General features: G+C 33.3%; 1 protein-coding gene across 1 annotated transcript; it reads right to left on the bottom strand.

Annotated features, from left to right (window-relative positions):
- Positions 1 to 237,113: 237,113 nt before the first annotated feature.
- LOC149528670 (G-type lectin S-receptor-like serine/threonine-protein kinase At2g19130) lies at positions 237,114 to 240,728 on the bottom strand. Its single transcript, XM_089809575.1, has 2 exons — positions 238,420 to 240,728; positions 237,114 to 237,665 (listed from the first exon to the last, which is right to left on the bottom strand). Exons 1-2 carry the CDS (start codon positions 240,446 to 240,448, stop codon positions 237,307 to 237,309), a joined length of 2,388 nt encoding a protein of 795 aa, XP_089665701.1. The 5' UTR covers positions 240,449 to 240,728; the 3' UTR covers positions 237,114 to 237,306.
- Positions 240,729 to 288,358: the final 47,630 nt, after the last annotated feature.

Here is a 288,358-nt window from a genome sequence, read left to right as displayed (position 1 = left end):
CTTATGAAAATTCATTCTATCTTCTATAGTTCTCTAATTGAAGCACTTAAAGTATGCTCTAAAAACCATATTATTCTGTTGTAAATTATCCCATGCTACACCATAATAATCCTTAGATAAAGTTGAAAGTGGTTTTTCAAAATAATGGGGGACTAAAGCATATTAAAAGAATTTTTAAAGCCTTCGGCCACAAAAGACTTTTAAAATTGAGATTTTATAGACTTAAATCTGCACTATAAAATTGAGATTTTATTGACATAAAAATATGTTTTTTCGTGCTCAAGGGAAAAAAAAAATTCATTATGTATTTAAAACAAATAATTCTAGCGATAAATCTATTACATTCCAATTTTGTTTAATAAACGTATTTTGTTGGCATTGATTCTCAGGCCCAATGAATAATCGATACCCACTACAAATTTGTATTATGAGTTATTCTCCATTTTAAATTGAAATTGTATTGTTTATTTAGAAATTGGGGTGACTGAAACTTATAATCACAAATCACAGGCACAAAATCTTCTTATTCCAATTCATTAATTTGAACGTAGAATGGATACTATGAATTTCGAATTGGGTTTGAAGAAAATATTGATTGAAAATTGTTATCGATTGCTATGAATGAATACTACATTCGAACCTCTACTAAAATGAATCAGTCTGTGATTTAATTAAAAAAAACTTATCACTCCAAAAAGAAATTACATAAGATTCATACTAAATCGGTAACATGGAAAGGAAAGCATTGATCACATAAAGGTAAAACCAGAACAGAATTCATTACCATTCGTTACACCATATTTAATGAATGGTCAGCCCTTGTTATTTTGTACTTACATCTTCCTCTGTTGTGTTCTACTCATCGATTACTCAGCCCTTCTATAATAATTTTCTGGAAGTTACATGATCTGTTACAATGTCTTTTGGGATTCCTTATGCAAACTTTAAAATATATTAATAGAGGTTTCATAAACTCAATATCTTAAAATGAGAAAATGGGTATAATTTCAATGGTGTCAAGGTGCTCTGACACCACACCCAAATCAACATCGCTGCTCCAAAACATGTGAGACCAAGAATCATGTAACTCTAAAAAATGAATCCGCGCGCAGACAGGAAAAATGATTACAAATTTTGCCAACACAAATGGTCTGAAGTCTGGAAGTAATAGGCAAGGTTGAAATTCGTGATTGACAAAAGACGGTTTCACACGGTTATGCGATCAAATGCTATACTAATAATTGGTAAGCTAAAATTCTATTTTAATTAACATTTCATAATATTTATTAATTAAATTTATTTTTTATTTTTTTGTTTGTTAAAAATTGTTGAATTAGACAGATATTAGATTGTTGTACAATTTTGAGGTCTCCCTTATGAGACTGAAGGAGCCTCTCGGCTAAAGAAAACCTAAATGCTAATACAAATCAAAATCTCATTATGTTTTTATAACAATAGAGGAAAATAGAGGAAATGAGAATGCATGCAAGATACTTCTTAGGAAATAAAACAAAAATATAGAAGAATCTGGTTTTTCCTGCAATTTCTATTAAATCTCTTGTCGTTTGAGGACTGCGAGCAATTTGTTTTACTGTCTGATAACAAAAAAATGTATAATTTCTTAGGTGAATAACAAATCAGACACATTGCGCTCCCTGGAGATATTTTCTTCCTCAAAATATCTAGAATTATCTCATTGTGGCTTCACTCAAAAGCATATCACCCAAAATGGTAGGTCACATAATTTATTAAATCATAAAGACTCTGTAACCATGAAATCACTTGAATGGGAACGCAGGAGATGCCAAAAACTAAAAAGAAGAAAAGGGTAATCTTAATTTAATAATGAATGATGTGTTACAGTCATTAATTTATAACTTCTGTTCTTTCTATTTCCATGTCTTATAGGGCAGCCTAAAATTTCACGGTCGCCCCTGCCTTTCACCTACAGTTAGGTCATATTAATGTCTTGTATTTTAGTAAATATTGATTGTCAAAAATCAATATAATAATTAAAAAATATATATCATATTTAAAGTTTCTATGTTCATACATTCTAAAAATTAATATAAAATTCTCAAAAGTAATTAAAAATCAGCAATATATGCAACTTATGAAAATTTTGAGTTTATATCTTGCATACTAATATTTCAAATTGGTAAAATAAATTTAAAAATATTATCTGTTATAAATTTTGGCGATTTGTTTATAAACTCAACCATATCCATTTTTTTAATTCAATTTTCTGTCACTTAACAATGAGTCAGCTGTAGCTCAAATTGATTATCACCTTTCACTTTTGAAAGAAACGTAGATCTAACCTCATATGTCTAGTCAAACCTTATATATATTTCTTATAATTTTTCTAACTCAAAATAAAATTCATTCCTATGACCAATGGAACAAAACATAAGAACTATATAAATCTTTTCAAAAATATAATAAATAATTAAATCAAAATCCATGTATTTATCACAATAGTCTAAAGATGTAATTTAAACTTGACAAATGATAAGCTTAGTGAATTTGATTGAAGTTTTTTTATTCCCTAAAATGTTTTTGAAGATTTGAGTATTGCAATCCAACCCAAAAATGAAGAAATTTAAATATCCATCTTTAATGGTAGATACCAAATAATTTTAATCAAAACCAATTAATTCAGTGCAAATCAACCTAATAATGAAGAAATTTATATATCCTTCATGACATTTTTATTTTATTTTTTTCTTTTTTCTTTTTAATTTTATGTACATAATGTTTGTTAAGCACATTGATTGATTTTTTTGAAAGAGAGTATAATAAAATTTTAATTTTTAAATTTTCAAAGTATCATTTTCTGATGTGATTTTTTTTTTTGTCATAATTATCTAATGATACAAGGTTTCAAAAATAAATATAAAGCAACAATGCAAATGAGAATTTCATTTAAGTTTTATTGGAAGATTTTAATAAAAAGGACAGGTTAAAAAATCACGAAACTATATTCTCAAAGTTAAATAAATAAAATAACTAAAGTAAAATTAAAAATGAATTATAACATCAAATATAGAATGAAAATTGTTTAGGACACTTAGTAATTAGTCTTTAGTGTTTACAAATAATTTCTATTAAAATATTAATTCACAAATGTCAAATTTAAACAATATTTTATTTTGTGTAACAATTATCTAATGATACAAGGTTTCAATCACATTGGAAAAATAAATATAAAGAAACAATTCAAATGAGAATTTCATTTAAGTTTTATTGGAAGATTTTAATAAAAAGAATGGGTTAAAAAATCACCAAACTATATTCTCAAATTTAAATAAATAAAATAACTACAGTAAAATTTAAAAATGAATTATAACATCAAATATAAAATGACAATTTTTTAGACACTTCATAATTAGTTTTTAGTGTTTACAAATAATTTCTATTAAAATGTTAATTCATAAATGTCAAATTTAAACAATATGAACTTTTATACTTTCATTCTAAAAATCATAGACAATCAATTAGAAAAGTATCAAGGTAAAGAAAATCTTATTTATTAGTAAGTTTCTTTAATCTGTAAAATCATTATTAGCAAGTTTCTATAATTTGTATTATACTTATTAGGATTTATTTTTGTATTTACTAGATTTAGTTCGATTTGATCTAATTTTAAGCATAAAAAAATATAACATACAATCATATCTACAACCAATAAAAAAATAATAAATAACTATCATAATATCATTAAAAAAATATTAAATACTTTCCAAACTATAATTTTTTATAATATTTCCAAAACATTCATTTCCCATAGATAATTCAAAACTTGCATAATGTTTTTATATTGAATTGTATCTAATTTCTCTAATAATATAATATTCTTTAGACTTTTAATAAAGAATAATAAATAGTTTAGTTTATAGATATGAACAAAAAAGTTTCTGAAAAATTAAAGTTTCTTTTTTTTGAAAAAAAAATCTGCAAACTAATTTATTTTTAATAAAGATTTCTGTTATACTTTGTCTCCCATCTGTTCTTCCATTGTTCCTATTCTACTCAGATATGGCACCTTTGGTGGAGCGCTTGGGGTTTCTCTTGTCGGCATGCTTCCTCTTTGCCTGAGTTCTGGGCCCGCTTGGGTACTGCTCCCTCCAAGTTTTCTTTTCTCCATGCTGCTTGGATTGCTGGCCCATCTTTCATGCTTTGGCATATCTGGCTGGAGAGGAATCGTTGCATATTCCAAGATGTTTGGCTTGGTGTTTTGCATCTTTGGTGGAAAATATCACATTCTCTTTAGGAAACTATTCTTGTGAAGTGTGAGCTTGATGGGGGTATGGATCCAGTTGATCTTGCTATCTGTAATCGCCTCAATTTTCATCTGCAGGATGGGGCTGCAGCTCATAGGTTTCCTTCTATGACTAGGCAGCTTCACCATCAGAGGAAGGGTCGGGTTAACCAGGATGGGCACTGGACTCCTCCTACCTATGGAGTTCTAAAAATTAACACTGATGGTTCTTCCCATGGGAATCCTGGTCTGGCTGGTATTGGCGGAGTGGCTCGTTGTAGTTCTGGGGATGTTAAATTTTTCTTCTCAGTTCATAAGGGTGATTATACTAACAATCTCATGGATGCTCATGCTATTTTATATGCTGTGGAACAGTGTTTCTTACGAGGATGGAGTAAGATTATCTGTGAGTCTGATTCCCAGGTGGTGGTGAACATGCTTTCTTCGGAAGAGCTTGAGGAGGTTAGTTGGTAGCTGGCCACTATTGTTAAGCAGATTCTTTTCTTCTCTTCCTCTTTTTAGTTCATTAGGTTCACGTATATTCCTCGTGAATGGATAGAACTGCTAATTGTTTAGCCAAATGGGCATCTAGTCATGATCCAGGTTGGAATATTAGGGATAGGAGGCAACTATCCTTTGAGATGGTGCAAGAATTTGATGATCTTGTTGCTCAGGATCAAGCTCCTTGTTGAGCTCTCCTGTTTGTATTCCTTTCTGTCTTAATAAATTTTTAGCCCTCTTTTTGCTAAAAAAATATTATGTAATCATATATTTAAAAAGTTATAATTCAAAAAAATAAAATTGTTATATTCTTTTTGAAAATATTTATTTTTTCTTACAATAATATGTGTCCTTTTATAAATTTAAAAAATTTATCATCCAATCATTAAAATTAAAGCTTCTAAATTTTATGTCATGTTTAATGTTTGTTATTTATTATAAGAATTTCTATTATAAGTTTAACACTTTATAATGAAGAGTCTGTTTATTATAAATCTTTAAAAATTAAAAATGTATTAGTTTTTTTTTATTGTTAGTGTGCATCTCTTGATTTGCATATACCCAAAAATCAAATGAAACTTGCATTTGACCTTTACATTTGGGTGAAGAATTACATTAATATGATTTCCACAAGTAAATGAAATTTTAAAAAATAACAGAAATGACCAATTCACAATGCAAAACCATTTTAATGTAGGAAAATATTCTAAGGTTTTTTGGATGAATTTATCTACAAAAGCATTCATGTGATGATCGAACAATTTAACACCAGTTCTGTTAGCATCTACAAAAGCAAACAAAAATGGAAACGAAGATCGCCTCGCAGGCAAACTGGCGTCACTTCCATAATGGCCCAAAGCTCCAGACTTAACCCATGACCACAAAGTGATCAAATCTGCAATTTATCTGCTAAAATGACTTGCCAAATAATTCTCTAAGGTAGTGCATAACCTAGATTTCGTGCTTTGAGCTTTTGTTCACATCGAGTTCATATAAGTACAATGGAGCGTCAAGAGTAGGCCTCCAATGTCATCATTACCCTGCAATCGTAACGTGGAGCTTGGGTCTGGAAGATGAGCTCCAGCATGTAGACATTTGTCTTTTATTAGCTCTGAAGCCCTTGTAAGAATTCGTTGTTGAATTCTACAGCCAATTAGCATTTGCAATTTTTAAAAGGGAAGTTTAATTAGAAACTTAGCCAATAACATTCACAATTTTTAGAAGGAAATCTTAATTAAAAACTTGTGATCAACATTTACAATTTTGAAAAGGAAAGTCTAATTTTTAGATTTTTTTTAATGAGATTTTTAATTTTGCAATCAGAAAATGAAAGCGGGTAAAAGTCTAAAATATTTCAGTTGAAAAAATATTTTTTTGGAGCAAAGCTCCACAATATGCCTATCGGCTTTGTAAGAAAACAAAAACTAGCTTATATATACTTATATATATATATATAAAATGCCAAGAGTCATCCTTCTCGAGGCACCTATTTTAATTTAAATCGTAATGGTTTTTTTGTGTTGGATACGATTTGAATTAAAATAGGTGCCTCGAGAAGGATGACTCTTGGCATTATATATATATATATATATATATATATATATATATATATATATAAGCTAGTAGCAGTCGCCGCGAATATGGAAGATATGATAATAATTTTAATAATATATATATGTATATATATCGATTTATTTGTTTATATATATATATATCTAAGTTTAACCCTAACCCTAACTCTAACTTTAACTCTATCTCTAACTTTAATTCTCCCCCTAACCCTAACCTTAACCCTTTATAATCCTAAATCTAATGCTAATTCTAACCCTAATCCTAATTCTAGCCCTAACCCTAAGCCTTCCTATAACTCTAATCCTAACTCTAATTCTAACTATAATGCTAATTCTAACCCTAAATCTAACCCTAATTTAAACCCATATTCTAACTCTAACCCTACCTCTAACTCCAACTCTATCTCTAACCCTAACCCTACCCCTACCCCTAATTCTAACCCTAACTCTAACTCTAACTCTAACCCTCACTATAATTATAACTCTAACTCTAATTGTAACCCTAACACTAACCCTAACGCTAACCCTAACTCTAACCCTAATCCTACTCATAATCCTAATCCTAACACTATATATAATGCTAATACTAACCCTAACACTATATGTAACTCTAACTCTAATCCTAACCCTAATTCTAGTCGTAAACCCAATCCTAATTCTAACCCTAACTCTAACTCTAAACCTAAATCTAACCCTAAAGCTAACCCTAACTCCAGCCCTAACCCTAAATCTAACCCTAACCCCAACTCTATCTCCAACTTTAATTCTAGCTTGATCCCTAACTCTAACTCTAATTCTAACCCTAACCCTAACCCTAACCCTAGCCTCAATTCTAGCCCCAATTATAACCCTGACACTAACACTAACACTAACACTAAAACTAACAATAATTATAACCCTAACCCTAATGCTAACCCTAACTCTAACCATAACCCTTATGCTAACCATAATCCTAGCCCTAATTCTAACCCTACCTCTAACTCCAACTCTTGTTCTAATTCTAATTCTATCCCTAAATCTAGCCCAAATCCTACCTCTAAATCTAACCCTAACCCTTACCCTAACTTTATTTGTAACCCTAATTCTTGTCCTAACCCTAATTATTACCCTTACCCTAACTCTAGCTCTAACTCAATATGTAACCCTAATTCTAACTCTAACTCTAATTGTAACTCTAATTCTACCCCTAATCTTAACCCAAACCTATATAACCCTAACTCTAACCATAATTCTAACCCTAACCCCAATTCTAGCTCTAACCCTAACCTAATTGTAACCCTAACTATAACTCTGTTCCTACCTCTAACCCTAACTATAAGTCTAACTCAAATTCTTACCGTAACCCTAACCTTAACCCTAACCCTAATTCTAACCCTAGCTCTAACTCCAATGCTACTTCTAATCCTAACCTTGATTCTTACCCTAAATCTAACTCTAACTCTAACTCTAACCCTAACTCCAACTCTAACTTTATCCCTAATTCTAACCCTAACTCTAACTTTGACACTTTTTGTAACCCTAACCCCAATATTAACCCTCACCCTAACTTTGACTATAAACCTACCCCTAATCCTAACCCTAACACTATGTATAACTCTAACTCTAACACTAACCCTAATTCTAATCCTAATCCTAGCCCTAACTCTTACCCTAACCCTAAATCTAATAAGGCAACTTTAACCCTAACCCTAATCTAACCCTGATCACAATTCTATCTCTAACTCTAACTTGAACCCTAACTCTAATTCTAATTCTAACTCTAACTCTAATTCTAATTCTAACTCTAACTCTAATTCTAATTCTAATTCTAATTCTAATTCTAACTCTAACTCTAATTTTAATTCTAACTCTAATTCTAACTCCAATTCTAATTCTAACTCTAATTCTAATTCTAATTCTAACTCTAACCCTAACTCCAATTCTAACCATAACCCTAATCTAGCCCTGATCACAATTCTATCTCTAACTTTAACTCTAACTCTAACTTGAACCCTAACTCTAATTCTAATTCTAACTCTAACTCTAATTCTAATTCTAACTCTAACTCTAATTCTAATTCTAATTCTAACTCTAATTCTAATTCTAATTCTAATTCTAATTCTAATTCTAACTATAACACTAATTCTAATTCTAACTCTAATTCTAACTTCAATTCTAATTCTAACTCTAACTCTAACTCTAACTCTAACTCTAATTCTAACTCTAATTCTAATTCTAACTCTAATTCTAATTCTAACTCTAATTCTAATTCTAATTCTAATTCTAACTCTAACTCTAACGCTAATTCTAACTCTAACTCTAACTCTAACTTTGACTCTAACTCTAATTCTAACTCTAACTCTAATTCTAACTCTAATTATTTCTCCATGATGATGTGAGAACATTATATAATATTGAATTTTGAATAATTCTAATGCAATTTGTATTGTAATGATTAGGAATTGTAATCAATAAATCTCCCTATCATTCTAACCCTAACCCTAATTTAACCTTAATTTAACTCTAATTCTAACCCTAACCCTAATTTAACCCTGATCACAATTCTATCTCTAACTTTAACTCTAACTCTAACTTGAACCCTAACTCTGACTATAATTCTAACTCTAACTCTAATTCTAATTCTAACTCTAACTCTAACTCTAATTCTAACTCTAACTCTAATTCTAATTAAAATTCTAATTCTAATTCTAAATCTAATTCTAATTCTAACTCTAACTCTAATTCTAAGTCTAACTCTAATTCTAATTCTAATTCTAATTCTAATTCTAACTCTACTTCTAACTCTAATTCTAATTCTAATTCTAATTCTAACCCTAACTCTAACTCTAATTCTAATTCTAACTCTAATTCTAACTCTAACTCTAACTCTAATTCTAATTCTAACTCTAATTCTAACTCTAACTCTAATTCTAACTCTAATTCTACCTCTAACTCTAACTCTAATTCTAACTCTAACTCTAATTCTAACTCTAATTATTTCTCCATGATGATGTGAGAACATTATATATTGTTGAATTTTTAATAATGCTAATGCAATTTTTATTGCAATGGTTAAGAATTGTAATCAATAAAATCTCCCTATCATTAAGGAATCTATTTAGACTTATGATTTTCTTTCTTAATTAATATATTTAGTAGCCACATATATAATCTAATTAAATAATGACAATATAAACTAAATATATGATTCGTTTATTTTAAATTAATCACTAACTTTAATAAAATACAAATTTTATTGATAAGGTGAATTTCTTGTCCGCATCAACGATTAAATTTAATTATGAAAAATTAAAAATATAAGTATTTTGAAACATGTAAATATAAAACTTTTATGAAACATACAAATCTAAACACGGAAACCAAAAGTATTTTGAAATATGCAAATCTAAAACTAATTCTTACCCTAACCCTAACCCTAATTCTAAACCTAGCTCTAATTCTAAAGCTAATTCTAATCCTAACCCTGATTCTTACCCTAAATCTAACTCTAACTCTAACTCTAACTCAAACTCCAACTCTAACTTTATCCCTGATTCTAACCCTACCTCTAATTCTAACCCTAACTCTAACTTTGACACTTTTTGTAACCCTAACCCCAATATTAACCCTCACCCTAACTTTGACAATAAACCTACCCCTAATCCTAACCCTAACACTATATATAACTCTAACTCTAACACTAACCCTAATTCTAATCCTAATCCTAGCCCTAACTCTTACCCTAACCCTAAATCTAATAAGGTAACTTTAACCCTAACCCTAATCTAACCCTGATCAAAATTCTATCTCTAACTTTAACTCTAACTCTAACTTGAAGCCTAACTCTAACTCTAATTATAATTCTAATTCTAACTCTAATTCTAATTCTAACTCTAATTCTAAGTCTAATTCTAATTCTAACTCTAATTCTAATTCTAATTCTAACTCTAACCCTAACTCTAATTCTAACCCTAACCCTAATCTAACCCTGATCACAATTCTATTTCTAACTTTAACTCTAACTCTAACTTGAACCCTAACTCTAACTCTAATTCTAACTCTAACTCTAATTCTAATTCTAACTCTAACTCTAACTCTAACTCTAACTCTAATTCTAATTCTAATTCTAATTCTAACTCTAATTCTAACTCTAATTCTAATTCTAACTCTAACTCTAACTCTAATTCTAATTCTAACTCTCATTCTAATTCTAGTTCTAATTTTAATTCTAATTCTAATTCTAACCCTAACTCTAATTCTAATTCTAACTCTAACTCTAACTCTAATTCTAACTCTAACTCTAATTCTAACTCTAATTCTAACTCTAACTCTAACTCTAATTCTAACTCTAATTATTTCTCTATGATGTTGTGAGAACATTATATATTCTTGAATTTTTAATAATGCTAATGCAATTTTTATTGAATTGATTAAGAATTGTAATCAACAAATCTCCCTATCATTCTAACCCTAACCCTAATTTAACCCTGATCACAATTCTATCTCTAACTTTAACTCTAACTCTAACTTGAACCCTAACTCTAACTCTAATTCTAACTCTGACTCTAATTCTAATTCTAACCATAACTCTAATTCTAATTCTAACTCTAACTTTAATTCTAATTCTAACTCTAACTCTAATTTTAATTCTAATTCTAATTCTAACTCTAAATCTAATTCTAACTCTAATTCTAACTCTAATTCTAACTCTAATTCTAACTCTAATTCTAATTCTAACCCTAACTCTAATTCTAACTCTAACTCTAACTCTAACTCTAATTCTAACTCTAACTCTAACTCTAACTCTAATTCTAATTCTAACTCTAATTCTAATTCTAACTCTAATTCTAACTCTAATTATTTCTCCATGATGATGCGAGAACATTATATTGTTGAATTTTTAATAATGCTAATGCAATTTTTATTGCAATGATTAAGAATTGTAATCAATAAATCTCCCTATCATTTTAACCCTAACCCTAATTTAACCCTAATTTAACTCTAATTCTAACCTTAACCCTAATTTAACCCTAATCACAATTCTATCTCTAACTTTAACTCTAATTCTAACTTGAACCCTAACTCTAACTCTAATTCTAACTCTAACTCTAATTCTAATTCTAACTCTAACTCTAATTCTAATTCTAACTCTAACTCTAATTTTAATTCTAATTCTATGTCTAACTCTAATTCTAAGTCTACCTCTAATTCTAACTCTAATTCTAATTCTTACTCTAATTCTAACCCTAACTCTAATTCTAATTCTAACTCTATCTCTAACTCTAATTCTAACTCTAACTCTAATTCTAATTCTAACTCTAATTCTAACTCTAACTCTAATTCTAACTCTAATTCTAACTCTAATTCTAACTCTAACTCTAATTCCAACTCTAATTATTTCTCCATGATGATGTGAGAATATTATATATTGTTGAATTTTTAATAATGCTAATGCAATTTTTATTGCAATTATTAAGAATTGTAATCAATAAATCTCCCTACCATTAAGGAATCTATTTAGACTTATGATTTTCTTTCTTAATTTATATATTTAGTAGCCACATATATAATCTAATTAAATAATGACAATATAAACTAAACATATGATTCATTTATTTTAAATTAATCACTAACTTTAGTAAAATACAAATTTTATTGATAAGGTGAACTTCTTGTCTGCATCAATGATTAAATTTAATTATGAAACATTAAAAATATAAATATTTTGAAACATGCAAATATAAAACTATTATGAAACATACAAATCTAAACATGGAAACCAAAAGTATTTTGAAATATGCAAATCTAAAACTCATGTAAAACATGCAAATGTAAAACTAAATTGAAACATGCACATTAAAAATCTGCAAAAGAAATGTATTATCAAATATCTAAATCAAAAAGTTTTTGAATCCTAAATCTAAATCAAACATACAAGGTTAAACTATATGAAACTTTAATCTACTCCTGTTAAAAAACTCTAATTGCTCCAATAATCTCCATCTCTTCCTCTCTACAAAAACACAAAATGAAAATGAAATGAGGAGCATTTGTTTTATAATTTATGAGAGAACCCTCATATCTCTCAATAGATGTCTTTTGACATTCCGTGAATTTGTTTCAAATTCCCCCACTCCTCACAAAAAATAAGCATGAATGTGCATGCAAAAATATATTTAACAAAAAGAAAATGTTTTATATTTAAAATTTTAATTAAATTATTTCAGCCTTATTTTCTTGCATTCTATTTTTTTGGCCTTATTTTTTCAAGTTCTATTATTTCAGCATCCATTTGGCTTAATATTATTTTGGCTAGCTATAATTTTGAAAATTTTATTTTATTTTATAATTCAATAATGTTAAAATATATACTAAATATATGATTTATCTACTTTAAATAAATCATTAACTTTAATAAACTATAAATTGTATTGATATGGTGGCATTCTCATCGAGATTAACGATAAAATTATGTTTTGAAATATGAAAATATAAATACTTAGAAACATGCAAATGTAAAACTATTGTGAAACATTCAAATCTAAAACATGCAAACCAAAACTATTTTGAAATATGAAAATCTAAAACTAATATAAAACATGCAAATATAAAACTAATTTGAAACATGCACTTTTAAAATATGTAAATGAGAAGTATTATAAAATATATAAATCAAATAGATTTTGAATACAAATCTAAATCTAAATCAAACATGCAAGACTAAACTATTAAATGCAAGCCTAAATAGTTATGAACAGAATTCTAAATCTAAATGAAATTAATTGAAATTGAAATCTAAATCAAAGTAGAATATTATAACTAAGTTTGAATTTCAATTTACATTTACATCTAAATCTAAATGAAAATGTAAATAAAAAATAGAAATTTCACCTACAAAAATGTTACTCCAAAACTTCAATCTACTCCTATTCAAAAACTCCAATCTAATCCTCCAATAACCTCCACCTCTTCCTTCCTGCAAAAACATAAAATGAAAATGAAATGGTGAGCCTTGGTTTTATAACTTCTAAGAGGCTCCTCATATCCCCTAACAGACATCTTTTCACATTCCATGAATTTGTTTCAAATTCCCCCACTCCCCACAAAAAACAAGTATGAATGTGCATGCAAAATTATATTTAACAAAAAATAAATCATATTGAAATTATTTTGCCCCTATTTTTTCAGCCCCTACTTTTTCGGGCCTATTATTTCGTTTGTAACTCTCACCAAATCTTTTTGATTGCCAAATGACATTCCATATTTTACTTTCGTTTGTAACTCTCACCAAATCTTTTTGATTGCCAAATGGCATTCCATATTTTAATTTTGTTTGTAACTCTCACCAAATCTTTTTTCCTTACACAGATTATTCCTTGGAATATTCTTTGTGCTGGGAAGTGTTGCTGCCATTGTATATGTCTCTCGGCATAATAATTCTTAAAAATAAAACTAAGTTAATAAGTAATTTAAAATGTTTTAGAAAAAAGTAAAAATTAATGTAAATTAGAAATGAACCAATCCAAAGTTAGAAATCAATCAATATTAACAAAAAATAAACACAAGCTATATAAAATAGTTGAATATGAAGTTTCTTTTTGTTTCTAAAAAAATATCAAAATCTTGCTAAGATCCTCCATCAACAAATATGGCAATCTCCTATTTGCAAAATTTCAAAATATCATCACCTAACATAAATACGAGATGTACAATTTTTGTGAAAATGTTCAAAATTTTAAAAAAACTTGGAAGAGTTGCACAACCCAATTAAGCTAAACTAGTTTGAATGTAAAATTGAATGACCACGAGTGAACTATCACTATACACAAAATCTGACGTGCATACAACATTCAATAGTTTTATAGATGAAAATTACAGTAATTATTACCATTTCAAGAATTTCATAAAGAATTCAAACAAGTCAAATATAAAATTGTAAAAGAAAAAATTATTTAATCATGCAAAAACCTCTATCTTAATAAGATAGAATAAAAAATGTGTGATTTAATGACAAAATGGAGCAGTTAAATTTCATAAAATATGCTTATAATAAATCCAAAAAATTAATTTTCCATAATGAAATTAAATGAATCTCAAAAATATCAATTTAAATACTTGTCATGCCAAGTTGTTTCAAATTGATTTAACCCACACAAAACTGACTGGAAGAGAAAATCAAGAATCTCAGTGTCAAGTCCAAATATATCAAAAGATATTAAATTGAAAGGCAATTGAAATTTTTGAAAGAAATTTAGCATTGGAAAGCATGATACATATGTCCATTTAGCCACAAGGTAAGAGGTGTTAAATAGAAATTGAAACTATATTTCTAAAACAAAACTTTAAACTTTAGAAATTTCTAAAAATGATATTTTTTACATGACTGAAAAATCAACCAAAAATTGATCTGGCAACATTTCTACAAAAGAAAAATTAAAATATGTATTAAAAAAAAATCAAGAATGGTGTCTGTTGTCCCTATTGTCTAGCTATGTTCGTTGTATATACTAAAGAATGCAAACAGTGGACAAAATTTTATTTTGAATAAAAGAGTAATCGAGAATAGTGTCTTTTGTCCCTATTGTGTAGTTATGCTCGTTGTATATACTAAAGAATACAAACTGTGGAGAAAAGTTTATTTTGAATAATATAGAAACAAATATAGATTATATAGTTTTCCTTTTTATAATGTTAGAATATTTATATGATATAGATTTTTTTCAATTATGTTACAATCTTTTTAAAAATATAATTATTGAGTTGCTGATATATATTAAAAATGAATTTAATTTGTAATATATTAGAATGTTAATTTAAGTTTTTCTAAGATCAAAATTTCATAGATTAAACTTTTAAATAAATCAAAATGAGTTAGTATGTCAAAAGGTACTTGAGAGGTTGAAAGGTTCACAAAGAGCCTACCATTGATACAATCATGCATACAAATGTATATAACTAAAGCCCAACTAAAATACATTTAGAGTTGAAACTTACTACAAGAGCTTTTGTATGATATTGGGCAATCCAATTACTCAAATAAATTACATGACCTTGAACATAAGGCATATCAGTAATAGAGAAAATGTTAATAGTTACTTTTAATAATATATCATAATTAAATTTAAATTTATTAATTTTAATTATCAATGAAATATAAATATTCATAATAAATATATGTTATGAGGTGTGACATGACAATGCATAATATCCTTCCTCAATAAGATTCTCTGATTTTCAAAAGTATATATAGACAAAAGAACGTATATCTATATGATAAAAATTACATACACTATTGAATCAGTATGTTAAAAATAGATTGTGGAAATCTGATAAAATTTATTGAGACCCTTCATAAGAAGGAAATTTGTTTCAAATGTAAACAGTTAGAAATGTTAAGAATCATATTTATGAAGAAAATTATAGATGTGGCCTTCCTCAAATGCTGCAGAGATTCTAACGTGATCCCTTGTTTCATAAAAATCAGCCGCCATCTTTGGAGCGTGCATACTAAACACATCTTTCTTCGTGCTAGTCTATCTCTTCTCAGATCAGTCATCCAGTCTACTAGAAGGATGATCAACCATCTAAATACCAAATTGCTGCCTCTCCACCTTGAGCTTGCTGCTTCTTTGCGCCCGGACATTTGGATTCATTTCGATACCTCATCCTACGCCAGAGCCATGGGTTGGTATTAAGAATGTATCAGAAGGCAAAAGCATAATTTTTTGAATCTTTATAGCCGGTCCCATGGAAAACACGCAACCTATGATCATCCTACAGTGCTCTATACTGATTCTCTGGATCGTCGTCATGCGTTAGTGTCTAACAATGGGACGATTCCGCACCCGACAAGCCTTGTAGCATTAAATAATGGCAAGCGTCTTGATGGGCCGAGGTAGTCGTTTAAATAATGGCAGATCTTCAAACGACTACCTCGGCCCTTGTCTGTGCTCGCAGGGTAGCCACGCTTCTACCAAGAAAGCGGACTTCTCTGTCATTGCAGAGGAAGATAGCAACCATGTCACCACGTCCCCGTGTATCGCTAAAAGCCAGTCACCAGTCAGAGGATAACATTGGGTCAACTTCATCGTGGGGATGCCACTCAACCCTGCGTGACGACGTCTCCATTCCATCCAAGACTATCTTAGCAGCAATAGAGCCTCCTGATGTGATGACAGGTAACATGAAGGTGTTTCTCACACTGTCTCATGCGCGACCCTCCTCTGATGTGCAAGAAAGGTTGAATCCATCTGCAACGAACTCAGTGCCTGTACTCCTCCAACGGTCCTCTTCTCAACGGTGCAATGCCAGAATGCACAGGGACACCCACCAACTCCACTCAATCTTGTTAAGTGATTTGGGAGTCTAAAATTAATTGCTCCCCTAATGACTCCGCGGTTTTCCCCTGCCTCGCAGCCCCGGTGGTAGATTGAGTCTTTTCAATCACGTGAATGTTCCCTCCTCATCTACTTCGACGTTAGAACCACCACCCACATCCACCCATGCTTTTGAGCCACCTTCTCGTGTTAGTAACCGTGATTTTAGGGGAAAGTCTTCGAGGAACCAAGATGTACCTCCTTCCACCCCCTCCATCCTTGTGGGCAACGGCTACCCAGCCGGTTATTTCGATTGGCTGGGTACGCATGCCGTTTATCTCCCACTGTCTCCTTCCATCTCTTCCGTACCGATTCCTGCTTCACCCATGCATGTGTGCCGCCAAACGTGGAGCCTGCCGCAATTTTATATCAGAATACAAAAGCAACACGGCAAGTGCAAGTTGTTTTTAATGAAAGGTAAGGTATTTATTTTTCACGTTTTCTAGAGAATGTAAAAGTAATTTTTATTTAAAAAAAGGTTTATTGTTTTTTTGCAAAAAGAGGGGTAAAAATTTATTAAGATAGAAGAGAATACAACAAGGAGAGCTCAACAAGGAGCTCGATCCTAAGCAACAAGATCATCAAATTCTTACACCATCTCAAAGGACAGTTGCCTCCTATCCCTAATATTCCAACCCGAATCATGACTAGATGCCCATTTGGCTAAACAATCAGCAGTTCTATTCCATTCACGAGGAATATACGTGAACCTAATGAACTAAAAAGAGGAAGAGAAGAAAAGAATCTGCTTAACAACAGTGGCCAGCTGCCAACTAACATCCTCAAGCTCTTGCGAAGAAAGCATGTTCACCACCACCTGGGAATCAGACTCACAGATAATCTTACTCCATCCCCACAAGCAACACTGTTCCACGGCATATAAAATAGCCTGAGCTTCCATGAGATTGTTAGTATAATCACCCTTATGAACTAAGAAGAAAAATTTAACATCCCCAGAACTACAATGAGCCACTCCACCAATACCAGCCGGACCAGGATTCTCACGAGAAGAACCATCAGTGTTAATTTTTAGAACTCCACAGGGAGGAGGAGTCCAGTGCCCATCCTGGTTAACCTGACCCTTCCTCTAATGGTGAAGCTGCCTGGACATAGAAGGAAACCTATGAGCTGCAGCCTCATCCTACAGATGAAAATTGAGGTGATTACAGATAGCAAGATCAACCGGATCCATACCCCCATCAAGCTCACACTTCACAAGAATAGTTTCCTGAAGAGAATGTGATATTTTTCACCAAAGATGCAAAACACCAAGCTGAACATTTTGGAATATGCAATGATTCCTCTCCAACTAGATATGCCAAACCATGAAAGATGGGCCAGCAATCCAAGCAGCATGGAGAAAAGAAGACTTGGAGGGAGCAGTACCCAAGCGGGCCTAGAACTCAGGCAAAGAGGAAGCATGCTGACAAGAGCAACCCTAAGCGCTCCACCAAAGGTGCCATATCTGAGTAGAATAGGAGCAATGGAAGAACATATGAGAGACAGACTCCTCTCCATTACCACACAAAACACAATAAGAGGGGCCCTGAAATCCACGTTTACAAAGATTATCCCAGGTAAGACACTAGCCACATGAAAAAATTGCATTTGGAGCGAGAAACTTTATTCAAAACTTGCTTCCACCAAGGGACCTCAGCATCCCCAAATAATTGTCTAGTTATCTCTTGATACTCAGCAAAGACATGATATTTACCAGACAAGGTACCGCCCCAAGCCAAAACATCTGGACCAAGCAAAGAAGAACACTCTCGAGAGGCTAGAATTTGAGAAAGCTCCTGACGATCCATGTTTGTACCTCCAGGAGGCCAATCAAAAGAATCCTTCCATCTGTAACCAACAACAAGTCCCAATTGATAAGGAGTCTTGTAATGAGCCACTTTATCCCATCCAGCGGCAAGAAAAGAGTCACAAAGAGGTTGAAGATGAGGGTATATGGATAAAATGGAAGGGAATCCATCCCAAGCATCAGACCAAAACAAAGCCTGAGAACCTCCTTTACATATCCAAAACAGACCCCTCTTTACCAACATCGCACCTGTCTTCAAAGTATGCCAAACCATTGAGCCACGACCTTCAAGAGGAAGTACAGAAACAGAGCAAGGATCAGCACCATGAAAATATTTATGAGTTATAATACGAGCCCAAAGTTGATGTTATCCAGAGCACCATCCCCAATAAAGTTGAGCAGCCAAAGCTTGACTACTCAATAGAGCAGATCAAAGACCAAGACCACCCTCCTTTTTAGGCCTACAAACAGTTGTCCAATTAACCAAGCTCCGTTTAGTAATACGCAAATTACCACTCCAAAGGAATTGTCAAGAAAGAGCATCAAACTCCTTGAGAAAGTAAATAGGTGCAGCGTGAACCATGCTTCGATAAGTAGGACGAGCCTGGATAACAACTTGAAGAAGAGTAACCCGGGTAGCAGTAGAAAGCCATCTATGAGTCCAATGATTTACCTTATCTTGAAGCTTGGTAATCAAATTTTGCCAGAAGAGATGTGGCTACCTGGAAACAACAATAGGGATCCAAGATAAGTCAAAGGAAGTGATCCTATCTGAAACCGTAGGATACCAAAAATCCTGTGCTAAATAGAATCAGGAGTGTTAAAAAAGTAAATGGAAGATTTGTGCTCATTAACTTTTTCTCCTGAAGCTGCCAAATAAACGTCCAAAGCATGTCGAAAGGCTCTAGCTTCCTTGATCCTAGCAAGACCAACAAGAGTAGAATCATCAACAAATTGAAGATGGGAAAGAGAAGGTAAGCCATTACCCCACCGCCAACCTTGAATAGAATTCTGGGACACCTGATGTTTAATGAATCTGCCCAAGCCTTCAGCCATGATGATGAATAGATATGGGGAGAGAGGGTCACCCTAGCGGAGGCCTCTAGAAGCACCAAATAGTTGAGAAGGTTGACCATTAATAAGAACAGAAAAAGAGGCAGAAGTAACACAACTCATAATCGAACTCACCCAGTCAGAGCTAAATCCAAAAGAAAGAAGAATACTCCTTAGGAAGCTCCATTTAACTCTATTGTAGGCCTTAGCCATATCCAGCTTAACAAACATGGCTCTCTCCCTTGAAGTAACCATAGAGTGAATAGCCTCAGTAGCAATAACCAACCCATCCAAAATTTGTCTGCTAGCAACAAAACCACCTTGTTCTTCTGAGATAATAATGGGAAGCCACCTTTTCAATCTTGCAACAATCAACTTAGTAATAACTTTGTAAACCACATTACATAAGGAAATTGGTCTAAAAAATTCCAATTGATTAGCACCCTCTCTCTTAAGAATAAGAGTCAAGAATGTATAGTTCAAAGCTCGAAGCATTTGCTTGCTAGCATAGGATTCTTTAACCACCTCTAACAAATCATGATTAATGATTTCCCAAAATTTCTCAAAGAATTCAACTGGAAAGCCACCAGGACTAGGAGCCTTCCCCTTGGGCATGCCAAAGACCACCTCCTCCAGCTCTTCCAAAGAAATAGGACGCATGAGATAATCATTTATTTCCTAAGTGATAAGGGAAGGAATACAGGACAAAATAAGATTTTCTTCATTATCAGCAGGAGGAAAGTCCTCAGAGAAGAGGGTAGAGAAGTACCAAATAGCCTCCTAGAACAAAGCTAGCAAGGAATTTAGTTGGATACCTTGAGAATTAACCAAAGAAGAGATAGTGCTCTGATTTTGGCGAGATTGCACTGTTTTATGGAAAAAGGCAGTATTACGATCACCTTCCTGGAGCCAATCAACTCTAGCCTTTTGCTTCCAAAAAATTTCCTCTCGAAGTTCCCATTCTTCTAGAGCTCTAGAAGCAAGGGATTCAGTCTTGCCAAGATCCTCTGAGAAACCTCTATCTCTAATCTCCCTTGTGATGACATCAAGATCTTCTTGAGCAAGCCTCTTCATAAAGTGAAGGTTCCCAAAGCTTTCCCTATTCCATATCTTGAGCTGCCTTTTAACATATTGAAGCCTTTTAGAAAATGAGAACATTGCAGTACCATATGCAGGAGCACCATCTTTCCACCAACAGAAAACACAATCATGAAGAGAGGAGTCCCGAAGCCATATCAACTAGAACTTAAAAGGAGGATGCTTCGAAACATAAGCCCCTATAGCAGAAAATTTGATTGGCCAATGATCTGAACCCCTCCAATCAAGGATTTCTGAAGAGATAGTAAGGGTGCCACTAACCCAAAAGCAAGAAACAAGAAATCTATCCAGACGTTTTGAGATAGCAGCAACACCAGTCCTGCGATTATTTCAGGTATAGAGACCATTAGAAGGCTTAACATCAGAGAGATGGAAAAGAGATATATGTTGTCGAAGAAGAGCAGAAGAAGGCCCCAATCTAGCCAAACCACCATGCTTCTTCTCCAGACTTAAAATTGAATTCAAGTCCCCTGCTAACACCCAAGGATGATAAGGATGACAATTTCTAACATATTGAATATGTTCCCAAAGTTCCTCCTTTCCCACAAGATCAACAGGTGCATACACATTAGTAACCATGATTACCTCTCTTGAGTCTAGAGAAGAAGCTACTATAGAGAGAGCTGAGCGAGAAGACATCCAGCCAAGAGGAGAAATTTTTTGAAGATCCCAAAATATAGCTAAACCACCCGCACTTCCTGTTGTCCCAACACACTGGCATTGGCCATGAGACCAAATACTAGAGGCATGTTGGACCATAGACTCCACAGAGAGCTTAGTCTCTTGGATACAAAAAAATATCAGGGCTATGATCAACCACCAAGTTATGAATAGCCTTTTGTCTAGGGATGCTATTCAACCCCCTTACATTCCATGAGAGAATAATCATCATTGGGTAGAATTGGGAAAATGAGAATCCAAAGGTTTCACTGAACCAGACTCAATCAATATATCTCCTATGAGTTTAATCTTCTCTTGGTCTGTTTTGCACCCACTCCTTAGAGGAGGAGTAGAAGAAGCCCGCTTAAAGGGTCGAGACATCAACCCCAAGGGGAGAGGAGAACCCTTGCCCTTACCTGATGGTAGCACATCCTTAACCAAGTCAGCTAAAACAACATCATTATCCTCCAACACTGCAGGAGTCACCAGAGCCTCTGTCACAGGAGCTACAAGGAGCTCACAGTTCTGATATACTACAACTTGGGATGCCCCACAAGCATCATTAGGAACATATCTCTCATCTGGGAAAACTGGATCAGAAGAGATAGGAGGAGGAATACCCTCCTCTAGAACCATACTATCGAGCACCTCAAATCGGTTAAAACCTGAATCAGATAATCTTTCTTTCAAAGGCCTCTTTTGACCACGACCCTTAGCACGAGGGTAAACAGGGGTAAATCCATCCTTATCCTGCATTTGATCCTTACCCTTACTTGTAGTATCTTGTGGATTCATCCCCTTGGTAGTATTAGCCATTTGAGATTGTCCTTTCCCTGTAGTATCTGCCAAACCACCAGTATTGCCAGTTGTAGAACCATCCACTCCTTTGAAACTTGAGTTACGGGGGCACTGATGCAGTAAATGACCATACTCATGAAAAATCCGGCAACGAAAAGGGAGAGATTCATAATCTAACTGTTGCACCCAAGAAAAATCCCCCATACAAATTTCCAAAGAATCTGGTAATGGGTTATTCAAATTAATTTCAACACAAATTCTAGCATAAGAAATAACCTTTTTATTGAGGGATTGATGTGCGATCGCAGCCGGCTTCCCCAACAAAGCAGCAATTTGTCGAAGGATGTCTTCACGCCAAAATTCCAAGGGAAGACGAGGCAAGCGAATCCAAACTAGCACTGTTGAAGGGAGATCCTCAGCAGAATTAAAACTTGAATACCAAGGTTTAACAAATAACCCCACATGGTTGTAGAAATAAGGGCCTCCTTCAAAAACACGATCCCGATCAAACATGCAAGAGAATACAACAAAAAAATAACTATTCCCCGCCAACATAATCTCCATATCGCCTTCCACCTGCCATGAGCGACGGATCCATGCCTCAAGAGCGAATAGGGAAATCCAGATTCCAAGAAATTTGCATATCAAAGCATGCTTGGTCCAATAATCAATGTCCTCCATTACAGCCGTTGGAGTAATAACCAGAACAGGGTGATCATGGCTACGCGGAAAACAACCATTAACTTTTTTCAGCTTGGAGCTCTCCCCTGAATAAAATGATTCAGATCGCATTGCATGCATAGTTGGAGAAGAACCATCTGTTCTCATTAACGGAGAAGAAATCCCAGGCCTTGCCATGCAAACAATAAAACCCCAATCCAAAATTGACTATAGAAGATTTCCAAAAACACTGACGCAAATTATGTCTAGTAGCTAGCAATCCAAACAGAACAAAAAAATAGTAAAGATCAAACACCAAGAACATGCTAGGGGAAAAACCCTAGCCTAGCCGGCAGCCAACGCTTCTCCACATTCTACAAAATCTCAATTATTAATATTATTTAAAACCATGGTAATTTATTTATTTATTTCTAATTGGTAGAGAAAGATAATCAAGGATATTTTACATATAATTTTTTTAATAGATCTTTAAAAAATTTTAATAAATTTTATTGAATATTTAAATATTCAATTTTAGTTAGCTTTATTTCATTATCTTGTTATAAGAATGTTAAAAAATATAATATTTAAAAATAATCATAAGAATTGTATAAACAATATTTACAAAATAATAATCTAAAAAATATATTTTAAAATAATAAAATGATTCAAATTTAAATACAAAATGTATTATATAATTTATGAGGATAAATTAATGTAGTTAAAATATTTTCATATAGATTTAGTGTTGTTATATTTGATTATCTATTTGTATTTGATCTACAAAGAGATGATATTTATTAAAAAAATATTGATATTTTTATCAAAATAATTATTGTTAATTTAATTTAAATATGAGAAACATATTAATGTTAATTGTGAATATAATTTTTTTTTCAAATAATGAGAAATGTTATTGCAAAAGATTTAAATTTTAAAGAGATGTATACAAAATATTTTAAAAAGATTTACCAAATAATAATTTCAAAATTGCATTATAAAACAATAAAAGGTTTCAAATTTAACTATAAAATGTATTATAAAATTCATTTTAGATAAACAAAATTTAAATCTATTTGTATTTGGTACATTTAGAATATGTTTATTTACAATAAATTTTACAAAACTTAGAAATGAATTGTAAGGAATTTATTTTTCATTTCTAAGTTTTGTAAAATTTATTGTTAATAAACATATTCTAAATTTACTTGTATTTGGTACATACAATTTAAGGTTTTTATTTTTAATGAAAAGTAAGGTTATTATTTTTCATTTCTAAGTTTCGTCAAATTTATTGTAAATAAACATATTCTAAATTTACTTTTATTTGGTACATACAATTTAAAGTAAAATTTAAAAAAAGTAAAATAATTTCACTTGATATGTTTGATTTTCTCTAGATGAATGTACTAATGAGGATTATGTCCTATAGATTTAGTCCTATATGTTTTAAGATAAAAGGGTGTTAATCATGAATATAATTTTTTGTAAATAACTATTAGAACTATGCATTTTATAGTTATTCAATATTTATAAAATAATAATGCAAAAAAATATTATAGAATATAAGAAGGTTTAATTAAAATTCACTATAGATAAATAAAATTTAGTCATATTTATTTTTTGAATTGAGTCATATTTTCTTATATATTTAGTGTTGTTATAAGATTTGAAATTTTTCATATTAAGAGATTTTAAAAAGTGTAAAGTTAGGCTACCTAACTCTTAATATAATGCCTTCATTACTAATCTTATTTTTTAACCACAATCAAAGTCAAATGCAACAACACTAGATCTATAGGATTTAATGATTTTTAGTACATTCATCTAGAGAAATATCAAACATGTCAAGTAAAATTATTATACTTACTTTGAATTTTAATTTATATTATATGTACCAAATACAAATAGCTTTAAATTTTGTTTATCTACAATAAATCTTATAATACATTTTATAGTTAAATTTGAAACCTTTTATTGTTTTATAATGCATTTTTGAAATTATTAGTTTGTAAATCTTTTTAAAATATTTTGTATACATCTCTTTAAAATTTAAATCTTTTGCAATAACATTTCTCATTATTTAAAAAAAAAAAATTATATTCACAATTAGCATTAATATGTTTGTCATATTTAAATTAATAGTATTATGTAGTAAAATTGAATACTTGAATGTTGAATAAAATTTATAATCATATAGCTATATTCAAATATTTTAAAAACGTACTTCATAATTTTTTTTGGCTAAAAAATATCAATAATTTTTTTTATAAATATCATCTCTTTGTATATCAATTACAAATAGATAATCAAATATAACAACACTAAATCTATATGAAAATACTTTAACTACATTAATTTATCTGCATAAATTATATAATACATTTTGTATTTAAATTTGAATCATTTTATTATTTTATAATACATTTTTTAGATTATTATTTTGTAAATATTGTTTGTACAATTCTTATGGTTATTTTTAAATATTATATTTTTTAACATTCTTATAACAAGATAATGAAATAAAACTAACTAAAATTGAATATTTAAATATTCAATAAAATTTATTAAAAAATGGTAAAGATCTATTCAAAAAATTATATGAAAAATATATCTTACTATCTTTGTCTATCAATTAGAAATAAATAATAGTTAAAACTTTTTTTTTCATAAAAATTACCTTTACATTCTCTACAAAACATGAAAAATAAATACTTTACCTTTCATTAAAAACAACTTGGACTTGCTGTGTTGCTTTCGTATTCTGACATAAAATTGCGGCAGGCTCCACGGTAGGCGGCACACATGCATAGGTGAAGCAGGAATCGGTACGGGAGAGACAGAAGGAAACGGACGAAGATAAATTGCGTGCGTACCTAGCCAGTCAAAATAACTGGCTGGGTAGCTGTTGCCATCCTTGTGTCTCCCCGCCTCTCCCCTCTATTTGCAAATAATTGTACTAGATGTGACATTTTTCTTAATTTATTAATTAATTAAAAGGTCGCAGTGCCCTGATTTTGTGACTTTTAAATTAATTAATTAATTAAAGAAAATGCCACATCCAGCACATTTCTTTGGCTATTTAGCCATGGGCCTCCATCAATGTGTGGTTGGGAAAGCAAGGTATTGGTCAACCTGTATAATACTCCCATAGACCACCTATCCTTCAATTTCCTAAACAGGGTCTTAAGTTTTCTTATGCCCCAAATGCCATCCCCCATATTCATTTTATGTCCAAGATTAAGTATGCTATTCACTCTCTCTCTCTCTCTTCTTAATTCTTAATGCCAAGTTGCCTAGACTCATCATCCCCAAAGCTGAATGACATGCCTTCAAGAATCTGACTAGCAATAACGACAATGTTATCACCAAATCTGATAAAGGTAATATTATTTTCATTATGAATAGGCAAGATTACATCTCCAAGATGCTTGATTCACTCTTAGATCCCAGTAGCTACAGGACTCTCTCCCATAACCCGTGTTCCATAATCCTTAAGAAAGTTAAAACTTTGGTCTTCAAGTCCTCCTTTGATGAAGCAACTAAGAAAAAATATGTTCCCCTCTAAAGAAGTAACCTCGTGCATCTACAGGGTCCCTAAGATTCATAAAGGAGTCATTCTATTGAAACCCATCGTGGATACCATTGCATCATCCACTTATTTTTTGAGGTCAGCAAGTGTGAGCCTTTTCTCATAAAAGACATATTCCTTTGGAGCAAGCCTATTGGGAGTAGCAGCAAGGCATGCCTGTAATGCCTGGTCACGCATTGTAGAGGGCCCCTAAGTAATGAAGACCTTTTGATAATGATGCACAAAAGCCTAAATGATGCTAAGCAGGTCAAAAAGAACCTATTGGTCTTCCCTTATGTGTTTGATGTCTACTATAGAATGGAAAACCTAGAAAACATTGAAAAATTCATTCAAAGCCTGATCACCAACCTTAAGCCAATGGAGACGGGCTTTTTGAGCTCCCGTAACAACATAATTTTCTACAACTTGTTTCTAATGTCGAAGATTGACAAGTCGAATCTAAAGATCTGTATGAACATATTCATGGTGAGGCCTTCTAAGGCTATACGTAGATCTTTAGTAGTGGCTTCATAAGATGTTCTGCGGTATATTGCCAACTATCTACCATAAATGTGAAGAAATGTTGCAATACGGAGAATGGAGTCATTCTACCATTGAATCCACCCAACTAGGGTGTGGGGTCGAGGCTCAATAATTTAGACTCGAAGAATGTGGGCAACAGTGGGTAGATGGGATAGCAAGGAGGTATTGACATAAAACTTCTTTTCGCAAGGATAAGGTTGAGTTGTGTGGCAGTTGATAGACAAGAGGATGGGGTAATGACCTGACAAGATCATAGCTGGTAGAAGAGTGACAGGTAGAGCATGCTTGTGTGAATAGAACAATAAGGACTAAGCTGAAAACATAGCCCTATCTAGTCTCTTTAATACTCTATCTGATCCAGCTCAAAAGTCAAACCAAGTTTTCCAAACACCACCAAACTGATGGTGTTCAGCATTTGAATAAAAAAGGCCTAGATTATTTCACATGTAAAACTAGGCTTCTCTTTTGTCAGCTACCCATCAAAAAGGAAGAAGCCCTTTATTGGCAGTATCCAACTCAACTGTATTGAAATCCCCACAAAAAACCCAAGTTGCATGTGACAAGTGATCCACCAACCAACACCATAGGTGTGAATGTTCAACAACATCATTGGGGGCATAAATGTTAACAATACCAAAAGAACATCATTGGTGGGAAATCAAGACATGTTTTTCAAAGATTCTTATGGTGGGTTGTGTCTCATGGAAAAATCCTTACATTTGATAATCTATCTAAATGTGGCCTAAAGCTTGCTAATAGATGTTCTCTTTGTGAGAAGGATGTTGACTCTATCAATCATCTATTGTTATATTGCTCTTTCATTATTGAGATCTAGAATTTGATGCTCAAGGATTATCACCTATCCATGGCATTCCCTAAAAAAATTAATGATTTGATGACTCAATGGCTGATGTCTCATTTTTCTCACTCTATATCTATTAATACATGGGAATTAATTCTTCCCATTCTTAGCTAGTGTGTTTGGAAAGAAAAAATAGTTGGATCTTTAGAGAAAAAAAGAAGGATGTTCCCTCTACTTTCTATGTCATCAAAGAATGTATAAATCATCTTACTTCCCCAAGAGCCTCAAGTTCCCTAGTATGCTAGACCAAAGGTTAAAAAAAATTGTAACATTAATCAAAGTTTGATAGATATTAATGGGCATAAGATATGGAAAATGAAAAGATGCTACAAGATCCCACTTGAAAAGGTATTGATGAAATGTAATGTGGATAAATGTTCAAAAGGGAATCCTAGTGTCATTGGACCTAGAGAAATTATTAGAGATTGGAAAGGTGAAATGGTTCTTGGTTTTGTGAAGTTGTTGGGAATAAGGTCTAACAACTATGTCAAGGCTATTGCAATGCGGTTTGGCATCAAAACTCGGTAGGACATAGAAATTGATAATGTTGAGTTGGAAGGTGACTCAAAGCTAATTATTGATTTACTTCTAATAAAAATTTAAGTTTCCTTGGAGAACTATCCTGGTTTTAAATGATTATAAAAGATGACTCTTATCATTTAAAAAATTTACTATCAAACACACCCTTAGAGAAGGGAATCAAGTTGCTCACTATTTCGCCACATGGGGATTAAACTATGAGGACTGGAAGATGGTAACTTACATGGAATGCATTCAAGAGTTAAAACAAATTGTGTTAAATGATAATAAAAAATATAATGGTATCTAATAGGAATACCAAAGGTGACAAGTGGACCATGAAGTTGCAAAGTCATTAGGGTTTTCATTCTCGAAGAACTAAATGTTATAATTCGACTGGACCTTTTTTTAGATTCAAGTTCAATAAATGCATTAATAATGGTTTCAATCTAGACTGAACATGAGAAGTACTTCTCATATTATTATTTTAATAAACTTTTTTTTTTTTGTGAATCCCATCCCATATCTTCTCCTAGATTTTCCCAAGGTGGTTAATAATACCTATGTCAGATATTTATGGAGGCAAGTTGGCCAATGCTCTATCCAACCAAGGCTATACATGTGGCACATCATCATGATTCATCACATTTGTCACATTGATGGTAGAGAAAGACTCATCTATGCAAAGTAGTATGACACAAGGATTGAGAGTAAGATTTGTGACAAGATTTTAGACTTATTAATGACTACACTTTATTTTTTGTGTCACCCATATTTGGAAATGTAATTTCTGTCTAGGCCTTCTATGTCCCTCAATACTATCCATAATCTTTAGCTTTTGGAGGAAGGTGCCATGATGAGTGATATTGAAGAGAAAATAATTGTCAATCTAAACTTGGGTAGTCAAAATTCAAAGCAATTATTTAATAAAGAGAACGCCATGGGAGGCACGTCAAAATGAGTTGAACCCAAAAATTGTAAAGAGTTGGAGAAGAATTAAAAAATGTGGGGATATTTTGTTAAGGATGCTATGTATTTGTATATCCACATGATGAAAGGCCACAACACTATTCTCTCCACTAAGTTTACAAATTATTGGAGAAAAGGACTGGTGGAAATTGGTAGTATCAAATATGTGGTGATATCATAACTAATTGGTAAAGTGATAGGCTTGGTATTTGTTGGCAATAAAGTGGAAAGGAAAGGTATATTAGAATACAGAAAATTTAGGCATAATTTTTTTTAAGGGACATATGAACTAGTTTGTGTATGTTCTAGAAATGGGTATGATAGGCTCTCTCTCTCCCTAGCCCTTTTGGTGCCCTTTTCTTCTAGTTAATTAAGTATTTTACTCTTGAAGGTCACTACATGACCTATTATGGATATCATTTTCCACTTCTTAATATTCTTAGACATGGGGAAATAGTTAACATCTCATTCTTCTCGTATTCCTCTCTAGTCAATATGATTATCTTGGGAGAAAGCTCTCCTATTCACCAAGGGCTCATTTTAAGTCTTTATCACCATGTTCATTCTCACCACTCGGGTTTTGGTAGATTTTTCCCTCCCATCAATAACCCTAGCACCCCTAGAGATCCTTATTCCTCTATGGTTATTGAAGAAATATGCATGCATTGATAAACACCAAATGGAGTCGCCTCAAATTTTGGATAACCCCCACCCCACTAAATTGAAGAAATTTTTTGTCTTTAGAATAGTCTCTTTTGATTGAGGCCCCCAAGAACTGGAAAACTACTTCCACCAAATCTAGCCCTTCTAGTACCCCTAGAAAAAGGAAAATGAGGGAAGAAATTGTTGATATCGATAAAAATGAAGTGTAGGGAAATTCTTGACAAAAATGAAGGGAGGGAAATTATTCTAATGAGGAGGAGAAAACTCTAGAATTAATAGGGAAAAAAGGGAACAATGGCTCTAGGGAGAGAAGATCTGGGACTTTGAAAAAGAAAAAAGGGAATAGTTATAAGGCAGAAAGCAAGGAGGAATCCCACAATTCCCAAATGGAGGACAAGGTAGAAGTGGAGGAAACATTAGAGAAAGTTATATTTTTCTCCTTTGATGTGGATAATTTTAATGTAGAAGTGGAAGAAACTAATGATGAGACTCACTCTTCTCAAGATAAGAAACTGGTGGTGGACTTAGGCATTACTAAAGATGAAATGATTAAGATTAGTGAAAAAACTTAGGCTAGAGAATCTAGAAGAATCTGGAAGACCACAAGAAGGACTATGTTAATAAATTTGAAGAAATAAATGGGAAAATTGATAACCTAAACAAACATTTCAAATTTGCAGTTAATGGTCTTGAATTAGGGGTGGTTGTTTACTCCATTTGCAAAGTGCATAAATAAATGATGAGAAAGGTCGTATTTGGGGTTATCAATGGAAAGAGAAAACTTAAAAAGTGAGCCAAGAAAAGGAAGAAAATTGTGATAAAATAAAGAATGCCACACAAATCAAGAATTGGACTAAAGAGATCAAGTACCTCAATGATGATTGGGAGAATATAAAATAGGTTTAGTTTCTTTTCCTATGTTTTTGGTACATTTTTTGATTTTTTGTAGGTTTCCTTATTTATGATCTATGTTACAAACATTTCTATAAACTCTTAATCATGGCGAGGTTTATTTTATCTATTTACTTTATTAATCCTGACTATTGTTGGGATAATAAATCTTTGAACATGGTTCATAAGCTTAGTAGTTTAAATTTTAGAGTTAAGTTAGTGATAAGTGTGGATAGTTTAAACTATTCAAAGAACATGGATGGTTTTGATTAATTTTTTCTTTTTGTAAGTTCTAGGTATGACTCTAACCACTAGGGTTAGAGTGTACTTCTCTGCTACTTGACTTTAATGGCCTAAAGAAGAGATAGTCTGATTACTTTTCTATTCCCTAGTTTAGGACCATCTTCTTTCTTTTTTAATCAAAACATTATATCATTATAATCCAATGCTACACTTCACATAACAAAATGTTCTTCCTTTATACCAAATATCCTAATCTTGTTAGCCTTGTTTCTTGATACTTTTTTGAATCTGAAAATATTCTTTTCCTGGGTGTGGGTTACCATATAGTGTTGGAAACTACAATTGGAACAATTTTTATGTTGTAATTGATGTAAAATCTATTGGTGATACACTTTTATATCTAATATAAATGGCATATCTATTTGATCGATGTAGACGATTTGAAAGGTTTAGTTCTGAAGGGAAACCACAAATGGCCATTTGATTAGCTAGACTTTGACAAGAAAAAGTGATTGTTTATATCATGTTGTAAGAGGAGAAGACAGTAATGTTCAATTCTTGGAAATATGAGAAAATATAGATCAAATGTATATGCTTGACCGATTAATAGAATAAAAGAGTAGAGAATTTGATGAACATGATGACTCATGCTAGTGTCAACCAAGCTATAGTAGGTGCCAAGAAATTTGATGTTGACTAAGCATCAGCATGGACAAAGTCATAGTGTTGATGTCGAGCAAGAAATTTAATAGTGACCAAGTAACCTAGGGATCACTGAGTATTAGAATTTAGTGTTGGTCGAGGAACAAAATTTTAATTATTTGCTATGAATTATAATTTCTATTCAACTAAGTTGGTTTCTTGGGAAATGGAAAACATGTTGAAGATAAGGATCAATGAGTTGGTTCATTTAATTCTAGGAGAGGATTAGGCAATAGACCTAAGAGATAAATTCAAAGAGAAGTTTCTCAAAAAGAAGAGATAAATAGAATGATGATGAGGTACATTGTATGTAATGGATTGAATCATGAACTCTAAGATCTACGGTGTTGTTTAAGAGGAAAAAGATTAAAACTACATATTTAAAGAGGTACAAAGGTGAACTTTCTGAGTAGAGAATATAGAGAGAGTGTAGAGTGCAGAGAGGTTGTGTGCATGTGAAGAAGTTCTACAGAGTTGGATTTTACTAATATTATTGATAGGAAAACCTAAGAAGAAGGCTTAATTGAGTTGAGAATAAGTGAAGGGTGATTTCTTGAAGGGTTGCCAAGCAAATTTGAGATTGAGATGACAATGGAGGCTAGACATTGAATTAGTGGTACGAGTTGAACAAATATTTTTACATGAAAGGTAAATTATACTTAACAGATCAAATCTTTTTTTTCTTTCTAACCAATTATAAATAGTATTTGAAATTATTTAATCAAGGTTGGCCTAACAATCTTTGTAAATCGTTTAACTAGGTGACATTCTAATGGAATGTTTTTAAGCCCTCTAACAATTCCACTCCTAACAAGTGATTAAATCCTTTAGCAAGGTCACATTTAACAATGTGTATTGTAAGATTTAATAGGGTTATCTCCTAATAGGGCTCACATTAGAAGAGTGAAAATTGGTGACATGTTTCTTATGATTTTTTCCAAATTGGGTTTCCATGTAAATCCTAGCATCAAAGTTGTGTGGATGTTATGATAATGTTTTATTGATTAAGGTTTACATTCTTCAAGTCTATTATTTTATAATAGTAGAAAACTAGCTAATGTTCTAAATAGTTTATAGTAGAGACCAGGCAATGGAATGATAAGGTGTTAAGTTGTTTAAGTGTTTGTTTGTTTAATTGGAACATATGGACCTTGGATAATTGATTCCGGCCTCGTCCCCCCCCCCCCCCCCGCTGCACCGCCCCCCCACCCCAACCTCAATTATTCAAAATATTCTAATGTATAGGATGTTTTGAAAAGATTGTTAACTAATTATTTTTGTAAACCATAATTCCTTAAACAAAATGCCATAATTTTTCCTTTAACTTTATTCTGTCCTTGCAACCTATAATTTGTAAATCAGAAATAACTTAAACTATACTTGACATAATTTTTAGTAAAATTAACCACATTTTGTATACATTCTCTTTTACCTTTATGAAATTTTGCATGACCTTAAGTGTCTTCTGCAATGTGTAATGAATCAAAATATCTAACTCTTAACTACTTTCCTTTATCATACTTAGATAATTTTGTAGATTTCTATACTTAAAACACATTATTATCTTTTCCATCTCAAAATATGTTATATTCTTCCACAAATGACAAACTTAATACATCATATTAGCCATTTTTCTAAAAAGAACCCCCTTTGGCATTGATGGCAATATATGGGAAAAATTAGATAAGTGTCAAAATTCCAAAACTTTATTTCTATTTATCATACCATTTCCTACATATATATATACACTATACTCCCACTTTGACTATGCTCTAATTTACATCTCCCTTTATGGTATACATAGTACATACATTGTTTCACACAATCACTCTCCTCCTTTGACATGAATGACAAAGGTGAGTGAAAAATATATATAGAAATTGGGAATTATAGTTCTACCTTTGAGTCTTCATGTTGTATGTGTGCTGAGAAGTGTCATACGATCACAAAAATTCTTCTTCAAGATGCCAAACTCTTTATCCAAAGAGTCCTCCACTACATCTTCTATGATGGTTAATGCACACAACCCATACGCTATAACATTTGTTTCATTGAGATCTGAGTAGGCAATTTTTTCATACAATTTCTTAGCCTCTAAGAATTTGTCCAATTTCCTTTGAACAATATCAATATTCAAAGTTATGTAATCTCTTAGTAATGAGAATATCTTCAAGATTCTTTCCCTATGCATCTCAATTTACCTTAACTCATCATAGACTTGACTTATTCTTTGTTCAATCTCTATAGTCTTGGCCTTTGGATTTTAAAAATCATCTATCATTTTCTCCAACTCATATTTTTATTCATAATTTTTGTGGAGATACTTTGAGTAAATTTATGTGCTAAGGTACATTTTTCATATAGATATTTATGCTTAGAAGTAAAACTCCTCAAATTCTTGATAGAAATGTATAGAGTTGTCAAATCCTTCCCAATTTCTCCATACATTGTGATAGGAAAATGTGTATCATGTTTATATTGAACCTTTAAATTTTTTTCATCCTTAAGTATAGAGAAGGAGGCTATCAAAGGATTCCACTACTCTTCTACTATCTTCCCCAAATATTTCTCAATGACCTTTACTAGTATATTACTTTGACTTTTATTTGTCACTTTCTCTTTGATGCTTTGTGCATTCTTGCTCAACTTATTTTTCTCTATAATATTACTTGTAAAAAATATTGCTACTTGATAAAGTTTCTTAGTATCCATATCATCTATTATGGATGTATTGCTAGCCATGCTAGCCAACAAAATCTCAAATAGTGATTGATATGAAGTTGTCCTATTTTTGTAAATTTCCTTTGTAGGGGTTACTAGCTTCATTTGATTGTCTTGTCCAATCTCCATTGCCATTTGTTCTGCATATTTATTTTTATAAATTACAGACTAGTATTTTTTCTCTATCTAACATGTCCTTTAATGTTTGGATACAAAATTCCCCCTATTTATTAATGTAAGAATGCATACACTATTTATTGCCTTATCTTGTGTCTTCTTCTCTTCCATATTCTCTTCTTTGTCCTCACTACACAAAAAATTTATGTCCCTATATATGCTACTTTAGTATGTTAGAAACACTAAATCAAAATAATCAAAAAGCATTTGCATACTAATTTAACATAACTTCATGAGAGACAAAGTGAAGTCCTCAAATGAGAATATGAGCCATGGATAGGCCCTCTCAATGAGGATGATCACTTGATGTAGAGGTGTGTCTAATAGCTAAAATGGCTTGATTATGTATGTATGCTCAAATGCTCAAATGGGCTTCAATGGAGGATTTTTGATAGATTTTGGTGAATGGATTTGATATAAGAAATGGCTTCTCAAAATGGAATTATGGCTTTACTTTCTAGATTGTATTAAAATGGCTTGGGAGAGGATTCCTTAAATAGGCAAAGGGCTTGAGGGATCAAGCGCTAGGATGTAAGGATGGGAGAAAGCTTATGGAAGGTTTAGATTGAATGAGAGGAGAGCACATGGATTATGATTCCTTACAACCAATTAAGGAGTGACACATGTCATAGGGTCATTGGTTAGAGCAAGAGGGGTTGAGGGGTCAAAAAAGGAGGCTCAAAGCTCATAAAGACCCTCATAATGGCTTGTAAGAGCAATGAATGGGCTTGTAAGAGTCATTTATGGTTTTGTGGGCTTCATAAATTTTTATGGTTGGGATATTTGTGAGAGAGTTAAGATATTTTGACTTGGGTTGGATTAAGAAAGTCTTAAGCTTGACTTAAGAATGTGCAAATGATTAAGGCTTGGATTAGGCTTGGGTTAAGATTAGATTAGGCTTGTTAAAGATGGGCAAGTGGATGGCATTTAATAAGGGTGGGTGAAGGAGGAGATATTTGTTGGCTTTGGCTTGGGTTAGCACGTCTTAACCCATGTTTAGGGAATGTGACAAGGTTGGGATGGGGGGGGATTAGGATTAGGTTCAAAGATAAGGATTGACATCTTCTAAAAGAGTCTAGGCTTATGATGAGGATGAAGACTTTCTAGAAGAGTCTAGAACTTCCTAGGATGAGGATAAATAAGGTTCTTAGGAAATAAATAAAGTTTTATTTATTTCAAGGGTTTCGGTTGAGGAGATATTTATTAAATTATTTTTAATAAACATGAGGAATAATATTTAATCTTAATTAAATATTTTGAGTTGGGATTAGGGGTAGGAAATGACGGGATTAGCCTTTGATCAAAATTAAAGAAGGATTAGAAGATTTTGGAAGAGGTTAATGGTCTTAAGGAAATTGGCCAAGTTTTGGGCAAAAAATAAATAAATTATTTATTTTGAGATTTTTGGTCAATTTATTAATTAAATAATTAATAAATAAGGAAATAATGTTTAAATAAGATTTAAACATTTTTGGGAAGGATTCCTTAGTTAAATATTTTTAATTAAGATAAAGAGATTTAATGGCATAAAAATAAATAAATTAATTAATTAATAAATGATGATGTCATCAGGGACTTTTTCAAAAGATAAAAATACTTTATTTTCTAAAAGATTTTTTAGGTGTCTACATTTTGCCCCTCTTTGACATAGTGTTGAAACAACACTATTTCAAAGAAGTTCAAATATAAACGACATGGAGATGACTTTATGAAGCAACATAGTTTCCCTAGTCTTGGATAGAAGAGAGAGAATGGACTACACAATGCCCCCTCAAGAAGTGGTTGGGGAGAGAAAATGAGGCTCGACAGTTTTTTGAAAAATACAAGAATCTGGGATGAGCAAGGAGACTCAGATTGGCAAAGAGAAGGGGCTGAATTAGCTCAAACTCTCACTATAGGAGAAGGATAAAGGGAGAATCAAATGCACAAGAGGAAGCAAGCTTAAGACTTTAGGGAAGGCGGAGGATGAAGGATTGGAGCACTATAAAAAGGAATCTAGGATAGGGAGAAGGATGAGCAGATTATAAAGCCAATGCAATAGGATTTCAAAGTGTCAGATTGGCAGAAGATGGGTTTCAGAGATCCCTAGGACTAGGATTGTTGTGGATCCCTAAAGCTAAAAGTGAAGATTGATTCAAAAAGATACTGATGCATAAGTTGAGGTAGGAGAGACAGATGCTAGATATGGATGGAGGATAATGGAGATGAAGGGAATCCATTGAAGCTTTTTGAGCAGGGGGATACTTCAAAGAGAAGTACCTCCATGTAGTTGAGCACTAGATTTGCTATAGGATTGTTGGTTAATTGCTAAGGTTACCAAGAACATCAAGGTCATATCACCAACCGTCCAGAGGACTGACAGACTGAATTGAAACAAATACAAAAGGATTGCCCCATCATCACACATGAAACCCAGAGGAAATAGCATGGAACTGACACTAGGTAACCCACAAGCAAAAAGGAAACAAACGAAAGACTTGATCAAAACCATACGCTCAAATTGCCTCATTCATAGAATACCATGATATAGAAGATCGTGGCAACCTTGAGAAGGGAACAAAAAGATTGCTTGGAAAAGATACTTCAAGACCCAAAAGGGAAGATTCCAAATCAAAAGAAAGCAAAAATCCAAAAGAGAGTTGTTTGCCAATGAGATGGGTAGGACGAGGTACTAATGGACCAAGATCAGACATGAGGAAAGCTATATCCTGTAACGATCTATTGGAGAGCACCTAAGCTGGTAGATTTGGATGAGTGATGCACTTGTCAAGCTGAACTAAGAAGGATAACACTTTGGTGATAGGATATCTAGCTAAAGGATGCATTGGAATAGGTAACCAAGATTTTTGCAATGTGTGCAAGATGCTGATCAAGGATGAACTGACACAAAAGCTGGATAGATACAATGTTACTAAGCTAAAGAGGATGTACAAGCTGATGGACTAAGATATGGTACAAATGTACAAGTTTTTTTGGACAAGATTGGATATACAAGCTATGATACAAGCATTGGATACAAGATTATTTACAAGCTGTACAGGAGCTCCGGATGATAAGATAGTGGGATGGCTCAAGTTGGTGCAAGATGTAGAAGATAAGGATGAGGTGATAGAGGAAGGTATGGATTTGGTAGGATGCATCCAATGATGATGATAGATGTGCAAACAAGGATGGGGACAATGCTAAGGTTGGTGGTAGTCGAGTTGATAGATGGCGCTAGAGTGAATGGCTAATGAGAGGATGACATTGGATTTGAATGAGGATAGCCTAGAGCGAGATACCAATGATAAGGGAAGATAGAAAAGACAAGATCTCCAAGGAATACAGTGCCCCTAGTCAGAAGATGACATGTGGAAGGAGGTCTTATGATGGATGTGACAGGATTGAAGCTAGGATGGAAAAGCTGAAGGCGCTAGGTAGATGGATGATAGCTAGGATGATGGGGCGATGTTGCAGAAGATAAGTGCATAGTGATAGATAAAAGCTAGAGGATGAAAGATAGGTGGATAAATTGGAAGATGGAGCTGGATGACAAGATGTGACCAAAAGCATGAGGAGGATAGGCTAAGCTGGGGGTGGCTGGATTACGCATGACACTTGTTTGCCAAGTTTTCATCATGGTACTTGTTCAAGGTGCTTGAATTGCACAGTTTTCACCAGTGGACGCTTTATTTTTCTTATTTTTTTGACTTTTTGACTTTGGACTTAGTTGGAATGATTTTGGCTTTCTTCAGTTGTTTTTGGCTTTTTTGGGATTTTTCACTGGCTGTTGGAATGTTCAATTTTGTTTCTAGTTGTTGGTACATTGGATGTATGATTTATGCAATAGATCGGATTAGATGGGATTGATGGTAGGAGATGGAGGGATGAAAAGGCTGGAAAGGAGCATGAGATGGGGATTCTTGTAGGATCAACATTGGCACATGTTGGGATGGGTGTGAAAAGAGCATATGGGGGATAGATGGTAGATGAGGGCTTCATGGAGGATTTGTGGAAGCGTGCTTGGGGATATAGGCACCCAAGATGGAGTTAGGAGATGGGGGACACGAGTCACTGGATGGGGGATTAGCAATGGTGGATGCCATTATGCATTGGATTTCAACTTTTTCCTTTGGGATCCACATGGTTTTGGATTTTCTTTTCATAGGCTTTTGCATTGTTTTGCATTCTTTGATTGGATTTTACCTTTTTGGAGTATGTCTTTTAGAATAGACATATGATTGCCTAGGATGTGGATTCTTAGCTTTATGCATTTTGAAGTTGGCATTCACATTGTTGTGGTAAGCTTTGGGAAGATGGTTAGGAGAAGCTTTGTGAGATGGAGAGGATATGGAAGAGCGTGTAGGGGTATGATGATGGATGATGTGCTCGGACATGTACCTTTGTTGATCTTGCGTAGGAATGGAGGGAATAGGATTTTTATGACGGCTGATAGGAGGATGGAGGATGGTAGATTTTGGGACATGGGGACCCAAAATGGATTTAGTGGATGAAGGGGGGATATGGTAGGTTCTTTTGGGTTGCAAAGATGGTGGAGGGGGAATGACATAAGATTTCTTGAAGGAGTGATAGGAGGCTGGCATGGTGGGCCTGGAGATAGGCTTGGTTTTGGGATGGCATGTACCAACACTTTTAGATGGTGAGCCTTTGGATACATATCCAAGACCATGAAATCCTAGATTCTTTTGTGCAATAATAGGCTTTTTGATTCCTTGCTCTTGTGGTCCTAAACCTTGACCTTGATAATGCCATTGATTGAGCATTTGAACGAGCTGAGGAAACTTTTTTCTTGTAGAAAATGGTAGAAGTGCTTTATTATATGTACTAAAATGGGGAGATAATATTATTAATTCTTCTTTTGAGAGGGGGCCACCATGGATGAATGTAAGTGAACCAAGAGGGTAGATTATAGATGGTGGAATAGCTTGGATAGGTGGTAAGATGGAAGCATGGAGCAAAGGAGATGGTAGGATAGGATCTTGATTTAGCTAATGGGATGAAAAGATATCCTGTAGTAGAGGAGGTATGGCTTGAGGTTTTGGAGATGGAGGGGATGGTGACTACACTATGGATGGAAGACATGGTATGGTGATATCTTCATTTATGCTTTGGGGGATGTCAACATGCTTTTGGGTAGGATCTTGATAGGAATGGATTGGAGTGGATGGCACAATAGGAGGTGAAGGGATGGATTCTTCAAAGGAAACAGATGGATAGAAGGGAGATTCGATAGTGGAGATGGGTGAGTAGAAGATGGATGCATAAGGGTCATTATGGGAGATTTGGGAAATGCTTGGAGGTGATGTGGATAGGATTTAGAGGGATTTGATAGATGATGGTATTTTGATGCTTGCGGAAAGTGGAATGATTCTAAGCAATTTGATGGATGGTATGGGGATGATAGCTATGGGAGATGGAGGTGATATTATAGATGGGGAAGCTTCATCACTAACTACTTCACATGGTTGGATTAGATGACATGGCTTATCTACTATTGGAGGTGGATTTTCTTGTATTTCCTCTAGGAGATTCTTGGGAGACTCATGTGTCGGAGGTGGAGGTGGTAGATTGATAGGAATTGATGGTGTGATGGGGGTGGAAGATTGGAAGCTTGGTTGATTGGGTAATGGAGGAGAAGGTGGGATATGAGATGGCATGACTAGATAGTTTGGAGGAATGCTTGGATTTTGGGGGATGGTTGGTGGAAGGCATTTAAGGCTCTCAAGATACCCATCATAGTCAACAAGATTTTCATCATTATTGGAATAGGATGTAGTGGGAGAAAGGAAAATGTGACCAAACTCATCATGATAGGGTTAGGATTTCATGTTTTGAGGATGAGTTGGATGGGGATCGGGTCTTGCATATGTATGAACATGGAAGCTCATGGTTGGATTTGGATTAAGCACAGATTTTGGATTTGCTGATGAAATATTTCCTAGGGAGAGTCAAAGCTACATGACGAACCTAAGGAGGATTGGCTAGAGATTTTTGGCTTTCCTGTGGATGGAAGACTTCAAGGGTATGCTGGTAAAAAGTGAGAGTTTTGCTTTCCTATGTGCAGGATTGGTGGCTTTTGGTGTCAACTTGAGGATAGCCAAATGATCCTATGGACATGACATGAGATTGACCACTTGTGGATCCCAACCTTTAGCTTAAGGTGATGAGGGATGACAAGTGACAAGGCTAGATTACCCTAGACAAAGCTCTGTCAAAGGGGTAACCTTGGGGAGATTGAGGGATTTGGATAGATTGATTGGATAGCAAACTCTAGCAAAGTAACAACAATTCCTTAAAGGCTTGGGTGATTTTGGATTGGGTTGCTAATTGGATGGGGGGATGATTTGGATAGACTTTGGATTTGGGATTTTTCTAAAGAAAATAACTAGATAGATTCGGTTGCGGCGGGGGAGCTTGGATGATTTTTTGACGAGGTAGTGACTACGCTAGGTATGCCTTGAGCTGGGAGATTTCTTCTTTTCTAGGATTTTGACCAAAGTTGACAAACATTCATTCAAAAGCTATGAACAAACAAGCAGACAAAAGTTTGGAGCAAGCACATCAAACACACCAACATCCTAGGAATCTTTCTAAAAGGATGAGATTTGGTTTAGCTAGGGAGTCCTCAATATATGCAAGGTACATGAGGCCCAAATCCATAGATGAAACCAAAAAGATGTCACACAACCGAGAGGAGCAGTAACCCACTTCTCCTCTTTCACTTCTCAAGGGTATAAAGTTCCTTGAGGCTTAGCCCGAGTGACAAAATTTTGATCCCAAGAGAGGTGTCTTTGGATTCACCTCCCAATCTTTATACTCCACCAGAATGCTGGAGTTGAGGTCATCCCAAGGGGTGATGAAATCCCCAAGCAGGCCTCCTAAAAGCTAAGACAAGATTTTGGATCCTAATCTTATGCACCCAAGATGGCCTCGAAAGATGACAAGGGGAGAGAAGACTTGGATGATCTTGGGCTAAAAGATAGAGTTCGTTTCCAACTGACCATTTACGTTTTTTGATCTAGACCTTTTGAAAACGCATGTGATTTAAGATGCAAAGGTTCAATTCCAATTTGAAATGCACTGACAAAAGAGAAGTGATCGAAGAATGAATACACCAAGAAGATTTAAGGTCAACAAAAAGTAAACTCGCATGCCCAGAGGCCCTCCACATCAAGTATCAATTTCTTTTCTTTAAGGAATTCAAGATTGAGTGTGAGTTTGTTTTAAGCCCAAAACAAAGATGTGTGTAAAGCTCGATTTCAAGCGTTCACCAGGAGGCCCTCCACATCAAGATTTGTTCAATCTTTATACCCAAATTAAGTGTTAGCGAGACTAATGTGCATTCAAAAAAATTTCTATCTTAAAAAACCAATAAAAAATCAAGTGAGTGGAATTTGATTTTTGTGGAGCACTTAACACCTTCTTAGGTAGACCCATCCCCATATATGGCGCTGATATTGCAACCAATGGTTGGAATGATGGGTGATTAAAGAGGATGAGTCCAACAAAAAATTCACTCAAAGTGTCTTTCTTTGTTTTTATAACTTAGAAAGTTTCTAAAATGTGAATTCTTTTTATGCCCCAAAAGATGATTATTTGATCTATGGCATTCAAGATTGGATTTGTTGTTTTAATCATGCATTCATAAATTTTTTTTTTAAAACTTGATTTTAATCCATGATACTCAAGAGTGATTTTAGCAACATGCATTCAAAGAAAAGTGATTAAACATTCAAATTTTTTCCTTTGAGCATTCAAGATTGAGATTTTTCGTGTTGTTTTAAGAACTTTGAAGTGCTTTGTTTTAACCTTAGATCATTCAAGATTGTTTTGGACTCAAAAGTGAAAATGACTGTTTGGACTTTGGTTTTCATTCAAGATTTTGTGTTCTATTTTGCATGTTTTAAGCCTAAAAAAAATGATATTCCTAGATTATTTTGATGCATGAAAAACCTAGGAAATATTCAAGATTTTTCAACAAGACATTTGTTTGGAACAAATAACAAAGCTTTTAGGACAATTTTGGCAACCATTTAGAACTCTTAGTTTTCATGAGATTTTTAAAAGAACTTTAAAATATTTGCAAATGAGGTTCATTTTATCCTTGATTGATGCTTTAAGTTTGATTTAGATTTTAGTATGCACTTAGTGTTGATTTTGAATCTTTTGAAATGGAAACTTGAAGTTCTTTTTAAATTTTCAAAAATGAAGTGTTCCTAACTTTGCATGAATGCATCTGAAACTTTGATGTTGCAAGGATGCAAATGATTGGATTGGTTTAGTTTCACTTGTTAAAATATTTTATTTTTTTTTTGCAAATTTTTAGTTTTTTAATGGATTTGAGTATGATTTGGGGGTTCATTTTAAGCACTTAAAAAAAAGTGTGTATGATTTTGCTTCCTTAAAAAAAAAGCCAAGATCCCTCAAGAAGAAGAAGTAGATGGAATAGAAGAAGAATATAGACAAGAAGATGAAGAAGAATTGCAAGTGCTCCATCCACCTATAAGCTTGAAAAATTTGCAAACACTATGAGATAGACTATGAGTTCTTTTGTCTTATTCATGCTCATGTGGACCTGCAAAACCAATTTATACTTGATGTAGAGGTGTGTCTAATAGCTAAGATGGATTGATTATGTATGTATACTGAAATGCTCAAATGGGCTTCAATGGAGGATTTTTGATAGATTTTGGTGAATGGATTTGATGTAAAAAATGGCTTCTCAAAATTGCATTATGGCTTTACTTTCTAGATTGTGTTAAAATGGCTTGGGAGAGGATTCCTTAAATAGGCAAAGGGCTTGAGGGATCAAGGGCTAGGATGTAAGGATGGGAGAAAGCTTATGGAAGGTTTATATTGAATGAGAGGAGAGCACATGAATTGTGCTTCCTTATAGCCAATTAGGGAGTGACACATACAGGGTCATTGGTTAGAGCAAGAGGGGTTCAGAGGTCAACAAAGGAGGCTCAAAGCTCATAAAGACCCTCATAATGACTTGTAAGAGCAATGAATGGGCTTGCAAGAGTCATTTATGGCTTTGTGGGCTTCATAAATTTTTATGGTTGGGATATTTGTGAGAGAGTTGAGATATTTTGACTTGGGTTGGATTAAGAAAGTCTTAAGCTTGACTTCAGAATGTGCAAATGATTAAGGCTTGGATTAGGCTTGTGTTAGGATTAGATTAGGCTTGCTAGAGATGGGCAAGTGGATGGCATTTAATGAGGGTGGGTGAAGCAGGAGATATTTGTTGGCTTTGGCTTGGGTTAGCAAGTCTTAACCCATGTTTAGGAAATGTGACAAGGTTAGGGACGGGATTAGGATTAGGGTCAAAGATAAGGATTGACATCTTCTAGAGGAGTCTAGGCTTTGGATGAGGATGAAGACTTTCTAGAAGAGTCTAGAACTTCTTAGGATGAGGATAAATAAGGTTTTTAGGAAATAAATAAAGTTTTATTTATTTCAAGGGTTTGGGTTGCGGAGATATTTATTAAAGTGTTTTTAATAAACATGAAGATTAATATTTAATCTTAATTAAATATTTTGAGTTGGGATTAGGGGTAGGAAATGATGGGATTAGCCTTTAATCAAAATTAAAAAAGTATTAGAAGATTTTGGAAGAGGTTAGTGGTCTTAAGGAAATTGGCCAAGTTTTGGGCAAAAAATAAATAAATAATTTATTTTGGGATTTTTGGTTAATTTATTAATTGAATAATTCATAAATAAGGAAATAATGTTTAAATAAGATTTAAACATTTTTGGGAGGGATTCCTTAATTAAATATTTTTAATTAAGATAAAGGGATTTAATGGCATAAAAATAAATTAATTAATTAAATAAATAAATAATTAATAAATGATGATGTCATTAGGGACCTTTTCAGAAAATAAAATTACTTTATTTTCTAAAGAATTTTTTAGGTGTCTACAATCTCCACTCTTGTGCTTACTACTTAGGCTCGTTACAACTCTCTATATTATTTGTCACCAAATTGCAAAAATTAATGTTGGATTGATCTTTAAATAGACATTCTCTAGTATCTACACTAATCATAATTCCTCCAATAGTCATGTTGTCAAACTGATCTATAGAGGTATCCATTACTATGTTGATCTATTGCTACTATTTGTGTAGCTTATGTGTCCATTATATTGGGTTTACTTGGCACTTGGTGAAAGAATTTTTCTATTTCTTCACTTACTTCGTCATAAAATCCTCCCATTAGACCAATTTATCTCATTTAGTCTCTCAAAAGTGGATTCATGTTTTTCTTAATTCTTTCTACCTTCTCATTTTTCTCTATAATACAACATGAATGTATAGCTTTCTTAGTTTATTTTCTTCCTCAACTTTCATTGGCCTTGATTTTTTTTAATCTCTCATACATTTCATCATGCAAAATAATAATTAGTATTCTAAACTTGATCATATACCTAATGACAGACAGTTCTAAATTCCTGTTTTAATCAGCATCATAATTATCTTCAAATTGTTTAAACTTAGATAAGTTACCTTCATTCATGATCATATCATTCATTTTTCCAATTCATTTTGTTCTTGCTAGTGGTATTTGGTTTTGGGTTATCTAAATCTTAGGTTATTCTATAGGTAAAGAGTTTTGGTGTCTTGCCCATTTCTTTACTAGTACATCTTTAGGCTTATCCTACTTCTTTCTTCCTAAGAAAACTATCTCTATCTTTGTCTTCTTCTTAGGTCTTAGCTGAACTACCATTTCCTTTATTCTCTTACTTCTCTTAGTATTTTCCTCCTCCTTTTTTTTCTTAATCTTTTTTGTTGTATCTTGTATAACTAATGGAGAGGTCCTAGTTGACCTTCTTTTGGCTTCTATATGAGTAGAATAACCTTTTTTTTATGCTAACTTATTACTCTACGAATGTCCCAATTAATGTTTCGAAAGGTGTAGTAGGTATTGGTGATGGTGCAACTGATGGTGGGATTTATGATGTATTTCTACCTTTAGGAGTATTAGCCATTGCTTCCATTGTAAATAGTTTAACTTGATGGAATTATAAGTAGGAAACATGAACTACTGAGAGAGGGGTGTGTGAAATAACAATTAAGACATGATCCATAAAACTTTTCACCACTCATCCATCTCATGCAATCAATAGATAAACTTGAAATGACATGCAAAGCATAAACATCTAAAAGATGTAAACACATGAGCAATCACACTTTCAACACCTAATATGGTTACCCAAAAACCATCCAAATGAGAATGTAAAACTAGGGTGGGGATGACACCCATAATTCTTCACTATTGTAGCAATAAAGTCTTGCCAATTAAGGTTACAATGAGTTGACCAGGAGACATGGTTTGCCCTATGAAAGGGAAGCCCTATTAAAGGCTTACAACGACTATTAAGTCACACCTTGTTAGAGGATTTCAGCACCCTATTAAAAGTGTACCTGAATAAAGGACTTTGGAACATCCACTTGGAATGTCACCCTATTAAAGGATTTACGACAGTCTATTAGGACTACTTCACCAAGGAGATTTAACCAAAATCACCTATTAGGATCTTTCAACATAGATCTTGTGATTATCTCTATTAGCCTGATTAAAGATCAAATCCCCACTATATCCTTCTTGATCCTATCTGATCTGATATGTCAATGTTGTATCCTCTATCCTTTGTTCTTCTCTAATTGATTCTACAATTCACTCTCTTACAACTTCTAAATCTCCATGCAAACTTTGCTATTCTCTCTCTTCAATTTCTTTTTGCATACACACACTCTTAATGAAGTTTAGGGTTTTGTCTTCCTTAAGATGACTAGAAGACTTAGGGTTAGGTATGAATCTACTGTTGAGATTCATCCACTTTTTTGCTTAATCCTTCCATTTTTCTAATTGGCTACATGTAATTACATAGGGAATCTTCATATAGATTCATCCTTATCTTCAAAAGATTGTATTCTATCTTTTGGCTGGCTGAAAAATGGTTTACATAGTTGGTTGTGCAATCTCAAACAACTATGTCAAATCTATGTTACTTGGCACATAATAAAATTTTGTCTCTGACTCGACACCTAAATTGCTCAGCATCTGTTGTTTGCTTGGCACTTGAAACACTCAGCATGTATTGTTTTCTCAACACTTAAGTGACAAAGAACTTAGTACAACTTGGCATAGTCTATATTAACATACTATACTCAACATATATTACAATTTCAGCTTGAACTGAATAAATGACTTAAGTGTGTTGACACTCAATTGTTAGAAACAATCTGAGATCAAAAATCTCCTCCTTTGACATGAGTGTCAAAAACACTTAACTATACATAACAAATCTATTTTTCTTGATTATAATATATTCACAACTCGGTATATACAAAGCTTCAAAATTTTCAAAATTCTATAATAGACTATATATCTCAAAATTTATAACTCCCCTAAACGTGACTATATTAATATCCATTATGAGTAAGTTTGTCTCTTGTTGATACTCTTTGTCTTCAAATATGTTGATACTCTTTATTTGATATGCTCTATTTTTTTCTTCTATTGTCACCTTTTGTAATTTCACCCCTTGTGATTTTATCTCCCCCTTTCTTTCTATCTCCCTCTTTGCACTTTTGTTTTCATCTTTTCATCTCCCCCTTGCTTAATTATCTCCCCTTTTAATATAATCTCCCCCTTTTTGACACTTATGTCAAAGGGTTTATACACTAATTGTGTATTTGTCCAAAAAAGACTTATGGACTTCCATTATGATTTTTAGAGCAACATCCCAATTATCACATGCTATTGGAAATAATCAAGACTAGCTAGGTTACTAAGAGGGGAGGGGTGAAGTAGTAACCTCAAAATCTTTTCATAATTCAGTACTTAATTAGCATAATCCATTCATCATTAATTCATCTAATCTACTACATGCATAAGAAACTGAAAGATAATCATTCATGACACATGAACACAATATTCGGTGACCCAGAAACCTTCTAAATAGAAAGTAAAATTGGGGTGGGAATGATACCCACAAAACTTCACTACTACAATATAAATTTTTCCTATTAAGGGTTACATTGACCACTTCTGATCATCTACCCTGTTAAGAGCAATTTGGACTGCTAGATCCACCTTGTTAGAAGTTTTACAAATATACAATGAAGTATGCACTCTATTAAGATATTTAAAGAGAGACTATTAAGTCTACCCTATTAAAGGATTTAGAAATCTAATTCACCTATTAATATGAAACAATAGATATGACTTACAACTTGATTGCTAATTAGATCCTTGAAGTACAAATCACATCTTGTGATAGATATAACTTTACTACTCCTTATAGACCTTACTAAATACTCTGTTTTGCTACTGATTCACATTCACTCTTCTCAAAACATTACATATAAACCATTCCAATAATTACAATTACAAGGTTAGCTAAAACACAAGTAAACAAAATATTATTGATTCAACCAAATAGTAGAAACTCAGGTTCTATAAGCTGACTTGGTGAACTTCTGATACTCGGCATCCACTGCATTACTCGACATCATCATGTACTAAGTAGAAGTAGAGGCTCAGTCCATAATAATCACATAATGTAGCTTTGAACTTGGTGACCATTGGAGACTCGGTAGATATAGTTTCACTTGGTAGATACTAAATACTTTGTTTGCCTTGCTTGCACTCGATAAACACTACTCATCCCATCACATAGTAGACACCAACTTCACATCACAAAAATGGATGACTTAGTAGACACTGTGAGGCTTAGTGAGCACTATCTACTCAGTGATAACTATTGTACTACACACTATCTATATTCACTCAGTAGCTTCTGGAATGTTTGGTGTGAACTGTGAAACCTGGTTATCACTAGATTGCTCGACAAACACTAGAGACTAAATGATGAGCTTGGTAACCATACAGAATTGAATAAGTATTGTCACTAATGAAAAATATAACATAATGCCAACAATCTCCCTCTTTGGCATTAGTGACAAAAACAATTATAAGCCAAGACTTATGTACACTAACATACTAATTTTTTATTTTTCAAAATTTGTCATTGTAAAGCTATTGGATATACATTTACACATATCTCCCCTATACATAAGACATAATATATGCATAGTCTCTCTCCCTTTTATTCTATTGTCTCCCCTTTTGTCTCTTCACAAAATATCTCATACTCCCCCTTTTTGACAATAATGCCAAATATTTATGCAATATATTCAAATAGAGACACCAAAATCTAAGAGAAACTTAGAATGTAACTTGAAAATAAGAGTTAATGTCTTATCCCAGTTGTCTTGCAAAATTTTGCAGGTGGAGAGTGCCACTTGAACTTCTACTGAAAGTTCAATCATATGGTCTACAATTGAAAAATTGTTATCCTAGACCAATGACTTTGAATATGCAATATGTTTCTACATTGTGTCCATGATTAGAAGGATCATGTTTTACATTTCTATCAATGTGGATCTGATCCTTGCTTCTTCTCTCAGCAATTATGCCTACGTATCTAACAAAAATCTCACCTTAATATGATGCACTAAGCTTGAGCTGGGGTCAAGCTACAACCTTTGATCACTAGCCTTCATATCTACATAAATCTTATTCAATTTCTCTTTTATCTCCTTGGTGAACTCGGTAACATCACATAGCTTAGTAGAAAATGATGTTACATTGGTAAAAGAATGTTCAAGACTACACAAAATTGAAGATAGCTCTACTTGGTTAATAGCAATGCGTTGAGCAATGTGCTCAAGCACTTTATTATCAAACTTTTTCTCTACCTTTTCAATTAACTTTTCTTGACCAAGTGTCATCATTGAACTTATTAACTACTTCTTCCAATTGTAGCAAAATGTGTTGAGATGAGTCCACATCAACACCTATAGCCTATGTTATTATATTCTTTGTGTTCTCAATTATTCTAAACTCTCTATCTCTTTCCTCTCTGAGTTTTTTCTGCCTTGCCTTCTATTTCAAAAGTTGGCTAACCACTCTCATTTCTTCAAATGTAGTAGTATCTAGATCCAACTTGGGAATTACAATCTCTTTGTCTAAATCAATATCATCATCAATTTTCTTTTCAGTAAGTAGAAGTTTTAGAGGTGTCCTTGGTTCTACTTATGACCTTACTTCCTTGGACTTAGAAACAGAAACAATTGTAGAGATAGTTGGACTTGCAATGAAAACATGAATAGGACCAACTAAAGGAAAATTGAAAGGAGTGTAAACTAAATCCAAAATTGAAGTACTACCCAAAATTGAAGCGATAACAGGTGGAAAAATGACTAGAGCACATAGAATAGAAGCACTAGTGGAAATATTTACAAATGATGAACTTACAAGTGCATGGAAAATTGGAGTTGTCATAATTATAGAACTGGATGCTATACATACAATTGATGTACTTGACTTGAGAGCTAATGAAGAGGAGGGTTGCAACTCGGTAGATGAAGTGGTAGACACTTCCATTATTGATACCTAGAGCTAGGAGGGAGAAAATAGTGACTAAATAGATGATGTGTTTGTTGAGGTTGCAATCACATTTGCTGAAGTTGTCTCCAACCTAGATGTTGTAGCAGTCTTTAGTGGAGACTGAGGAAGGGAGGCTATGACTTGTTCACCTATTCTCACTAGATCATTCTTTTCATCTCCTTCCTTATCTTCCTCATTAGCTTCTTCCTCTTTCTCTTCTTCACCATCCTTCATCAACTCTTGACATTCCTAAGCATCAATGGTGACACATGGTGTGTTATCTTCTTCATCATTATCACTTTCGTCATCATCATCCTTGATCTCTACTGGATCTTCACCTGGTTAGTGCAAATGATAGATGTTTTCTCACATGTTTGTAGCAACCCTGACTACATGCTCAATGTCTTTGATCAAAATCAAACATGTATGAAATCTAATCATCATTTTACCTTAATTATCCTTCATTTCTTCCTTAACCTCTGCATTTGTGAGACTTCGTAGCAATTTCTTCAGTGTTTGCTCATATATATCTTTTGTTATCTATAAATTTGATTCCCACCTTCGCTTCAATCTTGCCAATTATTCATTTGAAATCTGAGGGGCAATTTGATCAGGGGAATATTTCCATTTTCCCATCTTATTTAGCACTAGCTCCTCAATTTGCATTTTCTCAACATCTGTTCTAGTTTCAAATTTCAATGCCTTGAAGTTTGTGATGCCTCTACCTTTTTCCATTTGTTTCAATCTTTCTTGGAAGGTGAGTGGGGGCTTGTTGAACACGACCTCACTGCCACCTTTCTTCTTGGATCTCCTTGTGAATATAGTTGTGGAGGCTTTGGTTGGCTTGGTAATAATTACCTTGCCCTTCTTTTTCATAGGCTCTGCCTCCTTTTCAAATTCGTGCTCTTCTTCTTTTCCTTTGGTAAGCATGAGAGGGGCACTTTCAGTTTTCAACTTTGCTACCTTCCTCTTACCTTTTCTTATTGCCTAAGGTAGCTTGATTTCAAGCTCTATTATGGTTTTGGCTTCCTCATAGGTTCCAAAGATAGGTAGCTTTGGATCTATTGGCTCATTGACGAGGGCTTCAATGATGTCTTTTGTTTCATCAATATTAACCTCATATGGAAGAGGCTTCACCCATGCAACTCTAGACCTAACTGCCTAGATATACACTTTATCAAAATCAACCATGAAACATACATCATCTTTATAATCTTCAACTTTCTTAGGAGGGATCTGGAACCTATTGTTCATCTTCTTCTTAAAAGCTTCAAAATAATTATCCATAATACTTCCAAAATTTTCACCTATTTCTACAATGAATTCATTAATCTAATACAAAATCGGAGTATCTTTACTCCATACAACTAAACCTTTTTATGGGAAAAAATTTTGAAGATAAAAGAAAAGACAAGTTAGCAAAGAACCAAATTTATAGGGGTTGTTCTTTGATATCGTGATCCTATCTATGTTCTTTTTTAACTACTTCAATAATAAATCTGACAAATCAAATTCTAGATTCTTCTTCACAACCTTATATGCCAAATCAATGGCCTCACACGACACACTATTCAATCAAATAGAGCTATATATCTTATGTGTAATTATGTGAATTCCAAACCTTAATTCCATGTCAGATACATTGTTAATCTTCAAACCTCTTCTATCTCACTCAGCTAGGATTTTCTTTTGAAGCTCTTCCTGGCCTAGGTTTTTGGTTGTTTTGGCCTTGTTCAGCATAGGGAGACCTGTGATCTTATGAATCATTTCCTTCATGATCAATACTGACCATTATTCATACAACTCAGAATATACCTAATCCACTTAATTTGGAAATTCCTTGGCATATGCGAGATATGGGTTAATCCTTTGACATCTAAATGCTTATGCTTGGGTTTCAAAGATCCATCAATACACATTTCTCCTAGGGCACTATCCATCTCTAGGTTTCCAATTTCTTGCATAGAACACTTAAAATGAGTGTGAATATTATTAATAAGGAGTACCTTTGGAGGAATTTGTGATTGAGCTCCATTCAGGTCGAGTGACTCTGCAACTGCTAGTACCAACTTGAAATTTGGTGCTTTCCATTCCATGCCTTTCACCAACATCTCAAAACCCTTTTTGCCTTGCTACTACTATTTCTTCTAGATGCCATGGATGCTCGGTAAATGAGAATTTTTTTGAAGAAATTGTTTCTGCAAATTCGCTCGAGATTGCTTGGATGCACCTAGAAATTGCTTTACTTTGGGTATATTGAAGTCGTGGTGAATAATGAAGTCAAACTCTGCCCCTATTGATGAAAGTTTTCCATTAATGCTTGGTGCCATAATGACATAGTGCATGATAGACTATCATCCACTCACTATGCTTAGTAGAAGCTTGTGACTCGGTGATCAAACAAAACTTTTATTACTCCCGACCTAGCTCAGTTGAGTCTATGACCAACCTTGTTCAGTATGAGCTAATTTCTTGTGATCCCTCTATATCTAAAATATTGATTTGAATCTTTTTCTTCCTTTCATTGGAACTGCTTGAGATATGACTTGAAGATATAGTTCTAGTTCTTCCTTTAAGAATCTAATTGGAAATGGTAGAGGCATTGACTTTTTGACTAACATGACCATCATTTGAACTGTCTTGCTTGGTAGATTTGGGAATCCACTGCTATCTCATCTGCTTTCTAATATTAAAAAATTTATCTTTCTTTTCATCTTCAACTCTACCTATATTCATGCAATTTTTAGCTATATGACTAAGTTTAGTGCATGTATAACATCTTATTGTAGTATCCTTCTTTCTCAAGTGATTCCTTCTATAGTTTATGCCAATCTGTCCATATTCTGCATAGTAATGACATCTACACCAAGTATTGTAATCTCAACCAAATAGTGCCTTTACAAGTTGTTCAGCTGAATTGAATGGTTTAGATCTACATTCAGATGCCTTGTGACCTTGTTTCTTGAACTTGTGACATTTACCTTCAAATTTTGGTTTCTCCTTGCATTCATTAGCTTTATGACCATGTTGACAATAATTGTAGCATTGTCCGTTGAATTTTTTCTTTCCATTACTCCAACATTTGTTTGATGTATGAGCTATCTTACCACAACGATTGCAAGTAGGTTTTTGATTCCTTTGAGGACCTTGTTTGGAAGATTCATCTTCTTCTTTGTATCCAACTCCCGCTTTACCCTTTTTCTTATAAAGATTCTGCTCACTTTGCTGATTCAATTGATCCATGTCTACTTGGGATTTGATTATTCTTTCAATGAGTTGCTTTTCAGAATCTATATTAGCTTTCAATCTTTCATTGGTTTGTCTTTCAGTGATTAAGTCATTCCTTAATCTTTCATTTCCAGATCTTATACTCATGATTTCCTCATTTGCATTAGAGAGCTAATTGATAAGACTTTCTTGTTGAAGGGATTGACTATGAGTTTTGTTATTTCTTATCTCCAAGTCTTCATTTTCCTTATTCCTTTGTTCCAAGATTTCACACAATCTTATAGACTGAATTTCCTATTCTCTTTTCAATTTTCTTACCTCTTCTTGCAAAGAGCCATTCTTTTCTAGGAGTTCTTTGATTACCTCATTTGCTTCATCTGAACTACTTGAAGGGAAAAAGTCTTCAATCTTTTCTTCAACATACTAGTAGTCATTCATCTATTTTGCAAGTTCCTTCCTTCTTTTCAAGGATTGGGAAAGATGATCTTTTGCTTCTTTGGGTTGAGCTATGGCCATCTCCAAATCTAGCTTTTCATTATCAATGGCTTTGTCAAGTTTGAATATCTCCGTTGTCCTTAATCTTGCTCAAGTTGTCAAGCTTTATCTTGAGAAACACAAAGATCTGATACCAATTGTTGGAAATAATCAGGACTAGCTAGGTTACTAAGAGGGGAGGGGTGAATCAGTAACCTCAAAAGATTTTCATAATTTAGCACTTAATCAACATAATCTATTCATCATTAATTCATCTAATCTATTGCATGCATGAGAAACTAAAAGATAAACATTCATGACACATGAACACAATATTTGGTGACCCAAAAACCTTCCAAATAGAAAGTAAAATTAGGGTGGGGATGATACCCAAAAAACTTCACTACTGTAGTATAAATTTGGCCTATTAAGGCTTACATTGACCACTTTTGATGATCTACCCTATTAAGAGCAATTTGGACTGCTAGATCCACCTTGTTAGAGGTTTTACAAACATACAATGAAGTATGCATTCTATTAAGAGATTTAAAGAAAGACTGCTAAGTCTACCCTCTTAAAGGATTTAGAAAATTGATTCACCTATTAGTATGAAACAATAGATATGACTTACAACTTGATTGCTGATTAGATCCTTGAAAGTACAGATCACCTCTTGTGATAGATATAATTTTATTGCTCTTTATAGATCTTGTTGAATACTCTGCTCTACTACTGATTCCCATTCACTCTTCTCAAAACATTACATATCCATACATCCATATATTAAAAATGATACAATACATTACATATAACCAGTCCAATATTTACAATTACAAGGTCGGCTAAAACACAACTAAAAAAATATTACTGAATTAGCCGAATAGTAGAAACTTGGGTTTTGTAAGCTGACTTGGTGAACTTTTGATACTCGGTGTCCACTACATTACTCGGCATTGTCATGCATTCGGTAGAAGTAGAGGCTTGGTACATACTAATCACACAACATCGCTTTGAACTTAGTGACCATTGGAGACTTGGTAGATATAGTGTCACTTAGTAGATATTAAATACTTTGTTTACCTTGCTTGCACTCGGTAAACACTACTCATCCCATTACTCAATAGACACTGGCTTCACATCATAGAATCTAATGAATTAGTAGACACTATGAAGCTTGGTGACCACTATCTACTCAATGATAACTGCTGAACTACACATTGTCTATATTCACTTGGTAGCTTCTAGAATGATCGATGTGAACTATGAAACCTAGCTATCACTAGATTGCTCAATAAACACTAATGACTAAATGATGAGCTCAGTAACCATACAGAATTGAATGAGTATTGTCACTAATGATAAATATAACATAATCCCAACACATGCAACATCAAGTGACTTGATTTGGATGGCTATCTCTAGTGCAAGGTGAACTAGACCATCTGAAGTGGAAAGATTAGGATCTTTCTTCATTAGAGTCTCTGCATGTCCTAATTCCTTGAGTATTTCCATATGAGGGGTTAGGGAGGCTTGAATGTTAAGCAACTTGGCTCTTATGGTAGCCTCTTCTACTGTTAGTATAGCTAATTGACTCTATGATTAAAGAAATGAATGGAAATGTTTCTCACTCTGAGCTGGGTTTTGAGGTAGTTACATAACTGATACTTTGAGATTTCTCTCAAGACTCGAAATTATGTATCTAGTTTCTTGTGTGAAGAGTTTAAGATCACATAATTTTGTGTACAATGAGAATATATTCTCAAGTACCTTATTCACTATCTCATTTTTGTAGCCAATCGTACCTATGCTAGTGCTATATCACCAGATATTTTCTCATTAAATTTTCCTTGAGATTTTCTTTTTGACCATTCCATAAGTTCTGCATAATTGATCCACAATATCTGATAGATGTTCTAATATTGTCTTAGATTCTTCATGTGTAAGAAAACTAAAATATTCTAGAAAGATATCTTTTATTTTCTATAATGATTGCCTCTGCTTATACTCCTTTCTAAGTATTTCTTGAGTTTTCTTCTTTTCTAAGGGTTGTTGCATTCAGCCTATTTGTTCCAAGGTAATGGTTGCATAGTCATATTTAGGTATCACTATTTCTTCATCTAAGGTTACATCTCCATAGTGAACTACCTTTTTAACTTTGGACAAATTGGAGCTTGGTGCTAAAATTTGCAATGGTATAGCTTTATTGCTCGACTCCTGAAGGACTTTTGTAGGAGAGCCAGATGTTGGTAATGTGACCAATGCTTGTATGGCTTCTTACTCCTTCTCATTTGGTTTTTCCTTGCTTTCTTCAAGTTTTCCCTAATCAATTATAATGGTTTGATTTGCACCTTGGTCTTGTGCTTTAGGTATAAATGCATCTATATGTCCTGTTTTATCTTTTTGTTCTATTTCAATCTGTTTCTTCTCAATAATGTCAACTTTTACAATTGTGTCAACCTTAGTAGATTTATCTATTAGTGTTTACATCAAATGTTGCACATGAGTAGCTGAAGGGATGATAGAGGGTGGTTCTTGTGTATTCACCTTGTCCCTTGTGATATTAGTTACTACCTTTTTGAGCTCATCTACACTTACCAATACTAGATTTTCACATAACTTTGCATGGAGTGTAGACTAATCCAATATTCTCTTTAAGTAATTTCCTATTAAAGGATTGATGTTCTAAGGTTAAGCATTAGAAAAATCCTTAACAATAATTGTTTCTGTTGACTTTTCTATGTCATGTGGGTGGTTGACACTTGGCACTTTTGTGTCTTGCACACTCTGTTCCTTTCACTGTTCATCAATTGTTGTCATGCCATGGTCTTGTCTTCTAGGTTCTTCCCCACTAGTATTTTCTATCCTCTCATCTTCTTGCATATCATCATCTTTTTCATCATCCTTGTTATCTTGCTTATCCTCACTCTTATCATCTTGTTTTTCTTCAAAGGGATCAAACTCTCCTTGCTTCACATTGGTTAACCCATAAATTAATTTCCAAATTTAGGTAGATTTCCCAACCACGTCATCAATATTTCTTTGTAAAATTATAAAGGCTCTATATTTAGGTGTAAACCTAGTTACATATCTCTTCATTTCCTTAGCAATATATCCTTTTGTTATCTCTGACATTACTTGAGCTAATGTTGACTCTCTAGTTTGTTTCTCAAGATTTAAATAGTAATGCCATTTATCCTCAACAATATCATATAGACTTTTGGGTATATTTTTGGAAAACTCAAGTGGAGTGTTCTTAAATTTGAACATCATAGCATACAATGCCTCTTCCACTAGATTCTTTTCATCTCTACTCAATTTATCAAAATCTAAATTTTTGAAGCTAGATAAATCTACATTATTCTTGACATTATCACACAAGTTTTAAAGATTAGAAATTGGTGTGTGACTTACCACTTTAAATTGACTAATGTCATCTAATTTTATCTTTTTCATCTAAATTGGGTTGTGCAATGTACTTCCTCCTTTGTTTCTTTTACACTAGTCCCTCTTGCTCAACCTTCTTGGTTTTCTCCTTATCCTTTTGTGTGGTTGATCTTGTGTTGGCTCTTGTGGTAGGAGCTGTAGGCTTTGTTGGGCTAGGCTTGATAGTTTTCTTTGACTTTGTCTTAGTCATTGGTTGAGCCTTGGCCTTCCTTTTCTTTGGTACTGATTGGGCTAGTGCCTCTCTGATTTCCTCTTTCTCCTCGACAATTTCTTCTTCTTGATCCTCGCCCATGCCTTGGATAAAAGATAGAGGTTCTTGCACTTGTACCTCTTCTTCTTCTTCATTCTCTTCATCATCTTCTTCTTCCTCATAACTAAATTGGGCTTTAAGTTTTTTGAACAATTTGTCCTTCTTTTTCAATGTAGAAGTTGTTTTAAACTCTATTTCCACTTTAAACTTCATTGAATCATAATTGCCAAATATTTTAGCACCTTTATCAATCTCCTCTACTAGGAGTGCAGTAATAGTAGCTGAGGCTTCATCAACATTGATTCTATAGCCTAGAGGACTTAGCCATCTAATCCTAGGTACTACAATTTGAATGTATGTGCAATCAATGTCAAAAAGGAAACATATTTCATTGTAGTGTTGTTCTACTAAGGAAACTAGTATCCTATATCTTTGCTTCATAGACTTCTTAAAGTCTTCAAAATAGCTTGTCTTAATTGTCTCAAAATTGTCTCCCATTTTCTGAATATAATCATTGATTTGGATAACCACATATATGTTGGTCTTTCATCCAATTTTGCCAAAATATGGGAATTCATTTTGCACATAAAAGAATATACACACAAGTATTGATCCAAACTTACATTGAGAAAATTTTGTCTTTCTGATGGCTCCTGGATTTTCATTTATTTGTTGCAATTGAAGTTCTACAAGATCATAGGTGTGATCTTTCTTAACAATTTTGTATCCAACATCAACTGCTATGTAGGGCACACTGTTTAACTGGCTTGATTGATAGAATTTGTGGGAAATGACTCGAATAGCAAATTCAAGTAAAAGATCTATAATGGTGTCAATGGTCATACCACACTTGTTCCATTTTGCACTTGTGTTTTTCTTTATTGCCTCTTTGGAGTCATTGCGTAGGGTCTTTGGCCAATCTAGTGTTCGAAAACCTATCATCCTATGGATAATCCTTTTTGAGATCTTGATAGGGCCACCCTCTAACCAAATACATCCATCATGAATTCTGCTCAGAACTATTTTGATCTATTCAATTTTGAACATCGTAGGGAAATCTAGGGCACGGGTCAAACCCTTTTTCTCCATAGTCTTGAATTCTTCCTTCAAAACTCTATTCTCACACAATTTATGATATGCCTATCTAATTTCCATGTCACCTATGTCTCCTACATTGTAGTTGTAGAATTTTCTCACATCTTGAACCATTATTACTTTAGGCGAGATCATGGATAATGCTCCTACTAGGTCATTTTTATAGGCAACTTTTAGAATAACTTTAAAATCTAATTGTTTCACTTCATTGCTAATTAATTGAACATAAAAAACCTCTTTCTCTTTCATAGTTTTTGAACTAGAAGCCATTCTAACAAACTAGGGTTTATCAAATTTAAAACTACACAACTTGGCTTATGAAGAATACCTTTGAGATTCAATGTACTATTGCTCAGTCATTTCTAGGATCCTTGCAAGTGCTTCAAACTAGTTTGTAGATCACTTCTTCACTCTGTTCATTATTTCTTTGAGTTCATAATGATGAAAAATGAGGTGAAAATTAACCTTATACCTTCAAAACTCTACTATTAATTATTAGTCACGTACAGCTATAAAACTCAACATCAACACAATTACTATTTCATTTGGCATCTATAGAGATTTCCTTCACTTAGAAGCCACTATTGATTTAGCTCTAACTATCTTTGATTAGTAACTTGGTACACACTAATATTTACTCAGCATCTATTGAGGATTTTTTTTAAAATGTTCGGCAACATCATGAAACTTGAAGATTTTAAACTTGAATTTTCCATGAATTCTTGCATCTTAATTCATGCTAATGGAATCATTTTAGTCTAATTTCTTTTTGAGTTGATGTATAATGCAACACTTTAACTATCAATCCCATATACCTCTAATTTGTTTAGTTTGATGAAGTGTGACCACTTGACCCATTGGGTGAAGTGATCCCTTCTCCATTTCATGTATTGCCAACATCTTTCTTCTTCCATGTCTTGTTCATTTCATTCCTGATGTGCTTTACATCTACCTTGTCTTTACCTTTGTCAAATTCACAACTTGGTGCCTTGGACCAAGTTGGACAATACTTGCTGATGTGACTAGTCTTGTGATAGCTAAAACATGTGGTTTGACTCAACCATCTCTTGTAGTTACCATTGAAGTGTGTTCTAATGCAGCTTTTAGGTATATGACCATATTCCTAGCAATAGTGATAGCTATAACCTATATTGTAATCCTAGTTATAGGATTTGTCATGGCTTCTTATCTTTTTTGGCTTGCTTGATGACCATGTGGACTTGGATCTGCATTCAAAGGCTCTATGTCCATACTTCTGACAATTGTAGCAATGTCCTTCAAATTTTGGTGAATGCATGGTTCTGGTTCTACATTCATGTGCCTGATGACCTTGTTTGTTGCACTTGTGACAATGTGTCATGTTCTTAGGATTATCATTCTAATTTGCATTCTTGCTCCTACGAACATTAGTTGTATGTCCTTTCTTACCACAATGATGAAAAGTAGGCTTAGAGTTCTTACCTTTATTATTCCTTTCCTCAATAGCTCTGGATGATTCTCCTTCTTCAGTGCTTGTGTAGCCCAATCCTAATATATCTCTATTGGATCTAGTGGATTTCAGTAGTTGCTCAAAGTACTTGATGGCCTCATTTGGCTTGTTGAAACTTTCAACAAATTCCTTTTCTCTTTTTAGTTTATCCTATAGTTATTCATTCTGTATCTTCAAAGTGGTTATTTCAATGTCCTTGACATTCAACTCATGACGAGCATTCTTCATTTGGCTTAAGATATCTAATTCCATATTTGAGATCCTGGATAGCTCTGTTCATTTTTATTCCAATCTGTTTATCAAAAAAAAAGTTTTCTTCTTCAATCATGGCCTTGTCTTCTATAGCTTTCTTCTTTTGTTTAGTCACTTCACACAATAGTATAGGTTGTGATTCTTGCTCCAACTTGAGATTTTTTATTTCCTCAACTTGTGCTCTATTCTTTTCCATTAGATCTACAATAGTTGCATCAAATTCAATAGAGTTACCATCTACAAATAGCTTTGTGGTGTCAATCTCTTTGTATTGTGTGTTATTTTCTACTATAGAAATCCCTTTCCTTCTCTTTAGGGAACTCTTCAAAGAATCTCTAGCTTCATTTAGTTGATGTAGTATGAGATGTATCTCAATCTCTTGGTTTTCAATGGTCTTTCCCAACTTGTAGACTTCCATTTCAAGATATTTCTTCTAAGTTGCAAAGCTTCTTCTTCTGAGAACCATGCTATGATACTAGTTGATGGAATTACAAGTAGAAAAGGTGAACTATTGGGGGTGGGGGTGACTCAGTAGTTAAAACATGATCCCATAAAATTGTTCACCACTCATCCATCTCATGCAATCAATAGATAAACTTTAAATGACATGCAATTCATAAACATCTAAAACATGTAAAAACATAAGCAATCACACATTTAACACCTAATATGATTACCTAGAAACCCTCTAAATGAGAAGGTAAACCTAGGGTGGGGATGACACCTACAATTCTTTACTACTGCAGCAATAAAGTGTCACCAATTAAGGTTACAATGAATTGACCATGAGACATGATCTACCCTATTAAAGGCTTACAAGGATTGTTAAGTCCCACCTTGTTAGAGGATTTCAATACCTTGTTAAAAGTGTGCTTGACTAAAGGACTTCAGAACATCCACTTGGAATGTCACCCTATTAAAGAATTTACAATAGTTTGTTAGGACTACTCCTCTTAGGAGATTTAAGAAAAAAACACTCATTAGGATGTTTCAGCATAGATCTTGTTATTAACTCTATTAGCCTGATTAAAGATCAAATCTGCACTATGTCCTTCTTGATCCTATCTAATCTGATATGTCAAAGTTGTATCCTCTATCCTTTGTTCTTCTCTAAATGATTATGCAATTCACTTTCTCATAACTTCTAAGTCTCAATGCAAACTTCACTGTTCTCTCTTTTCAATTTATTTTCACACACACACACATAGCAAAGTTTAGGGTTTCATCTTCCTTAAGAAGACTAAAAGACTTAGGGTTAGGTATGAATCTATTGTTAAGATTCATCCATTTTTCCACTTAATCTTTCCCTTTTTATGACTGGCTACATTTAATTACATAGGGAATCCACATATAGATTTTTCCTTATCTTCAAAAGATCATATTTTGTCTTTAGGTTGGCTGAAAATTGGTTTACATAGTTATTTGTGCAATCTTAAACAACTATGTCAAATCTGTGTTACTCAGCACATAAGGTTATTGATGCTCGACACATGCTAAAAAATTTGTCTCTAACTCGGTACCTAAACTACTTGGCATATATTGTTTGCTTGGCACTTGAATCACTCAGCATGTATTGTTTGCTTAGCACTTAAGTGACTTGTCACATGAGTGACTCGGCACTCAGTGTAACTTGGCATAGTCTATATTTACATAATATACTCGATATATATTACAAGTTTGACTTGAACTTAATAAATGACTTAAGTGTGTTGACACTCAATTGTAAAAACCAATCTAAGATCAACATTCCTAACAATATGTTACTCTACCTACTAGCCATAGTCTCTAAGCTAGTCTTTACTATCTCAACAAACTCTTCTTTTTCATCTTGATATCCTTTAAGATGCTCTTTATCAAACTATCAACTTTCTTCTTTTCTACCTTACTAATGAGTTGTGGTTAAGCTTCACTCAATATTTATTTATATGTTCCCCAGCTCTCACTGATTTCATTCAAATATGATTCAAGTATTTCTTTTGTATAGACTTCAAAAATATCCTTAGTTACTTCATATCCAAGCGGATCAACACACATTACTCTTGATTCTAATTCCTTCATAAATGTCTTATCTGTCTCTCCCATGAAACATATGTCATCTTGTACATTTTTACTACTGACTGAGGAATCTTCATTGTTTTTCTCATTTTTAGTTTGAAATGACTTCATCATCAAAGTAATTATTTAATTCATTTTCTCTATATGAAATTTTCTAAACCAATGTGTAATCTATTCCATGGTACAATTCTATGAGTTCCAATTTTTTTATGAATAGACCTTTCTTATTAATTAAATATTAAAGATAAATATCCACAAAAAAGGGATGAAGGGATACAAGATCACCACACAAGCTCACTTGGAACATGTAGTGAGATAAGAAAACCATTCATAAAAAAAATTAACATAATAAATAAAGCCCTTAGGATACAAGGGCAGTGTTTGTTGAGGGAGGGTCTTTATTTCCAGAACCCCAAAAGTAATTGGGTTTGGTAATTGGCTTAGGGGGATCTGAACCATTAGTAGGGGTGGCAGTAGCAATATTTTTTTTTTCTCTCTCAAGCTTGGGTGGAGAGATAGCTAAGTCCAGCTAAGGGAAAGCCCATTTGCGGTCTCTATGTGTAGAAGGCCAGCCTGGATTAGGGGTGGCAGGACGAGCCACAAGGGACCAACCCAAACCCAACCTCCGCAATGGCGAGGCCAAGTGGTGGCAACCACCAAAACCACCATTGGTAGAGCAATGATGAGGTTGCGACCTAAGAATATGTGAGCAAGGTGCAGAAAGGCTCTGGCCTCTCTAGCAACCATGAGGAGGAGTACAATCACTAGATAAAGCATCTAGTGGCACCTAGGTGACCATACAAGAGGCATTTCCCAAATTAGAGACAATATGTTGGAGGTAAGAAACCTCTAGTATGACCTTATCTATCTGTACTTGAATCTGCATCATGACATTATTACAAATACATACTTTAGAGTACATAACAACATGCATATTATAAAAGATGTTAGAGAAAAAAATGGCATTGTGATCCATTCAAATAGTAAATAAAATTTTCATTGTAAAATCATTCCATATATGGAAGTACTTAAAAGGAAGCTTGGGTGAATCTCCCAACACAACCATATGCCATGAAAAAGCCTCTAGGTAGAAAGGCTTAAAACAATTGTGGATCTAGAGCCAATAATTCTAGGCTCACCTATAGAACCAAAAAACATGCAAGAAAATTTCAAGCTAGCCACAAAAAGGGCATCTAGGGTCTCAGAGTCCCAGATGTTGGAGCCAATGGCCCAAAAGTAGCCCCTAGAAAAGAAGACACTTGGAAAAGTGAGCTATTTGTGACTTTGTGATGGTTTTTCAAACTATAGAAAATCTAAGAATCTAAGTCTTGTGAGAGGATTACAAATTTCAACATTGGTTGAGAGTATCAACCATTGAAAGGTGGAGAACTAGTCATAGGCAGCCCAAATTGGGTTTATAACTGGTCATAGGAGTAGAAGGATACCACTTCCAATCTTTCCACTATGGGAAAGATAAATGAATACCAAGCTTGTGCAATAGATGGGGAGCTACCACAAAAACTAGAAGATCAATTATCTATCAATCTAGATGGATAAGCTTGAACTATACATATAGGTCCTCAAATGAGTGAAGGCTCATAGTAACCTTGGAAAAAAAATCTTTGGGTATCATGGTTCCCCTTCAAAATAAGTGCATCATTCTAGCTCCTTGAATTTTAGCCAGTGGAACACCTTGAATAGAAAACAAGGGAGAGTACCACAAGTTTTTTTGGTTCATAGAGAACCCATCTCTGAACCCATTTCCTGCCCAATAAATCCACGGCTTGATGGCTTTCTAGGCTTTCCAAATTATTTTATAAATAAAAGTGCCCTAAATCTACATAGTTTCACTAGCTATGAGAAGGCTTTGAAAGCCAATCCCCTTCCAACTAGGCCGATTAACTGGAAAGCCTAAAGGAATGCAATGTTACAACAAGATTTTCCAAGCCTCATCACCAGTGAAATCCTGAATGGCCAACTTTGCACATAGGGAAATCCTCCATTTGCATGTGGAAAGTAGTCCAAGAGCACTAGAGTCTTTGGGAAAACAAAAAAGGTACCATAAAACTCTATGAAAGTTGTGATGCACAACATTAGAGGCCTAGAGGAAATCCATTAGGAGGCATTCAAGCTTGAGGTATGATTCTTTGGAAGTGGCCCAACACAAAGAGTAGTAGACATGTGTAGCAACTAGTACTTTAGAAAAAATCTAAAATTTTCCTGCAAGGGTGAGAGTCTCGGTGGTCCAATAGTCCAATTTATTCTCAGTATGTGTGAGGACAACATTCAACAGTTCCACAAGGAAGCTTGAAAAGAAAATGGAATACCCAAAAACTTAAATATTTTTCCATACTGAACCCATTTACCTGTAGTGTTGCAACCATTGAGGGCCTTGCAAAAAGGATTGCTTATAACAAAGGGTCTTGTGCCTTTGAATAGAAGACCTAAAGACAAGGTAACAAGTATTCAAGCATTATAAGGAGTTGGAAATTTTGTCATCACCCTCCAAAAGGGTGACAAAGAAGTCATCAGCAAAATAGTCATTCACAAGCTGCATAGTGGAATCTAGAAAAGTTATGTGATGTACCAGACCCTAAGAGATAGCATTGGGAAGAAGATAGCCAAACCCTTTAGCCACCAACACATAAAAAGAAGGTGCTAAATGGAAACATTGACAAATAAATATATATAAAGCCCAAAAAATTTTGATTTCCATTCATTTATGGTAATACAAGAAGATGAATCACCAAAGAGCATCTAAATTGATTATAGAAAGATTGGTCCAAACCGCAACACTTGGAGCATGGATAAAATGAAAGGCCATTCTATTGGAATTACAATAAAAAAAGGTAAAATTTGGAGGGGGGGAGGGGGTGAGTGGGTGGTGAATCAGCAGTTTAAACTTGGACCCATAAAAATTTCACCACACATCCATCTCATATATTCAATGTATAAACTGAAATAACATGTAAAGCATGTACATCTAAAACATGTAAGCAAGTAAACATCCACACACATATAACACCAGATATGATTACCTAAAAACCCTCCAAGTAAGAAGGTAAAACTAGGGTGGGGATGACACCCACAAATCTTCACTACTATAGTAATAAAGTGTATCTAATGAAGGTTACAATATTTTGATCATGAGACATGATCTATCCTGTGAAAGGTATGCCCTATTAAAGGCTTACAAAGACTATTAGGTCTCACCCTGTTAAAGGATTTCAACACCATGCTAGAAGTATGCCTTACTAAAGGACTTTAACTCACAATTAAGTAAGCACCCTCTTAAAGGATTTCAATACAGCTTGTTAAGACTACTATGGTAAGAGATTTTTATTGAAATCACATGTTAGAATGTCCCAGCATTGATCATGTGGTTAACACTTGATTGTATGATGACAAATCACCTCTAAACTAATGTCTTCTTAATCCTTCTTGATTAGAAGTCTCTTTCTTGTATGCTATCTTCTTTCCTTTGTTCTTTTCTAATTTGTTAGGAATAAGGTGTCTCAACCTTGGATAATTCCTATTCTTATTATTTGTTTTGTAAAATGTATTTCTTGCAAATAATGTTGATGTGTCAACAACTTGAATTGTGTATAAGGAGATCATCACTAAAACGGTTATGACGGATTCCTATGACACATAAGAGCTATGTCAAGAAGATTCAATGATATGTGAAGACATGTGGCAACTGATAAATTTGAGTACTATACACTCTACCCCAAAGTGGGGCAACTAAAAATTTTTTTTTTGGTTTCCTATTTTCTCGGAGAATGGTAAAACCCTAATACGGTTACCTTTGGGAGTAGCCCTAAAGTAAAGCACATGTTATAAGCTTTTAGGATAAACCACGGACAGAAATAAAAACTACATGCAAACATAACCAATAAAAGAAAATAATAGATCACACAGAAATGAACACAAGGCACCAAGATTTAACGTGGTTCACCCAATCCTTGGGCTATGTCCACCAAAGAGCAAGTTCGATCTTAAATTACAATCTAGTGATTACACCCTGATTACAATCTGTAATCCCTTACAGCTCAATATCGCTACAAGAAAAGTTTTTGCATCACAACATGATGAAAAAATACCCAACCCTAAACCCTTTCATACAAGTATTAAACTACTTTAGGGTTATAACATGTCAGCCATAATTAGCCATAACTTTAGTGGAAAATCTACAAATGGTGAATAGTACCAAAAAAAATTCTATGAATGGAAAATAGTACCCAAAACAAAAAATTCATTGAACCCCACTAATTATGAAGTATGTACAGTACTTTCCTAATCAGTCACCACAATCTAACAATCTCCCACTTGAGGACTGATCAGGCTCCACACTAAACAACAATCTCCCACTTGGAGACTGATCCTGTAACAATACCACTACCACACCGGGCTCCCATTGGATCAAACCACCCTAGACTTTGCTGTTCTTTTATTCATGTTCAATCTAAAAGACCAACCGAAGCTGAAGAGGAGTTTAGCTTCTCTCATGTTATAATCTTTGTCAACATATTTGCTAGATTGTCATTGGTATGTATCCTCTCTAGCTTTAACTGTCCATCCTCCAAAACTGACAGAATGAATGGTACCGCAACTCTATGTGTTTGGTCTTAGAATGCAGAGCTGAATTCTTTGCAAGATGAATGGCACTCTGACTATCTGTGAACAAATAATTATCCTTCTGAGGATGTCCCAATTCTTCCAAGAAGAACTAAAGCCATATCATCTCCTTGGCTACCTCTGTCGCAGCAACATACTCTGCCTATGTAGTGGATAGAGCATTAATCTCCTATAACCTAGAAACCCAACTCATGGCTGCCCCACCAACAGTAAAGATATATCCTATAGTAATTTTCCTAGTATCAATATCCCCTCCCAAATTTGAGTCAACATAGCCCTGTAAATCAGTAGTAGAGCCTCCAAATTGTAAGCACTTATTGGATGTTCCTCTCAAATATCTGAGAATCCACTTGACAGCACACATCTCTTTAGTAAATTTCAAGTGACCAGGTAAAGGTGTGCTAATAGCTTTAGCATTCTCCATAGAGAAATGTTGCAACACCTTCTCAACATAATCAGCTTGAGATAGCGTCAATGTTCTGTTCTTCCTATCTCTGCAAATCTTCATACCAAAGATTTGTTTTACTGCCCCCAAATCCTTCATAGCAAATGCATGTGCTAACTGGCATTTCAGCCCCTTAATATGATCCATGTTAGACCCAACTACAAGCATATCATCAACATATAAACATAAAATAATGTAGCTATCATCATCCAACCTCTTAAAATAAACACAATAATCTGAATAACACCTGTTACAGCCATGCTCGCATAAACCTGTCAAATTTCAGATACCATTGCCGAGGTGCTTGCTTCAAGCCATATAAACTTTTCTTCAATTTGCACACTAAGTTCTCCTTACTTTTGACCTCAAATCCCTGTGGCTGAGCCATATAGATTTCTTCATCCAAATCACCATGAAGGAAAGTTTTTTTAGCATCCAGCTACTCTAAATGCAAATCTTCAGTAGCCACAAGACTTAAAATAGTATGGATAGAAGTCATTTTAACAATAGGAGAAAATATATCATCAAAGTCAATTCCATTTTTTTGTGCAAATCCTTTTACAACTAACCTGGCTTTAAATCTTTTCTTACCTCCTTCCTCTTCTTTCAACCTATAAACCCACATATTCTATAAAGCCTTTTTACCTATAGGAAACTTGCACAAATCCCATGTCTTATTCTTCAACAAAGAGTCCATTTCTTCTTTCATTGTAGACTCCCATTGAATCTTAGTATCCACCTGCATAGCTTCATCATAACTTTTAGGTTCACCAGCATCAATAAGTAAAATAGAATACAAAGAGGCAAAAAATCTTTGTGGAGGTCTAATTTGCCTCATTGACTGTCCAACATTCACTGGTGTGTGTGGTATTTGTTGTTGTAGTTGTTGCACATCATGAGGAATGGTTGGAACATCATCTTTTGGAGTATCATTCAGCACTACATAATTATCTTCTTTCTTCTCATGTTGCTGCAATAGATCTTTGTACAACACTTTCTCATTGAATATTACATCCCGACTTCTAACAATTTTATGATTTTCAAAATCCCAAAGCCTATAACCAAATTCATTAATGCCATATCCAACAAAGACACATTTCTTTGATTTAGCTTCTAGCTTGGTTCTATTTTTGGAGTCTATATGAAGAAAAGCTTCACAATCGAAGGTCTTGAGAAAAGAATAACTCACCTTCTTACCAGTCCATGCCTCCTCAAGAATATCACAACCCAAAGGAGTAGAGGGACCTCTATTAATCAAATATACTTCAATATTGATAGCCTCCACCTACATGTGTAAGGAAAACCTAGCATGTAACCTCATGCTCCTTGCACGCTCCATTATAGTCCTATTCATGCATTCAGCCACTCCATTTTCCCGTGTAGTCCTTGGAATAGTTTTCTGTCTATGAATATCATTAGAGGAGAAATAATCTTAAAATTCATGACTACAATACTCACCACCATTATCAGATTTGAGACATTTTAATTTCTTACCAGTCTCATTTTCAACCAAACATTTCCATTTATTAAAAGTTTGAAATACATCAGATTTCTATCTAAGGAAATAAACCCATACTTTTTTAGTTGCATCATCAATAAATGTAACATAATAATGAGAGCCACCAAGGGAAGATACCTGAGCTGGTCCCCATACATCTGTATGCACAAGCTCTAATTTCTCCTTTTTGTTTTCCTTCCCAATCTTTTGAAAACTCACTCTCTTTTGTTTTCCATACACATAACTTTCACAGAAATCCATATCAACACATTTCAGACCTAGTAAAACTTTCTTTGAATGAAGTACTTTCACACCTTTCTCACTGATGTGCCTAAGTCTGTTGTGCCACAACACTGTATCAAAATCTACAACAGCTATTTGTTCTCCCTACTCAACTGTAGCAATTGTTCCTAAACATTCATTTTTCTCTAAAACAATCAAAGTGGAAGGAACAATATGACCTGTACAAAGATATAAGGTGCCTACTTTCACACCTTTTGCTACTACAAGGGAACCTTTTGAAACCTTCCAATTTTTATCATTAAAAGTAACTACACAACCCTCATTACTGAGTTGCCCCACTAAAATTAAATTCCTACTCAACCTTGGAACATGTCTTACCTCATGTAGTAGGCAATGATTCCCATTCTGTAACTTAATATTAATTTTTCTCTTTCCAACAATTTGACAGGGTTGATTATCCCCCAAATAAACAAGCCCAAAATCCCCTTGGACATAATCAATGAAATAACCTCTATGAGGTGTAGCATGAAATGAAGCACTAGAATCTAAAACCCATGAATCATCAAAACTTTCTAAAGATAGAAACAAAGCATCCTCTTTGGATTTGTTACTTACCACATTTGCCTCCTTGTCTCCATTTGATTTATCTTCTTTATTTTTTTTTTGATTCTAGCAATCTTTCTTTTTGTGCCCTGGTTTTCCACAGTACCAAGAATCATTTGGTCGTCTCGATTGAGACCTCTTCCCCTTAGACTTTCCTCTTGATTTTCCATGATTTCCAAAGTTACTTCCTCTCTCAGTCATTCTACCCCTTCTTTGTGCATTCAAAGCACTTCTTGATGTAGATGCACTTGAGGATTTCCTACGAGTTTCTTCACTCAAAACAACATCGATCACATAAAAATATTTTAGGGTACTAGATCCAAGAACAGAATTACTCACTGCCATTACCAAGCCATTCCAGCTTTTAGGCAATGAACACAAAATAAAGAAAGCCCTAATTTCTTCATCAAAATTGATACCCACATAAGATAACTGACTAGTAATAGTATTGAACTCATTTAAATGATCTGCAACAGATCTACCTTCTACCATTTTCATATTAAATAAACACTTCATGAGAAATACCTTTTTTGAAGCGGAGGGCTTTTCATACAGTGTCGCTAGGGTTTTCATCAAATCTTCTATCGTCTTTTCTTTTGTAATATTAAATGCCACTGATGGTGCCAAGCATAACTAAATGCTTCTGAGTGCCTTTCTATCTAAAAGATCCCATTCAGCCTCTAACATAGTTCCCTGATTCTTGGCTTTACCTTCCAACGACTTCCATAAATCCTTCTGATATAGATAGTCTTCCATTTGCATCTTCCATAACTGGAAGTTCTGCCCATTAAACTTGTCAACCCTTAGCTTACCCTCATCTGCCATTACTCCCACTCGACTGTGAAACTTTCCTACAGAGGATAACTGAAAAACAACTAGGCTCTGATACCACTTGTTAGGATAAACCATGGATAGAAATAAAAACTACATGCAAATATTGTTAGGAAAAACCACGGACAGAAATAAAAACTACATGCAAATATAACCAATAATAGAAAATAATAGAACACACAGAAATGAACACAAGGCACCAAGATTTAACGTGGTTCACCCAATCCCTGGGCTACGTCCACCGAACAGCAAGTTCGATCTTATTACAATCCAGTGATTACAACCTAATTACAATCCGTAATCACTTACAGCTCAATACCGCCGCAAGAACTAATTTCGTATCACCACATATATCAAAATACCCAACCCTAAGCCCTTTTTATACAAGTATTAAACTACTTTAGGGTTATAACATGCCGGCCATATGTCAGCCATAATATGTCGACTACCATGTCGCCTACTTCTCAAAAAAAAAAAATTCGGGGTGATGCCCCGAACCCCACTATTTATGAAGTATGTACAGTACTTCCTAATCAGTCACCACAATCTAACAATCTCCCACTTGGGGACTGATCAAGCTCCACACTAAACAACAATCTCCCACTTGGAGACTGATCCTGTAGCAATACAACTACCGCATGGGGCTCCCACTGGATCAAACCACCCTGGACTCTGCTGTTCTTTTATTCTCATTTAGTCTAAAAGACCAACTGAAGCTGAAGAGGAGTTCAGCTTCTCCCTTGTTACAACCTTTGTCAACATATCTGCTGGATTTTCATTGGTATGTATCTTCTCCAGCTTTAACTGTCCATCCTCCAAAACTGACCGAATGAAATGGTAACGCAACTGTATGTGTTTGGTCTTAGAATGCAGAGCTGAATTCTTAGCAAGATGAATGGCACTCTGACTATCTGTGAACAAATAATTATCCTTCTGAGGATGTCCCAATTCTTCCAAGAAGAACTGAAGCCATATCATCTCTTTCGCTGCCTTTGTAGCAGCAACATACTCTGCCTCTGTAGTGGAGAGAGCATTAATCTTCTGTAGCCTAGAAACCCAGCTCATGGCTGCCCCACCAACAGTAAAGACATAACTTATAGTACTCTGCCTGGTATCAATATCCCCAGCCAAATCTGAGTCAACATAGCCCTGTAAATAAATAGTAGATCCCCCAAAGTGTAAACACTTATTGGATGTTCCTCTCAAATATCTGAGAATCCACTTGATAGCATTCCAATGCTCAAATCCTGGATGACCCATATACCTGCTAACGACTCCCACTACATGTGCAATATCTGGCCTAGTGCATACCATAGCATACATCAAACTTCCTACAGCTGAAGCATAGGGTACCTTGGACATCTTATCCTCCTCTTCCTATGTCTTGGGACACATCTCCTTAGTCAATTTCAAATGACCAGGTAAAGGTGTGCTGACAGCTTTAGCATTCTCCATAGAGAAACGTTGCAACACCTTCTCAACATAATCAGCTTGAGATAGCGTCAATTTTCTATTCTTCCTATCTCTGCAAATATTCATACCAAGGATTTGTTTTGCTGCCCCCAAATCCTTCATAGCAAATGCATGTGCTAATTGGCATTTCAGCCCCTTAATATGATCCATGTTAGACCCAGCTATAAGCATATCATCAACATATAAACATAAAATAATGTAGCTATCATCATCCAAACTCTTAAAATAAACATAGTAATCTGAATGACACCTATTATATCCATGCTCATGCATAAAACTGTCAAATTTCAGATACCATTGCCAAGGTGCTTGCTTCAAGCCATATAAACTTTTCTTCAATTTGCACACTAAGTTCTCCTTACCTTTGACCTCAAAACCCTGTGGCTGAGCCATATATATTTCTTCATCGAAATCACCATGAAGAAAGGCTGTTTTAACATCCATCTGCTCTAAATGCAAATCTTCAGTAGCCACAAGACTTAAAACAGTACGAATAGAAGTCATTTTAACAACAGGAGAAAATATCTCATCAAAATCAATTCCCTTTTTCTGTGCAAATCCTTTTACAACTAACCTGGCCTTAAATCTTTTCTTACCTCCTTCCTCTTCTTTCAACCTGTAAACCCATTTATTCTGTAAAGCCCTTTTACCTGCAGGCAACTTGCACAAATCCCATGTCTTATTTTTCAGCAAAGAGTCCATTTCATCTTTCATTGCAAACTCCCACTGAATCTTAGTATCCACCTGCACAGCTTCATCATAACTTTTAGGTTCACCAGCATCCTTAAGTAAAATAGAATACAAAGAGGGAGAAAACCTTTGTGGAGGTCTAATTGGCCTTGTTGACCGTCTAACATTCATTGGTGTGTGTGGTATTTGTTGTTGCAGTTGTTGCACATCATGAGGAATGGCTGGAACATCAGCTTTTGGAGTATCATCCAACACTACATAATCATCTTCTTTCTTCTCATGTTGCTGCAACAGATCTTTGTACAACACTTTTTCATTGAATATGACATCCCGACTTCTTATAATTTTATGATTTTCAAAATCCCAAAGCCTATAGCCAAATTCATTAATGCCATATCCAACAAAGATACATTTCTTTGATTTAGCTTCTAGCTTGGTTCTATTTTCAGAGTCTATATGAGAAAAAGCTTCACAACCAAAGGTCTTGAGAAAAGAATAACTCACCTTCTTACTAGTCCATGCTTCCTCTGGAATACCACAGCCCAAAGGAGTAGAGGGACCTATATTAATCAAATATACTGCAGTATTGACAGCCTCCACCCACATGTGTAAGGGCAACCCAGCATGCAACCTCATGCTCCTTGCGCGCTCCATTATAGTCCTATTCATGCGTTCAGCCACTCCATTTTCCTATGGAGTCCTTGGAACAGTTTTTTGTCTACGAATACCATTAGTGGAGCAATAATCTTCAAATTCATGACTGCAATACTCACCACCATTATCAGATCTGAGACATTTTAATTTCTTACCAATCTCATTTTCAACCAAGCATTTCTATTTCTTAAAAGTTTGAAATACATCATATTTCTGTCTAAGGAAATAAACCCATACTATTCTAGTTGCATCATCAATAAATGTAACATAATAATGAGAGCCACCAAGGGAAGATACCTGAGCTGGTCCCCATACATCTGTATGCACAAGCTCTAATTTCTCCTTTTTGTTTTCCTTCCCTGTCTTTACAAAACTCACTCTCTTTTGTTTTCCATACACACAACTTTCACAGAAATCCATATTCACACATTTTAGACCTGGTAAAACTTTTCTTGAATAAAGTACTTTCATACCTTTCTCACTCATGTGCCCAAGTCTATTGTGCCACAGCACTGTAACAGAATCTACAGCAACTATTTGTTCTCCCTACTCAACTACAGTAATTGTTCCTGAATATTCATTTTTCTTTGAAACAATCAAAGTAGAAGGAACAATATGACCTGTACAAAGATATAAGGTGCCGACTTTCACACCTTTTGCTACTACAAGGGAACCTTTTGAAACCTTCCAATTTTTAACATTAAAAGTAACTACACAACCCTCGTCACCGAGTTGCCCTGCTGAAATTAAATTTCTACTTAGTTTTGGAACATGTCTTACCTCATGTAGTAGCCAATGATTCTCATTCTGCAACTTAATCTTAATTTTTCCCTTTCCAACAATCCGATAGGGTTCATTATCCCCCAAATAAACAAGCCCAAAATCCCCTTGGACATAATCAATGAAATAACCTCTATGAGGTGTAGCATCAAAAGAAGCACCAGAATCTAAAACCCATGAATCATCAACACTCTCTAAAGATAGAAGCAAAGCATCCTCTTTGGATTTATTACTTACCACATTTGCCTCTTTGTCTCCATCTGATTTATCTCCTTCATTTTTCTTTTGAGTCCAGCAATCTTTCTTTTTGTGCCCTGGTTTCCCACAGTACCAGCAATCATTTGGTCCTCTCGATTGAGACCTCCTCCCCTTTGACTTTCCTCTTAATTTCCCACGATTTCCAGAGTTACTTCCTCTTTCAGTCGTTCTGCCCCTGCTTTGTGCATTTAAAGCACTTCCTGATGTAGATCCACCTAAGGATTTTCTACGAGTTTCCTCACTTAAAATAACACCAATCACATCATCATATTTTAGGGTACTAGATCCAGGAACAACATTACTCACCGCCATTACCAAGCCATTCCAGCTTTCAGGCAAAGAACACAAAATCAAGAGAGCCCTAATTTCTTCATCAAAATTGATACCCATAGAAGATAATTGACTAGTAATAGTATTAATCTCATTTAAATGATCTGCAACAGATTCACCTTCTGTCATTTTCATATCAAATAAACGCTTCATGAGAAATACCTTATTTGAAGCGGAGGGCTTTTCATACAATGTCGCTAGGGTTTTCATCAAATCTTCTGTCGTCTTTGCTTTTGTAATATTAAATGCCACTGATGGTTCCAAGCATAACCGAATGCTTCCGAGTGCCTTTCTATCCAAAAGATCCCATTCAGCCTCTGACATAGTTCCCTGATTCTTGACTTTTCCTTCCAACGGCTTCCATAAATCCTTCTGATATAAATAGTCTTCCATTTGCATCTTCCATAACTGGAAGTTCTGCCCATTAAACCTGTCAACCCTCAACTTACCCTCATCTTCCATCGCTCCCACTCAACTGTGAGACTCCCACTTAACCGTGAGACTTTCCTGCAGAGGATAACTAAAAGACAACCTTGCTCTGATACCACTTGTTAGGATAAACCACGGACAGAAATAAAAACTACATGCAAATATAACCAATAACGGAAAATAATAGAACACACAAAAATGAACACAAGGCACCAAGATTTAGCGTGGTTCACCCAATCCCTGGGCTACGTCCACCAAACAACAAGTCCGATCTTATTACAATCCAGTGATTACAACCTGATTACAATCCGTAATCCCTTACAGCTCAATACCGCCGCAAGAACCAATTTCGTATCACCACATATATCAAAATACCCAACCCTAAGCCCTTTTTATACAAGTATTAAACTGCTTTAGGGTTATAACATGTCAGCCATATGTCGGCTACTTCCCAAAAAAAAAAATTTCGGGCCGATGCCCCGAACTCCACTATTTATGAAGTATGTACAGTACTTCCTGATCAGTCACAAAAATCTAACAAATATAACCAATAATAGAAAATAATAGATCACACAAAAATGAACACAAGCCACCAAGATTTAATGTGGTTCACCCAATCCCTAGGCTATGTCCACCAAATAACAAGTCTGATCTTATTACAATCCAGTGATTACAACCTGATTACAATCCGTAATACCTTATAGCTCAATACAACTGTAAGAACTAATTTCACATCACAACATGATGAAAAAATACCCAACCCTAAACCCTTTTATACAAGTATTAAAACACTTTAGAGTTATAACATGTCGACCATAATTAGCCATAACTTTAGTGGAAAATCTATGAATGGAAAATAGTACCAAAAAAAATTCTTCAAATGGCGAATATTACCAAAAATTATGAACCCCACTAATTATGAAGAATGTACAGTTCTTTCTTGATCAGTCACCATAATCTAACATAAGCATTTTTAGGGTTACGAAGAGAAGCAAAGCAAGAAAGTGTATTGTTGGTACTATGAGTTGCTACTGGAGTCTTCTGTTGTCCCTGTTGAACTTGCATTGCAAGTGTATTGTAACCTTGTGTTGAAGATAACACATTGTGCAAGTTCTAGAGGGGTATCGAAAGGTTTTTCCCCACCAGCAAATCTTTGTGTTATCTGTTTCTTTCTCTATCTAATTTCTTTATGCTTGGTTGGCTGAAATATTTTTGTTTACATCATATTGAATTTGTAAGTGTAAAAGAGTTTAATAGGATTTGCACCATACTCTTAAGAGATTAGTGTAGGAAGCTATTTCCGCACCTAAGTTTCCTTATATAATTGATTCTACAATGTTGTCTCAAATCATAATTCCTTAGCTAGCATAAATGCTCTATTTGTGCACACAAACTTTTCTATACTCTGCTTCATCACCTTACACACTCGCTCATAGAGAGTTTAGGATTTGTCCTCCTTAAGAAGACTTTAATGACTTAGGGTTAGGTATGAATCTATGGCTGAGAATCATCCATTTTGCCACTTAATCCTTCCTATTTTCTGATTGGTTTCATGTAATTGCATTGGGAATCAAACTTAAGAATCATCCTTATCTTCCAAAATATCACAATTCATCCTTAAGCTAGCTCAAAAATGGTTTACATAGTTTTTTGTGGCATTACAAAAAAATATGTCAAAACAATCTTTCTTGGCACCTAAAGTCTCTGATGCTCAACATACACTAATCTTTCTACTATTACTTGTAATATGTATTACTCAGCATCCACTATTTTCTCTACTCTTGTGTCACTAGACATATACTATTTGCTCGACACATGAGTGGCTTGACATTCACTATGGATTCAACATGCCCTATAATATACATGTTTTCCTCAGCATGTACTACTTCTTTGACATGAACTAAGTAAATAACTTAAGTGTGTTGACAGTCACTTGTCAAAACCAATCTAAGATCAACACATTCAATCTATTTGTAATCTTTGGTAAGATCAAGCTTAAGAAACAAGGCCTCTTGTTTGGACTGTCAAGCTACTCCATACCTTCCCAAACAACAATAATATCATCCATAATATATCTGGATTTATTGAAACCAACATGTTCAAGATGAAAAATCTATGGGAATAGATGCCAAATTTTGAGGGAGAGAGCCTTGACAATAATCTTCTAAGAAAAATTCAACAAAGTGATGGGCCTCCAATTGTTAACATCCTTAGGATTTCCACCTTTAGGTGCGAATTTGATATTACCCTTACTAATAACATTTTCTAGGGAATGAGAATTGTAAGCTTCTAGATAGACCTAGTGCAGATCAAGGCCAATATTATCCCATCAGATTTTCTAAAATTCACACTAAAAACCACCACAACTAGGGGCCTTATCATTAGCCATGGAGATGATGTATTCTGTGACATCAATAATCATGAGCTTTTTCTCACAAAAGGCATATTTCTTTGGACCAAGCCTATTAGGAGTAGCAGTAAGGCGAGCTTGTAATGCCTGGTCATGTGCTATAGAGGGCCCTATGTAATGAAGATCTTTTGGTAATGATGTACAAAAACTTGAAGGATTCTTTGCACATAAAAAAGAACCTGTTGGTCTTCCTTCATGTGTTTGATGCCTACCGCAGAATGCAAGCCTGCACAACATTGACAAATTCTTTGAAAGCCTAATCACCAACCTCAAGCCAATGGAGACGAACTTTGATTTGAGCTATCCTAGTAGCATAGTTTTCTACAACTTGTTTTTGGTGTAAAAGTTTGGCATGTTGAACCTAAAGATCTGTATCAAATAGATTCATGGTGAGGCCTTTTGAGGTCATACGCAAATATTTAGTAGTGGCTACATAAGATCTTCTGTGGTATATGGCCAAGTGTCTACCATAAATGCGAAGAAATCTCACAATATAGAAAATGCAATCATTCCACCACTAAATCCACCTAACTAGGGTGTGGGGTTGAGGCTCAATATTCTAGACTTGAAGAATGTGAGGAATAGTGGGCGGATGGGAGAACAAGGAGGTATTGAGATAAAACTTGGTTTTGCAAGGATGAGGTTGAGTTGTGTGCCAAGTGATAGAAAAGAGGATGGGGTAATGATCTGACAAGATTACATCTTGTAGAGGAGTGACAAGTAGAGCATGCTTGTGTGAATAGAATGAAATGGAATGAGCTGAAAACATAGCCTTGTCTAGTCTCTTTCATACTCTGTCTAACCCAGCTCAAAAGTCAAAGCAAGTTTTCCAAACACCACAAGACCAACAGTGTTCAGCATTGGGATTAAAAAGGCCCAAATTATTTCACATGTAAAACTAGGGTTTTCAATTTGCAGCTGCCTATCGAAAATGAAGAAGCCCTTTAATATCAATATTCAATTCAATTATGTTGAAATCCCCACAAAAAACCTAGGTTGCATGTGGCAAGTGATCTTCCAACCAATGCAATAGGTGTGAATGTTCAATAATATCATTGGGGGCATAAATGTTAATACTACCAAAAGAATGATTTTGAAAAGATAGAACAATACAAACAATCCTCTACATGGGGTTAGAGCAATGCAAAATAACCGAAGAAAGTAAACAAAGATAGAGAAGAGTAATAATGCCACCTCATCAAGCCTCATGCTAGGAAGAAAATAAGGCACTATCTGACCAAATAACTTGGCAGGATGAGGTGAGAAGAAACCCAACAACTTTAACTTCTTGAAGATAAAGAACATCAAAATGACCAAGAAAATGCTTGGTATCATGAAAAAAATATTTTCTTGGGAGATTTGTTAGCCCATGCACATTCCATGAGACACAATTCATGGTAACCCATATTGAATGTCTTCCTCATCCCCAAGGATTTTGACAACCACAAATTTTTAATTCTCATGACTTCCATTTTGATATAGGCATATCTAGAAATTTGTTTACAACATTAAAAAAAAATATAATTGATTAAAGGCTCAAACACAAATCATGCATATTTGTTCTTCATAACTTTCCCAAGATTGTCAAATAACTACTATTTAAGAATCTCAAAAAGTTGAACTTTAACTTTGTGTACACATATTTTGTATACAACATGGATAAATCTAGTTGATATTATATAAATGATATTGGGGATGAATCAATTGTACCTAATTATCTTAAAGACCTTAAAAACACTTTTCACCATAGTAAATTTCTTAAACTTTCAAATCACTAACTTGACAACTAGGTCTAGCATCATAATTCAAACTAATATAAACATTGCATAAAATTTTCAACTTATTATGTCTTTATATATCAAGTATTAGATTTATCATCAAACTTATACCAAGTCACAATAATTAATAGTTAACATGAAACAAGCTTGCAATACAGTAAGCATTCACATATTTTCACACAATTATTTAACATATAAATGTTGTGAAGTGAAAATCAAGCACTAGGAACTAGAAAACCATATATTTTTACTCTTGTGAAGCGAGCTCTGTTAGGAGCCAATGTTGTGAAAGGTCATATACACATTTTTAATGTGACCTTGTTATAGTATTTATACCAAAAGTCATCTAGACCTTGTCACATATTTATAAAGAGTGGGCTTCTCTAAAGGACATACAAAACACTCAAAATAATGTTACCATTTAGGATTTTAAAAGAGTGTTAGGTCAACTCGATTAAGAAATTTTTTGCTACAATAGTAAGAAAGTAATAGAGAAATGACCTATTAGGTTTTAACACTACCTTGCTTGTTCATATCTCTCCTTCTCTTAATCTCTTTCTTCTAATTCCTTTCTAAATAATTCACACACTCCATACACCACCTTCGCACTTCCTTTTCTTGATCTCCACAATAATATTTTGCTCTTTTCACCTTTTGACTATCTTCTTCTTTAACTTGATCAACACCAATTAAAAAAATGCACCTTGTTCATCCCTTAAATATAAAATTTTTCCATTCCTCTAGAATCTTCCAAGTTTTTTTTCCTAATCACAGTCATTAGATCTTCATTATTTTTAGATTCATTGAATCTAGACACTTGAGAAATATACTTCCACCTTGAACTTTGTGCTCCATTTCAAAATTGGTAAATATCCTCCATTAGATCTTCTTTGAATTTATCTAGTCATTGATATCATAACTAACTTCATTCTTATTTTTTAAACTTTTTGAACAACATTAATTTTTATCAAAATTGAGCCTCCAATTAAATCTTTTATAAACTTGTTCAAGATTCCTATTCATAGATAGGGAGTATTATGGTACAACTTTCTTGGTCAATACTAGACATGGGTAACACTATAATTACTTGGTTAACACTAAACATTTTCACTCTTCCCTCAAGTGCTTGGTGACAACTGCAGTAGCTCGATTAATACTATATTTATTTATTCACTAACGATATTATATTGCATATTCATGATCTTCAATACTCAACCAAATCATATAAATTAATCAAACCAACATTATGCTATCAGAATATAACTCATTCAAGTTCCCATTGAATACCTTACACTTATCAACACTTACATTATCATACTTTCCTTAAATCCTCTTCATCAATCAAATCCTTTCCATCACTCAAATGATATGACACTCTACTAAATTAACATAGTTCCTAACCATTTAAGTCTTGTCATCAATTATAACATAACAAGATATGATTCTTTCACATACATTAATAAAATTATCAGTTGGGGCTAACAACTAATAGTTCATCTTCTCTTGAACCAAAATTCATATTGTAGGCTAGCATTTTACTCATAAATCTCACATCATGCCTCTATGGTTCCAGATTGTTTCAAAGTTGTGTTACAGTAATTTCTTACAATTCTTTGTATTGATAGGATTAATACCCTAAATTCTCAATCATTTTTCATCTTGTTAAGCATCATGCCTCTATGATTCTAGATTGTTTCAAAGTTGTGTTACACTAATTTCTTACAATTCTTTATATTGATAGGATTAATACCCTAAATTCTCAATCATTTTACCTAATGAATTAGGCCGTGATTGATATAGACTAGGTTATCACCAACCCAAAATATGTTGTCATGTATTTTCTTTAAATGATTATTGACCAATCTTTATTATAAAGTTCCCCATAGAATATATACTATGCAACATTAAGTTTTCCTAAGTACTCAAAATTTTCCTTAACAATCTTATCATCCTTGTAAACACTTTAAAACTCTTTTCACAAATATATTTCTCTTAATATATCAAACTTGTAATGAACATATCCCCTAGCATCTTCCATAAAAATAAAACTCCTTCCAGCTCTATCGAAAATTCCCTAGTGGGATCACTATCTAAAGACAAAATTGGGTTTCTCTTAAACTTGTATCTAGTTTTCTCAAAGATATCACAACCCATCACTGTCCATTTCAACAACCTAGGATTTTGTTGAGGCTAGTATGGTTGTAGATACCAAGAATTCTAATTTTGATCCCTCTTACATTCTCTAAAAAATAAAGATAGAGAAATATTTTAGTGTTATTGACTTAGAAAATGAGATTGAAATGGGAAGGAAAAGGTCCATGAGGCCTACAAATAATGTGAAGCAACGCAACCCCAAGAAAAATGAGGAGTGCACCATTAGCTTAGACTCTATGAGTAGTGAAAAAATTATAAAATATACCAAGAGGCAAAAAAAGAAGGTGGACCATGGGAAGTATATTGAAGACAACACTATTACTAAAGGCCCTCAAACTAGGGGTGAATGTAGCCCCATCGACAGCTAATCGATTCCTATGCCAGCTCATGTTTCTAACACTCTCAAAGGTGAAACCCAAAGCATTGAAGAAGGCAGCATAAGGGGTGACCATGAAGACTCGGACACTATTATCTCTCTTGCTCAAAAAAATGATATATAAAAGAAAAACCAAGAAAGAATGGAGTAACCCAGAAGTTTCAGAGGAAATTGATACTCATAGGTGTTCTGAGGATAGAGGTGAACCAAAGGAGAAGGGTAGGACAATTTGGAAGAGAAGTTTGATGAGGTCACCAACTTAACGATTGAAGTGATGTACTCGGTTGTGACTACTCTAAACCTCCTACATACTAAGAAGGATGGTCTTGCTACCTCTATTGGTGTAGACACCACACGTCCCTGTACCAATTCTTGGTGGATGATTGGCTTCATGTCTTGTTAAATAAACCAAATAAGGAGGACAAAGAGAGCTAGCACTCTTCTCTTTCATTTTCTTCATGTTATTGTTTTTTCCTCTACTAGGATAGTCTTTTGTTAAGTTTTAAAGTTGGACTCTGTTGGCCTATAGGTAAGAACATTATAAATCTCATGTATATTTTTAATATCTAGTTTGATAGCCAACATACAAGATGGAGTAGATTTAGAAAGTGGGACATGTTAATGTGGATTTTTTTTAATATTAAGAAAAGGGCTAGGTTGAGATGTGTTTCAAGTAAGTTTTTGTAGTTTATCAGCCTATATGTTTTCCAGCCCCCATTTTTGTTTCTTTTTAATGTTAAAAAAAATGTATATTCTCTAATTTAATAAAATTCCTATAGTCTATTACGAATGCCATCAATTTAATTATTCGATCTTATTTCTCTTAAGAACACAATTCTATATTTTTTTTCATTTACAAGTAGCTAAATTGTGTTATAATTTGTTTTGATAAAATAACAATATTAATATATCTAATATTGGTAATTAGATACATAGAAATAAAAATATATATATATAATAACACTTGTTATAGCCATGCTCGCATAAGCCTGTCAAATTTCAGATACCATTGCCGAGGTGCTTGCTTCAAGCCATATAAACTTTTCTTCAATTTGCACACTAAGTTCTCCTTACTTTTGACCTCAAATCCCTGTGGCTGAGCCATATAGATTTCTTCATCCAAATCACCATGAAGGAAAGTTGTTTTAGCATCCAGCTACTCTAAATGCAAATGTTCAGTAGCCACAAGACTTAAAATAGTATGGATAGAAGTCATTTTAACAATAGGAGAAAATATATCATCAAAGTGAATTCCCTTTTTCTGTGCAAATCCTTTTACAACTAACCTGACCTTAAATCTTTTCTTACCTCCTTCCTATTCTTTCAACTTGTAAACCCACATATTCTATAAAGCCTTTTTGCCTATAGGCAACTTGCACAAATCCCATGTCTTATTCTTCAACAAAGAGTCCATTTCTTCTTTCATTGTAGACTCCCATTGAATCTTAGTATCCACCTGCATAGCTTCATCATAACTTTCAGGTTCAGGAGCATCAGTAAGTAAAATAGAATACAAAGAGGCAGAAAATCTTTGTGGAGGTCTAATTTGCCTCGTTGACCCTCCAACATTCACTGGTGTGTGTGGTATTTGTTGTTGTAGGTGTTGCACATCATGAGGAATGGCTAGAACATCAGCTTTTGGAGTATCATTCAGCACTACATAATTATCTTCTTTCTTCTCATGTTGCTGCAATAGATCTTTGTACAACACTTTCTCATTGAATATGACATCCCGACTTCTAACAATTTTATGATTTTCAAAATCCCAAAGCCTATAACCAAACTCATTAATGCCATATCCAATTCTTACTTAAACATCACACACTAAGACTTGATTGTGTTACAGAGTAATCTTATTATAAATTAGTAATAAATTTATTTTCATGGCAACGTCAATATATAGCCATTAGTCTTTGGCATTATTATAGTCTTCAGAGTTTATTGCCGTTATAATGCGTGGAATATTTGTACCTACGCATGCCTTTAACATCGTTCATGAATGGGAACCAAAGAGCTACAGTGCGTTGGAATCAAGTATTTATCCCAACTTACTATTTTGTTTTGTGAACAGTCCTTCGTTGGCTTTGTTGATGGTGTATTGCACTCTTGCCAGGCAAAGAGATATCCGCGAACATCATTGTTTTACAAAAGTATTACACAAAGATATAGTGATTGTCAAATGAGACAATGAAAAGTATCAAGATTTTATTGTGCTGTGTGGTAATACAGATATAAAGCAGTGATAATTCATTCTCCATGACGTTATTATGTATCTAGTACAGGTATTGGAAGTATTGGAAAATTTTAGTTTCCATCAAGAGAGAGTTGTACGAAAATAGACTTTTCACACACACTCCAAATTTAGCTATATTGCAAGACTCTGCTTGAACAGTGGACAATAGAAAGAAGTTTACAGAGGATGCGAGTGGGGATAATATTTTTGTAATTGATACACATCTCTGATACAATCCCCATGTCAATTTATTCCAATTATGTATTTGTCCACTTAAAATGGGATCTGATTTTCTTTTTGCCGTTTTAGGGCAAATTCAAAGAACTCGATACCCACAATGATTTCCTAACTTTTAACGAAGTTGGTTTATTGGGATCTTGTCAATGGATCGGTAATTTTCCAAAACCAATAATCTTTAAGAGACGGTTGTACTCTGAAGTTAAATGGAAAATGTGAGTAGAGGAGTTGCAAACAGTGTTACACAAAAACTCTTTAAATGGCTGTCTGTGTTGAATGTCGTGGGTGCAAACACAACTTTTTACTTTTGTCTATTTTTGTTCACTCTCAGATTCAATTTGGATCTAAACCAGATCCATATAAAGAATATAAACGCTATAACACGGCTCATGCTCTCTATAGACTATATCGTTCTAAAAGTTCTTCCCTTTTTCACATTATGACTTGTTCAATTGAGTGTCTTTAGAATGAATTAATAACTTTGTATTATAACTAGTATTTGCATCTTTGAAGGATGCAAGGTTAGGAGATAATATTTCGTATATTCATCATCTAAATAGAAGTATTCTTTTGACAATAAAAATTAAAACACTGATCTTAAGAACCAAATAGATGTCAGTGATACCAAATTAAAGAAATATAGAAAAATAATATAAAAACTAACTTACAACCCTAATCTAATGTAAAGTATGTACTCTCTAATGAAAAGTCAATAGAATAATTCATTACAGCAAAAGAATTTTTCAAAAATAACCTTACAATTTTAGTTTATTTTTGAAAATTGTATTGAAAAATTAAATATTTTATCTAATTGAAAAAATGAACAGAAATTTTATCTTTTGAAAACTTTTATAATTTATCAAAAATTTAAAAAATATATATTAAAAAAAAAAAATCTCATGAATTCCCAATTGTTTTAGATTTATCAATATGTAAAACTTTATTTTTTAAAAATATTTTAAAAGAATTATAAAAAATGTTTATCACACATTTCTGAAAATATAAGTGCGTTATTCAGAATATTAAACTTCTTTCCCTAAAATTTATATTCATGTAGAGATATAGATTTCACATATTGTTTACTACAAATCTTAGGAAAAGACTATGAGATCAAATTTAATGTAAACTATGATCTTGGAAGGGGAAAAAACTTTTTCTAAAGGTTTTCTTAGTAATTATTCAAAACATGCCAAGTCCAATTCAATTAGTATGAAATGATATTATGACATTGACAATTATGTAACTATTGAAAACATATATGTTATTCTTTATCATAAGGATGTAAAAAAATGCTGTAAAATCATAACAGATGACAAAGATTTTGTTAAGCAAAAACTATTTGTTAGATGGAAAAATATAGTGGGATGATACCCACACACCCAAAAATCCATCACTACTACAGTAAGAGGTCATCCTATCAGGGATACAAATGTTTGTAACTTATGGTGACTTACTTCTTTACAAATAATACAATAATATATGTTACAATCCACATTTCTCAAGGATATCGCAATATTATATGAAATATTCACTCAATTAAGACATTTACAATAAGAATTTTAGGTCTACCTTATCATAGGATTTATCTACTACAATGTTAAGAGAATAGGAGTAAACTTGATATGATTGAGTGTAACTTCATTTTCTATACAATTCTCTCTTCTTCTCAAGGTCTTATCACCTTCTTGTCATTGATTTGTCTAATCCTTTAAGAAAAGAGCAGTAAACTTGATGAAATTGAGTGTAAGTTAGTTTTCTATACAGATCCCTCTTCTGCTCAATGCCTTATCACCTTCTTGTCATTGATATATTTGATCCTTCCCTATGCTACACACTACTCTTCTTTGTAGTAGATTTAACATAGCATTCCTTCATGATATTCCTTTCTCTATCTAACTTAGTAGTAGTAACAACAACAACCTTAAAAAATTATAACTTAATTAGTGTTAACGTGAATTCTATAAAATGTCATCGATCAATACTTTAAACTATTCCTAATCATATTCATTTATTTCCCTTATTTTATTGGTTCACAGTCTACCTTGAGATCATCATTAACCAAACATCTCTTCCCAACAAATCTTACCTAATATTCATCTCAATCCATGGAAAAAACTTCTCCTTCTTGTTGGATTCGAACTAGATAGATTTCAATGACATTCAAAACTTTAATGTCCTTCCTATTTAGCTTGGTAAAAGATCTATTCATACTCAGTAGATGTGCTGACCTTTGGTGTCAATATCCATGGCTAAGCTTGTCTAGTTGAATGTATCCTTTTCTTAGAGAACATATAGTTGTTGGTTGTAACTTGATCCATACTTGTGTTGTTTTTCTTCCTTGACTGAGTCCTTATAGTATTGATCTATCATAATACTCAGCTACCAATATCCCATTTATTCACTAAATTACCATTTGCACTAATGACATTTTTTTACGTCGATAGGAGTAACCAATATTATATATTATTTGGCCTATTTCCTCAATCATATCTCTTCTTCCCAAGTAGCATTTTGTGATAAATTACTCTATGGAAAGACCTTAGAGAGGCTGATATCTAACTCAATGATGATAAAGCTACAAGCTGCAATGGTTTCCCTTTGGAATTTTATAAATCCTTATAGAAAACCTTAGAAAATTATTTATACCACGTCGATCACAAGCGATTGAAACTAATACTTTAATAATAGAAACCAATGGAGGAAATATAAATTTCATAACTAATTTCTGTGATCCCAAAGAAATTATTAATTGGTGCTCTATGAATTTTCTTCATATTTCTTAATAAACAAGTCTTGGCTTTGTCTCTTTAAGTTAATCATCTTCTTTGTCAAATTGTACAGAAAAAATGGTTTTATTCATTACCATTTTATTCTAGATAACATTATTTGTGCTTGGTAAGGTATGGAATGAGCTTGTGTGTCTCCTCAACTAGCTATTAAAAAAAACATCCTTAAGGCCAATGACTATATAGAGTGACATTCTATTTTGGCTATGCTGACTACTCTTGAGTTTGGCCCACATTTTTCTTCTTCTATTAATGTTCTATTTGTCGATGTTAATGCTTGTATTACTTCCAAAAGTCAATAGTCTATTTTTTTGGTTTGTTGAGATCCATTAGGCAAGGTTTCCTTCTTTCTCCTTCATTACATGTTTACATTTCCTAAGGATTTGGTTCTCTTCATGCTTCCACTATCTCTACAAAGAAATTTTATGTCATTTTTTTATTGAATTCCACTGCTTGAATAGATAACGTTCACTTTTTTGATGATTTCTTCCTCAATTTATTGATGATAAAGAGAACATTCAAAATCATATCTGCTCCCTCAATATTAGTTTCTTGGCATCTAACTTCTTAATGCAATGGCGTAAGACTCTTTTTTTTTTTTTGTATTCCTTTCTCCCTCCTCTATAATTGATTTGAACATATAATTGTCAATGGATTCACCTTTCTCAAATTTACCACTATCTAGATATTTTGTTGTCCTTCTATTGGTTCCTAGTTGAACTATTAAATGAACTTTTAGCTAGGACCAGGACCATTTTTCCTATTTGATCACCAAGCTTCTTTTTCTTACTATTTTTTGTTTCAAAGATTGTTTCAGCCGCACATATTTATTATTCCTCCTAATGGTCATCTTCTAAAGTAACATATCCTAAACTGGAATTCCCTCTGTAGGATTTTTTCTAGGCCTTTGATTATCAAAGGCATGGTTTTCTCCATGTAGACTAGGATTTTTTTTTTTTAATTATTTTCTATTCTAGAGGTCTGTGTATCATTTTCAATTATACACATGACTAGGTTATACATGTGTTAAATAAAGTTTCTACAATCTTTATATCAATGAAGCATGTATATTTCTGCATCATCATTACATTGCTTCTAGACATCTTATTCACTAATCAAAATGGACTGATTTGGGGTTTCATAGTACTCTTCTCATGAAAAAATCATGTGAATTCAATGCATACTTATTGTAAAACAATATTTGGTGATCTTGGTAATATGTGAGACCTTGGTTGCATTTGCATAGAGCAACCTTCTATAGTGGAATCTCTTTTAATCAACAAAGCTTTTGGTGCTATCCACTTTCTTGAGCATATAGTTTTCATCTTTTCAGAGTTCCATGCACTCCTCATGATATTGTTTCCATTAATTTATGTGAATTCTCGATTGGGAGAATGGTCATGAATGGTTTGGTCTTTCTAATAGTGATAGAGTGATATTTGAGTTTCTTTTCTCTCTTCCAATACTAGAATTACTACATAAGATTAACATCACCTCTAGAACATGGTGGTGGAGAGATTCTCAATTGTATCTAGTTACTACCTTTGATAGATACCATTCTTAATAGGGATACTCTTGATGTGAGTTTTAGTCCATGAGAACATGTAGAATAAAGTACTTAATATTTTGAGGAGAAACACGAAACACTCAATCCTCTCTTGATATATGATCATGTATCATGCTATTATTTATTAATCATCATGGATGTCACTCTATTTTATGATAAGATATGCTAACTATCACAAAGGGATTTACGCTAGTCATTTAATTCATATCAACTCTTGTACTTCTAAATATTTCTTCCTATAATGTGCAATGAAAACATATCTAACTCTTACACTTAAACTCCAACTCAATCTTCAAACCCCTAGTTCTAATTTTATTTCTACTTCTAATTTTAACGCATGTAATCATGGATGAACTTAGAATATTCTAGATGTAATATTTCCAATGACTCCACCCACCTAGTGCCAAAAACTAAGGAACATTTGAATGGTTTAAAAATTAATATATGTACCCTTGTTAATCCCATGAAATAGATGCAAACTAATTATTGAATATTAACTTAAGTCAAGTGCTTACAATCATTATCTTAACACACAAAGAACTCTTATCATCTATAAGGGGCAAGGGGACTAGATTTGATTAAGTCATATAAGTGAACACCCATAATGACTTTCATCCAAACAAGATATTTCTAAAAAAAATGAAATGAAATGCTTAAAAATGTGAGGATGTTTAGATTACTATGCAATAATATAAAATTGATCATAATAATTCACCATGCAAGACACAATAATGAGAAGCAGAGAAAATTTGATATTATAATAGAAATAATTCTTCAAAATGTTATTCCTTTCATAAATGAGAAAGGTGGGGCTTACAGAGGATCAGTAAATATAATTAAGGACAAGAATAAATTTTAATCAAATTCCAAGGTTAATCCATATAAGCCCTGAAAATGGTTTTCATAACCACCTGCTACAAGAATTAAATGCTCACCCAATTACAATTAAGCACCACCATGTGGACCAATCGAAAAATTACATTTCCTCCTTGAATTAATTAGATAAGGATCAATGACACTTAGTCCAATGAGAAGAGAGCATATATATGGGTAGAGCCATTGGACCTCGTAGACCAAGAGAAGAATTAAAACAAAACCATCGACCAATTAGAAAATAAGACATTATGCAATGTTATTGTCTTAACCTAAAATGAATACCACCACTTGTAAATAATTATTAATTTTTAAATGATAATTGTAATAATACTTTAGAAAATATCACAAACTTTCCATTTTGATTTCCAATAAAACTAATTTAATGGGATGGTGAAATTTTAGTTAGAAAATATTTAGTTGATTACCATTTATTATTTATCTTTAACTATTTTCATTTTTCATTTTAAGAACCAATGTCATTTGGATAATTTCAATACAATAATGGATTAATTCATAATTCATTTTTTGAATCAATCCAAATTTTTCAAAGTCAACGTAACTTTAACCTCAACATAAAATCACACACACACACACACACACACACACACACACACACACACACACAGAGTTTTTGATGAGTATTAGGCCAATAGAGTTTCTTGCCTTGTTTTTGTACTTTATTTATTTATTTTAGTTTTCTCTTTCTTTTTTCATTTCTTTCTCTCTCAACAACATTTTTTTTAGTTTTATTCATATCTTTTAAATTTGATCATGTTTCACAATCTCACTTTCAATCTTAAAATTTCAAAGCATTTCATTAGATTCAAAGAGATGTAGATGGTTTTGTAAATGAGATTTCTTCTTAATTTTAGAGTGGAAACCACATGAACCTTAGGGAAAACGGACAAACATCATGTGGAAATGACTATAGACTTAGGAAAAATCATTTCTTTTTGGCAGAAATTAAGGGTAACTTAGTCAAGTGCATGTTGTGTCCAATGAAAATTAAAGGTAATTTAGACAACTACATATAGTTCATATTTTCTTGGTAGAAATTAAGGGTAACTTAGTCAAGTGCATGTTGTGTCCAATGAAAATTAAGGGTGATTTAGACAACTACATGTAGTGTGGAGTAGAAATCAAGGGCGACTTAGGAAAGTACATGCAACGTATGGTAGTTACCATGATTTGGAAAAGTAATATGTGGTAGTTACCGTGCACCTTGGAAAGTGCATTTTTTTTGGCTCAGTTTTAGTTTTAATTTCTCAAGTTTAATAATTTCTATTTCTTTAACAAAAAATTTATCAAATTTTAAGTTTTCACATGGCTAGATTTTGCCCGCTTTTCCCCTTTTTTACACTCAACCAAAATTTTCCAATGTTTCTTTTTTAACTTGAATCTTAGAAGCCTTGTAAAATTCTCAAATTGTTTGCAAAGTTTCTCAACACTTCAAACCTGGAATAGAAAAGGAGATCCCCATTTGCAATGGGGTTATGTTTTAAAAACCTTAAAGCAGATATATTTTCCTCTAATGTCATTTTTCAATGGTGGAGGTTTTGAACCAGAAATGACATGGGTTCTCTTCACATTCTCAAGGGATATAGTGATTTTGTACTATTTATTCTAGTATTATAGAACATAAACTTGAACAATTTAATTGGTGTTTATTGTTTGAAGGCTTGTTTTAGGTTTTTTGATAATGTTGCTTGTGTATTCTTGAACCCTATTGTCCCTTTCTTCATAATCTTAAAACTATCGTCCCTATTTTCTGGCTTTGTGAAAAAGAAAAAACTTATTGGGTTTGGATCCAAAACCTATTTGCATCTTTTCATCCATTGATGTTTACATGGCCACATGTTTTGTTTAGAGATCACCATCCTCTTGCCTTTCCAATACTATATTTTCCTCACACATTTTCCAATTATGGAAGGAAATCCAAATTTAGCTATTTTATTCAAATACTAATATTGACATAAATCTATTAGCATTTTCTAAGGTATGCATTTTTAACAATGTTGTCTTTGAAATTCTAGTTCAAGAAGATAAAGTTGGCCCTACAATGACTCATTTATAAGAGATCCTCTTGCACTAGAGAAATGCTCCCTACATTGTGCCTTGAGTACCTCCTAAACTATTCTCTTCTAATGCTACTCAACATTTTAGAGGAAGTTTTTGGGGATGTAAATGTTCTAGTAGAAAGTACCATTTCTCTCTCTTGACCTATTCAAAAGAACACTACTCTTTCCCACTAGTAAGGACATGCTTTCCACACTCCTATTTGGTTGTCATGACTCTCTTATTCAATCTCACACTCACCTAGGACCTACGTAACCACCAACTAACAATTATTGTTACCCTATAAAGGATCTACATTGACTCTCTTTAGCAATTTCACCACGTTGGGATGAATAAATGGAGATTGATGATGTTATAGGTAATTAGGACTATGTTAAATTAGTAGTTTTTATTTTATATTAATCCAAAATTGATTCAAAATTGTTGACATTTTAACTTATCTATTAGTTATGTACTTTCTTTTTTAATTTAATAAAATATTTGATTACTTATAAACTTAATTTTCATGAGCTCTAATATATTAAAATTTAAAAAAATAAATAAAGGTTCTACTAAAATGAATTATGGGTATACATGTTTTATTTAAACCTTTTAAATTTAACAACAATTGTAATGACCCCATCTTTTAGCCTTCACATTCTCCAAAGTCTAAGTGGAGCATAAGAGGAAATTAAATTAATTTCGTATAAAGTCATTAAATAAATTAAAAATTAAAAGGTGACTTTATAGTTAATTAATTAAATTAATTACAAGGGAGAAGCTTCTAGAGTGTGTATTAATTATTGGAGAGGTAAAAGCCTCTAGTAATTTAATTTTCTAGAAGCACAATTAATTATTGTATTGCAAGGTAGGAGTTTCTAGAGAGTGCATTAATTATTGGAAGGGCGAAGCTTCTAGAATTTGCAATTAATTAATGTTTTAGTTCCTTGTAGAAAGGGGAAGGAAAAGGATAAATAGAGGTGAGAATCTCATTGTTGAGCATTGGATTTTTGCGAATGACATTTGATAAGAGCTTGGATGTGTGAATCACATATCTTTCTTGGCAATAGGGGACATTCATCCTCTCTTGTAACATTCTATACATCATTCCCTTGGGGTTTGACCTTTGGAATACATTACTTTGTATTTGATTTTATAATATTGAGAACTAATAATATTTCAACAGCGGTTCAATCTTCAATTTGCATAAATTCATTTTTGTGCATATTATGAGGATTTAAATCTATGCAAAGACATTAAAATCACTTGTAGTAGTTGGTTTAATTTTTAGGCATTTCCAGGGTGCCCATTACAGTGGTATCAGAGCCTAGCTTCCATTATAGTGGTACCAAAGATATTTCTAAGGAGCCCATTACAGTGGCATTAGAGCTATTTCTAGGGTATCCATTACAATGGTATTAGAGCTATAAGTCCTACCATCCTGTGAAGGTCTTATAGGGAATTTGGAATAGCCAGATAGAGGGAAAAGTGTTTGACAAAATGTATATCAGTCTAGATCAAGATGTGGTGTTCAAACAGTTACTGGGTATGTTAGAGGAAGGGCAACATATGCAACAAGAGCAGAATAGGTGGATGGATATGATGCAATAGGAGCAGAATAGGCAAATGGATATGATGTTGCAACTTATGGCTAGACAGATGGGCATCAATATTGATGATTTGCATGTTGCTCTAGTGCAAGAGGTAGTTGATTCCTCAGGTGGGATCAAGACATATATACAACCACCTAGCTATGATGTTGGTGAGAGTCAGGAGTCCACATATGAAGCTTTGACAGGAGATGGTGATGCAAAAATAGTGGGATTAGGAGAATGCGAGGATATTGCCATATCAACAGCCACTTCCGTGTCAGTTGAACCATCCAACGAGGAGTTTAGCAGTATGCATGTTGTTGTAGATGTGTGCTCTAATGATAGTACACTTGTTATTTCTAATGAGATGAGTGATATAGTGACATAATCATATTATACTATCGATCAACAAAGTGTTGATGTTCACTTCTGGGATAGTACTATGTTCAACATGGATGCAACATTGTCTTATGACAATTTGATGTTTGAGCTTGATGTTGATCACTCAACTAAGTGGAGTTGGGCTTGGTTTTTACCATATACAAATATTCAATTTTGTGTTGCAGCAATTGGGAAGAAGAGATTTCATCGATCTTTTGTGGAGCTGCCTTCTAGTGACATTCTGACTTCTACTTCATTAGCACAAGTTGTGGGTGCTAGGTTGTAGGACATGTGGTTGGTCATAATGATGTTGTTTTGTAGTTGGTTTAATGTCCATATGGATATCACATATTACTTCAATTGGGATTGAGGTGGTAGTTGGAGTTCATTGTGCTATTGGATTGCTTGAGGACAAGCAATTTCAAGAAGGGCAGACTATAATGACCCCATCTTTTAGCGTTCACGTTCTCCAAAGTCTAAGTGGAGCATAAGAGGAAATTAAATTAATTTTTTATAAAGTCATTAAATAAATTAAAAATTAAAAGGTGACTTTATAGTTAATTAATTTAATTAATTACAAGGGAGAAGCTTCTAGAGTGTGTATTAATTATTGGAGAGGTGAAAGCCTCTAGTAATGTAATCTTTTAGAAGCACAATTAATTATTGTATTGCAAGAGAGGAGTTTCTAGAGAGTGCATTAATTATTGGAAGGGGAAGCTTCTAGCACTTGCAATTAATTAATGTTTTAGTTCCTTCTAGAAAGGGGAAGGAAAGGATAAATAGGGGTGAGAGTCTCATTGTTGAGCATTGGATTTTTGTGAATGACATTTGATAAGAGCTTGGATGTGTGAATCCGTATCTTTCTTGGAAAAAGGGGATGTTCATCCTCTCTTGTAACATTCTAGACATCATCCCCTTGGCGTTTGGCCTTTGGAATACATTACTTTGTATTTGATTTTATCATATTGAGAACTAATAATATTTCAGCAACGGTTCAATCTTCAATTTGCATAAATTTCTTTTTGTTCATGTTATGAGGATTGAAATCTATGCAAAGACATTAAAATCGCTTGCAGTAGTTGGTTCAGTTTTTGGACATTTTTAGGGTGCCCATTACAGTGATATTAGAGCTTAGCTTCCATTACAATAGTATAAGATATATTTCTAGGGAGCCCATTACAGTGGTCTCAGAGCTATTTCTAGGGTATCCATTTCAACAATTGAATTTGTGAAAAGAAAATGTGGTGCAAATTGATATTGTGCTCCATTGCTACTAAGACCTCTATAGTCTTCATGGATTTGTGTTCTATTTCTTGTAGAAACCTGCGACAACTCTAGTACACCTAGTGAAAGGTGGATGGACAAAATAAACTAAAATGGAAAATACTCAATGTGTTGTGGCACTAAAATATTTCATTAACCATTTTGTCCATATCAATTAAATTTTTCCCATATCAACAACATTACAAGATGCCTCTATTTATAGAGGCTTTTGATTATTTCGAGAAACATATAAATTAGTTGTCAAATGACAAATAGACTTTTCTAGAACTATCTAGACACAAATGACTTCTATAACTTTAGAAACCTAAATATTAATTTGACCTAACCCTATTCAGTAATTTGTTGAAATATCTAGAATCCTCTATAATTCTTTTACATTTCATCTGAGGGGAAAATTACACATTCCAACACTCCCCCCTAATTTCAACCTCAAATGTTATTGCATACAAATCCAAATCCTTTCTTTTGCCTAATGCCAAAATTTTATTTTCCAACAATCTTCATATCTGTCAACCCCTTCATGAATAGTGTCATCCAAGACTGCTACCTTTAATTTCTAGAAAAAAATTATGAGCAATTGGTTGAAACTTTTACCAACTATTTCCTCTTTTCATAGGATACATTGATAATCTTGCCTCATCTGTCACAAATGTTGATGACAGGGTTCACTAATAACCTTGAGCAAATTCATGTCTTCTTTTAGCTACACCTTGATTACTTCATCTGTCACAAATGGTGATAGGGTTCTCCATATAACCTTGCTCTACAAAACAAATTCCTTCTTCAACTATCCCTTGATTAGTTTCTTCTGTCAAAAATGGTGATAGGATTCTCCCAATTATCTTGACTCTGATTCTTCTATCACAAATGGTGATAGGATTTTCTTAACTAGGATCTTATACCAGTTGTAGAAACCCATGACAATTCTAGTACACCTGGTGAAAGGTCGATAGACAAAATAAACAAAAATGGAAAAATACTCAATGTGCTATGACACTAATATATTTCATTAACCATTTTGTCCATATCAATAACATTACAAGATGCCTCTATTTATAGAGGTCTTTGATTATTTCTAGAAACATCTAAATTAGCCGACATAGGAGAAATAGACTTTTCTAGAACAACATAAATGACTTCTAAAACTTTACAAACCTAAATATTATTTTGACCTAACCCTATTTGGTAATTTGCTGAAATTTTTAAAATCCTCTATTATGCTTTTACATTTCATTTAAGAGGGGAATTAGACAGTCCAACATTTCTATCCATGTATACATATCCTTATTGGAGATACATGAATCCTTCCTAATCCAATTACCATTCACACACGTGTGATGTGTTATATCAATTATTTACAAACTTATTTTTTATAAACTCTAAAATTTTGATCTTTAATTTTCTGAATAAAGATTCTACTAAAATGAATCATGGCTACACATATTTCATTTAATCCTTTGAAATTCAATAATGACTAAATTTTTGAAAAGCACACGGTGCAAACTGATGTTGCGCTCCATTGCTACTAATCTTCATAGAGTTGTGTTCCATTTCTATCCATTTTTACATATCCTTATTAAAGAATCCTTCGTAATTCGCATACCATTCACACACCTGTGATGTGTTACTTGAATGAAGGCCTATTTCATAAAACGCATGAATTGATTCAACAAGTGGTAAAGTGTAACAAAATATTAAAAAATATTCATGTCATACTTATGTTATCTTTAATGGAATCTTGGTACTTACACATGCTTCTAACATTGTTCACCGAGGACGTATGTGCAAACATTACCATTTTGAAAAATACAACCATAAATACGGTACTACACAAGTCAGAAAAAAGAAACGAAACGAAGAGAATTATTTGTGTTACAGGGTTAAACTGAAACAAATTTATTTTCACGACAATGTCATTATTGTAGTCTTCACAGATATTGGTATGATTTTGCATTATTATGGTGTTCATTGTTTATTGGCATCATATTGCATGGAATATTTGTACTTAACCATGCATCTAACACTGTCCACGAACGAAAGGAAAGCAAAGAGCCTGCAGTGTGTTCGAATCAAGTATTTATCCCAAAGTCCCATTTTGTTTTGCTATGTTTAGTGTTAACTATACTGTCTATCAATTGCAAGCCAAAGTAATGTCTGGGAATATTACTTTTTACAAAAGTATTACTAAAAAAGTAGCGATTACTAAAAATAAAGTGAGTGTCGATTGAGAAAACCACAATTATCAAGAATTTGTTGTGTTATGTGTTAATACAAATATAATTGGTGATAAATTTTTTTTTCTGTTTATTACAGCGAACAGGTATTGGAGGTATTGGAAAAAGATGAGTTTTTGCTAAGTGCTGCAAATGTTAAAAAAAAAGAGCTTTCACACAGTCTGTGTTTGAACAGCTTACTCCTTAGCAGACCAGACTTTGGGTGATGTATTGTTATTTTAATTATTTGTTTTCGTCTGTATTATTCAATAAATTTATCTCTTTAGGTTATGCGATATTTTTCTAAACTCTTGAATTGATTAGATGGCTTATGTCAAGATAGTTGATTATTTTAGAACTAGTTAATTTATTTTTATTATGTGTTGTGTTCAGCAGTTGCATTTCTGTTCTACGCTTCAAAAATGAACTGTGTAGAAATCAAATCCGAGCTGGATTTGACAAATCAAGATATTGCGAGAGTGCTACATACCCTCGCCTATGGTGGCTATGAAATACTCGTTAATGGCGAAATATGAAAAATGTCACATAAACTAATTATTTCAAATCAATACAAATTTTGTCGACAAAATAGAGAGGACAAAGGTTCGAGTCTAGCTGAAATGATTTGGATTGTCATTTTATAAGATTTGTTTACAATTACGATGTATTTTTGTGCTCTAGATCCACTTACTTCCATTGCTCAAAGTCATAATTTGAAAGGATTCTCTCTGTTCAGTTATTGTTGTATAAATGTCATCTATATAATTTCCATTTTTCCATTTTACGGGAAATTTTATGAATGCAATTCCAAGAAGATATTTGTTAGTTGTGGTTATTGTTAATGGATGGAAACCCTCCCAAATCAATACTCTTTGACAAATTGTTCTTTCCATTTCCATTTAATATCAATATTTTTTTTTTCGTAAAATTTAATGTTTCCCTTTGTGTGAGATTGTCTTAGTGTTTCTCCAATAAATATTATAAATTAAATAGTGAATAAATGTAGTGTGGAGTTTAACTATTTAATGATGCCCTGTTACACAAAATGAAAGAAAAGATAAACAAATACACAAAAATAAAACTTATTTCTTTGTTTTAGTGTCTTGCTGAAATACATTACATTAAGCCTTTATTTGTAGAGGTCTGAGAACTCTATGAAATACAAGTCAAACTTATTACACATATTATAATATTGCATAGAATTAGATATGGGCAGCTATGTAAAGTAGCTTGGACGATGGATTATCTGCTACCAACAATAGTGGGAGGTGAGCAATTACTGTAGATGGTGGGTGGTTGCCAGAAATTAATACCACCAACACTCCCCCCTAATTTCTGTCATTAACAAATTTTGCATCAAAAATACCCAATTTCTCTCACAAATATTCATAGTTACTCTTTCGTAATGCCTTAGTGAAAATATCTGCCAATTGATCTTAGATTTGCAGAACTTTAGGTAGATTTCTCCATTGTTGACCAATTATTTGATGAAGTGGTACCTTGTATCAATATGTTTGCTTGTCTTATGAAATACATGATTCTTAGATAATGCTATTACTGATTTGTTATCACAAAGAATTGGTGTTGGTACCTCTTGATGATGGTGAAGATCGAAGAAAATTTGATGCATCCATACTACTTGATATGTTGTGGAAGTGGCGGCTACGTATTTTGCTTCAACTAATAAGATTGTCATTATAGGCTAAAAATTTGATGCATCCATACTGCTTGATATGTTGTGGAAGTGGCAACTACATATTCTGCTTCAACTGATGAGATTGTCACTATAGGCTACTTCTTTGATGCCCATGACATGACTCCTAATCCAAGGTGAAAGATATATCCAGAAGTGATCTTCCTATCATCAATCCTACCTGCAAAATCACTATCAGTATAACCAATCAAACTAAAATTGTTAGCTTTGGAATAGAGGATTCCATATCCCATTGTTTCTACAATATATCTCAATATCTTTTTTTCAACTTGCCAGTAAGAATTTTGTGGTGACTCCATGAATCTTGAGATCAAACTAACACGATACATGATGTCTAGCCTTGTAGCTTTCATATACTTTAAACTTCAAACAATTATTTTAAACATACTTGGATCAACATTTGAGCTCTTCTCTTCCTTGCTAAGTTTTGTTCCTATTGCAATTAGAGTTGATGCTAGATTATTATTCATCATTTTAAATCTCTTCAAAAAATCCTCTATATACTTGGATTGACAAATGAATGTACCTTTTTCAAATTGAATAACTTCAATAACTAAGAAATATCTCATCAACCCCAAATCTATCATTTCAAATTATTTCATAATTTCTGACCTCAACATGTCTATCGATAGATTTCTAGTGAATATCAAATCATCAACATACAAACATAGAATCAAAATTTGACCTTCCTTATTAGTCTTAACATACAACATTGGCTTATTGTTACTTCTATTGAATTGATTACTTATCATGTATGAATCAATCTACTTATACCAAGCCCTAGGAGCTTGTTTCAAGCCATAAAGTTCCTTGTTTAGTTTATATACCTTGTTTTATGCCCACAAACCTCATAACTAGGTGGTTGATTAACATATACCTCTTCATCAAGAAAACCATTAAAAAAAGCTGATTTTACATCTATTTGTTTGTGTAACTATTGCTAAAATAGTTTAAACTATGTCAAGTTTAGCAACTGGAGCAAATGTTTCATTATAATCAACTCCATATTGTTTTGAAAAACCTTTAGTAGCTAGTGTTACCTTATCCTCAAAAATTTAATCTTCCGCATCAAATTTAGTTTTCTAGACCCGTTTGACTCCTATATATTCTTTTCCTTTAACTAAATCAATTAATTCCCATGTTTTATTTCTTTCAATACAGTCAATTTCTTCATCCATTGCCTTGATCCATTTATCTTCTTTAATTGCTTCATCAAAATACAATAGATCACAAGAAAATAAAGAAAAATTTGAGTAAATATCTACATTCTTTTCTTCTTGATCATATATCTCTTTTAAGCTTCTTGTCTTCTTACCTTTGTAACTTGGTCTTGAGAATGTAGAATTTGAACCTAGAGTTGATGCTCCTTGCACAAAGTTCCTTGGTGGAGTATTGGGTGGTGATTGAGTCCCTTATTCCTTCAATTCATCATCACATTGTAATATTGGTGCTCCTCTTGTGATTTATTTGTTATCATTTCCATGCCATGAATCTTCTTCTTCAAATTTAACATCCCTGCAAATGATCATTTTTTTTGAAATAGGGTTATACAATCTATAAGCCTTTGATTCTTCACTATAACCAATAAAGATTTTATTATTCACTTTTATCATCTAATTTCCTTCTCAATTCATATGGCACCAATGAATAAGCAACACATCCAAAAACTTTAAAATAGGATACATTATGTTTCTTACCATTCCAAGCTTCTTTTGTAATTGTGTTCTTAACACTCTTTGTAGGACTCATGTTTAAGATGTATACAACACATGCTACTACTTCTGCCCAAAACTCATTGGATAGATTTTTGGCCTTCAACATACTCCTTGCCATTTCCATTACGGTTCTATTCTTCCTCTCTACTACACCATTTTTTTTTGATGTGTACCTTGTCAAAAAATGCTTCCTAATTTCATGAAATCTATAAAGTTCTAGAAACTCATTGGAACTAAATTCACCACCTCTATTAGATTGCAAAACCTTGATGTACAGACCACTTTATTTTTCAACCAAAGTTTTGAACTCTTTGAATTTTTCAAAAGCTTCACTCTTTTGTTTGAGAAAGTATATCAAAATCTTCCTACTAAATAATCAATAAATGTTAGGAAATATATACTTTCTCCTAAAGATGGAGTTTGCATAGGTCAACATATATCAGTGTGAACTAATTCCAATGGTGCTCTTGGCTCTATATGAAGCTCCTACTGGGAAGCTTTCTCTATTTTGTTTTGCCAATATACAACTTTCACATGAACTTGGTGGTTGCACTATTTGAGGAAATTCTTTCACCATATTTTTCTTTTGTAACAAGCTCAAAGCATCAAAATGAAGATGACCATACCTCAAATGTCATAGCCATGACTAACCTAAGTATACTATCTTGAAACTAACTTCTCTTCCTCCTTGAATGTAACGAATATGGATGGGAAACATTTGATTTTGTGTCATGCTGACCCATGGAATTAACCTGCCACCATGTTTCTATCCAAGATTGTGCAAACATCATTATCAAAAGAAACTTTTTAACCGTTTTGTACTAGTTGACCAACACTCATGAGAGTGTTTTTTAATCAAGGCACAAAATACACATTAGGAATATATCCTTTTCCTCTATTTTTTTGTCAAGACGTTTTTAACAACTTTTCCCATTACAAAGACTATGCTATCATTTCCTAGGTTTACTTCAGATTTTATAGAATTATCCAAGCTAGAAAAAAAATATTTATTTATAGTCATATGGTTACTACATCCAGTATATAGGAACCATATATCACTAGAACTTTCTTGAGCAACATTAAAAATTATGAATAAAGTTTCTAAATTTTTATCAAATACATTTGAGTAACTAGCACAATTCTTTTCAAATCTCCTCTTTTTTCTTTTTATATTCACTTGCAATATGACCAAATCTCTTACAATAAAAACATTGAATTCAAGGTTTATCAAAACTTGATGATTGGTGTTGGAATGAACTTTTTCCATGTCCACTATTTGAACTCTAAATCGATTAATTTGTTCTCTCTTCTTGATTTGAACTTCCATGCCCATATATGCTTCTACCTCTTTCTCTTCCTCTATAGTTTGATCTTCCTCTTCCTCTACCAAAAGATACCTATGATCTAAAAGCATTCTCTAAAGAAAACCTGTTATTTCTATTTATTCTTGATTCATGAGATTAAAGTGAACCCATTAACTCATCAATAGAGAGTATTGTCAAATTCTTAGATTCTTCAATGGAAACAACAATGACATCAAATTTTCTAGGCAAATAATGAAGAATCTTTTCAACAACTCTTTAATCTATCAAATCATCACCATATGATCTAATCTAATTAACCACATTCATTGCTTGATTTAAAAATTGATCAACTGAGTCAGAATCCTACATACACAAAATTTCAAAATCATGCCTTAAAAATTTTAATTTAGCAATCTTAACTTTTGATGTCCCTTGATATGTTGTTTCTAAAATATCCCATGCAATTTTAGATTTTTTAGCTATAGAAACCTTAGGAAGAATTGATTCATCTAAAGATCGTTGAATTAGAAATAATGTTTTAGCATCCTTCTTCCTGTTATCTTGTAAATCATCTTTTTTGTCTTGTGATAATGTAGACTCATCTTGTAGTTCATTAAAACCATTTCCAATAAGATCCCATTGGCCTTGAGAATAAAATAATGTTTTCATTTTTATAGCTCAAAATTCATATTTTTTACCAAAAAATATTAGAATTTGTGGTTGAGCTATACTATTTCCTAAAGCCATATTAATGCACACATTTACTACTACACCTAACAATTTTAAAATTTTCTTTACAAAGCAAATCCATCAAGTAAGTCTAAGCCAATGACATATAGCTTAAACAAACAACAATATAATACTTATTTTCCCCTTTTAAAATTTTCTTTTTCTCATTAGACTTCACTCCATGAAATCAGCTCATACCTTCTCTCAAACATTAAATTGGCATTTTCTTCTTCTCTGAATCTTCGCATCCACTAATCTCCAACTTTAGAAGCTTATGATCAGAAATAAAGAAAACATTAGAAGCTCCATTCACTGCTATAGTAGTTATTTATATCAACAAATATTACTTTTCTTCCTAGGCCTAGTTCTTTATGCTCTGATACCAATTTGAAGGAAAAGATAAATAAATACATAGAAATAAAACTTATTTCATTGCAATGGCTTGCTAAAATACATTACATTAATCCTCTATTTTAGAGTTCTAAGAACTCTCTGGAATACAAGCCAAACTTATTACACATATTATAATATATTATAATATTGCATAGATTTAAATATGGTGGGTTGTGTAAAGTGGCTGGAATGTCTGGGATGGCAGACTATCTACTACTGATGACTATGGGAGGTGAGCAATTACTATAGATAGTTGCCAAAAATTAATACCTCCAACACAAAGCTCAAAAAATTGCTATTGTCTTTGATAGTTAGGCATGTGAGGACAGCATCACAATTATCCTTTTTTGTTTGCACTCAACTTCATATGGGATCTAAACCAACCTATTCTAGGTGTACTTAGGTGCCAACAATTTACACTTTAGTACATGACTATTCTCAATGTATTGTATTGTGCCAAAAGTACCTCTCTTTTTTGGGTTATTGGTAGGTCAATTGAGGTGTCCTCAACTAAAATTAAGAACTTTTTTATTATTAGTATTTACAAAAATATAACACTAGTAATAGAAATCAACTTCATTCAAGTAATTTGGAGAAGAAGAATTAGATTTTGACATAGTGTTGTTTCACATGAACCATTTTTTAATTGTTGCATTAACCAGTAAGATGCAGTCACAAAGTACAGAAAGCTTCTTATGCCATCATGAAACCATAGATAATGGAGTGGCATGAATACAAAGAATGTTGGGAGAGAGAAAATTCTCCTTGCTAATTTCTATCATTAAGTGCATCAAAAGTTACAATATTTATTATATTTATTAAACATTTAAATTGTTGTGCTAATGTATTTGTAAATATATCTTCTAATTGATCTTCATATCTATAGTTCTCTGAGCTTATATTTCTATTGTTAGCCAATTCTCGAATGAAGTGACATCTAGTCTCAATGTGCTTTATCCTAGTGCAATGGCTGACTTGTTATTACAATAGATTGTAGTAGACTCCTCTTGCTTGTGCTAATTAATATCTTTGAAGACTCTTCACATCCACACTACTTGACATTCTATTAATGTACCTATTACATATTCTACTTCAACTAGAGAAATTGTCACAATGGGTTGCTTCTTTCATGTCCATGAAACAATATTTATTCCAAGACAAAATGCATATCCATATGTACTCTTTCTATCATCAATACTTCTTACAAAGTTACTGTCAATAAATCCAACAAACTGAAACTCATATAATTATGCCATAAATTAGAGTCCCTACAATGTATCTCAATATTCTCTTTCCTTCCTACTAATTTGAGTTTTTAAGTGAATCCATAAATCTAGAGATTACACTCATTCCGTGCATAATATCTAGTTTAATTGTTGCGAGATGTATCAAACTAACAATCAATTTTCTAAAAATAGTTGAACCAAATTCTTCCTTATTATCTTCTCTACTTAATTATGTGTCAATTGCAATAGCTATAGAGACTAGATTGTGATTTACCATTCTAAACCTTTGCAAAACATCTTTTGTATATTTTATTTGAAAAATAAAATATACCGTTATCATTTTGTGCAACTTCAATGCCAAGAAAATATTTCATCATTCTCAATTCTATCAACCCCAATTATTTCTTCAGGGTTGATTTAAACACATCAAAAAAAATATTACTTATAAAAGGCCAAATCATCAACATAGAAGACAACAATCAAAATTTGTCTTTCCTTATTGACTTTGGTGTACTATTTTGGCTCACTAGTACTTCTATTGAATCCATTTTCAATCATGTACGAACCAATTCTTCTATACCAAACCCTCAACATCTTCTTTAACCCATAGAGTTTCTTCTTCAACTTGTAAACCTTTTCTTCATATCCTTTGATTTCATAACCTAGTGATTATTATACATAAAATTCTTGTTCTAAATATCCATTCAAGAAATATGATTTTAAATCCATTTGATAATCAGTCAATTTATTTTGAACTACAATAGCTAGTACAATTTGAACACTAACTAGTCTAGCTATAGGTGAAAATATTTCATTATAATCAACTCTATATTCTTGTGTAAACCCTTTAGCTACTACTCTTATCTTATATTTGTCAACTTCATTTTTCATGTACATAGTTTTATAAAGAAGTTTTACACCCATGCATTTTTAAATCCTTAACACATTAATTATTTAATCTGTATCATTTTTCTCAATTGATTCCATTTCATCATTCATTGCATTAATCCATTATTCTTCTTTAATTGCATCTTCAAAATATATAGGATCTTCAAAAAATAGAGAAAAAATTAATCTTAAATTTATCCTATCTTGTTGATCACAAATATCTTCCAAACTTCTAGTTTTCTTGTTCTTAAGCCTTGATCTTAATGATGCAAGCGTAGGATATGAGTCCTTTCTTACTTCCATACTTAAAAATTCTCCTTTCTCATCTACCATTTTTGTGTTATCTCCTTATAATATTATTGATGGACTTCCTCTTGGCTCATTTGATTGATCTTCTTTATCTTCTTGATATTTTTTTTCTTGTTTATGACATGATATTGTTGGAGTACATAAAATTGTCTTATAGATATACTTCTATCCCAAGATTCCCCTTCTTTGAATATAACATCTCAACTTAGAACTATTTTTAGTTATATGATTAAACAACTTGTAAGTCATAGATTTCTCGTTGTAATCGATAAATATGCACTTTTCACTTTTATAATCTAATTTACTCCTTACTTCTTTAGGAGCATGCACATATGCAATACAACCAAATTCTCTTCTATAAGAGACACAATTTTGCTGAGCACTGCATACTTATTGGTGAATCATGTTCCTTACAATATTTATTTGATTCCTATTCTACATATAAAAAATACAAGGGACTACTTTAGCCCTACATTCTTTTAGTATATTATTACCTTTCAAGATGCTCCTTACCATCTCTATTATTGTTTTATGCTTTCTTTTGGAAACACCATTCAACTATGGTGTGTAACTTGTAGTGACCTAATTCTTTATTCTATGATAGATGCAATAATCCAAAAACTCATTTGACTTGTATTATCCTCCTTTGTCTGATACCAAAACCTTGATCTATAAACCACTTTGTCTTTCAATTAATGCTTTAAAATTCTTGATTTTTTCAAATGTCTCAGATTTATATTTAAGAAAAAAAAATTCATAATATTGTACTATATTTGTCAATGAATATTAGAAAACTAAATACCTCCCCCTAATGATTTTGTTTGCATTGGACCATAGAAGTTTGTATCCACAATTTCTAAAGGTGCCCAAGCTTTTTATGACATTTATTTTGGAAAATTTTAAGTATGTTATTTAGTTGAGACATAACTTTAATATGAATTCATTTGTAATGCATGATAAGACATAAACAGTTTCCTTTCTTTGCAACAAACTCAATCCCTTTAATTTTAGATGAACACATTTCAAATATCATACCCATACTTGATCTTAACTTGTTTCTTTGTAACCTACTCCAATCTCGTTCATTACTTGACTTTTTAAGTGAATCTATAAAATTCCATTGTTTGTCATTAAAAGTTTTTATAATGATCCTATGACTAGAAGAAAGATCAACTATTGTGCAAACATTATACTCAAAAATTATTCTCAAAAATAACTTTTTAACCTTTTTGTGTGAGTTGTCCCACACCTATAACATTATTCTTTAAACTAGATACAAAATAGACATCAAGAATAGATTTATTACCAAGAGGTATCCAAGCTTTTAAAAAAGTCTCTATTTGTCATCATAGGATTACTGCAACCACTATCTAGAAACCAAATATCACTTGTGCTCTGTTGTGATAGATGACATGTAAAGAATAATGTCCCTCAACTACTTTCAAAAAAATATGCATTTTGTTTCCCTACATATACTTTCTTCTTCTTAAATTCATTTTGTAAGTGACCAAACCTCTTGGAGTAATAACATTGGAAATTTATTTTCTCATACATTTCTGATGCTTGATTGTTAGTGCGACCCTTGAGCTGAAATTGTTTTTTCTCCTTTTTCCATTATCAAGATGCCTTTCCTCTCTTTAATAATTATTTCTATCTCATCATCATCCTCTAAATCCTAAATTTATTCCTCATCCAGCTCTACCACATGTCATTTATGTTTTGAATGTGTTCTCCAATGAAGTATTATCATGCCTAATAAATTTGTGTTCATGGTTTTTTCATGACCCAAAAAAATCACCTATATATAATTTTGAAAAAAGTTTAAATTCATTAATTGTCACAACAATATTATCAAATTTAATAGGAAGGATTCTTGAGATATTTTATACAAAATTTTGGATTTGTTCGCTCATCGCCATTCAACGTTATTTGGTAAACCATATTCATCATGTGAATTGAAAATTGTTCTACTAAATCATAATTTTGTATTTGAATATTTTCAAAATTTATTCTCAATTATTATTGTTAAGATACTTTTCCCTTGCTTATTCCTTGATATTTTGTTTTGAGATTCTCCTATGCTTGCTTGGCTAATGTATCTTTATTAACCCTCACAAGAACACTCTCATCCAAACACTATTGAATAATTTGAAAATCTCTCATATCATATTTCCTATTTTCCTTGACTGCATTCTTTGGTTCTCCAGTTAATAAGGAGTCATCCTATGGCTCTAAAAATCTATTTACTATAATCTCGAATAATTCTTGAGAAAAATATATTGTTATTATTCTAAATTCCCAATGATCATAATTTCTACTAAAAAATATTAGAATCATAAATTGGTTCATGCTTGATGTCATACTTGGAAAGTAAATATAACTTTTTTTAAAAAATTACTTGAATTGCTAAGTAAGTATTGCCACAAAGTAATTATTGCTACAAATAGTTAAAAACAATTCCATCTACAATATAACTATAGCTTCTTTAAACTGATAGAATATATATTACACCTCCTTCCATATCCACTAATAACTTTGTTCTTAACTACTATTCTTAAACAATAATGACTTTTTTAATAATTAATTATCTAATAACATGAATAAAAAATAATTGAATCAAATAATGGGATGACATGAATACAAAAGTCTTTGTCCTAGAAAAGTTATTACTTTAATTTTATGGAAAGTAGCCAGTCTATTTTTTTTTCAAGAATAAATAGTCATTTTAGAAGACATGGGCATGTGCATGGGTCATTTATAACTACTCAATATTGGCTTCTACCCCTATTCAAGATGGAAAATATAAGAAACACAATAATAGGTTTAGAATGTAGATACAACATATAGTATTAAATACAATGCACAGTCACATTGATGGAAATTAGATTGAAAAACATAATTCATTCCTAGAATAGTCACATATCACCTCATTGAGTTCTCTTACAAGATAATAACAAGGGAGCCCTATGATGAAATCATAATTCATTTCCATATAATTTTCTCTCTTGAATAAGCAATAACAATGTTCATATATTTCAAGTTCAATGTATAGAATTGTAAGAGATTAGAGTAAAATGAAAACTCTAAGTAGAAGGCATAAAAATATAGCATTATAACTAGTTTCTATGGAGTAAAATATTTTTTTTGGTAATCTATATTGTATATCTAAGTAAGCATAATAACAAAATGTTGTAGGCATCCACTAACTCAAAGACTAATCAATTAAGAGAGTATAATCTAAATCACTTGATATTGGGTATTCATATTAAAATAGAACTAATAATTCTATCTATGCCATCTACTATGATACATATGACAGAAAAAATAAGGATTGGGATGCATTAGTTGAATAAGAAAAAATAATTAATTAAATCTAAGATAAAACTAAATTTCAATGACATGGTAAAAGCATTAGGAAAGCTACTAGCAGAAACACCTTCCAAATGTTAACTTATCAGGGAAATTATATAAAGATAAAATCTACTGAGATGCATAGGAAAAATAAGAATAGAGAAAATAAAGACACACACAAGATAAAACACATGAACAAATATTTATGTGGGAAGCCCTTTCAAGAAAAACCCACTAGCCAAGAACCAGAGTGTTGCCCTTTGTATTACAGTAACGCATACATTACATACAAACCATAATGGACTTAGGTGCAGATGATCTTTACAATCAACCTAATTACTACTACTATGACACTCTATCCTTTAGGCTCATAGCCACAACCCTCACAGCCTCTACAACAATACAATGATTACTATCAACCATAGACTTCACAAATTTTTTCTAGGTGTTAGGCTTTTCCTCTCCTCAATGAATCTTGCATACATGTATACACTATGCAATTCATTATGGAATTTGGTACATAATAATCAAGAATAGAATGGTTATGATCCTTATAGTTACTCATCCATCTGATCGTAACTCTTTGGAATTGGGTCACTCCCTTTGTCCTTTGATACTCCATTTAGTATCAAAACCTTAGGTACTCCCTTACCTCAAGTCTTTAGTGTAAACAACATGACATACTATCTAACACCACCATATTGTTTGGAACTATCACCACCATACTATCCAGGACCATGACACCATTGTATTGTCCAACACCACCACACAACACCATTTTGGTACTCATGACACAAATACCCATCACTGTACAACTTAATAATAGTACGGTTAATTCACCATAATTTAAAAAAAAAAATACATGTCATTGTATGGTGACATACATCCACCATATGGTGGACTCACCATATGGTGAGGCTGCACTATATGATGCACTATATCACCATAACAATCTTCCACTTGATGAAGTAGCATCCACCATTCCAACAAAAAAATATCTAATCACAAGAGATAACACCATCATCCTCTAAGTTTCCATGAGCACCTACAACTGATCAATCCATGCCAACTCTGAATGCAACACAAAGTATCCAAAAAATGATCAATGTACTCAAAACAAAGAAACTAAACCTAGATCAATGTCAAGGTTCAATCATGGCCTAGGGAACATAAACATGACAACATGATCTAAACAATCTCAAGCAGAGAGATTGCATGCTCCATTTAGTAAATGAGCCCTAAAGAATCCATTGAGACCTCAAGATGTCAACATCTCTAGTCACCTAAAGATGAACTTCTCTGTACAGTACTTTAGCAAATGTGTAAAGATCCTTCTACAACATTAGAATCTTGCACCTTCAAAATCTACAGTACCAAAGAAGATTAGTTACTAGGTCTTTGTCAAAAACTCCCACTAAACTATAGTGTCGAGTAACACATGACATCTATGTCACTACCAACAACTCTTAGTATATGGTAGTGTTGAGTCACACATGGCATCATGACAAACATCTTCCACACGAAGATTGAATCACTCTAACCAATCATTGTTAGATGATCAATTAGCAAAAGAAATAGTGCTTGCATCTTCATCATCACTCTCAAAAGACTCAAAATCAGAAGAACTCTCCATTTTCTCTTTCATCTTCTTCTCTTCACAATCCTTTCGAATATGACTAGTTTCCCTGCAGTTCCAACACTTCACTTTGGACATTTTCCTAGAAGATTCAGGCTTCATGTCCTTCTTGCTTTTGTCCTTCACTCTACCTTGAGTGATGAGAGCCCCCTTAGCCATCTCAAAAGATTTTCTCCATATCTCCTCTAATAGAAGTGCAGCAACCACTCCATCCATTTTTAATTGGGTGGTAGTACTGCCAATGGTCATCACAAGATGATCCAATGAGTTAGGCAACGAGCATAGTAGTAGCATGCAATGCTCTTCTTCACTAATAGACACACCAATAGATGTTAGTTTTGAAATAACCATATCAAAAGCATTTAAATGATCCACCATATTCATTCCTTCATCCAACTTCAAGGAGTACAACTTCTTTCTTAGGAAGAGCTTGTTTACCAAGGATTTTCCCTAATAAATATCTCCCAACTTCTACAAAGAATGTGTAGTTTTCTCCTCATGAACATTTAAGAAGATAGAATCTTCAAAACATAGCCTTATCAATCCTTTCTCCTTTCTATCTATTAAATCCCAATCTTCTTGCTTCATACTTGAAGGCTTGTTACCAAACATAATAACCCACAAATCTTCGGCTACCTACATATCCTCCACTTTAAGTTTCCATAACTCAAAGTTTGTGCCATCAAATTTTTCAATCTCTATTCTCCCTACTATACTCATCATCTCAATTTCCAAATTAACACTTTATAAACTCCCATCGGAACCAACTTGACACCAAATGACCAACTCTACCAACAAGATAATGGTAGTGAGTAATGGCTTTGATAACGCTTGTTAGAAAAGCTACTAGAAAAAATGCCTCCCAAATGTCAATTTACTAAGGAAATTGTACAAAGATCATATTACTAAGATGCATAGGAAAAATAAGAATAGAGAAAATAAAGACACACACAAGATAAAACACATGAGAGGGAGATTTACGTGGGAAACCCTTTTGGGAGAAACCCACTAGCCAAGAACTAGAGTGTTGTCCTTTGTATTATAGTAATGCATACATTACATAAAAAATAAGAATAGAGAAAATAAAGAAACACACAAGACAAAACACATGAGAGGGAGATTTATGTGGGAAACTCTTTTGGGAAAAACTCACCAGCCAAGAACTAGAGTGTTGCCCTTTGTATTATAGTAATGCACTCATTACATATAAACCATAATGGACTCAGGCTTATATCATCTTTACAATCAACCTAACTACTACACCTATGACACTCTATCCTTTAGGCTCACATCAATAACCTACATAGCCTCTACAAAAATACAACCATTACTATCAATTATCGACTTAGCAACATTTTACCAGGCATTAGGCTTGTCCTCCACTTAATGAATCTTACATACATTTATGAACTATGCAATTCATTATGGAATCTAGTGCATTAATTGTCAAGAACAGAACTGTTAGAGTCCCAATGGTTACTCATCCATTTGATAGTCACTCTTCCAATCAGCATTCCCTTCGACATTGGCTCACTTTCTTTGACCTTTAAAACTCCATTCGGTATCGAATCCTTAGGAATTCCCTTACCTCTAGTATTCATCATACACAAGATGACTTCACTATACTATCTGACACCACTATATTGTTTGGCACAATCACCACCATACTGTCTGGCACCACAACACTACTATACTATCTGGCATCATGGTACACCACCATTTCAGCACTCATGACACAAATATCCATCACTATATGGCTCAATCATTGTATAGTTCATTTACTGTACATTTTTAAAAAGTATACATGTCACTATACAATGACATACCTCCACCATATGATGGACACACCATACGGTGAGGCTACACCATATATTGAACTTCATCATTGTAATAAAAAGACGATTTAGGGCTAGCTATGGGTGCAAGAAATATATAATGTTATCATAAAAAAATTAAGATTATTTTTTCAGAAAATTAGCACTAGGTCAAAAACTAAAGACCTGGTCCATGATTTAATATTAGCCATGAAAATTGGGATCCCCCCTTTTTTTCCTCTATCATAGTTTTGGTTTATCTAGAATGATCAATAGTTTCAATTAGAAATAATAAAGAAAAAAATGTGAAAAATAACTATTCCTAAAAATCTAGAAGAATTTAGAAACCTTAAGCCCCATCTTAAGGAAAGGATAAGGGCCAAATACATTTCATAAGCCTCTAATGATACAGAGGACATACCCAATATAGAAAATAATTTTTATAAGAAATAACTCATTTCATATAAATAATTTTCAAAAATAGTATTTTTATAATCCAAATAATTACATAAGAATAATATGTTGCATTACCACATGTCTTGGTTTTAGTATCCTTAAAACAAGAAGTATTATATAAGGCACAATTCAGAATGATGTTCCTTCATAAATGTAAGACAATAAATTTAACTTAAAATTGAATTATAAAAGTTTAAACCACAAACTAATTAATATCTCAATATAGAAGGCCTTAAGTGGCTACTCCTAGACAATCACATTGAAGTAGTACTTGGGAAAATTGATAGATAAATTTATTATTTAATTGAAATCACAAATTACTTGGTACAATAGGATTATTTGTCTACATGCATCCATTCACTAGTTTAGTCAAGAAGGCATCAACAACAACATCCCTTTAACCATTTTTAGCTTTGTTCAAAGTCATAAAACCTTTAAAACTATGGAAGGTGAGTAGACAAAAACTAGGCAAGGAGTTGAGGTATGATAGAAATGGAAACAACTCATTTGAAGAACAAAAAAATTGTAGATTTTAAAATACTCAATAAGAAAATAAGGAAATAGAGCTATGTGCTATGGTATAAATGAAAAAAATATTATTAGCCTTAGGGCTTCACTCTCTTCAAACTCATATCTCTCCTTACCCAATTTTGGCTATGCCCTGAAACGACCATCTTATTTTAAAAAATGATATGTTTTGGTTTGTTCTTTAGAACAAGATCTTTACAATTGAAAATCTAATGAAAAGAGGCACATCTTTTTTCTAATAGGTTTTTATTTTTGAAAAGGCCCAAGAGTCTGGAGATCATATTTTTTATAGTTTCCTTATGTCTAGGATTCTTCGATGTGTATCTTTCAATGCTAGAATCTTGAGCATATTTTTCATGGGATGGTGATTGAACATAGTCTATGTGGCATGGTTGTTTTACTCCTACCAAAAAAGGTTTTTCATAGTCACTTTTCCCCATGTCTTATTAAAATTATGGAAAGAAAGAAATAATAAAGTCTTTGGTGATGTCTCTTGAACTCTAGCTCTCCTAGCTTCCATAAAAATAAATAATGTACTGTAAAATTATCATAGTGGTTTCAAAGGTATGTTGGATTTTGAGACTAAGATCTCAGATGATATTTCTCAAATTCAAGATTAATAAAGCTAAAAAGATCATGTGATATAGGTTTTCCTTCCTAAAGGGTGGAATAAATTGAATTATCATGGGGCAACCAAGGGGAACCCATGGGTGGGTGCATGTGGCACTATAATCCATAATGAACACTGCAATGTGGTCAAGGTTATGAGGGTTCTTCTTAGAAGTCAAAATAACCCCTTAAAAAAAGTGATGGATCCTCTCCATGGTTTAAGGCTAGTGGTCAATTTTAATAGCAAGTGGTTATGGATAGAAGGACATTACATAGATATTCTAAATTATTTACAAAAATAGGATAAAGCATCGTGGTCAATTCATAACATAATGTTAGAGTACTTTTCTATTCTTAATACTCTTGAGTAAGCAGTCATAAGACCAATGTACAAGGAAGCAAACAATGTGACAAATGTTCTTTCCAAAAGTTTTGTTACCATCTCAAAAACCATAATATGGAATGAGTATTTATTAGGGTACAAAACTATCAAAGCTGCAATTGATCATGAAAAGACATTAAGTAAAGCTAGATATTTCAAAAACCTTGTTACTATTTAAAGGTGTACATTGGGTCATGAAGTGCAATAATGAGTTTACCTATATCAAGGTTAGGTGTCAAAATCTAGAATTTTTTCATGTTTTGTTCGTGGTTTTCATTTGGACATTTTATGTAGGATTTCCTTTTTTAATAGAAAGTTATGTGAGAACTACAAACACTAGAAAGAAAAATTAGAATTATGGGAGAACATGGGTGAATGTGGTCTCGAGTGGAAATGTAAGAATGTAATTGAGAGGGTAGGGGTGAATTAGTTACAAAAAAAACAATTCCTTGTCACTTAGCTATCAATAAAAACTTTTTATTATCATGCAATACTAAAAAACTTGATTAATAGTAGAATATTACTACCACTCGGTTAACAAAGCAATCTTATGATTTATTCATTTTTTTAATGCTTTAGTAAAAGAATTATAGAAAAGTAAAACATAAGAAAATAACATAAATATAGAGGACACTGAGATTTAATGTGGAAACCCAATTTAGGGAAGACCACCTTGCAACTAGTTGCAATATTTTTCACTCTTCTAAACTAAGCCCTATTAAAAGCCAACGATGTTAAAGGATACAATATATTATTTTAAGTATGAACCTATTAGAGGATTTAGATCACACTATTAGGAATGACCTCGTTAGAGGTCTTTAAACACTTCAATATTGAAATGTCACCTAGTTAGATGATTTGCAAAATGACTATTAAGCCACCTCTATTATGACATTTATTTACTACTACAATGATTAGAAAGAAACAATGATTTTGACCTAATTGATAAAGAAAATTCCTTTGCAGATTCAGATCTATGATTGAGCTTGAGCTCTAGATCATTCCTGATTAGATGTTCTATGCAGCTTATCTTCCTCACTTTCCTAGTCTACCATTTTCATTTTATTATATTCTACATTTCACTTGTTCATCCTATTTTTTCAACTTGAAATTTATTATATATCATAATCTAGGATAGGTCATCTTGAATACCTTTCCAGAATAATAATAAGTATCCAAATAGTCAGCCTTAAGTAATTAAATATTTGACACATATATTCTCCTATCACTCGATCAACACTTGTGATGAGTGCTTGGTTACCACTATGACTCCTTTGATGCCTAGCCACTCGATTAATATTGTAAGTATGAATCCTTATATTAACGAACTAACTAGTTAACATTTGAAAGTATTCTTTACAGGACTACTTTGTTGATAATTAGATATGTAAGGTTAATACTTCAAATTATTTATGTCTTGGTTAATACTAACTTTTGTGTACCATAAATCACAACATACAATTGAAGAATTATTTCTAACAAACTATCTTTACCATTTATGGCAACACAACCTATCAACATAGACTTCTAAAAGTATGAGCAGTGAGATAATATATTTAGTTTCATTCTGATACTCATCCATACTAACTTCCTCTGTGGTTATTCTTGGATTTGTCTCTATTGCTTTCTTGTCAACAATTTTCTATTATTTTCCCCTCTTTTTTGTACATTCCATTATTTAAATATCTTCCTTTTGAGATGAAATAAATCTCCCTTGCTTTTCCTTGTTGACATTACTAAATTATCCCTCTTTGACATCAAATGCCAAAGGATACAAACTCTAAAATTATAACGTACTTTTTTATTGATTCATATGAAAAATTCTCTCCATTTCACACTTGAAGTGGAACTACCTCCATCAACTTGATTGATCGTCAATAAATGTTGGTTGGTGCCTCACTAAATTTTTCATTAGTGAGCATTACATAGGGGAAGAACCCCTTGTTTAAATCTTAGATACATGAATGCATTTTTAGGTAAAGGATTATTAAATATATCTTCTATCTATTCCTTCATGTTCACATATTCCAATCTCACCTCTTTATCTTGAACTAATTTCCTTAAGAAATGATATTTGATTGGAATGTGTTTTGTCTTTATCTTCATCACAATATTTTTGGATACATTCATTCCACTTGTGTTATCACAATAGATAACCATTGGTTCCTTGATTTCTTCCTCCATCCTTGACATTAATCGATTCATATTATGTTAGAATAATTGACTACTGTAACAACATATTTCACATATGTTGTGGATTGAGAAATACTACTTAGATTATTCTTTGTTGTCCAAGACACTAGCCTCTTTCTAAGAAAGAATGCTTTTCCACTAGATTTTTTTGTCATCAATGCATCTTGCCTAATCTGCATGAATAATTTCTCTTAAGTCAAGATTTCCTCCTTTATTATAAAATAACCCATATTCTTTAGGTCCTTTTAGATATCTAAAAAATTTTGTATCTTCCATCACTTGGTTTTCTTTAGAATTAGTAGATAATCTTGCTACTATGCCAACTATAAATGCAATATTAGGTCTAGTGTGTACCACATATTGATATTTTCCAATCATTTATCTATAAGTAGTCTGATTTACCTACTCTGAATCATCATTGTTTGAGAGTTTATCTCTTGTAGATATAGGTGTTCCAAATGGCTTGGATTCTTCCATTCCAAATACATTCAATGCTTCTGTAATGAATTTTTGATTGAATGATTTATATACCATCATTTATTTGATGAACTCATAGACAAAAAAAGAAATTAATCTCTCCAAACATAGAGATTTAAAATTCATTCCTCACTTCTTTAGAAAATGACTTGCATAACATCTTCTGTCCTCCAAATATGATATCATCTAAAAATATTTCTGCAAGCAATATTCTATCTTGTGGTCATTCATTAATATAAAATTTTTTATTATCATTTTTCTTTTCAAAAACAATTTATTACTAGATATCCATGCACTCTTTCATACAATGCTTTATGATCTTACTTCAATCCATTTAATTCTCTATGAAGCTTGCATACCATGTCTCTTTTTCTTCGATCAATAAAACCTTAATGTTGTTTAATGCAGACTTCTTCTTCCAAAAATCCATTCAAGAAAGCTCATTTAGCATCCATCACATATACTTGAACCATTTTTGTGCAACATAAGCTAGAAGTATTCTAACTCCTTCAAGTCTTGCAATAGTGAAGATGTTTCCCATAATCCTTACTCTCTTGTTAAGCATAACCTTTGCATACAAGCCTTGCCTTGTTTCTTATTACTTCACATTTCCCATTCAAATTATTTCCGAATATCCATTTTATTTAAATCACATTCTTTTCCTTAGATCTAGGTATCAGGGACCAATTTTTTTTCTTTTCTATTTTATCAATTTCTTCGTTCATTGATTCTATTAAACATTATTTTTCTAAAGCATCTTTTATAGATTTAGTCTCAAATTCACTATAAAAATGTACTTTTTGATTTGTTCCTTGGCAGTATGCTTTCTGTCTCTCCTCCAATTATTTGATCAACTGTATGATATATTCTAATACATTTACCAAGTCTTGGATCTTTCTTTCTTGATTCATTTCATTCACTAGGTTCTCCATGATTTTTTGTCTTGTTCTTGGTCTCCTCTAGTTTATATCACTATAACTTGGGTTCCTCTAATTTTGACTTTGGTTGTACTACCTATGGCTTGGGTTTAATTTATTGTGGCTGCAACTAGTGTGCTTTTTGTGTGTGACTTGGGTTTAACTACTAGCTACTAATTTACTACAACTAATTGAGGTAAAGTCTCAGGTTCCTCCACATAGTAAAAAGACTTTTAGTAGTTTTTAGGCTCCTTGCTATTTTTCTTCACTTCTTTCTACAAACTCATCAATCTTCACATGTGCACTTTCAATGACTTTGTGAGTAGCAATATTCAAACATTTGTATGCCTTTCTTTTATTTGAGTAACCTAGGAATATACCTTCCTCACTTTTTTTATCACACTCTCCTTTCCTTACATATTTTGGGATATCATATTTTATTCCAAATACTTTAAGATAGTAAAAATTAGGCTTATACCCATACCATAATTCATAAGGTGTTTTTTTCTACCTTTCTTTAGTTGAACTTAGTTCACTGTATGAATTATTGTAATGATTTCTTCTCTCTAGTATTTCAATGCAATATTCTTCTTAGTTGTTAGTATTCTTGCACATTCCATGATAGATTGGTTTCTTCTTTCTATTATTCCATTTTTCTCTAAAGTTCCAGGTGTTGATACCTATCTTTAGATACCACTTTCATTGCATAAATCATTTAATTTATTTGATATCAATTCTCCTCCTCTATCTAATCTCAGACATTTTAGATTCTTTCATACTTGTTCCTCAAATCTAGCCAAATACCATTTAGACTTTTGGAAAGCATTAGATTTATCTTTCCAAAATATTATGGTCATTATCCTACAATAATCACCAACAAATAGAATGAAATATATGTCTCCATAGTAGCTTTCCACACCTATTGGCTCACAAATATCTACATGAACTAGTTCCAAAACTTCTTCAAAATTGTAGGACTTACTTCTAAAACTTCTTTTACTCATCTTATCAATTTGACATTTTTTGCACATGCCCATCCCAACTTTCTTCATGTATGGTATGACTCTTACTCTTTTATTATTTCTTATGGTAACCATATTATCAAGGTTAACATGACACATTCTTTGATGCCATAGCCAAGTTTCTTCTATCTAACCTATTAAGCATATACTTTTAGTGAGATCTAGGTTAAAAAAATTCCTTTTTTATTGATTTCCAATTCCAACTAAGTTTCCTTTTCCATCCAATAGTTTATCTTTTTCATTAATGAATTCTACCTTATATCTTGTACTGTTCAGTTTTGCTAAACTAGGTATCCTATGTCTTAATCCTTCAACCAAGTAGGCATTTTCACATTTTATTTCTTCTTTTAATATTATTATTCATTTTCCTTTAACATAACATGGTTCATTGTTTCCAAATCTAAAAATTCCACCATCATAGTTCTCTAAGTGTTAAAACTTAATTTTTTCACTAGTCATACAAATGAGAACAACCACTATCTATCATCGATGTACAATCTTTGCTAATATGAGAGATAAGTGTCATATTTTCATTTTTCTCATTACTAGATTAATCTCTACAACATTATAGACTAATTCATCTTCATCATTTTCACTATTTGAATCTTTTACACTATAACATGAGTTCTTACCTTTGTCTATGTAGCCCTTGTAGCTTTTGAAGTTTTTCATGTCTTTGAAATTATGCTTTTTCTCATCTTTGTCTTCTTTGTTTGGACACCTTGTAGCAATGTGACCAACTTCTTCAAATGAGAAACAAATCAAAGCAATTTCACCTCTTAAATTTCCTTTCCCTTTCAATATTATTTTTGGAAGTAAAGCTTCAATAACTTCAAGGTCATGTGTTTATGCAGGATTATGGTGTGCAAAAAAATGGCAATCTAAAAAATATGCAATTCTTAAATGCCTCAAAGAATTTCAAAATCTCTTCCAATTTTTTTTCCATCCATCTTGATACTAAATGAAAACAATTAATAACTTTATAAGACCTACTATATTTTACAATACCAACCCTATATGGTCAAATTTTAAAACATCCCAAAAGTGTGTTTTGGCCTATTCTTGTGTGTCTTTTAGTTTGAACATGTAGCTGATGAATTTTATTTCACCAAAAATTTTAGAGTGAAAATGGTTTCTTAAGAATGCTATTACATTTTTGTAATTATAAGGTTTCTCAAATTATGAGTTTAGTAAGTAATTATTATTTATTTTCTAATGGAGTTACATATAAAGTGTTGATTGAAACACTTCTCAAACAATAACTATAACTTTCAAATGGTACAACATTTTTGAAATCCAAAAGATGCATCACACTCTATTTTTATTCTACTATAAGGAAAAGAAAAGATTTTTTGTTTTTAGCAAAGTTTTGTAATATCCCTTGGAATTCTTATTTTAGTTTTCTAATTTTTTAACTCAAGAATTTAGTCAAAAATGTTACACACAAGGGATATATTCCTGATCTAATTTTTGACTTATTTCTAAATGCAAAATTTTTAATAAATATGCTTTCAAAGAACTCCAAAATATCTAACAATGAAGACACAAAAGTTTTTTGTATTTTTTTGAAACATACAACACTTTTTACAAATGATAGAATATGTATCTAAAATAATAAGACATTAGGGCATCAAATTTTGTTATAGATTAGATTATAAATAATTTCTAAACTCTCAAACATACCCTAAGATATTCAAATATATGCACCATGCAATGCAAAATGAAATGGATAGAAACCTAGAAACCACTCAAGAAATCTAGAATTTTCATGTAGTGAGTCATCGTAGTAGTGGTGACACTGTAACTATATCCATCTTCTTCCTCCAATTGTACTCCACAATATGGCCCTAGGCCATAAATTTGACACAATGAAAAGACTAGTATGTCTTCTCCAATAACTGCAACCCTTAGAAGATCTTTCACCAATATGCTTGAATATAATACCTATATGATATCCTCCCAATACCAAATTAACTATGTATTTCACCAAATCAAATGGTGTCACACAAAAGAACTTTTTTCTCCTATGGGAAATGTTGAAACCCTTGATTAGAGATCAAATAAATCAAATAAGAAGACAATGGATGCCTAATAATGAAGTAGTGGCCTCTATTTATTCTTTTCCTTCACCCTTGTAGAATGAAATAAAATCTTATTTAATTGAACTCTCTAGAAGCTTCCCACTTTACAATACAATAGTTAGTTGTACTTCTAGATAAATAAATAAATAAAATATAAAGTCACCTTTAGATTTATTTATTTATTGACTACAATTTAATTTATTTCTTGACTTAGGCTTTCGAGAATGAAAGCCTAAGAACTTGATTAAGTGCCAAAAGATGGGGGACATTAAAGTCCACCTTGCCTAAAATTTATTGTCCTTAAGCAAACCAGCAACACAATAAACTCCAAACTCAACCTGGATCCCAAATGAAATGCTATGTGATAGCCATGTTAACATTGAATGAATTGAATACTACTAACATCATTAGGACCAACAACATAACCCACACTATAGCACTCAAAACCTATGCTAATGATGTAGGAGTTAGGATATCACTAGAACAAAATCCCACAAGAAAAAATCTTCATCCTGGTCCCCACACATATAATAAACATTGGATAGGAATCCTAATCAACAATTCATTGAAGAGACCTAGCTACAAGAGAACCACATGCAGTCATGCCAATTATATCAATAATAGGTATAGCCATGTTAAAAACTATAGAAATGGGAACATTACCAACTCTACAACACAAAACTAAATCTTTGCAGATGGTGAAAGTTAATCCCAATTCCACTCAAGTGAGTGATGAACACCAACCTCAAATAGTAGATTGTCATAAGACAATGTTGCATCCATGTCAAACATAGGACTATTCATGAAGTGAACATTAACACCTTGTTGATTGATCGCATAACATGATACTATCACTACATCACTTACCTAATCAATAATAACAAGTATACTATCATCAGAGCACACATCTACAACTACATGCATACTACAAAAGTCCTTTTGAATGGCTCAACTAACACAAAAGTCGCTATGATAGAAACAATAATCCACCAAGATAAGTGAGAAAGGGGGGGGTGGAGGTGGGGGTGAATTATTTATCCAATAATTAAAATATTTATACACTTAAATAATCTTAGACATTCAACTAAAGTAAATAGAAACCATAACAAGATGTAACACAATTACACAAGATATGTTAACTAGGGAAATCTTTGATCAGAGGGAAAACCTCAATGGGAATGATGCCCACAAGATGATGTACAAATATAAATATTCTTGTTGTGCTTTCACAACCCATGTCCCATTTCATCTAGAAATAGGGATCCCCTAGTTTATATTTTCACTTTCTAGAACCTTAGTCTGAGGTCCAAGTCTTTTTAAGGGTTTTATCTATTGTTTCTGGTTAGATCAAGGTCCTAGTTCATAAAACCTAGTTTTTAAAAATTAAATTTCAGATAGGATAAGTCATGTTTACAAAGAAAAAAAGGCCACACTAGTGCACCTCCCTAGGTGCACTAGTGTGCTAAAGCACTTAGAAGATGACATAACCCTTGGTGATGTGCATTAGCACAACTGCACAACACCAAGGGGTGCGTGGGTCCCTAGGTCTATAAAACTAGGGGGAACCCCCTCTCTCACTCCATTTTCATTTTGTAAGTATCTATATTCTGCATCACCGTGCCTTAGCAGATGCACTTCTCCATATCACCCTTCCTTTGCTCCATTCACCTACACAAACAAAAAAAATCAAACACCGAGTTAAGGTGCGCAACTGCACACCTACCAAGGTGTGTAGCTATGCACCTTGTTTTTGCAAAACATTTAAAACACTAATTTTTTTTAAAAACATAAACAAAAAACACATTAAAAGAAATAGAGCCTAGCGAGGGTGCGCAATAGTGCAGCTAATTAGGTTTGCATCTATGCACCTTAATGCCTATAAGTTTCCTTTTGTGCTAAAGTCTCTATTTGGGTAGGCATCAATGCACCATGAGATGTGTTGATGTGCACCCAATACCTATTAAATGCACCCTTTTTCACACATATAGGTCATAAAATTATGTTTCTAGCTTTTTCTTAGTATGTTTTTTTGGTTTTGTTTGTATTAGTATTAGGGTTAGAATTAATCAATTTTTCTTTGACCCTGGACTAACATTTATTCTTTTTGTGCAAATTCAATGGTTTCTTCATCATCCTCTATTATTGTGAAGATGGTTCCAAAACCCATGGTGTTCAAATTTCAAGGAGTCCTCGCCAAGTTGCACTTTAAAGATGACTATTCAGAGGTCTAGTAAATGGACCTTGGTCATACTAATTTTAGTGCATCCTTGGCATTGTGCAACAAACTAGCAAAAGGGTCTCCAATGATATCTACTATTATCTGCTCAGCACTAGTTAAAACAAAATCACATCCAGTTTTAGTGCAGTCCACAAAATTGATTATGACACTTGTAGAAAACTATCTTCTTGAAGAAAGGATCATGAAGAGCATAACCTATCACAAAGCTGAGAGATGGTATAGGGAACATGTTGATGAAGCTTTTGAAATCATATAGTCATCCTACCTCATTGAGAAGACTCCTCTAGGGTGGTAAGAAGGAAAAGTGGATATGACAAGAGGATATATGAAAGAGTATATTGGATATTCGATCATACTCTTCAGTACAATCATGGGCTTGCCAGCATTAGGGCATTTGAACATATGGATGGCACATTTCATTAAGACTGTCAAGATAGTAAAGATGCCAATTGATTTGGTTTCTATTCTTAGTGAGAACATGGGTGAACAACTAGTGGTAGTGAAGAATAATTGAAAGTTTTACATCACATGATAGTTGGTGTACTTGTTAGCTAACATATTATCTAGGGCTTTATAAGAAGGGTAGTATGCAAGATGTAAGCATGTGGTGTTATATACTATATCCTTAGCTGGTAAAGAAAAAGATTCTAGAGAAAAGAAAGGAATATAGGATCATGAATGATGCATTTATATTTGCAATAATCGGGTTCATTGATGGGGATTATGCAAAGAGGATGTTAAAGGAGGTAGTAGCTAAGATATCAGAGGTTGGAGCCTGCTACATCTAGTTTCAAATAGTCACATATTTCAGGGTAGTGAGCACGACTATCAACCCCAAGAAGCTTCCTAGGTATCCCAATGACAAAGTCAATCTACTAGCGATCACTTAACAACTCTAGTCTTCATATGACAGAGTTAAGAAGTAGCAAAAAATATGTTGGGTATGGCATATTACTATAGGACATTTTAGTGTGGTTCAAAGACAATAAATTCCATTTTTTGAGTCTAAATGGGATCAATATCGCTTAGAAGAATATGATTCTCCTTGGCCCTATTTTGATAAAATTAGAAAAGTGTAATATCTAGCTGGCAAGACATTTCAACATGAAGATGCAATCGAAGATCATAGAATGAACGCAATAGATGACTACGATGTTTATATTTAATATTACTATAGGATGAATCTCTATTTGGTAGGAAGTGCTTTAAAAATAAAGACTCGTTTAAAGGAAGTGCAAGGGGATATGGAAGATCTTCTCGATCCATTTTTCAATATGGACAAGATTGGTGACTGACCTATCATGAATGCTAAGATTGACATAGAAGAAAACTCAGACATCAATCACAGGGTGAGGCACATCATTAAATTAACAAAGGATTGAATCAAGAGACCTTTCAAACTTGATCCAATTCCTCAAGTGGTGGTCTTCCATGCACAAGCCCATCCAACTAAAGGTTGATGAGCTAAGGTCGCAATGCCTACATTTATAGCCTAGTCACTAGTGAGACTCGAGATAGCACACCAACTTGATACGCCAACTAGATATTATAGGCTCAAAAGGGTAAAGGTAAGAGGAAGAAAAATTATCCTCAATGGGCCAACCATAAAGAGGAAGTGACTCAAGAACCTCCACAGAAAGTAGAATAAAATGTACAAGGGCTAGAGAATGTCGAAGCTACACAAGCCCAAGATAATCCTCAAGTGCCGCTAGCTAAATAAGGCCAAGGTGAAACTAAAATTAAAGTGCAAGAGGTGTCTTTTCCCCAACAAGAGGAACAAGTCTCCCCATCCACACCTAAGAGAGGATAGATTAAGAATCTACTCAAGAGGAGACAAAAGGTCATTAGGATAGTGATTCCTTTCCCATTAGTCTGAAAACCTATCTTAGAAGAAGCAGAAGAAATAAATTATAAGGATGAAGAGGATAATCTACCTTTGAACTGAAGGACTCATTTTGCAAGAGCCACAAAATTAGAATGGAGAATAAGCTCCAAAATCAAACCACCATTCATTCCTGAGCATTCTATTTAGTCCACTACATTAGAAGATGAAATGCAACAATGGATGGATGAGCACGATGTTGAGGGGATCGATGTCTTCAAGATATAAGATTCTGATTTATGCTAGTGGGTACTAAATTGGTGAGGGACAAGATAAGAGACACCACAACCAATCAACCTCAAAAAGAGGATTGGAGTCAGTTACCACTTGCACAACAAGTGCCCAAGGTAGCTTCATCATCCTGAGTGCAAGTCACATTTTGTGTAGATGAGGGATTGGTTACCCCTCTTCCTCCAAGCATCATAGGAGAATAGGTTTAGGTAGAGCTAGACGAAGACAATAAACTTTTCATCACTTTCATTAGGATCATATAACTTTGTCTTCTCTAAAGTACATCACAATAAATAATAATTGACACCTTCATGATTTCCATGCTCAACAATCACTGCAAAGACAACTCCTATAGAACAAGTATGCATACATGTACATTATATAATACAATTCATTGATATTAATTCACAAGTTGAGATTAATTTTTATGATGCTTATCCACTTTTACCAATCCAGATATATGATTATAATCATTAGAAATCAATGGAATATCATCAAAATTTTCATCATCTTTATCAAATGTATCGGTAACATCAAGTAGTACCAAAATCCATGCACCTATATATCCATGTGTTTGATTGATGCATTATTGATAGTCTTCAATGCAACTACCACAAAAACATGAGCATTCCCTTGTCTTCAATGTCTAATTGTGATTATTTGTACTCATGACCAAACATAAGGAATGTGTCATTTCTATCTTGTTCCAACCATGGATTTTTTTTCTATTAACACTTGAAAGTTCATTACAAAAATATGGACAAATCAAATTTAGACTTCAAAAAATCAAGATAAAACTTTGAAATAAAATTTTAAAACTGAATTGCATAAAATTTAAACAAATATGCACATTTATAACTGTTATCTCCCAAAAGACGTTATATGATACTTGTCAACTCATTCTTGATGATGTTACAACCTCATTTGATGCAAAATGTGTCTTACACCATTCAACAACATCATATGCATTATTTATACAAACTCTCTTATAATTCATTTGATACTTTTGCATAGCACCTTAGATGCAATCTCCAACACTACCATGTTTACCTTTTCCATGCCCACTCTCAAAGAAACTCTATATGTGTTTTATATTTTCATTATGATGATATCTACATGATGCATAAAATGGTCTAGATGGTTTGAATTGTGTAGTACATTCATCAAACCAAACATAATGTTTATCAATATTTACGTCTCTTTCTTCCAAATAAGAAAAAAACATATTGAAGCAATGTTCTACATAGTGAATGTCATGTTCTTTATCATCACTTAGATATAAGTGATATTACTTTTTAATGACTCATGTTTCAAGTGTACTCTGAATGCCATCCAAATCTATGTGTGCATATATATAACAAACATATACTATAATAATGAACTACTTAGAAAAGAAATAATCTAATTGAATTGATTTCTAATGAACAAAGGAATAGTTCTCCACAAAATTAACAACTAATACAATCATTCCAAGTGGAAAATTATCTCTCAAAGTTTGAAACTATTGAGTTTGCCACTTTGCAAAAAAGTGTGATGAATATAAGGTTGAATCAAATTCTTTAATCTATCCATAAATGTTACACTAGGTAACTCCTCTTCAACATATTCTAATCTTTTTGTCTCTTTCCCCAACTTTGCTTCATTCTTCACATACTTGTACTTTTGCAATTCACATTTTTTTTTATATTGATATTTTCAATTTTCAAAGGAAAAAAAAGCCAATTCACCACATGTTTCACATATTTCTTTCATGCAATTTATTTGACTAATTGGATCAACTATTTTGTCACATAAAATGGATGAAATAAATTCACTTCGCCTAGTAGGAGAAGTAATGTGAAAACCATATTTGTGTTCTAAAAACTTTCAAAATACCTGATAGTGGAGATCAAACTCAATATGATAATGACAAAAAGTTTCAAATACTTTGTTTGATCTTACAAAGTATGGATTCAATCTTTCAAACAATGTTTGCCCAATTTTTATATTAGGATGTTCACTACAAAATGACACATATAACTAATGTTGTTTTGTGTCCAAATAATATTTTTCATGATGTTCATATTGACCATATGTAATCCTATGCCTAATAACATCTCTAATATTCAATGAAGGATGATTTTTATCAATATAAAATGATATGAATTATTTTTTGAATCTCTCATCAATCCTGTCAGAATGAGGTTCTTTACACATGATTGTCCAATTGCCTTCCATAGTACTATCATCCAAGATTAATATTCTCCTAACATATTCTTTCATTATTTTTCTACTAAAACCCATTTTAGACAAAATTGAAGATATTTGTCTATTTTGGGTTATATTCTTATTTACAACAAACATCAACATCACTTTTCTTATCATAGACCTATCTTTAGTTTGGGATCACTTTCCTGTATTTCTCAAACCTTGTTTAACATTTTCAATCACATCAATTTTCATGTTAGAAAATCTTCTCTTCTTTGATGTTGTGTCTACACCTAATAATTTCAGTGCCTCTTGCAACTTATTTTGTTTGGGAAAGAGTGAAAGCAACTAAGCTTAGTCAATTATTTCAATGTTATCAAATTTAGTCATTATTTCTCTTATCATCTTATTCATTGACCTTTTCTTAGACAGACTTACTGGTTAAGCAGTAACTACAAGTGTTCTAAATTTATCCACATCTATTTTAAGTAAATGATCTAAATTTTTATCATAAATTCCATTCTTTATAGATTGAGCAATATTTATGAGTTCATCCATTTGAGTAGGAGCACCTAATCCCAACCCCACTCTAACTTCTGTTACTTGAATTTCTATAGGGAGCGATCTTGAGCCTTCTCTCACTTTCATTGTTTGAGATTATGAAAGGAAAGATTTGGACCCTCCTCTAATCTTTGTTACTTGAACTTCTATAGGGAGTGATCTTGAACCTTCTTTAACATTCATTGTTTGAGATTCTATAGGGAGCGATCATGACCCTTCTCTCATATGCATTTCTTCTACTTGTGTTGAGCCTCCTTCAACATTTTCTTCACCTTCACCTTGTTGATTATTTGAAACACGTTTATAAATGAATCAAATGAGATAAAAAATAATATTGATACATAATTAAATTGAAGACCATGAAAATACAAAAATTTAATACATATACATATACATACATACATACATACATACATACATACATGCATGCATACATATATAATTACATACCTTGTTTGTTTTGATGATAACATGCCAAAGTTTTGTGAAGATTTATATGTTCTACTTCATGAGATCTCTTCATTGCATGTTTGTTTTATCTTCCTTTATTATTTCCCATAAAAAAATTTTAAAAAAATCAAAAAATTGTATATGTTTGTCTAAACATAAGATTTTTTACATGTTCATGTGAACATACGAAAATAAAATCTTGGCCACCAGATTTTTTTGATATATGTGTTTGTGCATACACTTATTTGTGTGAACATATAAAATATGTCCGTGTGAACATTATGTTTCCAAGAACGCACGATTTTTAATTTTTTTCTATTTTCTTAAAAAAATATCATTTTGACCCTCAAAACTAAGATCAAAATAATCTCCTACTATAAATAAAAAAATGTCAAATTGTGCTACTCAAAGCAAGCTTTCCAATGATTATAATTTTAATATGTATTATATTCATTAAGAGTTTCAAATATGAGTTTAACTCATTACAGGTTGGTTAACGATTGGACATCAACTAACTTTGACACTTTGGGAGAAATTTTAAATTAGGTAATTTTTTTTTTTAAATCTCTAGGAAATAGGGTATTGAGATAGCTTTCTATTGAAAAAAGAAAATTTTATTTATGATAAATTGAGTTCAAGTTATCCTTGTAATAATGAACGTATGTCTAAATTACAATTGATGTAACTTTAAAACTTCATAAACTATACAATATTCAACCAAATTGAATCAAACCAAATGCATCCTCCAGATATTGATGTTACAAATCCAACGTTGAAAGAATTACCTCATTATCATTTTTAGAAAAAAGTTATGCTTTTCAAGTGGATTGTAACTCTTTAAATTTTTTGATTTTTTCATATATATCACTTTTCGAAGGAGAAGAAAAATTTGAATTAAATTTTTTTTTTTAAATTAAAAACCATGGTTACAAAGTAGCAATAGAGTACTCAAAATCATTGGTTTATGTCATCTTCAAATCATTCATAGTTTTATAGATATAGTAACTCGAATCTAAGATTTGTTTCAAATGTGTTGATTTTAGTGTCAAAATTGGTCAAAAAGTGGCACCCGTTATTTTGGGATCACCCATCATGTTAGAGAGTTAATCGAGCTCTTTGTGTGAATTGAGTTATCTAGTTTAATTGAATATACTCTGAGTGCCCCAAGTATTACCCAAGAATCCAGTGCTACCCGAGTACCATAGTGTCACCCAAGCTCACTATATTGCCTAAAACTCAATAGTCAAGTGCACTATATTGCCCCAACATAAGCATTTAGGCCAACGTAAAGGTATAATTTGATTCATATGAAGATATCTATAGTGGGAGCCAAGTTGGTATAGAATTATTGTTTGAAGGGTATATAAGGAGACAAATTCATTTGTCTAGAGTGTGAAGTGTGTAAGAAGTGTACTATGAGACATATATGAAGACAAGGAGAGAATATGGATAAAAATAAGTAATTAGGCTACAAGAAAGTATAAAGGGTAGAGTAGAGACTCATCCATTATAGTCAAGTGATCAAATTATTCAAAGGATCTAATTCAACAAATCAACTTGTAAAGTAGAAATCATCTTGCTAATTCATTGTAATAGGTGCATCATTCAAATTCTTCAACCAAGTGGACCTAATAGTCATTTTTCTAAATCTCTTAATGAAGTAGATAGTTCATTATATAGTAAAATTATTTTACAAGGTGGACCTAACAATCCTTCATACTCCTAATAGAGTAGATCATGAGAAGTGATCAATTGAAAGCCCTAACATGCCAACTTTATTACTGCAGTAGTGAAGCATTGTGGGTGTCATCCCTACTCCAATTTTACCTTCTACTTGGCTCAGGGTTGCTAGGTTACCATATCTTGTATCCAAGTGTTATGGTGATGATTTCTTTATTGCTTTATGTTCATGCATGGAAGTAAATTAGATAATCTAAAGAAGTTAAGTTGAAGTAATCTAAGTGTGAAAATTTTAAAGTGGTTCCTGACTCAGCCTCTCACCCCTATCCCCCTCTCAGTAACTTGCTTGTCATTACATTTACAACAGGAAATCCATGTCAAGCATATCTTCAATGCAAATATGATTTTGTGATGGAACTCAACATCATGTCATCAAAACCCACAACCATTTCACTAAGTTTCCAAGCATAATACATTATCTCCATGTGACACTCAAATCTCTCTATGTCATGCTATGCTTGCTTCATAATAGCTAGGATATTTCAAGAAAAGAGCTAAGGAAACAAATAAAAATACCCAACTTTTTAATCAACATATAATTTTTTAATTGTAAACTAATAGATACATAGAGAATGTGCATATATAGATTTCTTTTGTATTCTCTAGATTCATATTCTCTTGTATATTTGTATTCAAAAATCAAACTCATTTTTATTTTTCTAATTTCAATTAATATCTTAAAATCAGATTTTATAAAAATAAAAATAAATAAAAAATTCAAATTTAGTGTGCTTAAAGACATTACTTCCTTCTAATGAAAATTGGAAAATTGAAGCACAAATATACTAACAGTTAGATCTATAAGATACTCAAGGGATAAGCAAATATTATATTTAAGAAATTTTAGGGGATAGGTTGTGTATGCCTCCTATTTGAAGCGCATCCTGGATATTGGGAAGTAAGAAGAATTTCATATATTGAAAGTCGTAATTAGTTAATTAAATTTATAATTAGTTGTATAAAAAATTATGGATGAAATGATGCCTTTCGAAGATTCAAATTGCCAAACTTATGTTCATTAAATTTGTGTGAAAGTGATATAAAAATATGAAAGTGATAAATGAATTTACTCTTACGTATTATATGAGGATATGATGCAAAAGTAATCTAGGTCAATCTGAAAAGAAAATTATTTCCATTGGTTTGCAACTGCACAGTGTGCATGTATGTACAAAATGAATAGTAAAATGGACAAGACAATGTGATGTTTGACAAAATGTCTGCAAGAAATGTGATCTTATAAAATCCAAATTCTATAGTTTTCTTAGGATTCTACCTGGCTCTCTCAAAATGAAAACTTTGGAAAAGTGTAGAAAGGATCATTTTTGAAAGATGTGATTACAAATTTGTAACTACCTAAATGTGTGTTATAAAAATATAGAAGCGTAGAAAGGTCAGGCTAATTATTTAAACAATGCCTCAAGGAGATGTTTCATGTAATGCAATAACTAGAAATATGCACAAAATGCAATTTTTGAAAATGCCTTAGAAATGGTGAAACAAATTCCTTACAAGTGTTGACAATGGTAACCTCAAAGGAAAAAATAAAATAAAAATACAGTAAAAAAAATTAAGGGATGAGTGATTCTTTAGTAAGAGAGATATCAAGTTATAATGGTTTAGGACTGCAAAAGAATATAGTTTGAAATAGAAAAAGAACAAAGAAATATAGTTGTGCAACAAGAAAAAGAGAATACTCTCAAACGTTGGAGAATGAAATAAAAAAAAAGGGATAATATATCTAAAATAAATAGTTGAGGTTAAGGTTAAAAAGCGGTGAAGTAATGTTCTAGTTAGGGGAGGATAAAGGATACAATAAGAATATACATTAGAAATTAAGAATTAACCAGTTTCTTTGATGTACTCAAACAATATACCATTAAATTTGTTCTAGTTAGGGGACGATAGAGGATACTCAAAGAATATACATTAAAAATTAAGAATTAATCAATCTCTTTGATGTACTCAGATAATACACCATTAAATTTGTTCTAGTTAGGGGAGGATAGAGGATACTCAAAGAATATACATTAAAAATTAACAATCAATGAACAAAATTATTAGTTCACTAGTGTCTGTTAATGAATGACAATGGAAAATACTAAGGGCTCATTTGGCGAGCAGAATACAAGCCAAGTAGGCATATGTAAATTCCAAAAAAAATTGAATTCCTTGTTTGGATGCACCAAAACAGAATTGGAATACGAAGTAAAATAGGAATACGTATTCCAATTTTGTCCCAAAAATGAGGTTTTGCAATTCCACCCAAATAGGTGTTATTGGAACTATTTCACTTTTTTTTTAAAAATTTTAGAAAACATAAATTTTGGGGTCCACGAATTCCCATCAAATATTGTCTGAACCAAACAGTAAATAGGAATATGTAGCCCCATTTTCTATTGTAGAATATGTATTCCTATTCCCCTATTCCTATTCCCATAGCCAAATGGGCCCTAACAATTTTCTTCAATCGTCAAAGTGCCCAAATAAAAAAGATTTAACAAACTTTAAAGAAAATGCAATAGATAGGTGCGAAGGCATGCTCCATAACCTAAACGATGCCAAGTACCTAAACATGTACGTAACCTATCAAAGTAGGAATAATTTTAATGCAACCTATAAATAATTTTATCCAAATAATTTATTCTTAAATGACTTCTTGAAGTAATTTGTCTTGTGTAAAAACTGTTGAAATATTTAATGCATAGTAACATTTGCCCCTGGAGCGAAACACCAACCTACCATCCTCGTAACAATAAAAAATAATGAATGTGGTAGGTGAATTTTTGAAATCTAAAAAGAGGGGGAAAACATTTTGTCATAGAGACAAAAAGAAATGTTTGATTCATTTGTTCAGAGAAGAGCAGAAGAAGAAGGAAGAAAGTTGATCAACAGATCAAGTCAAGTTCAAAAGATAGAAGGAATTGTTGTCATGCCTATAGTTGCACATGTTTCTACCTGTCATTCTATAAGTTCGTAGTTTATTGTTTTCAACCTGCTCAAGTAGTGATTGCTCCAAGCATTCATGTATGCAGCCATTAGAGCTACAAGTTTAAAGTTTAAAGTTTGAAGTTTCACTAGTTTAAAGTTTTAGGGTTATTTTAGGGTTTTCTAGTTGAAGTTGAATGCTCCCAGATTTTGTAATAGTTTGAATCAAAGTTGAATATCAATAAAGTAGGCATACGTGAATGCATTGTTCTTCCTTATTTATTGGATTTAAGGAGTTCATTTTTGAAAGCTCCAAGCTTTGGCTCTCTAGTTTATTCATGTTGAAAAATATGATCATTATCTAAGTTATATTTTTTCAGTTGAAGCCAAGCTGAGTTTCCCTTTGAGTGCTGAGTTCACTCGACATCTTCTTGTGCCGAGCTAGCTTAGCACCTTCTACTATCACTCGACATCTATTGGTGCCGAGAAAAACTACCACTCAAAACTGGCACTCGACAATAGCTAGTGCTAAGCAAAATTATTAAAGTTGTGATTTAATATTTCACATGGTATCAGAGCTTTGAGGCCCCACATCCATAGTGAGTTAGGGCATTTTTTAGGAATATTTGACATGGAAGGAGATGTAGGAAAGATATGGTAGCAACCATCACCCTTCAATGAATAAAATTATGATACATGGGCAAAGAAGATGAAGACCATAATAGTTGCAAATGATTTATGGGAGTTTGTGATTAATGGGTTCAATGATGTGACAGACCCAACTCAGTATGTCGCTCTCACAAATGTGTAGAAGACTTAGTTGAAAGAGTCAAGGAGAAAGGATGCTAAGGCATTAAGTTTGATTGAGGTAGCAATGATAGAGATAGTTTTTCCCAAAATTGGAGCAGCAAATTATGCAAAGGAAGCATGGGATATCCTTGAAACAAACTTCAAGGGGACTGATAAAGTCTGTACAGTAAAGCTACAAATATAAGGAGGGAGTTAGAGAACCTTTAGATGAAGGAAAATGAATTAGTTACATATTTTAGTTCAAGGACCTCCAATGTGATCAACCAACTAAAGTCAAATGGAGAAGCCTATCAAGAGTAGAGGATAGTGGAAAAGATACTAAAGAGTTTACCTCATAAATATGATAATTTGGTCATGACCATAGAAGAGCCAAAGACCTCAGTGTTTTGATAATGGATGAGTTGATGGGTATTCTTCAAACCCATGATCATAGAATCAACAGATCTTCATCTTCTTCTTCCCAAGAGCAAGCATTCAAGTCTCAGTCAAATCCAAGAGGAAGGGGGAGAAGAAGAAATGGCTCAAGAAAAAATTGCAGAGGTAGAGGTTGAGGTAATGGAGGACAAAGAAATGCTATAGCAAAAAGCTCAGGAAGAGCAGAGGGAGCAAGCACTTCTCAAAACACTTCAAGAGGAGGTAAGAAAAACTACAACTCAAATAAGAGTAATGTAGAATGCTACTACTATCATAAATATGGGCATTATGAAAGTGAATGCTGGAAGAAGCAAAATGATCAGTCATGACAAGAAAATGTGGTTGATTTGAACATGCGAAGTCGAAACAATGCCACTACCTTCATCATGCGTAATGTTGGTGAAGAAGGAAGCTTTGAAGTTTCGTACCTCAATAGTGGATGTAGCAACCACATGAGTGCTAATGAAACCTTTTTTTCATTTATTGACAAGAGTTTTGAATCTGAGATTAAAATGGGTAATAATGGAACCCTAGTAGTAGTGGGCAAAGGATCTATTATGGTCCACACCAAGCAAGGTGAGAAGAAGGAAATATAAAATGTGTATTTTTCCCCTGGTATGAAGCACAATCTAATGAGCATTGGTCAACTCATTCAAAATGGATACAAAGTGTTGATACAGAATTACAGGTGTGTCATTCATGAAAAGGATGGGAGCAAGAATGTACTTGCTATAGTTCAAATGACAAAGAATAGAATGTTTTCCTTGAGGATAGAGATATGTTTCTCATCTAAAGTTGGTGATGCACCTTCCACACAATCAGCTCTAAGGAGTGTGATTGAAGACCCTTCATGACTATAGCACCTTAGGTATGGTCATCTTGGCTATGCTGGTTTAAATTTGTTGTCAAATAAAAGAATGGTAGAAGATTTTCCATGAATAGAAAATTCATGTGACAAGTTTGAGGCTTGTATTTTGGGTAAGCAACATAGGCTTTCCTTTAATTCTATAAATTCTAGGAGGGCTAGATATATATTGGAGTTAGTGCATACTAACCTAGTTAGTCCTATGCAAGTTACTTCCATTGGGGGAAGTACTTATTTCGTGAAATTTATTGATGATTTCAGTCAGAGGACATGGGTTTATTTTTTAAAATCTAAATCTAAAGCATTTGATAAGTTTCTTGAGTTCAAAGCCCAGGCTAAAAGAGAATGTGGACACTATATCAAGGTCCTAAGATCAGATAGAGGAGGGGAGTATACCTCCAATATTTTTGTAAATTTTTGTAGGAAACATGTCATAAAGAAAGAGCTCACATCCATCTATACACTATAGAAAAATGGAGTGGCTGAAAGAAAGAATAGAACCATTGTTTAAATGGCAAGGAGCATGATGAAAGAGAAAGGTCTCCCAACTAAATTTTGGGGAGAGGTTGTGTCACAACAATTTACCTAATTAATAGGTGTCCTACAAAGGCAGTCCATGACAGAATTCCAATGGAAGCATGGTCACAAGGAAGATGGGTAGTTGAACACCTAACGGTGTTTGGATGTGTTGTATATGAATATGTGCCTAAAGAGGAAAGAAAAAAATTTGATGACAAAGGTGTGAAGTGCATCTTCATGGAGTATAGCTCAAAATCAAAGGCATACAGATTGTATGACCCATTGAATAACAAGATGATTCTCTCAAGAGATGTGGAATTTCTTGAAAATCAGTCATGGTATGGACTAACTGATGAACCATTGAGCACCTCAAGTAAAGTGCCAATTATGAGTGAAGAGGATGCTGATGAACAAAAAGAAGAGGGAGAAAATAGAATAAAAGGCAAGTAGCCTTAGTCATTGCCGACCTCCTCTAGGCATGATTGAGTGTCAGTGCCAAGTAACAGTGAAGACTGAGCTGGTTGCCAAAGCAACAATAGTGAAGATTTTGATTCCACACTCTCCTCCCTATTACCAAGAAATACCAAGAGTCTTAGGGAGATATACCTAGATGAAAGGTATGAAGATTATGATGAGAGTGTTAATTTTGTATTATTTTCTCATAGTGATCCAATATATTTTGAAAAAGTTGTTAAAGAGAAGAAATAGTATAAGGCCATGGATGAGGAGATAGATGCTATAGAAAGGAATGAGACATGGGAGCTAACTAAATTGCCTCTCAAAAAATAAGTGATTGGAGTGAAATGGGTCTACAAGACCAAATACAATGCTAAAGCCATGATTGATAGACATAAGGCAAGGCTAGTAATCAAGGGCTACAAATAGCAGTATGACAAAGATTATAATGAGACATATGCCCTGGTTGCAAGAATGGAAATCGTGTGTGTTGTGTTAGTAATTGCAGCCCAACAAAAATGGAAGGTATATCAAATAGATGTGAAATCCAACTTCTTAAATGGTGTATTGAAGGAAGAAGTCTATGTGGAGCAGCCACCTAGTTATGAAGTTGCAGGTGAAGAACAAAAAGTATATAGATTGAAGAAAGCTCTTTATGTGCTCAAACAAGCTCCAAGAGCATGGTATAGTAGGATTGACTCATATTTGATGTGCAATGGCTTTAGAAAAAGAAATGGTGAGTCTACTCTCTACAGCAAGGCAGCAAATGAAAATGTATTGATTGTTGTCTTTTATGTTGATGATTTGATTTTTACGGGTAATGACAAAGCTCTAATTAGAGAGTTCAAAGAGGCCATGAAAAATGAATTTGAGATGACAGACCTTGGTCTCTTGAAGTACTTTCTCACATAGAAGTAAAATAGATGCATGATGGCATCATCATCTCTCAAGAAAAAATGTAAGGTAGATCTTAAAGAGATTCAAAATGCAGAATAGTAAGCTAGTCCCCACACCAATTGCAATAGGTTTGAAGTTGAGTAAGGAAGACTCTAGCAAGAGAGTGGATCCAACACTATATAAGAGCATGGTTGGAAGTTTAATGTATTTGACTGCAACTCAGCCAGACTTGATGCATGCAGTAAGTTTGATTTCTAGATTTATGAAAACTCCAAAGGATTCCCCTTGGCAAATAGGAAAGAGGATCCTAAGGTATGTGAAATGTACCAAGGGATTTGGAATTTTGTATACTATAGCAAATGAATTCAAGTTGGTAGGTTGTACAGATAGTGATTGGGCTGGAAGTATAGATGATAGGAAGAGCACTTCCGAATATGTATTTCATATGGGATCAGGTGCAATTTCATGGGCATCCAAGAAGCAACCTATTGTTACTCAATCTATAGCAGAGGCTGAATACATAGCAACAAATGAAGTAGCATGTCAAGCTATTTGGTTAAGAAGGATCTTGACAGATTTGAATGAGAGGCAAGAGGATGGAACTACAATTTATTGTGACAACATCTCATCAATTGCATTGTCCAAGAATCCAATCTTCCATGATAGAAGCAAGCATATAAAGATCAGATATCACTTTATCAGAGAGTTGGTGGAGAATGTAGATATCAAGATGAAATTTTGTAAGTTTGAATAGCAACTAGTAGACATTTTTACTAAGCCATTAGGCATTGGAAGTTTTGTACACCTAAGAGAGTGTCTTGGTGTAGCTGACTTGGATCAACAGTGATCCTTTTTTGTTTGGCTCAAGACAAAAGGGGAGTGTTGAAATATTTAATGCATATTAACATTTGCCCCTGGAGCTAAACACCCAACTACCATCCTCGTAACAGTCAGAAATAATGAATGTGGTAGGTGAGTTTTTGAAATCTAAAAAGAGGGGAAAATTTTTTTGCCATAGAGACAAAAAGAAATGTTTTATTCATTCATTCAATGAGTTCAACAGATTAGAGACAAGTTGTAGAGAAGAGAAGAAGAAGAAGAAAAAGGAAGAAAGTTGATCAGCAGATCAAGTCAAGTTCAGAAGACAGAAGGAATTATTGTCATGCTTGTAGTTGCACGTGTTTCTACCTATGATTCTATAAGTTTGTAGTTTATTATTTTTGACCTGTTGAAGCAATGATTGCTCCAGGCATTTATGTATGCAGCCATTAAAGCTACAAGTTTAAAGTTTAAAGTTTGAAGTTTCACTAGTTTAAAGTTTTAGGATTATTTTAGGGTTTTCTGGTTGAAGCTGAATGCTCCTAAATTTGTAATAGTTTGAATCAAAGTTGAATATCAAGCAAGTAGCATATGTGAATGCATTGTTCTTCCTTATTTATTGGATTTAAGGAGTTCATTGTTGAAAGCTCCAAACTTTGGATCTCTAGTTTATTCACATTGAAAAATCTAGTCTTTATCTAAGTTATATTATTTTAGTTGAAGCCGAGCTTACTTGGCACCCATTTGAGCTGAGTTGCCTGTTGTCACCTAGGTCTGCACCCTTGTCCAAGGCCTAGGCACGAGGACAACCTAGTGAAACATGGAAACAACCTCCAAGCTATGGGACTTGAACTGTGAGGTTGAGTCTCCGAAGAAGGCCAGCTTCCTCTTACTGTCAGGGTGCACCTATCTATTCTCAGAAGGGAAAGGGAGAAAGAGAGCATTAAAGAAAATCTACCTAGTCTAATCTAAGGCAGTGATGCACCAAAACAAAGTGTCCAGACTCATTTCTGCCCATATATGCACTACGAAACTAGGGTAACATTCAAGTTCATACATTCATTCAAACTTATATTGACCAACAGCCACATACATATTAGGAGACCAATTGAATAACACCAGGAACGGAAGATTTCACTTGTATATTATTCAATAGGCCAAAGATAGATACAATATGCAGACCACTGATCTCAACAATACATCAATGAGAGGCAAAACGCTACACATACACATTGATGGCCGAAAGAGATGATACAGGATGTTTTATCTAGCTCAGAGACAAAGGGATTTTAAACTGCAAGTTTGCAAGCAGCAGTAGATAAAATCAGGAAGAGTCGACCCTTACAAAATGTACAAAATCTGCCTTTATAGTTCAGGCATAACTGAGATCTTTTTTGCTGAAATGACCCTACAACTACCTGCCATTGAGTCCCGTGGAAGACAATCATGGAAAAAATCTCCAAAAAAATTGATCTCTTTCACCAATAATGTCCTGAGAAGACTGAAAATGGCACCATAACTGCGCTTTGACCTGGTAGATGGATTAACGGGTGGGTGGAGTGTCATTCTGTGTTTTACATTTACTCTGGTAGGTCGAGATTGATCATGGAGATCAGATCGCACGACAAAATTGATTATCTTCACTTCCTGGTTCATGAATCCATCGAAGTCAAAAGGTCAACCAGGCTCCCTATGCGTCAACTAGGCTGCGCGGGCCAATTGCATTTCTTTATTTTGCCACCTGAAGGTCCTCCCACAGTTGACCACCCTTCATTGGACTAACCGTGCCACCCTGAATACTATCATGATTGTGATGGTTACACTAACTGCCAATCGCCATCCTAGACTGCGTCGATAGGACACATGTTGACAAGGCGCTGTGTCGCCAACATAACCCTCGCACATCTCTGCCATAGCACGATAGCGCCTACCGTCGATCAACCTTGATCCAACAATCATGGAGACTCGTCATTCTGCAACCTCTTCCCTTTTAAATCACTGGGCCCGCGACACATGTGGCACTTCCCCATTGGTCCAATGATCGCTTAGTCCTTACTACGCCAACTGCATGAAACATGGTTCTGCCAGAACATGTGGGGCACGGGTGCGATGTCACCGGTGTTAATTCTCGGGTAAGTCTCGATAGCGAGACAGCACCAGTCGTAGATCCCTGTGGATTCGACACTCGTGAAAACTCGACATCGTGTTGAGACTACTGGGCCTGTTGTACGTTGTGCGCCGACTCATACACATGGCACCTCCTTATTTGGTTCGATGAAGACTAGCTGGCAACCCAAGACCTAATCCGCAGAGTGACCACATGTTAGCTAGGTGCCATGTCGCTATGCAAAAATTGAGGCCAAATTCCCATAGCGCCATAGCGCCCACTGATAGTGTGCCTTGAGATTTATGTGTGTCCCCATCCGATTCGCCACACCGACTGTGCTTGCATAGTACCCGTTGGGACCCATCCGTTTGATCATTTCTTGCCATGGTGAACTTTCCACTTGGGCGCTATGTCGCCATTGAAAAATGCATGGGTTTTCCATTGGCGCCATAGCGCCTCACCGTGTGTTTGAAACCTCCAGGCTGTGAACCTGTCTGCCCGCCGCCACAAAACCTCTGACTTGTCGTACTCTGCGACCTGTGACTGGACCCATCCCACTCATTACCATATTTGTAACTACACCACACCTTGGACGTCACCTAGCAATCCTTGGTGAGACCTGGTCCTATCGATCCACGTGGCGGATGGTCGCCATGTCGCTATGATAAAATCTGCACATCTTCGCCATAGCGAGATGGTGCCATCCGTTGATGCGACCAAATCTAACGATTGTGAGGACTCGTTGTACCTCGTGCTTTTGCCCTCCATGTCGATACACCTGGCATCGCTTAAGACATGGCCCCACCTGACATGCGTCACCAGGGGGCGATGTCGCTATCATAACCCTCATGCAACTCCTCCATAGTGCAATGGCACTTACCGTTGATTCGAGCTAATCCGACAGTGGTGAACGTAAGCCCCGACTGTGTTAGTCGTGCCAATAGGAACTCTGACCTGGCATACGTGGTTCTTCCTGATTCGTCATCGCAACACCTGATTCCGTCGGTCGTTAAAATTCATCGCTGTGACTATTTTTGCTAGGCGCTATGTCACTATGGAGATTTTTCGGCCAATTTGCGATAGCGACATAGCACCAAGGGCGTTAAGAACCTTTTTTGACCCCCAGAACGCCAAACCCACCCTTGCAACGTGTCGTCAGGGTGTCATCATGCTATAATAAATATCGTGCATTTCCCTTATAGTGCAATGGCTCCAACCGTTGGTCTGCTTAGATCTGATGGCTAGAAACTTGCAGGTTGTAACGTTAAAACACTTATTCGAGACTAACCGTTGCATGAGACACACTTTAAAAATTTAATTCTTGGCAATAAAACTAGAGGTAACACTTCTTGCGACTCGCAGGGGGCATGAGCCTGCTCAATGCATGACCAGTGCCTGAGAATGATCCATTGGGCCATGGAGTTAGAAAAGAGGGCCCAGAAGTTATGAAATTGAGAGCTGCAAGAAACCCTAACCCTTAATGAGGAAATAAAAACATTAAAGAACCCTTGAACTCTGGCTCTGTCTTACGACTTGAAAACAAAAAATAGGACCCCCTCAGCAACCTGAGACTTGTCAAAACTTCAGGAACTGGCGACTCAAGACGTGAGCCATGTTCACGCGCACTTATTGTAAAACAAGAACAACAGGAAGCAACTAAACTAACTATGTACATGGATTCACAACTTTTTCAAAGACAGGGCTTCAGATGGATCCCATTGACTGGAATGGGCAAAATTTCACCATTTGGCCTACTTAGCTGGAACGCATTGGCCTGTTTGCAACCGAAGATCAGATAAGGGCCACTCCATAGTGGATAAAATTTGGAGTGCCTTCCTAGTTTTGCTCTGTCTGAGTCCCACTTGAGAACTAAATCTCCCTCTCTGAAGATTCTGGCCCTTGCCTTCTTATCAAAATTCTTCTCCATCTGCTGGTAGTGTATCTCCAGGGGTTGCATAGCTTTGTTTCTCTTTTCTTCCAGTTCAATCAACTCTACCATTCTTACTGACATGGAACTATTTTCAGCCTACTCCACGTGATGAGCCAACTCCAAGAATGGAAATTCCAACGAGATTGGAAGTCTGGCCTCCCTACCATATACCAGCACAAAAGGTGAATTCCCAATAGATCTCTTGGGTGTTATCCTATTAGCCCATAGAGCGGTCCTTAATTTTTTATGCCAGACCCTCTGATTGTCTTCTATCGTTCTCCTTATGATTCTGATCAGATTTTTATTGGAAGATTCAGCTGAACCATTGCCCTGCGGGTAGTAATTTGATGATGTGCTCAGATAGATATTGTGACTCATTGCCCATGCACAAATCTGGGTTCCAACAAAAGATTTGGCATTATCTGAGATGATAGTAGAAGGAGCTCCAAACCTAGATACAATTCCATCAAGGAATTCAACAACTGATGGCTCTGTAGCATCCTTCAAGGCAACTGCCTCTGTCCACCTAGTGAAATAATCGGTAGCAACCAAGATCCATTTATGACCTGTGCTAGATGGAGGATTAATGGGGCCTATGAAATCCAACCCCCACTGGGTGAAGGGCTGATCCACCTGAATGGGGTGAAGAGGAAGAGCTGCAAGTCTCTGTTTGCCTGAGAAAAAAGAACATCTCTCACATTTTCTCACATACCTATAACAATCATGGAACAAAGATGGCCAGTAATATCCAGCTGTCATGATCTTCATGGCAGTTGTTCTTGCAGAGAATTGGCCACCATCAGGGCCATCATGAAGTTCTTTAATCATCCTCTCAACCTGATCCTCTTCAATACATCTCAACAGGGTCCCATTAAAATCCCTCCTGAATAGGATATCATCAATCACAACATAGGGAATGGACTGCAGTCTATATTGTCTTCTTTTAGCTCTATCCAATCCCTGAGGGTATCCATTCCCAGATAAAAAGTTCCTCATGTCATCCATCCAGCTCCTTGGGGCATTAACATTTCTTTCCTCCTGCTGCTCTGCAATTACCATAGCAGTCGCTTCATCTGAATCCTGACCTGATAACATTTCTTTGCATAATCCTCTCCCTCTTACCAACTTGGTAATTTGAATATCAACATCATATTCCATTACCCTAGTGATCCATCCAGCTCTCTTTTCACCGATGTCCTTGCTTAACAAGAAATCTTTTACACTCGCATGGGGCACCAACAAATGGATCCTATTGTGGGATAAGAGGTTTCTAAATTTCTTCAAAGCTCTAATGACTACAAGGGCTTGCTTCTCAACAAAGCTATACTTATCTTCATATTCCTTGAGTCCTTCACTAAAGAAGGCTATGGGTTGCTCCTCATTCTTGTCATTTGTCTGAGTCAAGACAGCAAAAACACTTGACTCACCACCTAAAGTGTAGAAGATGAAATCTTTCTCAAAATTTGGGTTCATGAGAGTGGGGGCTGAGGCTATGGCTGCCTTAATTTCTTCAAAACTCTCCTTCCCCTCCTTGGTCCATGAGAAGACCATATCTTTCTTAAGCATGGCTGTGAGGGGTTTCACCATGATGGCAAGATTAGGAATAAACCTTCTTACAAAATTTATCCTACCAAGGAAACTTTGCAGCCCTTTCTTGTGTTTAGGGAGGGGAAGGGCAAGTATGGCTTTTGTTCTTTCTGGATCAATGGTCAACCCATCCTTAGATACAATGTGTCCCAGTAATTTTCCTTGGCTTGTAGCAAAGACACACTTGGCTGGGTTGAGGGAAACCCCAAACTCTCTACATCTTAGAAATACCTGTCTCAAATGATCAAGGTGATCTTTTACATTCTTGGAATATATAGTTATATCATCAAGGTATACTAAGACAAACTTGTCGATTAATCTTTTGAAAGCTACCTCCATCGCCTTTTGGAACATGGCACCTGCATTTGTTAGTCCGAATGGCATCTTGCAATAAGCATAGGTGCCCCATTTAGTAGTAAATGTTGTCTTATATCTGTCAGATTATTTAACCAACACTTGGTTATAACCAGAAAATCCATCAAGAAAAGAGAACCTCCTTGACCCACTGACCTTGGACAGAATTTGCTCCATAGAAGCGAGAGGATGGTGATCCTTAAGGGAAGCCTGATTAAGATCCCTAAAGTCCACACACAATCTGATTTCTCCATTCTTCTTCCTTACAGGGACAAGGTTAGCCACCCATGATGAGTGTTTGATAGGAAAAAATATGTAAGCTTCAATCAACTTGGATAGTTCCTTCCTCATTAAGGGTTCAATATTGGGATTCACTGGCCTTTGTTTTTGCCTTACTGGTTTGACCCTATCAACTAAATCTATGGTATGCTGAAACAAACTAGGGTCAAACCCCTTTAAATTATCATATGTCCAAGCGAACACAACGTTAAATTCTTGACATAGATGAATGAAATTTTCTTGCTCAGCCTCAGAACATATCTTCCCCATGTTAAGAGATTTTCCATCAGCAATAGTAACTGGAGCATGATCACCCTTTTCTGCAACTAGATTTATTCCTTTGCTCCTTGTCTAATCATCAGGATTAAAGACACTCTCCAAGGTAATGAGACCCTTGGGCAACTTGTATGAATTGAGGTGAATGATCTGATCACCATACTGATCTTGTAGTCTTGACTGACTTCTTTTTGAAAATTCTGCTTCATTCTGCAAGAAACTCACAATCTACTCTTCAGACTCAAACACCTGCCAATGAGTATTATTATCAGGAATAGCAGGCCTTACTACCACCCTTATTTGTTGCTTCCTCTCTTCCTCGAGATTCCCTGGCACATCATAACATACACCCACTGCTGCAAGTCTATCAGCATATTTGTTTTCTTTCCTAGGAATGCTTTGGATATTAAATGCTTGGAAACCCTCAAGAAAATCCCAGACTCTGTGTTTGTAAGACTTGAGTAGGCCATTTTTGGTGATATTCTGATTTCTCACTTGGTTCACTACCAACTCACTGTCTCCATATACTTTCAAGGCTTGAATTCCCCTCTTTTGGGCAAGTAGGATACCTTGGATCAAAGATTCATACTTGGCCACATTATTGGTACAACTAAATTGGAGCCTAAAAGAGAAGTAGTATCTTATTTGTGTAGGAGAGATCAACATAACACCGACCCTTGCTCCATTTCTATTCCTTGAGCCATCAAAGTACATATTCCATATTCCACTCATGTCATCATTAGCTCCAACAAGATCAGGAACTTGAGCCTCCTTCTCTATTATGCAATATGTACTAAGGCCTGTCTCAAGAGTTTATGACATAGGCTCAAACTAACATGTATTTGCCCACTCATCCAAGAAGAAATCAGGAATCTCTACTATGGAGGTGGCAGGCTCATTTACTATGTCATTTTCATCCATCTCCAAAATGGGGCAATTCATATTAATGAAGTTGGGAGTGTAGGGTTCAGTGTGATGAAGGGCTTGAGGTTTTTCTCTAATTGAAGCATTGGCCCCATATCTGGTCTTAAATGACATATAAGACCAATCAGCAGATATGAATCCACCTATTTGGGCAGTGAAGTCTCTTGAAAGACAGATGGCAAAATAGGACTTGACTTCAGCAACAGATATGTCTTGAATCACAGTACAACCAGGGCATGCATGTAGGGCCATTTCCACATTCCTAAGGATGCCTACAGTTTTGACAGTACTCCCATCTAGTTGTAACACATCCCTAATAATGGGCTCATATTTCATTCCTAAAGCATCAACAACACACCTAGGCATTACTGAGCTGCTAGCCCCTGAATCTATCATGCAATTATGGACTAACTTGCCCCCTATAATCAGAGAAACATAGAATGGAGGAGGTCTAACCTTTTTATTTGTCTCCACATCACCTGATGGTTGTACTAAACTAGTGTCACTCTCCATAGTAGATGACTGATCTTTGGGCTCAATCTTTTCCAATTCTTGCTGCAGCATCCTTTTCTGCATTGGTATGGTGGCAACTGCATCCCACATGGAAATTCTTACATTGGTTTTCTTCATTTGCTCTACCACACTCAAGGGTGCATTAGGAATTTTGGCAGAAACTTTGGGAGCTATACCCATGAGAGGCCAAGATGGAGCAACATAGGGATCATTTGCATCCTCCTTTCTTGGACCTTGCCTTTGCTGTTGTGAAGTGTTTGTCTGCTCATTTTATTTTTGTGTATGAGGTATAACACTCAAAGTTGAGGCCTGCTCAGGAGAAAGGGGGGCAGTATGTTCCATAGCTCTCTTCTTGCTTCTTGTGTTATGAGCAACGGAATCCTAGTTTACATTACAATGCTCCTCCATCTGGTGATTCATAAAAGAGCAATCACCCTACCTCTGAACATATGAGGCCTCCTTGGGATAATATTCCTTGTGTGATTGCTTTACAGTGGACTCCTGGACAATTAGGACCAAATAAGATTCTGCTTTCTGACATAGGCAGTAGGTATAAGAATAGTTACATGAAGCATAGAAGTCTTGATCTTGGGCTAAGTTATTTTGAGGAATTAAAGCTCTAAACTGATTTGAGCTTGAAATAGTAGCATGATTATTTTGCCTATTCTGATCAAAAGAGCTATTCCAATGATTAGGAGGCCTACCACCACTTAGAGCTTGATGTTGTAATTGGGGGGGCTTGCCACTTTGGGCTTGTTGCCTTTCTAAGGCCACCACCTTGTTACTCATTTTTTGTATTAGAGAAAAACTATCCTCTAATCTGTTCCCTTGGTCCTTCAACTCCTTCCCCTGCTCTTGCAATTTTTTATCCAGAGTCCTCTCTCTTTTATCTGTATTCAGCACTAGACCTTGGAGCATTTCCTTGAGTTCCTCTATTCTGTTTGAGGATGTGGAAGCTTGGGGAGCTGGAGTAAGGGCTTGTGTCGTAGAAATTGTAGGAAGGAGGGCTATTGCTGGTTGGTGGTTGGGAACATCAGGAAAGAAAGGCATAGGAGGCCTTGGAGCCAACTTTCCACCTTGTATTAGGATATTCTCAGCTTTTATAGCTGTCTCATAAGAATTTGGTAATGTATCTCCTCCCATAGTTTGGAAAGTAGTGGCAATGTCACTGTTGAAAGCTCTAAGGTAATGCAAGAAGGCATTACCAGGGGTAGGTTTCACTATAGTAGGTATTCTATCCCATGTCTTTTGGAATCTGTAATTAAAATCAGTCATACATTCATGGGGGGCTCTTTTTATTGTAGTCAGCTGCTCTAGCAGTGACAAATGGTCATTCTTATCCTCAAAATGTTTGCATAATCCTGCTCCTAGTCCATCCCAATCAGTTATGGAACCATGAGCTAAGCCTCTATACCACTATAATGCTTTTCCTTTTAAAAATGAGGCTAGAAGTCTGATAGCAACATCGTCTTCTGTAATACCATGAATATTGCAGACATTCACTACCTCTTGGATATGCTCTAAAGGGGAAATAGAAGTTTTGCCAGTAAAATCAGATATACCTTTTAGTGCAGATACTGGTATATGATGTCTTTGGGCTAACAACAGAGGACTTCCACCATTAAAGGTGGCAAATGCATGAACTCTTGGCTGTGCCATATAAACAAGTGTTCTATTGATGAGTGTTGATGGCAATCTAGGCTAAGTTCGAACAGTAGGGGGAGTAGAGATAGATCTTATAGGTATATCAACTATTATTCTACCCCTAACTGGTGATAATGAAGTTCTAGTCCTTCTTCTCCTAGGATTTGAAAGAGAAAGCTCTTGATATTGAAATTTACCTCTAGAAGACGCCCTTGTTTCAGTCTTGGGCATGAATTACTGCAAACTTGGTCGGGAACCAGACTTTTTGATGTTTGGAGTCGCCAAGTACTTGAAGAATCAGCCTCTTAAAGGCTCGAAAACTAAAGCCAACACTACTTCTTTAGCATTTATCTCTAGAATTCTTTCTTCTTGACACTAGTAGACCTAAAATCTTCTGATATGAGTCCCACCGGGCATGCCAAAAACTGTTGTCACTTAGGTCTGCACCCTTGTCCAAGGCCTAGGCGTGAGGATGACCTAGTGAAACATGGAAACAACCTCCAAGCTGTGGGACTTGAACTGCGAGGTTGAGTCTTCGGAGAAGGCCGACTTCCTCTTGCTGTCAGGGCGTACCTATCTATTCTCAGAAGGGAAAGGGAGAAAGAGAGCATTAAAGAAAATCTACCTAGTCTAATCTAAGGTGGTGATGCACCAAAACAGAGTGTTCAAACTCATTTTTGCCCATATATGCACTACGGAACTAGGGTAACATTCAAGGTCATACATTCATTCAGACTTATATCGACCAACAACCACATACAAATCAGGAGACCAATTGAATAACACCAGGAATGGAAGATTTCACTTGTATATTATTCAATAGGCCAAAGATAGATACAGTATACAGACCACTGATCTCAGCAATACATCAATGAGAGGCAAAATGCTACACATACACGTTGATGGCCGAAAGAGATGATACAGGATGTTTTATCTAGCTCAGAGACAAAGGGATTTTACACTGCAAGTCTGCGAGCAGCAGCAGAGAAAATCAGGAAGAGTCAACCCTTACAAAATGTACAAAATTTGCCTTTATAGTTCAGGCGTAACTGAGATCTTTTTTGCTGAAATGACCCTGCAACTACCTACCATTGAGCCCCGTGGAAGACAATCATGGAAAAAATCTCCAGAAAATTTGATCTCTTTTGCCAATAATGTTCTGAGAAGATTGAAAATGGCACCATAACTGCGCTTCGACCTGGTAGATGGATTAACGGGTGGGTGGAGTGTCATTCTGTGTTTTACATTTACTCTGGTAGGTCAAGATTGATCATGGAGATCAGATCGCACGACAAAATTGATTATCTTCGCTTCCTGGTTCATGAATTTGTCGAAGTCAAAAGGTTAACCGAGCTCCCTATGCGTCAACTAGGCCGCGCGGGCTAATTGCATTTCTTTATTTTGCCACCTGGAGGTCCTCCCATGGTTGACCACCCTTCATTTGACTAACCGCGCCATCCCTGAATACTATCCTGATTGTGATTGTTACACTAACTGCTAACCGCCATCCTAGACTGCGCTGACAGAACACGTGTTGACAAGGTGTTGTGTCGCCAACATAACCCTCGCACATCTGTGCCATAGCGCGATGGTGCCTATCGTCGATCGACCTCGATCCAACGATCATGGAGACTCATCATTCTGCAACCTCTTCCCTTGTAAATCACTGGGCCCATGGCACATGTGGCACTTCCCCATTGGTCCGATGATCGCTTAGTCCTTACTGTGCCAGCTACATGAAACATGGTTCCGCCAGGACACATGGCGCACAGGCGCTATGTCGCCGATGTTAATTCATGGGTAAGTCTCGATAGCGAGATAGTGCCAGTCGTAGATCCCTGCGGATCTGACGCTCATGAAGACTCGACATCGTGTTGAGACTACTGGGCCCACTATACACCGTGCGCCGACTCATACACATGGCACCTCCTTATTTGGTTTGATGAAGACTAGCTGGAAACCCAAGATCTAATCCACAGAGTGACCACGTGTCAGCTAGGTGCCATGTTGCTATGCGGAAATTGAGGCCAAATTCCCATAGCACCCACTGACAGCGTGCCCTGAGATTTACGTGTGTCCCCATCCGATTCGTGACACCGACTACGCTTGCACAATACCCATTGGGACCCATCCGTCTGATCATTTCTTGCCATGGTGAACTTCCCACTTGGGCGCTATGTCGCCATCAAAAAATGCATGGGTTTTCTATTGGCGCCATAGCGCCTGATCGTGTTTTTGAAACCTCCAGGCCGTGAACCTATCTGCCCGCCGCCACGAAACCTCTGACTTGCCGTACTATGCGACCTGTGACTGGACCCATCCCACTCATTGTCATATTTTTAACTGCACCACACCTTGGATGACACCTGGCGATCCTTGGTGAGACCTGGTCCTTTCGATCCATGTGGCGGATGGTCGCCATGTCGCTATGATAAAATCTGCACATCTTCGCCATAGCGAGATGGCGCCATCCGTTGATGCGACCAAATCCGACGATTGTGAGGACTCATCGTACCTCGTGCTTCCGTCCTCCATGTCGATACACCTAGCATCACTTGAGACGCGGCCCCACCTGACACGCGTCGCTAGGGCGTGATGTCGCTGTCATAACCCTCACGCAACTCCTCCATAGTGCGATGGCACTTACCGTTCATCCGAGCTAATCCGACGGTGGTGAACGTAAGCCCCAGTTGTGTTAGCCATTCCAACAGGAACTCTAACCTGGCATATGTGGTTCCTCCTGATTTTTCATCGCAACACCTGATTCTGCCAATCATTAAAATTTGTCGCTGTGACTATTTCCGCCGGGCGCTATGTCACTGTGGAGATTTTTTGGCCGATTTGCGATAGCGACATAGTGCCAAGGGCGTTAAGAACCTTTTCCGACTCGCAAAATGCTGGACCCACCCCTGCAACGTCTCGTCAGGGCGTCATCGCACTATAATAAATATCATGCATTTCCCTTATAGTGCGATGGTGCCAACCGTTGGTCTGCTTAGATCTGACGGGCAGGAACTTGCAGGTTGTAACATTAAAACACTTATTCGAGACTAACCGTTGCACAAGCCACACTTTCAAAATTTAATTCTTGGCTGTAAAACTAGAGGTAACATTGCCCTTTGAGTGCGGAGTTCACTCAGCATCTTCTTGTGCCTAGCTAGCTCGACACCTTCTCCTGTCACTCGGCATCTATTGGTGCCAAGCAAAATTTCCACTCAACACCTTCACATGCCTAGTAAAACTGACACTCGGCAATAGTTAGTGCCAAGCAAAATTATTAAAGTTGTGATTTAATATTTCACAACAATTTTTTTCCTTTTATTGCTCAATTTTTTCATCCAGTGCCAGTGGACTATATTGACTTTGTTTACATCTTTTTTCTTTCCCAATGGTCTTGATCATAGCAACGGACTGCGTTGTTTTCTTTGACTTTCGCAGCAATCTTCAATAAAATCTAAGCCTATTCAATTAAAAAAAAATTCACATCAGCTTAATTTTTTTGTTTTCTCCATCATATATGAAATTTATACAGTGGCTCTAATTTTAAAAACACAGTCTAGCTTTTGTCAATTCCATTTAACAGCTATTTAGCGCTCTAATTCCAACCGTCAAATAGACTAGCATACCATTGAATCGTTAAAGATTCAATTATTACAAAAATAACAAGTATTAGCAAAAAAAAAAAATTCTACAACTTGAAATGAAAGTATTCAATGCTACGTAGCCACCAATTTTAGGCACATCATGGCAAGAGGGTTTGTGCATTGCAAGCAAGCTTTAGGTCATTTAGAGAATGCAACTTCTCATACGTTAGAGTTCCATTCAATTGATGGAGTCACCATTAACAATATTTAACAAGGCTGCGTGCAGCTCGAGTCCTTGTCGAAGATAATAGAATAGGAAGAAGTGTACAATTTTTTAAACTAATAATTCTTTTTAAGAACAAAAATATTTTTTGATATCAATAATTCACCTCAACACAAATTGAAAGTTCAACCTAGCCTAAGATTCAAACTCTTGATTGTTGAGATATGAAGGTGTCATCTTGCTATAAGCATCTAGTCTTTTAGTATATGGGTGATTAAAGCAGTTTGATAAATGAATTGAATTACAAATGCAAACAATTTGAAGAAGTAAATCTTTAGTTTGAATTGCTATAGCAAAGGCTTGTACTAATATTAGCAACCAAGAAGGATGGTAAATGGAGACTTTGTGTTGACCCAAGAGTTAAGAAACATAGTCAAGAATAAGGCAACACGATAAAATATCTAGCCAGCTAGATCAAATTAAATGTCAAAGAATGTCTGAAAAATCAATCAATTTTGTGTCACAAATTGTTTAAGCTCAAACTAAGAATTTTTCTTGTGTGGCAAAATCCTTCAATCCACTTCTCAAAAAAGATAAGAGAAAAGGCGAGTGTAACTTTTATAAAGTGTTCAAACTAAATCCACTAGACTTCAATGAACATTAGATATATTTTAAATAGTCATATTCAAATTGGCAGAATCTATTTAGACTTTCTTTCCCTATATTTCATTTCCATTAACATCTTCCATTTTTTTAGTTGGCACTTGTTCCAGTTCAAAGTGCAAAAATCCATAGCCCTATCTTAAGTTGGTGCTTGAATTTGGAAAATAGAAGTAGAAATAATTCTAGGGCTTTTACTCTTTATGACAAGGAGGTGCAATGGTTAGTTAAATTAAGCACTAAAAATAATTGGGAAGCTAATGATAATGGAAATCTTAAATGATTAGTTGTTGATGCCGTTGGCAAAAAACAACATATAATATGAACATAAAAAAATAAGAATAATTTTTAATGTCTCTAGATAAGTGAAGTTCCTTACACTACGCTAAAATATGAATTCATAAAATTTTATAATAATAATCAACATTCTAAATTCTTACGTAATGGTCTACAAGCAATTAACAAACAATGATTTAGAAAATCTAGTGTTTTCCCAGCCAAGAAATCAATTCTGAGGGGAAAATATCTTTGGACAAGATACTATTTCAGTATCAGTTTACAATATTTTATTTGAAAGAATATTTAAATTTGATTGTCTCCATCCCAAGAAAAAGTTCATTCTCATAGTTGATCTCATAAATCTTATGTTGCACCAAACATAACCTGGAGAGATAACTTGTCCAACAAAAGGATTATAATTAAATAAATAGAAATATTAGTAACAAAGAAAAACATACTAGCATATCATATAAACGGAGTGAATTGGTTTACGGTAATGATTGAAGCCAATGCAAAATTCTGTGTCCTCTATTAAATTAAGTTTTGATGTCACATCAGTTATTGGATTTGAATTACTAGAAGTAAACCTTCCATTAAAATATTTTTTCTCAATGACTTGAAAGTAAAAACTATTGCACAGATACCACATGCCACAATATAGTTAGGATTAGAATGTAACCTTAGGTTGATGTCTCTCAAATCTAAAAAACTTTATTGACACCTATTTTCTAACAATTTACAAATAAAAATAAGAAATAAGCATTTATAATATTTTTTATTATCTCATGCCTAATTCCAAATTATTTCTATGGCTACTCAAAGTGAAATTTATAGAAATAAAGTTATATATCAATTGACAAAGGACACTATCAACACACACAAATGTACACATACATACATACATACATACATACATACATACATACATACATACATACATATATATATATATATATATATATTCAATTGTTTCTAGAGTATTATGGATATACCAACACAATGATGCTTCAGAATTGCAGTCAAATATAGATAAACAAACCTTAAGTAGTAATTATCTATTTAGGGCACCATTAGTATCATATTCATGTATTATGCTATGCTTTCATATATATATATATATATATATATATATATATATATATATATATATCAATTAATCTAATTATTCATTGATTTGACATGCACTCTGGGGATCTAAAAATTATCTTTGCTCTACCCAATGCAAGAAGAACCTACTAGTGTAGGAAGAACCTATTAATGATATTTCCATTGCAAATTTGGACAAAGATCTTTTGAGAGATGAACAATAGCATTGATATCTACCAATCACACATGGGGATATGGTTTTTGAAAATATTTCAAAACCATGGTGAAAACTTGCTCAAGATTCCTTATCATTGTGTGTGTTGAGAAATAAAATGAAATTTGTAATAATGTCATCTTCCCAGTAGATGTTTTTATTACTGTATAGCAATTATTACCCAAAACTAGAAATGTGAAAAAATATAGATACAATGAGAAGCAACAACAATATAAATATCTAGCATGATATACAATGACAAGTTGGATACATTGAGGAAAATAATAGAATATCAAAACAAAATCAAGGGAAATATCTATTCAAGTCTACAATCCATCAAGGGTTTAAATAAGTCAGAGGTTTAATGGTGGACCTAATAATTGTCTCGTGATATTCAAAAGTGTCAAAGAAATTTTTGGTGACATTGTGATGGATTTATTTTATAATGTAGCTACCCAACTTGACATACGTTCAACCTTAACAGAGTTGTATAATTAGTGATTTTAATTTTGTATTGGTCATTGTGTAAAATTTAAATGATATAAAGTAATTTCATCCAGATATTACATACCTCAATTAAAGCATACTATTTGCTTATGATTTATTTGCAACTCATATAACTGCTCTAAATTGAGGATAAGAACCCTAAGTTGGGAGAAAGAATTGAACTATTGTAACTCTAAATTGTAAATAAGAACCAAAAAAAAGAAAGTCTTCAAGGTTTACAAGAGCATTGGAGCTCTTGTATTAGATATGAATCATACACACTGAGGTGAAGTGTGTTACATGTGGTTAATAGTAGACCTCAATATTAGAATATATCAACTTCAAGTAAGTCTAATGCTAACCCTAGGAATTTGGTAATATATCAACTTCAAATAAGTCTAATGCTAACCCTAAGAATTTGGTAATCTTGGGCCTCTTAATTTAGTACAAAGGGAAGATACCATGCAGCATCCAACAAAGAAAGTAGCTCACAAAATGACTGAAAAAGAAACATAGAAAAAACATGAATTCTTTGTGTTCAAAACTGAGAACTTTACCTCCAAAGAAAGCAGCATGGTATGATTATCTTCATACCATGTATGTCATGAATAGAAGAGGGGCTATGGAGTGTTTTCTTTTTCTTAGAGTTTGGATAATATTTTTTTAAGGCAAAATAGGCACTACCAAAGGCACTTTTAGACAAGTGCAAGTTGTAGTTAATTACATTTATTATCTAGACCACTAGATCTAAGATATTAGAAAACAATAGATGAATACACTAGCATTTTTCTATAAGGTTGTAAAAAAAAAAGCTATTTCTACTGTGGAAATGGAAAAATCTTACTAGAATCTCATGAATCTTGCCAAATTTAGAGCCTTTACCATTGAAAAAAAAAATCTCATTGATTGGAAGAGCATCACATACAAAAATATTTCAGAAAATTTAGAAGTGAAGACCCTAAAATTGTTCATTTGTTCTCATGGAGTGAGTATGACCGGAACAACAACAAGGCATCACCACTCTAACCACTGTATTGAAATTTTTTGCCAATGGTAAAGTTAGTGATGCACAAGCCCCTAATCCACAATAAACCACCTCTCCTAAATATCATTTTGACTTGTAACAAGAATTAAACTATCTTTTAAACTTCTAATAAGTGGCAATTTCTTTTTATGTGTAAACTTTGGGATCTAGACAACAAAAAATTCTTCTTCAAAAAAAAATATTCCAATTTGAAAAAACACACTATCTACACTTTATGAGACAGTAAACAATGATTTATTGCATTTTCTCATCTTATAATGTCCATACATTCCTTTTTTTTGTTACTATGATCTATGTACTGAACTCTTCAAATAACCTACACCTCATTGCATGCAAAGAATGATTATTGAACAAGTTTGTTACTTTGTTGCTATTATGTGTGTTTTATTAATTGCAAAAAGTATGCATAGCCCTCCAAAAATATGACAATTATCATGCTCTAATATTTGAGATAATATTTGTACATAGACATGAAAGGACTACCTAGAAAAATAACATCCAATAGGGAAAAAACTAGGTTACATATATGACGTCAAATAAATTTCTTTATATCTCACAAACTATAGTGTTAGATGTTATTATTTGAAAAGGAACAATTTCCAACCATTCAACTAATACTTTGCAATCGATTGAAAACTTTAGTCTCCTGTGTAGGGACTAACAAAAAAATTAATTGTAGAATAAATCCTTACACTTTTTTTGTTTTGTGCAGATTTTGCATGCCCATGAGTACTTGAATGAAGAAATAAAAAGAACACTTGTAATAAGGGAAAAATTAAACAAGTCATCAAGTGCACAATTAGAAACAACATGAAAGATAACAAAGAAGTGAGGGGGTCGCCATAATGCATATATTATCTTGTTTTTATTAATTTAAAATTGTTAAAGTGGGAAATAAATTTTTTTTTTTATAAGACACTAAAAGTATTATTGAATGTATAAAGAGATAATTATTTTACAATTTTATAAAATAAAAAATAGTTATGTAGGATTTATTACAATAAATGAATTTTATGAATACCAAATATAATGATACATGATTGGTCAAACAAAATTTAACTAACATCCTTATGTAAAGAAAGACAACTAAAAAAGATAATTAAGAAACATTAATTTTGTTTGAAGTTCACAATTCTCCATAAACAGTTGTCCATAATATAATATTAACAAAAGAGGTGCGCAGATCACATAATTTAAACAATTTAAATAAAATAACCACAAATTTAAAATCTAAATGTCCATTGTCACTAACAATGATGATTACAGTTCACACTCATTGATAATGATAATTTTAAGTTCTTATATTCTACATCAATGAAGAAAGATTTAATAGTTCTATTTTTTGCACTTCATTAATTCTTAAATTTTCTTTCAATGAAGAAAGATTTAATAATTCTATATTTGCACTTCATTAGTTCTTAAATTCTACATTAACGAGGAAAGATTTAATGATTCTACAAGGCTCTTCCAACTAATTCCGAATTCTACTAACACTCATTGATGAAGACGTCATGTGTCAGGGATGCCACCACCCCTCTAGAATATTATTGACTCCTCAGAAAAGCCCCAAAATAAACAAATCCATAATAGATTATGAAATAAATATCGTTTATCTATTTGCATACCTAAAATGATATCTAGATTCATTCTTTCTGTGTCATCAATGAGCCCATAACATAAAGGAAGTAGTATGGACTACATGACATGGTAGCATACCTTTAGCTATATCCAAGAGCTGCTATTCTATTATACAAACCCAAGGAAGAGTTTTCCCAATCCTCTTCTCCCAAATTCCTATGAAAACATTGAATGTGAGAATTTTTTTGGATTGCCTGAAATGAACACTTTTGTTAAAGTTCAGATATCCTCCACAGTCTTTATGGTGTACATGTCAATGTTCTCCCTGGTGACAAAGTATGTTCTCATTAACGATTTAGAAATAATTTGTATGCAAGGAGATAAATCAAATTAAGATATTGGTATGGAAATTTAGTTGACCAAATTATGATATTGTTGAAGAGAAAGTTTAGGTTTCTGTTAGGAGTTCTGTTTAGGTATCTAATAGGAGTTCTGTTTAGTTTTTGCTTTCAGTTTGAATAAGCCCTAGTCTTTAGGGATCTTGTTTAGCATTTCTTGTTGCACTTATTACATTGATTAGCTGTCAACATGCTATCAACATGCTCTTGTTTTTCTCATTTAGTTTAGATTGTAAAGGCTATTTATAAGCCTAGATTGCTCAATAAGATGCAAGTCATTCCCATAATCATTTAGTATTCTTTTGTGTTTCAATTCTTAACATTCTGGTATTAGAGCTCCCACTGGCCTAACGAAATCAAAGTAGTAGTCTTTGAGGTTTCTTTGTAGCAGCAAAGAAGATGACAACTGAAGGGAATTTTGTGCAGCCAACCATCCCTCGCTTGGATGGTCAATATGACTATTGGAGCATGTTGATGGAGAAATTTCTACAATCCAAGGAATATTGGGGATTGATAGAGACGGGTTATGCTGAGCCACAAAATGGAGTGGTGCAGACAGAAGCACAACAAAAGGAGCTAGATGAATTGAAGTTGAAAGACTTGAAAAATTATCTCTTTTAGGCCATAGATTGGATGATATTGGAGACCATTCTCATGAAGGATACTTCCAAATGAATTTGGGAGTCTATGAAGAAGAAGTTTGAAGGGAGTGCTAGGGTTAAGAGATCACATCTACAAGCTCTTCGCAGAGAGTTTGAAATCCTAGAGATGAAGACTAGAGAAGGAGTCTCCGAGTACTTCTCAAGAGCGTTGTCTGTGGCCAACAGGATGTGAACATATGGAGAGCAGATGCAAGATGTCACAGTGGTTGAGAAGATTCTCAGATCATTGAGTGAGAAGTTTAACTATGTTGTTTGCTTGATTGAGGAATCCAAAGATGTTGATCAACTCTCCATTGATGAACTACAAAGTTCTCTAATTGTTCATGAGAAAAAATTCCAACGACATACAGGAGAAGAAAAAGCACTCAAGATAACCTTTGAAGACAGGTCTAGTGCTAGAGGATGGGGTCGAGGTAAATATAGAGGCAGAGGAAGAGGGAGAGGCTGCCAGTCCTATGAGAAATCCATAGTGGAATACTATAAGTACCACAAGCTGGGACACTTTCAATCTGAGTGTCCAAGCTAGGATAAGGAAGCCAACTACGCTGAAGTAGGAGATAAAGAAGAGATGTTGCTTATGCCATATGTGGAGATGAACAATGCTTGAAGGGAAGATGTCTGGTTCTTTGACTCTCGATGTAACAACCACATGTGTGGTGACAAAAGCTTGTTTTGTGAACTAAATGAGGAATTTAGGAATAAGGTGAAGCTGGGAAATAACACAAGGATGGCTATGTTAGGCAAAGACAACATGAAATTGGAAGTAAGTGGCTTTACACATGTTGTTAGTGAAGTATTTTTTGTGCCTAAACTAAAGAACAATCCTTTGAGCATTGGTCAACTACAAGAAAGAGGATTGACAATTCTCATTCAAGGTGGAAATCTCAAGATTTACCATCCAAAGAAAGAGCTCATAATATAGACTGAGATGACAACAAATCAGATGTTTGTGTTGCTAGCAAACTCACTGCCTCAAAAGCTAGCCTATCTCTACACTTCCACACAAGACTTGGCACACTTATGGCACTATCGCTATGGACATTTGAGTTACAAAGGATTGAGGACACTCCATTTCAAGAAGATGGTGCATGGGATACCTCAGTTCAAGACTTCATCAACAGTGTGTGGTAATTGTATGATTGGGAAGCAACACAGGGATTCCATCCCAAAGAAGAGAAATTGGAGGGCCACAAAGAAGCTTCAACTTGTTCATACAGACATTTGCGGGCCAATCTCTCCCATCTCCAATAGTAAGAAAAGATACATTATATGCTTTATTGATGACTTTACTAGAAAAGCATGGACTTATTTTTGAGTAGAAAAATTTGAAGCATTAAGCATCTTCGAAAGCTTTAAGAGTCATGTCGAGAAAGAAATAGGAGGGTATATAAAATGTTTGAGAACAAATTGAGGAGGAGAGTTCACATCATGTGAATTTAATGAGTTTTTCTCATACAATGGCATCAAGAGATAATTAACTGTAGCATATACTCCATAGTAGAACAGAGTAGCTGAATGGAAAAATTGAATAGTGATGAACATGGTTCGATGCATGCTATTTGAAATGACGATTCCTAATAACTTATGGCTAGAGGCAGTAAACTGGACAACATATGTTCTAAATTAGAGTCTTACATTGGTTGTAAAGAATCAAACACTCAAGGAAGATTGGAGTGGAAGAAAACCCTTAGTTGAGCATTTTAGGGTTTTCAAATGCATGGCACATGTGCATATTCCTTATGTGAGAAGGGCAAAGCTAGATGCAAAAAGCTTCACCTATATGTTATTGGGAGTAAGTGAAGAGTCTAAGGCATATAGACTCTATGATCCAGTTGCAAAGAAGATTGTAATTAGTAGGGATGTAGTGTTTGAGGAAGACAAGTCTTGGAATTGGGATAGGAGTTATGAAGAACAAATAATGGCTGATTTGGAATGGGATGATGAAAAAGATAACGAGGAAGTGGATATTGAGAATGATGGTATAGAGAGTGAGGAAGAAGAAGAAGTCATTGAGGAACCAGTTGGTAGTCTGCAAACTAATGGGAATGAAGAAGTATCATCTAGTTCTAATGGAGGAAGAGCTAGAAGGCCCTCGGGGTGGATGAGAGATTATGTAAGTGGGGAAGGTCTTTTGGAGGAAGAAGATAGTGCTAATTTGGCCCTATTTTCTTTAGTAGATCCAATACATTTTGAGGAGGCAGTGAAGCATGACAACTGGAGGACAACCATGGACATGGAGATAAAGGCTATAAAAAGAAACAACACATGGGAACTCACTGATCTGCCTACAGGTGCAAAGAAGATTGGGGTGAAGTGGGTCTATAAGACCAAACTCAAGGAGAATGGAGAAGTGGACAAGTTCAAGGCTTGTTTGGTGGCCAAGGGGTATGTGCAACAACAAGGGATAGACTATATAGAGGTGTTTGCACTAGTTGCAAGAATGGATACAGTAAGAATGATCGTGGCTCTAGCAGCTCAGAAAGGATGGACTCTCTATCAACTTGATGTCAAATCTGCCTTCCTGCATGGGGAACTCAGTGAAGAAGTATATGTGGAGCAGCCTAAGGGATATGAGCTAAAGAAAAATCCTCAGAAAGTATATAGGTTAAAGAAAGCCCTCTATGGACTGAAACAAGCTCCACAAGCTTGGTTCAATTGTATTGAAGCACACTTCATAAGTGAAGGATTCGAGAAGTGTTATAGTGAACATACTTTGTTCATTAAAAAAAATCAGGGAGGTAAGATTCTCATTGTCAGTTTATGTGTAGATGATTTAATATTTACTGGCAATGATGATTTTATGTTTGCTGAATTTAAGAATTCTATGTTGAGGGAGTTTGATATGACTAATTTGGGAAGAATGAGGTTTTTTCTTGGGATATAAGTGTTGCAGAGGTCAGATGGAGTTTACATTTGCCAGAGAAAATATGATTTGGAGGTGTTGAAGAGGTTCAGGATGGAGAATAGCAATTCGGTCCTTAATCCCATTGTTCTAGGTTGTAAACTTTCTAAAGATGAGAATGGGGTTGGTGTTGAAGAGACTTTGTTTAAGTAGATGGTGGGTTGCCTCATGTACTTAACAGCTACGAGGCCGAACTTGATGTTTGTAGTAAACCTGATTAGCAGGTACATGGCTAAACCAATTGAGTTGCACTTATTGGCAGCCAAGAGAATACTAAGGTACCTGAAAAGAACCACTGGACTTGGAGTTTTTTACAAGAATGGAGGGTGTGAAGGTCTAGTTGGTTATGTAGATAGCGACTATGTAGGAGATGTAGAAGATAGGAAAAGTACACCAGGCTATGTCTTCATGTTTGGTTCTGGAGTTGTTGTCTGGTCCTCAAGAAAATAGCCTATAGTCACATTGTCAACCACTAAAGCAGAATTTGTAGCTGCAGCTACTTGTGCTAGTCAAGCTATTTGGATGAAGAGGATACTTGAGAAGTTGAGTCTGGAGGAAAGTAAGTGTACTACAATCTTTTGTGACAATAGTTCCACAATTAAACTATCAAAGAACCCTATGTTACATGGTCGAAGCAAGCACATAGATGTGCGCTTCCATTTTCTTCATGATCTCACACAAGAAGGAGTAGTTGAGTTGGTTTATTGTGGAAAACAAGATCAACTGGCAGATGCGATGACAAATCCCCTCACATTGGATTCATTTCAAAGGTCTCGAAGTTAGTTGGGAGTTTGCCAAGTTCCTGATTTAAACTAGTTGCAGTTGGGAAGTCAGTTGGGAGTTTGCCAAGTTCCTAATTTAAACTAGTTGTAGTTGGGAACTAGTTTAAGGGAGGGAATGAAGAGGAATTTTAGGTTTCTATTAGGAGTTTTGTTTAGGTATCTGATAGGAGTTCTATTTAGTTTTTGCTTTCAGTTTGAATAAGCCTTAGTCTTTAGGGATCTTGTTTAGCATTTCTTGTTGCACTTATCACATTAGTTAGTTGTCAACGTGCTATCAACATGCTCTTGTTTTTCTCATTCAATTTAGATTGTAAAGGCTATTTATAAGCCTAGATTTTTCAATAAGATGCAAGTGATTCCCAAAATCATTTAGTATTGTTTTGTGTTTCAATTCTTAACAATTGTCATCAGAATTAAGTATTTAAGTTTTGAAGTATATATTTTAATTATTTGCATTTAGGCCATGTTTGCAAATGTGAAGTATTGAACCTTTTGACAAAGTCATTTGTTCTGGTTTCACTATGATTTAAGTGTGCTTATTCTAACATTAAGCTTATATGATTTATTATTTCATTTACATAATCTTCAATATAAGTATTGTATCTTATAAACTATTGATTATAGAATATAGTTATATTTTAGTTCATCAATTAATAATGAGAAGAACAGAAAAAATTAATAGAGTTAGAAGAATAGGATAAAATTAATAGAGTTAGATATTCATATTCAATATAAACATTTCCACAATTTTTATATCAACGATTGAAATTAGACTCTACAATCTAGGATTACTTAAGATTAAAATATGATACTATTCTGTATCCATGTCTACATTCTATAATTTTCCAAAATAATATTATTATTTAATATCTCACCCTTGCTGCTTCCATTTCCATAGAGTTAAAATTGGTCTTGGGGAGGAGAAAGCTCAAAGGTATGGGTATGGTAAAAGTAAGGTTACCGAGGAATAGAATTCTAGCAGATTTAACTGTAAGGAATGTTGGGTGCCTTAATTTCCATCCTCATAAGTCTCTTTTCTATGTCAAAGCTTAGCCCTGGCTCTACTGGATTGGATATATTTATACCATGCCAAATTCTGAAGGAAGTGTAACAGGTCCAAAGAATGTGAAACTGAAAATATGAAACGAAAGAGAAACTATTGAGTCAGATTTTTAGGATACATCCAGAAACATAAAGAATTGATAATTAAAATGACATTGAAATGATACTAGAATAATACCAATACTATTGAATCATACTATGAATAATATTGAATAATTTACATTGATGTCTGGGCATCTTTATATAGTTTTATTTCCCCTTACAACAACCACTTACGAGAATAACTTCCCACAACTATATATTGAACTGACTTTATTTATCTAATCTAAACACAAAAACTAACCTAATTAATGTAATAAACCTAATAGAAAGAAACATCTGCATCAAAGTTAAGTAATTCTTAAGTCTATTACAACTAAAATTATCCACAGTAATAATGTTAGGGTCTTAAGTCCTGACCTTAACAGTTCCAATTTTTTATGTTATCTACAATCTCAAGCTTGTCTGTAAGTTGACGACTGCCCAAAATTGAAATAACAATACCAATGCCTTGTATGGCTTTCACATAATTTCTAAATAACCAACTTCACAACAAGATAAACAAACATGATTGATTGTAAAAGGCTCTCTATTTAGAGATAAATAAGCGAACTATTTTAGTAGTTACTATGAACAAAAAAACAAACAAATCTAAATTATATATTCTAAACCTATATAACCAATCATAACAGCATACTCTCTATAATTAATATTTTAAACAAGTACACAGACTACAATTGTGTTGTACATATCACTCTCGCCAAGACTAAAAAATCTTCTTTATGAACCATTTTTTTGACATATATAGAAAATGGTAGCACCAGAATCTCTCAATTCATGGAGGCGCTTTTCTTTGGCAGAATGAGAACCAGTTATGGGTTTTATGAAAGCATAAGTGTGATGGTCTGCATTTCCATCAACTTCAATTCAATGCATTTGTTTTACATAATATGTTTTCTTTTTTGTTGAAAACTGCTCCATGAGCCTCACTACTATGTTTCGCTACTGTTGCATAATAACCGACATGCATATATTTCTTTAGAGAGTTGATAGTAATTAACTCTACCGTTAGGAAAATTTAATCTATGTTGGTGTGTTTGTCAAAGAATTGTTTAATGCATTGGTGTAGTACATAGAATCTATAGAAGAAATATATTATAATGTTTTATCATGCTGTACAATAGAAAGTGTGACAACCATGGTGTAAGCCTGATTGATATGTATTGAAATCAATGAATAAAAGATAACTACCATAATCTAATCTGTTAATTTACCACTAAACAAGAACACTATCTGATTGTTTTCATTATTTATAGTCGAATATGTAATAGTTCAAGAACTTTAGAGTTGAGTGATTATTTACCTATGTCAAGATAAGGGGTTTTCTTTGGAATATGAGATTACGGTAAATAATGTGTAGCCTACAATAAAAGAAAGCTAAGTAATATGATTTATTTGAATAGAGCTATGAATAAAAATTAGCTTTTTGTTTATATTATAACACATAGCTCCTTCGAATGTACTAGTTCATTTGCTTTAATAGAAAACATAATTAACTCAATTCATTTTGTATTATTCTTTAGAATACAATTTATAAATGATAATATATATCTATCTTACATATAATAATTAATTCTATAAATTTATAATATATTATGATAATTAAATAATATATTAGAACAATAATATAACATACAACTATAATACATTCTAAACTATTTCTTATATTAAACTTATAAGATATAAAATATTAGAATATGACAATTTAAAATAATTCAAAAAATTAATATATACTATCTATCTATATATATATATATATATAGTACTATATTAACTTTTTCTAGTAAACTATGACAATTTAAAATACTTCAAAAATATTATTATATACTATATATATCTAGTACTATAATTAACACAACTTTATATTTCTAAAATAAAATTATCATTATATTTCGCAATATTTAATATTAAATTAAAATTTCTAATTACTATAAAAATTATTAGGACAAGTATGTATCTTATGATCTACAATTTTATTGTTCTTCACATGAATTGTTTCTGTCGACTCACTTAAATAGTCCTGGATGCTTTATGACTTTTAAGGAAGCTAAAAATGGTGCTGGAGATGTTGTTGATGCCATTTCCACTAATCTAGTGGAAGCACCCATGCACAAAAATAATCTTGTTGTGCCTAGTGCGTTGTGCTTTTGGTTAAATAATAAATTTACTGGTTCACTGTTTTTGTCAATTTTCTGCAATTCCTTGCTACTTTAGTGTGATTGTCTATCAGTGGCCCTTTGTGGCCTTTTTTAATGGATACATTTATTAGTTTGTTGTTTAAAATTTTGCAATTCTAGTTGAAAACTGATCGTGTGCCTTCTATTTCTGAAGAAACGCCATTGTGAATTGTGCCTTGTAGATTTAAGGATACTAAAACTAGGACATGTGGTGATGTAACACATTCTAATTGTGCAATTATTAGGATAAGAAAAATTAGATTTTTTAAAATCATTCATATGAGATGAGTTATTTATTCTACAAAATTATTTTCTAGACTTGGTAATGTCCTACACATCTCTAGAAGCTTATGAAAGGTTTTTGACCTGAAACATCTATCCTTCCCATAACATGGGGTTTTAGGTTTCTGGATTCTGCCGGATTTTTAAGAATTAAGTTTTTGCACTATTCTTGCTTTGTTTTTGTCAATTGAAACTATAGATCATTTCGGATAAACCAAAACTATGGCAGAGGACAAAAATGGATCTTAGTTTTCTTGGCTATTCGTAGATCATAGACCACATCTTTAGCTTCTGACCTAGTGCTGATTTTCTGACAAATTAATCTTAACTTTGTTGTGATAACATTATATATTTCTTGCACCCATAGCTATTCCCAGATGTTCTTTTTCCATCTCATTGAAATTTAGTTTTAGTTTACATTTAATAGATTAAGTTTTCTTATTCCAGTAATGCGTCGCAATCCTTATTGCCACAATCACATATATCATAGGGGAGAACATAGATTGAATTATTATTTTTGTTTAATACGAATACCTAATATCAAGGGATTTATATTCTCTTAATTGATTTTTCTTTGAGTTAATGGATGCTTGCTACATTTCCTTATTATTCTTAGTAGATATACTATAAAGATTATTCACATTTTTTTTTTATTCTATGGAAACCATTTTAAAATGCCATATTCGTTATGTATGCTATTTGAAATTTGTAATTTACTCTATTTCCATAGACTTCTGAACATTAAACCTGAAATATATGAACATTCTTATTGCCTATTAAAGAGCAAAATTTATATGGGAAGGAATTATGCTTTCATCATAGTACTTTCTTATTATTATCTTGTAAGAGAGCTCAATGAAGAGATATGTGACTGGTCCAGGAATAAGTTCTATTTGTAAAGCTATTTGCCATCAACATGACAATGCATTGTGTTTAATACTGCATGTTGTATCTATATTTGAAACATATTATTGTGTTTTTCATGATGACCATCTTGAATAGGGGTAGAAGCCAAGAAGCCAAGATTGGAGTAGTTATGAATGGCCCTTGCAGATCTTGATGGCTTTCAAAATGACTATTTATTCTTTGAAAAAATAGATTGGATACTTTCCATAAAATGAAAACAAATACTTTTCTAGGAGAAAGATTCTTTGTACTCATGCCATTCCATTATCTGTGATTTATTTTAGTAGATAATTAATTTCTACCGACCCGTCTTCACAAGTTAACAAAATTCATTTTAAAACAAAGCCTTTTCATCGCCCAGTCCTTTCACTGTTCATTGCAATCCATTACCGACCACCGTCCATTGTTGTTGTCAATCATTTCAAATTTATGACTTTTTTATTTATCAAATGTTTTGATTGAGGATTCTAGATTGATCTAAGCCCGACAATGTCATCGTTGTAATCATTGCGTAAAGAAATAGTAATAAAAAGCTTTTTCATTTATTTTAAGCTTCCACTGTCTCATCCCACCTTCACTGTGGTATTAGAGCCAACCAGGCAAATGTGGAGTTATAGATTGTATTAGAGCCAACCAGGCAGATGCGGAGTTATAGAAAAAAATCACTGTTGTTTAAGATGGCGATTAAGGACAAAATCATTAGCGCATATAAAAGGAGGTGTAATATGTATTCTATCAGTTTAAAAGAGCTATGATTAATTTGCAGGTGGAATTGTTTGTCACTGTTTGTGGCAAATAATAACTGATCGCAGTGAAGGCATATCATCGGATTGTTTTAGAAGTGCCACATAAGGTATTGCATTTTTTTAAAGTTGAGACATATCTGTGACTATTAAATTGTGTGCTTACGGATCTATATTTTAGTTCCTGTTCTTAAGATAGGAGACTAAAGTTTTCATTTGCTTATGACAGTGTTTTATATTCTATGGTTTGGACAATATTTTTTATTAAAGTGACAATTTTCTTATTTAATTCTTAATTTTTCATTAGCTATGAGGATTTATACTGGTGATCTTTTCTATTTTGCATGGGAGAAGAAATAGGACAGATGTCTGCAATACTTTGTCATTGCTTGCCTAGTGGCATTATCATTTACACGGGTAGCATTCATTTTCCTTTTCAGATTTGAGAATCTTTTCTATTCTGACATATTGATTTTCAACCCCTAATAAGCTCTTGATTTCCTCTTTGTCTTTGTTGTTGAACTGGTTTATTGTTGAGCTATTTTTTTCCTAAATTCTTGTATCTTTAATCTTGCTCCTTATGGAAATATGATGAATTTTTTTTTTTTTTTAAATTGTATTTTCAATGCTTAGCATTTGTTTCAATGCAGGGCAGATCTATTCCACTGAAATTGTTGCTTGGTGTTAAAATTTAGATTTGGAAATTGAAACTTTTTAAACATTTATCTTACAATAGTAGGAACCATATATTTTTTTAAAATTCTTCTAGCTTAATTTTTTTGGCTCTCAATAGTAATCGGCTTTTAAAAATAGAAAAATTAAAAGCGAAAATAATTATTAAAATGTTCATAATTTCTACATCAATTTGGTTCTCAGTAGTACTCAGCTTTTAAAAATAGAAAAATTTAAAACTAAAATAGTTATAAAAATGTTCATAATTTCTACATCAATAGGAATAGAAATTTTGTGTAGCTACCCATTAAAAGTAAGGAAAATTGTAAAAGTGAGTTGAAATGACCTGAAATATATGAGAGGGAATTAAAGAATATTGTAGTAGAATAGTTTGGCTAAAGATTGTTTCAACTGCTTCAAATGTTTTCACATTTCTTCTGAAAAAAGTTATTTGTTTCATACTTTCTAAGAACTATCTCACTAGATAGATTTAATAGGCAAGCTCGAATATCATGTGTGGTGTGCTTTGTCCAATTATTTTCTTTTCTACGGTTTATTTGGGTAGTATACTTATTAATGTAGAATATCACCACCATTAATGAAGGAAAAAAGAACATAATTGATGGATTAAACTTTATTTAGGGCAGGGAATAAAGAAAAGCTCAACCATTCCCTTCGATTAGTAAGTAACTCCAAAAAAAACTATCGCTCAACCATTCCCTTCAATTAGTAAGTCCAAGAAAAACTATCCTGTGAGTTCTCATTGGATTGGTCTTTTCAGTTAACCCTCCCACTCAATTAATCACCTTGGAATACTACAACAATTTTAGCTGGTTTTGGATTGATAAAACTATAAGTATCAAATATAGTCTAATATAATATTTTAAAATTTTGTAAAGTTAAATAAATATATATAATTTTACTAATATATAAAGACATTGTATACTTTGATTTCCATCCACCTTCAACATTCATTTTCTCCTTTTCACACTTCCCTTTCCCTACTCTAGCTACTCGTGCAACCCTTGTTTCTTTAAGTCATTAATTTTGGAAGGAGTTAGATATCATATTTTTGAAAGGACTTTCCTTGAGTCATTAATTTTGTAAGGAGTTAGAGATCATATCTTTGAAAGGAGTTGGAGATCAAAATTTTTCTAATTGAGATAGTCTTATTGATTATGATATTGTACCTATGAATTTGAGTATTTTGGTGTGTGTGTGTGCTTATATATATATATATATATATATATATATATATATATATATATATATATATATATATATATATATATATATATATATATATTTGTAAAGTATGACATCAAGTATGAATCAATTATGATTCCAATATTTTTTGGAAAAAAAAATGATCATTGAGCATTTAGAACGATAATAATATTTTGTTCTCAAGAATAAATGGAGACTATAGTGAATAAATTTGTAGAGTGAGAGGATGAATCACCATTAACTGCAGATCAAAATAATGAAATCAAGGAAAATAGTTAAAATGATATAAGGTATTTTTAAATTACTCAACAATGGTTGGATGAGATTGTTCTTGTGAGTCTGAATGAAACTAGTAGAATTTTCATAAATAAATGACTATGTGACTAATACATTGAGTCACAAGATGAGACATTTTAGTCATGTGACTAAAAATATCATATTCTAGTAATCTTTTACAGTTTATAAGTTATTAAATAAATGACTGATTTGGTGATCAAATAAATGACTAAGCACTTGATCACTAATAATTAGTAACCCAGATAAATGACCAAATGAATGATTGATATTTTTATTGTCATATTTCTATATCCTTTAAATTTTTTATAACTTTTATTATTCATTGATGAATTTTTTTTCTTGTCAATACATCATTATGAGTTAACTTTCGCGAATGTTGTCTCAAATAATATTGAACAATTTAGTTTCCAACTATCTTCTTCCTAAACTATAGTAGATAATACAATAAAATTAGGTGACAATAGCTCATGGACTTATTGATGAAATATAATAAAGCATAAATAAAAGTGGATACTTCATAGAAACCTAAAAATCCTTTCACATCAATAATGAGAGAGTGAATTATAGTCTAAATCAAATTCTACATGTAACACTAATAGAGAGTGCATTGGATTTCCAAATTTATTCTTTAGAAATCCTTTCACAATAAAAAAAAATGGGAGAGTTGATTGAACTCAAATGATATGATAAAAGGGAGTGCATTGGATTTCCAACTATCTTATTCTTTAGATAGAGATGATAACAGTAAAAAATAAGTTAAGGACGCACAACCAATAATTTCTAGAACTGAGTAAACAATGTTGTAAAGGAGATAATCCAACTCATAGGAAATTGTAAAGCCTTTTGCAGTACATTTAAGGGAGAAATGACTTGAAACCAAAACTAGATAGTTCTTACATGATTGATCATAATTTATCATCATTGATTGATGATTAGTTGTGCTAAATGGAAATTGAATTAAGTTGATTAAGGATACATATAGATATGATTTTGATTGATTATAGATTCCCAAAACATGGATATGTACATCATACATGTCCATTGCAATCAAGGCTATATGATACATAATTGGGTTGTTGTATGAACTAGAAAAGGGATGGCCTTAAATGAATTAAAACTATTATTAAAACTAAATGTTGTTTAACTAATCAAATTCTATTATTTTTGCACCTAAAATTAAAATGGAAACACAATGAACTATTAGATTTTTTCAAAAATGAGTGGACTTTTATGACATCAATTACACAAATTGTTTCATATTAGATGAATACATAATGGGATTAGCAATAATATTGGTAAATATTAGATAATTATTGTTTAATTCCATAAATAAAACAATGAATATAAGCTTATTTTTAACTCAACACTTAAATAGACATTGATTTATTTATATTACAAACAATTATAAGTAGAAAAAGAACCTACTATGTACACTTCAATATAGGCCATCAATATTCTAAGGGTGCTACTGTATAGAGCACCCATTTAGAATAAAAAAATAAAACCAAGCTATATATTATGTGAATGAAAGAAGAATTTTAATGACATCCACAAGACCAAACATTCTAAAGTCAGAGCATAGGATCATTATAAGGGAGCATAGGATTGTAATCTTACATTAAGTCTGAATTCCTTTCCCTACTATGAAACATGACAATCAAACTAGTAGATTCATTAATATTATCTTCTCTGAACAAGGTGTACATATTGTTTACCCTCAAACCAATTTCACATTGAAACTTGATATCATCATATACTCTAACAAAATACCATTCACAATTCATCCTCAAATTTATTTTTTACTAAACCTAATATCATCATAAAGACTTTAACAAAATACCATTCACAATTTAAAAATAGTCAAAACACAATGATTATTAATCAGAAAAGTGCTAGTGAATATTAAGCTACCTATTTTGTAAGGATTGTGGACTTCCCCTGAACTTTTAAAACTTAAACTACTTTTGGATTAAAGCTTTAGTTGGGGTGGGGAATTCATAAAACTTCCATGAGATTCTAACATATTGCTGAGATAAAATTGCAAGGAATGGGCATTGGAAAATCAAACCCCTTTGTATTCATTTCATCAAGCTCATAAAGCCTCTATCAACAATATATAGAAAGTGAGAAAAGGTAGATTATTTTTATAAATGGAATAGATTAGACCCAAGTATAGTTCACAGATAATTTATTGAGAGCAATCATTGAAGCATCTATAATTGCACCATAAATATCAACATTGAAAGCTAGAGTTCAATTCAACTCTATTTTAACTTTCAAAATCCTCATATTGATTGTCATTCTCACTTTTTCCTTCCATCTTTTCCCTATAAGTGTTTTTGAATCTATGTTGTCATTATTCAAACAAAAATATTTCATTTTTGCATTGCTAATCCACATTGTAACCTAATTTAAACTTGAATTTTCTTTTTATCCATTTTCCTTTTAAGCATGTCTACTATTCATTTGAGTATTTACCCAATTTGATAGTCAATCCCCTATTTTAGAATGAGTTTATTTGGATTTCATAGTTTGGAGATTAATAGATGAAGTTGTAATGATATTGTTGGTAGGATTATTGAGAAACAAGATATTGGGGGGAGGGGGGGGATGAATCAGGATCTTAAACTTTAAATTCAAAACCAAATTACTGAATTCACACCTTGTTCATCTCATATCTTAGATCTAAACTTAAAATCATAATTCTGAAACATAAATAAAATACATCACATCCATGAAAGATTCAACACGTAATGTTACAAATTGTTTGGTAACCTAGAAATATTTAAATATGGAGGAAAAATTGGGGTGAGGATGACACCCATAAATCTTCACTATTACAACTATAAAGTTAACCTATTAGGGTTACAATGTTTGATAATAATATATTATCTACCTTATGAGTGGTCTTCCCTATTAAAATCTTCAAGACTAGTAAGTCTTATTAAAGGATTTCACACTTACAATTAAGTAAGGACTTTTTTAGGAGATTTACATAGACTTGTTAGGATCACTCAGTTAAGATATTTGTCTTGATTCAAAATTGATTCAATACCTAACCCTCAATTTTCTCCACAAGCTGATTTTGGATATTCTCTATAAAATCTCTCATATTTATCTCTCAATCTGATATCTCCTTTTAGTCCTCCATTGCTTCAATTTCCCTTGCCTGAACTAACTCTAGACTTAACCTTTTTTTTTTTGTTCCATCCTTTCGTCACTTCTTATCATCACACACATGCTTGCGTGTGCGCGCACATGCACACACACACACACACACACACACACACACACACACACACACACACACACACACACACACACACACACACACACACACACACACACACACACACTCATACATTGAATCTAGCATTAGAGTCCTCCTCATATATATATGCACTAAGGAAGTTCTAGATATCAATCAACATTTTAGAATTCATCATCTTTTATTGTTTCTATCTAATTTTCTAATTGGTTTAATTGCATTCCTTGGGATCATTACCTTCCATGATGATGTGTAATCTCTATCTATTCTATCTATGCAAACATTTAATCTTATATGGAAGTTGGCCAAAATGGTTTATATATTTTTCTATTCAATTACAAACCCCTATGACAAAACTAGATTGCTTAGCATCTGAATATGCTGACACTAGGTCATCGTTAACATTCATACTAGCACTCAGCTTCTATATGCATGTGTTTCTCTATTTTCTCATTAGATTTTTTCTTCCTAATTTACCCAATCTCTACTAAAATAACTCATCTCATATATATGCTTGGTCTCAACTGGGGTTCTCAGAAATCACTAACTTGTTCGACATGTTAATTTAAAAAAAACAAATCCTTTGTTATGCTCAACCTTTTCATGACTTGGTCGCAATGATGACCTTTCATCCTTTCCTACTAAATGACTAAGTGTTTAGACACTAATATAAAAAATAGACTTAGAGATCAAAAATCTCCTCCTTTGACCTTAGTGGAAAAAATATTTTGTCATGCATAGTCATTCCTCATTATAAAAATGAATAGTACCTCTTAGACTATAATTTGAATTAGAAAAATTTGATGTGCTTGATGTTTTGACATCTGATGTCTTTGACTTCTAATTTTGTTTCCTCCTTATTTTTCTCATTTCTTATTTACCCCTTTTTTATGTCACTTATGGCTTGGGGTTGGTGCAGCTAGATGGTTCTTATAAAAAAAAATGAGTTATGCCTTGCTAAAATGTCAGCATAGCCTTGATAAAATGTCAACATAGCCTTCAACATGTGGAAAATGAGCATCTTTCTTCAAATATTATGTGTAATAGATACTTCTTTTTTAAGGATTTCTAATTGGGATAACAATTGGAATTGGATTAGGATCAAATTGTTTATGACCTCAATTTCACTAGCCAATAGTTTAGCTAACCTTTGTTGACAAGTTGTCAACTTATTGTATGAGAGGGATATTTAACTTGCATTCTTGCCTAATGAAATTGCACTTTGCCTCATATTTGAATTCAATAAATCAATAGAATTTTGATTTTCTAATGTAAATCCTTCAATTTCACTCAGCTTTGTAAATAATCAATGAATAGTCTTCAAATTTGTCTCTAACCTAGTGACTAATTTGGAAATCTTTGCTTTTCTATACATAATTTCTTGAGATATTTTCACCAAAAAAATTCTTTTCAAACCTTTGTTCAAACCACTACATAAGTTTATCATTGGTCTCTATATCCTCTACCTAAAATTTATTAACAATATGTACTAATTGATCCAAAATTAGGTGTTGACCATCTATGTTAGTTATGCTAAATGCATCCACAAAAATTTCTCTAACAATGTGTACTACATATTTCTTCTTTTTTCTCTCTCCTTAGTTGTTCTTGTTTTTCCTTGTGAATCAAGAATGCTTTCAATTTTTGCATCTATTCAAGTGTCAAATTATTCAATTCATGCAGGCGTAAAGTGATTACCTTATCTAGACTAACTGACTCATCATCCAGTTCATTTGTTTGAGTCAAAACTTGAGATCTGGTCCAAGTTGTATCACTAGGTAGTGATAGTTGTAATTGCTTTCTAGTGTCACTTGATCTCATTTCCTATTGCTACCTCCTTCGAGTAAGTGTCGCATGCTACTCAAGTGTTCTCTCCAATGATATTATAGGCTTTACATTTAGCTACTGTACAAGAGCTAGGTAAGCCTTTTGTTCCTTCGGTGTTACCTTTTCCACTATCATCCCTATTTTCTTATCCTCTTCTTTCCTCTCTTGCTTCTGAGGAATAGGTATACAAGTTAATCATGTGTACACAATGATTGCATTGCCCTATTTCTCAACACTTGTATCCTCTGCTACTAATGTAACCTCTACTTCTTCAACTATTGTAGTATCAATCTTTGGATAATATACCACCTGTAACAAAATTAGATTTGTACAAAGTAATTTTTTGTCTGACATGAGTTTCTGCGTATCTTCCAAAGCAAGAACATTGACGTCCTATGGATGGGTGTCAAATATATCTTTAAGAGTAAGAACCTAATTTTTTTGCATTGATGCACTAGTTTTTTTATCTCTTCTATTAATTTTATAACCTCTTATATGCATCCTCAAATTCAATTGCATCTCTTCCTTCTCTTGTCTCAACTATTGGAGCAATCACTCCAAATAATTCTTTCCACACCTTAATGCTATCTTGCTCAACATCATGAGCTTTATTCTTCAACAATTTGTATGCTCTATCTCATTGAATAAACTTCTTCACTAAATCTTTAAGGGTGATAGACATATGTGTCATCCCAAAATATGGCATAGATTGTGCCAATGTAGTCTCTCTTATTTGCTTCTCTATGGATAGTGCCCATTTCCATTTGACATCTATCCATTTGTATAAACTCAATGGGAATCCATCTCCTAATTATAAGGGTGTACATCTAATCTTGATTAACATATCTATCATTACTTCTTCAAGGTTAACTTGATCATTATTTTTTAAAGAATCATGCTTAATGTCTTTAAATCGTACTAGATTTCTTAATTCTATAACCTTTTCACATACCTAATTTATAGTCATTGGAGGGAGTCTCTTTAAAAATTTAAATTTTCTTGGTTCATCTAACTTGGTCTCTTCCTCATCTTCCTCCTCTTGTTCAATGATCATATTTCTCCTCATATTCTCTTGTATACTCTTTTCTGGTGAGTTGGCCAACCTCTTCATTGATGGACTGCATTTTTATTTCATAGCTGGGGGTTGAGGTGTCTTAATATTGTTATGATTTCTACTTTGGGCTTTTGAGGTGTGAAAATTTTCTTCACCTCTCTACAAAGATCAGCTTTAAGCATAGGACCAACAATTATTACCTTTCTCTTTTCTTCTACCTTGGGCTTCACAATAGCCAATTATTTTCTCTTTCCTTTCTTGGCTTTAGTAAATTGTTCTAATCCTTTCCCTGCTTCATTTCTCTTTTCCTCACCACTTTATCTCTTTCTTTTCCTCTTGTCCTTAGGAAAGTGAGATTATGCATTTAATTCTTCCATTATTGTTTCATATGTGACAAAATTATTAGCATTTGAATCAACTCCCTCTATCAAAAGTGTAGTCACTACTCCTGCGACCTCATGATGATTCACTTCATAGGTAATAGGTCCTAACCATGAAATTATTGGTATTACTACTTGAACATGTAGAAAATGTTTGTCTCTACAAAACATACTTCATCATAGTACTTATCAACAACTGACTTAGGTATTCTCATTCCATTTTTTATCTTATTTTTTAATTCTTCTAAATAATTATCCATTTTATCCTCAAAATTTTCTTCTAAGATATTAATCATATCATTTAAGTTCTCTATTGCAAGTCAGGTCCTATCCCATGCTACTTGGCCAATCAGAAGAAATTTATTCTATACATAGAAATATATAAATACCACCAAAGATCTGAACATATATGATGAATTCTTTTCTTTTCTTGTTGCCATTAGGTTTTCTGATAATGGTTATAGTTGTAGCTCAACAAGGTTGTAAGTATGATCCTTCTTCACAATCTTATACCCCAAATCCATTGCAATGCACAACACATTGTTCTGATGGTTGGATTGTTAGAGGTTGTGTTTCAATCACATGAATGAAAAATTTAATCACATGATCTTCTTCCCATAAATTGAAATTCCTTTATTATTCCACTTTTCTTGGGTTAGCTTTTCAATTTCATTCTTAGTTGTGTTCCTTATGCTTTAGGATTGATCCAAGGGAGTGTCACCACTTACTTGACATATTATAGCCTTGTTGATATTGATACACCCACCTTCTAACCATACCTTCATATCATGGATGCAACTACAAATGAACTTTATCCATTGTACCTTGAAAACCTTAACAAACCCTAGGAATTGGGTAAGCTCTTTCTTGGAAACTATTTTGATCTAATATTTTAGGACTCAATTGCTACACAACTTCTCATAACATGCTCTTATTTCAAAGGCTCCAATATCTCTTATTTTTCATTAGTAGTAGGATCTCACATCCTGAAGAGCATAAAATTTTGGTGGTATAGACAACAAAGTGACAAAATCATCTACAATATTCTTAGTAATTAGATTGCCCATAAATTTTGGTGGAGGACACTAGTTATTCCTCACAATCTATATGTTACTATCCTTCAACATTTCACTTTTTGATGCCATTATAACGAGGGTTTCAAAGAATCACTTTAATCACTCGGTGAAATCTCTTTAATCACTTTAATCACTAAAATCTCCTTAATCTCCTTAATCACTTTAATCACTCGGTGAATGAAAATATATCCAAAAATTTGATATATACCTTAAAATTACTATTCCAAGTTTGTAATAAAATTTCTCATACTTGGTTTGTGTAAGACAACTAGCCTAGTCTCCATACTTGCTTGGTCAAGGTTACCCAACTCAACCAATACTAATTCATTTGGTCAATACATCAAATTTCTTGATTACTCATTCTATACTTCAAATCGCTGTCAATATAGATTGTATTACTGATGCTTGGTACTTGATGTAGCGAATGATTTTCTTTTTATTTTCCTTCTATGGTTCTATTTTTAAAACATCTTAAGTTATGGAGAAATAAAAATTTTCGTATATCTATATTAGGAATAAATGTAAAATATATCACTAAATATATACTTGCACATACTTTCTCTATTTAGTTAGATATGGTGTAATCACCTAATCCATTGGATTGTGTGATCTCATCTTTTCTTACTCCACTTCTTCTAGCTCTCACTATCTCTATCCATATTTTCTTTCCTCGAACTTTTTTATTTCCATTATTTGGTGCTAGTGCTCTAGTTTATTAGCTTCTAGTGATATTTTCAACCTTGAGACAATAAAACATATTATCTCTCCATTTAGCCATGTCTTGTAATTTCATTTGAAATAGGTCTTGATGCAATTTTTTTGGATCATATGACCATACTATCCATAGTAGTGACAATTGTACCATAAGTTGTAATCCCAATTGTAGAAATTATCTTTCCTTGATACATGTATTTGTTTCTTAGGCAACTAGTTGGACTTTTTCTTGAATCTATACTCATGAGCTCTATGCTAATATTTTTTATAGTTATAGAATTTTCCTTTGAATGAGTCATTTTTCTTTGATCTACATTCATGTGTTTGATGTCCCCCCTTCTTGCATTTAGAAACAATTACTAGTAGACTTAGGTTTAGAAGTTTGCATACCATTCTTACTTTTAAAAATGTTTGTTGTGTGTCCAAGTTTACCATACTGATAACATGAAGGATTTATTCTATATTTAGTATTCCTCTTTTCTCCACTCCCTTATGGTTATCCTTCTTTAGTAGATGAAAAGTCCTTGTTGTGTCCCAGTTGATAGTTGTCCTCTGTTCTAGGTGATCTCATCAATTCCTCAAAATGTTTGACAACTTCATTTGGTTTGTTCATTCTTTCCATAAGTTCCTTTTCATGTCTTAACTCTTTTCTTAGTTTCTCATTTTGTGACCTTAGGTTTTTGATCTCCAAATCTTTTTTATTTTCTTCCTAGTTATAAACTATTAATTGATTTACCATGTATAATTGATTGTTTGTAAGATTTTGTACTTCAAATAATCTCTCTTCAAGTCTAATTACCATCTATCTTTTGTATTTTTCATTCATGCCTTTGTCTTTGTCAACTTTCTTCTAGTCTCTATTACTTCACACTAATATACTAATTGAGTTTCCTATTCAATCTTGAGGTCTTTTACTTCTTTGTTTAGGTCACTGTTCTTTTCCTGTAGTTATGTCACTACTTCCCTATTTACACCAGTCTTTCCATTTTCAAGTAGTCCTTTTATGTCAACTTCTTGTATTGAGTAACATTTCCTTGTATTTCTATATCTTTCCTTTTTGTTAGTGATTTCCTTAACTCTTCTCTTGCACCTTCAAGTTGTTGCAAAATGATTTGGATTTCAATCATCAAGTTCTCAATGATCTTTCCCAACATGTGTTCCTCCATCTCCATGATCTTATTCTCTTAAGTTGTTAAGCTTCTTCAAAAAACTACAGTTTGATACCAACTTTTGGGAGGATTATTGAGTAAGAAGATACCAAAAAGGGGGGTGTGGGAGAGGAGGTGCATCAAAATCTTATAATTAACTTCAAATCTAGATTATTGAATTCATACCTAATTCATATCATATCTTATATCTAATATTAAAATTATAATATTGAAATATAAATTAAATAGATTACATTCATGAAAGATTCAACACATAACACAAATGATTTGGTAACCTAGAAACACTTCAATTTGAAGATAAAAATGGGGTGGAGATGAATCCCACAAATCTTCACTATTGCAACAATAAAGTTAACCTGTTAGGGTTACAATATTTGATCATAATCTATGATCTATGCTATGAGGGGGATTTCTTGTTAAAAGCTTTAGTACTGTTAAGTCCTACCCTATTGAAGGATTTTTCACTTACAATTAAGGACTCTATTAGGAGGTTTACATAGATCTGTTATGATCACTCGGTTAAGAAAGTTTCCCTAATTAAAACTTGATTCAGTACCCAACCCTTATTTTTCTCTACAAGCTGATTTTGGGTCTCCTTTGTACAATCTCTGATATTGATCCATCAATTTGATATCTCCTTTCATTCCTTTACTACTCTGACTCCCTTATCTAAACTGATTCTAGACTTATCCTTCCTTTCAATGTTCTATTCTTTTCTTGCTTCTTCTCATCATACACACATTCTCACATGCACACTCTCATAGATCAATTCAAGGGTTAGAATCCTCAAATAATTTCTCTATGAAAGTTCTAGATATAAATTGATGGTTTACAATTCATCATGTTTTTCTATTTCTGTCTAATTTTTTGATTGGTTGAATTTTGTTCCTTGGGATCATTACCTTTTGTGATGATGTATAATATCTATCTTGAGTGTCTCTACAAATTTTAAATCTGATATGGAAGTTAGCCAAAAGGGTTTAGATATTTGTTTGTTTAATTACAAACTCATGTGACAAAACTAAATTGCTTGGCATGTTAATGTGTTGATACTCAACCATCATTAACATTCATATTAGAACTCGACTTATATATGCTTGCATTTCTCTTATTTCTCAACAAATACTCTCTTTCCAATTTACTCAGTCTCTACTAAAATAACTCACCTCATATATATGCTTGGTCTTAACTAGGGTTCTAAAAAATAACTAACTTGTTCAACATGTTATGCAAAATAAACAAGTTCTTTTTTATGATCAACCTTTTACTAGATGAATTAGTCTCAATGATGACCTTTCATCCTTGCCTAGTAAATGACTACGTGTTTGTACACTAATAGAAAAAATAGGCTTACAGATCAAAAGATATAGAGTCAAACCATTTTGGTGAGTTATATAATTGATATATTTTTTATTTCTGTCAAGTTATCAAGTATCAAAGTGTCATTCAAGAATTTGATCCTTCAACAATAGAGTTACACACCTCTACATGGTTTTTCTTTCTTTTTCCATACATTATATTTAATGGATCATTGGTCTTCATATTTTTAAAATCATTCACTGGTTAGCAACTTAAAGTTAGGGTAGTTAATTTTGCTCAAACCTTCATTGATATGTTAAAGATCCTACTACTGACAAGTTGGAGTTAAGATGTTTGGTTTCTTTTAGTAACTAGATTCTTTAGGGTGTCTTGGAAGGTTAATTGACACTGTACCAAACATAAGTTGTGTATAACATCTAATAGCTCAATATATGAGTGTCCAAGATATCGATGGGATGTCCTACACTAGATTACTAGCTAACCTCTAGATTGCAAGAGAGAGGCACTTTTACATATAAAATTAGCAATACTTTGGGTTTGACACAACATTTAAACAAGAATAATTTTTATGATAGTTGAATTAATGTATGTACATCAAGTAGTACTAATTGTGGATTCTTTAGCAGCCATGCTGAGAATCATAGTATAAGAAAAGCTAGCAGATGCAAAATGTTTACATTGGTGGTTGGATCAATTATCATAGTTAGACAAGGAAAAACTACTAGTTCAAACAATTTGATACTTTATTATAATAATAAATCAATCAATGATAATTGTGGTAGTTAAATTATATCAAACATAATTATAGAGTATATGTGTTGTCTTATTCTCTCTAATGTGGTGAGGAATCTTAATTAAATTATATCAAACATAAAATTGGTAGTCCAACTCTTATACTCTCAAATGTAGACATGAGACCATCACTAACACTTTATCTCCTACCCATTCCATGCATCTCCCATGGCTATGAAATAACCAACACTCTTACCTCCATGGAAGTAATCTTGTTTTTTGTGTCCAAGCTTTCCCATTCATTTGAAGATTGGATGGAACTGATCATGACAAAAACATTAGAGAAATCAACCTGCATTGTAACTAACATTTTCTTACCCTAGATGATGTAATCAACCTCAAAATTAGCGATTTTGTGTATAGTGTTCTATACAATAGGGTCAACGATGGCTTAAATTCTGCAATTTCTCTTCTTTATTTCTAAAATAATAAGAAATAGATAGGTCACATAGATTTTGGATCACTTCATGAACCGTGGGTATCTACACAACTGACATGAAAACTTCTCAAAAAGATAATTCCTTTGATTATGTAGTCTCTCAACCCTACTGCTAGCACCACTATGATGAATAGGCATAGGTTTAGGTTCCTCATTCTAAAATTTATCAAGGTTCTTATCTTTTGCAAATTTTAAATTTGATCATATGAGTTTTTTCATCAACTCCCAAAAAATTGGACAACATTTTTAAGATCAAGAATGGTCATAGTAAGGGGGAAGATGTGACAATTGTGAAGGTACAATTACTTAATATTGTCTCATGTTTTTCATTTTTATTTTCTCTATTTTAATTTTTAGCTATTTCCTCATTTCATTTCTTGCCAGATTCATCATTGCATCTATCTACATGCATCATGTAGATTCCCAGACTGAATGCAAGATGTAGATTAAATCAATTTGATAGAAATGATTTTGAAACATTGAACCAATGCTAGTATAGGACCTTTGGAATTTTTAGAAATAATAGATTTCCCTATGGATCATGTTTAACTCTCTTCAATTCAGGTTGGCAATCTACCTAAATGTTTTCAAGAATAAATTTTTTAATTCCAACGATTTAAAAGTCTTCTTTTTTTGATGGAATGTTCATCAAGTTCATGAGTTTTTTAGTCTATCAATCTAATTCTATTAGTTTGACAGTACCAAATTATAGTGTTTTGACAGTACCTCTCTATACTTAAAATATGGATCATAGACAAGGCACATGAATTGTTTGATAAAATTCCCCATTAATAGGCAGTTTCATGGATTAAGTTTGGGATGACTATATAATGGATTTTAAGGAAAGGGATTGAAAAACATCTAACCTATGCCAAAAGGATGCTTTGCAAAAGAGAATAGAACTCCATCAAAGGATAAATCATAAAATATCTTTGCTAGATGTTTATGCAAATACTTTTGTAGGTATTGTTAAAGTGTGGATAAGTTATCCAATCTATTTTACAAAATGCCTCAGTAAGATGACATGTCGTGTCAATGTTTGTAGGATATGTCAAGGTAGATTTGTAAAAGTACTTTAGAATTGGAATTCTATTATGTTCACTATTCTAATATTTAATATGAATGACTTCAAATATTTTGAAATCACATATCATACTTTTTAAAATGAATAAAGTTGAAGTTAGTGCCAGTATCTTGTGTTTTTGGATGGAAGTATAGATAGACAATATAGATTACTTTATAGATAGAAAAATATATAATAGCAATGATATTGCAGCTTAGTAACTATTACTTGGATTGGTTCCCCATTCAAACTTTCCTTAAATGTGCCAAAACCTTTTAATATTCATATTGGAAGGTACATTCAATTGCATGTCAATTACCTACATTCTTTATCTGAAATAAATTTAGGACTCAACAAATCATAGGTTCTTTCCTAAAAATCCCAAGGTCATTTATATTGTACTCCATTTATAGGGATAGCAGAAATCACTTTAAAATATCATATTTAAATGTTGACCTTGTATATGTGATGCACGAGCATCCTAGGTTTAAAAGTAATCTTGCATCACCCAAAAGTATTTTCTTTTAAATCTTTTCTATTTTAATAAGAACTAGTAGACAGGTTGGTTACTATTTATAGGAACTTGCTACTTTTAGTAATTTTCTCATACAAGCTCAAAATGTTCTCATTTTCTAAATGAAAGTTCATTTTGGAATTATAGGCCTACCATAAAAATCTCATTGGTCCAACTTAAGTACTAGAGAAGTTATTGCATATTTTTAGTGGAAAAATTTGTAGAAAAATCTTCAAGGTCACTGTTGTAGTCCTTAGAGTGCTTTGATAAGGTCTAAAAAATCAATGGAAGGGCACTAGCACCATTTCACTATTGTATATCAGGAGCTAGTGTTTCCTAAAAGTGGTTATAATAGTCAATTAGAGCAACGGTTCATGAGTTATGGCCTTTCGAAGTTGGGCTACTAAAATTTCTAGAATAATTTGTCAAAGATTTATTTAGCCCACTCTATATCTATTGTTAGGGTCTATTTGCCCTAGGTATTAAGTTTGAGCATCTAGAACCTTCTCGGGAGGCATAAATTTCCCTATTTAAGAAATGTCTAAACATTGTCTTGGACAATTTTAGGTGGTAGTTAGCAACTTAGTCTTGCAAATGACTGTAATTAAGGTGCCCAAGTGGGTTAGCATATTGTACTTGTGAATTATGTAATTCTATATTTATTGTGCAAATAAGAAGTCCATATTTTATTCTCACATTTTCTTTGGTTTCTTTCTTTTTGTTATGTGGTTATGGTATTAAGAGGAGCACCCTTCATCAATATGACATGTCGAAGAGAATCAAGAACTTTGCTAGGTAGAGGATGTTTGGGAAATAAGGTATCATTGTACAAAAAATAAATATTCTTAGCATCCTAGTACCTTTAAGTTATTTTTTTTCATATGATCATTGATCATATAGTTTCGAGTCTTATTCACTTATGTTACTAACATTCTCGTGGAAGAAATCAAGATTATCTTTTGGACATTGTATTTAAAAAATATTGACCATATGTGCAAGAAACACAAGGGCCTTAGAGTACCATGGAGGTACCCTCATCTTACCTTGGGGATCAATCTACATCCTTTAATTTGGGAACTAGGATTCTAGATTTGGTCAAATGATGCAAGAGGAGGCTAGAAGGAATTTGGCCAATGACATTGAAAGAACCATCAAGTAGTGCTCTACCAATAAGAAATAAAGATAATATCCTAGAATATAAGGGTGCTAAATGGAGCCCATAAGAAGGAGCTAGTTAGGAACATGATTAGAGATCATAGACCTAATTTTATGGTAATTCAGGAAATGAAAATGAAGAAGGATCTAATGGGAAAGATTCCCTTTAGCAATAGTATGAATGGTGAGGCCACAAATTCTAAGGGAGCATATAGAGAACTACTCAAACTCTTTAATAGTAAGCAATTCCTAATATCCACCATGTATAATGAAGGCAATATACTATTATGTAAGGTATTGCATATTAATAGAAAACACTCTTGGTTTCTTTTAAATGTGTATGCCCCTAATTCTAAGAGGGAAAGGAAGGATTTTTGGACCAAGCTTTGTTCTATTATTCAGAATTATAACCTTAAGAAAGGTATAATTATAGGAGATTTTAATACTCCCCTAATTGAGGAGTAAAAATCTAGGGGCCTGGCTCTAGATATGGATAGTAAGTTGGATCTCTCAAATTTCATAAATAGTTTGGCTTTTTTGGATGTTGATCTTTCTAGTGGAGTTTACACATGGTCTAATAGGAGAACAGGGAGTGAATGTATTCAAGTTCACCTAGATAGAGCTCTCATTTCACTAGATTGGTTGAACTCTTTCTTGTACAAGCTCTCTCTTCTACCCAGAATTGGGTCTGATCATCCCCTATTTCCCTTTCAATAGCCCCTCTTGCAGCCAGGAAGAATTTTCCTTTTCGGTTTGCAAAGATGTGGATTTCCCATTGAGACTTGTTATCTAGGATCTCCTCTTGGTGGAACATTGATATGGAAGGGACCACAATGTTTAGGGTTGCCAAGAAATTGAGTAATGTAAAATGCAATATCAAAGTCTAGAACAAGACAAATTTTGGTCATATTTTTTAGGCCAAAGAGGAGATTTCTGATCAGCTTCATAATATTCAAGATATAATTCAATAGGAAGGATATAATGATCAAAACAAGAACATAGAGATGACTATTCTCTCTGAGATTCATAACATTATAATTAGAGAAGAGGACTTCTTGAAACAAATATCTAGAATTAATTATCTTAAAGAGGGAGATCAAAACATAAGATTCTTCCATATTTCCACTCTTAAGAATAGGGAAAACAATAGGATTATAGGTATCAAGAAAGGCCAATCTCTTTTAATTAAAGATAATGATATTCTAGCTAAGGTAGTTAAATTTTTATCTTCTCTCATTTCTTGGGATCTTATGTTATCTATGGAGGATCAAAATGAAATCATTTAATCTCTACCCCAAGTCATACAACACCACCACAATAATATGTTGTGGGTGATTCAAAATACTCAAGACATTAAGCAAGCTATGTTCTCTCTCCTAGCTGATAAAGCCTCAGGGCTAGATGGTGTTCCTACTTTCTTCTTCTTGGTTTATTGGGAGGTGGTGAAGGTGGATATTGTAAAGGCAATATAGGAATTTTTTGGGGCCAAGATGCTTCTAAAAGAGCTCAACTCTAACTTTCTAGTTCTTATTCCCAAAATCCCTACAGCATATTCTATGGACCAATTTAGGTCCATAAGTCTCTATATTTTTTTCTATAAGGTCATTTTGAAATTTCTAATGACTAGAATCTTAAAAGTTCTTCCTTTGGTTATTTCTCAGCAGAAGATGAGCTTTGTCCCTAGTAGATAGATCTTGGATTCTGTAATAATGGTGTATGAAGTCATTTAGTTTTTGGATTCAAGGAAGAGGGGAGGGCCTTCTCCTCAAGTTGGATAACTCTAAAGCCTATGGCTAGGTGGATTGAACTTTCCTCGGTTTAGTTCTCTTGGATTTTGGCTTTGATCACAAAGTTTGTAAGCTCATTTCCCTACTTGTTTCTACTCCTTTGCTTGCTATCATGATTAATAAGGCCCCATATAATTTCTTCAAACCATCAAGAGGATAAAGGAAGGGAGACCCTCTATCTCCCATCCTATTTATTATCATGGCTAAGTGTGTAGGTATATCGATTTAGAGAAAAAGGTGGGAAGAGATTTTGAGAAGAATTAAGCCTTCTTCATAGCATGCTTATTTCACTCACCAATAGTTTGTGGATGATATTATTATGGGAGGAGAAGCCTTAGTTCAAGTGGCTAAATCAATGAAGAGATTATTGGATTTGTATACCAGGGGAACTGGTCAGCTAATTAATTAGGCAAGAAGTTCATTTTTCTTTATGAACACCCTTGTAGATAGACAAAGGAAGATTGTTGGTATTCTTGGGTGTGGAGTGGAAACCTTACCTACAAGCTATCTTGGACTTCCATTGGGAACTAAGCAATTGGATTCATTATAGAATGAGATTGTTGATTGTTTTAGTAAGAAGCTAGGAGGTTGGAAGGGTACCACCTTCAGCTAAGTTGGTAAATGTCTTTTGGTGAAGTCCACTCTTTAGAATCTTCCTACATATGCCTTGAGTCTCTTTTTGACCCTAGTCCAATATGTTGAGAAAATGGAAAAGATCCAAAGAGACTTTTTGTCGTCTAGTTTAAAGGAACATAAAAGATACCCTCTAGTAGCCTAGGATAATGTATGTCTTTGCAAGTGCTATGGAGGTCTGGGAATAAAAAAATTAAGGCATCTCAATAATGCTCTTCTAGCAAAGCAAGTTTGGCACATCTTTAGCAGTAAGGGGGAATGGAGAGACATTTTGGTCAACAAGTATATTAGGAGACCCTCTCTAAGGTATTTTTTCAATGACCCTAGCATCCCAAATCAGTCATTTATTTGGAATGGAATCTTAAAAGCTAGAGCCTTGGCTAACTCTAAGGATAAATGGAAAGTGGGTAATTGAGAGAACATCCTCTTATGGCAGGATAACTAGCTGATTTAGAGTCCCCTTATCAATAATCTTTGTTTTGATAATTTGGTCAACATTTGTATTAGATTGTTCAGAATCAAAGTAAGAGACTATAGAATAGATTAGGGATGGAGAGATCTATCTTTGATTTCAAATGATCTTAAGCTGATAATGGTGATTCTGAATTATTTGATTTTGAATAATAATGTGGATAAATTGATATGGGAAGGTAACTCTAATGGATGCTACTCAATGGCCTCAGGATACAAATCCCTTTGGAACTTGAAGGATAAATCTCCTTGGACTAAGGCCAAGTTATCTGGCCTTACCCCTAAAATTAACATGTTCTTCTGGGTCATGCTTCAAAAAAAAATTCTCACTCTAGATAATTTGGCAAAAAGAGGGTAGTATATCCCTAATAGATCTATTGTTTGTAAGCATCAATTGGAGATGGTTGATCACATCTTCATCCATTGCCCTTTTTCCATGGAGGCCTAGGAATGTCTTACCAAGAACTTTGGGATAAGTTGGTGCAAGCCAAGTAATGTTTTGGACTTCTTTTTTTAGTGGGATAGTTTGTACAAAGGTACTAATTCACATTGTATAAGCATATGGACCTTGCCCACTTCTTCTAGGGAGTATGGAAGGAGATAAACAATAGAATTTTTAGAGATAGTGAGGCTCCTGCTTATGTGCTTATGGATAAAATCAATAGTAATATGAGAGAAAATTTTATTATAAGAAAGAGGGTAGATCTTGATGAAGAAAACTATAGTAAAGAAAGGGAAAAGGACAAGAGAACAAAATGATAGAGGGTGAAGTGGAAACTCCCTCCTGAAGGTTGGCATAAAGCCAACTTTGATGGAGTAGCTAAAGGTAACCCTAGTCCTTTGGGATGTGGGGGCATAATTTGAAATTTTCATGGTTTGGATATTGATGCTCTTTCCTATCCCTTGGGAATCCAGAAAAATAATCATGTTGAAGCTAGTGCAGCTCTCCATACTACTAAGTTGACTTTAGAAGTGGGAGTCAAAAAATTATGGTAGAGGGGGATCCAAATAATATTATGAGATTTATAAAAGGTGTTCTCCAAACTCCTTGGACTATTGCAAATATAGTAGAAGAAATCCATAAAACACTTGGCAAATTTGAGAGAGTTCATGTTAGCCATGAGTATAGGGAGTCTAACTGGGTAGCTGATTGGTTTTCCAACAAGGTAGTTAGGAAAGAAATGGTGATGATATAGAACACCAATTTCATTTGTTGCAAAATGCCTAATAGATTAGGAGAGGATCTAGGGAGGTACGAGTGAAATCCCAAGCTAATTATAGACGCTAAAGCTAATATGTGTGAAATCCAATGCATTGATGGAAAATATGGGTACAATTGGGGGATTACATATTTTGTGTTAAATTGCCACACATTGTGGGTGGTTTATTTTCTTTATCAATTCATTGGGACTGAATGAAAAAGTGGTTTTTGATAGAGAATACAAGGGACTATGGAAGGTGAAGAATAGATTCTGGTTATGCAAAAAGATTCTATTTAGGCTATAGGAATGGTGGGAGAATGTAATGTCCCCATTTTAGTAGTTGACCAAGTGTGTGCGCGTTAGCCTTGTTCTACATGGTCCCGAGGGCTAACGAAGGGTTTAATGGGATCTTGGAGTGTTTTGGCCTAGTCATTTCCAGTTTGGGCCAAAACGAAGTTGATTTACTTAGTTTCAGGCATACTTACTATTTTTAGTAAGTCGGCAGGACACAGTGCAGGTCAATTTTGGTGATTGGACTCGATACTCCTCGGTGAGAGCTTTCCGATGAGCTATCACTCGCATTATTTGGAGTCCGATTGTTAATACATTTTAATGCCTGAAGTTTTATTAAAGTAACGTCTAATTTAATTGTAAAATATTAAAGTGTTACTTTAATATATATTTTATGGTGATGTGTACCCAAGGGAGACATAAGGGGTATTTTAATATATGTTTTATATTACACATCTTTTATCCCACATTGCCCATATGAGTTGAGGGGACCCGTGGGAATAGAATAAAAGGAAGCATTTGTGGCTTCATTAGACAGGTTGAATATGAGAAGAAATTGGTGTGTGAGTTGCAGCTTTGTTTTCGGCATTTGAGGACGTCTATCCTCTCTTGTAACATTCTAGACGTCATTCCCTTGGGGTTTGGCCTTTGGAATTCTTTCTTATTGGCTTCATTATCAGGCAGTTTAGTTGCATTTCCGGCTACAGGCAGATTTGATATTTTGCTCATATCTTCTTCACTACTTGTCCGACGCTTATGCCGCTTGGAGGGAATGGTATTATGAAGGTAGTGGACTGATTGGAGGATGAAGTATTGTAGCAGCAAGTTCGTAAGCATGGGCTGGAGTATTATGACAATATTTCTGAAGTAATTAGTGAGTTGATAAATCTGCTATGTATTTGATTTTATGAATTCTGAAAATAACATTTTATTAGCAGCAGTTCATTTCCACTTTGCATATCATTGTAGTTGCTTTCATGTTTATGTTGTATGATACCAATTCCATGCACAAAACACAACAAACAATAAATGTTTGATTTCCAGAATTATAAGGGGTTTAAAACATTAAACGGAGAAATAAGAAGTTGAATGCAAACTGTTTGACATAATTCCTTTCAGCAATTTGGTTTAGTTTTTTGGGACATCCAAGGGTGCCCATTACAGTGGTATCAGAGCTATAAGTCCTTCCATCCTATGGAGGTCTTATAGGGAATTTGGAACAGTCGAATAGAGGGAAAAAGTAAGTAAAAAACACAGGCTAAGCATTTATGTTTGAGCATGCGACAGGGGTCATATAATTTCCGCGATACCAGAGCAAGACAAAATAGGATTTCAGACTTGCAAAGCAAACAGTCTAGTACATCCGTGCAAGGGGACATTGAATTCAACCATACAGACACAGAGGAGATATTCTGTGATCAGGACAATAATATGGGTGATCGAGATGACAGGAATACAGGATTAGGCGGAGGCAGAAATGCTGGTCCAGATCAGGAGGAGGTACTGTTCCGACAGTTACTGGATACATTAGAGCAGGGGCAGCGTATGCAGTAGGAGCAGAATAGGCGAATGGACATGATGTTGCAGCTCATGGCTAGACAGATGGGTGTCAATATTAATCCAGGTGATGCCAACAATAGAAACAATAACAACGAGGGAAACAATAACAACGGGGGAAACCATAACCATGAAGGCCAAGGCAACAAAAATGGTCCTGAGAATAACATTAATGGTAATAATGGACACGGCAATAATGGGAATGAGGCTGATAACTTTAGACACGTTGCACGCCCAGCACGGACTGCGAGCTCGAGACCTCTTCTACCCACTTTTCCACCCAGAGATCTGGTTCATCCAGTAAATGAACCGCAGATTACCGAGTTACAGGATCAGTTCAGGAGGGACTGGGAGGCTAGTGGACCAGAGTTTCAGGCGGATATTTCTCTTAGAGATTATATGGACTTGAGGATGAGACACATGCCTAAAGCAGGAGGGAGGAATCAAAACTTTGAGCTGAGGAAGAAAGTTGGAAAACTTTCTTTACCTTATTATGATGCTTCAGGGAAGATGACTGCACGAGCTTGAGTGTAGAAGGTAGATACATACTTGCAGCTTAATCCTATGCCTGAGGAGGAGGCTATCAAGTATGCGGCTATGCACTTGGATGGCATTGCACATGAATGGTGGCATCATGGCATGGTGACTTTGGGGCATAATCAGATTACATCTTATGAGGAATTCACCGAAACATTGATTGGGAGATTTGACACTAAGGATCCCGAGTTACATTTCAAGGAGCTAGCACAGTTAAAACAGTCAGGTTCTGTGCATGCTTACATTGCCGAGTTTCAGCGCTTGTCTGTACTTGTTACTGATATCTCTCCTAGGAGATTGGTGGTGTTATTTTGTGATGGTCTTGCTGATCCATTACGAGGGTGGGTGAAGGGACATGATCCACTCACGTTAGCTGAAGCAACTAAAAAGGCACGAGATTTAGCCCCTTCGGTATACAATGGAAAAAACCATTCAACAGATTCTTCCTACTGCAAGGACAAAGACAAAAAATCATTTCAGAAAGAGTATAGCAAACCCAAAGAAGGATCAAAAGGACTAGACAATGAAACCTTGAATGAACTTCGAAAGAAGAAGTTGTGCTTCCATTGTAGAGAGCCTTGGGACTTATCTCATAAATGTTCTCTCAAGGCTAAGGCAAATCAAATGGAGTATTTTTCAGCAGAAGAGTCAGAGTTAGAAGGGGAGGATCAGCACTCCGATTCAGATGAGGGTAACACTATAGAGGAGAGCAACATTCCTAAGGATGATAGATCGTTGGCACGCTTGACAGGGGCCCAAAAGGCAATCACATTTAAGGTCAGGGGTACTATCCAGGGGCAGAAACTGATATCTCTTATTGACACTGGGGCTACACATAACTTCATAGATGCGCAGTTGGTAGCCAGGAGAGGGTTATAGACAGAGGAGCATGATGGGTTTAGAGTCATGGTGGCTAACGGTGATAAGTTATTATGCACTCGGAAGATATCTAATCTTCGCATCAGGTTTGGAGATGGCTACGAGTTGGAAGATGAGTTCTATGTTGTGGACATGGGAGATTATGATGTCATCCTCGGCATGACATGGATGGCTTCACTAGTTGAGTTCACACTCAATCTAGCGAAATTGGAGATGAGATTCCAGCATGAGGGGAGAACTGTGGTACTTAGAGGGCTTTCAGATGGAGGTTGCAGAATAGTGTCCTTGAGGAGAATGCAGAGACTTTTTCGTCATGATGACATAGAGTGGGCGGCAGAGTGCCACATTATGCCAACTTCACCAGAGCCACAAGAAAAGAGTCATCCACTAGATGTACAGAAGATACTTGATAGACACGCTAAAGTATTTAGCGATATTCCTCATGGGGTTCCTCCTGACAGAGGGATGGAACATGTTATTGAGCTCGAGGAGGGAGCCAAACCAGTTATGATTACTCCCTATCATCATCCTAAGAAACACAAGGATGAGATAGAGAAGGCGATTAAGGATTTGTTGGAGATGGGGCATATCAGGCCCAGTAAGAGCCCTTTTGCTTCAGCAGTAGTATTGGTAAAGAAGAAGGATGGGACAATGCGCATGTGCATCGATTACAGGGCACTGAATAAGAAAACAATTAAAAACAGGTATCCCATTCCTAGGATTGATGAGCTGATTGATGAGTTGCATGGGGCATGCTTCTTCACCAAAATTGATTTGCGATACGGATACCATCAGATCAGGATGAGAGCAAAGGACATTGAGAAAACAGCCTTCCGATGTCACTATGGCCACTTTGAGTTCATGGTTATGCCATTTGGTCTAACCAATGCACCTGCTACATTTCAAAGTTGTATGAACCAAGTATTCAGGAAGTAGTTGAGGAGATTTGTCTTGATCTTCTTTGATGACATCTTGGTCTTCAGTAAGACCTGGGAGGAGCACTTACATCATCTGGAGGAGGTGTTATCTATTCTGGAGAGAGAGTCATTGTATGCCAAGGAATCTAAATGTGAGTTTGGCATGACTGAGCTCCTTTACTTGGGGCATATCATTAGTGCAGATGGTGTTCGGGTTGATCCCGAAAAGATTAGAGCTATTGTAGAGTGGCCTACTCCCACAAACCTTACACAGCTTAAGGGATTCTTTGGTTTATGTGGTTTTTATAGAAGGTTTGTTAAGGGATTCTCACAGATTGCTACACCCTTGACAGATCTTACCAGGAAAGGAGCCTTCATGTGGACAGGGGCAGCACAGAGGTGTTTTGAGCATTTCAAGCAGGTAATGTCTTCATGTCCAGTTCTAGCTCTACCGGATTTCACAAAGCCTTTTGAGCTTCATTGTGATGCATCAGGTGATGGGATTGGAGCAGTATTGATGCAGGAGAAGCATCCCATTGCATTCGAGAGTAGGAAGCTCCGAGGAGTTGAGAAAAGTTATTCTGTCTATGATCGGGAGATGTTGGCCATAATGCATGCATTGGCCAAATTTCAATCATATTTGGTAGGTGGACGTTTTGTGATCAAGACTGATCACAACAGTATTAAATACTTCATGAGCCAGCGTGATCTTAATGACCGGCAACAAAAATGGGTGACTAAATTGCAAGCTTATGACTTTGACATAGAGTTTGTCAAAGGTAAGAAAAATGTGGTGGCTGATGCCTTATCTCGGAGACCTCACTTATGTGCTCTGGCAGAGATTTCAGGAGATTGGAGAGATCGGATTATAGCAGAGTATGTCGGAGATGCTTGGGCTTCTGGATTGATTTCAGGTACCATACAGGATGATCGCTATGAGGTGATAGATGGATTGATCAGAGTTCAGGACAGGGTTTATTTGATTCCGTCATCACATTTGAGAGAGGCGATATTGAAGGCATTTCATGATGCACCCACAGCAGGACATCCGGGGGTCTTCAAGACCTATAGGCAGATCCGAGAGCGGTTTTCATGGAAAGGGCTCAAGGATGATGTTCAGAGGTATGTCAGGGAGTGTATGGTTTGTCAAAAAAATAAGGGAGAACACACATTTCCTGCAGGTTTATTACAGCCCTTGCCCATTCCTAATAGGAAATGGGAAAGTATTTCGATGGACTTCATCACTGGTTTACCACGAGTGCAGGGAAGGGATTGCATCTATGTGGTGGTGGACCGCTTGACGAAGTTTGCTCACTTCTTTGCTATTCCGTCCACTTACACAGCAGCACAGGTGGCAAATCTTTTCTTTAAAGAGATATTCAGGTTACATGGGCTGCCCAGATTCATTGTCAGCGACCGGGATAGTAAATTTATGAGTGTTTTTTGGCAAGAGTTGTTTAGGTTGTGCGGTACAGATCTTACACCTAGCACTAGTTATCATCCACAAACAGATGGGCAAACAGAGATTGTGAATAAATGGGCGGAAGGATATTTGAGGAACTATGTAACTACACAACAAAAGGCTTGGATCAGATGGTTGCATATGGGAGAGTATTGTTATAACACCACTTATCATATGTCCATCAAGATGACTCCTTTCATGGCACTCTATGGTTATGAAGCACCTAGCTTCATGGATTTAGTTTTGGGGGACAGTAGAGTGCCCAAAGCCAAAAACTTATTGCAGGATAGTCAGGACATCCTGAAAGTGCTCAAAGAGAATATACAACAGGCCCAGAATCAACAGAAATTGTATGCTGATCAGCACCGAATAGAGCATAGCTTCGAGGTAGCGGATATGGTTTACTTGAGGCTACAACCATATAGACAGTCATCGCTCAAGAAGAGCGGAACTAAAAAGTTGAAACCTAGATTTTATGGTCCCTACAGGGTGATTCGCAAAGTGGGCAAAGTCGCCTATGAGCTTGAGCTTCCAGAGGGCAATCGAGTGCACAATGTGTTTCATGTGTCTAGGCTTAAGAAAGCCATTGGTCAGAGTGTAGTGCCTTCTGCAGATTTACCCCCTTTGGATGAGGAGGGGAAGCTTGTGTTAGTACTTGAGGCTATTGTGGATACTAGAGAGAGGAAGCTTAGAAACAGGATAGTGAAGGAGTATTTGGTCAAATGGAAAGACCTGCCGGAGGAAGATTCTACACGGGAGAGTGAGCAGGTTATTCAGCAGGCTGGACTGAGGTTGCTTGAGGACAAGCAATTTCAAGGGGGGCGGACTGTAATGTCCCCATTTTAGCAGTTGACCAAGTGTGTGCGCGTTAGCCTTGTTCTACATGGTCCCGAGGGCTAACGAAGGGTTTAATGGGATCTTGGAGTGTTTTGGCCTAGTCATTTCCAGTTTGGGCCAAAACGAAGTTGATTTACTTAGTTTCAGGCATACTTACTATTTTTAGTAAGTCGGCAGGACACAGTGCAGGTCAATTTTGGTGATTGGACTCGATACTCCTCGGTGAGAGCTTTCCGATGAGCTATCACTCGCATTATTTGGAGTCTGATTGCTAATACATTTTAATGCCTGAAGTTTTATTAAAGTAACGTCTAATTTAATTGTAAAATATTAAAGTGTTACTTTAATATATATTTTATGGTGATGTGTACCCAAGGGAGACATAAGGGGTATTTTAATATATGTTTTATATTACACATCTTTTATCCCACATTGCCCATATGAGTTGAGGGGACCCGTGGGAATAGAATAAAAGGAAGCATTTGTGGCTTCATTAGACAGGTTGAATATGAGAAGAAATTGGTGTGTGAGTTGCAGCTTTGTTTTCAGCATTTGAGGACGTCTATCCTCTCTTGTAACATTCTAGATGTCATTCCCTTGGGGTTTGGCCTTTGGAATTCTTTCTTATTGGCTTCATTATCAGGCAGTTTAGTTGCATTTCCGGCTACAGGCAGATTTGATATTTTGCTCATATCTTCTTCACTACTTGTCCGACGCTTATGCCGCTTGGAGGGAATGGTATTATGAAGGTAGTGGACTGATTGGAGGACGAAGTATTGTAGCAGCAAGTTCGTAAGCATGGGCTGGAGTATTATGACAATATTGCTGAAGTAATTAGTGAGTTGATAAATCTGCTATGTATTTGATTTTATGAATTCTGAAAATAACATTTTATTAGCAGCAGTTCATTTCCACTTTGCATATCATTGTAGTTGCTTTCTTGTTTATGTTGTATGATACCAATTCCATGCACGAAACACAACAAACAATAAATGTTTGATTTCCGAAATTATAAGGGGTTTAAAACATTAAACGGAGAAATAAGAAGTTGAATGCAAACTGTTTGACATAATTCCTTTCAGCAATTTGGTTTAGTTTTTTGGGACATCCAGGGGTGCCCATTACAGAGAATGAAGTAGAAAAGGGCTAGTAGGTGAGGTGGTTAAATGGAGGCAAAGAACCAAGGTCTAGGAAAAACTTGAAAAGGGTGGCATTGCAAACTAAATTTCCAAGCTTAATGGGTATGACTCTATGATTACCAACCTAATGGTTAATTCTTGGAAGAATGGAATGGTTAAGATTGATGGGGTGTCAAATCATGTTAATGTGGAGGTCATTTTCCATGTCACTGAAATCCTAGATGAGAGTTTAAAGTTTTATAGAGATTAAAAAGTTTTTGCGAGTGCAGTAAAGGAGTTTGCTAAGAACATGGATGAGAAGAATCAGCTGGTGAAAAGTGAAACTTACTATGAGATGGACTTGATAAAAAAACTTTGGAGGTATGTGTTGAGGGCCATCATTGATTTTATTTCTTTGGACATGAGGTTTGATATGGTTAGAACCCATCATTTTGTTCTGCTCAATCATTTCTATTGTGGGGCTAAGGTTTCTTTTCCTTTTCATTTGTATTCTTCCATGAATAAGAAAATTTTTAGGTATAAGAAAAAAAAAACTAGTGCTAACCCTACCTTGCATGAGGGTTTACTTTTTTTTCTTGATCAAAATTTTAAAGCTCAAACTTGGAGTAAACCCCTATCACATTTTGTGGCTGCTTCTAAGGAAATAGGGAGCTCTAATTTTTCATCAAATATAGAAGAAATTTAGAGGTTAAGCTCAGAGGAGAAGGAAGAATATCATTCATCGAAGAAGAAGGCCATGGGAAGAGACAAGGACACTCCTACTCCAAGTAAAGTACTAGGAAAATCTATAGGGTTCATGTGCCCAAAACAACTATTCAACAAGAAGAAGAATAATAGAATGAGGAAGGATAAGATATGGACATGGATGAGGAGAACAAGGGTGAGGATGGTGAAACTAGAGAGAAGCTGGCTGGTAATCCCAAAAAGAAGTAAAGGAGGAAGAAAGAGAAGGACATGCCTCTAAAGGGGAATACAGGTTTGGAGATATTCGTGACCCCTTCTCTCCCCATTCCTCAAAAGGAGGTAGAAAAGGAGAAACTAGTGGAAGGAAGTAGTGATGTGGTTATAAAAGATAGGCATATGGCTTGGAAAAATTTCAATGCCAAAACATCAAAAAAGGGGATTGTGTGAGAAGTCATGAATCCCCAAATCATTGAATAATAGAAGGGCAAGGTCCAACTAGAGGAACTACTAGAATCAATGCTCATGGCCATCACTAAAAATGTGAGGAAGATGGGTAATAATTTTCTAAACAATGAAAAAAGCAACATGAATGATAATTTTTGATCTATAAAATGGTTGTTTCTTGAGTTAGAGGAGGTTAAATAAAGAATGGGATAGTTGGAAACCTAGGGGAAAAAGACTGAGCAAGGGAACCTGATAGACCAGGGGGATTGAATTAGGATGGTTGAAAAAAGGATGAAAATTCTCGAGACTACCACAAAATGGCTAACTAGTTGCTCAATATTCTGAACTCTCTCAATGAAAAAATTGTCAGTCTTGGTAGTAATCTGAAAGCCAGGGGGTTTGTCATAGACAAGGATGGAAAGGATAGTGAAGAAGACAAGATGGAAGAGGATAGCACAATAGACATAACCCAAAGCTACTTGGATTAGAGTTGTGAGAAGAACCAGGAGCCAATGGCAGAGGATATTTAGAGAGCCTATGAAGTGGCAGAGATCATCTAGGACCTTGAAAGAAAGGAAAATGAGTAAGTGAAGAATTGTCTAGATTCATCCTTGGTTTCATAGGTTTCTTAATTTTTGGCTTTTTCTCTATTTTTGGTTTTGCCCTTTTGGTTGGCCAATGTTCTATTGATGGGCTTATTTTGTTAATTTACAACCCTTTTTTATTTAAGAACTTTTGAGTTTTAGGATCCCTATAAAACTTTTTTTCCTTAACAAAAAACAAACATTTACCATATCTTGTGCATGTTACAGTCCACGCACACTATTTTTAAATCTGAATGATTAGTTGACACAAGACTAAGTAACCAAATAAAAAAAAAGCATAGTACCATTATAGTAATAAGATGAATATGTAACCTGACAATAAAAATGTTAGTACTCATCATTTTATTCAATTTTGACTCTCTATAGTTAGACGACATACCAAAAGCATAAATAGTCGAACCAGAGTTTAAAGAATATGAAGATAAAATAAACAAAAATTCTTCATTTCTTATTAATTTATTATTTCTTAGTGATAACATACCAATCATCATTCAATCATAGTAGACATGGTGTCATAAGACAATACAATCAGTGTAAACCCTTGTAATCCTTTTTTTAAAAAAAAACTTAACACATGAATAATTTTCATTTAATGCCCATTACCAATTACAAGGAGGTTTGATCCAATGTAGTATTTTTTATTTTATACCTATTTCATATCAAACTTGAACTATTAATTAAGTATATATGTAGTATGATTTATTCAAAATGTAAGCACTGAAGAGTTGAAAATTCAAGTGGGTGTTGAAGCACAAGTCTCTTTATTAAATGATGTGAAAAAGAAATAACATAGAAATTTTTGTATTTAACGCATGAATGAGATGTGTCTAGCAGGTGCTATGTATAATTTTTTGCAAAGAAAAGGACTTAATACTTTAAGGGGCATTACACTTCTCAGATGTGTATTTGAACAAGTTAGATACTAGTAGTAATATTACATGTATAGTGGGTTAACTTGTTTTGGATTAAAGCTTATTCTTAATTTCTAATATGATCACATAAACACAAAAGTGTAACATTCATATTTCATTTATTTAGTTTGTAGAAGTGTTTTGAACTAGAATAGTAATTTGAAAGTGATATTTTAGGATTTAAGTTAGTGTTTCTGATTTTGAAATTTAGTTTTTATTCAATCTCATAAATATATCAGAATTGAAATTATAGTGCAAGGAATTAATCAAATAATACTACTTTAAGAAAGAATATATTCTTCAAACTGATATGAAATTTATTTTAATTGTATACTATAGATTTTTTGCTCATAGTGAACATATAAGTACTTTGGTCAAAATATTTGTATCTCAAAGAGAAGGTATTAAATTTCTTATGGGTTGAAACATGCTATATTTATATTTATACAAATAGATTGAACTTATATTATGAAACTATTGTGACAATCCTTATTATTCATACAACATGAGATCTGTAAAAGATTCTATCTAAACATTTTCTACTTTAGGTATTGAATTGCCTAACTGAATACCTTCCTTGTAGGATATACATGGATCTTGATTGTTGAAATGACTCTTAGAGATCTTAAAGAGGTTTAATCAATATTTGTAGAATAAATGATAGTGAATGTGCATCATTTTCTCATATATTACATTTTTAAAATTTTTGATTGGTGGGTTTGTGTAGGGTACAATAATAGAGAATGCAACTCAAATATTTGGTAAATTCCATTAAAATACATTACACAAGAATGGGTGGTAGTTATTCCAAGGTACGATGAAGATCATTCATAATTTTTTCATAAAATGCATGACCAATATCACCACATTTGGTAAGCATCTTTTCAATCCACACAACATAATGGTTGACCACGAATATAGGAAATTCAATCACAACCATTTATTAGTTTTTATAATTGTAATGGTATGTGAAATGATAGCCACCACAGTAATGGAAACGGTTGAATCATTTGACTAAAAGCCACAATGAGATCATCTCAAGAGATTATATTGAATAATTATAAGATATCAAAAAATTAGCTACAAAAATTTACCAAAGAAAACTAGTTTTGCACATTTATTAGATTATATAGTTTGAAATGTCAGTATAATTGCCCATGAAATGTGGAGTCTAGAAATGGCATTTTTAGTGTTTCACGAAATGAATGAAAGATGACACCTGATGGAACATAATGTGAAACTTACAAAAGATAAGTATATTGGAAAGGCTTATGAAAGTATAAAAATGATAGAAAATTGTTTGGCATAAAGTCTTTAAAGGAATGACATATTATAGAATGTGATGATCATATGCTTCAAAAATAGGCTTGGATAATGGTTTAAGACAAAATTTCTTGAGTGGTGTCTTTCTCATGCATTGTAGGAAATGTGTAAGATGTGCTGGTTGGAATCATTTTAGAGAAATCCAAACTAATGTACTTGGTTGATATCACATCTGTATTGAGTATGGGAGATTTAGAATAGAGTATTAGAATCTATTAAAGGTTAGGATCATAAATTTGATGTAAAATCTTAAGGATATGTCCTCTTCAAATGTAATTATTGTAAATAATGAATTTGGTCAAAAGTTGTGGAAACTCTTGAACACGTAGACTTTATAGGCATAAAGCCATTTCTGAAGCATCTAGTAGTGTATCTGCACCAAATGTCAAGATTAATGATGTCATTTAGTGGTAAATAAAATTCTAGCAACTCTAGATTTAGTTATGAAACTTCACTCCTTTTTCACTGAACCATTGGGCAGTTAGTTATTACTTTGAAGTAAATCTTTGCATTATTCAATAAATACATTGTTGTTTTCAGTATGTATAGGTTTTTTCTAGACTATCAATTAATTTCAATTAATCTTGTTGAAAAACAAACATGTAGCTAGATTAGGTACTATTAGAATTGTACTAGCTATTGTAATTCAAAATGAATGGATTTAAAATCAGCTTTCTTGAATGGATATTTAGAAGAAGAAGAAAAAAATTATGTACAATAATTGCCAGGTTATGACATTAAAGTATATGAAGACAAGGTTTATAGGTTGAAAAAGGCACTATATGGGCTAAGGAAGGCTTCAAGGGCTTGGTAGAGCAGAATTGATTCATACATGATTGGAAATGAATTCAATAGAAGTACTAGTGAACCAACACTATACACCAAAGTCAATAAGGAAGGGAAAATTTTGATTGTTGACTTGTATGGTGATGATTTGATCTTTACAGGTAATCTTTCTATTGATATGTTTAAATTAACAATGAAGAAATAATTTGTGACGACACATTTCAAAATGATGAAATATTTTTTGTATTGAAGTTGCCCAAAATGATAAAGGTATTTTTGTTTGTCAAAAATAAACATGAAACATATGTTTTGCAAAGGTTTAGAATGGTAAATCATAGTCTAGTCTACACAAATTACAAAGTCACAAAATTAAGTATAAAAGATAATGAAGAAGAATTTTGTTTCACTATTTTTAGAAAATTATTTGGTAGTTTGATGTATCTCACAACAGTTAAGCCAGAAGTGAGTATAGTTTCTAGATTTATGGCTTTAGCTGAGAACTCACATTGGCAAGAAGGAAAAAGAATATTGAGATACATTGTGTGGACTTTGAATTATGATATAATGGATTCTTCTTTAGATGATTTTCAGTTGGTTGGATTTACTAGCAGTAACTTTGTAGGAAGTATTGATGATAGAAAGAGTATAGATGGATATCCATTTCATCTTCAAACATGCATTGTGGCATGGGCATGAAAGAAGCAACCTATTGTGACAATTTATGTAGTTGAAGTAGAATATGTAACATGTACATCAGAAGAATGTCAAGTAGTGTGGATGCGAAGTCTTGAAAGATCTAATGCATAAGCAAGAGGAGTCTACTACAATCTATTGTGATAACAAGTCTGCCATTGCACTGTCAAAGAATCATATTTTTCACAAAAGGATAAAACACATTTATAGTTGATATCGCTTCACTATAGAATTGGTTAACAATGGAGACAAAATCTTGAAACATTGTAGATTTAAAGATCAATTAGAAAATATATTTACAAAAGTATTAACACAAGAACAATTTGAATGTTTAAGAGACAAAATAAATTTTTTTAATTTTAATATAATTAATGATAGAAATTAGCGGGGAGAATTTTCCCTCCCTCTCCCAACATTCTTTGTATTCGTGCCATTCCATCATCTATGGTTTAATTATGGCTTAAGAAGCTTTTGGTACTTTGTCACTGCATTCTACTGATTAATGCAACAATTAAAAATGGCTCATGTGAAACAACACTGACTCGAAATATAGTTCTTCTCCAAATTATTTGAATGACGTCAATATTGATTACTACTGTTATATTTCTGCAACTACTAATAATAAAAAGTTCTCAATTTTAGTTGAGGGTACCTCACTTGAATTAACGGTAACCGGAAAAAGGGAGGTACTTTTGTCTCAATACGATACATAGAGAATAGTCATGTACTAAAGTTGAAACTCTTAGACGCTCACATGCACAACTATTAATGATGATAGACATTTTCACAGCTTCTGTATAATACGACTTCTTTAAATATTTCAACTCCACACTACATTTATTCAGTATTTAATTTACAAAATTTAATGGAGAAACAGGATGGCAATCCCACACAAAGGGAAACATGGAATTTTATGAAAAGAAAAAAAATTGATATTAAACGAAATTGGAAAGAACAATTTCTAAAAAAGTATTGATTTGAGAGAGTTACGAATCCACTAACGGTAACCACAACTATCATATATGTTCTGGTCATTGCATTTTTGAAATTTCCAGTTAACTGGACAAATGTAAATTATATATATGCCATTTATACAATAACTGAACAGAGAAATTCTTTACAATTGCAACAGTAAGCAATGGAAGTAAGTGAATCTAAAGCACCAAAATATATTGTCATTGTCAAAAAATCTAATAAAATGACAATCTAAATCATTTCAGCTAGACCGAACCTTTATCCTCTCTTTTTTGTCGCTAAAATTTGTACTGAATTTGAAATAATCTGTTTCTGTGACATTTTTTATTTTTCGTCATTAACCAGTATTTCATAGCCACCATAGCAGAAGGAATCTAGCGCCTCAGAGTATTTGGATTTGTGAGATTCAACTCTGATCTGATTTCCACACAGTTCACTTTTACAGAAGAATCGTATAGCAGAAATGCAGCTCCCTGAAATCAACGCATAATGGAAATAAATTAACTAATTCTAAAATCATCGACTACCTTGATATAAGCCATCTAATCAATTCAAGAGTCCAGAAAAGATATCGAATAGCCTAAAAAGATAAGTTGATTGAATAATACACACAAAAACAAATAATTAAAATACGAATACATGAGCCAAAGTCTGGCCTGCTAAGGAGTAAGCTGTTCAAACTGTGCGAAAACTCATTCTTTTAACATTTGCAGCACTTAGCAAAAACTCACCTTTTTCCAATACCTCCAATACCTGGTCGTTCTAAGAATCAGCGAAAGAGTTTATCACCACTTTATATTTGTATTAACACATAACACAACAAATTCTTGATAATTGTGATTTTCTCAATTGACAATCACTTTATTTTCAGTAATCGCTACTTTTTTAGTAATACTTTTGTAAAACAGTGATGTTCCTAGACATCTCCTTGCCTTGCAATTGATAGACAGTATACTTCACACTAAAGATAGCCCAACGAAGGACTGTTGGAAAAACAAAATGGGACGTTGGGATAAATACTTGATTCGAACACACTGCAGGCTCTTTCCTTTCCTTTCGTTCGTGGACGGTGTTAAAGGCATGAGTACGTAAAAATATTCCATGCAATATGACGCCAATAAACTATGAATACCAGAATAATGCAAAACCATACCAATATGTGTGAAGACTATAATTATTACATTGTTGTGAAAAAAAAATTGTTTCAATATTACCCTATACTACAAATAATTCTTCCCGTTTCGTTTCTGTTTGTCTGACTTGTGTACTACTGTATTTTTGGTTGTAATTTTCAAAATGGAAATGTTTGCACATAGCTCCTCGGTGAACAATGTTAGAAGCATGTGTAGGTACCAAGATTCCATTAAACATAACATGAAATATGACATGAATAATATTTACCACTTTGTTACACTTGTACCAGTTGCATGCGTTTTATGAAATAGACCTTCATTTAGTCAAGTAATACATCTCAGGTGTGTGAATGTTATATGTTAATGACATGAATACTTTTGAACATTTTGTTACACTTGTACCACTTGCATGAATCAATTCATGCATGCATTTTATGAAATAGGTCTTCATTCAAGTAACCCGTCAATTAGAAAGGATTCAAGTATTTCTAATAAGGATATGTATACATGGAAGGAAATGGAACGTAACTCTATGAAGACTACAGATGTCTTAGTAGCAATGGAGCACAACGTCAGTTTTAACCATGTGGTTTTCACAAATTTAGCCATTATTGAATTTCAAAGGATTAAATGCAACACATTTACCTATGACTCATTTTAGTAGAATCTTTATTCAGAAAATTAAAGATTAAAATATTAGAGTTGATAAAAATTAAGTTTGTAAATAATTGATATAACACATCACACGTGTGCAAATGGTACAAGAATTAGGAAGGATTCAAATATCTGTATTGAGGATGTTTATACATGGATAGAAATGGAATACAACTCTATGAAGACTATAGACGTCTTAGTAGCAATGGAGCACAACATCATTTTGCACCGCATGTATTTTTCAAAAATTTAATCATTATTGAATTTCAAATGATTGAATAAACCAAGTGTACCCATGATTCATTTTAGTACAATCTTTATTAAGAAAATTAAAGATTAAAATATTAGAGTTGATCAAAATTATGTTTGTAAATAATTGATATATGAATATATTAATAGGTAATCAAATAATTGATTCATTCTAATGAGATATAACGCTTTTAGTTATTTATTAATTTGTTTTGGATTAACTTATTGTATCAATTTTGTTAAATTAAAAAAGATAGTACATAACTAATAGATAAGTTAAAAAGTCAGCAATTTCTAATTAACTTGGGGTTAATATAAAATAAAAACTACCAATTCAAAATAGTCCTAATGAACTATAACATCATCAATCTCCTTGTATTCATCCCGACATGGTGAAAATGCTAAAGAGAACCAATATAGATCCTTTATAGGCTAACAAAAATTGTTAGTTGGTGGCTAGGTAGGTTCCAGGTGAGTACAAGATTGAATAAGAGAGTCATGACATCCAATAGGAGTGTGGAAATCATGTGTTGACCAGTGGTAAGGAGTTACATTCTTTTGAATAGGTCAAGAGAGAGAAATGCTAATTCCTAATAGAACCACTACATCCCCAACAACTCTCTCTAGAATGTAGAGTGGCATTAGAAGAAAATAGTTTAGGAGATACTGAAGCCATAATGCAGGGAGCATTTCTCTAGTGCCAAAGGATCTCTTATAAATGAGCCACTTTAAGGCCATATTTATCTTCTTGAACTAGAATTTCAAAGAGGAAATTGTTATAGATACATGCTTTAGAAAACGCTAACAAATTAATGTTAATATTAGTAATTTGAATAAAATACCTAAATTTGGATTTCCTTCAATATTTGCAAAAGCAGGAGGAAATTGTGGTATTAGAAAGGCCAAAGGATGGTGATCTCCAAAAAAAAAATTTCGCAATGTAAACATTGATGGATAAAAAGATGCAAATAAGTTAAGGATCTAGACCCAATAATTTTATGTTCTTTCACAAAGCAAGAAAGTATGGATTATAGTTTTAGGATGATGATAAAAGGGACAATAGAGATCAAGAATACCCAAGTAATGTAATCAAACAACCTAAAATAAGCCTTGAGACAATAAACATCAATTAAATTGTGCAATTTTAAGTTCTATAATACTAGATTAAATAGTAAAAAACCACTATCGCCATTGAGAATGTGAAGAGTACACATGCTATTTCTGGTTCAAAACCTCCACCATTGAAAATAACATGAAAGGAAAAGATACATGTTGTGAGGTTTTTAAAACATAACCTCATTGCATATGGGATCAAGGTATTTTTGTTGGAATTATAAGATAATTAAATGAGAAGGGAGGAGTGAATCAGTTACTTCTAAAATAAATCCTAGATCCCTTAGATGTTAGCACTGAATTCAGTCTGAAGGATGAATACTGCTAATGCTCGATAAAGACATATAAAATGTTGTAACTCGGTAAATACTAAATGTACTTTGTAACTAATTAAGTTTTAAGATCTTGAGATATTGTTAGTGATTATCATTTCTTAATCTTAATTGCAAGCATGAAAGAAATAGCATAGACATATATGACACCAAGATTTAATGTGGAAACTCAATTTGAGAAAAACCACCAATTGTAACTAGTTACTATTTTTTCACCCTTCTAAAGTGAGCCCTATTAGGAGCCAACCCTATTAAAGGTTACAAAAAACACTATTACGTGTGACCCTGTTAAAGGATTTAATCACCCTATTAGGAGTGACCTTGTTAGAGGTCTTCACACAATTCAATAGAAATGTCACCTTGTTAGAGGATTTACAAATGGCTATTAAACTAACTCTATTAAGAGATTTAGATCACTGCTACAATGGTTAGAGAGTAACAATGAAATGACCTGATTTAGATGCAACCAAATTTTTTATTACAGTTCTTTGTTCTAGCTTGTACTTAGTCCTTTCTAATCAAATATATCTTTTCTTCTCCACAAGGATATTTTTCTTGTCTTTCGAATTTGCTTCCTCTCTTCATCCCTTATAATTCATTCATAATAGCTTGCATACTTTGAAACCACAACTTGACCTTATACTTATATCTTTTATAATGTCAAGTTGGCTCAAATACAACTTAGAATAATTAATATTCATCACCATAGTCAGCTAGAACCAATAGATAAATCAATTGAGCTTAATATGTCAAAATAAGAAAATCCTTCATTAGTCAAACCAGCTCAGTAGAAACTAACTCATAAGAAATTTCCTATGTTAACCAACAGAAGCTTGGTTAACACTGCAAACTTGCACTAATCCTTTGGTAACTGAGTGAGTTTGGTTAGCACTGGTTTCATCCAACTTTCCTTCATTAACTGAGTGAGCTCACTTAACACTCATCTTCTGCATGTTTTTTTTTGATGCCCAGGTGGACTTAGTAAACACTTCTTTCTAAAATAGGCAACCAGAGAAATGCTCACTAGAAACAGAAAAATGTCTTCATTGTTCGAGTGAGCTCAACATGCATTGACTGACAATGATATGACATTTTTTTAACATAAGACAACACATAATTAATAAATTATATTAAAAAATGTCTCTCTTTTGCATTGATGGCAACACAACATGTCATAGCACAATAAAATTTTGAGAACATGACTCCCTCTATCAGTATGAGCTCTTCAACTTTCTCCTTCTTATAGAAGACTTCTCCTTCTTTGGAATGACAAAATTTTCTCAAAGATATGATAGTAAACCTCCCTCTTTGACAACACATTCCAAAGAAAACAATACAGATAATATCAATGTACCTTAAGTACTAGTCCATTTACAATATGCCCTTGTCAATACTCCATCAACTAATTGTGCTTAACTTGCTTTGGTTGATGCATCACTAAATTTCATTTAGTGAGCTTCAGATGGGGGAATGTCCCATAGCTTACCTCTTAGATACAAAAATGCATCCTTAGGTAATGGCTTGGTGAATATGTATGCAATCTATTCTTTTGTATTCACATCTTCTAATCTAACTTCTTTATCTGGCACCAATTCTCTTAAGAAGTGGTATTTTATAGCAAGTTATTTGGTTTGGAATGCATCACTAGATTATTTGATATATTGATTTCACTTATCTCTATCTTTGTTTTTTCCAACAGTTGTTTGAACCAAACAATGTTAAAACAATTGATTGCCACTACCACATATTCTCTCTCTGCCATGGATTGAGATGTACAATTTTGTTTCTTACTTGTTCAAGACACTAGTCTTTTACCTAGAAAGAATGCTCCACCACTACTACTTTTTCTGTCATCATCTTTCCTACCCAATCAACATCAGTAATCACCTTTAAGTCAAGATTGCCTCCAAGTTTGTACCATAAGACATGGTCTTCAATATCTTTTAGATATCTCATGATTCTTTTGATTTCCATCATATTATTTTCTCTAGGATTTGGTGAGAATCTTGCCACTATCCCAATTGCTAAGGCAATGTCAGGCCTTGTATGTACTACATACTATCATTTCCCAATCATTGATATGTATAAGGTCTGATATACTTCTTTGGAGTCATCATTTTTGGAAAGCTTATGTCCAATAGACATGGGAGTTCCAACTAGTATTGAATATTCCATTTCAAACTTCTTCAATATCTTCTTGATATACTTAGATTGAGTGATGTAGATACCATTTTTATTTTGTTGTATCTACAATCCAAAAATAATAATCTCGCCAAACATACACATCTCAAATTCTTTACTCATTTCTTCTGAAAATGCTTTGCATAAGTGGTCATTTCCTATAAAGAGGGTATTATCAACAGATATTTCTACCAACACAATCTTCTTATCTAGTCCTTGATATATAGTCTATTTTTATCATTTGTTCTTTGAAAACCAATCTCTATCAAGTAGTTATGTAGTCTTTAATACCAAGCTCTGGGAGCTTATTTGAGACCATAGAGTGCTTTGTGTGATTTGTAGACCATGTCTCTTTTGTTAGGATCTACAAAACCTTCTGAATGTTCAATGTAGACTTCCTCATCAAGAATTCCATTCAAGAATAGAGATTTAACATCCATCTGATATACTTTAAATTTTTTATGAGCTACATGTGAACGTAGAGTTCTAAAACCTTCTAATCTTGCAATAGGTGCAAAAGTTTCACCATAACCAATACCTTCTTCTTGAGAATAACCTTTACATACTAATCTTTCCTTGTTTTTAGAAGCTTTTCCATCTTCATTTAGCTTATTTTTGAATAACCACTTTTTGCCAATTCCATTCTTATCTTTGGGTATAGGAACAAGAGTTCAAGTTTTTTTATTTTCTATTCGTTCTATATCTTCAATCTTAGCTTCAATCCAACTTTCATTTTCTAGAGCATCTTAAAAATTTCTAGGTTCAAATTTAGCAAGTAAACATGTAACTTTTAATTTTCTTCTTGTCATTGTTCCATCTAATTTGTCTTCAATAATCTAATCAGGTGCATGATGTCATCTGACATATCTTGCTAACATAGGCTCTTTGTGTTTTGAATGAATTCCACTATCTCCATTATGAACTTCAACTTCAACCTTGAGTCCTTCTATCTATGGCTCAAGTCCATTAGACTCAGTTTGAACTAGCTCAGTAGCCTATGAACATGAATCAGGTCCTTCAGACTATGACTTAGTTTGCACTTCCTATAACTCAGTAACTGTTGGATATTTAAGGAACTTGGGAGATGAAGTCTCTTTTCTTTCAAATAGATTTGGCAGGGTATCAGGTTCATAGTAGATGAAGCTTCTGTGATCCTATGGCTCCTCTTTTCTTTCTTCTTCACTCTTTTCTACAAACTCATCAATTCTCACATGTGCACTTTCTATGATCTTATGAGTGGACAAATTCAAACATTTGTATGCTTTACTTCTGTGGGAGTGTCCTAGAAATATTTGTTCATCACCTTTTCCATGAAAGTTTCCTTTCTTAGATTCTTTCAAGAGATAACATTTTTTTCCAAATACTTTCAAGTAACTTACATTGAGTTTGTAGCCATACCATAGTTCATAGGGAGTTTGGTTTGAGTCTTTCCTCAACTGAACTTGGTTCAAAGCATGAACTATAGTGTTGATAGCTTCCTTCTAGTATTTGATAGCAATGTTCTTTTCTATTATTAGTGTCCTTGCACAATCTATGATGAATCTATTCCTTTTTTAGCTATACCATTCTGCTGAGGTGTACTAAGGGCTGATACTTGTCTTTTGATTCCTCTTTCAATGCAAAAATTATTGAATTCATTTGAGATGAATTCACCACCTCTATCTAATATTAAACTCTTCAATATCTTTCTAGTTTCTTTTTCTACTCTTTCCAGATACCATTTGAATTTCTCAAAAGTTTCTGATTTTTCATTTAGATACATCATAGTCATCATTCTAGAATAATCATCAAAAAAAAGAATTTAAAACAAATCTCCAGGATAACTTTCTATTCCAATGGGTCCACATAAGTCAGTATGTACAATTTTCAAGACTTCTTCTAACTTATAGTTTTTTTCTCTTAAAACTAGTCTTTCCCATTTTATCAATTTGGCAATTTTTGCACAAACCAACATCAAGTTTCTTCAATATAGGAATACCTTTTACTCTTCTAAGTTTTCTTATCTTGACCATATTATCAAAGTTTACATGACATAGTCACCTATGCCATAACCAACTTTCTTCTACTTGAGCAGTAAAACATGAGCATTCACCAAGATCAAGATAAAATAGATTACCTTTTGTTTGCTTACCTGATCCAACAAGATTTCCATTGTCATCTAGTAGTTTTTCTTCCTCATTCATGAATCACATTTTTTTTAACTATGCCGCATTCATTAGATTATGCTTTATTCGTTCAACCCAATAAGCATTATCACATATAAATTCATTGGTTAATGAGATACAAACTTTTTATTTTATGCAACAAGATTCATTGTCTCTAAACCTTACACTACCTCCATCAACATATTCAAAATGTTCAAATTTTGTTTTATCTCTAGTCATGTGATGTGAACATCCATTGTCTATAATCCATGTGTCATTTTTTTTAACATGAGAAATAAGTGTAATCATATCTCTTTCATCATGAGATTCATCTTTTACAGTAATCTACACCATCTTATCCTCACTATTATGAGAATCTTTAGCCATAAAACAAGTTTTCTTAACTTTTTCCTTGTAGGTTTTGTGACTTTTCAATTCCTTCTTGCCTTTGTACTTGTCAGATTGCTTCTCATCCCTACTTTCTCTATTTGGACACCTAACAACAATATGACCAATTTCTTCATAAAAAGATAGATTAGAGTGATTTTACCTTTGTACTTTCCTCTACTTTTGGAATATTTCATTGCAAGTAGGGATTTAGCAATTTCAAGATCACTATTCGAACTATCTTTAGTTTCTTCTGTACTTCCTCATTGATTATTCTTTGATTTATTGTTCTTTTACTTAAGTGAGAGTTTGGCTTAAAATGTAGACTCAATATCATAATTATCTAATTCAAAAGTTGTCAATCTTCCAACTAGAGCATCCAAGGTTAATTTGTTATTTGGATCACATCTCATTTCTTGAATTGCAGACACTCTAATTGCTTAGATAGGAAGAAGAGTTCTAAGTACCTTACTTACAATAGTTAACTCCTTAATGTCTCCTCTAGATGCTTTGATTACACTTATACTGGCTTTGATTCTTTCCACATAATTTACAATGTTTTCATCTTGTCAAATTTCCCTCTGAGACTTTTTTCTTTGACTCTTCTTACATTGTCATCTCCTCCATAGATATCTTTCAATTTAGTCCACATTATATATATATATATATATAGATACATACATACATACATATATATACACACAAACATATATATATATATATATACACATATAGATATATGTATATATATATATATATATATATGTATATATATGTATATGTAGATGTATATATATATATATACATATATATACATGTATATATGTATATACATACATACATACATACATACATACATACATACATACATACATACATACATACATACATACATACATACATACATACATACATACATACATATATATATATATATATATATAGTATGCTTCTTCTTCTCAACAATATCTTCAACTAATAATATTCTAGTTGGACTTTTCTATTTAGTATCAAGATACTTACAAGTTCAGTCATTGATAGTAGCTAGATGTAGCCTTATAAGTCCTTGCCATGCTGCAAAATTGTCTTTTTTGAGCTTTGGAATCTCTCTTTAATAAGACATCCCAATCTTTAGCTAGGTCATTGAAATCTTCTCTGCAAGCACCAAAAGTTCTAACACCAACTATGTTTATTAAATGTTTGTAAATGTTTGTTAAACCAACTATGTTAAGAGATTTAGATCACTGCTACAATGGTTAGAGAGTAATGGTGAAATGACCTAATTTAGATGCAACTGAATTTTTGATTAGAGATCTTTGTTCTCACTTGTACTCAATCCTTTCTGGTGAAATATAGCTTTTATGCTCCACAAAGATATTATGTTTATGCTTCAAATTCACTTCCTCTCTTAATCCTTTATAATTCATTCATACCAACTTGCACACTTTGAAACCACAACTTGACCTTATACTTATATATTTCATATTGCCAAGTTGGCTCAAATACAACTTAGAATAATTAATATTCATGACCATAGTTAGCTAGAACCAATATATAAATCAATTGAGCTTAATATGTCAAAATAAGAAAATCCTTCATTAGCCAACCCATCTTAGTAGAAACTAACTTAGAAGTGATTTCTTGTGTTAACCAATAGAAGCTTAGTTAACATTGCAAACTTGCAAAAATCCTTTGGTAACCGAGTGAGCTTGGTTATCATTGGTTTCATCCAACTTTCCTTCATTAATCGAGTGAGCTCAATTAGCACTCATCTTCTGCATATTTTTCTTTGATGCCTAAGTGGACTTGATAGACACTACTTTTTGAACTAGGAAACCATTGGAATGCTCGGTAGACACAAAAAATTGTCTTCACTATTTGAGTGAGCTCGACATGCACTAACTAACAATGATATGACATTTGTGTAACATCAAAGACAACACATAATTAATCAATTGTATTCAATAATTTTTTAGTGGTTAATATTCGTCAATTGTCTAATTTTAGAAATTTTTGGTTGGTAATTTGGCTAATAATTTAACATTTAATGCAAGCTAGATAACCATATTTAAAAAAAATAGCTCTAAAATATTTAAAATTGCTCAATAATTTATTTTATTAAAAAAATATATTGTAAGAGTCACCATAATATTCTATTTATGTTTAGATTTGGTTCACCTAAATATTATATATTATTGGAGATATTAAAATTAATTTACCAATAATTATCATAATAATTATTTTTTGATACGAAAAATAGGTTTACAAGGCTCTTAAAACCCAAAAGTTGTTACATATCAAAGGGCTATAAAATAAGTGAACTAAGCACAAAAATATTACTATGGCCAATAGAAAGACCAAAATGAGAGACAGGCAACAAACCAAAGAAAAAACCTACATAAACAAAAAACCAAAAGATGGAAATTGATTACCTCTGCCTTCCTTTCTAGGTCCTACATGGTTTTTGACACTTCATAGGCTTTCTATCCTCTGTTATTTGCTCCTAGTTCTTCACATAGGTTTGATCCAAGTGGCTTTGGGTTATTTCTATTGTGGTGTCATCTTCCATCCTATCTTTTTCCTTGTCCTTTTCCTCATTCTCCTCCACAAAACCCCTTGCTTTCAACTTACCAACAAGAGTAACAATGTTTTGATTGAGAGAGTTTAGAGTAGAGATCATCTAGTTAGCCATGTTTGGTTGTAACTCTCCAAATTATGCATCCTTTTCTCAACCAACCTGATCTAATCCCTCTGGTCTATTAGATTTCCCTACTCAAACTTCTTCACCTGGCTTTCCAATTGTCCCATTCTTTCTTTTACCTCCTCCAATTCATGAAAAATCCATTTAATTGATCTGAAATTATCAATCATGCTATTTCTTCCATTGTTTAGAAAGTTTATTCCCACTTCAATCACATTTTTTGGGATGGCCACCAGTGCCATATCTATAAGTTCCTCCATCTGAATCGTGTCCTTCTTTTCTTCAATGATTTGGGGATTCACAAATTCTCTCACAATCCACATCTTTGAGGTTATGACATTGAAATTTTTCCAAGCCATATGCCTATCTTTTATAACCATCTCACCACTTCCTTCCTTCATTTTCTCCTTTTCTTGCTCCTTGGGGAAATTAGAGAGGGAATTCAACCAGCTCCTCTCTATTTTAATCATCCTCTCCCTTACACTCCTCATCCATATCCATGTCTTATCCTTCCTCATTATACTCTTCTTCCCCCTCACCAACCGTTTTGGGCCCATAGCCCTTGGGGTGTTTCCTGCACAAAACCTTAGTTGAAGCAGATGTATCCTTATCTCTACCCCTAACGTTCTTTCCTAATGAGAGATAATCTTCCTCCTCCCCCAAACTTATACTCTAAACATCTTCCATAACTAAGGAGAAGTTAGAGCTCACCATCTCCTCAGAAGCAACCATAGCATGTGATAGGGATTTACTCTTCGATTGAGCCTTCAAATGCTCATAGATCAAGAGAAGTAAACCCTCATCTAGGGAAAGGTTAGAAGTAGGTTTTTTCTTATGCAGAGATGAATAGAAATAAAAAGGAAAGGAAACCTTAACCCCATAATGAAGACGATTGAGCAAAACAAAATGCTACTTTAGGCATATATCACCAATATTTAGTTTTCACTATTGATTTAAAATATAATGTAATGATCCTCAAAATATTCCATGAGATGAAAAAAAAAATTCAATTCTCATTTGTAATATTCTATGGTTATTAATAAAATTTCTATTATTTTTGAGATTCACCATTATTTTCTATACAAAAATTATGATTCCAAAATAATCACCAATGTGAATAATATTTAAAATAAAAAATTTGAAATATTCACGAATAGAAATAATTTTCTTTTTTAAAATAATGAAAGATTCACCAATATTTTTTACTTTTTTGGAGGAGAGTTTCTTAAAGATTACCCTGATGGGGATTCCCTTTTCTACTCTAAGTTTGAGGGGTTGAGAAACTTTGAGAATAATTTGAGAATTTCACAACTCTTTTAATAGCTAAATTTGGATTTCCTTCCATAATTACAAAAAACATGAGGAAAATGTGGCATTAGAAAGGCATGATGATGGTGATCTCCGAACAAAATTTGTGGCCATGTAAACATTGATGGATGAAAATGTTAGATTGTGGTGACTGATCAGGAAAGTACTATACATACTTCATAAATTCTTTGGAATTCAGGCCATGGCTGAAGTTGTAACTAATATATGGCTAACATGTTGTAACCCTAAAATGGCATAAAATAATTGTATAAAAGGGCTTAGGGTTAGGTATTTTTATTGAGTTGTGATGCAAAATTGGTTCTTGTGGCAGTATTGGGCTGTAAGGGATTATAGATTGTAGTTAGGTTGTAATCACTAGATTGTAGTAAGATCGGACTTGTTGTTTGGTGGACATAGCCCAGGGATTGGGTGAACCACATTAAATCTTGTTTCCTTGTTGTCTTTTCTATGTGATCTATTATTTTTTTTATTGTTCATATTTGCATGTAATTGTTATTTTCTATATGTGGTTTAATCCTAACAAGTGGTATCAAAGCGAAGTTTTTTTTCAGTTATCCTTTGCAAGAAAGTCTCACAGTTAAGTGGGAGTCTCATGGTTGAGTGGGAGCAATGGCAGATGAGGGTAAGTTGAGGGTTGATAGGTTTAATGGGCATAACTTCTAGTTATGGAAGATGCAAATCGAAGACTATCTTTATTAGAAGGACTTATGGAAGTTGTTAGAAGGCAAAGCCAAGAATCAGGGATCTATGTCAAATGATGAATGGGATCTTCTGGATATAAAAGGCACTTGGAAGCATTAAATTATGCTTGGTACCATTAGTGCAATTTAATATTACAAAAAAAAGGATAACAAAAGAGTGGATGAAAACCCTAGCGACACTATATGAAAAGCGCTCTGCTTCAAACAAGGTATTTCTCATGAACTGTTTATTTAATATGAAAATGGTAGAAGGTGGATCTATTGAAAATCAATATAAATGAGTTTAATACTATTACTAATTAGTTATATTCTATGGGTATCAATTTTGATGAAGAAACTAGGGCTCGCTTGATTTTGTGTTCTTTGCTTGAAAGCTGGAATGGCTTGGTAATGGCTATGAGTAATTATGTTCCTAGATCTAGTACCCTAAAATGTGAAGATGTGATTGGTGTTGTTTTGAGTGAGGAAACTCATAAGAAATCCTCAGGTGGATCTACATCAAGAAGTGCTTTGAATGCACAAAGCAGGGGCATAATGAATGAGAGATTAAATGATTCTGGAAATCATGGGAAATCAAGAGGAAAGTGAAAGAGGATGAGGTTTTAATTGAGAGGACCAAATGACTACTAGTACTATGAGAAACTAGGGCACAAAAAGAAAGATTGTTGGAATCAAAAAAAAAATGTAGGAGATAAACTAGATGGAGATAAGGAGGCAAATGTGGTAAGTAAAAAATTGAAAGAGGATGCTTTGCTTCTGTCTTTAGAAAGTGTTGACGATTCATGGGTTTTAGATTTTGGTGCTTCATTTCATGCTACACCTCATAGAGGTTATTTCATTGATTATGTCCAAGGTGATTTTGGGCTTGTTTATTTGGGGGATAATGAACCCTATCATATTGTTGGAAAGGGAAAAAATAAGAATAAGTTTCAGAATGGGAATCATTGGCTACTACATGAAGACGATATAATTGTCATAGATATTGGATTGATGAAGACGATGTAAAAAGTTGTTCATAAAAAATAATCTAGAAGAAAGGTTGAGTTATAAAGAGGAAACTACAAATGGAAAATTGATTAGTTAGATTTTGACAAGATAAAGGAATTGTTTATGTTATGTTGCAAGAGGGTAGGACAAAAATGATCAAGCCTTGGAAGTATGAGAAAAGATAGATCAAGTGTATAAGCTTGACCAAATAACATAATAAAAGACTAAAGAATTTTGATGAACGTGTCGAGTGGTTCTAGTGAGGCCATAGTAAGTGTCAATAAATTTAGTGTTCACATATCATTAGTATTGACCAAGTGACAATGTTGATGCCAAGAAAGAAATTAAATAGAGACTAAGCAACCTAGTGATGACCAAGTGTTAGAATGTAGTGTTGGCCAAGGAACAACATTTTAATTATATTCTAGGAATCAAAATTTCTAGTCGACTAAATTGATATCTTGGGATATCGAAAACTTGTTGAATACAAGGATCAATGAGTTGGATCATTTAATTGTAGGGGAGGATTAGGTAATGGACCCAAGAGATGAATTCAAGAAGAAGTTTCTATAAAAGAAGAGATAAATAAAATGGTGATTAGATACATTGTATCTAAGGGATCGAATCATGAACCTTAAGATCTACGATTTTGTTAAATAGCAAAAATATTAGAACTGCTTATTTAAAGAGCTATAGAGGCAAAGTTTCTAAGTAGAGAATATAGAGGGAGTGTAGAGTGTAGAGAGGTTGCACACATGTGAAGAAGTTCTAGAGAGTTAGATTTTTTATTGATGTTGTTGACTAGCAATCTAATGAGAAGGGTTAATTGAGTTGAGAAGAAGTGAAGGGTGATTACTCAAAGGGTTTCCAAGGGAATTTGACATTGATATGACAATGGAGGCAAGATATTGAATCAATATTAAGAGCTAAACATAGATCTATACATGCAAAGTGAATTATACCTAATAGGTCAAATGTAGTTTTACTCTCTAATAATTGTAAATAGTATTTGAAATTATTTAATCAAGGTTGACTTAATAGTCATAAGGACTTAAGAGTCTCTGTAAATCCTTTAACTAGGTGACATTCTAATGGAATCTTCTAAAGTCTTCTAATAGGGCCACTTCTAGTGCTATGATTAAATCCTTTAACAAGGTCACAAAAATAGTATGTATTATAACCTTTAACATGGTTAGCTTCTAATAGGGATCACTTCAAAAGACCAAAAATAGATGACATGTTGCTTGTGGTTTTTTCCAAATTGAGTTTCCATGTTAAATCCTTGTGTTAAACTTTTCTGGATGTTAATATGATGTTTCACTTAATACTATTTACATTCTACAAGTTTTTTATTTATAATAGTGGACAACTACCTAGTGTTCTAAATAGTTTACAGTAGAGACCAAGAAATGTAATGATAAGATGTTATGTTTTCTAAGTGTTTGTTTGTTCAATTGGTACATATGGTGGTGAAAATAATTGATCAATTGTATATTTTCTTTGATGTTACACAAAATGTCATGTCTTTACGAGTCAATATCTAATGAGCTCACTTAGGTGATGAAGATAGTTTCCAGTATCTATCAAGCATTCCAAAGTTTACCAAGTTTAGATGATAGTGTCTACTGAGTTCACTCGGGCACCAAAGAGAAGTTAGCTAAAGTTTAGTGTTAACTGAGTTCACTCAATCAACAAGGGTAAGTTGGCATGGATCTAATGTTAACCAAGCTTAACTGATTACCAAAGGATGGTTACAAAGTTGTAGTGTTAACTGAGCTTACTTGGTTAACATAGGAAAATCATTTCAAAGTTAGTGTCTTCTGAGCTAGGCCATCTAACAAATGGTTTCCTTTTTTTGGCATATTGAGTGTAATGAATTTTTTTGTTAGTTCTAGCTGACTAAAGAGATGAATATTAATTTTTTTAAATTGTATTCAAGCCAACATGAGAGTTTATATATGATATAAGTATAAGGTCAAGCTAAGGATTGAAAATGTGAGAATTTGTAGAAGATAAAAGGATGATTAAAGGGAGAAAATTGGAAGGATAATAGAAAATCCTTATTCAGTTGCAAAGATTAACTTGATAAGGATTAATTGAGTATTCAAGCCAGAATTGAGATCTAAATGAGCAAAGATAGTTGCATCAGCAATCAGGTCAAGTCATTGTTACTCTCTAACCATTGTAATAGTGAATCAAATCTCTTAACAGAGATAGGCTAACGACTAGTTTGTAAATCCTCTAACAAGGTGGCATTTCTAGATCAAAGTTTCTAAAGACCTCTAACAAGGCCACTACTTATAAGGTGATGAAATTCTTTAACAAGTTCATGCCTAACAGTGTGTTTTTTACCCTTTAATAGGGTTGGCTACTCATAGGGCTTACTTGAAATGAGTGAAAATGAGTAACTAGTTGGGTTTCCATGTTAAATATTTTTGTCTCTTGTGCTCATGATTTTTTTTATGTGTATGCAACTAAGTTAGTTATTGTCAATCACAGTTAATATCTTTAGATCTACCTGTTCTATATTTACCAAGTAAAAGTTGATATCTCAGTACCTACTGAGTAACACTAAATTGTTAGTATTAACTGAGAGTTTCTATGTTAACCAAGTAACAATAGTAATTCAGTTTCAGCAGAGTTTTGTTTTTAATTTGTATTGACATCATAGGGAACTAGGATTTATTTTTGTAGTAACTAATTGACCCCTCTCCTCTTAGTTACTTCTCTTATGTTTCCAATTTATGGACCTTGGATAACTTATCTACACCAACCCCACTCAGTTATTCTAAATATTATAACATATAGGATGTTGTCCCATTTTTTTAACTAATTATTTTGGTAAACCACAATTCCTCAAACAAAATATCATTATTTTTCCTTTAACATTATTATATACTTGCAACTTATAATTTGTAAATAAAAAATCACTTACACTATACTTGACATAATCTTTAGTAAATTTACCCACATGTTGTATACTTTCTATTTTACCTTCATGAAAGGGTGCATAGCCTTAAGTTTCTTCTACAAACTGCAATGAATCAAAACGCTTGATTGTTAAGTTCTTTTCTTTATCATAGTTAGATAATTTTCTAGATTTCTATACTTAAAACATATTCTTATCTTTTTTCATTTAAGAATATGCTATATGCTAACATAGATGACAACCCTAATACATCACATTAGCCAAATTTCTAACAAGATCCCCTTTGGCATTGATGGCAACATATGCAAAAAATTGGCCAAGCATCAAATTTCAAAAACATTAAAATCCATTAAGTATTTCACATGGCCATCAAAACTTCAAAATTTTTGGATCATTTCTATTTATCATATAATCTTCTACACACACACACACACACACACACACACACACACACACACACACACACACACACACACACACACACACACTATACTAACACTTTGAATCTACTCTAATTTATATCTCCTGCTTTGGATCATTACTCCCCTCCTTTGATATCAATGACAAAGTTCAGTAAAAAATGTATATATAGATCAAAAATTCTACTTCTTCCTTTGAATCTTCATGTTGTATGTGTGATGATAATTATCATACAATCACTAAAATTCTTCTTGAATATGCCAAACTCTTTATCCCAAGATTCCTCCACTACATCTTCTATGATGGTTAATGTACACCACCAATAAGTTATAACATATATTGCATTGAGATGTAAATAGGAAAAAACTTCAAATGATTTCTTAGTCTCTAAGAATGTGTCCACTTTTCTTTGAACAATATCTATCTTCAAAGTTATGTGCTCTCTTCATAATGAGAATATCTTCAAGATTCTTTTCCTCTTCATCTCAAGTTACCTTAAATCATCATATACTTGACTTATTCTTTTTTGAATTGAACTATAGTCTTTCCCTTTGAACTTTACAAATCATCTATCATTTTCTTCAATTTATATTTTGTATTCATTTTTATTTTTTGGAGATATTTTGATTAAACTTATATGTTAAGGCACATTTTCCATATACATATTTATCTTAGAGGTAAAATTCCTCAAATCCTTGATACAAATGTTTAGAATTGTATGATCATTCCTAATTTGTTTATATATTGTGATAAGAAAACTTGTATCATGTTTTTACTGATCATTTAAATTGTTTGCATCCTCAACTATAGAGAAGTGGATATCAAAGAATTCCACTAATATTTCTCCTGTCTTCTCAAAATGTTTCTTAGTGAGCTATACTGATATAGCACTCTAAAGTATATTTATCACTTTCTATTTGAGGCTTTGTGCATTCTTTCTCAAATTTTTTCCACTATAATCTTACTCTTAAAAAATGTTGCTACTTCACAATTTTTCTCAGTATCTACATTATCTATTATGGATGCATTGCTAGCCATTCTAGACAAAAAGTTCAAATGGTGATTCACATGAACTTGTAGTATTTTTTAAATTTCCTTTGTAGGAATTACTAGCTTCATTAATTATCTTGTCCAATCTTCTTTGCCATTTATTCTGCATCTTTCTTTGTTTGAATTGTAGACTGGTATTTGTTGTCTATCTAAAATTCCCTTTAATGTTTGGATATTGAATTCCCCCCATTCAGTAGCCTATGAATGCCTACATGGTTTACTACCTTATCTTGTATCTTATTCTCTCGCTTACTCTCTTTATTAGTACTCAATTGGTGTCTTTTTTCTAAGCAATGTAGTTATCTATTGAATAATAATTTTCATTAAATTTGCATACTATAGTTTATGCTCTTAGTACTAGGTACTATAGATTGTGAACTATTTAATGTAAAATTCAAACAATAGGTTGTGAAGTTTTTGTATTGCACAAAACATTTTTTTCTAGACTCTATTATGCTTACTTCTTAGGCTCATCATAAGTATCTATATTATTTTTCACCAAATTTCTAACATTAATGTTGGATTGATCCTTAAATCAATCTTCTCAAGGATCTACACTAATCACCACTCCTCCAATAGTCATGTTGTCAAACTAGTCTACAGGGGTATCCATTACTATGTCATCTTTAGTTTGATCTATTGCTACTAATGTTGTATCTTATGTGTCCACTATATGGGGTTCAAATAACACTTCATAAATGACATTGTCTATTTCATCTCTTAATTCCTCATAAAGTCCTCCAACTAGTCCAATTTCTCTCATTTATTCTATCAAAAGTGCATTCAATTTTTTCTTAATTATTTCTAACTTCTCATTATTCTCTATAATACAAAATTTATGAGTGGATAGCTCTCTCATTTTATTTTCTTCCTCAACTTTCATTGGCCTTGATTTTTTTAATCTCTCATACATTTCACCATGCAAAGTTATATGTAAATTGATAAGTGGTATTCTAAGCTTGATCATATACCTAATGATAGGCACTTCCAAATTCCTCTTTTGGTTAGCATGATAATTGTTATAATTATTTTTAACTTAGCTATGTTACCCTCATTCAATATCAAATCATTCATTTTTTCAATCTTAAGTTTCCAATGCATCTTCTTCTTGCCATTGCTATTTTGTTGTACGTTATCTAAATCTTAGGTTATTCTATAGGTAAAGAGTGTTGACATCTCTTCATTATCTTTATTGGTACATCTTTAGGTTTATCCTGCTTCCTTCTTCCTAAGTAGATTGTCTCTATCTTTTTCTTCTTCTTAGGTCTCAATCCAAATACCATTTCCTTTACTCTCTTATTTCTCTTAGGAGTTTCCTCCTCCTTTTCTTTCTTAATCTTTATTGTTGTATCTTATATAACTAATGGAGAGGTCTTGGTTGACTTTTCTTTAACTTCTGTATGAGTAGGAAAAAAAAAATTATACTAACTTATAACTCTACTAAAGTTCCAACTGATGTTTCCAAAGGTGTAGTAGGTATTGGTGATGGTGCAACTAATGCTGGGATTTCTGATGTATTGGTAGCTATAGGAGTATTAGGTGTTTCTTCCATTACAAATAATTTGACTAAAAATATATTACTCTATCTATTATTCTTAGTCTCTAAGGTATTTTTTACTATCTCAACAAAATCTTCTTTTGTCATCTTGATATCCTTCAAGGTGTTATTTATCATACTATCAAATTTCTTCATTTCTACCTTGCTAGTGATTTTTTATTGAGATTCACTCAACCTTTATTCATATGTTACTCATCTCTCACTCTTCTCATTCAAATATGATTCTAGTATTTCATTTGTATACACTTCAAAAATATCCTCAGTCACTTGATATCGAAGTGGCTCAACAAAACTTAATTTAGGTTCTAATTCCTTCATGAATGTCTTATATGTCTTTACTATGAAACATATGTCATCCTTGTACATTTTCACTACCGATTAAGGAATCTCCACAATTTTTCTCATCTCAGTCTGATATGACTTCATCATCAAAGAAATTATTTAATTTATTTTGTCTATAAGAATTTTTATAAACCAATGTGTAATTAGTTCCATGGTACAATTCCATGACTTTCATTTTGATATAGGCATATCTAGAAATTTATTCACAACATAAAGAAAAGAAAAGTGATTAAAGACTCAAATATGAATCTTGCATATTTATTCTTCATAAGTTTCTCAAGATTATTAAATAACTACTATTTAAGAATCTCAAATTTTTTTACTTCAACTTTGTCTACACACATTTTGTATGCATCATGGATAAATCCACCTAATTTTATATATTTGAGATGGGGGATGAATTAATTGTACCTAGTTAGCTCACAAACATTAAAAACACTTTTCACCATAGTAAACTTCTTAAAATTTCATATGATTAACTTGGTAACCAAATCAAGCATCATAATTCAAATTGATATAAATATTGCATAATATTGTCAACTTACTATGTCTTAATATATCGATTATCAAATTTATCATCTAACTTATACCAAGTCAAAAAAATTAATATTTAACATGAAATAAACTTGCAACATAGTAATCACTGACATATTTTGACACAAGTATTTAACATGGAACACTATAAAGGGAAAAACCACCTAGGAACTCGAAACCTGCATATTTTTACTCTTGTGAAGTGATATCTATTGGGAGACAACCTTGTTAAAGATTATATGTATAGCATTAATGTGACTTTGCTAGAGTATTTACAACAAAGATCATCTCGACCTTATCACTCCTTGATATTTATAAAGAGTGGCCTACATACCAAAAAATCAAAAGAATATTACCATATAAGATTTCAAAAGAGTGTTAGGTCCACTTGATTAGGAATTGCTTTTGATATAATGGTAAGAAAGAAATAGTGAAATGATTTGTTAGGTTTTAACACTACCTCAATTGTTTATATCTCTCATTTTCTTAATCTCTTTCTTCTGATTCATTTCTAGTTGATCTACTCAATCCATACATCAATTTATCACTTCCTTTTCTTGATCTCCACAATACTATTTCTCTCAGTTCACCTTCTGACTATCATATTCTTTCACTTCATCAACAACAATCAAGAAAAAATATATCATTCATCCCTTCACTAGACATTTATTTCCATTTCTTTAGAATTTTCTAATTTTTTTTCCTTAATCATAGCCATCAGATCTTCATTAGTTTTAGATTCATTTAATCTAGATGCTTGGGAAATATAATTCCACCTTGAACTTTGTGCTCCATTTCAAATTGTTAAATCTCCTTAATAAGATCTTCTTTCAATTTATCTATTCATTGATATCATAACTTACTTCATCCTTATCTTTCAAACTTTTTGAACAATATTAATTTTCATCAAAATTTATCCTCCAACCAAATCTTTTCTGAACTTTTCCAAGATTCCTCTTCATACTAAGAAAATATTACAACTTTCTTGGTCAACAATAGACTTGGGTAACACTAAAACTACTTGGTTAACAATAAACATTTTCACTCCTCTCTAAAGTGCTTGGTGACAATTGCAGTATCTTGAGTAATGATCTATTTATTTATTCACTAACCATATTTTCTTGCATATTCATGATCTTCAATACTCAACCAAATTATATAAAATAATCAAACAAAAATTATGCTATCAGATTCTAAATCATTCAAGTTCTCATTGAATACCATACACTTATCAACACTTTCATCATCACACTTTCTTCAAATCCTCTTCATCAATCAAATCATTTTCATCACTTAAATGATATGGCACCCTACTGAATTTGCATAATGCCTAACCATTAAGTCTTGTCATCAATTACAACACAAGAAAATATGATTCTTTCACATACATTAATAAAATTATTAGTTGGGGCTAACTAAGAGGGGGTTGAATCAGTTATCCAAGGTCCAAATGTAAAAATTAAACTTTTCAATGCTTAGTAGGCCCATATCGATAAAACCTTATTATGCATGCATCCATTAGATCATACAATACTTAAACTTTATAGATTATTGACCTAGGTAAACACAACATTGTAGAAATGTAAACATGAAACATAATTGATTCAATAACACATTTAACACAAGGATTTTAAGTGGAAACCAAATTTGGGAAAAACCACTAGTAACATGCTGCTAATTTTCACTCTTTTGAAGTGATGCCTTGTGAAAGACTAAGCTTGTTAAAGGTTACAATACCCATTGTTAAGTGTGACCTAGTTAAATGTTTTCAATCACCCTATTAGGAGTGAGCCTTGTTAGAGGACTTTAGATCATTCACTTGGAATGTCACCTAGCTAAAGGATTTGCAAATGACTGTTAGATCAACCTTCATCGAAAATATTTACCCTACAATAATACAATAATTAGAAAGTAAAAAAAAGGCTTAATCAAAAATAAAATTACAACTCACTCGTAGATTACAGATCTTTGTTTCAATCATCTATTCTTCTTGGTTTTCACACACTTTAGCTCTAATAACTTGTCCACCCTTCAAGCATACATACTCTTAAGCCTTCTTGCTTTGCATGCCAATTGCAGTCTCTTGTGTTTGACCATTGAATGAAGTAATACCCTAGATTCTTTGTCTTCCTCACATTCTCATAGATGAAAACTTTTTCTTTTGTCCATCTCTTTCTATAAATAGATATTTAAGATCTTCTTCCATTCAACCACAATCATGAATTTTAGGGTTAGGTAGGATTAGGTTGGATAAATGAATCTACCCACTTTTCCATTTGGTTTCTCTAGAAACTTCTTCTCCAATCTTCCTTGAACTTTCCATTAAATAGTTTACCATGAATCCTATGCCACCAACTCATCATAGTTATCTTCCAGACGCTTCACATAATTTAAGAAAATAAAATAATCATCTTAGATTCTTCAAATCTTTGATTTAAAATGAATATTTGCACTCGACACCGATATATTATCACTCAACTTCCATACTATTCTTCTAGTCATCTTAAACTATTTTACTCAGTGAACACTAAAGTTTACTAATGCTCAACACCAACTAAAGTTTGTTTGGCACCTACTATGAACTCAGTCAAGCTTGGTAGACACAATTCTTCTTAATTATTCTTCTAGACTTAATCAATATATCCAACTTTTGTAGCCTTAAGTAAATAAACAATACAATATATCATCATTTTCTTAACTGATCTTTGTACTTCTTTATCATATCATAACTCAACCTTTCCTCTAGGTGCTCTAGTTATCTCATTTGATCAAATCCTCTTAACTAATCAAACAAATGATAATACTCAAATCAACTAAGAATTTGTCTTATCAACAAGTACCAAGTTTGACATTGGTAACAAAAGAATGATTTTTCCATTATAGGTTCTTTACTTCAAAAAAATCTAATATCAACAGTATATGGTTTTCTTGAAGATATCACAACCCATCATTGTCTATTTCAAGGACCTAGGCTTTTGTTCATGCTAGTCTAGTTGTAGATACCAAGCATTCTAATTTTGCCCATCTTACATTCTCTAAAAACTAAATATGTAGAAATATGTTAGTATTATTGACTGAGAAGATGAGGTTGAAATGGGAACAAGAAGGTCCCTGAGGCCTAGAAATAATTTAAAGCAAGGCAACCCAAAGGAAAAAGAGGTGTGAACCATTAGATCAAACTCTATGAGTAGTGAACAAATATGAAAATATAATAAGAGGCAGAAAAGGAAGGAGGATCGTGGGAAGTATATTGAGGATGACACAACTAGTGAAGACCCTTAAACTAGGGATGAATGTAGCCCCGTGGATAGCTAATCGAGTCCTATGTCATCTCATATTTCTAACACTCTGAAAGGTGAAACACACAGTATTGAAGAAGCCACATAATGGGTGACCATGAAGACTCAAACATTATTACCCCTCTTGCTCAACATATTGATAAAGGAAAAGACAAGAAAGAATAGAGTAACCTAGAGGTTTCATAGGAAATTGGTATTTAAGGGTGTTCTTAGGATAGAGGTGAGCTAGAGGAGACTATATAGAAGTTGATGAAGGGGTAGGGTAATTTGGAAGAGAGGTTTGATGAGGTCACCAACATAATGATCAAAGTGATGCACTCAGTTGAGAGTACTCTTCAACTCATGCATACTAAAAAGGATGGTCTTCGTACCTCTTTTGGTGTGGACACCACAAGCTCCCTATACCAGTTCCTAATGGATAATTGGCTTCATGTCTAGTTGGATAAACCAAGTAATGAGAAGAAAGAGAGCTAGCACTCTTTTCTTTTATTTTCTTTATGTTATTATTTTGTCCACTACTTGGATACGCTATAGTTTTTTTTTGAAATTGGACTTTTTTGGCCTGTAGGTAAGAACATTATAAATCCTATGGATATTTTTAATTTCAAGCTTGATAGTGAGTCAATGGGATGGAGTAGATTTAGAAAGTGGGACATGTTAAAATAGATTTCTTTTTATATTAAGAAAAGGGGCTAGGTTGACAATGTGTTGCAAGCAACATTTTTTTGTTTATCAGCTAGTATTTTTCGTGAGACCCCATTTCAATTTCTTTTTAATAATAAAAAAAGGCTCACATGAAAAAAGGTATATTCTCTAATTGAATAAAATTCTTAGAGTATATTACCCATACTATTAATTTAATCCTTTCATCTTATTTCTCTCAAACAAAAAAATTCTATTTTTTTTTTACATTTAAAAGTAACTAAATTATGTTCTAAATTTAATTTTTTGATAAAATATTAATATTAATATTATTCAATAATAGAAATTAGATACATAGGGGAAAATTTTTATTTAAAGTTATAGTGAGATACTAAATTTCAAATGATTTAACTTAACACATATAAAACACACAAAGATAAATCAAACAAATGAAAAAGAAAAAAAATTAAACATTTCAAAAGTTTCAAAGTAATAGTATTCTAGTAAATATGCCCATAACATAAAACTATACAGATCAAAAATAACAATTCACATACGCATTTTAGAATATCTAGATAATATTCCAATGACTTTATCAAGGAATCATAAATCAACAAAAAAAAACTAATTATGAAGAAATGTATGCTCCATTGAACTTTAGATAAAATAAATATTTTATGAATTGCACATAAAAAAAATGTAAATATATAGAAAAATATTTTCATAAATTTTCTTACCAATGATAAGCATAATATTGGTTAGAGCAAAAAGTAGAAAAGTATGATGCAATTAATTTTTTATATTATGATTTATAAATATATTAAAAATAAATATTTTAGTTCTATATACAAATTTTCTCAATATTTTACTTGGTAGTGATACATTTAATATTAGAAAAGACTATGGCTAGAAATGTTCTTGCATGCACACATGTATGTTACACACACACACACACACACACACACACACACACACACACACACATGTATGTGTGCCTGTCTATTTACACATAGAAACATGACTAATTTTAAATTTTAAAATACATTGCAATGAATTTTGATGAATCTCTTGATTATTGAAGTTCTAATGTCTTGACTAATTAATGATACATATAATACTAGAAAAAAAACTATGACAAGTACAACTCATTTGTAAATGTACATATATACAAACTATTTAATCTTTTAATTTATTAGTGATACATATCAAATATTCCAAAGTTTGCGAAAGGAAAAGTAACTTTAATGAAACCTTGAGACATGTTATCCTTCAGAGATGTCAAATTTTCTAAACATGTGCTTTAATTTTTTTACAACATTTAACTACTAGATGAAGTATGATTATTTATCCTAGATTTTGTCTCATTATCCCAATAAAACATCAAGTTACTAGATTTCTCCACTAATGCTTGTAGAGATCTAAGAATGGGAGGAATGGAAACACTAGTAACACCATTTAGTATTTGTACAACCTTGCTCATCGATGGTCTTCCATCTTCGTCATCCTAAATGCACCATCCTCCTACCATTGCAACCCTCTTGAATTGTTCTACATCAACATTGTTGTTCAATTTATCATTCAATAGATTGATAGCGTTATCTTGATTGATTTGGGTAGTAGTCCAAGTGGGAAAGAACCATCCATTATTTTGTGCATTTTCCTCCATGTTTCATTGACCTGCACTAGATTTTGCCATCCCATTACCCGGATTCTCAGTACTTGACAAAATTCCTACCCTAGAGAATCAGCTGATCGTTGGGCGCGTCAAGTAGGTCGTTGTAGAGTCCCGGGATGGGATCCCAGGGGGTCGTCCATGACGTCAGCCGATGCGTGTAGCTGAGCTTCATCCCTGAAATCCATGTGTTCTGCGGATGATCGAAGCTCTGCTAGAGGATGGTTGACGTTTTGAGCCCCAAATACGGCCAGCTTGCCATTGTTTGTTATGTTTGCACTCGAAGCAGGCTTGGTGGTGCCATTGCTTGTCAATATGACTGTGCTGCCGTAGGAGAGCACCGGGCTGTCATTTTCTGTGAGATTGGGGTTACCTGTTTGATCATCCATGCGATCGTCTGGTTCTTGAATTGGGTGTAAAGGAGGCCAGCGTACCAGTTTTCTGTGGCCTTTAGCTTAAAGAACCGTAATTTGAAGATGTCGTTTGGGGATGTTTTGGTTTGCTTTCTTGTTAGAGTTTACAAGCATTATAAGGCATTGGCAATATTGTCATCATCCTTAAGAAGGGTGAGAAAAGATTCATCAGTAAAATGGCTATCTAGAAGCTGCATAGAGGAATCTGAAAGAGCTATGTCATGCACCAGACCCTAAGAGATAGCATTTGCTAGAAGATAGCCAAACCCTTAGGCCACCAACAGATAAAGAGGAGGTGCTAAAGGGAAACTTTGACAGATGGATCTTTAGACCCCAAAAACATTGGATTGACGTCCATTGATGGTAATACATGTAGAGGAATTTCCAAAGAGCATTTCAACTGATTGCAGAAATACTGGGCCAAATCCAAACACTTGGAGCATGGCTAAAATGAAAGGCCATTCAATCTGGTCATAAGCTTTGGCAAAATCAATCTTAAGAAACAAGGCCTACTATTTGGGCTGTCAAACCCACACAAAACGTTCCTAAACAATAATAATATTGTACAGAATATATCTAGATTTAATGAAACTATTTTTTTTAGTATTAACAATCTATGGGAGAAGCTGTTGAATTTTAAGGGATAGAGCCTTGCCAACAATCTTGTAAGAAACATTCAACAAAGTGATGGGCCTCCAATTGCAAATGTTCTCAGGATCACTACCTTTAGGTATGAATTTGATAGTATCCTTATTAATAATATTATCTAGGGAATAAGAATTGTAAGCTTCTTGATACACCTGAGGTAGATCAGGGCTAATATTATCCCATAGGATTTTAGAAAACTTTACACTAGAAACCATCACAACCATGGGCCTTATAATTAACCATGGAGATGACATATTCCTTGAGGTCATCAGGTGTGAGTTTTTTCTCACAAAAGGTATATTTCTCTGGAGCAATCCTATTGGGAGTATCAACAAGGTGGGGCTTGTAACGCCCAGTCATGTACAACAGAAGGCTCCTAAGCAAGGGATAACCTATCAAAATGATGTACAAAGGCCTGAAGGATTCTAGGCAGGTCAAAGAGAACATGTTGGTCTTCCCTTATGTATTTGATACCTACTGCAGAATGGAAAGCCTGCACAACATTAAAAAATTCTTTGGAAGCCTGGTCACCAACCTCTACCCAATAGAGATGGGCTTTGATTTGAGCTCCCCTAGCAGTATAGTTATCTATAACTTGTTTCTAGTGTGGGAAATGGGCAAGCCAAACCTAAAGATCCATATCAAATGGATTCATAATGAGGATTTTCGAGGTTGTATGGAGATCTTTATTAGTGGCTTCATAAGATCTTCTGTGGTATATAGCTAACTATCTATTTTAAATGCAAAGAAAGATCATAATATAGAGAATGAAGTCATTCCGCCATTAAATCCACCCAACTAGGGTGTGGGGTTGCCACTTAAGATTCCAGACTCAAAGAATTTGGGGAATAGTGGGCATATGGGATAGCAATGAGGTATTGATATAAAACTAGTTTTTGCAAGGATGAGGTTGAGTTGTGTGCCAGGTGATAGAAATGAGGATTGGGTAATGATCTGATAAGGTCACATCTGGTAGAGGAGTGAAAAGTAAAGCATGCTTGTGCTAATAGGAAAAAAAGGACTAAGCTAAAAGCATAGCCCTTTCTAGTCTCTTTAATACTCTATATGACCTAGCTTAAAAGTTGGACCAATTTTTCCAAACACTACCAGACCGATGGTGGTTAGCATTCGGGTAAAAGAGGTCCTGATTATTTTTTATGTAAAATAAGGCTTCTCTTTTTCTAGTTGCCCATCAAAAAGGAAGAAGCCCTCTCTTGTCAGTAACCAGCTCAATGATATTGAAATCCCAACAAAAAATCCAAGTTGCATATGGAAAATGATTCACCATCCAATGTCATAGGTGTGAATGTTTTACAACATCATCAAGGGGATAAATGTTAACAATACCAAAAGAATGATTCTAAAAAGAGAGAAAAATAAAAATAATCCTCTACATGGAGTCAAAGTCCTACAAAATAATAGGAAAAGGTAAATGAATATAGAGAAGAGTAACAATGCCACCTCATCAAGCCTCATGTTGGGAAACAAATAAGGCATTTTCTGACCAAATAACTCGACAAGCTGAGATTAGAAGAAAGCCAACAACTTTAACTTCTTGAACACAAAGAACATCAAGATGACCAAGCTAACACTTGGTATCATGAACAAAATATTTTCTAGGGAGGTTTGATAGCCTGCATACTTTCCATGAGAGACAATTCATGGTAACCCAACTTGCATGTCTTCCTTGTCCCCAAGAGAGGAGAAGTTGTTGTGCAAAAATGTGGAAGCATAGATGACCCACTGTATCTTATCCCCATTATCATGAACCTCAATGTTGCCCTCTATGCTGCAAGAATGAGGGAGGGTCTATAAAAAATTATCCATGGCACTTGCAACAATAAAACCAATAAAGGGTGATGTGATATCCCCATTTTAGCATATAATTTAAATAATAAATAAATTATATATATAAATTAATATTAATAATATTTTATAAAGTAATATTATATTATAATCATATAATAATATCATATATATTGTATAATAATAATAATAATCTAATATAATTATGATTAAGATATATTTTAAAGTAGCAATGTGCTATATTAATAAAGTATTATAATCTAATTATATAATAAATATATTATTCAATTAATATATATTATAATATAAATATTAATATAATATATTAATTAATATAAAGAAAGCTTATTTGTATAAATAAATAATTAATATCATTATATTGTTATCAATATAATATAATCATTATATTATGAAAACACTTGACTCTTAGAGTTTATACACACACACACACACACACACACACACACACACACACACACACACACACACACACACACACACACACACACACACACACTAAATGCAAATTTTAGTAAGGGGAGGAGGAGAATATGGAAAAAAGGTCCATTATAGGTGAGGGTCAGGGGTATGAACATTGGTTGTCCCCTGAGAACTAGGGTTTGAAATAGAAGGAGATAGGAGAAAAGGGAATGAAGGCTCTAATAACACTAGGCTTGAGCTAGGATGACCATTATCTACGGAAAAAGAGCCTACCTTAGCCATAGTGGAGCCCTTGCCTTTTTTCACAATAGTAAGGCATTTGTCTTTTCTAGATACCAGAGTTAGCTTGGCTTCTTAGATTGGTGGATGATTGTGTTCTAGCAGTAGACAATCCCTAATCTTGTATTTTTTGGACTGACACCAATAGTAGGTATTCGAGAGGTTTAGGTAAAGCACCTTCTCAATGAAGTTGGTACCACCTATTTGTATTTCCACAGATTCTTTGAGGTCCTTAGAGAGTTTGACCCCAACACAAAGCCTATGTTGTGGTCAAGCATTGAGAAACTTGTCAGGCTCAAGCTAAATAACCTTGCTATCAATTTGTGTAATGACTTATAGAAAGGACCAGTATGGGATAGGAAGCCTAAGGAACTCCACCTATATGGGTACCTTAATCTTGTGGCCATCCAAAAGAAAAAAATCATGCGACCAACACTAAAAGGATAGAAGAGAGGAGGTGGCATTCAAGGGGCCTTAAATAAAAACATGCTCACCTTGGCTAGGATTGCAAAAATGGAAAAGAAAAAATCCTTTTGTAAGGTTTTGAACACCTTTGAGGTAGACACCTTGAGGTGTGGAGACCTTGGAAACCCGTTCCCTCAACACACTTTTAGAAGGAGTTAGACCCATAAAATACCTAATCAGGGTTTATTGTTCTCACAATGTGCATGCACTATCAAATTCCTTGACATTCAAAATAATATCAGGAGAGGAATTACATTATGAAACACCTTTGTTATGAACTTGTGTAGGCATTTGTTTAGCGTACCCATTCTCCCCAACACCAACATCTCCAATACCAACATCAATGTTACTTGTTGGGCTAGAGAAGGCTAATGCCATTATAAATAGAAACAAGTCCCAAAGTAAATGTAGTATGACTGGCTATGAAACAATGAGGATTTAGATGGAAGCCACACAAACCCTAGCAAAGCACATTTTCCTTTCTCCAATAACAAATTTTTTTTAATTCTCATGAGTTCCATTTTGATATAGGAATATTTGAAAATTTATTCACAACATAAAAGAAAATTTAATTGATCATTAAAGGCTCAAATACAAATCCTACATATTTTTTCTTCATACTTTTCTCATGGTTGTCAAATTACTACTCTTTAAGAATCTCAAAATGTTTTACTTTAACTTTGTCCACACACATCTTTTTATGTGGCATGGATAAATCCAGTTGATGTTATATAACTAAGATGGGGGTGAATGAGTTATACCTTGTTATCTTAAAGACCTTAAAAATACTTTTTATCATAGTAAAATTCTTAAACTTTCAGATCATTTATTTGATAACCAAATCTAGCATCATAATTAAAAATAATATAAACATTGCATAAAGTTTTCAACTTACTATGCATTTATATATCAAGTATGAGAATAATATTTAAACTTATACGAAGTCACATTAGTTAATAGTTAACATGAAACAAAGATGCAACACAATAAGCATTCACATATTTTCACACAAGTATTTAATGTGGAAACACTATAAAGGGAAAAACTAGCTAGGAATTGGAAACCCATATATTTTTACTCTTATGAAGCGAGCTTTGCTAGGAGCCAACCTTGTTAAAGATTATATACACATTCTTAATGTGACCTTGCTATAGTATTTACACCAAAGATCATCTAGACATGATCACTCCTTGATATTTATAAAGAATGGGCTTCTCTGAAGGGCATACAAAACACTGAAAAGAATGTTACCATATAGGATTTCAAAAGAGTGTTAGGTCAACTTGATTAAGAATTTTTTATGCTACAATGTTAAGAAATTAATAATTAAATTACCTATTAGGTTTTAACACTACTTTTCTTGTTCATATCTCTCCTTTTCTTATTCTTATTCTTTTGATTCCTTTCTAGATGATTTACACACTCCATACATCAACTTAGCACTTATTTTCCTTGATCTCCACCATACTATTTTTCTTTGTTCACATTCTAACTATCTTCTTCTTCAACTTGATCAACAACAATTAGCACAAAATAAACATATTGTTCATCCCTTAAATAGATTTTTTTTTTTCATTCCTCTAGAATCATCTAGGTTTTTTTTTTTTTGAATCACAGTCATCAAATCTTCATTAGGTTAAGATTCATTGAATCTAGATACTTCAGAAATATACTTTCACCTTGAATTTTGTGCTCCATTTAAAATTGTCAAATCTCCTTCATCATATCATCTTTGAATTTATCTAGTCATTGATATCATAACTACCTCCATCCTTATCTTTAAACCTTTTTGAACACTTTTTTTTTCCAAAATTTTAGCCTCTAATTAAATCTTTTCTAAACTTGTTCAAGATTCATATTCATAGACAATAAATATGAAAACTTTCTTTGTAAACACTAGACTTGGGTAACACTATAATTACTAGGATAACACTAAACTTTTTCACTCCTCTCTCTAACATGCTTGGTGATAACTGCAGTAGCTCAATTAATACTATATTTCTTTATTCACTAACCATATTGTATTTCATATTCATGATCTTCAATACTCAACTAAACCATATAATATAATCGAACCAACATTAAATTATTAGAGTCTAACTTATTCAAGTTCCTATTGAATACCTTACCCTTATCAACACTTACATCATCGCACTTTCTTCAAATTCTCTTCATCAATCAAATCCTATTCATGACTCAAATGATATGACACTCTATTGGATTAGGATAATGCCTAACCATTTAAGGCTTGTCATCAATCAAAACATAAAAAGATATGATTCTTTCACATAATTAATTAAAATCATCAGTTGGGACTAACAAATAATAGCTCATCTTCTTGAACCAAAATAAATATTATAGGCTAGCATTTTACTCATTAATCTTAGATCATCATGTTTAATCTTGTTAAGCATCATACCTCTAGGATTCCATATTGTTCTAGAGGTATGTTACACTAATTTCTTACCATTCTATGCAGTGATGGGATTAATACCTTGAATTATCAATTATGTTACCTTATGAATTAGGTCATGATTGATTTAGATTAGGTTATCACCAATTAAAAATATGTTATGTATTTTCTTTAAATTGTTGACCACTCTTCATTACAAAATTCTCCAAAAATAATATACTATGCAACATTAAGTTTCCCTGAGTTCTCAAAACCTTCCTTAATAATCTTATCATCCTTGTAAATGATTTTAAAATCTATTGCACAAATATATTTCTCTTAATATATCAAACTTATAGTGAATATATTCCCTAACATCATCCATAAAAATAAAACTCCTTCCAGCTCTAGCAAAATGCCCCAGTATGATCACTATCTAAAGATAAAATAGAGCTTCTCTTAAACTTGTATATAGTTTCTTAAAGATATTACAACCCATTCTTGTCTATTTCAATGACCTAGAATTTCGTCAAGGCTAGTCTGGTGATAGATACCAAGCATTCTAATTTTGGCCCCTCATACATTCTCTAAAAAATAAAGATGAAGAAATATGTTAGTGTTATTGACTTAGAAGATGAGGTTGGAATGAGAAGGAAAAGGTCCCCGAGGCCTAGAAATAATGTGAAGCAAGGCAACCCCAAGGAAAAAGAACAATACACCATTAGCTCAGACCCTATGAGTAGTGAAAAATGTTTTAAAATATACCAAGAGGTAGAAAAAAAAGACAAACCATGGGAAGTATATTGAGGATGACTCTACAGGTAAAGGCCCTCAAACTAAGGGTGAATGTAGCCCCATGGATAGCTAATCATGTCCTATCCCATCTAATGTTTCCTACACTCTCAAAGATGAAACCCATAATATTGAAGAACATAACATAAGGGGTGACCATTAAGACTCAAACACTATTACCTCTCTTTCTCAACAAAATTATATAAAGGAAAAAATAAGAAAGAATGGAGTAACCTAGAGGTTTCATAGGAAATTAGTATTCGGGGTTGTTTTGAGGGTAGCTTGGTGAACTAGAGGAGAATGTATAGAAGTTGAGGAAGGGATAGGATAATTTGGAAGATAGGTTTGATGAGGTCACCAACTTAATGGTCAAAGTGATGCACTCAGTTGCGACTACTCTAAACCTCCTACATACTAAGAAGGATGGTCATGCTACCTCTATTGATGTAGACACCACAACGTCCCTATACCGCTTCCTAGTGGATGATTGGCTTCATGTCTTGTTGGATAAAACGAATAAGGAGAAAAAAGAGAGCTAGCACTCTTGTCTTTTATTTTCTTTATGTTATTGTTTTGTCCTCTACTATGATAGTCTTTTGTTATGTTTTAAAGTTGGACTCTATTGTCCTATAGGTAAGAACATTATAAATCTTATGTATATTTTTAATATCTAGTTCGATAGCTAGCCTACACGATGGAGTAAATTTAGAAAGTGAGACATGTTAATGTTGATTTATTTATTTTTTATTAAGAAAAGGGGCTAGGTTAAGAATCTATTACAAGTAAGTTTTTGTTGCTTATCAGCTAATATTTTTTGCCAAACCCATTTTGGTTTCTTTTTTATATAAAAAAAATGCACATTAAAAATGTATATTATCTAATTTAATAAAATTCCTAGAGTATATTTTCAATACAATCAATTTAGTTCCTTGATCTTATTTCTCTTAATAACACAATTCTATTTTTTTCATTTACATATAGAAAAATTGTATTATATTTTTTTTTTGATAAAATAACAATATTAATATTGTTTAATAATGGTAATTAGATGTACATAGAAATAAACTTACAAAAATTATTCAAAATTGTAGTAAAATACAATATTTCAAATGATTTAACTTATTACATATAAAACATGACAAAGATAAATGGAAAAAAAGAAAAATAAATAAATTTTAAGCTTTTGAAATGCTTCAAAGTAATAATTATTCCAATAAATAATATAAAAGCATAAAGGTCAAAATAACATTTCACATATGCATTTTAGAATATCTAGACAATATTCCAATCACGTTGTCAAGGAATCATAAGTCAACAAAAATAAACACTAATTAAGAAGAAATGTATGCTCCATTAAACTTGATATACAATAAATATTTTATGACTTACACATAAAAGATATGTAAATATATAGAAAAATAATTTCATAAATTCACTTGTATGCATAATATTGGTTAAAGCACAAAGTAGAAAAGTAAGATGCCCTAAATTTTAGATATTTATATTTATAAATATGTTAAAAATAAATAATTTAGGTCTATATACAAATTTTCTCAATATTTGACTTAGCAATGGTACATTTAATATTAGAAAAGACTAATTTAAAATTTAAGAATAGGTTGTAGAACTTTTATGAATCTATTGATTATCCAAGTTGTAATATATTGACTAATTAATGATACATACAATACTCGAAAAAAGTCACGACTAGAAAAACTAATTCATAATTGTATATATACAAACTCTCTAGTCTTTTGATATACTAGTGATACATATTAAATATTGTAAAAGATTGGGAATGGAAAGCAACTTTTATGAAACTTGGATAGATGATAACTTTCAAAGATGGATGTTAGAGAATTTGACAATATCTCTAAGCATGTACCTAAATGGTTTACAACATTTAACTAGTACATGATAGCTGATTATTTATCATAGATTTTGTCTCTTTATCCCAATAAAACATTAGGCTACTAGATTTTTCCACTAATGCTTGAAGAGATCTAGGGATGGGAGGAATGGAAACACTTGCAGTACCTTCTAGTATTTGTACAACTTGGCTCATGGCTGGCCTTTGATCTTCGCCATCCTGAATGCACCATCCCCCCACCATTGCAACCCTCTTTAATTCTTCTGCATCAACATCGTTGTTCAATTTATCATCCAATAGATTGATAGTGTTCTCTTGATTGATTTGGGTAGCAGCCCAAGTGGGAAAGAACCATCCACTATTTTGTGCATTTTCCTCCATGATCCGTTGACCTGCACTAGAGATACTTATTAGTTATATACTAAAAATTTTCTAGACAAATAATTTACTTTGTATTTGATATAGTTTACAAAAATTGTAAAGCATCTTCTGTTAAATTGCTAAATTTATTTTATGTGTTGTACCATATTCAAATCAATTACACCATCCAAACCTAAAAAACATGAGTGGTTTGAGATTTTAGATAATCTATGACTAATTTTCACATTTTGTTATAAATTATTACCTAGTTCTAAGAAATTCTTATCATACCATTTATCCTTTAGAAATATAAATAATTTGAAATTTTTTCTAATCCTACTTAATTCCTTTAATATTATCTACCCAATTTATATAAATTACAATGATTTGACATTTCAAATTTGAAATTACTGTTTTCTACCTATTACGCTACCCAATATCGATCCAAATCTATAAATCTTATTACCCAACTTTCAATTGATTCGAGAGTTTTCCTAGGTCTCTCGAATCCTATTAGCTATACGACCAAATTTCAAGAGACATAAATCATTTTAAATAATTTGTAATGACTAGCAACGACTCTATTGGTTGGTTTCTAAAATTACGGTTGCTAAAGTTATTGTCAAAGTTCTACCCAATTTTTATCAATTACACTACCCAACTGCGACAATTAATTTACGATTTCAGAATGCATTGTACTAAATTGTGGTTGTGAAATTTATGCATGTAGGTGCTAAATTCATTGCCTAGCTGTCCAACCCAGCTTACGAAAAAACATCAACTGACCTGCAATTATTTGGATCAGAGTCATGCCAAAGCTATAGACATCGGCCTTTGGAGTAATGGGTTGACCAGAAATCCATTCAGGCGCCAGGTACCCTCTGGTTCCTCGCATGGACGTTAAAACATGACTGAACTCTCTGCCCATCAATTTAGAGAGCCCGAAATCGGCAACCTTGGGACAGAAGTCCTCATCAAGCAGTATGTTCTCAGGCTTAATATCACAATGTATGATACAGTCCCTACACTTCTCGTGCAGGTACAGAATCCCACGGGCCACACCGAGGACGATGCCGAACCGAGTCTTCCAGTCCAAGACAGGCGCGCTCTCATTCTTAGAGAACAACCACTTGTCAAGCGATCCACTGGGGAGATAATCATAGACAAGCATTCTGTTGGAGCCCTCGGAACAAAATCCTCTCAGGCGGATCAAATTCACATGCTGTATTATCCCAATCGTGCTGACCTCCATCCGAAACTGCTTCTCCCCCTGCCTGATACCCTCAAGCCTTTTCACCGCCACTGGGGTTTTAGTCTTATCCCCAAGACTCCCTTTGAAAACTGATCCGAATCCCCCTCCACCCAGCCGCTCAGAAAAGTTCTTGGTTGCGGACTGGAGCTCTTTGTAGCTGTAAACAGTGAGAGGACCAACATACTCGGCTGATTGAAGCAGTGATCTCCGCCGCCAGAGGACGAACAAAACCACAAATCCCACACCCAAGAGAGCGGCGCCGCCACCAATTGCACCGCCCAGGACTGCCGCCGCCACAGATTTCTTTTCCGACAGGGAGGCCGGAATGTCCACCGCCGCCAGCCGGACGAAAATGGAACGAGTCTCCGACGAAGAATCAGCCAAGTCGAGCAACTCGCGGGCCCAGTGCTTGCAATCCCCTCCGTCATAGGCATACGCCGTGCACGAACAATTTCCAAGGCAAGAACTCCGGCAATTTTCAGCGGATCCGGCCAAAGCACCGGCAGGAAATGTTTTCCCGGTGAGTTCCATGAATCCATCCGTGGTAGTATTACTACAGTACAAATTGGTCCGTCTTCTACACCCTTCGGACCACGCCTGTGCCTGCCATGCCCGCGTGTCCCTCGGCGTAAAGCCCGTCAAGCAGCTGCAGAACTGCAGATTGTTCTTCGTGCAGCTCCCGAAAGCTCCACAGAGAGCATAAACCTCGCACTGGTCCCGAGGCTGCGCCCAAAACATCGTCCAGGAGTTGGTCTTCTTCAACTGGCTATACAACTTTAGGTCGCCGGACTCCGACATGACGAAACGGGTGGGAATATTTATCTCTGGGTTGACGATATACATGAAATACTTGCCTGCTCTGGTCTCGTTGGAGTAAACGTAATTGTGATACATATAACCCGTGCTCATCTCGGGGAGCTTGCTGAAGATTTTGCCATTCCATGACCCGGATTCCCAGTACTTGACGGAATTCCTTCCCTGGAGAATCAGCTGATCGTTCGGTGCGTCGAGGAGGTAACTGTAGAGCCCCGGGGTGGGATCCCATGGGGTAGTCCATGAGGTCAGCCGATGCGTGTAGGTGAGCTTCATCCCTGAAAGCCATGTGTTCTGCGGATGATCGAAGCTCTGCCAGAGGATTTCTGACCTGTTTTGAGCTCCAAATACGGCCAGGTTGCCACTGTTTGTTATGTTTGCACTCGAAGCGGGTTTGGAGGTGCCGTTGCTTGTCCATATGACCGTGTTGCCGTAGGAGAGCACCAGGCTGCCGCTTTCTGTGAGATTCAGGATGGCTGAATTGTTCTTCAATGGGGTTACCTGGTTGATCAGCCATGCGACCGTCTGGTTCTGAAATTGGGCGTAAAAGAGGCCAGCGTACCAGTTTTCTGTGCCCTTGAGCTTAAAGAACCCTAATTTGAAGACGCCGTTTGGGGATGTTTTGGTTTGCGTGCCTGTCAGAGTTTGACCCACGGCTATGGCATGCTCTGCACCAGAGATGGGTTTTATTATAGATAAAACCAGTAGAAAGAGCAGCGTAGAAAGACGTAGGTTATGGACTGCCCCCATTTTTTTGTTGTGAGATTGAAGTAACCGAACTGGGTCTTTTATTGCGAAATTGGGTCATGGTGCGAACTTTGAATTCTGCTTCTGCTTGCGGGTCTTAGATGGATTGCTTGTTTTACAACTTGCAAGTCAAAAGCCGGATCCCCCATCGTTCACGTGGCTGTTCTTATGAAGAGTTGATTACCTATGTATAATTCAGTTTCGGCGACCAAAGAAAGAGATTTGTTTATGCATTAGAAGCAAAATTAATATGATATTTATCGTAACCAGTGACAGTAACCCTCAAAATCAGATATCTGAAGTCACAGCTTTTAATAGGTCAAGTCGGACAAGCTTCTCTTCTTACAGAGAGAAGTCAAGTCGCAGAGTGGAAAGCAGGCTTGATAAATATGTACGCTACTTCGAAGACTCTTAATGTGCTAGTTGAATAAATAATGCGCATAGGATATTTAAATTAGTCTGATAATTATTATTAAATTAATATTGTAATTAATGTCAAAAATAAAATAAAATAAAAGTGTACAGGTGTACATTTTTCTTTAGAATCAAGTCAGAACTTGTATTCATTAAGATGGCAAAATTTCTATTTTTACATAATAAAAGACTATATCATTGATAGAAATCAACTCTGAACATAAATATACATGTTGGCTAAATGGTTCATATATTTTGTTGGAATTGATCTTTTCTCATATGACACTGATCTTTTATCATATCACAATGAAAATTCATACTTAACTGTGATGCAGGAGCATCCAGAGGTATAAGGGCAATTTTGTGTCACCAAAAAATATATACTTAGACTTAATTTCTATTTCATGTGTTTTCATTTTTGGATATCCATTTGGGCCAAATAAAGGTTCCAACTCTCATAGTTCCACTATCAGTGTTCGTGTAAATCTCGAAAAAATAGGAGTATGTAATTGAGTCATCATTTTGGTGAACTAGGAGGCGTAAATTGGCTAGATGAATGTAATTGTAATTTAGAGCATTCCAGAAAAAGAATCAGGTCAAAAGGCCCCATGGTTTGAAAGTTATTGCAATTTTTCGGGTTGTGGAGACCTCCTAAGAATGCTTCAAAGTCAGATTAAGGGCATTAAATGACCTCGAAAATGGTTGAAAATTGGGGGACAAGCAAAGCTTGTCCATAGGGCTATAGAGCGCTTCGAGAGCTTTCCGAAAATGTAAACGATTCGTCAATCGAAGCTACGGTTCAAAAGTTATACCTTCCAAAAGTTCGGTTACCATTTCTGGATTCTTCTAAATTTGCGCCGACTTCTAACGTAGCTTTTGGAATCCTCTATTTGGTCAGTGGATGCCTACGAGTACTTTCTAAAATGTACTCCTAGTCCTTAACCCTCCGGGGTCTATTTAAGGAGATTTCTGGCATTGTAAAAGGCAGTTTTAGAGTGGAGTTTGAGAGGAGGCACTGAAAGGAGAAATTATCGCTAGATTTATGCTATTGTAAGTCCTTAGGCCATGTTTTGAAGTTTATTTTCTCTGTACTAAATGTACTAGCTTATTTTTTAGTTAATACAATTTCCCTTTTCTATTTTGTCCATTCTATTCTTGGGTTGTGTCCCCATCAAGTGGTATCAGAGCTGGTTTTCCTGAGTGTGTAGATAGAGTGCCGACTGTGAGGTAGTTTGCACCAGGACTGTATAGTTGTGGGTTTGAGTTAAGAAGATGCCTCCACGAATAGAGTGTGGCGAAAGGGCCAGAGCTATTAATCCTGAGGATATTAGAGCCCTCCAAAGGAAGGTACAAGCATTGCAGGAGGAGCTCTGTAGAGGAGCAACTGTGGCCATAGGTGATGAAAGTGAAGATGACAACGAAGAAGATGAAGTTAGACCAGAAGGGGAATTTGACGAGGAAGTTCTGAATCATGCAGAGGAAAGGCTTTTTAGGGCCATTACTAAGTTTGGGAAAAGACCTACAATTGAAGTGGGTGTATTTTATGGAAATCTGAAACTAGATGAGTTGATCGATTGCATCAATGAACTGGAGGAATACTTTGAGTATGAGGATATCAGGGACCCAGATAGGATTAAGTTTGCAAAGGCAAAACTGAAAGGCCATGCCAAAATCTGGTGGCAAGAGGTTCAATTGGAAAGAAACAGAAGAGGAAAGGAGAAGATCACAAGATGGCATCGCATGGTGGACAAATTGAAGAAGCAGTTCATTCCTATGGACTACAAGCTTGATTTGTTTAAGAAGATGCATGGGTTAAAGCAAGCAAGAAGATCAGTCCAAGAATATACAGAAGAATTTTACTAACTCTTGATTAGAGCAGGGCATGCAAAAGCAAATAAGGAGAAGGTTGTTCGTTATATCAGTGGGTTGCGACCTACCATCCAGGAGGAATTAAGTCTAGTAAGAATGACCAGCGTTGAAGAGACATACCAGTTTGCCCTACGAGTTGAAGAGAAGTTGAATAAAAGGTTTGAAGGAAGACAAAGAGGGCGCGGTCAAGGAGGAAGGGGAAGTGGTAGGTCATCTGGAGGCCACAATGAAACCCAAAAGAAAAATGAAGATGTGGGTACTAGTAGGAACCAGAGGAATGAGGGTTTCAACTGCTTCCATGATCAAGACTTTGGAAATCAAAGAGGAAGAGGTAGAGGACATGGACAAGGAAGAGGAGGCTTTCATGGTACCTGTTTCCATTGCAATGAAGAAGGTCATCATGCTTTTGAATGCCCTCAACGACAAGGAAGGACAGATATGAGAACTAAGGGCCAAGCTAGGGTTGCTCATGTGGATGAGGATGCACAATCATCACATTCAGAGGATGCAGAAAGAGGAGAGACCTTAGTAAATGAAAGAGTCCTACTAAGTGGTGAGATTGAACTAGGACAACGGAGGATTTTGTTCCATACCAGATGCAAGTGTGAGGATAAATGTTGTGACGTGATCATTGATGGTGGTAGCACTGATAACTTAGTATCAGAAGAGATGGTCTCTAAGTTGAAGCTCAAGAGGGAAAAAAATCCCCAGCCCTATTGGATTGCTTGGGTAAAAGATGATCATAAGGTCCTGGTAAGTGAACAATGTTTAGTGAAATTTAAAATTGGGAGTTACCATGATGAAGTTCTCTGTGATGTTATTTTGTTGGATGTTTTCCATCTATTGTTGGGTAGACCATGGCAGTTTGATAGACATGTAGTACATGATGGACATGCAAACATATACTCTCTGAAAAAGGATGGAGTTCACCACAAATTGAAGCCCATGAAAAAGGAAGGTGAAAAGGTATGTAGCAGTGCTAGGATTTGTCTTGTTGATGGAAGGAATTTTTTAGATGGCATGAAACATTAGCATATGTGCTATGCTTTGATTCCTAGGAAAGATAAAGAAGGTAGTAGTGAAATATCACTTGAAGTTTATGATTTACTAGGGGAATTTGGAGATATTATCTCTGATAATGTTCCAGATGGATTGCCACCAGTAAGGAAAATTAGTCATTAGATAGATCTGATTCCAGGAGCTAGTTTGCCTAACAAGGCTGCTCACAGGATGACTCCTACTAAAATAGAGGAGCTAAATAAACAGGTTCAGGAGTTGTTGAGGAAGGGCTTAATTCAAGAGAGCCTGAGTCCATGTGCAGTACTTGCAGTACTCGCACCAAAGAAGGATGGAGAGTGGAGTATCTGTACAGATTCTCAAGCTATAAATAGGATCACCATCAAGTACCGATTTCCTTTGCCAAAGATGGATGATCTTATAGACTGCTTGAGTGGAGCTCAGTACTTCACAAAGATAGATTTGAAGAGTGGTTATCACCAGATATGGATTCAAGAAGGAGATGAGTGGAAAACAACCTTCAAGACCAAGGAGGGTCTTTATGAGTGGTTATTCATGCCCTTTGGATTGACGAACGCCCCAAGAACCTTCATGCGGCTCATGAATGAGGTACTTAAGAAGTTTTTGGGAAAATTTGTTATTGTTTATTTGGATGATATTTTTATTTTCAGCAAGATTTTGGAAGAACATTTACTGCATATTTGTAGTGTCCTTGAAAGGCTAAGGGAAGAGAAACTATTAATTAATCTGAAGAAGTGTATCTTTGCAAAAAGGGAGTTAATCTATTTGGGATTTGTTATATCACCTGAAGGTCTCAAAATGGATCCAAAGAAGGTAAATGCCATCTTGGAATGGCCTACTCCGAGGTCTGCTACTGAGGTAAGATCATTTCATGGTCTGGTTAGTTTTTACAGGAAGTTTATTAAGAATTTCAGTTGCATATGTGCACCCCTAACTGATACAATAAGAGGGGATAGAAAAGAGTTCAAATGGACTGCAGCAGCTGTGAGAAGTTTTGAATTGCTGAAGAAGAAGGTAACTAAACAGCCTGTGTTGGCAGTTTCAGATTTTAGAAAGGTTTTCCAGGTAGATTGTGATGCCTGTGGCAGTGCTATTGGGGCTGTATTAGGCCAAGAAGGTAAGCCTATTGCATATTTTAGTGAAAAATTGAATGATGCAAAGAATAAGTATTCTATTTATGATCAAGAGTTCTATGCAATAGTTCAGGCCTTAAAGAAATGGAGGCATTATTTATTGCTAAAGGAATTTATTTTGTATACTGATCATCAGGCATTACAGTACCTAAATAGCCAAGGTAAATTGAATTAGAGGCATATGAAGTCGGTAGAGTTCTTGTAGAGTTATACATTTGTGTTGAAGCATAGAAGTGGAAAATCTAACAGGGTTGCAGATGCACTAAGTAGGAGACAATTGTTGCTTACAGTAATGCAGGTTGAAGTAGTTGGGTTTGATGAACTCAAGAATTTGTACCCTGAGGATCTTGATTTTGCTAAAGCATGGAAAGCTTGTAAAGAGCCTGTTGCTATAGATAGAACCAAGTGGTTAAACTATTTGATTCAGGATGGCATGTTGTTCAAGGGTAGTCAATTGTGCATTCCGAGGAGTTCTATGAGGGAAAATCTGATTAAGTAGAAACATAGTGGAGGGATGGCAGGACAATTTGGTCAAGATAAGACCATTTAAATTCTTAGAGAGCATTATTTTTGGCCTCAAATTTCACAGGATGTGAAGAAGTTTGTACAGAGTTGCCAAGTTTGTCAAGTTGCCAAGGGGTCTAGTCACAATACTGGCCTATATCAGCCATTGCCTATTCCATCAAGGCCATGGGAGGACATAAGTATGGATTTTGGTCTTGGATTTCCAAGGACACAAAGGGGTAATGACTCAGTATTCATGGTGGTTGATAGGTTCTCCAAAATGGCACATTTCATTCCATGCCACAAAACTCATGATGCTGTCCATATTGCAGACTTGTTTTTCAAAGAGGTGGTAAGGCTACAAGGTCTTCCAAGGAGCATAGTTTCCAACAGAGATACTAAATTTGTGGGGTATTTCTAGAGGACATTGTGGAAAAAGTTAAGAACTGACTCAAAATTTAGTTCCACGCATCACCCACAGACTGACGGACAAACAGAAGTGGTAAACAGAAGTCTGGGCAATTTGCTGAGATGTTTAGTTGGGGATAAGCCCAAGGGATGGGATTTGATTCTACCATAGGTAGAGTTTTCTTACAATAACTCTATAAATAGGAGTACTAAAAAATCACCATTCTAAATTGTCTATGGGAATAGCCCAAGGACTGCACTAGAGCTGAGGAAGATAGAACAAGGGGAGTGGACAAGTGCTGAAGCTGAGAAATTTGCTGAACATATCAAGCATCTACATGAGGAGGTTCAGGCACACATTACCAAGATGAATCAAGAGTATAAAGCTAGGGCTGATCAAAGGAGAAGACATAAGGAATTCCAAGTAGGAGATTTAGTCATGGTGCACTTACGAAAAGAAATATTTCCAGCCGGTACTTACAAGCAGCTGAAAATGAAGAAATTTGGCCCCTGCAAAGTTCTAAAGAAACATGACTCAAGAAATGCATATGAGGTGGAGCTTTCAGATGGTATTCACATTTCTCCCATTGTCAACATTGCAGATTTAACAGAGTATCATGATGATGGTGCAGATGAGGAGCTGGTGTTAGAGCCATGTCCGATTCTTGCTTCTAAGAAGGAGGAGATAGAAGACATTCTAGATCATTGTGTGGGTAGGAGTACCAAAAATAGGCAGTATGAAGAGTATTTGGTGAAGTGGAAAGGATGGTCGATCGAAGACTCAACTTGGATTTCAGTAGCTGAGGTTTCCCATTTGGGATTTCCTCTACCATTCATAAAGTGATAGGGTCACTTTTCAATCTACCCTGGGTGTATGATGAAGGAGCATCCAGAGGTATAAGGGCAATCCTGTGTCACCAAAAAAAATATACTTAGACTTAATTTCTGTTTCATGTGTTTTCATTTTTGGATACCCATTTGGGCCAAATAAAGGTTCCAACTCTCACAGTTCCACTATCAGTGTTCGTGTAAATCTTGAAAAAATAGGAGTATGTAATTGAGCCATCATTTTGGTGAACTAGGAGGTGTAAATTGGCTAGATGAATGTAATTGTAATTTAGAGCATTCCAGAAAAAGAATTAGGTCAAAGGGCCCCACAGTTTGAAAGTTATTGTATTTTTTCGGGTTGTGGAGACCTCCTAAGAATGCTTCAAAGTTAGGCTAGGGGTATTAAATGACCTCAAAAAGGGCCGAAACTTGGGGGACGAGTGAAGCTAGTCCACAAGGCTATAAAGCACTTTGAGAGCTTTCCAAAAATATAAACAGTTCGTCAATCGGAGCTACGGTTCAAAAGTTATGACTCCCGAAAGTTTGATTACCATTTCTAGATTCTTCTAGATTTGTGTCAACTTCTAACATAGCTTCTAGAACCTTCTATTTGGTTGGTCGATGCCTACTAGCACTTTCTAAAATGTATTCCTAGTCCTTAACCCTTCGGGGTCTATTTAAGGAGATTTCTGGCATTGTAAAAGGCAGTTTTGGAGTGGAGTTTGAGAAGAGGTACTGAAAGGAGAAATTATCTCCAGATTTATGCTATTGTAAGCCCTTAGGGCATGTTTTGAAGTTTATTTTCTCTGTACTAAATGTACTAGCTTATTTTTTAGCTAATACAATTTCCCTTTTCTGTTGTGTCCATTCTATTCTTGGGTTGTGTCCCCATCAAACTGATTGCTTTATAATATAGGATATTTAAATTAGTCTGATAATTATTATTAAATTAATATTTTAATTAATGTCAAAAATTAAATTAAATAGTACAGGTGTACATTTTTCTTTAGAATCAAGTCAAAACTTGTATTTATTAAGATGGCAAAATTTCTATTTTTACATAATAAAAGACTATATCATTGATAGAAATCAACTTTGAACATAAATATACATGTTGGCTAAATGGTTCATATATTTTGTTGGAATTGATCTTTTCTCATATGACACTGATCTTTAATCACATCACAATGAAAATTCATATTTAACTGATTGCTTTATAATTATTATTTTCATAATTTTTTTAATACATATTAATTAAAAAGTTTATTTCATTTTATTTTTTCTTAGAATCCTTCATTTAGGGAAGTAAGGAAAAATAATGATAAGAAATGAAATATCTAAATCTCTAAGGGTCTACACGCAGCTGCTCAACTTATTGCATTTTGTGGAACTGATGGCCTCATGTTTGTTAATTTTTGCTGCTTATTTCTTAGCGGCAATCCAAAATAAGTAGTTGAAATGAAATTTTAAACTAGTATAGATATCTTTAATATAGAGATCAACTACAAAATGATTAAAATTTAATTTACTACACTCGAAACTATTTATATTTCCTTTTATCTTCATTACCTTTTTGCACTAGTCTAATTTTTTATTTTATTTTTTTCTAAAAAAAAGTTGATAATTTATATCTCCTTAGATCCAAACATTATAATTTTAACAAATATTGAATGTTGTGTTTATTGAATTATGTTTTAAAATATATTTTATTCATAATTAAATTTAAAATTTTGACGTGTAGATGGTTGTCAAATTTAACCTTAAATCTATCTAAAGAAATGTCAATAGACATCAACTACATAATAATTATAATTTAATTTTCTACATCTAAAATTATTTATATGTCCTTTATCTCCATTTATTTAGTTTATTTACTAACATAAGCTTTTTATTTTAATTTCTACAAAATTTGATGATTTATATCTCCAAATATTATAATTTAAACAATTTTTTTATGTGGTATTTATTAAATTATTTTTAAAAGTATATTTTGTTTATAATAAGATTTAAAATTTTTGACATGTAGATGGTTGTCAAATTTAACCTAGAAGAATAAAAGTTAACATTAACATGCTCACACCATCCCACTCCACCCATTCTGCCATTGTAGAATGCCTATCGACATTAATAAGAAATATTATAGATATATATTTTGAGAAAAAATAGGTGGCAAGAAGGATAGGGAAAATATTACAAGGGTCACATAGTGGCTTAATACTTGCCTTTAGTTTTTATATAAATCTAATTTTTATTTAATAAATTTATTATAATATGTTTTAAAAATATCATAAATATAATTATTGATATGTTATAAATAAGTTATAATATGTAAATAGTAATATTTTCATATAAATAGTATAAAATAATATTTCTTAAATAATTATATTATATAAATAATTATTTTTTAATATTTTTGGACAAAAATTATATTATAAGAAAATACAATATTAAATATAAAACTATAAATCAAATCAGTTACATTCAAAAAAATATTTTTAGATTCAAATAATTATTAAAAATTAATGAATAATATTAGCTTAATAAAAAACTAGTCTTAAAAATTTTTAGTTTTAAAATCCACCATATGAGGCCAATATAAGAGGTAAATGAGTCCACCCAATCAAATTGTAGGAAACTATTTTTAAAAAATTGTAAAGTTCAAAACCTTGCATCTATAATATGAAATGTAATAGTTTGATAAGAAAATTTAAATAATGATTATTTCAAATAGGAAAAAAAATTAATCACTCGTTAAAGTATAAAATTCAAAATGTATAATAAGGAGAGATACAAAAGTAGAGATACATATGAAATTATCCTTATCCCACAACTGATCAATCACCTGGGTCAAGAGGAACAAATCTCTGTTCTTACAAAGTGAAGTCAAGTCACATGGTGAAGAGGAGGCTTAAGAAATATGTACATTGATTTTAACATTGTAATTAATGTGTTGATTAAATTAAATAATGGTGGTGGAGATATTTTGTGGATTTATATTTAAAGTACTTTTTATAATTAAATCTATAGGCTAATTGTAGGAGCTTTGCTCTCTGAAAAAATATTTTTTAGGAAATTTTGTAAGATCTCATTAGTTTTTTAGATTTTTGATTAATTTTCTATTGTTGTGTGGAAGCTCATTTTTAACATTTTTAAAAATTAAAATATTCTTAATGTGAGAAATTTCTAATAAAATCAAGTGACCCAACTTTTATAGCAATTTTGATTGTGCTTAAATTTTTCTTAATGTTACAGGTTTCTAATAAACCAAGGCAACCCCTCTTTTAGAAAACAATTTTGACTGAGGTTGCATTTTCATCGATATTGAATATATTTGAAATTGCTAAAATACAAAGGATACCATAACCATTACTGAATATTATATACAAGAACAACAACCACAAAATCAACATACACTTTTTTTAGATCAAATATTGAAGATGTTCTCAAAGTTGTTGCTAATATGTGATGCTAATATGTAAATGCCATTGAGTTTTTTTCTTTTCCATCCAAAAATGTAACATTGATTTTACCAATAAAAAATCTTTAAAAAGTGTTTTCGGTCTATGTGCAATACAAAGTGTGGGAAACAAATCTATTTCTTATCAAAATTGGTTGATCAAATTTTTTTCTTACATGAAATGTTTGAACATTGTCAGATTTTTTTAAAAAAAAATCGTGGAATAGGGCATTTGAAAGGAAAACTTGGACCAAATAATTTTGAGAATTTAGTGTAGAATTTAATCATGATGACATTAGATACAATTCAAAAATGTTATCAATGTTAAAGATCATAAACCAACCAAGTATTCTTAATGATTAGTCAATCATGTGTTAGATTTAAAAGTAAAAATAAATGATATTGGTGTTTTGGTGTTTAAGTAAATAATATTGTTAGGATATCATAGATGGTTGTGTTTCTAGAGTATCTAATTATGTTAATGATTGAATTAACAGCCAATGCCCTCCATACAAAAAAAAAAAAATGGAAACCAAGACATTGAGATGGGGGATGAATCAATATATGTAACACTTTAACCTTTTCAACAATTCTATAATGCATTGACCACATTTACCACCTCATATCCAATTTCTTATGCATTCATAACTTATATAATAAAACTATAATAGCATATATATTTAATATATCGATCACATGCATGAAAAGTAATCGCATGACACAAAGATTATGTTTACCCACAAACACTTCAATTTGAAAGTCAAATAGGGGTGGTGATGACACCCGCAAATATTCACTACTCCAATAATAAAGTTAACCTATTAGGGCTACAATTTTTGACAATATCCAATGATCTACCATATGAGGGGTCTTCCCTATTAAAATCTATTGAGACTATTGGATCTCACCCTGTTAGAGGATTTCACACTCACAACAAAGTAAGGACTCTATTAGGAGATTTAAAAAGATCTATTAAGACTACTCTGTTAAGAGATTTATCCTAACTCAGTCTATTAAAACATATTTAGTTCTTGATTCTCTATTTTTTCTAATAATCTAATTTGGGACCTCCTATTTACAATCTATTCTGATCTATAATATTGTAAAGCTTGTATATCCTTCACTACTTGACTAGGTCACTTGCTCTATTCTAGAATAACATAACTCTTTTCTTCTTGTGCAATATTCACACATTATCACTTAAGTAGCATGAATAACATGTTTATCTTCATATCATCATACATTTCACCATACAAAATTATGTCAAGTTCTATCCTATTTAAAGATCTCATAAAGAGTTTTCTAGATGCTTCCTTATTTCACCTCTCCATCTGATTCATTCATCATAGAACATAGGGATTTATGATCTGCATCATAAAACATGTAAAAATCTTAGTGAAAACCTCTATCAATATTAAATATCTTTCCTATGTCCTCCTTAAATAATTTACCTCAAAGTTTATATTATTCCTAAGTTGAATGTAAATTAAGCATTTCTCAACACTTTACTATTTCTGATACTTAATGCTCACTATATATATTGTTAATGCTCATTATTTACTATACTCGACATCTTATGTGTAAATCAACTTCAATATGCTCAAAATTCTTGGTTAACATTATACTTAACTTACATTGAGAATACTCAATGATGATATACTTAACTCCTATAGAGCTCGGTATATACAAATATATAAGTCTATCTCATGATTGAGCCTATATAGAATAGATTGTTAATAGTGATAACAATCTAACTCTTCCTAGTAAATGACTTAAGTGTTTGACACTAATAGACAACAATAGTTAGAGAGATCAACAATCTCCTCCTTTGATATGAGTCACAAAAAATACTTTGTCTTGATTACATCATTACAAATATAATATGAGTACTCCCCCAAGCCTATGAATTAGTTCAAAATAGAACTATAAAATTTTGGCTTATGATGAATAAAAAAAGAAAAGTAAACAATATATAAATACATATATGCATATGACTCTAAGTTGTCTGATTATTTCAGTAACATACTCTGTTTTCCTTTTCCATTCTCATTTCATTTGGAACTCTGAACTCTCCTAATCATCATTGCATTTCTCTTTTTCTTTTGTTATTTTCTCTACTCAAAATATATAATTTTCATTAACATTACATTCCCCCTTTTTTTCTCACTTATGTCGGCTACTAGTGTTGAATGGGTGGAATCAATCCATACCTTTTAAACAAAGGTTTATGTACTTTGGTGATCATAGTAAGGTCATGAACCCAAGTGGTTCTTGCTGATTCCAAAGTGTAATTTATTAACTGTAACCTAGCTTCCAAATAAATCTAACTATCACCAACTGAAAGATTATGATTTTTGTTGATAAGATCTTTGGTTGATTTGATTTATTTCTCCATAACCTCAAAATGAGCTAGCAATTTTGATTGAATGGAATTCAATTTCCATATTATGTTGTTGTCAGTTGCATGAATCTCGACTAATTTTCCTTTAGCATTCAATAGCTTCCTGTAGCTTACCTGATTTTGTTGGATATATTCCTGAAGATCACTAGTGAATCTTGGTACATCTCATAAAATATTATACAAAAGTTGTACTTTTTAAATTATTTCTATTATATCCTATACATATTCCTGCAATTCAACTTTCTACCTGGCAATAGTTGTAGAGATTTTTTCTATAACCTTATTCTCCAATTTATTTGCAAACCAATCTATCAATTTTTCATTGGATTTAACATCTCCTAAATTTATTTGTTCAAAAATATTTACAAGCTAGGAAATTATTTGAGATTTCCCATCAAAATTTTGTATCTCAATCTCCTCAACAAAAATATATTTAGCATCATGCAATACCTATGTTTGTTGATATTCCCTCCTTGGAGCTTCCTGCTTCTTCTTCTTGGCCAAAATTTATTGCAACAAAATTGTTTGTTCAAGAGTGAGATTTTCTAAATCCAATTGTGACATCTCAATAAAATCATCTAGACACACTTCAATATTTGGAGAGGGGCCCTATATTTCTTTCCTTGTGCAACTTGTAGAAATGTTGTTGCTCAACGTGTAGAAATGTTGCCACTCGACACTACTTTGGGAGATGGTGAGGGGGTATTACCACTTGGTCTAGTTTGCACATCAATGCTAGAGACAACAATAGGTGTGCTTTCTACTATTTTATTTTCCTCCTTATTTACCTCAATATGAGGTCCTAATACTTTGGGTCTTTCTTGACCTTTGGTAGGAATGCCTACACTAGTGTCCATATAAGTTTCTTCTAGCTCATGCTCGTCCTTGTCTGCATCTAAGAGCTTCTCTAGAGTGTTAGGGGTATTGACACACCTAAACTCATTTCATTACTTTCATCATCTTAAACTGTAATTGTCTCAATGTCCTTTCCTTTAGTTTTTAGATCAAAAATACTTTTCCTAAGTAACTCATATTGTTTAATTATATCATCAGTCTTATTTTTCAATAACATAAAGATTTTGAATTTAGCAATAGATATGTTCTTTTATCTCTCCAAAAATATATCCTTTTGTTCTTGTGAAAGATCAGGCATAACCTTAGCTAATGAGCTAGTTCTAATGTTTTTCTCTTCTTCTACTACCTATAGGGCCACCTTCTAACAAGTCATTTGTACAAATCTATAGGTATCTTCTTCTCTACTTCACTTGGAGCTAACTTATAATTTTCTATCATATCTATTATGGCCTCCTCAGCTATTATTCTTTCAGTATTAATCAATGTGTCATATTTCACAAATCTAAAATAGGACAAGCCTAGAGATTTTCTTTGGTCATCAAATACCTCACCAATATCTTTTTTCCTCCTTGTTGGTGGACATTTAAGCATTCTTCTTCTCTTTGGTTTTGATCAATTGGAGTCACAGTCTCAACTACTCTTTTTTTTTCATACTACTCAACACTAGCTGCTACTCCAGTCCTTGGTTTGGTAGGTGTTGGAGGAGAGAGGGGTGTCACCACTAGCTTCTTTGTAGTTCTTTTAACCTTCCTCCTTAGTGGTGTGACAAAAAATATGGCTTTACCATTGACTCCTTCCTCTTCCTCATCACCACTACTTGTTTCTTCATCTTGTCGAAGATCTTGTGTAATCTGTACAAGTTTTTTTCTATTGTTTTAGGTGCCTAGCATTTCCTCTAGGTATTAAATTATTTTCTTCCTTTTATTTTCCTTGGCAGCTATCTTGATATGTATATTAATTCTTTCCTTAGATTCTTCATACTTCATCAAAGGTTCAACTTCTGTATAAATTTCTTGTTTCAATAATGCAAAAATATTTTCATTGATTGTGTCACTACTGATCTCATTATCAAATATTGTTAGCCATGCCTTCCCTGGATTAAATGCCAACAAAAATGTGTCAAAACAACATTTGGGGTTAAATTACAACATAAAGTTGCAATAGTTCTATGATTTTTTTGTGATTTTATGTTGTTTTTTTTACAAGTGTGCCTGGCATTTTTGTTATACCAATGTTGGTATCGTAATCATGACATTAGCATGATTATAAATAAATATGATTGCAATATATATAAACTCAAAAATCATTTTTTTTAGGCAAGTTCTTTTTAGACTGGAGCTTTGAACCCATGGGATCACATTAAGGGGGACCCCATCCTTGATGAGAATGTGGCTGTCGAGACCTCAATGCCTCCTAGAAACACTTGTATTTGTACTACCTTGACCTATCCAATCAATGAACCACCTTATTACTAGTACATGATCTACCACCTTATGCCTCCCCTCTGACCGTCCTGCCTCTCAATCAAACTCATCACTCCCATTCCTCTCCTTATTAATCTAGAAGACCTTATCACTTAAAGATTACCTTAACACTCAAGATATCTAAGTGTACAATGGGCAGCAATGTCGAGTGCTTGATAGAACACAAGGACATAGATTCCATGGAAGACATCAGGACCTGATCATTAAAATGCATGAATCATTGAGACACCAATCACACAGTTGTGGGGAACAATGTGAATAACCAATAGTCAACATGGAGAAAGCCAGGTGGGAAATACCAACATGGGCAACAAAAAGCATCAAATCGTTTGGCGAGCCCTTGCGATCTCTACATTTTGATGTCATGCCCTTATGATCTCCATGCCCTTACTCTGTGATTTTGTTCTCGTGTCATGCACTAGTGATCTTCGTTCCCTTTCTCTATGATTTTATTCAAGGGGAGAAGAGGTACCTATGCAAATTTTATTTTCTTTTCCTTCTAAACATGCATCCTTTTATATTTCCCCTAGTAGGTGATTACAGAATATTTTATTTCACTTAAGGTCCTAAGTCAGAGATTTGTTCTCAATGGCACTTGAGATAATGCATATCATTTTCTTTTGGGGAGTCAAATCAAAAACTTGCACAATCATCAAAATGTTTGGCATGTGCTCATTCATCATTCCAATTAAAAATCATGTGGATAAGTCATTTTTAGCTACCTCACTTTTTAATGACATAATGGAAGTTTTTGATGTTTAACAAAATAATATGAACATAAGTAACATTTCCTCCATTGCCACCCCCCCACCCTACATAGTTGCAGAGTACTAGTGCTATGTAACACTCCACCAAGGGATCCAAAAGAATTAACCTAAAGTTTTACTAAGTTTTCCAAACATTTTTTTTTTTAAACAAGAAAGAATAACATACACATCAAACATAATGCAGTGGAAGAAATGACATATAATCATCTATAAGCATACATGATAGGTTAGATTCCTTAAGGATCCCAAGATGTTGAATCACATTTGAATTAAATTAATACTAAGTCTAAAAAATACCACATCCATATGAAATAATAATTAAAAGTCCAATATCCATTTAAATAATGTACATTTTTTCTGAATAACACTTGGAAATAAAATTTGAAATGCTCAGTCATCCACTGTACATGTCATAGGGTATGAAAGAATAAAAGAATATACATTTATAAAAGTAGATTACATCATCCTTTTGGATCCATGAAACAAATAGAATACAATAAGTGAAACCATCCATCATAAAGACATAGTTATCCATCATAAAGATGCAACCATCCATCATAATGCAAAAAGATAGAATGAAAGGAAATGCAGATAAGGAACTCCAACCATGGCATCAATGGATGGATCTCAATGGTAAGAGTAAAAAGAACTACCACCTGACTGCATGGTAACCTAAATGGCTCACTCCCACCATGTTGACGAGATAATATCAAGTCCCAAATAGGATATCAGTCCAAATATCAACAAAAATCTTTAAGTCTAGGAATCCCTAAAATTAATCTAACACAAAGGTTCCAAGATAGTTCATCATCTAGACCTAGAGGCACACAAAGAAACGTAGGAAATCTATACTTTTAGTGGGCAAGTGTCATCACACGAATCAACACTAGGGTTACCCAACTAGTCTTTCAATCCTCGAGCCCCCTAGTGACTCTATGCAGCACTAGTATCCTTTTGTACTAACAAGGCATCCTAACAAGTCAACTCTAAGGTTGCCCAACTAGTCTTTTAATCCTTTGGCCCCTTAGTGACTTTCTATGGTACCAATATCTTATTAATTCATTTAAAACCCATTTAATGAAATGTTATCACTCATTAAACTACTTACAATGAGTTACCCTAGGAGCCACTTTGGGCCTCAACCCTCATTGCAAGCTAGTTTCTAACTTAACATATAGATTACCTACCCTAGGCTCATAAAAGTACAAATAAAAAAATTATAATATTTCACCTTAGTGCTATACAAGTGATTGAAAAACATCAAAAGATAATTCACAATAACACATCAGTTCTATACGAGCAACAAGAAAGCATCCCAAAAATATTGATTGAATATTCAAAATGGTTAAGTCAAATATGTGATAACATGACATCACCAAGAACAAATCATACAAACACCTTATTCCTATAAAAGAAACTAGAAAGCAATCCAAATATAGCTAATTGAAGACTTAAAATGGTCATATCAGATAGGTCACACCTTTCACCTCAGGTTCACAAGAGAATACTGGAAAGCAATAACAATCAATAGATCAACACACATCATAGAGCATACTAGACACATTACCATGGTTGAGTGTAAAAGATTGAAATCAAATCATCATAACTTCACAAATGCAAAACTCCCAAGCCTCTGGTAACATCCTAAGATTGGTCAACACTCTAGTCAACCCAAACTCAAAACATAGACAACATACAGATAACAAAGTGTAGGTTTCATAGTTTAGTTTGATTTGAAAACACATTGTTGAGTTAATATTAAGGTGTCAGTTTTCATTCTCTCAAAGTATTATAATTACTAAGGTTTTCAAATAATAAAATTTCCCTAGTATTACAAACCATTTTCATATATCTAAACCATATAAACACATCCAATTTTATAAAAGAAAATATTAATTCTCCCAATTAATTTCTTTCATTTTTAATTTACTTTAGAATTATATTTAAATAATAAAGTAATAAATAAAATTTTCAAATTTTAACAATACTCATTAAAATTATTAATAATTATTATTATCAATTACTACCATAATAATTTTAAATTTATCAAACTTTAGAAAAAACTTTCTCAAAAAGGAAACTTGCTAAAAATAGAAACTTTCCACAAATGGAAACCTACTAAAAAAAATTATTCCAAAAATAGAAACCTATTCAAAATAGAAACTTTCTAAAAATAAACCAGCTAAAAATAAAAACTTTCCAAAAATAGAAACCTAGTAAAAATAGAGACTTTCTAAAAATAGAAACTTGCTAAAAATAAAAACCTACTAAAAATAGAAAATTTTGGAAATTAGAAACCATGTAAAAATAGAGACTTTCTAGAAATAGAAATTGGCTAAAATAAAGACTTTCTAAAAGTATAAACCTACTAAAAATAGAGACTTTCTAAAAATAGAAACCTAAAAATAGAGACTTTCTAAAAATAGAGACTTTCTTAAAAATAGAAACCTACTAAGACGATAAAATTTTCAAACCAGCTCTGATATAGAGATCCAAACCAACCAGTCAAATTCTATAAAACAAAATTTGTTTTCTTTTCAAAACCCAAAACCAGATTTAAAAATTCCATAAACAAAATCTTAATTTAATAATAAGGGTTTCAATTTAACTCTTTCATAGATGTATTCAAGAACAAAGAATAATAAATCTTAACATGAGAGTTTTCTAGTTTTCAATTTTTATATAGATCTTTCCTAAGAATGATGATCAACCAAATCCAATACAAGATTTTCAATCATTAACTTGCTTACATAAGTTCTCAAAAATGATGAACAATAAATATGCAAAACAAGGGTCACAACATAGAAGAATTTTGAAAAAAAAAACACAACAAACAAAGAGAAGAAAAAAATTCAAAGGATGGAAAACCACTATACAAATAAACCACGAGATCCTACCCAGATCTGATGCTGAAAAAACAATCACATGAAGCACGCAAAACAATCTTCTTTCTTTGAAAACTTCCATCTTTGAAATTTCTCCTCTAAAACCTATGTTATTACATAATGAGCTCTAGATCTCTGATAAAGAGTTCTCTTTTAATTTGGGGCTCTAATTGTGCAATCATGGGAGTGAACTTGCTAATAAATTATTGTTTATTACTTGTTATCTTTTACCTTTTCATGCACAAACATTAAATATTTGATTAAAATATCTTTATTAAATTAATTAGCTTTCTCACTTTATTGTGACTATGACTTCCTTCCTTAACCACATGAGAAATGCCATACATAAAGAAAATATATGTGCACACTATACACATGCAGTATGGGGTAAGTATGCATAAGAAAATATGTATAATAATCCATCTAACTAATCATCATCAAATCACTGAAATTACTATAATAATCATCATCATACATGAAGCGAATAATACCAAGTAGTCTTAGATGCATAAAATCAACTAAACATGAAACAATATCTAATAATTTGAAAGATAGTGCTACTAATCGACAAGCATAAACTGGGCAAATTTTTTTTTACAACAATAACAAAATGCAAACTAAGGGTAGGCACTACATCCTATGACAAACTAATTTGCATTAAGATCCTTCTCTTTAACAAATTTCCAATGCATTAGAAATCTGTTTGATTTCATAAAGATCTTCTAATTACAAAATAATAACATTTTACCTTCAATATATAAGTTCCAATACTGCTAAAATTTGTAAAAAAAAAATCACCCAACTAATAATTTTATTCAAAGAGATGGCCCATTTTAATATCAAAAGATGGGGTCAAAATGTAGGTGGGTTGTTCTTGCTACTAGAATTTAGTCATTTTCCCCTAATCTATACTTCATGTTAAATAATTTTAAATGTATTGTAAATAACCTCCAAAACATTTAGACATTTAAACACTTTCCTAAATTCTATCTAGTGCTCCCATAATATCCTCTATGTTGTCTACCTATTGTTTATGTTGTGATGTTTCTTTCTAAAGCCACTCCTTCTCCTTTTGGTATATTGCCATAGACTTTATCTTATGCCTTAAATTTTGATCAAAATTCTAAATATCTTCCTCTAACATATGTAAAATCAACTTCACATTTTTTTGTAACTTAGGCATAGGTATTTTTGTTGATCTCAGATTGGTTTTGACAAGTGAGTGTCAACACACTTAAGTCATTTACTTAGTAAATGCCAAACTAGAAATACATGTCAAGCACACGTAAATATTAAACCATGCTGAGTTGTAATGAGTAGGCACTACATTCCATGCAAACTAATTAAAGGAGCAAACAAGATAGTTTGCAGAGCATTCAAGGTGACTTAGATGAAAGAGTGAATTCTAGTTTGCAGAGCATTCAAGATGACTTAGATCATGAAAGAGTGAATTGCAGAATTAGTTAGAGAAGAACAAAGGATAAAATAAAGGGATAAAACATTTACACATCTGAGTAGAGAAGGATCAAGAAAGATACTATTTAGAGGTGATATGTAATTAGGCAAGCAAGTTCCAACTGTAGGATCTATGCCGAGACATTTTAACAAGTGATTTCAATTAAATCTCTTTACAAATTAGTTCTAATAGGTTGTATGAAATCTTTTAACAGGGTGCTTACTTAAATGTAAGTCAAAGTCCTCTAACAAGGCACACTTCTAATAGGGTGTTAAAATCCTCTAACAAGATGAGACCTAACAGTCTTTGTAACCCTTTAATAGGGCAAACCTTTCATAGGGTAGATCATGTTTTATGGTCAAAACATTGTAACCTTCATTGGATACACTTTATTGCTATAGTAGTAAAGATTTGTAAGTGTCATCCTCACCCTAGTTTTACCTTCTTAGTTGGAGGGTTTCTGGCTAATCATATCTAGTGTTATCTATGTGAATGTTTACATGGTTATATATTTGAAGATGCATATGCTTTACATGTTATTTTAGATTACTTATTAATGAATGGGGAAAGTTTGATCTGCTAATTCACCAACCCAACCTCCCTCTCAAAAGTTCACCTTTCCTATTGTAATTCCAATAATTGGTATTAGAGATGAGTTCTCAGAAGGAAAAGCTTTGCAACTTTGAGGAAAAGATCTTGAATTGTAAGTCTACAAGTTGGGAAAGATTATTAAAAATCAAGGAATTGAGATACAAGTCATTCTACATCAACTAGATGAAGCCAGGGAGGAATTAAAGAAGTCCTTGAAGAGAAGGAAAGAAATTGCTATTGTAGATAATGAGACATAGTATAGAGAGATTGACACTACCAAGCTATTTTTCCATGGTGACTCTAATGAATTTGATGCAAAAATTGTAGATCTAATGGAAAATAATAGAGTAAAAGCTAAGGAAATCAAAAATCTCAAGCTAGAGCAAGAATCTCAAGCCATGATGCTATGTGAGGTAATTGAACAAAAGAAGAAAGCTATGGCAGACAGGGCCATGATTGAAGACGATAAAAGAATCCTAGTGAACAGACTAGAAGAGAAGTCAACAAAGCTAACCAAAATCTCTAACATGCAATTGGATACCCTAAAGCAAATGATGAATGCTCACCATGAGTTAAATATCGAAGATATCGAGATAACTATATTAAAGTTGTAGAATGAACAACTACAAAATGACCTAAAAAGAGAAAAAGAATTTGTTGAAAGTTTCAAAAAGCCAAATGAATCCATCAAATATTTTGAGCAATTATTGAGATCCTCTAGATCTAGCAATCATACATTAGTATTGGGCTACACAAGAACTAGAGAAAGAAAGTCATCTAAGGTTGCATAAGAAATGAGCATCAAAGGTAAAAAATCCAAACTTACTTGTCATAGTTTTGGTAAGAAGGGACACACAGTTAATGTGTGCAAGAGCAAGTTTACAAATTAAAATGTCAAGCCTGAACATGACTCATTTTCATAAGTGCAACAAGAAAGGTCATCAAACACATGAATGTAGAACTAGGAACATGTATATGCAATGATTTGAAGAATATTGTTACAATTGTTAGAAGTATGGACATAGAGCTTTTGAATGCAGATCCAAGTGTAGATGTGGTCATCAAACAAGCCAAAAAAGGTAAGAAACAATGGAAACTTTTATAATTGGGATTATAATACAAGATATAGGTGTCATTATTGTCAAGAATATGGACACATTCCTAAGAATTGTATTAGGATGCACTTTAGAGGCAACTATCAAAGATGGTTAAGTCAAACAATATGTTTCAATTGTTTGAAAACTAGTCAAATAAGTAGGCATTGTCCAATAAATTCAAAGGCACCAAGTTGGGAATCAAACAAAGACAAAGGAAAAGAGAATGTTGAACACACCAGAGATGAGATGAATAAGACATGGAAAAAGAAATATGTTTGCAATGCATCAAATGGAGGAGGTATCACTTCACCTAATAGGTCAAGTGATCATACCTCATCAAACTAAGGAAACAAGAGGTATGTGGGACTGACATTCAAAGGTTATATCATGCATCAGTTCCAAAAGAAGATAGTACTAAAAATATTACATTAGCAAGAATAAAAGATGCAAAAAGATGTTAGAAATTCAAGATAAATATTCAGGTTTTTAGTGTTGTTGCCGAGTATGAAAAGTTTCCTATATGTGCATAATGGAATGTTAGTTGATGCCAAGCTATTAGAATAATTTAGTAGATTTTGAACATGTAGTAGCTACCAAGTGGTGGAAATATCAATGGATACCGAATGAACCTAAAATTAGTTATTGCCAAGCTTATAGTTGTGTAAGCACTTAACATGAAATGCAAGGTTTTCAAAGGGTATATGATCATGAGCTCATTTTTCACCATTTCAAAAATGAGATAGAGAAAGAAGAGTTAGAAGTGACCTAGAATCTTGTCAACAATGAATACAAAATATTGAAGTAGCATTTCATTTCTAGTTCTATAAATTTTCAAAGGTATTTATCAAGTGATAAGCTATGTAATTTAAATTTTCTTAAACCCTAGCTTGTCACAATGGCATAAAGTTCAAGAAATTTTGAAGGGAATGAAGTTTTGAATGTTTAGCTAGTCAGTAACAAAGTGAAACAACCTATATTTAAGGTCATTCTCGACATCCCTTACAAACAAGACCTGTCAGACACATTAACTATGATCACACCAAATGTGTAATGGTGCAAGATGTGAAGAAATGTTATAATTGCAAGATATGAAGCATAGGTGACATGGAGATAAGAGGTGCATATAATAGATTGTGTTAAAACAATGTTCTAAAAGAGGAATACAAAATTGTTGAGAGGAAGGGTTAAACAAGCGCCCTAGATTTTCATAATGTTTTCAAAATATAGTGGATATACATTGTTCTAAGTAGAATTCATGATGGTTCTTTGTGGCTGGAAGGAGGACTGATCGAGATCACGAAGAGAACTATTCATAGGGTAATTGGTTATCCAACCCTAGATCACCCAAAGAAACTTAGAAGTGATTCAAAGGAGGTAACAGAGAAGAACACTAGAGCAGTCCAAAATAAAAGAGGTATGACTATAGACGCCATCATGATTCATTGATAAAATTTTCTATAAGGGTAATCTCACATAAATTCTATAAATCTAGTAGACTAAATAATGTACCTTGCATAGCTGTTGATGTTGGTTACAAAATTGTAAAGAAAAATAATACATATTATCTAACAGAACTGCAACTACAACTACTTATGGAAAACCTTGGAGCTATAAGGTAAACCAAGAGTGCACAATGCAAGTTTGGTTCTATTCTAGATTGCACATTCTTTTGTGTAGAGAACACATTTCCCTCATTTGGTATAGCTGGATGGAAAACCAATGGATCACTTGCAATACAAATTGGTGAATTTAATGAATGAATGGGAGACAATTTTGAAATCATCATGATAAGTTATTTCGAATATTTTAAGAAATCAATGAAAGAAAGGATGAGGATGCCTATTTTTTTAGTTGAAAAACATTATGATAATATATGTTTTCTTTTTGATGATGATTATACATATGTGCAAGCTACCACACAAAGGGTAAGATGGTGGTGACCCTTAGGATATGAGATAAATAAGGATGAAGCATCAACAACTATCACAACTCTACTAGCAAAGGAAGTAGAAAAGTCTACTAATATTTTTGGAGACTATGAGGTGATGAAATCAAATATTGCTATGGAATTAAAGACCATATCAACAAAAAAAGAAAAAGGATAGGCTAGTGAAGAAACTCGAAGCTAAATCTGGAGAAGATGCTAATAAGGAAAAAGAATAAGAAGAAGAGGATGAACAGGAAGATTAACCTCAAACACAAGAGCCCCTAGATTTAACTCAAGACATGGGAGAAGATGAGGAAGAGGAAGAAACTAAAGGTGGCAAGGAAAAAGAAGCTAAGGAAGGACCTACACTTGCTGAGTCAAAGAAAAGGAAGGCTAAGACATAGCTAGTGGCTAAGGCAAAGAAGATTGTTAAACCTAGCCAAGCCAACCCAAGTGCACCAACCACCAGAGACACCACACAAGAAACCACTCAAAAAGCTAAAGAAAAGTCTAAACAGATAGAGCAAGGAGGACAGAAACTGAAAAGATAGAGGATTAAATATGTAGTGCAACAAATTTTGATGAAGAAAAGACTGAATCAAATGATGTCAGCCAATTCAAACTAGTAAGGCATAATCCACTCTCTGATCTTGGGAACATCTATGAAAATGTCAAGAATAATGTAGATTTATCTAGATTTAGACGTGTAAATTTTGACAATTTGGGAAAAGAGGAGAAAAATAAAGTGGAAGAAGCCCTATATGCAATGATGTCAAAATTTAAGACAACACCATTAGAATTTTCCAACTCTCTACCCAAGAGTCTATATGACTTAGTTGAGGAAAAAATGGCATTATTGTCAAAATTTGGAAAGACAAATAAGGGAAACTACTATAGCCCAAGTAATGCTAGAGTTGACCAAATGGAAGATTAATAAGGAAAATAAGAAATATGGAGTTAGGTTCACACCAAAATATAGAGCTTTTAGAATTCTTCATAATAATATTGAATATGTTGTAAAAAATTCAACACAAATATGGAAACTCATTTATGGGTTGACCACTCTCAAACAAGGAGAAACTAATCCTTTTGAAGGTAAAGATGCTGATAAGGATGAAGATGAAAAATATGATGACAAGGAAGAAGACAATATAATTGGGGAAGAGACAGAAAAGCAAGATGATGACATGATAAAAGTTGAGCTTGAGCAACAAAAGGAATAGAGTGTGCAAGACACACAAGTGTCAAGTGTCAGTCATCCCCACGACACAACTAAAACCGTTGAGACCATAACTGTAAAGGATGTTTCTGATGCATCAGCATAGAACATTAGTCCACTGACTATAGAAGATTTAAAGAAGATTCTTGATATGTGTACACTCCAAGCTCAACTATGTGGAAATCCAATTTTGGTTAGTGTAGAAGAGTTGTAGAAATTAGTAACTGATATCACAAGGGAAAAGGTGACTATAGAAGAACCATATTCCATCATCCCTTCAGTTGCCAATGTACAATGTTTGTTTCAAATGCTAGATATCATATCTACCAATATTATACAAGTGCCAAAATTAAAATTTTTGAGAAGAAAGAAGAAGAAACAAGTATAACTATAGGAAAAATAGGTCAGATAGACTCATCTAAACCTACAACATAAGAGCAATGTGTTAGCCAAGTCATAGTGATAGATTAGGGCAAGCCTAAAGAGAGAGAACCTAAGGGGAAGGAAAAAGTGGCCATTAAAGCTTTGGTAGCCTTACCAACATTTGGCACTCCTACTCAAACCCTTCAGAAGTCGAGCAAAAAAGCCATTCCAATGTAGATCTCAGTGCTAAGCCCCAACTCATCAAAGGCAAATAAGGTAATACATTATGGAGACATAAGCATCGATGAAGAAATTTTTATTCAAAAATATGACCATGACACCATGACATTAGAACAAATAGGCATTTCACAACAAGCCTTAGAAAGGAAAAAGCATCAAGAAATGCTTAGGAGAAAATATAGGAAGAAGCCATCACTTAAAGACACTAAGGACATCATTTTAGATTAATTTATCCTACCAACTCCTAATGAGACTAAATCAATCATAGAATAATTGATAGATATAGTAGAAAAGGTCAGCAATGAAGACCTGGATACCAATGCAAAACTCTTAGAATGGTCTGAAAAGAAATTTCAAGGCAAGGTAAATGAGAAAATATCTTGTGAGATAGCACTACAAGTTGTTGTATTAACAAAGGTTGAAGATGTGAAGAAGGTACTTGAGAATTTATTCTCACTATACACAAAACTATGCAATCTAACACTCTTCACCCAAGGGACCCAAAGTCACATTATAAATCTAAAAATTCAAATATCTGCATCAAGTGCAAGACTACCATCAAATCCATCTTAGAGTGAGCAACATTTTAGGACATTGTTATATAAACAAAGTTAGTTAGCTATCTTAACAATAGATGATGCTAATATTAGAGCCAAAATGACAAGCATTCAAGCTACCCTTACTCCCTACATGGAAATATTGTACAAGGAACTAGGCTATGTCAAGACCTTATTGAAGAAAGACCCCAATCTTTCTACCTTAGATGGTCTAGTACACCTTTCTACTAAGCTTGCAATCTAAATCCAGTCATTGAATGTTGTATGTGATAAGTGGGATGCAACCCTCAAAATAATCATGGATGTCCATAAATCCTCTTTGGACAAACACACCATAGGTGTATAACCCATTCGACATAAGTGTCAAAAAAGGGGGAGAATAATACAAAGGGTGAGAGTAATAAAGGGGGAGAATAATACAAAGGGAGATAATATACAAGAGGAGATAAAGGGAGAGAAGCACACAAGGAAGAAATAATAGGAGAAAGAAGAAAGATGGAGCATATCAACATATGAGCAGAGACACAAAGCATGGTATGAAGTCAAAGTGTATCAACAGAGACACATTTACTTAGAAAAGAGCACAAATTTTTGGATATAGAATAAATACATTAAATCAAGGGGAGCTATCAAACTTTGAAGCTATCTAAGATTATTGAAAATTTTGAAATTCTGAAGTTTTGTATAAGTTGAGTCATGAATATGTTATGTTTGAGAAGTTAAGGACAATATTGTATATTTAAGTGTTTTTGACACTCATGTCAAAGGGGGAGATTGTTGATCTTAGATTGGTTTTGACAAGTGAGTGTCAATGCTGTTAAGTTATTTTCTTAGTTCATGCCAAACTAGCAGTATATGCCAAGCACAACATGTAAATGTTAGACCATTTTGAGTTGTAAATAGTGTCAAGTCACTCAAGTATTGAGTAGACAGATCATGTTGAGTGATTTAGGAATTGAGTAAATAGTGGATATTGAGTAGTTCAGATGATGAGTCATAGTATAAAAAATAGTGCATACTAAGCATCGAATACTTCATATGCCAAGTAACACATTTTTGACATATTTGTTTGTAATGGCACAAAAAACTATGTAAACTATTTTTGAGCCAACTTAAATATCAGATTTTGATATTTAAAGATAAGGACGAATCTCTTTTTGGATTCCCTATGTAATTACATGCAACCAATAAGAAAATAGGGAGGATTAAGTGACAAAATGGATAAATCTCAGTTGTAGATTCATACCTAACCCTAAGCCACATAAGTCTTCTTGAGGAGGATGAATCCATAAATTCAAAAGCATGAGAAATGAGAAGTAGAGCAAATTGAAGGAGTGAACAAGATAGTTTGTAGAGCATTCGAGGTGACTTAGATGAAAGAGTGAATTATAGAATCAGTTAGAGAAGAATAGAGGATAAAAGAAAGAAATACAACATCAAAACATCTAATTGAGAAGGATCAAGAAAGATATTGTTTAGAGGTGATCTATTATCGAGAAAGCAAGTGCCAATTGTAGGATCTATGCTAAGACATTTTAACAGGTGATTTCAATTAAATCTCTTTACAAAGAAGTTCTAATAGGCTGTATGAAATCTTTTAATAGGGTGTTTACTTAATTTGAAGTCAAAATCCTCTAACAAGGCACACTTCTAATAGGGTGTTAAAATCCTCTAACAAGGTGAGATCTAATAGTCTTTGTAAGCCTTTAACATGGCAGACCTTTTATGGGGTAGATCATGTTTCATGGTAAAAATATTGTAACCTTCATTGGATACACTTTATTGCTGCAGTAGTAAAGATTTGTGGGTGTCATCCCCACCCTAGTTTTACCTTCTCACTTGGAGAGTTTTTGGGTAATCATATCTAGTGTTATTTGTGTGAATTTTTATTTGGTTATATGTTTGAAGATGCATATGCTTCACATGTTATTTTAGATTACTTGTTAATGCATGACATGAATGAATGGTTGAAAGTTTGAACTGCTGATTCACACCCCCTAGAAGTTCACCTTTCCTATTGTAATTCCAATAGTTTTATCCTTAATATTTTTCAATTCAACATTCAATATTTCAATATTTCTCAACAATCTCCCTTGTAGATATCTCATGTCAAGCACTTTTTGTACTATTTCAACACCATGTTCTTGCTTTTGAGCTAGTAGTTCTTCAAGGGTAAAAGTAAAAAGTCATGTCACCTTTCAGGATGACTTATTAAACCAACTGAATTTTTAAATTTCTATTTAAAAATAAATTTTGTTCAAAAATATGATCTTGATAAATTTATTCTGTCTAAGTTATATATGGTCTCACAATTTACCAATTCGAAAGGTCTATTAAACTCATGTTTAATACTAGTTTGTATCCAATTACTAAAGAAATAAATTTATTTCATAAAATGACATTTCAATAACTCTTACTATTTTTTATAATATTTTTTAGTAACATATAAATACCATTTTATAAATCTCAATGTCAAGAATATTCTCATATAGAGTTCATAGTGTTTAAACTAGATATAGTATATTGTAATTAAAAAATTCTACAAGTACATATTTAACACTCGAGAAGATGTCAATTTTGTTAAAGAATATAATATTAAATCATATCAAAAATATTTTTAAACTATATGATATTCTAGAGGAGAGAGTCCTCTTCAAGAATGTATAACTTTTCTTTTGGTTGGAATAGATTTATTTTGAAAAATGTGATGGGAGATGAAAAATATCGATTTGAGGTGAGTTGAAATTTGAATCCTTAAAAAAGAGAAAGTATAGGTCTAAAGAATTTTTTTATTTTTGATAGTTCTAGCTACATATCTTATCTATAACACAATCTCAAATCAAAGGGAAATAAGTTTATTTCCATATATTTTTGTGGTGGGATCTAGACTCTTAATTTTTAGCATTTTTTAGAAACTAAGAATTTAGCTTTAAAAAGTAAGTAAATATATCATTTCTTATTTCAAATAATTATTAAAGTTTATAATCTTAAAAATCATCCATTTCTACACATTTCATTTGTTTAACTCATTTTCAAATCCTAAATAATAATACTAGTTTTATGTCATTGAAGGCGAATAGTTATACTTTTGTTAGCCTTTTCCTTTGTAAAAAGGTGACACAAGTTTGTGCTTTTACCCTCAACCACATTTTCTTGAAAAATACTTTTTTTTTGAACAATTATAAACTCATAGAAATTAGATATTTTTTTGTTCTATTAAAATTAATGAGTTTCCCTTGAAAAAAGTAAAAATTAAGGGGCATAAATGAAACACAAATTATGGCATTTCCTTCATTGCACCCACATATTATCTTTATGTACCTAAGATAGGCAATAATGTCTATTGGTTCTCATCAAAAACTAAGATAATTAGTTCTCTGGGACTATCAAAACTATGAATGGGAGAAAGATAGTCTAAATAAGTAATCAATATGAAATATGAGTTGTCTTGATGCAATAGATAGAGATATAAATGTATGTACATATGTATTTATTGTGTGTGTGTGTGTGTGTGTGTGTGTGTGTGTGTGTGTGTGTGTGTGTGTGTGTGTGTGTGTGCATGCATGCATGCATGCATGTATGTATGTATGTTTGTATGTATGTATGTATACTTATATACATATGTCTATCTATCTGTGTGTGTGTGTGTGTGTGTGTGTGTGTGTGTGTGTGTGGATTTTTTTAAGGTGCTTATTACATCTTAGCACACCAATTTTTTTGATCAAGCTACATACATATTCTAGAATCCAAATAATAAAAAGAATAAAACTCACTCAACTTGTGCTAAGTGACTTACCTCAAGATCCTGTACAAAATAAATGCAGACTAGCAAAAATGGAAAGAATTTGCAAGAAATTTTACAAAAAATTATCATAGTAGATATTTTAAGAAAGAAATAAGACATATCCCATTTAAATTGGTCTATTTTGATTATTTGGGTTGATTAAAAATTTCTATAGAATTATCAACATATAAGGTATGATAAAATGAACAACTGATTGTTCCTAGCTAGCAGGATCAAATACAATTTTCAAAGGTGATAAAATTACATATGTAGATGCATCACTTGCATGCTAGACATGAATTTCATTCCCCAACCTATAATGAATGGTTGGATATAAAGGTTCCATATGTTGGCCCAACAATGGAAGCCAATGATGTAACCATACATGTGTTGGCACAGTCTCCCTATGTAGATCCCAAGTATCTACTATTGTTATTAATTTGGGCATCAATATAGGATCTAGAATGTTATGAAGTACTAAAGTCTATAGTAATTTATCCTATGTATCTAGAAAATATAGCATAGTTTAAGGGTCTCTTGTCTCCCAAGAATTTGTAGTAGCTATCCTCACTGTTTGAAGAATAACTACAATGAAGAGTTGAGCGTAAGGAGTTAAAGAAGCAAGTTTTGGTTCTTTTGTAAATGCAATAATCATGAAGCTTATTCCCTTATAGAAGCCTTTGACACAATAATATTACATCTAAACCATGCAAAGTATTTTTAATTAACTCCCAACCTTGAAACACTCTTATAAGCAATGGCAAACCAAATGCAAATAAAATACATGACAAATTGTAAAACTTGTAGTCATCCCAATATTTAGACTGTAAATTATCAAAGACATTTACAAGTGATTCCAATGTCAATGTACCTATTGCAACACTTTCCTAGATTCTATTAAGTATTTCCATAATATTCTCTATGTTGTCTAGCTATTGTTTCTATTTTATAGTCTCTTTCTAAAGCCACTCCTTCTAGTATATTGACACATTCTCTTGTACCTTAAATTATGATCAAACTTTTGAATACATTCCTCTACCATACCTAAAATCAACTTCACATTATGTTGTAACTCTAGCATAGGAGTTTGATTCTCGATACCTTTCATTTCAACATTCAAGTTTTCAAGATTAGTTAACCACTATAAATTTGGACTCAATTTTTGATGCATTTTGATCAAAAGTTTGACCCAGGGTAAAAATTTTGACCAACTTGCAAGTTGGTCACGTTTTCTATGGATGGTTGGTTGAAATAGTTTTGTCTCTACTGATCCTAATTTCTCATTGTTGGTTAAATTTTTAACCAACTACTAGTGAAAAAGTTTTAAGTTTTGGTCAAATTTTCCACTAATTGTTGGTAGATATTAATCAATAATTAGTCTAAATTTTGACCAATTTTTGGTGGAAAACTTCCAAGCATTGGTCAAAATTTCCACCAATTATTGTAAAAAATAATCAATAATTGGTCGAAATGTCCACCAATTGTTGGTAGAAAATAATCAATAATTGGTCGATATTTCCACCAATTGTTGGTAGAAAACTTCCTATCATTGGTCAATATTTCCACCAATTATTGGTACAAAACTTCATAGCATTGGTCAAAATTTCCACCAATTGTTGGTAGAAAACATTCAGTAATTGGTTGAAATGTCTACTAATTATTGGTATCTAACTATCAAGAATTGGTTTAAATTTCCAGCAATTGTTTGTAGAAAACTAAGAATTGGTTAAAAGTTTGACCCAGGATCAAAATTTTGACCAACTTGCAGGTTGGTCAAAATTTCTGTGAATGGTTGGTTGAAATAATTTTGTCTCTGCTAATCCTGATTTGTCATTATTGGTCAAAAATTTAACCAATTATTGGTCAAAAACTTTTAAGTTTTGGTCAAAATTTCCACCAATTGTTGGTAGATATTAATCAATAATTGGTCTAAATTTTGACCAATTTTTGGTGGAAAACTTCCAAGCATTGGTTAAAATTTCCACCAATTGTTGTATAAAATAATCAATAATTGATCGAACTGTCCACCAATTATTGGTAGAAAATAATCAATAATTGGTTGATATTTCCACCAATTGTTGGTAGAAAACTTCCTACCATTGGTCAACATTTTCACCAATTATTGGTAGGAAACTTGATAGCATTGGTCAAAATTTCCACTAATTGTTGGTAGAAAACATTCAATAATTGATTAAAATGTCCACCAATTATTGGTATATAACTATCGAGAATTGGTTGTAATTTCCACCAATTGTTTGTAGAAAACTATCAAGAATTGGTTAAATGTTTTACCTAGGATCAAAATTTTGACCAACTTGTAGGTTGGTCAAAATTTCTACAAATGGTTGGTTCAAATAGTTTTGTCTCTACTGATCCTGATTTGTCATTGTTGGTAAAAGTTTTAACCAACTATTGGTCAAAATTTTTAAAGTTTTGGTCAATATTTTCACCAATTGTTGGTAGATATTAATCAATAATTGGTCTAAATTTTGACCAATTTTTGGTGGAAAACTTCCAAGCATTGCTCAAAATTTCCAGCAATTTTTGTAGAAAACAATCAATAATTGATCGAAATGTCCACCAATTATTGGTAGAAAATAATCAATAATTGGTTGATATTTCCACCAATTGTTGGTAGAAAACTTCCTACCATTGGTTGACATTTCGACCAATTATTGGTAGGAAACTTGATAGCATTGGTCAAAATTTCCACCAATTATTGGTAGAAATCATTTAATAATTGGTTGAAATGTCCACCACTTATTGGCATATAACTATCAAGAATTGGTTGAAATTTCTAGAAATTGTTTGTAGAAAACTATCAAGAATTGGTTGAAAGTCTGACCGATTCTTGGTGGAAAAATTTCAAGAATTGGTCAAAATGTTGACCAATTTAGGCCCATCCACCAACCAAAATGCCATGGTCACAACCAAGAGATTGGTCGATAATTCGACTATTCATTGGTGGAAAACCATGAGGAGATGGTCAAAATTTTGACCAAATTAAGTTCTTAAAAAAAAAATAGAGTAGGTGAATCCCGCAACAAATGCTTACTTGTGGACTCTCTCTTAGATCATCTTCTTGAACCATTGTAGTTTCATAAGAGGTTTGGTAGTAGTTTGCATTCTATAGCATGTCTATTCAACAATTTTGAAGTTGATCTAATGGTGAGACCTTCTCTAGAATTAGGTGGCTGCATTACACTCTAACAATTTGTTATGAACCTATTGTGGCTAATGGGAGATACTACAATGAAAGCTCCCAGCAACCCTCCAATAGAATTAGTGTTGGTGTTCAAGAAAGACACATTCTCTAGATTTTGAATATTGAAATTATCATCCTTTCTATTGGAGGGTTGTGAAGCATCTTGATTTATATGCAAGGGCTCATGATGTATATGCAACTTCATTGGCATAATTTATGGAATTTTTTGGCAATGGTTTTCATTGTGGTATTCTAGAAAGAGATTTGAAGGGTGAGCCATCATGTAGTAGTTGTGTTGCTTATCACGAGTGACAAGGGAGCCATTTCTAAGAATGAGCAAAGGATGAATGTAGTACTGAATTCCAAATGAAATCAATGACATTATATTTATAAGAGAAAGATGAAGTAGCAACCCATTTTCTATGCACGGCTCCCTAAAAGTTCTTTTCTTTCTCACTCCATTGGCACAAATTTAGGAGTGTAGTTTGACAATGGTTTTTGTTCTAGTGTGTCATTGCAGTGATCTAGAAAGTGATGCTAAGGGTGGATCTTGCATCTAACACTTGGGACATTTGTGGAAGCGTGTAAGGAACCTTCTATTTTGCAAGCCTATTAGATGAAGCAGAGCTATTATCACCATCATCAACCACAGATTAATCGTTAAGAGTAGAGCTTGAATCTACAAACTATTATGGGAGTCAAGTTTTCTATTCTCAAGGAGGCTCTTCAAAGAATCAACCACCATGAGGATGTACATGAAGATACTCCATGACAATAAGGTTTTAGCATAAATAGAATCATTGTTGTGACATATGGAATATAATGGTTATGGTGATATGTTAAAGACATAGTAGTTTGGATGGTAGTTGTTGTTTACTAAGAATTGTAATCAACCATTTAGGTAACTATCATTAAACTTATTCTTAGTGTGTAGTTACTTGAAAATTTAAATGTATGAAAGGATACCTCTCTTCAGCAAAGTCTCAGGATTTATATTGATAGACTGTCAATTGTTATAAGGCATCAAAGACAATAAAAGAAATTGGTGAAAAAGGAACCATAAGTAGTAGACACATAGTTGGGATCAGGGTCTCACTAATCTAATTCAGGCTTGTTATAATCAACATTTAATCATCTGAATAACAACCCTTGTGAACAAAGAGGGTGTATGGGGTGGAGGAAACTTTTCTTCATATATTATGATGGTAACCTACTTTATATATCAGAAGAAAGTAACAGTCAACAAAGCATGTTAATTATGTTTTACATTGAAGGAGAATTATCACCCAAGGACTAGTTATTGTTAGCTAATCATTTGAATTAAAAGAAATAGTAAATTGGCATACAATTTGATTTCATTACATTCAATTGAACAAGACTTTCTCATAAAACCTCAAGATAACTAGGTAAAGAAAAAGGAGACAAGATTTAGCCAAAAAAGATTTGGGGATAACTCATCTTTGTGTGAATTCCATTTGAAAAATTGTATACATTTGAACAAGACTCAAAATGACTCAAGAAAAAACATCCAAATCCTATCAAATTGATATATTCTCATAAGCCTGCAGAGAAAACATATCACCAAGTATTCATCGAGAAAAGCTAGATAGAATAGACTTAGTAGAGACTTAGAAAGAATATAATTTAGACCCCCTCTCTAGCATTGGAATCTCACTTAAATAATGTGAGATGCAACAAGCTTCAGACATAGATAGCTAATAGCTATCATTCAAAAAAAAGATATTTACATTTCATTGTTGTCATAAGAAGACAAAATTTTGTGTAATAGAAAACTTTTACATTAGAGTATTATTCTAGTAGGCCCCACTTCTTTTACATCTCCAAATTCTATGGATTCTATGATTAGCTATTGTGCTATTTTGATTCCTTATAATATGTAGATATCAAATTAGCCAATGCTGTATCCTATTCTAGTCAGGGATCTCCACTGGCTTCATCATGAACTAATAAAACCACATTTATTCATGTTTATTCCTCTATCATGTCATCACTTTGGGCCTCTAAACCTGCAACTACAATTGGTTGCTTGTCTTTGTCATCATTTTTCCTCCAATCTCTTGTTGGTGTATGAACGATCTATATTTCATCTTGATCCATCTCACCATTATCACTTTCAACTTCCTCCCATTGTTCATCAGAAGCAATATCAAGCATCCATTTGTCAAAAAGTGTGTCATCTAGCTAGTTAAACTATAGAATATCATTTTGCTTCTTGATCACATACTTAGCCACTTTGTCAATAGTAACAAAATCTCATTTTAAAGAATCAAAGAATAATTGGACCTTTACCATTTCCTCTGTTGTGGTTGCCCACCATGCATGTCTTGTTTCATTAATGATTTTATTCATTCTCAAACAAAATAAATCATCTAATGGTTTGGCCCATTCATCTTTATTCTTTAGATTATTCTTCTTATCCAAAGCAAGTGGCAATAGTCAAAATTTACACTTTTGTACTTATTCAAGTAACTAACAATTCCTCTTTGTAACCCAACTCTTCTATCGTCAAATTCTAGAAGATCATTAGTAACATCATAAGTTTTTTCCTCTATTTTTTCATTGCTAAGAGGCTTATAATCCTTTTCAAAACAATGAATAAATTCCAAAATTCTTGAAAAAAGCATCCACTTCTCCTTTTTGGTCTCTTGCTCCTGCAAAGAGAAGTCATTCCTTATTATATCCTCAAGCTAATAAGGCTCATGTTTTATTGAACCAAGCTTAGCTCTAAATATAAAAACCAAATCATAAAATCCCTTAATATCACAAAAATGAGGATAAGACACAACCATCTTATACCAATCTAGTAATTTCTATAAATACAACCAACCACTTTTTATACTTACAAAATATTGGGCTACATTACAAGTTGGGAAAAGTGAGCCTCTTTGTCTTCTTACCAAATAGGTTTCCTCCAATCCTCTCAGCTGCCACAATCTCTCAGTTGTTCCTACTTTTAAAGGCACCTAGTAGGGTAATACATGAAGGGTCCCTTGGAAACAATAGATTATAAAAATAGTTGAAATAGAGCATGGTATAATATCTCCCTAGTTGTGTGATACATTCAAACTAGATCCATCAGTCTGATAAAATTTATTAATGCCCTAGGGATTCTAGGCTTGTCACTTAATACAAGGCACCTTAACCTTGAGGCAAAGTACTTATCAAATTTGACAAAACTTGCATTTTTTGTATCCCAGGTCATATTTGCACTCCACAACTAAACTTGCAGAGCTTCTCCCTCTTGTTCTCTATTTGAAACCATTTCTTTACCAAAATATGTTGCACCTTTAAATAAGAACATATGCATCAGCAATGAGTAGTGACCAAAAGTTTTTTCTGCCTTGCCCTAGGCAATTCCAACTAGGCCTATATGGATTTTTTCTACTATATAGGAGGTGAAATCAAAAATAATTTCAACACAAAAAGAAGAAATTTGAGCCATCATATACATAAAATTTATAGGCATAACATTGTGCTCATCCTCACCAAAAATGCTACACAGAGTCATATATATCTCCGCAACCTAGGAAGTGAGGTATTCCTTTTTAAGAGGTTCCCTAGTAGATAAAATGATACATGTTTTGCAACTATAATAAGTATCAATTTTCCAGTTTTACCCTCTTTTAAGTTTTCAGTAGAATTTTTAGTTTTGAAAGCTAAGTGTTGAACTATGAAAAATATGCAAGTAACAGTTTTAAGTTCTGTTTCAGTTCACCTAGTTTCAAGTTTTTAGTTTTAAAGAGATACACATGATAGTTCAAGGTTTTCTTTTTGTTCAACTAGTTGACAACTAGTGTCATTCCAAATATACCCAGAGCTCCCAATGTTGAAACTCGGGCTCTGATACCAAATGTAATGCCCCGCCAAGGGATCCAAAGAATTTCACTAAGTTTGCCAAACAATTTTTTTTTAAACATGAAAGTAAAAGCATACACAACACTTGCGGAAGCAATAGTAGCATCCATAACAGATTACAAACTTTAAAGACACCTTAACGTTGAATTACTTCTAATCATAACTTATTCATCTAACATTACATCCTTAACAATGAAATAACAAGGATACATCCAATGTTCTTAAACCATATACAAGTGTACATTTTAGATTGCTCAATCATCCACTATACATATTACAAGGTATGAAAAGCTTAAAAGAATAAACATCCATGTAAATAAAATACATCATCATCCAATATTAATCCATGATGCAATATCATAATGAGACCACATTTCATACATGATACAACATCACAAAAGATATAAACATCCATCATGTAAGATAACCATACATCACAAACATAAATAACTAAGTGCACAGTTCCTCCCAACCGTAAATAGCATCATTAGACCATCGTGGATCCTAGCCATCCCTCCGTGTGTAACATTCCAAAGCACCGAAGAGATCATCGGCTATAAACATAGTAGGAATGTCACTCCTAAAACATCCTACTAACATGCAAAGAAAAGCATAATATATCATCAACTAACATATGCAAATCATCAATAAAAGAACATACCAGTAAATACATCCATCATAAGGTATATCGTCTATCATAATCCTCCAAGAACAGAATGAAGGTAAATACCAACCAAGAATACTCCAGCCACGGTGTCTCAGACGGATCTGAAATGATAAGAGTGAAAAATACACTACCACCCGACCTCATGGAGCCTAAGTGGTCCACTCCCACCGTGCTAAGGAGATAATTTCAAGTCCCAAATAGGATATCAATCCAAAAGGCATAAATCTCTATGAATCTAGGAATCCTAACTCAAAGGTTCCAACACACACAAAACTGACATCTAATTCCCAGAGGCACACAATGACATGTAGGAAACCTACTCTGCAAGTGGGAAAGTGTCATCGCATTTATCTCATACAAGTTACCCTGGCAGTTAGCTAAACTCCACGGGTCCATACAGATCTCATGCGGCCACTAGTATCCTCTTATACTGACGAGGCATACTATGGAATGCAAGGTCGCAACAATCCATCTCACTACTCCCATCCTAGCCTGTACAAGCGCTCAAGGCATGGGCGAGAACATCCAAAACAATTATCTTTTTAGGTTCATTTAATCCCCATTTAGTGTGTAAATGTTATCACTTATTAACCAAACTTACAATGAGTTATCCTTGCAGCCACTTAGGGCCCCGACCCCCATTGCAAGCCACTTCCCGACACTACAAGTAGATTACCTACCCTAATGCTCATGGAATCATAAAATCACCACAGTCCTGTACAAGCGACTGTAAAGAAATCCAAAAGATAATCCATAAAAAGAATCATCAAATATCCACAATAAGAATCATCAAATATCCATGATAAAATCATCAAATATGCATAAAAGCATCAAATCTCCATGAGCAATATCCATAGAAAATCATGATCACAACAGTTCTTTATTGGCAACTGAAGGCATCACTGATAATCATAAGTATCCATTGGTTCTCAATAACCAAAATAAATCATCACATCCATTGGTTCTCAACAAGCAACCAATAATATCTCAAAATAATCACCATATTCATTAGTTCTTCAACAAGCAACCAAGAATATCTCAAAATCATACTGATCAAATATCTCAAAATCATACTGATCGAAGACTCCAAAATGGTTGAGTCAAACATGTCACAACATGACATCATCAAGAATAAATCCACATTTTAGTCCCATCATGGTGACTAGAAAATAATCCAAAGATAACTGATCGATGACTCAAAAGTGATTAGCTCAAGTGTCTCATACACATACATCTCAGCTTCACACATGAAGACTAATGAACAAATACAAACATTTCATAGAGCATACGATCACATAACCATGGTTGGGCTTATAAAGATCGAGACCAAATAAAATCAACATGCCAACACATCTCATAACCCCTGAGCCTCTGGTAACAACCTAGGACTGGTCAACACTAGTCAACCCAAAAACTCAAAACAAGAAGCATATAGAATACATGATGCAAACACATGTTTTGGTTTTTCTATAATCTCATAGTTGAATAATGTGTGGAGTTTGATTTTCCATTTTCAAGTGTAAGGGTTTCAGTTTCCATTTTCAAGTATACTTCGAATGTCTAAGTTTCATTATTTGACCTACAAGTCAACGCATTTGTTCCCCGATAGCATTATCCTAAGAATAACTTAAGGATAATTATTTACTCATTAATTTGTTCATCATTGATTCTTAATTAAATTGTCCTTTATATTTAACCATGATCCATATTTTAATTAATTAACTCTTCTTTAATGTTACTTCAACTTTTCACATAAATCAAGGATCATTAATCATTAAATTATAAGAGAACCAATTATCATTCTTCAGATAAGAAGAATTATAATTTAATTAAAATGATCAATTTAACCAATCAATTAACAATTATAACTTTATTAAAATGATCAATTAAATCAATTAACATAGGTACATCATCCATGGCCTATTAACATCTAATAGTCCTTACTTAATTAAATATTATTAAAATTTAAGCCTTTAATTCAATCGTTATCATCATTGACAATCATATAATATCTAAAGTCGTTATTCAAGTCATATCTAAAGTCGTTATTCAAGTCATAAGACTTATCAACTTCGATATAGATAATTTACAACTTCGCTAGAAGGATCGATATTAGCATATCAATTAAAACTTAATTACATAAATTATTAATTAAATCTAATTAACTCTAATTAATTAATTTAATCAATAGTTACATAACTTAATTATTAATATCATAGTTGTAATATCAACTTGATATCAATTTTTTTAACAATCTCGCTAAAAGAGTTATATCAAATAAATCTCTATTACATAACCTAACTATTAATTAAAATCCAATTAACTCTAGTTAATTGATTTGATTAATAATTATACAACCATACCATCAACCCAATGATTATCAGTTGACTAACAATAGTTTGTACATCAAAGTCAACTTCAATCCAATACACAGATATTAATATTTTAATAATAATATTAACAAGTTATTTTGGAAATCTTATCCATAATGACTACATTCATCTTTCTTAATAATTTCGTATTAATGATAATCATTTCCTAGTTAAATCTCTATCGCATTTAATTATATTGACAACTCATTAATCAATTTATAATCCAAATCCAAAAACTAATGTCTTTACAAGACTTCAATCGTTAAATAATCTCTTCTAGATTAATTCTAATTGAATTAGCCATTTATATTATTATTTAAACCATTATTTATTAATAGTTTGTTAGACCCAACAAACATTAATAACCTTATCAAACTATTATTTCCATAAATTTCATTAGTTAATATTTAACTAACCTTTAAGGCAAATCAACAATCAATATAGTAATTCAAATCGTAGCTACGTTATGACAAGGTCAAAATGTAACAGTGACCCATTGTCCAATATTAATAAAATTTGAGTCACTTAATTTAAAATCACCTCATAATTTAAAATTACCATCTCTAAATTATTTAATATATATTGAGTGTTATTTAATACATATTAAATGTTATAAAACTCCTAACGAATCCAATATCTCTAACGAATTCAATATCTCTTTTCAATTTAATAATAATTAACAAATTATTATTAAATTTAATAAACCATACTCAATCTTAGTTATTAACATCTATATATAATTTAATTATCATATTCCATTATTAACAAATATATATATATTTATAATGTTAAAATCTTTATCACATTAAAACTAATTAATAAAAAATATTAACATTGATTAATTTATATATATTTTTAAAATCATATTTAATAATATTATAACATAATATATAATGGTTTAAACATTATTCATGCCTTAAAACAAAGGAAGGTTATATTTATAACCGCCGGCCATATTGCGCGCGGCCTGCAAATCGTAGGTACCCTACGATACGCAGAGTCATACCGCCGCTGACATTAAGGAGGATGGGGCTGCGGTCGGGGTCAAGCCCGCCCACCGCAAATTATATATATTTTTAAAAAAAAATGTTTTCAACAATGTTTGCATTAAATGTTTTTCCATATGCGAAATTCAGATTAATTTCGACTGTGATTAAATATTCGATATTCCACTAAATAAATGTATATGTATATATGTGTGTGTGTGTGTGTGTGTGTGTGTGTGTGTGTGTGTGTGTGTGTGTGTGTGTGTGTGTGTGTGTGTGTATACGCAGAGTTTGTGTTACAACATTTATATATACAAATGCGTAAATATATCGCAAATTCGAAAAGGTAAATAATCATGTATAGAACATAAACACAATTTGAAAAGACTTCCAAAGCTAAGAATATTTGTTTCTCTAAATTTATTCAATTCTTCTAATAGGTTTGGCTATAGTTTTAAAAACCATTTTTCCAGATTTATTTATCAATTTGATTTTGATTCGAACCCAAACCCGATTTACATCCAGTTTCTCTTTAATTGGATCTAGGGTTTTTTAATGTTTCCTTTTCTACCAAATAAGTACATATCTAGATTCCGATTCAAATTGCAAATTCATTCATGAAATATAATCAGACACATGTAACAACATGGTGAAGACAAGAAAAGAAAGAGTGCAAAGAGAGTATGTGATTATCAAGAGTGCACCTGGACACTGATGCTAATTTTGCCATGCCTCAGAAGTCCATAGAAAATCCTTTCCTTCTCCATCATTCGCAATCCTTCCAAGATCCAAGCCAACCGAGAATCTCCAAGTGACTAAAAATGCTAGAAGAAGCATGGAAGCATATAGAAGGATATGAGCATGAAGAAGAATATGAGCTTGTAGCTTGTAGCTTTAATTAAGCTTCTACTTCAGCTTGTCCTAACACACTAGGAGAGCTTCTATTTAAAGACCTCTAAGATGCATCTAGAGTGTCGCTAGAGACAACTAGAAGATAAGCATGACAACCAAGTATGGGTCTTCTCCAACCTTCTAGATAAGTCTTAAGGTTGTAGACACCATGTGCTCAAATAAAATGCTAACTCTTAAGTGTAGACAACTTGTGCATTCTTAGAGTGCAAACTCCAGTGTTGTCTACATGACAACTCCCGAGAATTTACAAACTCCTATGTGAGCAATATTAAAAATAATACACATTAATTAAATATAATAATTAATTTACTCTTCCCAATTTAATTTATTTATTTATTAAATCTCATGCACTAACTTTAATAATTACACTTTGTAATCTTAATATATCCATATTTTAATCACATGAGATTTAGAAGCTTTTAATAATTTAAAACACATTTTCCACTTTTAAATTTCCTTTTCCAAAACTTAATTGCTAAAATATTTGTTAGCTTTAAAATATCATATTAATTTTCCATTAAATTAAACCATTAATTAAATATTTTAATTAGGCTTAATTAATAGAAAATACACCAAAGAATCACAAGGTAAAAATACAAAAATCCATCATAGCCAAAATACATACAAAATCAAACCAAGGGTTTATATCATGAACTATGTCATCCGATATATTTGGAGGGTACTCATCTCGGATACTTGTCCTAACTTTCCAATTAGAACAAATGGCTTAAAGGGTTGGGATTTGGACTTGAGAATTTATCTCCCCTCTCTTATCATTCAGATAGTGTGATAGGGTACACTCATCCTGGCAATTCAGGGAAGTCGATACCCGGTACCTGCAACCTGCATAAAAACCATGCATGTACAAGCACAATATACTAAACTAAATAGGCAATGGTAGGAAGTGGTGCATTGTGTAGATCTTGACTGGCAGGTGACTACAACTCTCTTCCTTAACCACATCAGACACGCCATACAAAAAAAAACACGCAAAGGAAACACACACACCATACACATGCAAGTATGGGGTAAGTATCCATAATTAAACACATATGATAATAAACCATCTAACTAATCATCATTAATAACTGAAAGCAATGTAATAATCATCATGCATACATGAAATATAAAGTCTAAGTGATCTCATCACATAATAAACTGAATCCATAGCACAATATCTGATAATCTCAAAAGAATGCTACTAACCAACAACATGAAACTAGCCCTAAAAGAGTTTAGCAATGATAAAAAAATGTGAATCAGGGGCAGGCACTACATCAGTCATAACAATAGGGATTCATACTCTTCCATATTGTTGGTACAAGAAAATTTTAGAGTAAATGAATATGTAAAGGTATTCTTCTCAGGAAAAAAAAAAAAACCACCCCTTCCCCTGAATCTTCTTTGGAACTAACCCCATCAAAGTACATATTCAAAAAACCTATTGAATCCTTACAACATTCCACTTCATTCTCAATCATAGCAGGCAATTTCTCGACTTCCTAAATAATCAGCTCTTCCCTAAATGCATTTACACAAGTGTCCAAAAGAAAGTTGAATCCTTATCCATTCCTTCTCCTAGAATCTTATTAACCCTTGGCTCCCTATCTACTATGACAACTTTTTCACCTATATGGAATGTAGCATAAGACAAATCAAACTATAAACTACCACCCATGGTAGTACTCCATTTTATAGAGACCAACATCGCATAATGTGGGGGAATGTCAACCACAAGGATTGACATGGTCAATTCCACCTCATGATATGTAGTTAACTTGAATGGTAGTGCATTGACAATGCCTATAACACGAACTTCTCTAACATCCATGCCCCTATATTTTCCTTGCTTAGTATCTACCTTTATACCAACATGACGGTATTAAAAGTTCCTAAATCTATCATGCAATTCTTTAAGGTTTTTCCTTTTATAATCAAACTAAGGAAGAATGGGTCAATATCTTCTATACAAGCTACTGATGAGTCATCCAAACACATCTGAGGGATTTGAGATATAATGCAACTATCTTCTACTAGAACTAGAGTTTTTTGAATGACACTTGGTTCAACCCCATTACCATTATTTCCTATCCCACCTAACAATGATAATGCCTTACTCTTGCGCTCATCAATTCTAAATAATTTAGACAAGGGTACTTTGACAGTAATTTGTGACAACATAGATATCATATCAATAGGATTAGTTATAATGGGCTTCACAAGAATACCTAGAGGGAACTATGACTTGCTTGGCTAAATCAGATCCTAAATTCTTTTCTTGCACTACCACTCTAGGGGTATCACTTGTTTGAAATTACACTTTCTTTTTAGGCTCCTACTTCTTGGCTTTACTATCTTTGGCCTTTGTTGTCTCTGTCTAAGTTTTCTTGCTGTCATCCTTCATCTTGTGTGTAATATCCTTCATGAATATACCAGAAGAATTGCCAACATCATTTCCAATTGTCCTATTCCTCAAATTATAGTTATTGTGCACTTGAGAAATCATTTCTATAGTGATTCCATCAATCTCTTCCTTAGAAGGCATTTTCAAATTTATATTTTCAATATTTGAAGATACATTGCATACCTTGTCTTTATCATAATTTTTAACATTTAAGAATATTTGTTGATGATGTAGTTGATAAGAAATTCTCTGACTAGCAACATCATCCTCATGTTCCTCTAAATTAGAATCTATGTAGTCATCAAACATGCTTACCATATTACAACTTACATCATCATGGCCCTTTTTTTCTTCCTACTCCTCATTTTATGTATTATGATCTAAAGAAAATGACTAAGCAACATCACAGAAATCTAAAGAGTGAGGTGATTGACATATGATGTGCCATGGTATATCATCATTCATGTTCACACAATTTCTCTATAGAGGATCTAGTGTACACTTATCCTTCATATTTTGGGTCTAGTTGGGAATCAGTTTACCATACTTCCATTGAGTAGTGTAGGGGTAATTTTTCGTTCTTGGTTGTCTGTTGAAGTGGTTATTATTTTATAGGGCCTTCTCACCAACAGTGGGTTTTTTTGAACTAAAATTTGATGTATTCATTTTTTGTAATAGTCTAGTAGTTGACCTATTGAGGGTTCTTCAGGATTTTTTCCTATAGGAACTTTATCATTTTCTTTCTTGTTATTCTTGGGATTGAACAACTTTGGGCCATCTCTTCTCCCTAACTTTCTAGATGCTTTTCTATTATTTTCAATATTTATTGCATTTCTAAAAGCATCCCTCAAAGTATTAGGCTCCTTATCCCTCAACTAATAAGTCATCTTGCTATTAAAATCATTGAAGTAAGTTGTAAGGTAGACATCTTCATTTAATTCCATAACTTGAAACAATTTGTACAATCCCTTATAGAATCTTACATTGAAATCAAATGTAGATTCATTCGGAGTTTTCTTGATATTGTTGAAATCATTTAACATGAAACCAACATTAGTATTATCACCATATTGTTCTTTGAAAAATTTCTCCATATCACTCCAAGAACTAATGGAGTCATCTGGTAATCTTCAAAACCAATCCCTAGCATCCTCAATTAATGAGTGTATGAATAATTTCATGACCAGATCTTTATGCTCAACTTCAAAATCATTTAACATGTCTATAAACACTCTCAACTGTTCCTCACCAGTGACAACATTATTTCCAAAGAATTTTAAAACTTTATCTCTTAGATCAAAAGATATAGGATCAAGAAAACAAGGAACCCCTACAAATGATATTTTCCTATTTTTTTTCATACACATAGGCTTCCTCTAAAAACTAGCAGCATTCGATGTGCTTGCTATATTGGCTTGATTATGAGTAACATTTTGAGATTGCTATATTTGGACATTGGGGATCTGAATGTTAGTAGTGTATGATGACATAGGAGCAAATTGAGACATAGCCTAACTAGATATTACCGGTCCACAAGTGCGTATAGATGTTATAGTTTGAATAGATAGATTGGTCTTGGAGGCTAAAGCGGAGTTAGATTTGATGAAATGAATCTTTCTCCTGGTTTCTACTACTTGATCTTTATTCTCAAACTTTTCAAGCTCTTTTGCCAAATCCTCTTTCTCTTTCCTAGAGTTTAATAAATCAAGGTCTAGTTTAGGCACAAGAGGATTTATAGACTTACTTGATATGATTTGGGTTTCACTTATTTGGATTCCTATAGCTTTTCCCTTTCTTTTATCTATGGGTTTCACAATAGGGTCTATAGGGTCTACTTGGGTAGGCTTGTAAGCTTGGACTTGAGAAATGGCAGATTCTTGCCTTTGGCTCAAGAGATTTTCTTGTTCTAGAACCTTAGAGCTCAAGCTATTTATATCCCAAAATACATCAACATGAAGGACTAAAGTGCTTTCTTCTAATTTCTTGTTCTATTCTTTAAAAGCAACCATTCTTCTATGCAGGTTATCTCTTTCAATGATAGCATTCAAGGTGGCTTGCTCTCTCTCCTTCTCCAAATGGATATGTTTGACCTCCTCTTCTACAACCCATTTCTTTAGGACTTCTATCTCTAAACACACTTACTTAGGGTCCATAGAAGTTGCCTCTAAATCAGTAGGATCATCAAGATCTATAAAATTTGGGTTTATATATTGAACTATTCTACAATCCTTCATGACATTCCCATATCCTAGCCTATGGTTCACACTTGATCTATGGAATGTATCTCCCACTAAGGAAATATTCTTATCATGATAAAATATCTTCTTGCTAAGGAGTACTAAATATGACCCTTAAAAGTCTTGTAGTTTTTGACTCAAAACTTAACGAAGAAGATTCCCTCCCTACCACTGGTTGGTACTAAGGGTATGTTGATGTATTACCTCTAGGTTTCCAGGTGGTATTTGGATCTACATTATTTTTTCTTTGATTCTTCCTACTACCCTGGGGTAGATCAGTATATAATGGTATATTAGGATTGGCCCTTGCACAGGTTCGTGTGTTTTTCCTTTTGTCAGCCATTTATGGAATCACTTATCCAATAAACACTAGCTTCAAAAGCTTGATTGAGTTGCCACCCTATTCTAGGGAAAATACGACAATGAAATAGCATTTGACTTCATGGGAAAAACATAATAAGGTACGAGAAAACTTTGCAATACAAAGGGACCAATCATAAAATAGACATGACTACAACTCTTGCTTGCCAAATAAGACACTTCATAAGGGCTGTATACTTCATTGTAAGGCCATGATCTTTACTCTTTTCTTTAAATTATCAAGGTTTGTCATTAAGAAAGCTCCACTAATAAAAATTTATGCACACATCTATACCAAGATAAAAGAAACTACAATACTTTTTCACACACAAACGTCTATTAAGCAACTCCCTAGCAAAGTTGCCATTTTGTTGCTATTTTTCAACTACTAAGCAATAAAATGCTCAATACAAACATAGTGAAACTCAAAAAATTTAGGGATCAGCTAACTCCCATTAACATTTATGTATACTTCTTATCTGGATCCAACTTCAACAAAATCAAGATTGATTTTCTACTCTTTAGGCTCTATAGAACCAAGGCAGGTATACCTAAGGGATGAAAGATTTTCAATATTATACCATATACATAAATTATTCATTCCATGACTCTATGACAACATGCATCCCTTAAAAATAGATTTAGTCACAATTCTTCTTAGGTTTACACATAATTCTAGCAACAACAACCAACTAATAACTTAGAAGTTAAGTGCAAACAAGTGCTGACCAGCATTGACAAATCTTCAAATAGTAAAATAAAATTAATTTAAAATTTAAGCTTGATGCTTACTTATGATCCTTCCATCTGTAGAATGAAATAATTAGATTAGTGCCTTATCTATTGGGATGTAGAGTCTATGGATTTGATTGATTGCATTACAATCAATGTAATTAGCAATTCTTACTAAAAAATAATTCTCACAAACATCCCTCCCACTACCATGACAATCCTCTCAATTTTGCTAAAGCATTTACTTAATCCTTTGAATTAAAAGTAGTAGTATATTAACATATAATTTGATTTCATTACATCCAATCAAACAAGACTTTCCCATACAACCTCAAGATAACCAGGTATAGAAAAAGGAGAAGAGATTCAGTCAAAAAAAGATGTAGGGATAGCTCATTTTATATTAAATCCATTTGAAAAATTGTGTACATTTGAACAAGACTCAAAATGACTCAAGACAAAAACTCCAAATCGTGTCAAATTGATATATTTCAATAAGATTGCAGAGAAAACATATCACCAAGTATTCATCAAGAAAAGCTAGACTGAATAAACTTAGTAGAGACAAAGAAAGACCATAATTCAGGACCCCTCTCTAGCCTTGGAATCTGACTTAAATAATGTGAGGTGCAACAAGCTTTAGGCATAGAGAGCTAACAATTTTCATTCAAAGAAAAGTTATTTACATTTTATTGTTGTCATAAGAAGACAAAATTTTGTGTAACAAAAATCTCATACATTAGAGTATTGTTTTGGTAGGCCCCACTTCTATTACATCTCCAAATGCTATGGATTCCATGATTAGCTCTTGTGTTATTCTGATTCCTTAGAATATATAGCTATCAAACTAGCCAATGTTGTGTCATGTTCTAGTATTTGGAAGTT

The sequence above is a fragment of the Cupressus sempervirens genome, chromosome 11, assembly GCF_028749045.1.
Source record: "Cupressus sempervirens isolate cs-2001-9-10 chromosome 11, ASM2874904v1, whole genome shotgun sequence".
Classification (NCBI taxonomy): Eukaryota; Viridiplantae; Streptophyta; class Pinopsida; order Cupressales; family Cupressaceae; genus Cupressus; species Cupressus sempervirens.
Note: the sequence above shows the minus strand (reverse complement) of the source record. Positions and strands in the feature narration are given on the sequence as shown.

What these genes read in the sequence shown, in the direction of transcription:
- LOC149528670 (XM_089809575.1), bottom strand. Translation starts at nt 240,448, where the DNA reads ATGGGGGCAGTCCATAACCTACGTCTTTCTACGCTGCTCTTTCTACTG. An exon ending in TCTGATCCAAATAATTGCAG is followed by an intron (nt 237,666 to 238,419) that starts GTCAGTTGATGT and finishes TCTCTAGTGCAG; the next exon opens with GTCAACGGATCATGGAGGAA.